Genomic DNA, 288358 nt, shown 5'->3' on the forward strand with positions numbered 1-288358 from the left:
CATCGCGTCTCTCAAGGCTCTTAATGGAAGTCTGGAGCAAATATGTTCAAAGGAAACATGAAATTCAGTCCATCTAAAACAGGAAAGCTGCTCAGACACGCTTGATAAGAGACATCCCGCGTTAGTAACAGCAGATTTACGGCACACGAAGGCTGTGACAGAGTTTATGCTACACAAGCTTGCCAAGGCGCCGCTCAGCGTGGCCACGTTGCGGGTAAGCGTGCATCTAATTAGGGAAATTTCACTGAGCTAATGCATGCTATTGCTATGTTTAATAAAACGGTAGTCAAAAAGATCCCTCAAACACCAAACGCAGAAACCACGACAAGCAAAATATTTTTTGTTGGCAGATATGCTACGAAAAACAGCCAGTAATGAAGCGAGGGACGCAGAAAAAATTTTAAATAACAGTGAAAACAGACAGATTTCCGTGGTGGTGTTCTATTTGCTACAAAGAAACTGCACGAAACAAATTTATACTTTTTACTCCAGCCAATGGTTTTAGATGCAAACTCCTTGCTCTAGCATTCGCGGGAGACCTGGCCCCGTCTGTAATCACGGCCATTTTACAAAAGCGCACAGAGGATTATGGAAAGCTATCAGAAAACTATCTGAAGGCTGTAGAATCATGGCACAGTGCCCCCTGGATGCAAGAAGACAGGCCCAACCACCTAAACTTGGAATGTTTTGTAATCCAGGCTCCGACAGAGAGACCGCGTATGGCCAACATGGATGACCTACGAAGGCACTCATTTTATCTTGCCATCGACAGACTCTTAAGTGAAACTGAGACACTTCAACTGTGAAGAAAATTATGTGCTGGCAGGGCTGACAGCCTTGAGCCCCAAACACGCGTCTCAATACCCAATGTACACTAGTGCCAGTGGCCTGCTATTATGGAATCAGTGAGGATAACTTGGCTGTGGAGCTGTGGATAACAAGGACACCCCAGCTCTCTCTGGAGTCCCTGTCGTTTATGAGGACAAACGGGGACGCCTTCATGGGTTTGTTTGATGTGATATGCATGTCAAAAACACATTCCTGTGAACGGAGTTTCTCTCATCTCTGGCGTACTACGGCAGCCGTGGAGACCCAGGAAACAGCAACTTTGCTCTGTTAAATGTAAACAACAGGAGAGAAAGAGGGCTCTCGACATCGACTAAATCATTGGCGCCTTTGCCTCAGCCGCGACAACAGGCTAAGCTGACCTACGTGCCATTTTTGCGGTCTGGTGGATTCAGGCTAATAGTAGTGTTGTGTTCATGTTGTACTATTGTTCTTAATTCTGCCATTATTCTTTATAAACTTTTGATATGGCAATGACAGGCTCTCTGTGCTGGTTTTGATATTCATCATTATATATACAATTAAACTTATTTGGCACTACCACTGTCCTGATAGTGGGCTTATTCTCCTTCTTTATACATGTATAGCAAAGCTGTAGGTATGTGGGGAAGCTGGTTTTGAAGTTAACCTTCAAGTTATGGAAATTAATTTATTTATGTATTTTTTTCAAAATGTGAGTGACACAGTTTTGTTCTTTCAAAAGGTCCAATGTTTAATGTAACTTGGAGGCATAGATTTTTTTTAATTTTTATCTGGCTCTTCTGAACATCATACTATTGTACCAGCGAGTTTAATACCTCAGACTATAATGTGCCAAAGTACTATCATCTGCTGAATTCAATTGAAGGCCCGGTGAATAAATGACATCCCTTGAATGGATTAGAGACACTTTTTGTGATCCCAGGGAGTACCAATTCAGGTGAAAGCAGAGGGTGGATAGAGGGTGTGAGGCTGCAATTCCCTTCCACATGCAGTTCTTGAAAACAACAAAGGGGGGGAAAAATGACTTGTGATCAAACATGGAGCTAATTAATCTGGGCTTGTTCCTGCCAAGGAACTTACATGCCATGCCATCTCTAAATTGAATGCGATCATGTGACACCCACCAAGTAAATCCTCCTGAATTTTTCATAGCTGGAAAACCTTTGATCTGGAAAGCCAAGGATCTGCCACAGAGTTGGGTTTTATTAGCAGGTCTAGCAGTGTGAAGAGGAGATAGGGACCGTGCTTGTCTCCTCGAGTGGCCACTGAGTCAGTATCGCACAAACAAGTCGGCTGAACAACAAATCTGTTTAGCTTTACCTTTGTCTCCCCAGGCTCTTAATGTGTTTTCCTATAGTTTTACATTGTCGGACATGATTTTTCCTGTGAGTATATATAACAGTTTTTTCTTTTTTGCTGTTTAGTTAGTCGGTTTCATAAAACTTGTTATAAGACATGTTAAGCATTTTGAAAAATGTGTTTATTTATTTTTATTTTTTTCTGTTAGTTTTTTGTTAAGAGCAGGAAGTGTTAAAAGTTTAGTAGATTTGGAAAGTTGAATATTATTGCTTTTTAAAAAAATGTTTCAGCCTTTGTAATGGACTGATGTCCACTCAGATGCAAGAAGTTTATGAAGATACTTGACTGAACGATTATTGCAGATGCAAGTCAACAAAAAACATGTTGCATGGCCTTAACTAACTCTATTCCAGCTCACTCAGACACTGGGGGAAGGGATACCATGAATTCTTTCCAAAAGCTGTATTCCACAACACTACAGCCCTGAAACTGTCAGCATAAAAATATGCCTTTATTTTAGTGTTATTGATGACTTGTTTTCTCTGTTATACTGTATGTACCATTAAGTACAAAACAAGGCTCTTGTAGAAGAGGCAACACAAGATGGATTATTAGCCATGAAACAACTGCCATACTACTGTTGAATTACAGCAGACTAACATGTTCCTTGCTTTTTAGGATCTCTGTTATAATTGACAAGCCTTTATCATGTGCTTAATAATGTATGGGTAGAGTGGTAACTGCACAACGCCTTAGAAATGGTTATTAGCCAGTCTCATTCATACATTATTAACCATTCAGCAGAGTCCAAATAAGTACTTATTGAGTTGTAAACAAGGCATTAATAGCCCTTAAAGGTCCCCACTTATATGTTTCAGGTTTTATTAAATGCTTGGTCGCTTGTGTTGCCTAATATGTTCCAATTAAGCTGGTAAAATGTGAAAACTGTAAAATATATATCTGCAAAAAAAAAAAAGGTTTTTGCTCTCAGAAGAAAACCATCTGACAAAACATAACATGCACGTCAGATTTGGCTCCATATCTGACGAAGATTCCGGATTTCAATTAAAGCAGCCAATCGTCTTTGATCCGTGATTTGCATAAATTAAGCACACTCCCCGCAACATGTATTTTCCAGTTCGGTGGGCATTATTGAACAGTTGCCGTTGGAGCGTGGGTGAATCGATCAGTCGCACAATCCTAACAAATGCATGTTTGATTTAGAGGATAATTGCCTTTATGGTTCATTTTTAATCTTTTTAGCTACAATTATAATCCCATACAGTAGTAAGAGCTTGGGCGTAATCTTTCAATGCACAGTACAGCTCAGCTAAGCAGTCTGGCATGCTATAGGTAATCTATAGTTTGCAATTAGATATAAAAAACTTACCATTCAGACACGTCCTGCATGGCTCCTATTTCTCCTCAGTGTCTTCAGCTTCGGGATCTAACTCGAGCTTGAACACGTGCGTTTTAATTCCTACCAGATATTTTACGGTGTGTGGAGCAGGAGTCGTGCGGGCTGGAGAGGGTCTCTCCTGTCATGCCCTGTCAATTAACCAATCAAATCAGAACAAGTGGAAAAACAATGTACAACACTCACCCAAAGTGGCTTGTTTGCTTCAAAGGGAGAGAAACTCACTGGATTAGTTTTTTTTATTTTTTATGTTTTGTCTTTTTTTTTTTTTCTTTAAAAAAAACCTTATCAACATGTTTTGTACACCTTGTGGAATAACACAAAATTATACCATTATGGACCTTTGATATGTGGACCATAAAATGAGTGCAAATAACCAGGTGCAAATAATCAAATAAGTACCTCATCTGGAAGGTTTCAGAATTGATCTTAGCTCCTCTCCTCCACTTGGGTCAATGAATACAAATCGACACATTTCTGCCTTGCTCTAAAACAAATGCACTCATATATTTCTGTTTCTCTTGAAGTGTACAGTATACAAAGGAATTATATTGTGGGCTTAAGGCTAAATAAGTTAATGAGGTCAGCTGTTAGTACATAATTGAAGTACCGTTGCTATAAGCAGTTTAGGAAATTCAGAAATGGAGTTGGGTTACTATTTTAGACTCCTAAGTTCAATTTGTACTGCAGGGGAGGAAGAATCAATCTGAAGAGAGGTGCATATGCTCAGTGGCCTCTTAATTAGGTACATCTATTCAGAGTACTGGGTAAGGGCCCAATTTGCTTCCAAAACAGACTGAATTCTTCACGCCATGGGTTCAACAAGGTGCAGGAAACATTCCCTAGGGATTCTGGTTCATGCCAGATCGGTAACATCTCTCAGATCCTGCAGATTTTTTTTGGCGAAACGTTGATGCTGTGTACCACCTCCATTCCACCTCAATCCAATAGAGCACTGCAAAGGTGCTCTATTGGATTGAGGTCTGGGGACTGTGCAGCATATTGGGGTAAGCTGAAGTCACTGTCACCCAGAGAACTGCCACTCACTGGATATTTTTTGTTTATTGCACCATACTTTAAATTAGAGACTGCAGTGTGTGAAAATCCCAGGAGGGCAGCTGTTTCTGAGATGCTGGAACCATCAGGTCAGGTATGAAGACCTGGGTCAAACACATATTTGTTTTGGATTCAAATACTTTTTTATGCTATACTGTTCTTGTCTGGTGTATTGGAACCAGTGAAATACTCTCAATACGCCTTCTGGTCATATTAGCAGGCTCAATTACACCAGGCAAAAAGCTGAGAACTTGAACCACATGTAATTTGCTTGATTACAAATCCGAAATTGTGGAGTACATAGCCATCAATAAATAAATGTCTTTGATCCCAAACATTATGGAGGGCACTATATATACAGTATGCAGTACCTGTTTCCTTAAATAATTTGTGGAAACTTATATAGTGAAGTTCAAGAGAAGGGAGAAGTGAAGATACGTCTTTACTCTTACTGTAGCATGAAGTTTACTCTCTCTTCACAACAGCATGGAAATTTATGGTTTTGATAGAAAGTAACCTGTAATCTCTAATTACTTCAATTGTTACGTAGTATAATGGGTAAGGAGCAGGTCTTGTAGCCTAAAGGTCACAGGTTAGATTCCCAGGCAGAACACTGCCATTGTACCCTTGAGCAAGATACTTCACCTGCATTGCTTCAGTATATATCCAGCTTTATAAACGGATGCAATGTAAATGCTATGTAAAAAGTTGTGTAAGTCACTCTGGATAAGAGCGTCTGCTAAATGCCTATAATGTAATGTTACAGTGAAGGCAAACCGTTACATGAAGCTCAAACATTTGAATCAACGCACGGTGCGGCGTAGTGCAATCCACTGGCTGGCCAACCCTCCAGAAATGCGCGTTCCTCCACGCTGGTGGGATTTTTCTTCTGAGCTGCGATCCCGTCTCTGTCCATAACCCTCTCAGTTTTCTTCCTGTCTGGCCACAGTTAGACACAGGAGGGCCGGCCTGTCTGCTCTCTTTAAAATAATAATAATGCAAAAGTTAATTCTGCATTAGTCTGTAATCTTGTAATCAAATGCTTGTTTCCCTGCGGCTCATGAGAAAAAAAAAAAAAAAAAACCTGCTCTTGGAAAACAATTTTTCGAACAGATAAGAAAACACGTTCTTGTATGATAACTAGGCTTTACAGAGCCAGCGACTGAAACACCAGAGCAAAGTAAATCACTGGTGTCCTTCCCTTCAAACTGCAGCTAGCTAATAGAGAACCCATTTCCTCTCGAGCACTGCCTGCTCTGCATCACCATATGAGAGTGACAAATATTTGTTGCTTTATAAATCACCCTGGCATGTCTTGTGTATAACACAAAAAAGTCTAATAACCTCATCCGTCTCCAATTTATATCAGCATGACCGGCACCCAATAACTGTACATGACTTACAAGTACCCACAGCTAAGTTGAATTGTGAGATACGCCCCATTAATTCTCCAGTAAACAAAAGATTTAAATCACTGTTGACCTCAGTTGCCACCACCTCCCTATCTGTTCGGGGAGAGCTTCCAATATAATCAAGTATTTTTTTGGGAAGTTAATATTGCAAATTGTGTTTTATGGTAAAGCCTAAAAAAAGAGGCTTTACACAGCAACCATCACAAACGCAGAGACAGGATTGCCGCTGTAGGGAGTATGGACAACATACTGGATATTTATTTAACGTACATTTACTTGAAAGCTTTCAGTTTTCGTGATACTCACAAGGGGCACCGAAAATGTAGTTTTAATCCCAACACGATAACACCAAACTGGTGGGAATTTGACAATACCATCCCCATAACTGAAAATGGCGTAGTTATAAATCAGTATAAATAGATTAGATATATCAGTCCCAAAATATGCTAATTTATATTTCAATTAATACTTTAAGTATTACTTACAATACCAATAATGATCCAAATCAAATCAAAGTATTATAGCTTTAGTTAATACAAAATTCATAATATTGATGATCTAAGAGATGAAGCTCTTTCATTAGCAGGGGTTAACTCCTAAATTCAATAATGTGTAACATTTAGACAGAAAACTTTGGAAAATATAATTACGTTTATTGACAGAAAGAATGGAGAAATGCCAAGAATTGACAGAAATGCCAATCAGAATGGCAAAGAAAAATTCAATTCATTGACGCACAATGAACTGTGTGTGCACACGTGTGTGTGCGGTCACATGCTCCTCCAGGGTGTGTGGCTGTGTGTGTGTGTGTGTGTTTTAGACAGGAGTGTGTGCTTCTGACATGTGAGAACAAAGGATTATATTTTGGGTGTGGGGGGGTGATTTAACTTGGGTTAAAACAAAGGGAGATAGTGGTTAATTCGTGACTAAAATGTGTGTCTAACAGATTGCGAATAACCATATAATGTGGTTATTTGTGTGTGCAGAGGTCTGAATGTGGGGCTAAGAATGGGTTGGCAAATGAGACGTGTCATAAGCTAATATACAAGGAAATGCAGTTTCATACATTCATTCATGAACATAAAACGGCCTGGTTTCATTCTCTGCTGCTCTGCGGGGCTCAAAGCCTGTTTGCTGTCTAGCGGTGTTTGACTTTTACAAAGGTGTAATGTTTGATTGAAGTAGAATAGTTCCAAAAGGGGTCTGTTCACCATTCTCTCAGAATCGGATTTGTTTGCTTGGTTGGCAGAGGTAAAAGCTTGTGCGGCTAGTCAGCTTGCTGCCATTGCACGAATGAGAGAGTCATTGTTCTCTCAGGGATAGAGAAAGAGGGAAGAGGCTAGAGGAAAAAAATGGCTACCTGCTCATTTAATGTTAGCAGTTTACAGATTTTCCTGCTTTACTATGTCGATCTGGAGTGTAGCACAGTGGGTAAGGAACTGGGCTTGTAACCGAAAGGTTGCAGGTTTGATTCCCGGGTAAGGACACTGCCGTTGTACCCTTGAGCAAGGTACTTAACTGTAATTGCTTCAGTATATATCCAGCTGTATAAATGGATACAATGTAAAATGCTATGTTGTGTAAGTCGCTCTGGATAAGAGCGTCTGCTAAATGCCTGTAATGTAATGTAATGATCTATCGCAGAGTAGGGGAGATCATTGAGGGGCAGTGCTGGGAAGTCATGTGATATGTCATGTGATAAGTAGTGACTTGTTACATTGTGTAATACAAAATAGAGGGCCTCTCCCCAATGCATTATCTTGATGTGATGTCACTTCCTGTATTTACCTCTAGGTGAGGCATGTTATAAAGGTAAAGGCTGGTAATGTACTCAACCTATTTGTCTTTTACTTGTTTGGGATCTGTGTTTGCCTGTCAGACCCTGAGAAATCACAAGCACTCTTGTGTTAGTAAGAGTGGAAGAAGGTCCTATATTGAACCATGAGAAGCTTGACTACTTATGCCCAGAAATAACCTGATGAAATAACCTGATGCAAACAGCTTGGTGCTGAGCAGTATTCCTGTACCTTGAAGTGCAGGCCTTGGCACCAGTGCCCTCTTTGGCTTTGGTTCAGAGGTCGGGGGACTTCTTTCTATCTTACGAGAAACTCCATGGTCTGGACTGTTGTTGGTAGTTATTTCACAACCATAAACACTCAATGTGAGCATATAAAAAATTCAGAGGTCTTGGGACTTGGCTATTCGATTCTAAAACTCTGAGGGCTTGGGACTTGTCCCAGCTCAAATTTGGAAGGCAGTGACCCTGGCTCTGAGACAGAAGTATACATATCACAGTGCCCTGAACATTGTTACACTTCAGAACATATGGATCGGTTCTAGTGGGTTCTTATAAGCTGCTTTTATAAGCATTTGTGAAACTGTGGATTTAAAAAGGAAGATGAAGACAAATTTAAAACACAATCATTTGTTAATTAATATAATCACCGCTTAAGACTGTTGAAGCAAAAATGAACACATTCAATACAAGATGAACATGCTGGCTAAGGCTCATAAAACATGAACAAGCTTGGCAAAACAACCAGGTGAATCTGCACAGAAATGACAGTGGTACTAGCTATTAAACAGCTTTCTCCTAAATGTCCCTTTGGACTCCCCGTTAATGCCATCCTGACAAATATTCCAAATTTCAAAGTTCTTACAGTTTGGCCAAATAAGTTCTGGCCAGGAATACGGCTGTCATACCCACCACCACCAAGAGACCAGGGGGCAGAGAAACAGCATAGCAATTATAAACTTTGCATAGAGATATTATCATATCCACGTCAAATGGGATTTTACACATAACGACCATTTAAGATGTAATTTTATTGTATGACCACTTCAGAAATAAGGCTCCAGGTTACCGTGAATAAGGGACTTTGTAAGACAGGACATACCCTTATGATTTTATATATCTTTCCCATGAGGGTCCAAAATGGCTGATGCACTGCGGCATTCAGTCCGGTAAGAGAAGCGGATTTGTCTTGGCCACACCTACCGGTGGCGAGAGTACACCCACCTTTAATCCGGACACATATCATGCATGCTCTGTGCCTTCTCATAACCTCCTTGTACCTTCTCATAACTGCTCTGTGTGCCTGTCCATGTTTTATATATCTCCTGCATTTCTGTTCATCATCCCAAGTCCACTACATTACCCATATTGTACTTTTCTAAACAGATAGCCACTGACAATGGTCATCTCACTCCCAGTAAATTTTATTTTAGAAACTTTTATTTGTGCATGGAGTCCGGGTCTCTTTTCCAGAGGAGCCTCGCCAAGAAAACACGATTCCAAAAAGAGGGAACTGGGGGAATAAATAATATTGTGTATCAGTCAATCAATAATCAATTAAACATTAAAACAACTAAAATAAGAACATGTACTTTCCTCGGTATACTTATCATTTATTAAAGTACCCATCCAGATGTATGTTAAAACCTTAAAAAATATTGTATGTTAAATAATAATTTGTTTAACCCCTTCTGTAGTTCCCCTTTTTTTTAACACAAGCCTGAAAATGGCACACCCAAAATAAAATATTTACTATTCTGGAACCATTTTGACTACAGGCATAATCTTGGTCTCTTCTGAAAGGTAAGAGCTGCCTGTCAGCTCCCTCTTACTCTCCCTCTCCCTCTCCACCCCCCTCTCCTTGCTCTCCCCTTGCCACCTCTGGCAGCAGCAGGTCTGGAAGATTGTTTACTGGTCCATTGATTGAGGTTTTTGTCAAATACCCCACCCCCATCGACATGTCAAACACATCCCACAATTTCACATGCCACATTTATTATTCAAAATCAGGCCTACCTCCTTATTTATAAGCTTACTGAAAAACATTAATAATATTTTGGGAATGTAGTTAGATGCTCACTAATATAAAATGGGATATAAAAAGTCCTTCATTGAACATGTCCTCTGCTGTGGAGCCAAAGTTGTTTTCATTGTCCTCCACAGAAATATTTACTCGGACAAGTGATTTCCTCAAAGGCCTCTGAGTCTTATTTTTAGACTAGGGCATTGAAAAATAAATTTGTGATATAAAACAGCAACCTTTTAAAATCTCAAAAATGTTTTTGATGGTGTGTAATGTTTTCAGGGTGCATACTGAAGAAGTTATGATTTGTTTACACAGGAGAAACAATTCACATCCTTTTATGCAAGGCTAAGATCCTATCCTAATTGGCTAAAATAGTTTTCAGTCATCACAATAACAGCTTGTCAATGGCTGGCTGTATACTGGGCAGAAGTTATTCTGTCCATGACGAGTCGTTGCTTGCACACTGTGGGTCCCATTGGTAATACTGTGGCGCTGCTTGTCCAGTACTGGTTGGAGAACCATGTAGTTGGGCTCATCTTGTTCCAGAGAGTCTCTATAAACCAGAGATAAAACACTCCTATGTACACAGTGCATTTGGTGTGTATGCAATGGCAAAACAGACAACAATAATTCTTCCAGACAACTGCAAAGTAAACAATAGACATTCTATTGTTCTCAGATGTTTCACTGAGCTAGCACATTTTTGGGACTAAAATAAAAACTATTATGGATTTTGTTTGATGGACCCTTGCATTGTTAGGGATGCCAACTTTTGCAGTGATTTGTGTTGTCTGTGGATTTCCAAAATGCATAGAAGGTGAGGACCCCCCAAGCTTGTTTTGGCTCCCCATGTTAAAAATAAGGACCCGTTGTCACTAAAACATTAGCATCATAAACAATTCATAGAGATAGAACCATAAGTTTTAACACTTTCAAATGATGTATTGTGTGACCAGACTAATTAAAAATTTTTACCATAAATAAATGGAATGAATGAAAATAAACCCACTCTGGCCCGAATACAGGCTGGTGTGAATTAACGAGTTAATGTGGTTTTGCCACTAAAAAATGTTCAATAAACTATTGAAAATGGCTTAGTAGCATCTTTATACCTTTAACCTCATTGGGAATGCCAGGACCATGAATATGTTAATTGGCAACGCTAGCTGCTGTGGTCCCAGGATATCGTTGGGACGGCATCTGGATTCAAAAATCTATTTATTTGCGAAACCCAGCCTCTACCTCAGGATTGTCACTTAGCTGCTACTAATTTGATCAACGAGAACATTGACTGACTGACCGTGTTGGTCACAAAGCTACACCCTGAGCTGACCAGAGGACAATGGGTTCCTCTCCTTGAGCCTGGTTCGTTCTAAGGTTTCTTCTTAACTGCTACGAGGAGTTGTTCCTTGCCTCTGTTGCTTTAGACTTGCTCCTGTGGGGGTTTAGGCCATGGTTGTCTGTGAAGCGTATTGTGACATTTTTTGTGTGAAATGTGCTATATAAATAAATTTTGATTTGATTTGATTTGATTAGACTTCTGCATGAGCTTCTGGAAGCAGTCATCTGTAAAATGTGCACTACAAACACGGATTCCCTCTATGCTGTCAGGTACATCCACTTGATTTTTTTTTTTTTTTTTTTCAATTCCAGCCATTTTTTGTTTTAGAATGTGATCCTTTGGTAACAAGCGGAATAAAGTCCTACCTCGGAACTGCATCCTAAAACTGCGCAGTCTGCCGTGTTCAACACACCGACTGTCACAACAGCGTCACTAACTAGTCAGCTTTCTGTGCGTTAAAGTTTCAGTTTATCACATCGCTCTGATGCGATTTGCATATCTGATGCACAGTGGTACCATGATAGGTTTGACACATTTTTGATGTCGCACATTTCCAACTCGGGGAAGTACACAGAAGTACTCCATTTACAGTGGAGGAATGTGAACAAAGCGCTCTGGTGACAAGTTCTGCACAAAAATCAATCTGTGACCTCCTTATTTTGTAATGAGGGGAGGCAAAACCAATCAGTGAAAGTCATGCTTCCAAGAGGAGTTAACCATGAAAAAAATACATTTTTAAGTGGAGGGGGCCTTCAAGATCTTGAGCTGACCAAATGAGAAAAGGGCATCTACAGTCATTTTTGTAGCCTTGAAGGTTATTCCAAGTATGTGGCGCACGGAATCTAAAGGCCGAATAACCTAGTTCAGAGAAAATGAGCAGAACTTTGCGGGTTAGCAAGCTTTTGGGCTGCAGGTGGTAATCAGTGAATTGGCAGTGGAGAAGAGTTGTGAGATAATATGGAAGTTTCTGGAACAAATTTGTCTGTAGGAGCTTTGTAGGATGGCCATCCGACAGGCTGATGCACTGCGGCATTCAGTCCGGTAAGAGAAGCGGATTTGTCTTGGCCACACCTACCGGTGGCGAGAGTACACCCACCTGGGTTGCGTTGGCTAATCAGCCCAAGTGCTTAAAGATGTGCTGCTCTCCACCATTTGGGACTGAGACTAAGAACATATACACAGAGACAATGCCATCGAAAAGCAGGGGAGCTGCTCAGCTGATCTGCTAAGAGTGACAAGCTGAAAAGCTTTGAAAAGCTGTTTTGCATTATTTGTCTTTGTTGTTTTAGTTTGTTGTGTGAGTTTGTTTTTTCTCAGAATCCGTGAGGGGGAAGGGTGAAGGTGTTTGTTTGATTTTGCGTTGATGTGGGTGCGTATTCTCTCTCTCCATGTGGCAAATTAGGGTGCATACCTGGACCTGCCGAATCTTCCCCCAAGGAGTGTCACACAGTGTGGGATATGCACATACTACCAGAAATAAATAGTTTGCACTGTGGTACAGTGCATCCAATTATCGTAATTTGGTGGCAGCTGCAAGTTTGCAAGTGTGTGTGTTTATATATCCACACACACACGCGCATATATATATATAATGTTTGGGATAATGTTTTTTTTATCTTGATTTGGCTGTGGATTTATAATCAAACAAAGTGTTAAAATACACAGCTTTTATTAAAAGATATTTTTATATTTTGGTTACCTCATGTAGAAATACGAGCACTTTTTAAACACAGTCCCCCTCCCCCCCCCCCCCTTCTGGGCACCAAATTGTTTTGAACAAATGGCTTCACAGGTGTTTCTGTTTGTGATTAGTCGGGTGTGTTCAATTGCTGCCACAGCACCGTTATATGAGAGCTATCAGTATTTAGTCTTGATTCCAGCTTTTTAATTGCCTTTGGAGTCTGTTATTGGGGTTTGTCAACATGAGGACCACAGTTGTGCCAATGAAAATCAAGGAAGCCATTATGAGGCTGAAAAAAGACAGATAGGTAAACCTTAATTTGACCAAAATCAACAGTTTGGAACTTCTGTGGTGCACAAATCAATGCTGTAATGCTGGAAAGCATGGTAATTAAAAAAAAAAAAAAATCATTTATTTAACCAGGAAAAGCCCCACTGAGATTGAAATCTCTTTTGCAAGGGGGACCTGACATAAAACACAGTTACAAAGTTACACAAGACAGTTAACAAACAAGTTACAGCCATCAGATGCTAATAATAGGGTTGAACAGCATGGTATCAATAGGGTGGTAACAGGAAGTTTTAAAAAAAAGTCATTTCTAGTGTTAATAGTGGGACTGCTTCATATAAGTGGCAGACGATATGTTGATATGTCATGAGAAAGTCATACTTATATCAACACATTGTCAAGTTGTCAGCAGTTAGTGATCACCATTTCCCGTAGATATCCACATTTACATGCCTGGTTCTTATAATGTGCATCATTTGAGCAAATATGTACACACAGCTTTCAGAAGCGCACCAGACGCCGCCCTAATCTCTGTAGAAAAGACACATTTTGACTGTTGGCACAGGCCTACAAATCATCAAATTACCCATACAGGACTGTTGGGGGAAGAAATAAAAAAATTGTCTGACCAGGTTCGCTGGATCTGAAAGTCCAACAAAATTAGTGCAGATAATAATAATAATAATAAGAAGAATAATAATAATAATATAGTAGCTAGGCAAGAAGGTTCTAGGTTCAAATCCGGCCTGGGCCTTTCTGTGTGGAGTTTGCATGTTCTTCTTGTGTTCGTGTGGGTCTCTTCCGGGTACTCTGGTTTGGAGAACTGGACACTCTAAATTGCCCATAAGTGTGAATGGTGAGTGAATGGTGTGTGTGCCCTGTGATACATTGGTGGCCTGTCCAGGGTGTATTCCTGCCTCTCTCCCAATGCACACTGGGTCAGGCTCCAGCACCCCCCACGACCCTGCTCAGGATAAGCGGGTATAGATGATGGATGGATGGATATAGTAGCTTTTGTGCAAACAGCTCACAGCTGCATCAAAAGAGTTTCAATTGAAGAACAAGGCCTGGCAGCTTTTTATTTCATCAGGCTGTGAGAGAGCCAGATCAGTTCCACAGTCTACGGGCCCGGACTGCAAAAGGGCGGCCAACAAGAGCGGCCAAGAGAGCCTTGTTAGCTGATTTCAGCTCTCTGTCGGCAAAGCAAAGAAGTGAAAGTTCAGCAGTATAATCAGGAGCCAGCGAATGTCTCGCTTTAAAAGTCATTAATAAAACCTTAAAAATCCATGCAGTAAATTATTGTCAACCCGGGCAGCGAGGCAAGGAGTTATGAGACATCTTTACTAGACAGGCCACGTTGGCTCTGCCAGGTAAAACTGAGAACCGCAGCCAAGAGGAAAATAAAGGCATAAATGACCTTTTCAGTGTCTGCCAGAGATGGAAAAAAAAGACTTAATTTTAGCGATGTCTCTCGGCCGGTAATAACAAGATAGTATTCGACTTTTATGCAGCCCAAAAATTCAAGGATGACTTCCAAGATAACCCCAACATTTACAGTCAGATTCTAGTTGCCCCTGAAAATGAATTTCTTTTCCCATATTTATCTGTGGAAAAAAAAAAAAAGCTGAGCCATCCAGCAATCAGTCTCATCCAGGCGAGCATGAAAACACATCCTCAAATCACCAGCGTTAGCAGATACAGCGCATTCATTAGCATAAAATTAGCCACATCATGCTTACATAAGATGTGGCCAGGAGGAAGCGTATTGATTAATGCAACAGGCTATAAAATTGACTCTTGAATTACTCCAAAGGTAAGTAGGATGCTACACGAGCACCAATATAGATTCAACATTGTCTGGGTTGAGTGAAAGGGTGAAAAATAAACAATGAGCAATTCTAGCGATACCTCTTTTTGTGGCAGTCCAGTAAAATGTCAGGATTAACAGACATTTAATCAAAAATCTAATTGAAGTAGAGGAATGACCAGCATCAGCATTTCTGGGAAGATCATTGGTCACTTTAAGTAAGACAGTTTAGGTGCTATGCATTGGATGGAAGCCTGACTTTTCTAAAGTTACTTCTACTCATAAAGGCTGGGGAGGGGGGGTCTGTTTAAAGTTTTTCTTGCCTGGGTAAAGCAAGAGGGGACTGAACCTGTAGCCAGAGAGTTGTACTAATAGTCATAATATCTGTGCAAACAGCTCCCATAAACACATTTAGTAATCTTTCAGGATTAACATCCATTAGTAGATTAATTCTGGTGTTTCAACAGTTCTTTAAGACATTCAGCTGAAATGGGCTCAAGAACATTGAGTTCTGATGAGCAATATTACCATCATATGCTGGAGTAGAAATTAGTTTTTCTATCGCTAAAGAACAAACTTTTCACAAAGCTCTGTTAATGAGTCAAAATTACTTTGCATAACAACATTACCAATAGTACTATTTTCCAAAATCAGATAAGCAAAGTACCTGGGTCTCTCATCATTAATATCCTTGTTAAAATTAAGCAAGCGATCCTCTAAGATACCACAATGAACATAAATGGAAGTCGTCAAAATTTTATGTCTGGCCCTCCCGCAATGCTTTTTTAAGGAGCATGGATGATTAACCAGCCAGGTACTGTATATTATTGTTTTTAAACAGGGACTTTTTTCCAGGATTGATAAGCATACATTGTTAAAACTGTTAGGTTGCTCCTCTATTTGTTGTGACCCAAGAGGCAGCGTAAGGGCAACTAAAGATAATTTCTAAGTAGCTGTAGCATTAATAATGTGAGAAGTGACATAAACCTTTTTCAACTGGCATAATAAGTAGAACATCAAAATGAATACTCTGAGATACAGTTATGTCCACTTTTTTGATACTGGGGCCAAGAGACAACATAAAATAGTTAAAAAGTTAAAAATATTAAAATAGTACAACAACTTGTGGCCGAGATGCTGAATAGGAGTAAAAACATGCAGCACAAGATTAAGATTCTATAACATTTAAAAACTCAGCAGCATGTGGATTAGAGTGTGTGGCAGGACTCGTTTTTTGAGTGCGGTTTTTTCCCAGTAGGGGAGACCGGGGATGAAGTATCCTTCTGAGAGAGCGAGCATGAGTGAATTGGAAGTTGGCTGAAAAGATGTCGATTTTTGTTCATTTATTTTGCCTTTGTTATTTACATTTTTTATTTTTACCTAGAACCCATGAGGGGGATAGGAGACGCCTTTTCCGTTGATTTATTTTTCCTGTATTGTAAACCTCTCTCTCTCTCTCGCTCTCTCTCAATATTTGAATTATATATAAATTGCCGGTGAAAACTGCAATTCGTCTATCTTCCTGTGTCCAGCTCGTCTGTCTACCCAGGGGTGTGTCACGGCGAGTGACAGAGTGATTATCAATATCCATCCATCCATTATCTATACCCGCTTATCCTGGGCAGGGTCGCAGGGGGTGCTGGAGCCTATCCCAGCATGCGTTGGGCGAGAGGCAGGAATACACCCTGCACAGGCTGCCAATCTATCTATCAACATGCATATTAAAATCACCAAAAATCAACATTCTGTCATTTTTCTAAATGACAAGAGACAAGAACTCAATTTTCCAAACTCAATTTTCAGTAAGGAATGCAATATTAGGACTTGAAGGTCAGTTTAGTATTGCACCGAACAAGGTCGAATGGCCACACATGTTAAATGTATTCCCTAGGACATGATGTCAAGGAAAGAGATACAGGTGTTGTGCAAAACAGGCACACTAGGACATCTCTTTTGCCACTGTGACATTGTAATTTCAGTTTTAAATGAGTCATCGAAAAAGGGGTGCATTACAGTTTTAGTGAACACAAGACCTTGAAAAACATGTAAGGTCAGAAGTGTTAAGATGGGAAGCTATTATTATGCTATTGGGTGTCCACCATCTCATGAACTAAGTGGAAAAGGGCACAATATTTACTGAAATAAAATGGCCGAATCTGGCTGTGAATCTGTAATCACAAAAATGGTGTCGCTAATTAGACAATGTGCGTATATGTAACTTCAAAATCGCAGTTCTAAATTGGATAAACAGTAGATCCCACGTCACGTAATGATTGTGGAGGTTACAAAAGTTGATTTGACTTATGATACTCTTATAGCTGAGTAGATCACACTTAAAATAATGGTGATGAAACTGATCAAATGAAGTTGGCTGTACTTACACATTTATTTTTGAAATACAAAGATTTAAGTAGCTTATACAAAGAATATTCTTGCTGGACCTACAGTACATAAAAATCTCATGCAAAAAGTTGCCTTAAATTTTTTTAAGTTGAACCAGCAGGTGTTTTGTGTTATTAGTCTAGCTTTACAACCAAAACAAGCTTCTGCATCTATTCCCTTGCAAAGCCAACTGTGCCTTTAAAACAGAATAACATGTTTATAAAAGGCACCACACTGCACCTAGGCTGATTACGAGTCAGCCCCAGGTGTGCCTGCCTGCAAGCGAGATCTGTTCATGGCCCCCCAGGCAAAACGCATGACAGCCCTTAAAAGGAAGCGGCTTCCTCCCCCACACCTCCTAATTTGGAATGCTTCGACTGCACTATAAGCTTATGTCATAGTTATGATGCCCTCCCCATCAGCATCAGCATAACTAAAATTTTACACTTTATGCAATCAGTGTTTTGAATACTGTCAGGATTTAATTTTACAGTCAGAAGAAGTGACACACCTAAATGCTGTGTATCATATTTTGAATGTTTGAATAGTTCAGTCTTAAACCAGCTCTTTTCTTTATATTAATTAATTGCATTTAGTTGTTTTTAATAGGCATTTAGGCCAACAAGCAGATTTAACCTCTTTAATGCGCAATTTTGTAGAAACGATAATGAACAATTTTCACACAGTTTACATGAAGACAATAGTAAGGCTAACAACTAAATTTACAATTTCTGTTTGGCTTTCAATAACTTTAAAATAAAGTTTTGAATGAATACAGAGCACATCTCAGTACAGTCACGTTTTGTTGACGAATCGACATGTTTGTCTCAAACCCTCATATCAATTTTCTAGCAACAGTTTAACATCAAGACAAAGCAACACAGGAAAATTTACAACTGAGACTGTAATCTCAATAATTTATTAATCAGAATGTGAATGAAACCACATCACAGTAGGTTTCATCCATACCAGATCACGTGGTTCTATTAGTTGAAGGGACTTATGTATTTTTTAAACACCTACTATCGTAATATCTTTTCATAGATGTTGACAAATGTGTGTATCATGATCCAAAAATAAGAGACAGGTCACTCATGTTTTACTATCCACATACAAATGTATAAACTTGTGTCTCGTAAATTGTAATTTAAATTAATGTGCACCGATTTGTACAAATGCATTAATAAATTATGCATATATATTTCGCCTTTCCATAGAACTAGGGGTTACTACACCAGGGGATGTAGATTCCATTCAGGTAAGATGATACAATTGAGAAATACTAAATTTCCCAACTGCCTCATTAATGACTGGCAGTATAAATACTTTTTTAAAAAGTAAGTGTCCCTGTGAAAAACTTTGTATTTTTAAAAGATCTGACAATGCGTTTTGGTTTCGTCACCCGGGATCTGAGCCATAGATGGTGAGGAACTCATTTGCCTCATTTACGCAATGATCTTGCCAGTAAAGATTGATTTCTAAGTGCAATCTTGAGGATATTTGTTCTTTTTTGCACACATTTCCCAAATAGACACTTAACCAAAGAGTGCATGATACTTAAGCAAATCTTTATCCGCTGTCCGCTTGAAAGCGGCTGAAAAGTTTGGCTTTATATTTAAGATCACAAGCCTGATCTGGAAGTCTTCCAATAAACAAAACAAATAAGCAAAGAAAACACCAAGAACCTTTTTTTGTTTTATTTAGCAGTGCTTTTATTTCATTTTCTTCAGCTTCCCTTCTCTCCAACGCTTACTCCAAGTTATTTGCAATCACCCCTGACACACATTCTCCATTTTGTTTCCTTTTCTTGAATTTTCATATTCACTGAAGTCCACCACTCCAGTCATCTGCTTCAATCCATCTAAAGTATGAAATTTGGCCTATTCCCATCCACGTCTTACCGGCCCAACACACCACCCCAGTGCACCACAACATCTCATTTTAACAGACTATCTTCTGTGTGATAAGGAGACAATAAACAATAAGATTTTCAACATCTTGCATTTCTCTATTTTAACATTTTCACTTTTTCACTCAATTTTAATATTTTGTTGATATTATTAACATCATGTACACAATACAGTGGTATTCTACATCCTTTGCTTTGAAAGTCTTATAGTCAGCATGAAGGGTTTTCTGAAAGACGCACTTGGTCAGAGGCATTTATTAATCGACAATCATTTCTAAGGCCGTCTTTAGTTAAGCCTTTGGGAAACACCTCACAAAGGAATTATGCTTTGTAAGATGACTTTTACAATCATCTTCGGCTTAAGATGGCTTTGGGAAACAAGGCCCAGATGGATGCACCCCAGTGAGGTCAGTTTAATAAGTCAGGCAGAAATTACTCTCCATTTCAGTTGTATAAACCAGGTGCTATTGGCCTATTGTAAAATAGTCCTACCTGTTCACATGTAGCATTCAAAAATAATGGTCTTATCTTACAATAGTCCTATCTTATCTCATTCAGTAGGCTTCTAATACATTTTGTTGCAGCCATTGTCTTGAAAGCATGCGAGAATGTGGGAAAGTAAATAAAGTATTTTGTCAAGAATGTTTTGATGTATCAGTTTAATAAAATCGCTGAATGCACATCATTGGCAATGCAGGCTTTGAGAAATGGACTTCATTAAAACTGCCCTGGTTGATTTCACTTCTAATAATTTTGACAATAATTGTAATTAATCCAGCTCACAGTAAGCTTACCAGAAGATATCACAAGGTAAATGCTGAAAATCGCAGAATGCCACTGTCACGTCACTGTCTGCAATAAATTCTTTCCTGTGATGTCCAGTCACAACTGACCCCCCCCCCCCCAGAGCATTTTGTTCCAAGAATACATGCCACTAAAGTGTGAATTTTTCGATGGCTCTCATCACTAAAAATGTACCTTCAGCATCTCATTTCAGAAATTATGTCAATAAATGTATAAAGGGTAGCCATTTAGTTTCAGTCCTTGATACGGTGTATTGGCTTGTAATTTTATTGATTTGGTTGATTAATTAACAGAAGTCCTTAAAGAGGGAATCATGCCTTGCTCTTTTCTGAGATTTGAGAGCTTTAAAATGGTGAACACAGAAGTTTGCTGAAACTTAAGTGTGCAATTAGCCTTGCAATGAAAGCTGTTAAATGTGTACACACTCCCATAAACAACCGACACTTCAAAAACATTAATTACGCTATTACCTATTTGGGATAGTTTGAGTTCTCATTGTTACCCAGTCATGCATGTAAATGTGTGTTCTTCTTTTATAAAACCTGTTTAATTGTTTATTCACTTTTGAAAACAATTAATTTGGTAAAAACTCCGGAGGCGTGTTTAATGAGATTATTGACAGTTACTGCATGCATTTGAACTTGGAGTCTAATAAGACGATCGCACTTAGCTTTTGGGACGGTTGAAGGGACACGGTTGGCAATTCCTCCTCCAACACCCCCCGTCCCTAATTCAATTGAAAAAAGAAAAACAGATCAGGAAACCGGCTCACACAGCTGACGTCAGACAGGGAGGGTAAACCGTGTGATTAACATTTAAACAAACTGAAAGTAAGAAAAATGGGTAAAAAAAATAATAAATGAATAAATAACCTGCACCATTGTTGTGTTAAAAAGGTACAAATGATTCATTGGGTTGACTCATGATACTGAATCATGCAGGCTTTTCACAAATTCACCGGAGCACTTTCTTTGGAAAACAGTACTTGTCTGTTTTACGAATAACTGTTTTTAACATTGTAGAGCTTCTGTCACATTCTGTTGCAGACAATTTGCTAAGATAGCTAAATGCATGCCTGTAAACGAAACCCATTTAGCAGGTTAAAGAAATAGCATATAGGAATAGGCAGGAAAGGGCTCTTATCGTATCTCCGTTATCCAGTATCCAATATGTCCCATCAGGCTTCGTAAGCATAAAATTCCAGCCTGCTCTCAAATGGCATCGCAAACATAAAATACCGGCCTGCTGGAGTAAGAGGCCATGTGGCACTATGACACAAGTCTCCAGCGCTTCAACTTCAAGCGAGCTGACTCATCCAAACACGTTCGCATTTTAAGTCTGCGGAGCACTGCAGCTGAAACCTCGCCCAGGCTCATTAACCCCGAAGGCCAGTTGTTTCCAGAATGACTACAGAGGAGGACGTTCTCACTAAGGGAATTAACAGCCTGTAGAGAGGGTCTTGTAACCGAAGCGTTCAAATTTGTGAGGTGGTCAGTCCTTGGACTGGGGAGGACTTGGATGGCCTTCAGAATGCATTTACATGCATCAAAGCCTGATCAGTGTCATCAGTGAAATATGGAATCTCCTTTCAATTCAGGGAGCGATGACCCAGGGATGACCAATGTCTTCCACAGAAGCTCTACCCAGTCCCATATGTCCAGTGTGGGAATAACTATGCCCATTAGCCTCAATAAGTGTGTGCTTAATTCAGTCTTAATGGGGCGTACAGTGTTGCCACACCCATGGGTTTCCATAGCTACTTTTACATGAAGTTGTGGGTAAAAAAATCTAAACCAGATTTTGGGGGATTTTTTTGTCGGGTCAGACAGTGTTTGGTGTAAGAAATTACTTATGCACCCATAAACTGGAAAGTCTAACCCCATCCACCCCCTCTGTTGTTATAGTGAACATAAAGGTCCAGGAAATTGGGTTCAAATTGTGGTTATATTCCCCTGAAGTGACAAAATGATTGTCTTCTTAATATTTATTTCAAGTTCTTAACCCAATTATAACCATTAAATTGTAATAAACACTATTAGATTATTGTGACCTGTTCAGCAGACAAGGACAAGGTGGGCATGTATCCTGTGCTCATTAACATTCATATCCATAAGACATGCCATATATAAACCATTTTGCATCGCTAGCTAGGTTAGAGCCAGTCAGTGCAGATTGTCCCATGCAATAAGCTTACACTACCACACAAAATGAAAAAAGGCAACATAAACTAGGCTTTATTATCATATAGTTAAACACTGAGCTACCTACGGTACACTAACATTAGACTGGCAGTCTAAAATTCTGGACATTACACCCAAATTAAGAAAGTATAGCTTGAAATCTATTTAATTATCGCTAGCTACCAGTAGGCCTACTTACCGACTGTGTTCGGCGAGATCCAGGTGAAAATGGGCAGTGCAAATACTAACTGTATGAGTTGTTGTAATATTGTAGTACCTCTGGGCTCCAGAAATAAAACCATTTCTAGTAAGTCTCTTCATTTTTGTGAAAATAAAAAAGTGTATTGCTTTCTCCGGATCCAGAGAAGGGGCAATGCTTAGGCATTTTCATTTTAACTTGCCTTACACACAAAACAGTGGCAAGAGTGTTATTTACATATTACATGTAGAAAGGGTTTTTGCTGGACTTAGTTTTTGTTAAGCAACTAACACCCAGTTAACCCCACCCAATGAAAACCAGGTGTTTAGCCAAGAGGGAAAGCAAGCCAATTTAGCCTCGGGTTTTAATATGTTTTTCTTTTTTCAAGAGTCATTTAAAAATATTTATCGGCTTTTTGTGAATACAAAAAAGTATTAAAACAACACATCAGCGAACAATTCACAGATTGCTGTTTCCTGAACCTAACGCCCATGCCTCTTTGCTGATTACAGGATTAGAAGGTGAAATAATTCATTGAAAAGGGGGAAAAATAAGTGCAAACAAAAATGATAATGTTTAACAAGACGCAATAGTGGTATTGTGCTGTACCTGATAACAAACCTGGTAAAAACATTCTGGTTCCAAAATAGCACCTGCTACATTAGCCCCTTCCCTTGCAAATGCAATAGCAGTATATTTGGAAAAGAAAGCTAAGGAAAGTAGAGAGATATGAATAACTGAATCCATTTTTAGATTTTACTTTCCCTGCGCAAGCTAAATAATGAAATTGTGCTGGGCTCCAAATTATTTTGAATCTCCACTGACATCTGTCAGAGTTCTATCTGGACTCAGAGAGATGTCCTGCGAGGCATTTTATGCAAGCAGTTGCATAAATACCAGTTCTGTACCAGTTTTTATCCAATATTATATAAGTCTATGAGTTAGGGTGTGCTGGCAGGTGAACACAATAACGGTATGGTCTACACACACCTATTTCTACTTGACCGACCTTGGCACAAGATTAAACAGCAATTGTATGTATGTCTATTAATCCAAGGTCAGTTTCTGCAAAACCTCAGACTTAGCACAGGTACATACAGTTTAACCGACTTCAGAGATAGTTGGGTGGAACCAACTATCTCTGAAGTCTCATTGTGAAGTCTCAAGACTCACAAGAGTTAAATATACTGAAATGGTCCTGCTACATTCTGTCATGCAGTATGTTCTTCCATAACTGCAGTTACATATTGGGATTTGTTGTACATTTTGGCACACTTTTTAGACATTTTCTTCTGTGTGTGGTGAGTTGATAAACTACAAATTTTGGTATGATTCCAAAAGACTTTTCATGGTTCCTACATGTCAATCTGGAGCAGAGGTTTTTCTTCTCAAGTGGTTTGTCATATTATCAGCTCAGTATAAAGTTCACTTTCCAACAGACCCAAGTGTTATGGACAAGGCATGATGATAATGGCTGGGTGTTTGTCACAGAGGTCACTGGTGTCACAGATTCCATCTTTTTTGCCAATTTTTTTTTTGTTGGAAGTTCTATGATTTCCCTGTTTATTATTATTATTATTATTATTATTATTATTATTATTATTATTATTATCATGCCATTTCCATGTTTTCCCCCATTCTGTGATTTTTTTTTTCTAAAAAAATAAAATAACATTTTTGTGTCTATGGGTCTATGCATGTTAGCCATATTGCCAAATGCAGGGAGAAACAAAGTGTGACAATGTATACAGATTCTGGAATGTGCTGGGATCAAGATTCACCCCTGTCAATGGTGTTAATGCCTTGCGCTCCTTCTCCCATTACAGGAACGTTGTCGGTGACAACAGGGGCTCCATCAAAGACTTAAACCTCACAGTGTGCGTGTTGTCTCAAAACAAACTTAAATTAAATTTCACATATGGTAACCCTGTTTTATTATTTTTGTAATGCATTTTGAGCACGTTCTAATAATGTTTTATTCTTAATGGCAAAAAAGCATGCTCTTTCTCTCCATAACGGACTGAAATGAATAAATGCACCAGCCTATCAATGCATTTTACTCATTCCTAGCAGCAATCACTGATTTTTTTAAAACTTAAAGCACGTATTACTGTTGCTAGAGTATTAATTAATTTCATGAATTTTTTAAAACACCCTGTGATTGCTGCCATCTTCAACAACTTTGCCATGACTGCTCCAAGCTTTAGGGCAATATTCTCTGTGATAAACACCCAGCCTTAATGATGATGGATCTTCATCATCTTCACCAACAGAAATAAACTTTGTGAGGCTCAACAAAGTAGTTGAACACTTTTAAAACCTCGTCTTCTCAGTCAAGACCTTTCACCCCCGTTGTCCTTCCAGTCATATCATTCCAGTTATATGCATACAGTCTAATTATCTTTTCATTCTTTTTTTTTTTTTTTTGTTCACAAATCTGTTTAAATCACCAAATAGATGAAGGAGTTGAAAACAATGATACAACATACTTATATATTTCTTATGAATTTAATGCATACTCATCATCTGAATTTTAATGAGCTACAGATCTTATACTTTGTCCATTCATAATAAAAACTGTGATTTAGAGAGCGATAAATGAATACACACATTATTCCTGGAATTGATACCTGGAAGAATACTCACAAAAACATGTAAACATCATCTTTATTCACACATTTATAAACATTGATTTGATTTGATTTGTGATGTAGTTCATGACATAACCGGCATTTTTGCTGATTTCACTGGTATTGTTTGTTACTGTAATTTTGAAATATTTCAGATGATTTAACAACACAAAAAAAATAATAATAATTCTTTGGACAAAATCTGTGTGCTTTCCCTTATCTACTGTGTGTATGAAAATGTGACTTTTCTGAACTGATGTAAAACACAGCTGTTGGTGGCAACACATCCAGTCAGTGGGTGTAACCAGAATGTTCAAATACAGACGGAATTGTATCAAAAATAATATTAAAAACTATCACACCATGAACACTTGTGTATCATGACAGAGAACTGGACAAGAATCTGGTCAAAAAATCTAAACTGTGAAATGTATGGTATTTTTTTTTTTTAGCCAGGACAATCGTTGGCCATTTCATTTTTATTGGCTTTATATACAATTGCATATTAGTCATATATATTTTTTATTTATTCGATGCATGTATTAAGCTTCAGTCTTCAGAATAGGAAAAAGAGAGAATGAGACGAGGAGCAGTTAACCCACACAAAACATTTTAATACCCTTTCTCAAGGGACAGGTGGTCCAAAATTTGATATACTAAATAAGGAGGAGAAGATGTGATGCACAGGTTTTTAATGTAAAAACTTGTGTTCAACACTCAAATGCTTTGAAAAAAAAGTCATGTAGCACATGACTTTCTTATACTTTTTATACACATACACAGATAATCTTTTAATATATTTATATAGATTTTTTTTTTTTTGTCACTGTTGTTTTCCTGGTTGTTGTTGTTGTTTTATCTAGACCAGCCAGATACAATACCTATTAATATCGTACAGCCACATTTCAAACAATACTTATCAATATCATACAGCCAAGTCCGTAATGTAGAGTTCCCAGGTTCTAGTAGTCCTTTCAGCACTCTTCCCCCTGTGCTAATATATGAAACCAGCATGTGTACAGATCTACTTGTATTTTTTTTCTTTCATTGTGAAAACTGGTGTGATACTTGTCTTTTGAGCTCGTGTCTTCTGTGCAAAAAGTATTTTAGCAACCATTAAGGGGGGGGGGGGGGGATTGTTTTCCAGTGTCTTCCTGTCCATTTTCACTTCCTGTCTGTTCTGATGTTTCATTTGCTGTCATTGTTTTTGTAAAAAGGAAACAAAAAACAGTCACTTCCGTTTGGCCACAACTGTTATTAGCTTCACATAGAAAAGGGGGGAAACTAAAAGCACCCCTCCCCCCACCGCCCCTCCAAAACAGGGGTAGGGGATGCAGGGGGGGAGGGGGTGGGGAGTGTAGGGGGGAATGTGTGTTAGAATTTAATGAATGTGACCAAAATGTAGCAGCATCCTCCACTGGTACATCTCTCTGAATAAGGCACCGCTGTGTGGAACCGGAGGGGGCCAGGGGCCCAGCGGCCCTCCCCGCGTGCCTGAGGGAGGGCCCTGCGTGAGGCCGGGGCCGGGGCCGGGGCCGGGGCTAACAGACGCTGCTAAACGGTGCTCTCCAGCATCCACTCGGTGCTGCTGAAGGTCACCTTGCGGTTGGCCAGCGGAGAGGAGTCCATGTCCAGCTGGGTGGAGGACCTGTGCCTCCGCGCCCGCCGCGGGTAGCTGTGGCTCTGGAAGAGCGAGTAGTCCCCGTCGAAGGAGAACCGGTGCCTAGTTCTTGCCAGCTCGTTGGGCAGCAGCCCAATGTTCGCCAGCGCCCCCTTTTTGTCCTTGAGCCGGGGGGCCTCCTTGGAGCCGGCGCTGGGCCCGATGAGGCACAGGGACATGGTGGAGCCGGCCAGGCTGCCGTCCGTGGCCGCGTCCTCGGGGGGGAAGGGGCCCGGGCGCTGGACGTCCAGGCTGGCGCGCCGGGCGCCCTTGTCCCCGGCCCGGGGGGGCAGGGGCGGGAGCTCCACCTCCAGGATGGCGGTGGTGGCCGGCGGGCCCTCCCGGGCCTCGCAGTCCACCTTGAGCACCAGGGCCTTGCACTGCTTGGCCTCCTCGCGGTGGACGTCGCCCCCCTGTGGCCGGGAGGCCGAACGGCGGAGCCCAGAGGCCTGGCTGCCGTTGGTCTGCGAGTGGACGTCGCTCACCTTGGTCTTGCCGTCGTCGGGCGCGCTGTAGGCCTTGTAGCGGATCATGAGGATGATGATGAAGACCAGCACGGACGCCACGATGATGCCGCCGATGATGATGATCATGGTGCCGCCCAGGAACTGGCTGTGGATGAAGCGGCACTGGCTGGACTCGCTGGCCGTGTTGAACTGGACGCAGCCCACCACGCGGGTGGCCGTTAGCGACGTGATCCCGTCGTCGTAGACCGCCAGAACGCACAGGTCGTACTCCCGACCCGCCGCTAGGTCGTTCACCAGGAAGGTCTTGCTAGTCGACGGTATCATTCTGAGGAGAGAAATGAGAACATGAGCAATGACAAAAGTAGGGCAGTCAGCCTACTCAGTCCCAATATTCTGCCTACTGTCTAGAGTGTAGATAGCAATCTGTCAAGCCTACGTTGCCTATGAAGTTTTGTCCACACGTTAGCAACTTCCAAAACTTACCAAAACTGAAAAGGAAATTCTTTCTGATACAAGTATGAAATTTACCTTGAACTCATATCCACCCATTAGCCCACATTCTGCACAGCTTATAATACATCAGTTCCTCTCAACTATAGGGATACAGCTCATATTGTAACTTCATCCATTTATACTCTACTTGCACTGATGCGATACATGTTACCTGCCTTGATCCGCCTGAAACTGAACTGAAACTGAACCTGAAGACTGCAAGAAACAATCACAGTTACCAAAGTTCCCTTCATAAAGAAATAGCACCTCAGGTTTCTTTCTGTTAAAATATGTTTTTCATCAAAAATATGCTACCGAACAAGCATAGTAAACATGAAATTGGAAATTTTACATGAGGAACACTTTGTATATTATACTTATAAAATTAATCATTTCAAATGTGAATCTCAAACATTCAATAACTATACCGTTAACACACTGAAGTATTTTGGATGCTGTACATTGTTCCACATTATATCTGCTTCAATAGCCAGGCTAATTAAGCCACCCAGGAATTGTTTAAAATGTAAACAAACACTCATAACCATGTGAGTCTAGGGCACACGTTTCAAACACAAAGCCACAACTGTTCTCTGAACAAGCAAACTGTAATAGCGAAAAGCTACTTAATGATATGAAGATGGTTTGTAATATCATTAAGGGCAGAGACCCAAACTAAATTGAGCCAAGTGAGACAGCTATTGACCGTACTCCAGCAGAGCTGCAAAAGTGCTGAATCGGGGGTACGGGAGGGGGAAATACGCTTTGCTGTCAAAAGTCGTTGATGCATCTCAGGAAGATTCGGGGGAAATGTCAAGGCCCGCGCCGAGGAATGGCAGTATCAGCATCTGAACGTGGCGAGGGGGGCAAACGTCAAAGGGCTGGGTGACGCGCGAGGGAGGGGCTTCAGAAAGCATGCAGCGCACTCGACAACCGTGGGGCCCGTGGGCAAACGGACTGGGAAAGTGGACGAAAACCAGGGAATGCAAATGAATATGACATTTGCGAGGTGAGAAGGCTGGTACTTGTAGAGGGGAGACATAAATAGTCTGGTGGATAATTTCTGTTTGGGCTTGGAACTGGGTGTCTGTCCCCTTCTCATCATACTATTTTTGGATACAGTAGCTCCATTTATAAATATTTCTGCATTATTTAAAAATTCCTATTAAAAAGATAAATTCAACCTGACTCAAACCATAAGAATGACCATATTCAACCTGAGAGAGAGAGAGAGAGAGAGAGAGAGAGGAGAGAGGGGGAGAGAGAGAGGTGAAGATGGAGAGGGGGAAAGAGGGAGAGATTGAGGGGGAGTAGGAGAGAGAGGGGGAGAGAGAGGGAGAAGGGAAGAGAGAGAGAGAGAGAAGGAAATACATAAGTCTCAGCCCTGGCATGGGCTTCGTCAGTGGCACTGTAGGGCAGAACAGAAGAACACAAACCACGGCAAATTCTTTCAGCTGGGGAAAAACTAGCAGTCCCCTGAAGACACAGATGAGCTTACCTAAAGAAATATTAGTGCTGACCATGCTACAATTTCCTCAAATAGCTTTTTTTTTTCAAGATAGTTCCCCGTCCCAGTATATATGTTAAATAAGGTGGAAAATAACATGTTAGGCCTATCAAGATCACATCAAACTATCAAACAAATATGATGTGTTGATATGATATGATGTGCTGACTTCTTAAATGCTTTTGGGGGGAAGGTATGGCTTCAATGAGCAGTACAAATGAAGTGTGAACAATCGCCCGACATCCAGGCACTATCTGCCACGCCGCAAGTTATAAAGTGTAATACTGGAAAAGCAGTCCCCAGAGGAGCCAGTCTCTCTGATGCCATCTGCTGAACAGCTAGGTGGGCAGTTATGTTGCAATGCAGGCGGGCAGAAACCCCACCCCCCTACCCTGGGAGAGCAGCCAATCGCGTGGCACTGCTGCACACACCTGACCGCAGCTGGCTAATGACACTGAATGGGCCTGTGATTTCAAGAGTATAGGGCTTTATACGCACCACTGACTGAACCTCTCATCAGCAATATGGGATTTTTAAAAGACTAAAATATCTGGAGGTGCACAGAGCTGTTATAGGGCTCATTTGGTAAATAAGTTAGTGCTACTTAAAAAAACCGTGAGTCTAAATGACTAGAGTTAAAGACATGTTGTGCACTTCATAAAGCTATTTATAACAGAGCTGCCGTAGTGTGCGTCTGTGTGATATGTTTGTGTGTTACTGGCAATATATAATTATGCTTGCGCTAATTATCCAATATTAAAAATACTGCGGAGTGCAACTAAAATGATACACCAACGAGATTAACTTGGAACGGTGATGAATATAAGTAGCCTATATGTCATAAATGATGAAACACAGAAGTCATTAGCGAACATTTTGCCTGTGTTCTGGCTGTGTCAAACTTTGCTACAGTGCTTTCAATATTACCAAACTCTGCGTTGATATTAAAGGCCTTGAACCGTCTTTAAAGATTCAGCAGCACTTTCAAACTTCAAACTTACTTTCAATGGGTTTGTGTGCTATTTATAGTGGATTTGGGTGTGTTTGTGAGGCCACAGCAGAGAACAGACACCAATGTCAGTGCCAGGAGTAGGAAGGAGAGTTTGAATAGTTTCACTGCATGCAGACAGTAATGTCAGTGCCAGGAGTAGGAAGGAGAGTTTGAATAGTTTCGCTGCATGTAGGATCTGGGTCGTTAGCACAGTGAGCTAACAGCATCTCCACATGGCGGACGATTCACATATATATACACACACTCACCGGCCACATCAGTAGGTACACCTGTTCAACTGCTCGTTAACGCAAATATCTAATCAGCCAATCACATGGCAGCAACTACACACATGGTCAAGACGAAGTTCAAACCAAGCATCAGAATGGGGAAGAAAGGTGATTTAAGTGACTTTAAACGTGGCATGGTTGTTGGTGCCAGATGGGCTGGTTTGAGTATTTCAGAAACTGCTGATCTACTGGGATTTTCACGCACAACCATCTCTAGGGTTTACAGAGAATGGTCAAAAAAGAGAAAAATCCAGTGAGCGGCAGTTCTCTGGGCAAAAATGCCTTGCCGATGGCAGAGGTCAGAGGAGAATGACCAGACTCGTTCGAGCTGATAGAAAGGCAACAGTAACTCAAATAACCACTCGTTACAACCGAGATATGCAGAAGAGCAACTCTGAATGCACAACATGTCGAACCTGGAAGCAGATGGGCTACAGCAGCAGAAGACCACGCCCAGTACTACCAAGTACCTAATGAAGTGGCCGGTGAGTGTATATACATATATAAACGAAACGGCATACAATGTGCCAAAAAGGCCGGTTTAAACAACTCCCCCCTCAGCAATATCGGCCTAAGCAAAGGCGTGCCTGTTTAAAATGGAACAAGCAGCCTCACTCAGAAGTCACAATTCAAACAGGGCAACATGATTTAACAGAGTCATCAAATTAAACAAACCGTAGCGTCCGTAACTGTGGACTGGTTTCAGCTGGTGGCAAAGGGCCAACAACAAATGGCACTCCACATTTGGTCTCCGCAGGCTCCAACATTTCATCCATTATATTGGGCCGGGTGGCAATACATTCACATCATGTTACGAAATGGGGAATATGACACTTCCAACTGCGGACCATACGTTAAAAAAAAGAAAATGGAAAAAAAAAACCAGCAATCCATACATATTTCAGTTTTTTATTTTTAATAAATTTGCAAAAATGTCTAAACCTGTTTTCGCTTTGTCATTATGGGGTACTGTGTGTAGACTGATGAGAATAAAAATGAATTTAATACATTTAGGGCTGTAACGTAACAAAATGTGGAAAAAGTGAAGGGGTCTGGATACTTTCCGACGGTCCTGTAGATAGGCAGACGACACACACACACACACATTAGATAGGCAGACATCACCCACGCACACCACACACGCAAAAAGAGGGAGACAGACTGTGCCGAGTAGTCGGTCCCCTGCACATGCACAGCAGATCGTTTAACTGCGCATCATGCAGCCACTGCACTTTTTAAATGAAACCATTTGGTCCTCTGCCTCAGTCTGAGTAACATGCATTTACTTTGGGCACAGGCACAGGTGACCATGCAACCACAGCATCTGCTCTGTGTAAACAAACACCAGCACATCCAATGGCAACAAAAATGCCATCTATGCTATTATGATAAAAGTGAGTCATGCTGAGCATGTGAGCCTGTTGTTAGTGACTAAAAAGGAAACTGCATTTTACCATTGCAGTTGCTTAGACTGTAGCAATTGCTACACTAATTATCCATTCACTTCACCTGAGAGAGTTGCGGTTATCATCTACTCCAATACACAGCATCAGGTAATTGGTTAACCTTGTGCTTGCACATAATTGTCCAGTGGTACACAAGTAATTAATATTACTTGAAATAAAATCAGGTGGCAAACAAACTTAGCACTCGGTCGGTCGGCTTCTAATCGACAGTTAATTTTTAGCATAAGTAAACAAGTGGTTGTTTTTTTAGACAAGAAATGAACCAGCTTCTTTTTAGTACACATATATAAATCAATATACATTTAACAAACAAACAATGAATATTTTTTAGAAATCAGGTCTACTAGGGGCACACATTGGCAGGTTGGTTGCTTTCTGCATTAAAAAATTGATGAATAGGACAAAAAAATTAATTGGTTAAATAATATTGACAGTAGTTCACCCACTTAACCACTTAATCCTTTAGCAACAAATACATGCTTATTGTGGTTAAGGATGCTCAAAAAAATACACCAAGACAATTTCCAGCTGCAGGCACAATTATCAGCTGGTCAAGAAGGCCATTTTCATTTTCGGACCGTTTTGTCGACCGCCGGGCTCAGTTTGCGTTCTTAACCGCGTTAAGTGAGCTTCCACATTCGGGAACCGCGGTCGTGCCAGCGAAAGCCAGTTCTCCTTCTTCTGCACCGCTGCACGTGGGCATTTCCTTTTGGGGTGGGCGCAGCGGGAGCTCGGGACTGGCGCGGTTCCAGGGGATTGACGGGGAATAGCCGGCGCGTCTGTTTCCAGCTCACATTTTGCACATTTTTGCTTCCTCTGCCAGCCTCTTATCCAACAGCGGCAAACGTGGGAAGTTGCTTTATTCAGGATATGGTTAGAATGCAGCTTGAATGAAGCAGGATGGCCCGTAACTTGTTCTGTGCCAAATGCATTTAATGCAAACTGTATGTGTGAGGGGATGTTCCTGATATGGTGTGAATGATATGATATGTCTCCTCTGCTGCGGCGGGGTGCAGGTGCTTTGGATTTTGGGAAGTTCCTTTTGGCCTCTATATTTTGCTTTTACCATCACTGTGATACATGTAAATCTTGGTCACATCTGTCCTTTTAGGCACTTCCTAGCAAGCTGTAACCTGGCCATCCTGCAGCCAACTAGTGGTTTACATCTTGCAGTGTAGCCTCTGTAGTTATATCCGTGAAGTCTTCTGCAGACAGTAGTCACTGACACATCCACGCCTGCCTCCTGAATAGTGTTTCTGATCTGTCGGACAGGTGTTCGGGGGTTTTTCTCCATTATGGTGAGAATTCTTCAGTCATCAACTGTAGTGGTCTTCCTTAGCCTATCAGGCCGCTTGTGATTGCTGAGCTCACCAGTGCTCTGTTTCTCCTTAATGATGGTCCAAACAGTTGATTTTTGTTACGCCTAAGGCTTGGCATATATCTCTGACTGTTTTCTGATTTATCTGCTTTAAAATGGCTTTCTGACTATCACTGGCACAACTCTGGTCCTCATGTTGACAAATTGCAATGACAGACTGCAAAAGCAATCACAAACCTATAATCAAGACTAGATACCGAAAGCTCTCTTATTCCTGTCCTAAGGAAGTAACTGAATGCACCCAACTAATCAATAAACACCTGTGAAGACATTTTTCCCAAACATTATGATGCCCTGAAATGGGAGACTGTGTATAAAAAGTGCTGTAATGTCTACATGGTGAAACCAAAATACCCTTTAGTAAAAGCTGAGAACTGCACTTTAACCACGTGTAAATTGTTTGATTATACATCAAACATTGTAGACTACAGAGCCAAATCAAAAAAATATGTATATATATGCCTTTGTCCCAAACATTACAGAGCTCACTGTATCACTGTAGGCATTGTATGAATGTGTCTAAGAAATGTCAACACATTCTTGTCAACACATTCTTTTACCATTATTCCACAAAGCCTTGCATTCCTGAATTTGGAATCATTTTTCATATTGCTTTGTGGAGATTTAAAATAAAGTTCATTGTTCCTTGTAAAGTTCATTAAAGCTCCTGTAAAGTTTATTGCAAAAGGTGTTGATTTACATATCTTGTAGACAAGTGTAACAAAAACAGCGGAACTCAAACTCTCAATAGTTTTATTTTTATTTTACTGACAACACAAGTCAGTGCATAAATGTGATATGTGGTAGCACAGTCTATGAAATGGAAATAAAATAATAAGTGATATTAATCAATTAAAAAACGCATGATACATGTTACTGCATAGCACAAGATAAAGTGTGTTCAGTAATCACAAGAAATTAGGAAATTAGACAATACATACATTCTAATAGAGGTGTTTCCAAGAAAACATTAGCTCAATTCTTAGGAAGCGCACAATTACACTGAGGCTATAACCAACCTAAACCTTTGATGACTACAAGGATGCCAGTTGAATGAAGAGGCAATACAGGTAATTACAGTGGTAATTCCCCAATTATGTGCATTTCTTACCACATATTTATTTGGTTAATACCTAATATTTAGGTGATTAAAAGGAAGCATTACCCAAATTAATGAAATCAATGAATAAATTTGATTTTCAGCAAGGTGTTAGAAGTATTTTTCATCTTGGTTAACACGCCACCTTCAACAGGAAATTTGTAGTTAACATTCCTGTGTTGCCTAGCAACATTACCTGGCTCTTCCAGATTTCCGAGAAAAAGAAAGATATCCTTCCCATTGAGTCAACAATTCTGATTTAATGTTATCATGCATACCAGAAGCAGTCTGATACAATTTTAAAATACCTGAATTAAGAACACGTCAATATATACACATTTTAGCCATTTCAGATTATCGAGAATATATATGGTGTCATGGAAAATATGTGTTTTACTGTTTAATCTAATTTTCTCATTTTATAGTGGATACTGACTATACTCAAATACAACAAGATAACTTTTTGAATACAGGTTTTTTCAGCTCAGCCAAGCACAATGATAAGATAAGTATTTATTTTTCCATTTCACTTACAGTATGAGTGCTGCACAAGATCTGACACATTCCATTGTGAGAACACCACATGTAAATCAAAGAATGGTGACTGGTCCTTTCTCTTCGAGAGCTGCACTAACGCAGTCATTTATTCAAATAAAAACAATAGATTTTTTTTCTAATCTTCTTAACATACCATAGACAAACAGTAAATATTCGGTAAGTATCAGCCTAGAAGTGAAAGATATCACTGCCACTCGGGGGAAATGCACGCTCAGAAGACAAGTAAAACTGCTTCGACGGAGGAACACGAACGCTGACAGGCTTCACATGGAGGATTCATCATACCCACCCAAATTAAATGTCAGCGCGTATAAATAACAGTGCGGCGCTCGTGCCGAAAGATGCTTTCCCATAGTGTTAGATGTGCTGCAGTGCTTTTATGAGCCCCGTCTGAGAATACTTTAAGACGAGGTGCAGAAGCAAACCCGATATTTAAGTTGGGAGGCTAACTGCTGTAGGAGCAATGACAAATAAACTGTTGGGAATTCCAATATGGAAATTAAAACTTCTGATTGATCGCTTCAAATGAATGTTACAGATTGGGCAATGAAACTTGAAATGGCATCCAATATGCAATAATATCTCTGTGGTATGCTTTGGCCATGCACAACACTGGCATTTTGAATATATTATATAATATATATATTATTTTCCTGTTTTTCTGCGGAGATACTGAACCCTTCCAGGCCAGGAGAAACCATAACCATAACAGATAGGTGTGCAAATTGCCTAAGGAATTCCTGAGCATTTTCAGGGAAGGGAGAGAGAGAAAACAGGCAACGGCCTTTTTACCAGGTCAATCAGCAATGCGACAATTCTGCCGACCGTGTGCAGAATATCCTGCATCCCAACACAATGTCCCTCTCTTCCGTATGCTGTATCCTGAAAACAAGGTATCCGCTAAAACTCTCTCTCTCTCTCTCTCTCTCTCTCTCTCTCACTCCCTCTCTCTCTCATTGTTCTTGTCTCGCACCTCCATCTACAAATTAAGAAGTCATGTTATCAGGTGATGCTGCCGATGCATATTCAGGCGCACTGGTCACAAAGACTGCGAAAGCATTAATTGTCGCCAGGGGAACAGTTTCACAAATGATGACAACATGCCAAACAGGAAACTGTCTTGGCAAAGCAGTGGAAGCTCATAGACAGGGACAGATGGACACTAAAAAGGGACAGTTACTTAACATCCCAGTACCATGGCATCGAAAATTACGACAGAATTGAATTAAAACCTCTGTGACCCTGTCTCAGATAATGTTTGTCACGATCTTCACAAATGCACAAAGATGCGTAACTTGGAGTAAAGAGCATAAAACATGGACTCCTAAACAATGGAAATAAAGTGGTCTGATGGATTGCATCTTGCTCCTTCGTCTGCTTGTGGACAACTGCATGACTGTAATCAACATGGCTTCCGATTATTTTCCGACTCCAGCTCCAATGAATGGCCACACCCCATGCACGATAGTGTGCACAACAGTGCAATGAAAAACAGTCTTGACACCTTTTTGAACCAGGAAAAATTAAATGTGCCAACTTTGGTTTCTACGGCCAACGGCCACACCATCGTGTGTCCTGCACCTGCCGAATGGATGAAGCTATGCACGTTTGGGCTTGGTTAATACTGGGATGAGACACCAAGGAGCCAGTACAGCAAAAAGTACACAATTTTCAATGTTTCCAGGCACATTCATAATGCCCCAGGATCAGCTAACGCTAGTTATAAAACAGCAAACATGCAAGTTATGCATGGCAAGACCCAAGCCTGGTCTGGAACCCAAGCCTATGAAACTGGTGCATAAAGTGGTAAATATTGATTGATTGATTCTGCCAGATAAAGTTGGTAGCTACAGTACCTAGAGAGCTATCAAATGTAAATAATGTTGTTAAACATCTTACTAGCATAATTAGCCAGCTCCCGTTGCTGCAATCCCTGAAATGAAAAGTAGAGATTGCCAGAAGAAGGCTACTGAATGCAGCCTGTTGTCTTTTTTGGATCTCTCATGTGAACGATGGTTTCGAAAAAATACAATGTCATTTTGAAGCCATGAAATGTACCACACAGCTTTAATCTGCAACCATTTATGTGTGGACATTGATGGAGCTTTTCCATTCCACACTATACCAATTCACTTGACTTACAGTTCATTCCTCTGTTTTGTAGTTATAGAGTTTGAGCTTCCTAGCAGAGCCTCATCCAAGCCCAAGCAAAGCTCAGAAAACATTTGGCAGAAAGTTTGAGTATCTCATATCACTGATGATAATCTTTGATTTATGTGAAGGCCTGAGGGAGTACAATGATGTCCCCAAACAAACTTAAAATTGTCCACAGAAGTAGAAGAAGAGATAAGAAGAAGCAGCATGGACTGAAAATCTTCTATTAGACATGAAGTCCCCACAAGAAAGAACATTTTAAAAGAAATGAGTACACAGATGGAAGGGGCAAAAATGATATTCTGCAGATGTGACGAATAAAATGGGCAAGAAACAGAAAAAAAGCCATTTCTGCTAGTCTTTTATCTTATTTATCATCCAATTTAATGTTGTTTGCATGAAATAAAGTATATGCAGTTGAATTTGCAGTTTCAATGCCAGTAGTGTTATGCAGAAATAGTAATGTGCTGTATCGGTAAGCAGAATATATTATAGATGCTGGCCTCATACAACAATGAGGTTTGCCTGCATTGTAAGCAATAAACACCCAAGCCAATAATATGAGTTTTATGGCATTTTAAATGGGTGCAAGAGATACTTACAACATTTTAAGGATCCAACATTATATGTCCGCCAAAGATATGTGGAAGAAAATGTATTGCTAAGGGGAAAAAGTCATTAATAGACTAATTACAATTAGTTTAACTAACTTTGCAATTAAGAAGAACTGTTTCTCATGGATTAGGCTAGGGCACTGATTCTTAAACTATTAATATCAGGACCCAATTTAGAAATGTAATACCTTACAGGGACCCATCAAATATATATAGTGTGAGATGTGAGATTGAACTGCAGTACCCATTTGTGGCATTCGGTCTGCCAGAGAGGCGGATTGGTCTCAGCTGCGCCGGCTGGTGGAGAGAGCACGAGCACCTGGGTTGCGTTAGCTAATCAGCCCAGGTGCTTAAAGGTGTGCTGCTCTCCACAGTTTGGGGCAGAGACCAGGAGCGAGTTTCTTTATTTGAGTTGCGTTTAATTTCAGTTTTGTTTCTTTAAACGTGATGGGGAAAAGTGAACCACCACTGAAAAGTTGGTGGAGCTGGTCTGCTGTAAAGCAGGCCAGCTACAGAGCTGGGAACTGAAATAGTCGTCGCTCTGTTTTACTTTGTCTTTTTTATTTTAGCTTGTTGTTTTAGTTTATGGTTTTTGCCTGGAACTTGTGAGGGGGTAAGGTGAAGCTGGCCGCTTATTTTTATTTTGTGTTTGTGTGGGTGCGCTCTCTCTCTCTCCATGCGACAGCCAATGGTGTTCCCCGGCACTGCCACGTCTCTCTCTCCCAGGGGAGTCACGCTGGCTCGTGACTCCATTTAAATACAGTGTGGACTGGGAAGGCCTCCGTAAGTTAAGAGAGAGGCGGTGGCGCAAAGTGTATGAGGGGGAGAAAGGGGGGGGGGAAAGGCACAGAGGCGTGGCAGTAGGGTTCTGGTATTTTTTCTGGATGGAAGATGGCTCGACGTTTAAAAGCGATGGATAAGCAGTGCTGTATTGCAAGTTGGCGTAATATCCCGTCCGTACGTTTCCCAGGAATAAACAAGTTAAAGGCTGGGTCCTTGTGTCGGCTGGCTGTTTCTGCATATTTGCTCACGCTACACGAAACACTGAAAAGATGAAGCACTTATCTACCCACGGCCTTGCAGTACTATCATAATCTAGTGGAGTACAGACTCAATCCGGGACGCACCTCATACAACCCCAGGACCCATTTTAGGTCCCAAACCAATAGTTTAAAAAACACTAGGCTAGGGATTATTTTTACCCTTGATGCAGCAGCAGCAGCTGTTCTGCCTGGGGTTCTTCTGTTTGTTTACTTTAGCAGTTACATTTAGCAGTTAGTAAATTACACACTTTTTTTTTCATTTAAACTCTCCATGTATACATAATCAACATTATTTGCTCAAACTACCCTTGAATTTTTTTTTTAAAACCACAGTAAATTAATCCTACTAGTCATGAAGTGTGGGAAGTGCTGAAGCCCAGGGAGCAGAAGAGCTCACTGTTTTCCCCCACGTGCTCAGCACGGATATCAACATACGCCATTTTGAAATGTTGTAGATGTTGCTCATCTCTTCTGAATGTTCATCACAAGAAAACAAGATGATCTTGTTGCATGTGAAATGTGTGCCATCATTAAGGTTGCTGTGACTACTTGGGTATGACTTAATTGCAGAAGAGATTTCTAAAACGAACCCATTCAATATTATGTAAAAATGTTGTCTTTTTTAAATGCCGGTAATGTAATATTTGACCGCTGTACTAAGCATGTCAGCAAACCTGATGTCTTAAGCCTGGAAATATCTGAAATGAAAATGGAACGGCAAATGAACGTGGGCTTCTGAATACATTGTGAATTTAAGTGCGAACGTCATGCGCAGCAGCTTGTGAATTCATCTTGGTGTCATCTTGGCGCAGCCGCGAGGCCTTACCTGTAGACCAGCGTGTCGTCCGACGTGCTGTTGTACTGGATTTGGTACATGCGGATGCCCGGGATGTGGCGCTCCGACGGCCAGCGAATGACCGCCGAGGAGGAGGTCAGATCCACCGCCACCACCCTCTTGTCCTGGTTCTTGGTGTCGTTGCTGTTGGACTTGGAGGAGGTGGTGATGTCTGAAAGGCCCGGGTCGGCCTCCTTCATGTGGCCGGTGTTGTTCACGAAGAGGGGCAGGGGGATCATGTTGACCTCCACGGAGGCGTTGGCGATCCCGGCGGCGTTGGAGGCCACGCAGTTGAAGGCCCCGCTGTCCTTGAGCGTGGTGATGAGGATTTCCAGGGTCCCGTTGTCGTACAGGATGGTCCGGGAGTTGTTGTGGACCATCTTGCCGTCCGGGAAGTGCCAGTGGATGACCGGGTCCGGGTCCCCCATAGCCTTGCACTTCAGAGTCAGCCCCTGGCCCTCCATCACATAGGGCTTAGTGGCCTGGTGCTTGGTGATCAGGGGGGGCTCACAGATGAACTCCTCCTCCTGGATGGACCAGAAGTATTTGTCCATGAGGTGGTCCGGGGAGGCACAGGTCTCCAGGTCGTCCTCGCGGGTGAGCCGACGGAGCCACAGGAGCTCGCAGTTGCAGTGGAGGGGGTTCCCCCCGAAGCTTACGGCTAGAGTAGAGGGGTTGGAGACTTTGGGATCAGACAGAACCTGGGCGTGCTGGAACAGGCTGTCTGGGGGCAGCTTCTGGAGCCGATTGGAGGTCATGTCCAGGCGCACCAGCTTGGTGAGGAGGTTGAAGGTCCCAGCCTCAATGTGATTGATGAGGTTGTGGTCTAGGGTGAGCGTGTTGATGTTGGTCATCCGGGCGATGGCCTCCCACGGAAGCGTCCGGAGGTTGTTGTAGGACAGGTCCAAGTCCTCGATGGTGGCCACAAACTCATCAAAGGAGGTGGGAGCCACGTGGTGGATTTGGTTGTTTCCCAGGATGAGGTGCCGGAGGTTGACCAGGCCCTTGAAGTGCTCGGTCTTGATAGTGCTCAAGCGGTTGCCATCCATGTGCAAGGCACGCAAAGACCGGAGACCCACGAAGGCCTGGGGGGTGATTTGGCTGATGGTGTTTCGGGACAGGGTGAGGTGGACCAAACTGGTCATGTTTAAGAAGTCTTTCTTCCGTATGATGGTGATGAAGTTGTCCGTCAGTCGCAGCTCCACGGTCTTGCGGTCGATGGTGGGGGGGACAAAGAGGAGTCCTGTTTTGGCACAGAGCAGGGTCAGGGTGGGGGAGATGTTCTGGCAGATGCAACGGCCGGGGCAGTTGTGTCCCTTCACCAGAGCTCCAAACACCAGCACACACAAGACCAGCCGTTCCATGGTATATCAGCTCACAGGTTCCTAAACGAAAAAAAGACAAAGAGAAAGAACGCACATGTTCACTAAGGAGAATTTCTGGAATAGAGTAATAAATTCCACTCGTAATCCAATTTCAAAAAGGGCATGAGATATTTTAAGACACACAGAGTCTTCATATTTTAAGACTTATGTAATTGGGCTTTGAACTGATCTCTGAAGGCATGGTTAGGAGATTCCTGGACACAATTTCTAATTATGTTTCAAGAAGAAAATGTTTAAAAATAAAATCCATTTTATAAACAGCTTTGAAATGTATGCCAGGTCCTCATTAATTAAATTAAGGAAAAAAATCTTAGTTGGTTACATTTTTTTCAATGATCCAGAGCAGCTTATTAAAGGCAGTAATGCAGAAGGACTCTATCTATTGATCCATCTATCCACCCATCCATTTTCTAAACCGCTTGCTCCTGGCCAGGGAGGTGGAGGGGCTGGAGCCTATCCCAGAAGACATTGGGAGAAGGGCAGGAACACACCCTGGACAGGTCAACAATCCATCGCGGGGCACACACGCTATTCACTCACACACCCCATGGACAACTTAGACTTTCCAGTTAACCTATCCCGCATTTCTTTGCACTGTGAGAGGAAACTGGAGCACCCAGAGGGCTTGGACAGAACATGAGAGCCCCACACAGAGAGGCCATTGGCCAGGATTCAAACTCAAACTGTGAGGCAACAGCGCTACTCACTACAACACCACACTGCCCACAGAAGAGCCTACTAAATGTCATTATGCACGTGCACTAATATATGCTTAAACAATTTTGGTGGAAGAGCAAGAGCAAAAAAAAGCACAAAAACATCCTTGTTTAAATGCTCCTGGGGTTTTTTTAGAAACATGTATCATGATATGTATGTAACTCTCTCTCTTTCTGTACTGTGTGTGTGTGTGTGTGTGTGTGTGAGAGAGAGAGAGAGAGAGAGAGAGAACTAGAGATAGAGAGAGACTTATTTCAAACAACAAAGTTACTACCAAACAGGGTGAAAGGCTGGAACCAATAAATTTTTTGATAGCATTGATGAATACGTGGCAAACAAATAAAAGGTTTTAGTGAAACACGTGCCATCTGCAAGAAATATCTTGCAACCTCTCTTTGCAAGAACCACAGAACCACAGTTCATAAATGGTTTAATCACAAAAGGTTTATTATTATGCTTATGTGAAAACCACAGTTTTATTTAACCTTTATAAAAAAACAATTAAAGGTTGGAAACTCTATACAATTATTACAATATTGCAGAATATAGATGTGACTGCATGATAGGATACTTCTGAATGCATTATAGTCCCAACATGATTTAGGAAAGAATTAAATTCACATTCAGTATTTCATAAAATACCTTATTTCAGATGTCTGTGACCTAAAAATTTACAAAGAAAGAAATTCGTGCCTCCACCTGTATTTACAATTTCACCTGTTTAAGGAATAGTAGGCATATCCAAACCATATTTCTGGTCTGTACAAATAGTACAATTAGTAGCAGAGTAAGGGTGGGACTTACTTAAGCCTTTGCAATTGCACCATTTTTAAATTCATTTTAGCAATTCAACAGCATTGCTAATCAGCCTGGGGGCCAAACAAGGCCTGCAATGGTTGTGCTCTTGGAGAGCAAAAAACAAACAAACATCTTTTTTTTAATACATCAAAACCTGTGATTGTCCACACAATCAGCATATGCATATATCCATAAATTATTCATGTATGAATTATATTTACTATATGTATTTTGTATAAATACAATAAATATTATGTATGTATATATTTATTTATAAAGTACACATGAAAAATAGTGGGCCATAGGGGCCATTTAAAAAAAAAAAAAACTGGCCTCCAGGAAGGAGTAGCTGAAGAACCGTGAGGTCCATGAATTTAGTGGGAGATTCTTTTTTAAAACTCACATTATGGCACACAGCTGTAGGTACATTTAAGCAAAGGCATCTTTTGATGGTTGACTAAATTTTACCCAGTTCTCGTGCTTTTCATGTCTTTGACCCAATTTTCTATTTAGTTTTGATGCCCTGGTCCCCATGGCCTTTACCAAACGAAATCAAAAGGCACTGCTGTCAAATCACTTGACATTTGAAAGGCTGCCTTGGAATTGTTTCAACTAATGAAAATGACCAAAAGAATGGACAATATCTTCAGTACGTCCTTTCAGTTGACAGGAAGCTAGAGACAACATATTTGGAAAATATGAATTTTTCAATGGGCTGTAGAATCCTTTTTACTGATTTTTCAGAAATACTTTTGCAAGGACATTGAGCATGCCTCCAAAAACAATAGGATTTTTTTTTTTTTTTTTTTTTTTTTTTTTTTTTTTTTTTTTTTTTTTTTTTTTTTTTTTTTTTTTTTTTTTTTTTTTTTTTTGGCAGACCAAAAAAATGGTTCATTTTCTTTTATGTTGAAATATTCGGAAAAACAACTACTATGGGATTTTAGAGTCCATCCAATTTAACCTTTTCTCCCGAAGCATTTGAATGTGAAGAATTATGCATGGTATACACAAAATGTACATAAAAATGCAACTTTACTGTTTCTTTCACAAAATTCACGAGTTAGCGTCAAAATAATTTAAAACAAATTCACCCACAACCCACCACTGCAAAAAAATACAGAAATAAATAAAAATAGTGTAGATAACAAAAAGCAGTGAGATTTTTCAAGGGTTTTTTCAACCTCCAAATTGCACATGTTGGATGATGTTTTGAACACACAATGTACCCCTGCAATATGCAATATACGGTCTGCACCTATGGCAGCGGCGTTGATGACTGGAGCTTGCATCTGCAAGTGTATTGTTCACATTCCGAACATGTTAGTCAATTAGAGAAATTATCCAATGTGAAATCGTAAAAATCCAGAAAAAATATCTTTGCTACTTGCACAAAAAGCATAAGGAACTAGTTGAACTACTATCCAAACTTGATAGGTCTTGCTGAAAAGCTGTTGGATGATCAGTGTACAGAACATTGATGCGGAATAAGAAGAAATAATAAGGAGAACACTTAGCTTCAATAATTTTCATTGAACTTAAATGCCCTCCAGTGGGGCCATAACTTTGTGTAGGACCCCACTTCTGAGCAAACCTCCACGTTATAAACATGCAAATGAAGCCTCTAATTGCGATATGCTTACAGTATGTGAGTTACTGTGTAATAAGTGACTGGGGGATGGGGAGGCTCCTTTTATTTCACTGCCATTTATAGCCCTGAGCGCTGATAAGGGAACGAGTGCCTTTGTTTGGCCAGAAAGGAGTCTGTTACAGGCACTGACCTCGAATTTGCACCGTGTTTGTGGCCCATTTTTTAATAAGTTGCGGATATTTGCTTTATTACCATTCTGTGGACGCACGGTGTCCATACCACTAGGGGGCAGGAGGGATAGGGAGAAGTGAGGTTTAAAACCGATTCACCCACATAGGGGAAAAAATGTAAATAAATGGGTGTGATATAATTTATTGCCACAGTCCTTCAGATGTATTTAATTACTGCTGTGCTTGTGGATTTCATGACCTTTGACTGTAAAAATTAACTGACATTGCAGAACCAGACCTTATAAATCACTGGTAACAAATGACATCAGTCACAGTGTAGAATGTGATGTTTCTGTTTTCAGTTGCTTGGGAATATACAACTTATGCAACTGTCATTAAAAGTTCCATATTTTATAAATGGGAGCTTTCCTTGTTCTTTTAATTGATTGTGCACTGTGGTACTTTAAAAATATATATATAAAAAATATTTCCAGCCTAAGGTCTGTTTACAATTAGCTCCAGCTTCTATGTCCAGCTGGGCTCCCCAGAAAATAGCAAATCATTTTAACTCCCATTCCCATTAATCCTCCCTTGGTCAGCTTCTTCTGAGAATGAGGTAACGCCCGCCTTTTTGCGATGCAGCATCAACGAACGTATAATTACAAACGAATGAGCAAGGAAGATTTCAAACATGACTAGCGAAACTGGCCACATTAAATGTGCTGTGTGAGGGCATTTAAATTTTTTCAGCTACAATAGTAAGAGCTTGGATGTAAGCTGTCAATGTGCTTGACAGCTATCTAGCTAAGTACCTAGATATGCAATAGGTAACCTATAGTTTGTGTTAACATATAAAAAAGTTTGCCATTCAGACAGTTCCTGCAGGGCCCTTGATGCTTGAACTGGCTCCTGGTTCATTTTAGGAAAGGAAAACATGTAGACTGTGTTCACATTTGCCCAATTCCTTGTTTCACAGCACTTGCCCCTCTTTCTCCTGTCATTGTCTATTGCCTCCAAAATGGGCAAATCACATAGAACACTGTATACAGTACTTGTAGTTTCCCTCTTGTCACATTTTGCATTAAGAGGACATCTACTTGTGTCATGACACTGCAGTTGAAAATGAATTCAGTGTGTAATTGTAAGGTAGTGCTGCTTAATTGTTGCTGTTTTTCTTTTCAAGGCACATAAAAACAAAGGGTTTGGGTGGCTTTGTTTTAGACTCAGGGATGGGAGTTTGATTTTTTTAAGTGTTTGATTAGAGCATGCGGTTGGAGTAAAACCAAGGCCAAGGACGTAAAAGAAGCAAAGGCTACCATTTTAAAATATGCCAGAAATCTCTTCCCTGGTTGTTGCGATATGTGTGTAGACTTGATTCCAGGTATTCGATCTCAAACAGTGATTGTGGAAAATGGATTTAACATTGGTGACACAGGCTTTTCTCTGCCCATGTCCCTCTCCATCGGTGTGTATCTAATAAGAGTCATGCTGTGATGTCATCCTAACATACATAATTCAAGGCAATCTCAGATACACTGTGTTAGGGCTGTTCAACAATTGTCATTTCCAATTTTTAATTTCAGAGCATTTAATTTCAGTGGTGTTTGATCCTTTATTTATCATTTAATGCATTTATTCACTGTGGATGATTAATTGTGACATGTCCCTTGAACTGCATGCATAATATATATATATATATATATATATATATAATTGTGATATATGGTACTTACAGAGATTAATTTACTAGTGATAATACCTAATATTTCTTTTTTTATGCTTATATATAGCTAATTAAGAGCCTGAATTATTGTTATAGCCTACCTTTTATTTGTACTGTATCATACAAATGCGATGCCAATGAAGACATTAAATCATTAAGCGTGACAGCCAAAAAAGTCAAACTGAAGTCCAGACCCCAAGGTTGGGCTCATTTGGTGGTCAATGAGACGGTTTTCTATAACGTTTTCCAAGTCAAGTTCAAGAAATACTTGCAGGTCAGCTGCAGCATTGTGAATATTGTACAATACAATGAAACAGGAGGCTCTGCAACTAATAATACTAAATTAAATATCTACATTAAAGTAAATTCACTGAAATGAAATGTATATTTTTAGTGCTTATGGTTGTAATATGGTGTCAGTTTTTCTGCAGGTTCCATTAATGTTTTATGCATTGCCTATTTATAGTTTTTTTATTGTATGTCCCATGTGTTTTCACCTAATTAAAACATACAGCACATCACAAACTACATGGCCAAGTATGTGGACACCTGACATCCAACATCTCATCCAAAATGATGGGCATTAATATGGGATTCTTCTGGGAAGGTTTTATACTAGATGTTGGAGCATTGCTGCAGGGATTTGCATCCATTCAGCCAGAAGAACATTACTGAGGCTCTGCACAGGCCAGTCAAGTTCTTCCACACTGTCCTCGACAAAACCATTTCTATATGGACCCTGCTGTTTGCCCGGGGGCATTGTCATGCTGAAACCGTTGAGGGAGCATAGAATTGTCTAAAATGTCATTGTATGCTGTAGCATTAAGATTTGCCATCACTGGAACTAAGGGGCCTAGCTTAAATCATGGAAAATAGCCCCAGACCAAGCGGTGTCCAGATACTTTTGGCCATATGGTGTACATTTGAATTACGTGTTTGCCGTGCTCTGTTGAGAAGGTGATCTGTGATCAAGAACTACCAAAGCTGTGCCAGCAAACACACTGATGTGGTTCACTCAACATCTGCAAATCTGGAGGAGATACTGATACCAGTGATACTGGTCCTGGGATATAAAACAGTGAGATGTCACCAGCCCCCACTCTGCATGCTTTGGATGGCAGTTTTACCAGCAGGTAAAATTGCCTTCTAGAAAAGTGTTGTATTCTGGGAATTTCTCTCTAAATAAGCCACAATTCGTTCACAATCAGTCATTATATCGAGGGGCGATATAGCTCAGGAGGTAAGACCGATTGTCTGGCAGTCGGAGGGTTGCCGGTTCAAACCCCGTCCTGGGCATGTCGAAGTGTCCTTGAGCAAGACACCTAACCCCTAACTGCTCTGGCGAATGAGAGGCATCAATTGTAAAGCGCTTTGGATAAAAGCGCTATATAAATGCAGTCCATTTACCATTTACCATTTGGTTGTACAGCAGAGGCTTTTCAAATACTTTATATTCAGAAAATGCTTATGAGAAAGGTACAGCGTATTCATTTGTAAGGTTTAATTTTCATTGAGGTTACACACCGCGGCCTGTCGATAAATTAAAAGAATTTTAATATCATTTTCGTTCAATTTCTGTTCTAAATTACTGAAGCTGAGGACCGGGCTCTTTGTTCATGATAGAATAATCTTAAACCGGTGAAAAAGAGAAGATACTCTGTGAAAGGGTCTCACTACCTTCACTGTCTGCCCACAAGTGAGTTGCTGGCCGTGGTGCACTAATGAGGCTTTGACACCACTCTTCCACAAGTTCAAACATTAATCTGGTCTTTTTTGCTATTTCAAATAGACAAAGTTTTAAATGAAGTAAAGGTGAGGACCATCATTTGAAAGGAAGGCAGCCTTACACACTCGTGATTTTTATGACAACTTGCGAACAGACCTGCATCTGTTTTACCTGTTGACTGCGAACACAGAGTACAAAGTTCAGTGACTCAGGCCTAAATTCTCTCAATTCATGGTTTTTTCTCAGATCAGCATAGTAGTAATAATCTATGATTCTGCAAATGACGTAAGCCTACAGGCTGAATTTAAGTATGCCACAGCAGACTTACAGAGCACGTTCATCAATGCATGTTCAGCAGTATCTTATTCGAGCAACCATTTATTGCAAATGCTAAGTGAAACTGGCAATGCACAACATCGATGCACTTAAAGAAACTCTTCTTAATAACAGCTCATCTGTTTAACTTTGTATAAGTCTGTCCCTGCTGCATGAAATTAAGACACAGCTATGGCTTCGTCCTCATTGAACCACAGAAATCAGTGACACCTCACCAGAGGTGCACATAAGGATACAAGCTACAGAAACTCAAAGTAGTAGTTTAGTAGTAGCAGTGAAAACTATAGTAACTATATTAGCGGAAATAGTAGTAGCACCAGTTTAAGCACTAATAGTAGCTGTAGTAGTCACAGCAGTAGTGGTAGTACCACCAGTAGAAGGATGAGGAGTTGTGGTTGCAGCAGTATCAGTTGCAATAATAATTTGGTAATAATCCCTGCCAGACTATATATCCATTAGATTTCCACACATCCAACAATTGGATCAAATCACATGGATACCATTTGTTGCGTTCTCCATAGCATTGGAAACTGTACAGTGATCTCCAACATCCCTTACTCAAGGACTGCAGGACGTGTGATAAATGTTCTCTGCAAATGTTTGCCTGTGGCAGGGCTCTATTGAGTTCTTTCTCATAAGAACTGCAGCGAAATTATGATAATAAAAATGAATCAAAGAAATCAAGAGACGCCTTATAATTCTGTATCCATCCAACTCTGCTGTTCTTTGGAGAGTTGAATACTGATGGTGAGGTTCTGACGATGTCCTCAATTTATTACTATTGATCCATCTCCAGAAAAGAACTTAAGTATGTTGTGGCAGGTACTGAAAGCTTGGTCTAATAACTGGAAAATCCCAGTGGTGCATGATTGGTTGCATCTGCCGTATTGCTGAAGAAGAAAGCCCCGCCCCAGCTCATGTTAGCGGCTGGCGCTTTAACTCTTTTCAACACTTATCTATTTAGGCCCTAAATGTGAGCTCTACAGTGACAACTCCACTTGTTTATGGTGAAATCTCTGTGAACACCCACTATGGCTCTTGAAGAACGATGGCCTCCATCACTGGCTGCTCTGATTTGTATCCAGGTTCTGCCTGCAGTCTTTCTGTTCTTTCTTTTGAGTCGTCTTATCACAACCTTTCTCACAGCTGCATTGTAGTTTTCTTTTATTTGCATATGCATGCACTTGGAACAAGAAGAAATTATATCAGTCTTCTAAGAGATTATGTTCCAGGGACACTGGCCTTGCTCTTAGAACCTTAAGGAATTGTATAGGTGTTATTTTTAAATGTGTGATTTTATTATCCCCTGACAATGGCTGCCTGGCCTTCATCTGGGAGTTAGCGGAAACTCATTATTCCATGGTGCCCTTTGCGCTTTCTCAGGTGTGTGATCAGTTCGGATCGCGATGGCACCTGATAGCCAAGCCTGGGCATGGGGGCACTGCAAGGCTGAATTTCAGACAGCCATCTGAGACGTTGCGATAGGATCCTTAACTAGTCTTTCCAATTACAAATCAGTTGAGTTACTCCTCCACATTAACTTTTACAATCTTACAAACACGGGGTTTGAAAAAAAATATTACAGAAACACCACACAATAAAGGACTTTAAATTCGAAGAAACTAAATCAAAATCACAAAGGCAGCTACACGGGTGAGTCATATTAAGTTGAATGGGAATTAGCGCTATGTGTTAGCTGCAAGAAGCCTGACAACCAGCACTTTCATCGATGCGTTTCCAAAGCAACATGAAGCAACTAACAGTTTCAAAGAAACCAAGCAGTGGGCGCTCAAATTAAAGGCACATTGGTCACACAAACTGCTAAATTAAAATTACATAACGTGGCAAGGGGAACAGTATTCAAAATTTATGCTAGCATATGTCAAACTGAACTGAACTGAACTATACACTCTGACTCAGGCTCAATAGAGACTATAGGTTGTGAGCTTCACAAAAGCTGGAGTTTATGGCTGGGGAACCATTTGGAAATCACCTGCCAGTTTAAATCACAAATTGTGACAGGGTTGATTATGTGACCCTCTCATTCATTTTCTCCATAGAGAAATTTTCCTTAGATCCTGAAATCCATATATGGGTAAAGGTTTTTGCTCTGTGTTTGCTCTGTCACTTGGCCCAAGACAGCATTGCAAGAAGGACTGAAGCTGTTCTGAAGGTGAAAAGTGATTTTATATTCATACAGTGGATTGCAAAAATATTCCACAACACAATTTCTAAATTCATTTTTTAGTGATTTGTTTTCATTTAAAATGTATTCAATGTCCTCTATTCCACCACAGTTGAATGAAAGTTTTTTTATAGTTTAAGATTTTATAAAAACTTATACAAGCAGAAAGTATGAATTGCAAAAGTATTCACCCATCTCGATCCAAAAGGCTAGACTACTTCAGGGACAAAATTTTCTTAACATTTTTTAAACATTATAATTCCCAGATCTCATATTGAGGTTTACTATGATTGATGTGGAACAATATTTCTGGTCAAATGTTCCATATTTATAACAAAACTGACATCCTGTCCTTTTAATATACTTCAATAAGGTATAGGGCGCTGGATCCTTCAGTATCCTTCAGTCTTCTTATGGAGACTGCCCTCATCAGTTCAAGCCACACATTTCTTTGAGACTGAGATGGCCTTTGCAAAACATAATTATATAGATACATACGATATAAAATACAATTACAGTTGTAAAATTATTGAATGTGATTATTTAATGAAAGTACACAATTTTATCATTGGTCTGTCCTTTGTGTCGTACTGACTCAAATTGCATATCTACTCAGAGGTGGGCCTGCCTTTCTTTCCTGCAACACTGCGAAATCTCCATCGATCTTTCCATGTAAAAAAGAATTACAGAACGAATAAAACGACCTAGTTACCATTGCAAGGCTCTTCTAGAATTCGAGTCTTTGAAGCATATTCAGATGCCGCCAAGCTCCCAGGAAGATTAGATCTTTAGATCTCATTTTTGATGGTAATCGAGGGCGAAGATGAATATTTATCAGGGATGTTTTTATTCCTAGTGTGACCAGAGGTCATGGCTGAAGGGTTTTAGAGAAAATATATATAGCACATGTTCCCACCCTACTGTTGTAGTGCCAATTTAATATGTATTATAAACCGTATCCGTGTGAAGCTGCATTTTTCAGACAGGCACCAAGCAAAGGATTTGAATGCACAAGTACTGTTGACACAAATTCCCTTTTTTTATTCTCTTTCTTCTTTTCCGAGAAAAATGTAGGATCCACTGAACATTGTGCATAATGCGAAAAACTGGCAAATTTGGCTCAAAGGTTTACAGCTAAGCTCCTTCACCCGATTTTAGCCAGCTGTTTAAATAAACAAAAAATAATAAGATAAATTCAATGTACATACTGTGCCTCAGTTAGGATAGCACTTATTGAAATAAGAATATAATCATATGCTATTTTTGCAGAATTAATCGCATCAGATTAAAAACTGAAGCTGGATTCGATCAACGTTTATCCTTAAGATTGGACTTGCAAATAAATGTTAATTTTCTGTTCACAAAAAAATCTGGCAAGTTAATTTATGGAAATCAGTGAACCTGCCAAAATGTTTTTAAGGAACACTAACTTAAGCCTTTTTAACATTTATAATGAACTTAATTTTGAAGTATATTTTAAGGTGCTTTTTAGATGTTGACAGAATCCAAGTCCGTAGTCTGTCAGTGCTAACAAACCTGAAACCTGAGGTGAGTGTGAAATATACAGTTAAATACAATTCAACAGGTATACACACATATTAAATAATCAGGGGGAATGCCAAGACAAGGGACCGTTATTTTTTCCAGGGCCACTGTTACAAATGAGCTGTTTCGCCACCGCCCACAAGTTAAAATAAGAAGTCGAGTCTCAAGCCAAGCAGAACTGAGCTCACAACACCTCCTACGTCTTCAGACGTGCTTCCCGGTTTTCCAAATGACTGATTTCCATTTCCAAAATGTCACCACGGGGACTAATTAACAAGCCTGTGGTGAATCAGGGTGGAACTTTGAATACATGAGAGGATGTAGCGTAGTCCTCTTAATGTTTTTCTAAAGGGAAGCAGGGAAAACCTGTTCTGTCTGATGAGGAAACAGAACTGTCAGCTCTCAGGAACTGAAATGACTTTTCAGTCCCTGCATTAGCACAGACATGCCTCCAGCTTGGCCACACCTCCCATGCTCACATGACCTCACCTGCCACATGGCCACACCTCTCATGCTCACATGATCACACCTGCCACATGGCCACACCTCCCATGCTCACATGACCACACCTGCCACATGGCCACACCTCCCATGCTCACATGACCACACCTGCTATGCAGAAACAGCCACACTTCAAACACTCACCCTTAGGCCTCCCATGCTCAAATGGCTCCTCTGTGGCCACGCCTCTCGTACTCTCATTGCCACACCTCCCTTCTGGCCAAACCCCACACTCCCAAGGCCACACCTCCCGTAAACACAGAACCATGCGCAACAGCTACATGCACTACCACACATCAGGTAGTGCTGTTTGTAAGGCTCAATTTTGGCAGTGGCATAAAGGGAATCATGAAAAGTCACTCATAAGAGGTCATAAGGTGTCAGTGGTCAAGGAAATTTTTTGTGTGATATTTTCTGTGTCACTCAGAATACCACACAGCACTCAAATAAATAAACATATAGACAAATTCACATCCGTGCACATACACACCCACACCTACACACACACACACACACACACACACACACACTTCCCAACTTCTCACCCCTGTGGGCACAATGAATAATACATTTCATAGCACTGAATACTCTGAGTAAATATCCCCAAGTCACAGAATACAGCCTGCATGAAATATGCAGTTGAATCAGACACATTGACGAATAGAGACATAAACAGTAAACTCCATAAATATGGTGTCATCACAAAGACTAGATGTACATTTCAGCTTCAATTAATAGTATATCACCTAGCCAACCAAAATGGATTTTATTATTATTATTATTATTATTATTATTATATCAGTATTATTATTATTATTATTATTATTATTATTATTATTATTATTATTATTATTATTAATAAATATGACCGCAATCAGTAATTAGGAATGCAGCATCCAGCAATTAGGAATTTTTAAGCTGTAAAAATACATAGTAGATGAATGGCACATTTTCAGTCGCTGTCATGTATTCTCCAGCTTAAAGACATGGTCGTACCTACAAATACAAATTTCATGAGGATCAGCTAATATTAAGCCTTTCGCGTGCTCACAAAACTTGAAGAACAATAATAAAAATAAAATCAAAAAACAGAACAACAACAATAGGGTTCCTGCAGCTTTGCTACTTGGACCCCTAACAGGAGGTGCTGAAGCCTATCCCAGCATGCAGTGGGCAAGAGGCAGGAATACACCTAGGACAGATCAAACCTACGGGCCTTCTCAATTATCTTACCTGCATGTCTTTGGACTGTGGTAGGAAACCGGAGTGCCCGGAAGACCATCTTGCTGTGAGGTGACAATGCGATTCAGTTTCCTCCTACAGTCCAAATTGCCCATAGGTATGAGTGTGTGAGTGAATGGTGAGTGAATGGTGTGTATGCCCTGTGGCCGATTAGCGAGCCTGTCAAGGGTGTATTCCTGCCTCTCGTTCAATGCACACTGGGATAGGCTCCAGCACCCCATGCAACCCTGCCCAGGATAAGCGGGTATATATATTGGATGGATTGATATTTTTATTATTATTATTATTATTATTATTATTATTATTATTATTATTATAATTATTAATAGAGTGGTTTTATTTCATATTGCACACAGCACTTCAGTGTTAATTCATAATGTCTTTACTGTCTTTCATTTATAAATTTTTCTAAAAAAAAAGTAAAGACAATTAACATTGAATAAAAGAGAAGTACAAATAACATATTCGCATAACGTTGAAGGCAATTTTAAAAAATAGGTTTTTAAATAAAATGTTGAATGAGATTGATAGGTTTGAACAATTCAAAAGATTCCCAACAAGATAAAAGCTGGAAAATACAGTGCCCCCTCTTGTTTAATAGTGGCTAGGACAGAAAGTAGTATGAATTCCCCACAGGAGACTTTTGGAAATTTTTTCTACTCTAAGTAGAAAATCCATGATGATAAGACTGTTGGATTGTCATTAGAGACAAGTTAGAATTGTTTATTGAAAATAACAACATCCTAAGGGATAGCCAGAATGTTTTTTTTGCTAGGGAAGGTCATTTCCTGACAAATACCCCTGGTATTTTTTTTTTTTTAGAAAGCTACCAAGTGTTTTGACTATAACAATGCGTATGATATTATATACTTACATTTCCAAAAAGCATTTGATAAGGTACCACATGAGAAACTTATTAGAAAAATGAAGACAGTAGAAAATACTGGATGTATTTCAGAGTGGGTTTGGTACTGCCTACAGTGTATAACACAAAGAGTAGTAGTAGAAGGGATATTATCTGAGTAAGGCACTGTGGGAAGTAGAGTCCCACAAGGATTGGTGCTGGGACCACTGCTCTTCCTCATTTATATGAATTAACTTGACACAGGCACTTTTAAAGTACATTAGTTAAGTTTCCAGATGCTACAAAACTGGGAGGCCCAACTAATAGATTAGAATCTACTAAACAACATCCAGAAGTAGGCGGACACCTGGTTAAAACATAAAAGTTACACGAAAAGACTTAAGATGCTTAATCTCTTCAAGGAGATTTAGGGGGTGATTTCATTGAGGCTTTTAAATTCATAAAGGGGATTAACAAAATAAACTACAAGAAATTCTTCAGGTTGAGTTCTGCTCGTAGAATGAGGGGACAAATTGAAATCCGTAAAAGTTAACGTCCACACAAAATTTAGAAAGCATTTTTTCACACAAAGAGTAGTCACTGTGTGGAAACGGCCTGTAGGTCATGTAGCAGAGGCAGAAACTCAGGGGATTTTCAAGACCAGGCTTGATATGGTCTTAGATACTATCTGTAGTCTGTAGTTAATCAGAGCAGGTAACCAGGTACAATCTAGTTAGGAAAATTGTGAGCATTGTTGGGCTGAATGGCCTCATTAAATTACAGGCATTTAGCAGACGTTCTTATCCAGAGCGGCTTACACAGCTTTTTACATAGAATTTACATTGTATCCAATTATACAGCTGGATATATACTGAAGCAATGCACTTTGCTCAAGGGTACAATGGCAGTGTCCTACCCGGAAATCAAACGTGTGACCTTTAGGTTACAAGACCAGTTCCTTACCCAATATTCTACACTGCCTCCCAGTCATATTCTCATCATTATGTTGTGTTACATTATGTTATGTTATAACTTTGAATGTATTTGCAAGAAGAGTTTTATATGTAAATAAATTGAGGAATTTTATAAATACAAGATCTATCCACATTCATCATGTACATGGTGATGCCAGAAATATTATCCATATGTGACCATCACACACATAATTACTACTTTGAGTCATTTTAACTATAACCACACTGAAATCAAACCCTTTACATTACCTCCTGCTGTGTCTGGTCATAAAGAAGGACTGAGGCTTAATAAATATAGCTGCATCCTCATTCTGCTGTTATAATTGCATTTTTCTAAGAATACAAGATTAAACTAGATTAAATTTAAACACTTACTTGGATTATGAATTTCAAAGTACTGGATTTTAACTAATTGAATACTTTTGTCTAATTCCATTGATATAAAAATAACACAAATATTTACAGTAAAAAAAAATTTTTTTTTAAACGGTTAAGTTTCAAGAACCACATTTATTTTGACATTCAAAACCTGGAAAGGCTAATGCCAAGTCCGCCAGATAAATTAATATTGCAGCTTTAGTACACGAGGCACTCAGGGGCATAGGCAGAGAGCTTTTCCCTCCCCGATTCTGGCAGGCAAAAGTAATTTCCAATTAGACACTGGAAGCAGCAAACCGTTAGCATGACTTGGGAACTGCTGCGGACATATTGACAGCTGCAGTTGGCATAGGTCACCCAGTCTCTCCCCGTTTCCTCTCCAGGGCCCACCGGCCAAAGTCATCAGACATCTGAGCAGGACTATGTAAGACACAGAAGCCCTGGGGCATACTGGCACTGAATGCAGCAGCAGGAAACACAAGCCTGCTCCTTCTATTAATGGTGATTACAGTAAAGCAACGTTGAATGACTTTCATGGCAATGACAATTATCACTTTCTTCCCTTTGCTTTAATGAGTCCAGATTCACTCTGCTATCTTTGTTGACACTGTAACCAGACCTAGGAGAAAATACACTTTTGAAATATGTTAATTTTCAACACATCATAAGACATTGAGCCATTACTTAAATAAAAAGGTGCATGGCACCTATTTAAATACAACTCCATTGATTTACAAGAACAATCGGAATAATTAAAGGGGTGTGTATGCAGAGCAAAAGAAGCAGGGAAAACGTTTAATGTGTTAAAATGCTCATTTTATCACCTGTGAAAAATTCAGTGCGAGTTTAAGGCCAAATCCCTCTATGCTTAAGAGTGGTGAAAAATTAATCATAATTGCCCAACAATGTCTCCCATTGGCTTAATAATCTATTCAAAAGGATTTCCTCTCGTTTGTGATGGCCGACTGGCCAGTTCAGTGGCGCCGCACGGAACAGCAGTAATGGATGGAACTTTGCATGAAAAAACACTTTTGCTTTCCTAATTTAGCTTTAGCGGCTCAGAGATTAACTGTTACTGACATGTGAAAATAAAATTTGCATATATCCTATTACTTCTTGCGGTACTATGGGTTGTTTAGAGGAAGGAATGTCATAGTGTTGCATTGCAATCACCGGCATATGACAATTGGGTAGAAATGGAAATTATGCATACACTGCATGAATAACGCCATAATTAAAATGCAATGGCACTTATATTTCTCTCTGCAGAATGTTATTACTGTTTTCAGTTATTATTAATGTATAGATGTATAAAAACAATCAGACCAACCCAAGAAAGAAAACACACAGAAATAAAAAGCAAATAGTATGAGTAATATAGACAAGTTCCTTGTAAGAACAAGTTCAACGCAACTTTTCAAAATGTTAGAAAATATTCTATGAAACACTGTTTTCAAAGTTTCCAAAACTATATAAAAGGAAATAAAATGAACAGCATGATTTTCATTTAAGGAAGGGCTAACGTTCACTAATAACTTCCTGGAAATGCATAAACGCGCGTGTCGTACGCAGAAGGAAGCTCAGGACACACGACGACATCAGCGCGCTTCTACAACGAACCGCTAAAAATGTCGTAACCATGCATTCAGGGACCAGGTGCAAGAAGGTACCCAAACCAGCCAGCGATATTAAACGCGCTATGCGAAAAGCTGTTCGCAGCACTTAGTGGTGATCACCAGGCTGAAATCCATTAACATTAAAAGGTGCTATGCTGTGCTAACGAAGGTATTATAGATGATATATGAAGGCATACAGAATATAAGTGTTGTTTTAAGGGAACCAATGATAGAATCTCCTTATATCGAAGCATTAGGAACATCAGCAGTGTTCCACTGCATTCCCATTAGAAGGGTGTTTTCAAAAAATAAAATGATACCAGCCACATTTGTTGGATCCATACGTGGATTTCTGTCAAATGATGGTGCTTAAAATATTATCCCTGCCTGCTGGGTGTTGGGTATCCAAGTTGGGAATCCAAATGCCCACTGAAGAATGTCCCTGCTGTACATCCTGATTACACTCTAAGATTTACACACTATGATATAAAGAGATAAATTCACATACTGTATGTACATTTATGTTTAAAAGACTGATTTTTTGTAGATACTTTTACCTTTACTTTTAAATGATTGTGATCCACCTTTGAACTTTAAAAATGGCATCTCAGTGTGTGCCCTGTTCAGACAATGTAAAGTTCGTAAGACGCCACCAGCATACAGTCTTCAAATGCTACTGTCTTGATTTATACTATTTTTGTACCTTGAATCTTCAAGCACTAGTATAGGCTTTTTGCTTTGTTTTATTTTTGAAACATTTTGCTTGAATGCATTTGCATGGAATATTGTTTTGGTTTGAATACTGCTTTCCTGAAAGCTAGGATTATTACTCACCTGGAAGAGCTCATGCCTTCAATCAATGTATGCAAATGAGTATGAATAATTGGTTTAACTTTACTTGGCTTCGCTTGGCTTGACAAATACCCTGGAAGTGTATCTGAAACTGCAACAAATTGGTGTCTATCAGTGTCTATTTGAAAATTGACTTTGACAAAAGGAGCTATAACAACTTGTTTATTGTGTGAATGCCAACATCTGCTATTCTGTTAATATCAATTTACTTTGCGCACTGATAGAGGATACTAATATGTGAAGTTTTGTATAATTGCTTTTTCATTTAGATGCAGGTGACACACTTGTCTTTGATGTTGCTGAACCATTTATTGTAATGATTGCCTGTGTGCAATGATTCCTGTAAACAGCATATTGTCCAACATATTGTATGTAAACATGTCTTTTAATGTAGATTATGTAGATGTTTCATAAAATAAAAATCAGAGAATAATCCCCTAGCTCCCTAGCTGACAATTCATATTTTTCTTGTATTTCACAGTGACAGTTTTTCAGGTTCTTTGCAAAGCAGCTTCTGCCATACATTTCACAATTCATTTTTTCATCTTCCAAACATCGTCTCTTCTACTTACTTTGATTTCATTGTTTGAATTGCAAACTGTAAACCACGTCACCACTTCCTAGTCTGAAAAAATCTTACTGTGTTACAAGTCAGCCATGAAAATCTTATTGTGTTAAAATTCAGCTATTAAAGTCTTACTGTGTTAAGTCAGCTGTTAAAATCTCACCGTGTTAAAAGTCAGCTATTAAAGTCTTACTGTGTTAAAATTCAGCTATTCAAGTCTTACTGTGTTAAAAGTCAGCTATTAAACTCTTACTGTGTTAAAAGTCAGCTATTGAACTCTTACTGTGTAAAAAGTCAGCTATTAAACTCTTACTGTGTTAAAAGTTTTAATATTTCAAGCGGTTTAATTTCGTACCGTATAGCAAACCAGGTCCAGTCACTGTCCCTTAACTTCTCTAACAGTTGTTCCTAAAGATAAAGGCTGTGTTTAAATGAGTGGTTTAGAAAGATTTAAAAAGATTCTCTCCCTTTGCAAATGTAGGGGAGAGTCGCCATAAATTTAATGTTTGATAAATGTAACACGGCCAATAACTTAGTGTGCAATGTGGCTACCGTAGCCATTTCAGGTTTGTATATGTGCAATCTGGTCCTCTACCGCCTCCCAAAGGAATGAATCAATATGATACTAAAAAAAATCTGCTCTGGAACTAATTTTCAGGTATAATCTATTTATTTATATTTTGCAATAAATCAAATAAATACGTAATTTTAAAATGTTCTCCGTCCATGAAAAGTATGTTTTTCGGAGTGTATTCTAGCGGGAATCGGAGGTTATGCGACCAAAAAATGTGACGTTCCCGTCTGTTTAAATGTAACAGATGTTGTAGTTACACCACCTCAGAGTTGCTATAACAAATATGCTTTTTGCTGTTATAAGTTTACAGAATGACATCTAAAGAGAAAATGACAGGGTTGGTATGCAGGGAGGTCATGGAGATTTAGAGATTAGGGACATTAAAAGGTTTTCAACACCATCTACTGTACATGTAGTGTCATTTTGGGGAACCTTAAGCATTAGGCATCCATTATCTATACCTGCTTGTCCTGGTCAGGGTCGCGGAGGTGCTAGAGCCTATCCCAGTATCCATTGGACAAGAGGCAGAAATACACTCTAGACAGGTTGCATCGCAGGGCACACACCAGAAATAAATTTTACTCATCAACGTGTTTGACTTTTTAAGTTAGTTCAGTGTTTACTGTTAAATATGTTCAGCTAATTTGTTTACTGTGTTGATACAGCATCATCTTCTGGATGCTCCAAGTGGTTAATGGAAAAGAAACGGCTACCTGGTCACAGGCACTTATAATAAGCACACACCAGATTGGTCCGTACGGTCAGCTATTTGCTTTGAAAAAGCTTACCTTGGTGATAAGAAACAAACAAACTCATCTCTTTGGAAGTTTCAAAAACTCACGTCACGGTAAGTTACAAAGTTGTTTGTGCATCAATGTTTACACACATTCTTTTTTCATAAAGCCCCATGCTTCATAATCTCAGGATGTGGCTGGTCTCACGTTACCGTTGTAAGTGTATTTTTCTTGATTAATATTAGTATGTGCAGAAAAAAACATGCGTATGCACATCATAGGGCATTTTCACGTACTGTTCATTTACAATTATAACGCACCTCTGGTACAGTCACACCGACCTCGGTTTTAATTGTATCCAATTCGGTGAAGTTATGAACGTAATTCAAACGGCTAACGACCGCTGACTGACTGCTGACATGTCAAAGCTGTTTGAAGTGAAAATTTCATAGCGCCGGGCTGAACATTTTCTGAATAAATGAGCAAAAAACGCACTGATTACAGAAAGCAAACACAGTGACACTCCTTCCTTCGGTCGATTAGTCACAATCCATCCCTTTTTTCTCACGTCCTAACGCCGTTATGATGTTTTCCCTTCCCGTCGGCTCACTGCCGCTCGTCAGCACTAAGACTGCGCGTGTCTCCCGTCGTCTCCCGGAGACACGGTTCATTAAACAGAACGCGATCGCTTCCGGAAGGCTGCCCCTTTTCCGTGCCGCGGCGTTTGTCAGCTACAGTCCCTGTTTGCTTCTGTTCTCTCTCGTTCCTGTGATGTTGATGAACGCAGCCTGCCAGCCTGCCAGCCAGCCAGCCAGCCAGTCAGTCAGTTAGTGCTGCTTCTGCAGACCTACAAATATTTCTGTGGTTTGCTTTTTTAAGTGCCACCGCGTCCGTTCTGGAACAGTCTCCGTCATCACTCTATATGGGACACTAATGATTTGTAGGCAACCTGATGTCAGAATGGAGTGTCTTGTACTTAGCAAAGTTAGTAATTTGAAGCTGCAAGAAATAGAGAAAGAAACCTATATATATATATATATATATATATATATATATATATATATAAAAACGTGTTAAATGTTAAATAATCACTGGCTTTGAATAATTATGGTGTAGCTCAGTATGGTCAGGGCATGTATTATTATAGTAATAGTCATAATAATCACTCTTTTTCCAGAATTATGGAATAGTTGAATGGTCAAATGCACCACCAACCCCGTTACTGGGCGCAGCTCAATTTTTGATTATACCCAACCCATATTTGTGTCCATACGACATTTTCGTATTTTCATAATTATTTACTTCTGCGCCGAGCCTTGTTTGAAAAAAAATAAAAGGTGTTCCCTAGGACCGGTGCGAAACGGTAGAGTTGACACCCTCCACGGAATGCACACCATCTGGCATTTCATCAGCAAAGCCGCTCAGATCCCGTGATGTCAGGAGTCAAGCATCCATGAAGGTGGTGCAATAAGCCTGTCATACAGACACTTGAGAAAGTGTGCGCCACAAAATGCTCCATTCAAAGTCAACTCAGACAGAGTACATTTAACTGTGTGCACAATGGGTAAAAGGCATTTCATGCTTGATCCCCAGCCAAAATAAATTAAATTTATTTTTTTTAATAAAATCTAAAAATGTATTAATTAAAAGGAGAAAAATAAACACTTGGATTATGTGTCAGCTACAGTGCTGTGAAAAAGCACTCCTTATTTCCTCTATTACTGCATATTTGTCACACTAAGTAGCAAGGTAAAAACTGCTGCTAACCAAGAGAAACATCAATGCTCATCTCATATTTGCAACAAAAAAAAAAAAAGCAACTGGATGAACCCCAAGCCTTTTGGGATAATACAGTATTTATGGGCAAATGAGTCAGAACTGGAACTTGTTGGAAGACACAGGTCCCAGTATATCTGGCATAAAAAGCTAATACAGCATTTCACAGTAAGAACATCACACCAACTGTCGTCAGCATGGTGGTGGTAGACTGATGGTGTGGGGATGCTTTAGTGCCTTGGGACCTGGACGATTCGCCATTATTGAAGGAACCATGAATTCTGCTCTGTACCAGAAAATTCTTAAGAGTGTCCGGTCATCTGTCCGTGAGCTGAAGGTGAAGCATAGTTGGGTCATGCAGCAAGATAATGACCCAAAACAAAAGCAAGCCCACGTCTGAATGGCTGAAAAGAACCAAAATGAAAGTTTTAAAAAAGTTTTAAAAAAACATTTTAAAATGCAGTGCTTCCCAACATAATATTTTCTTCTCATCTATTCTTATTTTGTGATTGTATAATAAAAAAGCTTATTGCTATTATGGACCTGATCCTAACCAAATGCAAATGCCTAGTAGAACTAGTGGTTAGCTAGGACAGTGATGAACATCATTGAGTCTCGCTTTCTCTCTAATCATTCTGTCTCCTTTTCTGCCTGACTGACCTCTGCCTGCCCCTCCTCTTTCTCCCACAATCCTCTTCATCCCTGCAAGGCATTTAGACCAATAAAGTACAGTACTAAAACTCAGTTTCTCTGTCTTTATGAGAAGTACGTGCACCTGTAAAGCTCAGAGAATGGCTGGCAGTCACCCCAGGAGGGTGTCTGATTTGTATCTGTTCACCGATGTGAAAAATTGCGGACTTATTTTTAGTAAACTTAATTTGATGCAATGTGCCATTTTTATTTCCTTTCAAGTCTGTAATCTTTCTCAGATGTGTTGTCTTTCTTTGAGTCCAGGCGCTACAGGTGAAGCTTCTGAACCAAACAGATATAAGACGGCTCTGCATGCAAAAAGCAATTCCCAAAGTGACACCAAAAACTCAAGACCTTTACAATGTCAATCAAAATCAACACTTAAACCACTACAGCCTTGCATTTTTTACTTGCTTCGAGCTTCTCTTTCCAAATTGGTGGATGGCCCAATTTCACCTCAGCCTAAAACACCCTCATCGCTTCAACTTTGAAACCACGTGTACACTTTTTTGTCCAGAATATATACAAAAGCACCAGACAGACCCACCCTTGGATTACGGCGAAGCCATCGTTTGTCATCACCGAGCGCGAGCGTGAATGTCAGTGAGGGAGAAAGGAGAAAAAGGTTACGTGGCGAAGAGAGGAGAGATATGGACACGTCAGTTTTTTATCGAAGACTATTGTTCCTCCAGCCTCTCCTCTTTGTCCATTTCCTGTGCATTAATGATTCTTCCTGCGCCTCGGAAACCTCTGGGAAATCTTTCTTTCTTCAGCGCTGACAAAACTGGCATTTTTTAATATTTATTTATTCATCTGCTTAAGTTCACTGCTTTCTCTGAATCGTGCCCGGAGGGAGTGGGAGATACGTATAGTTGCAAAGAAGACACTTAACCTGCCTCGCCTGTTAAAGACGATATAGAGGCTCCTGCTTAGCCAAGGGCACAGACACTGCTTCAGAAAGCCAGGAAACAAACGTGGATGACAAACGCTATTCATAGGGGTTGGGGAGACCTGCTGTAGATAGCGTTGTTATTATGAGAAACACCTTCTGTACTCTTTAATCCTAGATCAGTATCTTAAGAGCCAACCTGCATGGGTTGAAGTATTCTGCGCTTGGCCAGAAATGCCTAGAGGTCAGTTTTCAAACAGAAGACTTGTCCATTAGCTGGGTTTGCAGCTCCATCTGAAATGAATATTCATTTTGATAGATTGCCAGCGTCAGTATTTAAAGTTTCAAAATGTCAGTGTGCAAAATGTAATATTCAGTAAAACATATTATGCATTTACTTTATATTCTTCATGTACACTATATCTTTGTTTATATTTTTCATTTTATATTCCTCAGTGCATGCTGTTCTTAAATCAGACATCATTTCAGTTCATGATTTTAGCAGGTCCTTTTATTCCTCCGCATGTTTTGTCTTTTATGATTTCTGTTTTCTTTTCCTTTGCTTATTTATACTTTCCCCCACAGAGTAACAGAAAAAGTGCCTCGAATCTAAACTGAGTAGATGTCTTTGTTTGAAAAAAATATTTTCTTCTCAAGTCATGTGTTCAAGTATTTGTTAGCATTACATCGGAAGTAATTGGTTGTGGGTTCAATCTTGGGACTACATATACTGAATAAAGCATCTGTTCATACACTATATGATAAAATGTGACAATACTAAACATAATCACATTCATTTACACAACATTGACTGGCTGGCCGTCAAGGCCATCAGGGTACTCTCTGCTAGCCCAACCGAAATTGAAGAAATGTCATTTTTATGATTAAATCTGATTGTGTTTATGAATAGAATAATCATTTACTTCTGAGCTCATAAATAGCCAATTTAATAGATACATTCTACTTGGTTCCTCTTCATTTTATCGGACATTGTTAGTTCAGAACTGATTTATGAAGGTGCTTCAGAAGAAGTTTCCACTCTCTTTTTCCAATTCCCAGCCCAATACCGGAAATCATCCCATTCCATCCCCTTTCGGGCTAGCAGCGGTCTGCCTGCTAGACTGGTCTATAATTTCTTATTGGATTCAGACGATGAGTGACAATGCATCAGCCAATCAAATTTTGAAGTGCAGTGATTAGAACATCCCCCTTACTTTGCTTCAGCTGTCCCTGTTTGACGACATGACGTTTGCGCCAGTAACAGTTGTTAAAACAGGTGACTATTTTTGTACTGTTCTCAAAGACAATGGTGAAAAACGAAGGTGATCTCATTGTGGATTTAATGCAAGTCCCGTTTTCAAGACGGTGTTATCAAGAGAAAGAACAAATCGTCTTCTATAAAGGCTTCTATACAGAGATATCAAGGTCTTTTTATTATGGGGTGATGACCTTGACTGGAACCACAATAAAATAATTGTTCCTGTTTTTTTGAGCTAATTGCCTTTTGGTGTCAGACATTTGTGTTATTTATTGATACTAATATTTACACTGCTGTTGGTAGCATTGTGGGATTCAAAGAGAAAGTGCTTAATTTGAATGAAAACTCAAAAACAAGATCAATGAAATGCTAGTTAGCTTGTTCAGCATGAGTAATTTAAAAAAATGATTTGCTCCTTGGGTTTTCTAATATTATTAGCCTGTATGGAAAAAATGTGTTTTGATCAGAATGTCTTGTAGCTTATTTCATCCCGCTAATATTGCTATTTCATCTCGCTTCAGTTACGAGCATCAAGAAATTATGAATGATTCACATTTATTAGTGTGTTGTTATTTTGAGTTGGAAAATTGTGGCAAAAATAATTTTTATTAGAACGTAAGTCAATTAATGCAAAATGCAGTCCTGCGTTCCAAGATGCAGCATGCCATGGGCTAGTGTGACCACGGTGATGCTTTGGCATACCATAATAAGCTTCTCCTGAGGTCCTCACGGTGCAACATGCATGTGCTGCAATGGTGGAGCTCAGTTGGGTAAGTGGATGGGGGGTTGTTAGTGCATTGCTGAAACCCCACGTTCCGCTACTGACAACATTAATATGTCCCAAACATTATGGTGCCCTGAAATGGCAAGCTATCGTATGCATAAAACATGCCGTAATTTCTACTTGGTGAAACCAAAACGTATGAAAATACCCAATAAAAGATAAGAATCTGCACTTTAACCACACGTGAATTGCTTGATCACGAATCAAAAATTGCCAAATCAAGAAAATATGTCTTTGTCCCAAACATTATGGAGCTCACTTTAATATATATAGTGCCTAATGAAGGCTTGTTCACCACTGCACATCAACCATTTACATCTGTGTTTTATCCTTGAAAAAGGCTCTCTTTAAATCTTTTGTGCACCTCTTTTGAGGGCCTTGGCTATAGGATCATCTGCCAATTAGATTTTTAAAATTTAATTGATTATTGTGTCTCCTACCCATGCCTTGCTGAAGTTTTCCTTGATTTTCCTCATTTCCAATAAGCACCACACAAATGCACCCAATCATAGAAGCACTCCAGTACATTTTCATTTCTTTAAAAAAAGAAAATTTCCGCCAAGAATTTAGATATTTTGGTTTCCACCAAAATGAACTGAAACTGCCAGAAGTAAGACAAAATTCTGGAAATTTCTTGTAACATTTTAAAAATATTTTGACAAGGTAAAATGTACACACCTTTCTATAAGCTAATTGAGAAAAAAGATATGATGGATGTTGATTTCTTTTAAATGCTAAAATGGGACAGGGGTGATATCTGTTGACTCATGCATACTAACTTATTGTCAGGCTTCTTCAGAACCTTTCTCTTCTTGTAAGTTGTGGCGTTAACTCACACTGAAAACACAACGTGTTAATTAGCTCACAGACGTCCGTGAAGCTGTCACATGTTTCTGGGTAATTGGGTTTTTCACAGCATTCTAAATATCTCAGCCTTGCTGGCAGGCTTGCAAAAAAGCATATTGAGTTTGTGAATTTGTATGCTTTGTTAAAACTACGGAATTTACTGGAATTCCGCTAATGACTGAGCACGCTGAATCCTCACATGCAATCGCTCTGTATATTTCAATAACTTTCACCCAATGTACAGTTTTCTTAGAAAAAAGAAAATGTTTAAAAACATGAGTCTTGTCCTTTTGTTGAGGGGAAGGGCAATCCTCACTCTCTGGGAACAGCTTGCATGCTCTGAAAAACAGCTCCGCCCTGACAACTGCCTGCTCCATGCACAAAACTGCCTGCTCCATGTTCAGGACTGCTTACTGTTCTACGCACGACTTTAAAATTGAAACCAAGCAACGTTGATCATCTAGCCCAATCAGAGGCCTGTCTTAAAGACATAAAGGCTTGGATGATCCAAAATTGCCTCTCGCTGAATTCTGATAAGACAGATATTTGTAGTAATGTAGGTCCCACATCTCTTACATATAGATTGCCAGTTTTCTTTAAATACAGATGTCTTTTCCATCTCTGCCAAAGCAGTTGTTCAAAACCATGACGTAACGATTGATTCATCTCTCCTTTCAGGCCCACACTGATAATATCATAAGAGTAGCCTTCTAACACCTAAAGAACATGCTGTCCCTCCAGGATGCTGAAAAAATGGTTCATCCACTTCGTCTTGGCTTGAGTACTGCAGTGCTTTATTGTGCAGCTGCACTAATTTGTCCCTGAAACATCACTAGGGTTCTTAATAGAACTAAGAAAAGGGAACAGACTTGTCAGTCCAGTGCTCAAAACTCTTCATTGGCTGCCTGTCAAATTTAGAATAGACTATAAGATTCCTCTGTTATCTTATAAAGCTTTAATTGATTTGGTTCAAGAATATTTTAATGAGTTACTTATTTTTTACTCTCCTCCACGATTTTGTTGTTCTCAAGATATTGGCTAAGTGAAAAAAAAAGTATATATAAAATTATAATGGGGGGTAGAGCCTTCTCGTACAGAGCTCCTGTCTTATGGAATAATCTCCATATGCATGTTCAGGCTTCAGACACATTCTCTTTAAGTGTAGGCTCAAAACTGACCTCTTCAGTCAGCCCTGTAGTTAAAGATGTCTGAGAGGGATAAATCAGGGCCGTGGCACTGTTATGTGAGCTGAGCTGACTGTGCTGTTTAGTCTTCGGAAGAGCAAGTGTAGAGGGAGGTGGTCCTGATCAATGGGCAAGCTGAATCATGGAGTTCAGGAAGATTCAGATGTCTGGACAGCGGAGTGGGCTGTGGAATCCTAGCAGTGCTGCCCTTTAGGCCAGCAGCACCAGACGTTAGCTTATCAGCCTAGCCCAGGGCATTGTTCTGGGCTATGGCACAGAGGGAGGAAAGTAGTTTAGCCTAGCCTCTGAACGCATGGTCCGAGTTAGCCCTGCAGGGCTAGAACATAAACTGAAATCGGGTTGAGGCTCCAGTAGGACGGCTCTCGGTACTGGCTGCCTTAGCCATTATAGGTTATACACTGATGACAATTGGATAGTGACTGGATCAAGTTTCTATACAAGTGTTTATCTTCGGCACAGAGACTACACTTACTCAGTGTGTTGATAATCTCTGCAGTGCCTAACCTTCCCTTCATTTTTTGCTTGGGGCTCCTGTCCTTCCCTCACCCCAACAGACCGCTTTAGCCTTCTTCCTCGCCCTGAGTTCACGGGATCACTCCAGCCCCGTCCCTCACTCTGTTATCGCGTACCGCTGCAGTCCTGTCCCTCCCCTTGTTCATGCCCACACCTTGATGCAGTCTGGAGCTCCAGATGCATCAGCCTGCCCCTCTAAACTTCACACTATACTTCCCTTCATTTGGGAATGCAGACTTCTACTTTTCCAGCTAGTTTATTACCTCAACGGTAACCTGCTCAACCCATTTGATTAGCAGTGATAGATCCCTTATTACATTGCAGTTATATCCATTCTACCTGATTGGCCAGTGGAGGATGAGCTCCCCCTCTATAACCAGGATACTCCCAAGATTTCGTCCCAGTTTTTTCGTGATGGTTTTTCTCCCCACTGGGGAGTTCCCTTTTGTTTTTGTTTTTTTAAACCTCACGTGCTTGCTATTGGGAGGTTCAGGCCTGGTTTTGCACTTTTACTACTACTCTGTAAAGCATCTTTGTGTTTTTTTATGATTTAAAAAACAGCTCCACGCTGACAACTTCCTGCTCTACCCACACGGTAATGAAAACACGTTATAAAACATACATGTCTCTTCGGTTTCTTTGTTTTCGTCTTTGTACAACATTAAGGCCCTTTGTGATTACTAAAAAAAATAATTGAATTCTTACTAGTTGCATTATATTCAGTTACAATATGAAATAGACTAGAACAAGAAGAGTTTGCACGTGGTTGCACTTTTCACTGTATAATGCAATGTGTATTCATGTGCTTTTGTGTGTGGGACTGTATGATAAGGTGGAAAACAGGTCTTCCCAACAGAAAGACAAATATAGACTACAGTGACCATGCAGGTAGTTCTGTGCGTGGATCATAAAGCTCAGTGTGGAGTTGTTTTTCAGAGCACGTAGGCAGTGGTCAGAGATTGAGGATTGCCCTTCAGGGCCACCGTACTTTTTTGTCTGGAAACACTAGACATGGAGAATGACGCATGAGAAATGGTGTTAAGAGGGTGTTGGCTGTTTAACACCAAAATAGTCTTTCCTGCTGACATTGATGCACCAAACTGTGTACACAGGAGCCAAATTTGTAGTTGCTAATACAGATTCATATGTTTCGAAATGTGCATATGTCCCAGCAATTACTCCGGATCATTTCCTTGGAACAGCTGACCTTTTTAAACCGTGTTTAATGTGTATTGTCCTCTCTCTTTTAAAATGTGCGAGGTTTATCTTTATTTGCAGATATATTCCCTTTCAATGATAAAATGAACACAACATTTTAATGGTGTTTCAATACGAAAAGATTTACGCATTTCAACTTAGTATGTGCCTCCCATGCAGCCTGGGTGGCTTTAGCACTATCACCCAGCATGCACCACTGGGGAAAATAACTGGTGATGTTTTATGTCTGAAATATGGAGGATTGTGTTGCTAGGATAGGCACAGCTACCTTTGTAACAAAGTTGTATTTGCTAAAGGCCTATTGGAAAGTTACCATAACACCCCGTGCCTCTGAGATTTCAGCTTTTGTCACTCCTGAGTGCTTTCCTGCAATATATAGCCAAGCCCTTTGGTTTAAGAAATTCTCTGGCTGCATTTCAAGGCCTAAAGAGCAAAGTACTATGTGGTGTTAAAAACTGTGAGGCTTACTTGGATTATATTGTAGTCGATTAATCTGTGTGGTCTGACAATCTAGCGACTTTGTCCCTTGTATTCGTCAACTTGCGTGCTATCTAGCTTAACCCTAAACCAGGCCAAATGTGAGTTTGGTAAAGCCACCATCACACACTTGGGTAAGCAGGTGGGTCGGGGAAATTACGCCCTGTGACAGCCAAAGTTCAGGCTATTATAGATTTTCCCATCCCACAGACAAAACGAGCACTTCGCTGTTTTCTTGGGATGAGCGTTTATTTTTGTGATAAGAGTTTTGCTGAAGTAGTTGAGTTTGGTCGGTCTGCCTAAAGACTTAATTTGGTCACCTGCATGCCAGACTGCTTAGGACTCTGCCCTGGCACTGCTCTGCAGCGCCCTGGCACTCGCTGACCTTGACTTTGAGCATCCTCTCGAGTCGGAAGTGGCCGCAAGTGCGTGGGGGGCAGGTGCAGTGTTGCTACAAAAATACAAACAGGGTATAGATCATCCTATCTGCTACTTTTCTAAAATGTTCAACAAACAGCAGCTGAACTACAGTGCCACTGAGAAAGAAGCCATTGTTGTTGCATTGCTTTACAAATGTGAGGTGTATCGTGGTTCTTGCTCTTTGCCTGTTGATGCGTTTGTTCAGTGACCACGACTCCTTAGTCTTCCTTTCACAAATGAGAAATGCATTGATGCGGTGCTGCTAATACAGGACTTCAGTTTACAAATATGTCACGAAAAGGGCATCAACAATATAATGGCAGATGCCTCATCTCAAACTTTCCTAAATTACCAATAATTTGGAGGGATATTTGGGAAAGGGGGTGTTACAACAGTGGTTGCAGTATGAGATCATTCAGCCTTCGGTCCTTTCTTCTCTCCATTTTCTCTGAGTGCCTGGCAAGTGTGGGAGAGACTGAGGGCGTGCCAACTGACAGGCCGCCTCCGGACTGATTGGCTCAGCAATGACAGCTTATCAGTTAAATCAGATGCCGGCTGACTTGCAAAAAGAAATCTGCATCCTCTCTTTGCAATTCCCAAGCCATCAATCATCAATTCTCAGGGAAACGGTCAGGGTGAGCTGCCATTTGTGTTACCTCATGTTCTCCTGTTTTTGGGTTAAAGGGAGGTAGGTAATCAAATCAATCAAATTTTATTTGTATAGCATATTTTACAGCAGTTGTCACAATACGCTTTACAGACAACCCTGGCCTAAACCCCCACAGGAGCAAGCCTAAGGGAACAGTGGCAAGGAAAAACTCCTTGTGGCAGATGGGAAGAAACCTCGGACGGAACCAGGCTCAAGGGGGAAACCCATCCTCCTCTGGTCGGCTCAGGGTGCCGACTGGTGACCAACATGTCAGTCAGTTTTATAGGGTTTATGATGCGGCTCAGATGATCAATCAATCAATAAATCAGACTGTATTTGTATAGCACTTTTCATACAAGTTAAATGTAACACAAAGTGCTTCACACAATACAACAAACCCCACCCCCCCACCCCCCGATTCCATACTCAAAGCGATAAATGATTTTGTAAATTAATAAAACACTCAATAATAACAGCATTCAATAAAACAGGAACTGAGGAAACGCTATCATAAAAAACAGATAAATGAATAAAACTCAATTAAAAACCAGACTAAATAAATAAATAAATAAATAAATAAAATAATAAAAAACAGATAAATTAATAAAAACTAAATTAAAAGCCAGACTAAAAAGGTAGGTCTTGAGTTTACTTTTAAAAAATATCAACATTCTCTGCTGCCCTCAGGTCTTTAGGAAGGCTGTTCCAGAGGTGTGGACCATAGTAATAAAAGGATCTCAGCTTGGGTTTTTGTTCTGACTTTAGGGATGAGGCCACTACCAGAAGACCTGAGGGTTCTAGCGGGTTCGTAAGCTAAAAGCAAATCTGATAAATAGATAGGACCAAGACCATTAAGAGCTTTATAACCCAATAAAAGGGCCTTAAAATCAATGATGGGCGGGGCCGGGTGGCGGTGATGGGGAGCAGCAAGTGGCGACAGATGTGGGCACGGTGGAAGCAATGACGAAAGAATCACCCAGCAAAGGTTGTTGTATCGATTTTGATTACTTTGCTTTTGCTAGGTGATTTAGATTCCTTGCCCTGGTAGCTTGTATTTTTAAATTTATTTTGCCCTTGGCTCACCCTCACAACCCTGTTTTCCCCTAAGTTGTAAACAAATATCCTTCAGAGCGGCAAAATACTGGTGTTCTGAAGTTGTTTTTTGGAATTGGGAAGGGAGCATTCCACCCCGTGTTGTGTGCTAGTTTCCCCTAGCTGGGGCATAACAGTGAAGTAATGTTTGCACTACACATGGCTTTACACATAGTCCTCTTTGCATATCTGATGTGGGCTTGCACACCCACTTGCTAGCATGTAATCCCAATCAATAGTTGCACTGTGCGTCTTATTACCATACTGTAAAGCAACTGTGTTACCGGTCTGTTTTTTTTTCAAATGGGTGTTGACTAATCAGGCTACAGATGATCCAGGATTACTGTCTGTGTGGCGTGAATACACCTCAGAGAAATGATTTTGTAAGAGTAAAGGTTTCTGAGGGCCACACTGTCTGCTAGTTTTAAATGTCTTCCAGCATGTGATTAGTTCTAGTCATTGATTGGTAAGGAATACAACAAAAACTTATTTTCAAAGGCCTATATTAGCAGCTTAAAATGAATCAACAACAGCCTGCAGTCTCTGCAGCATTTCAGGACTGGGGGTTTACAATAACAGGAAGGAATGGTATTTTTTTGTAAAACTGTATGCAGGACAATGTGATCAATATGCTGTGCTCACTGAAGCAGTAGAAGGCATTATTCATGACTATACTAGCCATAATAATTTACAATTCAATGACAGCTGTTTTTGCTAAATTCTGTTCATTGACTCAAAGTTCACTTGGAACGGTTTCCTAAGTTCTGAAGCACTCTCTGGGAGTCGTTTTGTGTGCTTGCACACCCTCATCTTCACAGTCACCAAATACTTTAAAATGGACACTCGGTCTCATTTACATTTTAAAATATTCACATAACATATCCTGCTCTGACAGACCAGAACTGTGTTGGGTTTTCAAACTGCTGCCAGTATTCCAGGGGCTTTTGAACAGCATACCAGCACAAAAACAACTGAAAAGCATATTTATTCATATGCTCCAATGAGACTGCTGCCTGTCTCATATTCGCTGTTTTATTTCAAATCCAATGTGGAGAGCCAAAGCAACAAAAATTGTGTCACTGGTCCAATGCTTTTGAATATAACTATATAATGGTGTATAGGCAGCCATCTCATGGGAGTCTCTAGGTCTGATTATAGTTCTGCATGGTCATAAACAGCCAAGGAATAAGAAGCTATTTAACAAGGCCAGGTGCACCCTATGGTGTAAGTACTGTTAATGCACTGACATGATATTGCCCCCCATACACGCTGCTAAATGAATTCAAGAGCAGTAAAAGTCATATATAAATACACTCATGTACAGTTTACTGGTGTGAACTGTAGAGGTCTACCTTGGTTACCAGGCTTTTCTGTGATTTCTGAGTTCACCAGTGATCTCTTTCTTTTTTAATGATGTACCAAACTGTTGACTTAGGTTAGCTTAAAGTTTAGCCTATGTAAATGACTCTTTTTAAAAAATTATTTCTCAGCCTCATAATGGCTTCATTGACACAACTCTGGTCCCCATGTTGACAGACACCAATAACAGACTCCAAAGGCAATCAAAAGGATAGAATCAAAACTAGATACTGAAAGCCACGTATACCTGCACTAAGGAAGCAATTGAATGTGCCTGCCTAATGAGAAACCCCTTTAATGCCATTTGTCCCAAATATTATGATGACCTGAAATTGGAGGCCTATTTATAAAAAGTGCTGTAATTTGTACATGGTGAAACCAAAATCTGTCTTTTTAAAAAACCCTTTAAAAAAGCTGAGAATGTGCACTTTAACCACATCAGAATTCCTTGATTACAAATATAAAATTGTGGAGTGCAGAGCCAAATCAAAGAAAAATCTGTTTGTCCCAAACAGTATGACACTCACTTTATATCCAAGTTCAAGCAAATGCCTCCAAACTCATTACATGGTGCTTCATCCTACAGCAAGACAATGATCCCAACTAGACTGCCAATGCAACAAACACGTTTTTCAAAGCCAAAAACTGAGCAATTCTTGACTGGACTGGCCATTCCTCAATCTAACTGAGCATGTGTTCCATATGCTGAAGAGAAAAGTCCAATAACTCCCGACGTGAGCATGAGCTGAAGATGGCTACAGGCCTGACAGAGCATCACCAGAGCAGATACTCAGCACCTGGCAATGTCTATGAGTCACAGACTTCAGACAGTCATTGCATGCAAAGGATATGCGACAGAGTACTAAACATGACAAGTAAATAGTATGTGTGTGTGTGTGTGTATACATAGAAAGTGAGAGAGAGAGAGAGAGATGGGGGAGACAGAGAGAGACGTGTTGGTATAAACTTAACTTGAGAAAATGTATTTACATAATACACATTTGGGAAATGTATTTTGGGAATACAGCCTTTGAGGTCCTACAACATCTGCAGATACAAATCTGTCAGAAATGGAATCTTTCAGTTCTGAGGATGAAGGTTCAGTCAGGATCGAATTTCCAAATGAGAAAAATAAGAAGGGAAACATATATTCTACACGTATGAGAAGAGTCAGATCTGTCATCTAATTCAGAATTATTTTTAATACTAAATGCATTTTCAATATAATCAAACTGCATACATACAAATAGATTAACCATTTCACCCTTTTACCTCAACTGAAACCAAAAGTACTAGAAAAAGACATTGAAGGCATTCAGTTCTTTCAGACATTTTTATTATTTCTTGATGAGACAGAGTAAGAAAAAGCGTTTTTTTTTTCTGTGTTGATAAATAATTCATTATGATTCATCTGATTCATTATGCAAACTCTGGTACAGGCATCCACATCAACATTCACACAATCACGACCACTTTCCAGTGAAATCACTGATTAAGATCATTCAGGTAGGTCTGAAAAATTGAAACTGGAATTGAGCATCCTCTAAATTCAGTCGCACACCGAATTAACATCTATTAAAAATTTTAATAAGATTTGCCACTCCAAAACACATTTTTCCAATCAGTACATTCACAGCCGAATTATAAGGGCGGTGAATCATTCTTCACAGTAACTCCAGACTCTATGGTAATGTGGAAGAATCTGATTTTTTTTTTTTAAAGAATACTAATGTGGATCTGTCGAGTCATGTAAAATCCATGTTGACATTTATAAATAAAAATTATTGACATCACTATTGTTGATAACTATTGATTTGGATATCATTAACAAAGTAAATATTAATTTTGTAGAGCATATTGTGTGTGTTTCATGTGCGTGCACGCACGCACACACAAACAAATGTAATATGATAACATTTTTAATCACTCTTAGCAATGCTTCTGTTTTTAGTTTGCTTGTTTTTCAAAATGTAGCATGGAGAAAGTGCATAAGAATGTTTACAACTGAGTAGCCCCAAAAGAAAATCTGAACACACCACCCTGGGACAAACACCGACAAGGTGTTAGTGTATCATTCATGATGCAAAGGCCTGGACCGCACATAAGAACAGATGTACTCCCGTGTCTGTCTCCTGCCGCTAAGATCGTATGATTAATCAAGAGGCAGGATTCACGGAGCTGCGCTGTTGCTAGGCAAAAACGTATGTGTGTGTGTGCGCGTGCCTGCGTGTGAGTAAGGGGGCTTTGTGCATTTCTGTAACACATCTCATTTTTCTGTAATTTGTCTGCATGCAGCCCCCCCCCCCCCCCCCCCGCCACACAATCATTACTTTTTAATAAAGGACCAGCTTGCGCATTCTGCTGGTGGAACACACAATCAACGCTTCTCATCCGTCAGCCAATCAGAGCCCGGCTCCACACCTCCATCCCACCGCTCGTTTCCTGATGAAAATTTCAGGGACAGCGAAGCCCTAGGTGTTGTCGCGAGCGGCGACAGTCACCACATTACAAGTGAACCGACGGCTGGGGAGGGGGCTGTGCTTCCTGCGGGAGGAACGAGGGCAGCGGGTAGCCTCGTGCCGCTTGCGGACGTGGCCGCAAGGCATGCTGGGTACAGGCACGTCGCTCCGCGAGGCCCTCGATTACGGCAAGGAGCAGATGGGCTCATGTCACTAAGAGCTGGGATCATCAACAGGCCTGTCAAGATCCTACTGTGCTCCACAGGATGCCCAGCCAGTTGTGATATGACGAGCTAAATTCTCCAACTTTTCCAGTAAAAACCGGATGATATTCTGGGATCCGTGTGTGTGTGTGTGTGAAGAGAGTCAGAGGGAGAGAGAGAATTCAGTATAGGGCACTTTGTCTTGTTAATTTAGAGGGTTGGTGTCAAAATATATGAAAAATACGACTGTTATGAAATCTGAAGTCAGTACATGGGTTTGCAGTAAATTTGTCACAGTGTTTAATAATTTTTTCTTTAAAGAGGGATTAAGAGTTGAGTAAATGTTTTCTGACCTGTTACATAAATGCGTGTTACTCATTAATACCGTGTAGTCAGGCAATGAGACTTTTCACACTGCTGTAAACATCTGAGCCAGCAGTAGATGCGAGAGCCAGTGAACACTCCAAATGACTCCAGAACATTCCAAACCAAATTATGCCACCAAACTGATGATTCCCCTCTTCATAAATACACCACCATCACACACACACTTTGTAACCTCACTTAACCATGCAAACGCACAAATACAGACAATGGTCTCACTCTGACATATAGATACATATATATTACATAACATTGCATTAAATTATATTGCTATCATTACCCAGAGCGACATACAGTGGAGAATATTAGTGTAACTCTCAGAAAAAAAACAAAAATGCAGTATCACCAAGGAGGCACTGATGCCAATTAATAATCAATAAGTGTAATGCTATCCTAAAAAACAACTATTTGTATTGTAACTAAAGTACCACTCATTAGATAATCTAACACTGTAATACTATCCAAAAGGAAATCCAAAGAAGGAAATTGGAAAAATAACAGCCATCTAAAGACGGTCACAGAAGCCATGGTGCAATCTAAAGAGGTGAGTCCTCAGTCTGTGTCAGAATATGGGCAGGGCCCATTGGACAGCTGCTAGTTTATTTGCCCAATAGGATAGCCCAGAGATTTTGAATTTAATTTGAGCCAATATCGGTAGCCAGTGGTGGGAGGTGAGAAGTGGAGTGACATGGCTGAGTCTGGGGAGGCTGTAGATCACAAGAGCAATAACATCCTGGATGAGATGCAGAGGTCTGGTGGCAGAAGTAAGGAGGCCAGCTAGGAGGGAGTTGCAGTAGTCCTGGTGGGAGATGATCGGCGTCTGAACTACGAGCTGGGTTGAGTGGATGGTGAAGAAGGGGTGGATTCTCCAAATGCTGTGCAGAAAGAATGCCGGACAAACTGCCATGATTTTCTCCTAGAAGAAGCGTTTGTTGTTTAGTATTACTCAAAGATATCCTGGAAGGTGAAGAAGGTAACAATGTGGTGCCATCCATGTTGAAGGATAGGTCCAACAGGGGGGAGAATTTAGCTGGAAAGTAGAGTATCTGAGTTGTAGTCAAGTTAAGATTTAGTTAGTGCCATCAACTGCATGGCCAACCGCGTCAAATTCAGCTTGAGATGTCTTGTGGGGGTGGAGATTTGTGTATCATCAGAATTGGAGCGATAAGACAGACCATGGGAGGAGATGACAGGGCCAACAAACTTGGTATAGAGAGAAAAGATGAGTATGCCAAAGACATGCCCTGGGGGACACCTGTAATAGTTTCTGAAATCTAGACACTGTGCCCTGCATGCACCCTGGAAGGGGGGAGGCAGTCAAGGTAGGGAGCACACCGGTTCAGTGCTGTGCCACTATCCCCAAGGTAGTCATGGGCAGAAGCAGCAGTTGGCGGTCAACCGTGCCAAATGCTACAGAAAGGTTGAGGAGGATAAGAACAGAGAGAAAAGATTCTTTTGCAGCATGGAGCTCCTTACTGACTGCCAAAAAAGGACAGTATCACTCAAATGGCCAACTCTGAAACCAGACTGCTGAGGGTCTAGACAGTTGTTATGTGATAGAAAAGGAGGGAGTTGGTTGAAAACAGCCCATTCAAGAGTTTTGGAGAGAAACATATTTACGTATGGAACACAAAGTCGTCATATGCTATGGCATAGCCGCCATCGCAACAATTCCAATTTACAATGTAAACATTTATCTATATCCCATCTATCCTCCATCAGAGAGCAGGGACGTGTCATTCCATGTAGGCCTATAAAGGCCACATATTGCATCTCCATAACCAGACTGTTGTCGATGATATTTCAAAGCTATTGCATTAGAATGTAGCTTAATTTACATTTAACATTTGGACTAGCATGTACTAATTATTTTCCCAGCAAACAGTAGAATATTTTATCAGTGAATGATTTGCTCGTGCCAACCAGAGACAGAGCTTTATAGAGTGCCTCTGCCACTTCAGCAGAAACACTCTTCTCAACCTTGGTTCAATGTCAGATCCATTAATAACAGATGTATATTAGATCGGACAGGTTGGCTAAAAGGTGTCTGGATTCAGAGATGCCTGAGTGCAATCATTCTGACCTCCACCGCTCTCGACTAATGAGATACATGACAGCCAAAGCGTTCTTTGTATTGATGTACGTTTTTTTTTTTTTTTTTTAATGCCCAAAGCCTTTATGCACGGTTGTCAAGGAAAGGCTTTAAGAGTCTGACACGCTTGCATTGGGCCAGGCTGTACATGTCTACATGGGGTAATGTGATATGCCTGGATACGCTTTTCCTTTTCATTGAAATAAGTGGGATTTGCGCACCAGTAGGCAGCAGATTATGAATTTAATGGTAGCATTCATAGCTGATATAGCATTTTGTTTTATTATGGAAAAAAAGGAAGCGGTTAGTATTTAGTCTGGCATACCGGGATAAATAATAAATCACGCCCTGTCGTAATAAAACCAGAGAAGGTGGTCGGGGTCCTGTAATTATATATGGCAGATGGAGACTGGAACTGTATCACACACTGAACTGCAGGCAAAGAAAAAGGAGAAGGCACAGTTAAAAAATGTATCAGGTATATAAGTATTATAAGTATCCCACACCATTTTATAATAATTTAGGAAACATTTAAGATATGTATGACACTAAATTCAAATGCAGCACAGTTAACAGACAAAGTAACACAGCTGACAGGCACAATTATGGAGAATAATAAAGTAAACCTTTCTGTCAGACACACAAGTCTTTATTTTGAACAAATGAAAACAGTACAAAACTTTAAAAACACTCTAAACCATAAAATCATTGCAAAACTCTTATGGAAAGTTATGAAAATTCCAAGATAGAAAAATATAATTTTAACTATTTTTAATCCATGTTTCTTAATGGTGTAAAACATGCTTTCACAAATCTTTTTAAGGGGAAGGATAGTTTTAGAATAATTTCATCCCTTTTCTAGCTCTCCTGTTTCTGTCCTTTTTTATCAGTTCTTCCTCCATTAAGAGGAAAAATAGCTTTAGAATAATTTTCTCTTTTTTGCTTTCCTTTTCAATACCCTTTCCTTTCACCTGTCCTTTTATCATTCTTTTCCTTCTTCTAATATCATTAATGGTTCACAATTCATTGACTTTAACAAAGCAAAAAAAAGTTAATTCTTCTATATTCTTACATATTTCATATGGCATTTGTCCTTATTAATTTGCATGGTTTCTTGTGAATTAATAAGAAACAAATATGATATCATGAAATTCATAGGCTGTTCCAAAAACATTAATTTCACCTCCCCTTCTTAAATAATTGGAATACATTCTAAGAGAGGAAATCTAATCAACAAAACAGTCCTCTCAAACTCATTTTTTGCACTTCTCCCACTTAATTTTGACCCCTCTTTCGGACGGTTCATATATCCCTGATATTGGCCCATATATCTTTGTCTATCCCCATGCGACGTTAGGTCGCAGGCTTTGGAGGATTAATTAGTCTGATTAATTATCACGTAAATTCCATAGGACACGCCCTCGCTTGGCTGGTAGAAGTGGTTTAGTGCAACATGCATACATTTGACTTCAACATCAGTCTCTGGAACCTCTTGAACAGATAATTGTCACTGTCGTATTTCAGACTGCACCACGGGCCGAGGAAGTCAGAGTTTTGCCAGAGATTTGATTGTTGTCTTCCGGTATGGGGGCAGTTGACTTAACCTCAAAGCTGAAGGTTTCAGTTTTGTCACATTAGCATGTAAGCGTCTGTCTCGTTGAGCAAAAGCAGCTCACATCACTGTAGCTGATGCGTCCGGTAATTACTGTTACCACTTAGTAAATGATCTTTGTTGAAGGCAGCTGTACAGTATGGCTTCCCCCGCATCATCCTCATCAACGTGAAAAGACTTTCACTGAGGTATGGGCATTCAAAGGCTCTGTATCGGAACGTCTAACCCTTGGCTAAAAAGTCTATCTGCTGTTTTTTTTTTTTTTTTGGTTTCTTTTTTTTTGCGTCAGAAGTTCCAAGTACCAGAGTTGAACGCACAACGGCGAAGCCCTGCGCAGAACAGAAGTTTCCCTTTGATGATATTTCGTGCATGGTCCATCGCTACAAAAGTGCACTACACTCACAGACGGATAAGATGCATCTCTCTCTCTCAAGAAGGCATCTCCCGCAGCATGTAGGTCATACATGGTATCATTTGGGAACATTTTCTGTTCCTTTCTCTTCCTTCTCATTACTGTTTGAGATTTTCTTGTTGTTAAATGACTGTTTTCATCCTTTGTGAAGGAGGTCACAACACACTCATAGGAATCGGTACTTTAATTTGCTGCAGGTAATAGATATCTCGTTTCCTAGGTTACTGTGGTTCCCATCAAATTGCTTTCTTGAAATTGGCAGTTTGTGAATTCTTTTTTGGAACATGCTTTATTTCAAGATTCTTCCAGACACTAGAGCTGCTATTACCAGCCTGGCTTTCTTCTGTTTGGTGAAAGCATACTTTCGCCTGATGTTGCATTGTATGGCATGGTGGAAAACTAAGTGTTTACATTCTTCCCCAGGCACAGGAAACCTTCCTAACAGTCCCTGGGTTTTTTGATCTACGTGGCTGTGAATCTCATTGAAGTCTTTCAAGCCTTTTTCTGTACTTATCAGTTTTTTTTTTGTTGTTTGAGTGTTGCTGCTAGTTTTCTCTGTGCAACTTGGAGTACCTTCCTGTTTTCTTCCTTCTGGCACTTTCTTTGAATGGACAGATACACAAATAATTGCTTTATTGATCATGTTTCCATTTTGCTTGATGAACAGATTAAGTATAACGAAAGCCATTAATCTAGTCTCTCCTCCATAATATCGTAATCAAACCTATTGTAAAACATATTTCTTCTGTCCTTCAGCCTAAAATCTCTACCTTGATGTGTCAGTCTGTTGATTAACTTTAGGACTTTGGTGTGGAGTAACCACGGTCTCTACCACTTTCTTTCTATCTGGCCTGTGTAGCATTCGGTCCGCGGGAGAAGCAGATTGGTCTTGGCTGCGCCGGCTGGTGGAGAGAGCACACGCACCTGGGTTGCGTTAGCTAATCAGCCCAGGTGTGCTTAAAGGTGTGCTGCTCTCCACAGTTCAGGGCTGAGACCGGAAGCTCACACCGAGAGCGGTTATGGCTTTTGTTTCGATTTATTTCTGGAGATTTGTTCAACAAGCAAGCAAGCATGCAAGCAAAAAAGAAATACCAAGAAAGTAATCCTCAACTGGGATGTTGGAGGAGCTGGCGCTGGCTGGGAAGTGGGCCAGCTACGGACTGTTTTACTTTCTTTTGTCTTTCTTGCTTGCTTGCTATGGAATTTGGAGCAAGCCACTGTTGATTTGTGTGCGTGGAGGACGTGAATTAATAAGAACAAATGTCATATCATGAAATATATAAGAATTTTTCTTTTTTTTTTACTTTGCTAAATTACTAACACAGTTAATAGGGATTTCTTGGACACAAACAGTAAATAATCTGTTGCATATTAGTGTTTAAAACCCCTTACTCATGCTTGAATAATTGCAACAATCAACAAATAATGAGAAGAAAAAACAGATGTATTAGTTAACTTGAAGGCCATTCAGCAAATTTGACAGCAAATTCAGATATATATTTAATGCGAGATAAATGATGGAACTTGATTATTATTTGTATTAAATAAAAGAAAGGTGTGCCCTGATATAAATTTGATAATTGTTTGAAGTGAATATTTATTATAATTTAGAAATACAACCCATTGACATAAAATGTACCCAAAAATATCAAATGTATCATTTGCTACAGGGATCCAAGACTCACTGCCTGTTAAATACAATGGAACTGAGATTAACAGATTAACAGTTAACAATTGAAATTAACCTTCACCCATAAATGCATGTAAGGATACATACACAAAAAGCAGTTTAGGTAGTTGATTTTTATTATTCTGAATATTGTTCAGTAAACTAAGTGACCTTTGATTTTCACTTAAGTGACAAGTGATTTACATTACAGCTACATCTGTATTTTATGTTTTCGCATTTATGTTGATATTTTAATACTGATATTATCTTTTTGTAAGAGAAATGTCCAAGTTACATAATGAAAATGTACAGTTTAACTTATAAAGACTTATAACTAATGTCAGCTCAAATAAACATAATCTGCAGATGGTCCCAGGTTTTATGAACCAGTATGAGCGGAACAGCTGCAAACCAAGCGCAGCTGCACAGCAAAGATCCATTTATACGCTCTAGAACATTGGAGGGTGACCAGTAGCCTCGGGGTCAGCATCCTGCCGGATGACATTTTGTATATGGGCATACTGTAAAACTGCCCTCACGTCCCCGGTCTCGAACAAGGGCAGTTTCCTTTTAATGGCCGAGAACAAATCCATATAAATGAAGGTGAAAGCCGATCTCTGATGATCACTCGGCAGTGAAAAGGCATCGTAGCCGTAACACAGAAAGGATGCACACATTTTCCATTCCAGTGCAGGTGATGTAAGGTAGCCATCTTATAAATGTGTAGGGTAACAATGAGACTTAAAAAAATATATATTAATTAATTCCTATTAAATTATATGTTATTAAGAATACCAAATAAACTTTTTGTGGACCAGCAGTGAAGCACTTTCATAACAGACCCAAAGCAAGTGGCATATACACTCAGTGGCCACTTTACTTTGTACACCTGCTCATTAATGCAAGTAGCCTGCTCCTCCAAACAGCCAATATGGGCTACAGAAGCAGAAGACTAGGCTTCCACACCTTTCAGCAAAAGAACTGGAAGATGAGGCTACAGTGGACATGACCATGATCACAAAACGTATGACTGAAGATCGAAAAACATCGCTTTGTCTGACAAATCTTGATTTCTGCTGCAGCGTGCAGATGGTAGCGTCAGAATTTCTGAGTAGCCATCCTGTCTAGTGTCAAGACTGCAGGCTGGAGGTTGTGGCGTATTGCTGTGGCGAACGTTTCCTTGGCACACACTAAACCCTTTAATACCAACCGAGCATCATTTCAATGCCAAGCATACCTAAGCATTGTTGCTGACCATGCACATCCCTTTATAGCCACGGTCTACCCTTTTTCAAACGGAAGCTTCCAGCAGGTTAATGTGTCATGGCAGAAAGCACGCATCATCTCAAGCTGGGTCCACGAACGTGACAGCGACTTCATTTTACCCCAGTGGCCTGTACAGTCTCCATACTTCAGTCCAACAGAGCAGCTTTCGTATGAGGCGGGACAGGAGATCCGGAGCGTGAACAAGTGGCCGAAAAATCAGCAGCGAGCTGCGCGATGCTATCGAGCCGGCGCGGGGATGTTTCCAGCACCTTCCACGGTACAAAGAATCCAGGCTGTACTGGAGGCAAAATATAGATGGGTGGTGTACCTAATGAAGTGATACACCTAATAACACATACACAAACATGCATTGGTCATGAAAATGTATAATGTTGTTTGCATGACTATAAAACCCTATAGAAAACATAGTTGTTTAGATACCAGTAGACTAGTTGTGAAATGAGGTACCAAGTACCAGAACCAGTACACAAATGCCAGGGCAAGAATTTAAATGATCAAGCCACTAACCATACTTTCAAATAAATTAGCCATATTTAAGTCATTATTTTGAAGGAGAAATTGAACAATTGTATTTTTAATTAATATTTTAAGTGTATTACCCTTAAACCGATTCATTTATACATGTATAATAAATCTGTTCATTTATCTGACCACTGTGGTCACATATATTGCTGAAGTATTTGAATGATTTGCACTGTGGAGATTTATAGAGGAATTTGAGTTGTAAAATGGTGATCTGGCCATAAGACGAGTCTTCCTGCTATTGCGTCTGAGGGTGCAGTAGCCTCATTACAGTGTAAGAGGAGGATAAACACATTAAACAGAGGTACTATAACATTGGGTTGGGACGATGCACACAATTCACTAATGAGCACCAGTGTGAAATTTGCTGAACAACTAATTTAGATCACAGCACGAATAGCTGATAGCCATTTCTCGGCTGGTCAGTGGCAGACAGCTCACCGTAATTTGGTCTCTAAGGAGTTTGCTGATGAATAGATGATTTCTAATAGTATTATCACCCGGGCGCTTGTAAGTACATTGTCCTTGGAATTCATTTTAAGGGAACTCTTGTGTTTTTTTTTTTTTTTTTTTTTGCTGAAGACTCCCAACAGAAATCTCAAAACATATCCATATATCCATGGATCTTTAAGTATTACTTTAGTGCTTAGGAAACACATAGCATAATATAGCATATACTGTAATATGGTTTTGATTAAAATTTCTACCTTCTCTAGCATTATTTCTTTCCTGATATGCATACAAATCATGCGGTGATTGGTTCAAAGATTGCACTGAGGAAAAGTATTGAATTTTTTTTTGTAAACATTATTCTTCTGGGAAATTAGCAGATAAAATATTCAGCACAAAAAAACATCAACAGGCTGTTTTTCTCCAGGGTCAGTCTGTCAGTCTGTTTAATTATCCATGCAGTCGCAATGTCCAGGGATAAGTAATACATGCATTAGACCATTTTAATTAATGTTGCAGTCGATTATTTCAAATCATCGCCTTTTCTCTTCAGCGATGTTTACAGAAACGGTGCTGGAACATTCCAGTGACTTCAAGTATGGTGCCATGTAAAGTACTAAAGCCTGAAAGACTCCACATCGCCTATGCTAATGAATAGTAATTACCCTCTGAATACCAGCTCTAATGATGCATATGAGTAGATCCAAAGGTGGAAAATCCAGGTCCAGTTAGTAGAAGTTCTCCCCAGTATTTTGTTCCAATCACCTGGATTTTGCTATTTAGCATTATTCTTCATCCAGGAGGTAGAACTAATCAGTGAAATCAGCTGACTGAGTTCATGGCTGGAAGAAACACTTGGCAGGACTTTTACTTTCTGACCCCTGGACTTTCCACCACTGAGTAGATATAAAATTGAGCATACTTCATACTACTGTTAAATACTCTGTGTACCTTATCCATTGTGCATTCAACTTTATTGGCATTGAATTAAGATGTATGATTTTTCAGTAACACTTTCTATGAATGATCCTGCATAACAGCTACGTAACTCCTCCAGATGTACTAGATAGGCATTCATAAATGCTTGTGTCAATAACTGCAAACAGGCCTTTGTTGTGGGTCACGTGCGTTGGTGGTGACATAACCCACAATATATTTGAGGTGAAGAACATCACGTATGAATGCTGAATGAAGGTGTTACTGTATGTAGCCCTCATGAAGGAAGTGTCACATATTTTACTGTGTAGCAATCAGACCTGGGTCGAATACGTATTCGTTTTGGATTGAAATACTTTCCTACGCTTTATTGATCTTGTCTGGTGTATTGAAACCAATGAAATACTCTCAAAAAGTGCAAACCTCGCATTCTGGTCATATTGGCCGGCTCAATTATACCAGGCAAGATCAATAGAGCACAGAAAAGTATTTGAATCCAAAACAAATACGTATTTGGCCCAGGTCGGCTAGTAATATCAGTGTACATGCCAAATTCAATTAAAGGCACCTCCGGCCTCCTATACTGCACGTTCGGCAATAAAGGCCCCATTTCTGATGTGGCGATGCACACCGCATATTCTGACTCTGCCGACCGGGGGGGCACCACAAAGGCTGAAGCAGCACTGGCCACATCTGGCCGGGTGGGGGGGGTTCTGTCAGTGTGACTGGTCCAGTGGATGGCGGGCTTGCGTTCTGCCTGTGCCAGCTGTGCATGAGGCCTTATGCACTGACGATGCAATGCTGCTGAAGCTCAGCGATTGGACTACATACAGGAAAGAGGAAGTAGCCGCCATTTTGAGCTTCAGGGGTCATGCTTTCCAGCCTGTGCTCTTTGAACCGACCAAGGACGTCGCAGCAGACCGACAAATCCCATTAGCCCTTCCCCAAAAAAAAAAATAGGTTTGAAAATACATAATGCTAATTGTCAAATGCGACAACAAATCAATTAACAATGCACTAGAAATCAGCAGGGCGAACAGGAATTTGAGTCTTTAATTAAGACTCAGTGCTTCAGAGTGACTTCTCTCCAAAAACGCTTCCCTGAGATGGGTGCAGGTGAAAGTTTTTGTTTGTGCGCAGAATCAAGGACAAGGGGCTCTCCTCAAAGGGTCCCATTCATTCGTGCAGTCAGAGCAGCTTGCAGTGCAGGGCTCAGGTCAGGTCACACGGGCCTGGAACTTATTGAGTGGGAGTATCGACGAGAGCAGTGTGTTTAAGTGCTTAAGGCCAGCCGACGGGTTTGCATTTCAGTCCCTTCGCTTTTCGCGGAGTGGCCCCTAATAAAATCAAGCCGCTTTTCTCAGTAATTTCAAGCGCGCTTTCGTAAACACTGACCTTTCGCGGCACTCAAAGAATAAGAGAGAGACCGGCGGCGAGGCCATTGTTGTGACAGTCGCTTAGGTTAACTTATTTATTTATTTATTTTTGTCTCTCGAGCGAAGGTAAGTACCGCTTCCCCACACAAATGGGACTTAGCCGGCTGTAATGAGTCACGCTATCTCTTTGCATGCGTGAGCCTGCTCGCCGCGCGCGCATGGCTTTTTGACATTCCGTGGGCGTGCTCGTGCATCGGCGAGCGAACGCGCACCCGGTCGACCGCGAGCTCCATTCAAATCAATCCGCTAACTCGCCGGAGCTCCGGAATGATAAACAATTTTAATTTGACTTGAATAAAGATCGGGGGGCCCTCCGAGGGCTTCGCTCGCAGCTTCTAAAAACCTTAACCTCGCATGTTCGGAGGAAAAAAGAAAAATGGAACCAATAAAAAAAACTGCCTTCTCCAGCAGTACGGATTTTAGACGGACGAAATCCATATTCTTTATGTAGGTGGATATATCGATGAAATAACGTGATTACGCGATCATCTCTCTGAGGAGCAAATGTGGCAGGTCTCTCAGAGCTTGCTGTTCGAAACCTTCGTTTCTAATAAATAATGCAACTGTGGCATTCTCCCATAAATGCTTTCTGCACCAAAGGGTTTGTCATTTTAATATGTCAGAAGCCATAAAGGAGTTCAAAAGACTAAACCCTGCACTTACAAAGCTTAAAAGCTGTGTGACAGCTGAAAGTAGATGTAGTAGCACTTTTGAGGAGAAACAGTTTTGCTATGGCTACAACAACTGAAATGTACATTTCCTGTCAATGAGGCAGTTAAATTGGGCAGAGTTGGGGGGGGCAGGGTACTTCAGAACCCTCGATCGAGGTGTGCGACCAGGATGTGTTCTGTCACCTTTCCACTGTGCAAATGATCATCATTTAAACTTGCCCTGTCCGCTAAGCAAATAGAAGAAACAACATGATCATGGGAGGGAGGCAGACATGGGAGGAAAAAGCAAAAAAAAAAAAAATCAAAGGAGGCAAGATGAAACAAGTCAAAAAAAAAAAGCCATCCTTATTTGAGTTGTTTTCGACATTTGTTAGACTTCTCAGACTCATGAAAAGACGTGCAGTGTAATCGGAATGTAGACCCAGCAGGAGAACTGAGCGTTATTGAGCTTGAGAGAGAGCGGCCCCTGTTAGGATAGGGACGGGATAATTGGTTCGTTTTCCGAAAGGGGCACGACAGTGACAGAGAGGAAGGACGAGGCCCACTCTGGCGCGAGCAGCTGGCCTCGTCTTCGCCCGCCTCCGCAGGCGCAAAGCGGGCGCGCCTCTCGCCCCAGACGCTCCCGACTGACACGTCTCACTGACACCACGTCTACGGTCATGCCGTGGAGCCGTCAGTGTTGGGGGAGGGAGTCAGTGTGAAGGGGGGAAGAGGGGGCAGTGAGCCAGTGTGAGGGTGCAGGGCTGTCATCAGTGTGGGAGGCAGGGGGGCAGGAGGGAAATATTGGAGGTGGGGGCCTGGGGTGAGTCAGTGAGAGGGGGACAGAGCTTCCTGTGGTCAGTATTTTGGTGACCACAAGAAGCCCTGAGGTCTTGGTAGCATCAGTCTTCATTAGAAAGTAACTTTCGAGAAGAGAACCAAGCTTGGATATAATTCTGTTTCCTGTTCGCTCTTGCTGTTTCCTATTTCTTCCTGTACTTACTACTACTGAACTTCATTTTCCCATTTTTTCCACTTTGCCCTTTGAAATAACCCTTTGGACTGTTATCAGCAATAAAGTGTTTCAAGTTATCACTGCCAACTACTACACTGCGAGCTAACTGCCTGCAATCATCCATCCATTATGTATAGCCGCTCATTCTGGGCAGGGTCGCAGGGGTGCTAGAGCCTATTCCAGCGTGCACTGGGCGAGAGGCAGGACTACACCCTGGACAGGTTGCCAATCTATCGCAGGGCACACACACCATGCACTCGCCATTCACTCACACACTCATAACCTATGGGCAATTTAGAGTCTTTAATTAGCCTGCCTGCATATCTTCAGACCGAGGGAGGAAACCGGAGTACCCAAAGGAAACCCACACGGACACAGGGAGAACATGCAAACTCCACACAGAAGGGCCCAGGCCTGATTCAAACTCGGGACCTTCTTGCTGTGAGGCGACAGTGCTATCCGCTCCACCACCGTGCCACCCTGCCTGCAATCAACCAGACTGAAACGCAAGTGATTAAACAGCTTCTTTTGCCCCTCCTACCTCTTCTGTTCCTCACTCTGTTTCTATTTCCTTCTGTTTTTTGGATTGTGTGATATTTTCAGCTATTCCTTCTCCACCATTAGCGGTAACTTCACCTGTGATAAGTGTAGACTGAATGTGAATTGGAAACTCACATCCGTACCTTGTACCTTGAGAAATCGAGAAGTTCAATCTTTCTTGGTTTTGGATGCACCAGTTGGTCTTTCCCCAAGGTGGAACACCAGCCGAGCCTCTGGTGTGTCTGTTCAGGAACGTAGTCGCAAAAAAATAAGTCCCCGTGCACCACTGACCATCTATTCATTTTTCCTAGCAGATTTTATCCCCCTAACAATGCACCTGCTGAGAGCTCTGGTAATTGGTGATTATTTTTAGAAACGTTCAACCTGTGACTCCAAGAACCATACTGTAGTTCAATCCATTTCTGGGGCTAAAGGTATAAGTCCTAGGAAGTAGTTCTAGAAAATTGGTATTCACATTGGTGTTAATGATGCCCAGTTGAAGCAATTAGAGATCAGTAACACTCATTTTGAATCAGTGTGAAGTAGAAAAACAGATGTCTGGTTCAGCTAATTTCTCTGGCCCCATTCCCTCTCAGCAAGGTGGACATCGCTAAGTCATCGGCTGTTGGAATGGCGCCCCCCTACCAAACGTGGGCTATGTAGATAATTGGCAGACTTTTTGTGAAGGGCCTGGTCTTTTGAGACAAGATGGTGTCCACCCCACATTGTGCCACTCTCATTTCCAGTGATATGGCCTAGAGTCTCGGGAATTCAAATCACTGACTCACGAAAGCCAAGGCTGGGCAGCAGATCTGCTGTCGTACACTCATCTCTGCTAGTTCCCTAAAACTGTTTATCCATTTGAGACAGTGCCTATAACTAACAAAACTTCCAAATTACATTTTTCAAAGAAACCCATTAGGGGCATTTGTTTTGATAACTTGAAAAAAATTACACCTGTACATTTGCAAGTAATGAATTCCATTAAATAGTTTTTAATTTGATTTGATTAATTAACATAAAATCATTGACACCAAAGTTAATTCTTATGAATGAACTAATTACTCATCACCAAGCTGATACCTTGTGTCAGACTGAAATTACAAATAATAAATTTGCAAAAATGTCTAAACACCTGTTTTCATTTAGTCATTATTGGGTATTGTGTGTAGATTGATGAGAATAAAAATGAAATTAATCAATTTTAGAATAAGGCTGTAACGTAACAATGTGGATAAAGTGAAGGGGTCTGAAGATTGTAAGTCTTTTGAAAATACTGCCTTAAATGAATCCACCTGGATACAGCAATACTCACATTCGCTTCCCCACCTGTGAGGTTATGGTGATGATCTTGCTGATGTATATAAGTCAAAACTCTGTGATGTAGTCATGCCTAATACTGCTATTTTATCAGACCTTCATTTCATTAAATTTATATTATCACAGGTCTGTCCCATGACACCAGATCCTAGATATTTATTTAGTTGTATATTTTCCCCCAATGACGGGGACTGGGGTGCAGTGATAGTAGCACTGTCACCTTATAGCAAGAAGGTCCTGGGTTTGAGACCTGTCCAGGGGCCTTTCTGCGTGGACTGTGCATGTTCTCCTCACGTCCGTGTGCGTTTCCTTCGGTTACTCCCGTTTCCTCCCGCAGTCCAATGACAGGCAGGTTAGGCTAACTGAAGGGTCTAAATTGTTTGAAATCCCCGTGATGGATTGGCGACCAGTCTAGAGTGCGTTCCTGCCTCACGCCCAATGCATGCAGGTTAGATAATGGATGGATTGATTTTCCCCTAGTGCTGCTTTTTTTCAGACCCCTTTGCACACTGTGGGGACCCTCTTGGCTCAAGCTTAATTGTATACTCAAGTTCAAATAATGGCTCAATTGATCAGTTGATGGCAAACACAGACGTTGTGCTTCACAGAACCGTGTACTTCGCAGAACTGTGGATATTGCCGCACCCCTCAAGAAGAGGAAAACCTGTCACGGGAAATTAGCACCCTGGTAAAATGACTATACTCATGCTCTTAAATGCCTGGAAAGAAAGACTTATTATTTATAAACCTGCTCTCGCCTTGCACTTGGCATGATTTTCACATTTCTCTACCTTAGTAGAGGAAAGCTGCAACAATCCCAGGTATCTGTCCAACAATGTTGCCAGACTGACAAAGAATTGTGTATTAGTTGATCCCTTCGCTCCAGTAATATTTGGCAGAAATTATTTTATGAATTTCTTTTTGATAGCAAAACGATAAAAATCAGGGACGAGGTTCTTTAACTGTTCTCTTAACAGATGGATGCAGAATGTTCCTGGGGACTGGTGGCTTGTGTATACTTATTTGTTCCAATTGATCCAATGGAGTTTAATACCAACTTTATCTCTTGTAAATTCTCTACCTGTCTTCTAGACCCTATTCCTTCAAAGCTATAAAATATGTTTTTGCCAGTGGCACACCACTGTTGCATGGTATCAACACCTCCTTAGCATCTAGACACATACCCCAGACTCTGAAATTAGCAGTCATTAGGCCCTTCCATACGAAGCCCTACTTGGGTGTGATTAATATGTCACACTATAGACCTATATCAAGCCATCGGTTCCTTTCTAAGATACTAGAAAGGCTGTTTCAAAGCACCTTTGTTCACTCCTGAACTCCTGAGCAATGTCATGGAATCCTTTAAGTCTGGCTTTAGACCCTATCAGAGCTTCAGAGACAGCCCTACTGAAAGAGCCCAATGTCCTACTCCTCTCCTCTGACTGGGGCAATATTTCCATACTTGAGCTCTTAGATTGAAGCGTACCCTTTGATGCCATTGATCACGTCATCCTTCTGGATAGACTGTAGGGCCATGTGTACAAGCTCTCTCTTGGTTCACATCATAGCTTTCAGACCAAAATCAAGTTGTGCACATTAACAATGAATCTTGAAATCAACCTAGGGTTCGATATGAGGGAAATATAATCATGATAAAACCTTTTAAAAAAAAAAACCCCAGAAGAATATAAATAGAAAAAAATGCTTTAAAAAAATGTTTGTCGCGAATGCCCCCGGATAAGTAATCCATATTGCCGAAAATTTTCTGGGTAATCACCTGCTTGCTATTTGCCTGATTCCTGAGAAAAGAGAGGTATTGGTTGCAGTAGGCCATTGGCGAGAGGAGGGAATATGCCAGATGTGGAGGGATATGGAGGAAGAAGAGGCAGAGAATGAAGCCAAAGTATTTCCTAGTGTTTCCACTGCACACTGTGTCTTCCAGCTAGTACAATAAGTGAAAAGTGTTGGTAAATTCTTTAAAACAGCTGTAGATATAAAACAAGACTAGAGCTGCTCTTCCTTCATTATAGCACCACACGGCACATTAAAGACACATTAAAGGGAAGCAGACTCTGGAACTTTCTATTCAAACAATCCACATGTGTGAATAAACACTGAACAGTGTATCTTTATTCAGCAATTATGGTGCAATGGTGCAAACAAGGAGATATAATGTGAAAAAGAATATTTAAATCTTGAGAATAGCTTTGAGTCCAGGAAAAGACTCTTTGTTTCATTTGCATGTTGCTGTCAACTCTGGGGCCAGGTGGTGAAATAATAAAAATAATATAGAGGGTTGATCAGGTTTTATAGCAGTTAAAAATAGCCATAATTGTTCTAATAGATTAGCTATCTCCTAAAATGCTATTCAACAGTATATGACTATGCAAAAGGCAAGTAGAGTCAGGTGTAGGTGGATTCTCCACCTTCTTTGATGTTCACTAGCATTGAATATCTGACAGTTCCTATTAACCTTGAGCAGCACAGAAGTGAGTCATAGTTTGGCTCCAGAAACTATGATGCCCAGTGGCATTTTCTTTTTTTTTTTACTGTTGCATATTTTTTCTTGGTCACTGTTTATCAACATCCGAAAAGTCTGGCCCTCTTCAGCTGTCCTCAGCTTTGTCTCTGAAGAGGCTTGGCATGACACAGACTCTCTGCAAAGACCGTGCCACAAGAGCAACTGCTCATCCTCAATAGCAACACATATCCATTCGTACCATCTTTACAAGCTTGGGTGGTAATATTCACATAATACGATTGTTTTTTTAAATCAGGGCACCAAAATATATATTCTATGGAGGTTCAGATATGAGAAGAAGAAATATCAAGGAAATTATAATAATTCTCCAGTGTTTTTCATTTCTGTCCCCGGAAAAAAGGGCAACCATTTTGTGATTTGGAGTTATGAACCTCAGGCAATCTTCAGTCCTTTTTCATGTCTACTCCATCTTTTTAACCCTTCCCCCATCCTTGAGGTTTACCAGAGTTTCTTCAAAGAAACAAACAAGCAAACTCTGAAATGGATGACAATCCAGTCAAAAATCTGTCGTCCTCAAAAAACCCAAAGTCTTCCACACACTAACATCAACATTCATACTGGGTTTAGGGGTGGTACCTTGATTGCCTTTTTCATCTCCAATTGTAATTATACAAAAATAAATATTCGATGAGCTCATTATCACTCACACAGTAGAACCATGAATTAAGTGGAAAAACAACCATAACTTGTTTCATACAGAAGCCTAGCAAGGCAAGGAAAATATTGAAATTTAATTAATAACTAGATTCAGCTGATTTAAAAAAGCCAGGCTTGATTGCAGCCAGCCCCATTGAATGCAAACCTCATTCACATTGAATCTTACCATAAGAGTGAAGTAGTCACCACAAAGTTTCTATAAGCACACTATACCACGATCAAAGGAAATTCTATAAGGAAAATGTTATTGAAATATATCAGTCTGGAAAAACTTAAAAAAGCTATTTCTAAGGCTCTGGGCCTCCACCGAATCATAGTGATAACCATTGTTTCCAAATGGACAACAATTTAAACAGTGGTGAAGCTTCCCAGGAGTGGCTGACCTGCCAAATGTTCTACAAGGGCACAGCGACAACTCATGCAAGAAGTCAGAAAACGATCCCAGAAGAAAATCCAAAGAACTGTAGACCTCTCTAGCCACAGCTAAGGTCAGTGTTGATGACTCCACAATAAGAAAGAGACTGGGAAAAATTGGGATTAATGGGTAGCAAAGCAGAACCATGAATGCATGTCTCACATTTGCATAAAAAGAAAAAGATGATCCCCAAGCCTTTTGGGATACTGTTCTGTGGACAGATGGGTCAACACTGGAACCGTTTGGAGGGCACAGGTTCCATTATGTCTGGGACGAAACAAATAAAGTATTTCACAGTAAGAACATCGTACCAACAGTCAAACATGACGGTGGTAGTGTGATGATGTGGGAATGCTTTACTGCCTTGGGAACCGGACAACTTGCCATTATTGGAGGAACCCTGAATTCTGCTCTGCACCAGAAGATTCTGAAGGAGGATGTCTGGTAATCTGTCAGTGAGCTGGAGCTGAAGTGTAATTGTATTACGCAGAAAGACAATGATTCAAAATACAAAAGCAAGTCCACATCTGAATGGTTTAAGGGAAACAGAATTAAAGTTTTATAGTTGACCTAGGTTGTGGCAGTTCATGCTTGAAAATCAAACCAATTTTCCTGAATTAAAGCAGTTCTGCAAAGAAGAGTAGTCTAAAATCATTCCACAGCGATGTGAAAGACTGATATCAAATAATAGGAAGCATTTGGTTGCAGTTATTGCTGCTAAATGCATTAAATAATTGAAATAATAATTTTAAAATGTGTTTTGTGTTTATTCAGGTTCCTTTTGTATAATATTACATTTTGTCTAAAGATCTGAAACCATTCACATTTTACTAATGTAATAATTTAATCATTTATACATTGGCAAAACATCAATTTGTTAGGATCAACTTGTAATTACTTTACCATTTACAAATACATTAACTGTTTTTATTCCAAAATGAAATGGAACTGATGTAGGTGTTAGCATGAAGTACTGAACTACAAATCCATTAACAAAGCTGTACAGAAAGTTTTCAGTGGTTAGTAGTTAACAACTACACTAGATAATGTCGATTCATGTGACCTTATTGTAAGGTGTTGCCAAAGTGGCAATTGCTGCTTTTTCATTTATCAATTTAAATGGAGGGAAATAAAATAAAAGTGTTACAAGACAACCAAGACAGTAAAACTCTCAGCTCATCTCACCTGTTAATTTGTCTTTGCTCTTAAAGAGCTCCTAGAAGAGATCCTGTGAAAAGCAAACCTGAATAGGTCCCTGACAATTATGATTCTGCCTGCAAATCTAACAGGCCTTTAATTATCTGGAACCAATTGCACATAAATAAATAGCCCTCGCAAAGATGGATTTCACACAAAAAACAACAACAACAACAATTATTTCCTTCCAGAACCATCCCAGTGCCTTTTTAACTGCATAAGCAGGTGTGCATGAAAGAGCGTCCCTCTCAATACCATATGAATACTGACATCGGTAAAACCATTACTCAATCGCATATTACTCAACACACATTTTCTGTTAATATCAGTGCTTTGCCAAAAGAGGTTTTTTTCAACCAGCTCCCAACTCTGGTGAAGGTCAGACATGTTCCAAAAATAATAAAATTGCCAAGTTAAAAAGATATGCAGTGTTATAATTTCATTTTCATTTTTACATTGAGCATCATTAAAATGAGACAACTTGAAACAGAGGAGCAGCATGAATGCATATTTGGGCATAGTCTTGAGCTGACGATGACAGCAAAAGGCACAATTTAGCCCAGAAGTGCTATCATAATCATCACTGAATTTTTGGGTTTAGCATTAAAAAGTTCTCGCTCAGCAGGAAGTTGAGGACGTATCACAAAAAGACAAAAGATTTGCAAGAAGTGGTTTCATAATTATCATGGCACATACTAATGTTAAGAAGAAGCTAAAATGGTCTTGTGGATAGATGTGACCAAGATTCACTTGTATCAGAATGATTGCAATAGCAAAGTGTAGAGGCCAAAAGGAACTGCCCAACATCCAAAACCACCCCCCTCATCTGTGAAACATGGTGGTGGGGGTGTTATGGTGTGGGCATGTATGGCTGCCACAGGTACTGGCTCAATTTTCTTCATTGATGATGTAACTGGTGATAGCAGCAGAAGAATGAATTCTGAAGAGTACAGAAGCATCTTATCTGCTCAAGTTCAAGCAAATGCCCCCAAACTCATTGGAAGAACCCGCAGCAATACAATGATCGCAAACATACTGTTGAAACAACAAAGGAGTTTTTCAAAGCCAAAAACTGGGACATTTTTGACTGGCTTAGTCATCCACCCGATCTGAATCCAACTGAATGTGTGTTTCATATGCTGGAGAGAAAACTTCAACTAAGTCAGCTAGCTCTCCAAAACAGCAGGAGATGAAGATGCCTGCAGTATGATACCTGGCCATGCAAAAACCAGAGAAGATCAACCAGAGAAGATACTCAGCACCAGGAGATGTCTATGGGCCACAGACTTCAGGCAGTCATTGCACGCAAAGTCCTAAACATGGCTACATTTATTTACGTCCCATAGCGTTAATATTTCCCAAACATTATGGTGCGCTGAAATGGGGGGCTATACATAAAAAGTGCAAGTGTATAAAAGAACCATCAACTAAAAGCTGAGAATGTGCACTTACTGTACAAATCTGAAATCTGGGGCACAGAGCCAAATCAAGAAAAAAAAAGTATTTTTCTACCAAACATTACACAGAAACACACACACACACACACACACACACACACTACAGGGCTAAACCTATTCCCTGGACAGAATGTGAAAGTCACTTCCTTTTAAGCATGGGCGTAAGATTACACACATGGTTTCCTTCCCTTGATTCCCTTTTTTTCCTTTAGGCTGAGCACAACAACCTGAACCAGCAAAGCACCCCCCCCCCCGACCCCTTCCCCATTTCAACGGATCACAGCTTGGATTTGTGTTATCTTCAGTTCAATTCCACCGCCACTGCGCTTTGGTCACCAAAGCAGCAGAATGCCCAAGCCTTCACCCTCCATCGCACGGGTGAGGCGGGGACAGCCAGTGTGTCCTCCTCAGAATCTAACCGAAAGGTCACAGGTTTGATTCCTGGATAGGGCACTGCCGTCGTACCCTTGAGCAAGGTACTTAACCTGAAATGCTTCAGTATATATCCAGCTGTATAAATGGACGCTATGTAAATGCTATGTTAAAAGTTGTATAAGTCGCTCTGGATAATAGCGTCCGCTAAATGCCTATAATGTAAATGTAATGTAATCTTAAGGGGGGAAAAAAATGAAAGAGGCACCGCAGAAGCGCGCCAAGAGTCGCGGTGCACCCACAAAAGGAACGCCGAATCCCGCGGGGCCCGCGCTCGCCGCCGTCCCGTTCCTGCGGCTCGGGAGATAACGCGGAAAGAGCCCTCGTCTGAAGGTTTACCGCGCCGGCCAGAAGAACCGCAGACACAGCCGGGACAAAGAGACGGGCGGGGAAGGAGCCGAAGCGCCGGCGGAAGGAGGGGAGCGTTTCTCCGAGTGTCCGTCAGCGATAAGCAGGCGGCGGCGGCGGATGGGTCGCGAGCGCGCGTCTGCGTCTGCCTGGGGACGTCGAAGGCAGCTCTTGGGGGTTATCAGACTGGCCTGGGGCCCGCCAAGAGCAGCTCCAAATGGGAGGGGCCTAGCTTCAAAGACGCATGGCCTTGCTCCAAAGAGGAGGGTTATGGTTAGGGTTAGGGGTAGTGATATGGTTATGGCTGCAGTAAAGTCCAGCTGTTTGGAGGTAGGCCATCCCCCTTTGGAGCTAGGCCACTCCCCTTTGGAGCCAGGCCACTCGCCTTTTGAGCCACTCCCCTTTGGAGCTAGGCCACTCCCATTTGGAGCTCGACTAATGCCCTGTGGAGCTGCTCCAGGTGCCAGTATTACCCTTCTGTCCCCCTCTCTGCCTCTGCTACTCGCCACTGCACGCCGAGGCTTTCACCCGCCTGGCTACTGCGAGAGTGAATCACCCCCCCCACCAATGTCAGGCCGCAAATACGCCCGGTTCTCCTGGCATAGCCCGGTGCACATATCCCTCTGGGGCGCCATCGATTGCTTTGATGTACCCCTCGACTCCATTACATTCCCCATGCCTCCTTTACAACCTGCCGCTTAATAATTCATCCTATCAAAACAGAGCTTATCTAAATAATTACTGAGCCGGGTCCCATGCAAATCAAAAAGAGAAATGATTCGGAAGGGACTGCGTTCGCATCTGGTCTGTCTGCATCTTAACATCTCCATTTGCCTAACTGCTTTATGGCCCTGACCTAAGAAGGCCTCAGACTACAATGCAGAGATAGTTTAATTATGCAAGACAGATCAGCGAATAACTTCCTGTTAACCAAATGATAAGATTCCTCAAAAAGAAGAAAAAAAGGAATGACAAAGTCGGCTGCTACAGCGCACAGATGAAACGATGAAAATGAAAATGAATATTCAGAGAAAATGCACGCCGATGCAGAATTCATGTCCGACAGAGACAGCGCTATTTTAAAAGGGGAGGAGGAAGCAGGGGTTAGGAGGGAAGGGGAGGGGAGGGGAGGGAGGGAGCGGGGCAGAACCATTTTAGCTGCGTTCCCCTTCATCTCTCTCCATTGAGCAGAGGAGTGAAGACATTAGCCACAGTGGCTTTCAGCGCATAACATCCAGACAGCAGAAGCTACAGGAGTTCTGACAGCGGGGAGTCAGTCAGCCAGTCAGCCCGAAGCTTATTAGAAAAGTAGTCAACAAACTTTAGCCACACCTCCCATCAGCCCCCTCTCTGTGTGACAGCGCACGTCCTTTTATCAGACCATTTGCAATAGCTGCAGTTTCTCCTTCTGACACTCCTCACGATCCACTGAAACCGCAGCATTGTGTTTATTTATGTTTTTATGGGAGTCGCAGTCGTAAAGCTCTTCTCCCAGTTGGGGGGCAGTCTGGATTTTCAGAGTGCGGCGCGACGGCGTGCCTCAGAAACAGGACGAGGGACGGCACGAATGAACGAAAAGAGCGGTAACTCTTTACCGCGAGATCGACTAGACCCATTGCCAGGGGCGTAGCACAATATTCTGGGCCCTATACATAAGCAGTCTCTGCGCCCTCTTCCTCTCTTGATCCATGTCTCTCACGCATCATTCCAGACTCCCCCCATTCGGGCCCTGGGTAGTCAGTCCCACTTTTCCCCCCGCCACGACGCCCCTGCCCACAGCTAGCGCACCTCGTAGCAGCTACGCTAGCACCTCCGCGGCTCCGACAGCATTAGCCGCACAGCCGCCGCCGCTGCATTTCAGTACTTGGGCCTTCTGAGCCATAAATCATTTAAAGGGGAAAAAATGAGAAAATCTCCCTCTTGCTCTTATTGCTTTTTCTTTTCACGGGCCCAGTTCGCCGAGCCGGGCTTAAGACGGCTCCGCCGCGCGTCCTCCGCCCGGCCGCAGGACTCCACGATTCATTTCGGTCGTACCCGGGGGCTCTTATTCAGTCCGTGGCTGCGCCCAAGCAACCGAGGACGGAAGGCTCGCCCGCTCGAGAAACTCGGACGCGAGGCGTGGTGAAAACGGAAGGAAGGACGGAGAGAAAAAAGAAACGGCACAGTGCGCTCACCGGGTTTCAAGCTGAGGCCTCCATAACTCTTCTCACACTGGTGGCATCTCCGGGCTCGGCTTGGAGCGGCTGCTTGCAGAGCGGGAGACGGGGGTGGTGGTGGTGGGGCGGGGCGGGGCGGGGGCACAGGGGGGCCGTCAGTGCAGAGCGCTCCACCTGGAAAAACGGAGAAGGAACCGTTAGCGTCAAAACCAGCCGGCGCGCCAGCCGTCTTCAAACGGCTCAGACTCCGGGTCTCCAGAGTGCTCCGGGTACGTTTCCAAATTCAACCCGCCGCTGCCGTTTGGGAGGAAAGAGACTACGACTCTCTGATTCATAATGTAATAATGTGCCCAGATCTACTCTTGTGACACTTGGCAGCTTCATCTGTGGGAAGCACACTTCACGATCTCGTCCCTAAAGGCTATATATACATGTCAATGAAACAAAAAGAGGAAAAAAATATAACTAACGAAAATAGCAAGATCCGAGTCAAAAATGAATTCTGACACGGCGACTGTGTATCCTATAATGCATTTTTAATGGCGCTTTTGTAGCTGGAAAAGTGAGAACAAAGTATAAAGTATTAAAAATTAAACGTGCATTATGACAAGGCTTTTGAATCTAATCTTCCGCCGCGCAACATTTTTTGCTTTGGATTTTCTTCTCAGGGCAAGATCGTCAATCACAATGCGGGATCGTGAGAAAGTATTTACGCTTTTCTCCATCGGTGAAAACAGTTGTGAAATGCAACCACAACTGGCATGTGCTTTCTTTAAACCACTTTTGTTACTAATAAGACTCCCAGGTGCGCAGTTGGAGTACAAACGTTTGATGACCAGAACACATGAGGCAAATTGCTACAACCGCAACAGCCAGTACACAAGACTACTGAGCTTGGCATATTGTTCCTGCTTCTCTGTGAAGATTCTTCATGCATGATCACACTTGTCAGCTTAAGTTTCCCTGGTCTAAACTCATTTTTGTTATTGAAGAGGGGCCTATGGGATGTCCAGTTCAGTTATTTAAACATCACGTGCACTATTTTGAGATAAAGGTGTTTTTCTGACGTGACTAGTCTTCTCCTAGGTCTGGCTTCTTAGTTCTAATATTCCAGCAGTGCTTCCTAACCACAGAGCACATCACATTTGCATTATATGCATGTATAACAAAAACTAAGTTTGCTTTTGGCACAAAGAAATGATCAAGAGGAAGACAGGGTGTGCGGGGGTTGGGGTGGAGGTGGTGGGGGAGGGGGTTAGTTGTCAGGGAAGAATATTTCAGATGTTTTTCATGTCTCTTGTCATTTCATTTTGCATAGCTTTAAACAGAAAATGTGTCAATGCAGTGTGTTAGATTTCTCAGATTCATCCGAATACTGAATGACAAGTACAATGATCACCTAGCACATTTTGTCAATGCTCTTTTTTGAAATCCTTAAAAAAATAAGACATTTTATTTATGCCTTAACACTAAAAAGCAGTGTTTTTTTTTACTTCCTCTTACCGCCAAGGCTGACACCCAGTGGCATCTGGCTTGTCCAGCATTAAAGCATTGATTTCTGCACTTGCAGCGACCTACTTTCACAAAGATTACAAAACCTTATGTTGCAAAACTGTTTTCTTGAAATAAAGGACACAACTGAATCAATTCCAACAGTTGTATTTATAAATTGCAGTGGTTCTGTTACATAGGCTAATGGTAAAAATGTATCAAGGCATATGTAGCATTCGGTCCGCGGGAGAAGCAGATTGGTCTTGGCTGCGCCGGCTGGTGGAGGGAGCACACGCACCTGGGTTGCGTTAGCTAATCAGCCCAGGTGCTTAAAGGTGTGCTGCTCTCCACAGTTCGGGGCCAAGACCGGGAGCTAACACCGAGAGTGTGGTTATGGTTTTCAGTTTATTTTTGAGCTTTGTTCAAGCATAAAAGAAAAAGATAGTAATCCCCCACTGGGAAGTTGGAGGAGCTGGCGCTGGCTGGGAAGCGGGCCAGCTACGGGCAGCACACGGAAATAGTTGTTGCTCTTTCTTTTATTTTAGCTTTATGTTTTAGTTCATTGTTTTTGCCTAGAACCCATGAGGGGGAAGGGTGAAGGTGTCCATTTATTTAATTTCGGGTCTGTGTGGGTTCTCTCTCTCTCTCTCTCTCTCTCTCTCTCTCCATGCGGTAATGAACAGTTTTTCCCAGCACTGCCACGTCTCCCTCTGAGCAAAGACCCAAGTCGGTTATATTTCTTGCAGTTGACATGTTCATTCATTCATTCATTCATTTTCATTCAGTTTCAGTTCCACTGAAAAACTGAGATGTTATCGCCACAGAGTTCAAAATGGCCACAATAATTAATTCTTTATCAATTTCATCACATGATTGCGTGTAATAGATTTTGTGTGATTACATGGGCAAAATTTTTGATAGTGCTCGATCGAGCATTTCAATTTTTACGTCTAAACTCCCAATGGTATCGCCTCTGGACTTTCAAGTATTAAGGCAACAACATGTTGTTTTTTTAACCTGGAAGCTACTGATTGGATAAAGGACAGCTGAATGAACTCAAGTCAACTTTACAAATGAGAGTCAGTACCATTGTGGACCCTTGGCATTTTGACAGAAGCAAAGCCACATGGTCAGGCCAGCCAACCTGAAAGGTCAGATCATGACCGCAACTGTCTAAATGTCAGCTTTTGTTGATCCTTAACTCCAAAAAACTTTGTTGCTAAACAGGTCTCCGCAAGTGAAGACTGAAAAGCCTCATGTGTTTTTTTTTGTGTAAAGGTCATGAAATTCTATATTAGATTTAGTGTGTCAATAACCCCTGTTCCACTTTCTGCCCAAACACCACAGACATCAGAATGTCTTCTTACCTGGAGAAATAGGGTCAAAAGTACAACCGGGTGAGCAGTGAGTCAGAGAACAAAATAGGTAGCAGGGTTTATATATATAGTAGTCTCCTTCTCACACTCGGCCCTCTGGTTCCCGGGCAAACTGTAAAAAATTAAATCAGCTGGACGTGCACTTGAGCGGTGCTTCAATATCTCTGGGCTCAAGCTAGCCTTTCAGGAACACTCAAAGGCAAACTCAAGGTCCCTCAAAGAAGCATGGTCAGTTTCACTCCAACATCATCAACAATAATCCTGGTAACTCCAGGTGGTTGTTTTCTACTATCAACCATCTCATAAAACCACAAAGCACCGCTTTTGACATCGTTCATTATGGCATCCCCCTCGAGTGCCTCCACAGCACCATCGGACTCTCTGGCTCTGTCCTGATCTGGTTTCAGTCTGACTTGTACAGAAGAGCCGAGTATGTCTTCTTGGGAGGTTGCATGTTCAGGACACACCCTGTCACCTGCGGTGTACCTCAAGGGTCAGTTCCCGGATGCGTCCTGTTCACTCTCTGCATGCTCCCCCTCGGCCGTGTCTTCAGGAAGTATGGAATGTCATTCCGTTGCTATGCTGATGATGCACAGTTATACCAAAACACTGGCCCAACCCCCTCTGCAGCTTCATCAGAACTAACGCCTGCCTTGAGGAGATATGGGCCTGGATGAAACTCAACTTCCTCCTACTAAACAGCTCCAAAACTGAGGCCCTCTTAGTTGGTACCCCATGCCAGGTCCAGCATTTCCCCCCTAACTTGCATCCCCTTTTCTGGCCAAAACATTCCCCTCTCCTCATCAGTCTCCAACCTGGGCATTAGCTTCGACCCTCACCTGACCTTCGATGCCCAAATCAAATATCCGTGTAACACCTCTGTCTACCACCTCAAGAACATCTCCAAACTCTGTTCCACTCTAAACCCGTTAGACACAGAGAAACCCATGTCTTTATCTCCTAAAAGCTGGATTGCTGCAATGCACTCTTCATCAGGATCCCTGACAGGAGTCTACAGTAGCTCCTATGCATCCATAACAGCGCTGCCAGGATCCTGAGGAGAGTGCAACAACACCATTGTATCACACCCAGGAGGCTCCCTGTCTCCTTCATTCACATTACTTCTCATGACTGCTTCAATGTGCCTTGGCATTGATTCTACACGTGTCTGGAACTCTATTGGAGAGATGGAACAACATTTTTCCTAAAGATATTCCCTCATTTGGTGTTTTGATGATGGTGGTGGAGATCTAACACATAGGTCCAAAATCACCCATAGTTGTTCAATTAGGTTGAGATCTGGTGACTGTGAAGGTCATAGCATATGATTCACATCATTTTCATACTCATCAAACCACTCAGTGACCCCTCGTGCCCTGTGGATGGGGGCATTGTCATCCTGGGAAAAAACACCTTCATCAGGATAGAAATGTTTCATCAGAGGGTAAAGGTAACTGTATTGATTTGCAGTGACCTTTCCCTCTTAGGGGACAAGTGGACCCAAACCATGCCAGCAAAATGCACTCCACAGCATAACAGAGCCACCGGCCCCCCTCACTGTAGGGGTCAAGCATTAAGGCCTGTACCATTCTCTTAGTGTATGCTACATATGCACTCAAATATGGTGAAGGATGACTCATCTGACCATATCACTTTTTTCCACATCTCTGTAGACCAGTGCCTATGGTTTTTTCACCACTGAACTCTCAAATGGGCATTCCTCTTTATAATGAGGGGTTTATGCACTGCAATGTGCCTAAAATATCCCTCTCAATGTGGTTGTCGACAGACTGTTCTTGCTAGAGTAACAGTCTGATCCTGCATCGACATTCTTAGTCACCTGAGAAGAGTTGCTTTTCTGTTATTCCTCACATATGGCACTAATGCGCAAGCATCACGGCTATCAAATGTGCACTTTCAACCACAATTTCTGACCCTATTTATTGATGTCTTTCCCATAGATCTAAATGCAGTTGAGCAGTGATTGAAGCACCTGTCATCCATGCCCCAATAAGTTACTTTGATCTTTTCTTCTTGCCATCTTGATCCAAAATTGAGGTCAACTGGGCTTGCTCAGCATCTTTATACATGCCACAGAGCATGATAGGATGTTAGTTGCTTAATTGTATCATGCAGTACACCTGTATGGAAGCATCTGCATTTGTTATGTTTCTCCACTCATGTATTCAGGTTTTTCCTTTAATTTGCCACCCGTTTGTATATGTATTGTCAGTGTTTAGATTATGGCCTCAGAGAGAAACAGTATAATTGGATAAGGAAAACCTGTTCAAGACCCATCCAATATTATATTATTTCTAAGAATTCCCCCTGTTCTCCCATCCACAAACATCAAAGGAAACGTCCCTGGGGCAATTATAAGTTACATGCTGATGCCCTAATCTAGGCCTACAATTTATGGGTCCCACCTCCTGCAGAGTTTGCCTTTGAAGAGACACCAGAACACAAAGCTATTTATGAGGTGTCATGACTAAGCAAATTGTCAGCTTTTAGATAGGCTAGTCCTTTTCATAAATGAGCCTGACCCTACCCCCCTAGCTACCCGACCCTGTTCGCCATTTTTTTCCCCACCTTACCTCGTTCTCACCCAATGAGGAAAAGCACCCTCAAGCCCCGCTGGGTAAGGTATTTCAGATGGCTGCATGAAAAGGTTTTATGTTGCAGTTGGTATTGGAGCCTTGGAGAAGAAGGGTTTTCTGGTAACAATTTACAATAAGGTCACATATATTGGCATTAACTCTTGTTAACTAATAACTAATGAAAAGGTAATTTCATGCCTAACTAATTCATTGGTACATCATTAATTAATGGTAACAAGTACATTAGACCTTATTGTACACCTGACCTTCAGTGTCACCGGGTTTTCCTATTTTTTTTTATTTTGGCGGGGGGTTCCTTGGTTGTGTGTTTTTCTAGCTTGTTACCTTTTGCTCTTGTGAAACTGAAACTAGAAGAGGGTAATACTCTGCCAAGGTCCTTCTCGTTTCTGGTAATTAAAATCTTGTTTAATGTCTTCTGTTTTGCAAATTAGAAGAAGTGAGCCTGCATTCAATAAACAGAGTGTGATTTCAAATTCATTATTCTAATTGGCTGCTTCTTGTTGAATTAAATTATTTAATCTTAAAACTGGATATAGTTTGTTTTGACTTTTTGGTTGATTCCACCAGGTTACTGTAGACTGACCCACTAATGAATCTGGCGATTTAATTGATAATTGACATTTTCAATAATAAGTATGAAATTAAATCACATAAAATATATTTTATATATAGGTCAAATGATGGGTTCCAACACACAATACCACTTGTTCAGTATTTAGAGTGCTAAACATATTTCAATTTTGAATGTTGAAACCACTGGATTCAGAAAATACACATGTTTTTACTTACATAATCCTCACTTCCCCAACAGTATGTGTATGTAAGTCTGACTATCTGATGCTGGTTAATGATTATGTGAATTTTGCACATTTAGGAGAGGACCGATGTCCTTGTGTCCCTTTGAATTCAAAATACTTCAACATTTCAAAAGACTGATTTTGAAAGAAGGGCGCTTCAAAAACAAACCCCAGCCCCGTTGAAGGTGAAACACTTTGTACTTCAGCTGACTGGAATGGTACCCATTCACCGGGCATACATCTAACTGGGCAAATGATGAATATGCCGGTTGCATTGCCTGGACCAGACAGATAACTTCTGCATCACCTCAGGACAAGACAGGTTCGGTTTATCTCCCTGGTACCACCCCCTCACTGTATCAAAGCCTCAAAGCCTCGACTTTCATTTTGCTTCTCTCACACCTAGCCCTTAGCGGTTCTGCCTTTTTTCTCTCTCTCTCTCTCCTCCTTCTCTCACTTCTTTCTTCTGACGGGCCAGACCTCTGAAAGCGGGGCTGTGAAGTGAGAAGATTAATCGCTCTCGCACCCTCGGCACCTCCGGACAAGAGGACAGATTCTGTCTGGTCGTTATCCGTCACCCTGACTTTTTAGCTGGCGTTCGGACGTAGCGGGAAGAAGGGCGCGCCGAGCCTCTCTTCCCGCCCCCTCCGTCTCCTCTTACCTCCCCCCCCGTCTACAGCGCGGTGCTATTCATAGCATGAAGCTGGGAATCTATCCAACAGCCCGGCTAAAACCCAGCGCTCTCCCTCGCACACCTACGCACAGACAAAAGAGAGAGGTCCGTTGAATGGCACACCAGTCCCCACTGAAAGTGTACTTTACGCATTAGCATTGGCTTCGCCAGTCTTCATGCCCAGCGCTAAAGGTAGGCGGGCACTCGAAAACAGGCGCGCACAATACGCCCAGCCTCAGGAGATACCCCTCTCGTTTGGTGTTGATGTTTAGCTTAAAAAAAAAAATCATAACAATAACCACAGTTTAGCGTAGCGGAAGACGTCGTTTTCGATGTGTACACTTTTAAAACGTATTCAATGGCAGTGATCATCCAACTTATTTTCGAGGAAGCTGAACTTTAACATGTAAAAAACAAATTAGTTGTTCATCTGAACGTGAATGTGAATGTGTGCGCTGAATGTGAGAGAACCCTAGTTTGCTTTAACGAACAATAAAACTATGATTAATCAGGATCTAATTAGAACATTTGTTTTTTTCTGCTTCGGTTTTCCACACTCATTCCCCTTGTTTACATAAAACATTGTGCAGTTCTCCATGTTGGATTCTTTAAAAAAAAAAAAAAAATCACAATAGTGCTCAGACATGCCCTTTTGTCCAATTCAGAGACATTTATGATAATAGATTCTCAGCAGTGTTCTGATGAAATATGAAGATAAAGATGAATTTCAGGGTCAAACACAGGAATTATTTTAACCATTAATCACCCGCTTAATGATGTGTTTGACTGAGAGATCATACTGCAAACGAAGCATAAACAGTCCATTTTTACTAAATTCAGATTCCGACAGAGTCCACTGTTATAGATTGTGACTGATGATTGCTTCTTTAGAGCAAGGAACATTCTGAGAAACTTAATAACTTGTTAATGATACGCACTGATGAATGGTTACCATGTTTTGAATAAATGAACGAGTTTGTTTTCTCTACATCAGTCACTGGAATTGCAGAGCAGATCACAGAAGTGTCAGTCATTACACAAATACATGATTAGAGTAAGCAGAACCATCCGTCTTATTTGGATAGCCATTTAAATTATCTGTTTATTGCCCAGTCATTGTTCCGCAAATTTAGTGTACATCCTACGTCATAAATCCCATGGTCCTTCAGGAGCATCGCACATGCTAATTCAAAACCATTTACTGTATGCTGCCATAAGGTGGCGTCTGTCTTTTGGTGCCTTTTAACTGCTGTGTAATGAGGTTTCATGCCTTTTAAACATTGCATTTCATTACAGGCATTTAGCAGATGCTCTTGTCCAAAGTGACTTAAACAACTTTTTACACAACATTTACATTGTATCCATGTATACAGCTGCATATATACTGAAGCAATGCAGGCTAAGTACCTTGCTCAAAGGTACAACGGCAGTGTCCTACCAGGGAATGAAACCTGTGACCTTTAGGTTACAAGACGAGCTCCTTAACCAATATGCTACACTGCCACCTGAAACATCCTTGAATGCACACACATACACACACACACACACGTGCACACACACACATGCATGTGTGCACACACGCACACACACACGTGCGCGCACATGCACACACACACACACACACACACACACACACACACATTAATACCAATCAAAATGCTATTTCCTGTATTACCACTGCACACATTTTGATTGGCATGTGGTTCAGGCAATGTATTTACTATAAAGTGGGCACAAAAAAGTAAAATTAAACATAATATTCCACTAGAGGCATTGAGACATATTGAATAGATGGAGGCAATGATGGATGATGTTGGTGGAAAGGGTGAAGTTTGGTCATTGGGAGTAGGGGTTTCGGAAGGTGGATTAAAGATTTCCTAAAATATGTGCTGTATGCAACACTTCACAACTATTCAGTATTGTGTAACTGTGCAGGGTCTGATGAATTTTAATGAATTTATTCATTTGAGTACATATTTTGAACCATTATATTCATCAAAAATATTTAGTAAAAGGGTATCATATGTAATGTTTGCAACCTGTTATACAGGGGTGGTGGTTTTGTTCTGTTTTTGTCCACACAAATTTTGCCCTCACTTGTTTCTAAACTACCAATACATTTGGTACAAATGTTCAGGATCAAAGAAAGTGAAATATGTTGTTCAACAAAAGCAATTGTTCATAAAATGGCTCTAATAGCAATTGCCAGGGTTTTATCAAAAGGGGAAAACCTGTTAAAACTGTGAAGAAAGAAAGAAGGAAAGAAAGAAAGAAAGAAATAATCCTCTCTTCAGGCCGGGCAGACTGTGCCTTTGTAACAGACCTAACGAGGACAATGGCCATCCCCTCAGCTAACCGCAGGCTCACATGTGCATGCCTGTGTGTGCGGCGGCTGCTGTCCAAGGTCCTGAAGCTCTCTCCTGAGCTGAGAGAAGGAACAGGCACATCTGACAGCAGCCAAAGAGGACATGGAGCTTTGGCACTGATGAGGAGGAGGGAGAGGGGTGGGGGGCAGAGCAGAGAAAGCTGCTCCTCCTCCTTCCACCACTGTCAGCGCCACACCTCCCTCACAAAGCACATGAACGCCAGTCACCTTTGTGTTATTATATCTGAAGCCATGGTATTGCACAATTAGACCTGATCCTAATGATTATGCATGTCATCTTTTTAAAAATGGTCTGAAGCAGCTTCATAGAAAGGTGGTTCACAGTGCAATACAAAGAGGATACACAAGGAATATAAATTGTAAAATATTTATAGTGTTACAGTTATACCTGGGTTAAGATAGGTCTAGTGGTACTTGCTAATGGTAATTTCTTTCATTATAATACAAATTGTTGTTTATTAGGTTAACATTACTCATACTAATTGTAAATATTTTGTATTCCTGAGAATAACACTAATGTTCTCCACTACTGTACGCCGCTCTGGATAAGTGTGTCTGCCAAATGAGTTTAATCTAATGCAAAATGTGTACAGAATGTGAACGGAATAATAAAAAGACCGATGGTAAAATCAACAATTACTTTAAAGCCATCTGAAACAGTACAATTTCAGCTGAGATTTACAGATTAATTTTTCACCCTGAACTTTCATCCTGAAATTATGAATGAATGAATGGATGAAGCGTCTCTTATTTTTCATTTTAATTGGATCCATAGTTTTGGGGCATCCTGAAATTATGGATGAATGAGTGGATGAAGCTTCTCTTATTTTTCATGGTAATTGGTTCAATAGTTTTGGGGGATCCTGAAATTATGTATGAATGGATGAAGCTTCTGTCGCTATTTCACGGTAATCGGTTCCATAGTTTTGGGGCATCCTAAAATTCTAGATTAATGAATGGATGAAGCTTCTATTATTTTTCATGGTAATTGGTTCCATAGTTTTGGGGCATCCTGAAATTATGGATGAATGAATGGATGAAGCTTCTATAACATTTTCATAGCAATTGGATCCATAGTTTTGGCTTCAGTCCATTATATATAATTCACCTTTGGAACAGCTTTGCTGGACATAAATTAGAAGATCGAAAATGTGTTCAGGTACTGATCCATCCAGGGCTTTAAATGCATGTGAAACAACTTTAAAATCAATACTAAAACTGACAGGTAACCAATGCAGCGGCTTAAGTGCTGGACAAATATGTGCTCTCTTGGGTAAGAACTCTTTCAGCCAAATTCTGTGCAAATTGCAACTCTTTTGTTCATTTCTTTGGGAAGACCTGAGAACAAAACATTGAAGCAGCCTAATTGGCTAGTGATAAAAGGGCCAGTGTAGGCTAGCGTTAGACCAAAATGCTATAATGTTATATAAGTGTTTCTAAGATGGAAAAGGCCACTTTCCTACATTTTTAGGTGACACTAAAAGCCAGAGTCAGTGCCAGGTTGGTCCAATAATGAATACTTCTGTCTTTTTGAGACATCCAAGCGTTTTTTATCTTTGATTAATTTTTCCAGGGTGCTAAATTCGTTTTTAGCTTCAGGTAACACAGGGACGCACAGTTGTGTGTCATTAGCGGTTCCCAACCTCGGTCTCGGGGGACCCCTGTGTATGCTGGTTTTGTTCCAACTACAGTTGCAATCCCAGAATGTTAACAAGCTGTTCATTTTTCTTAATTAGGTTCTTTTCATGTTCAGAGGGATTATTTACACTCTAAAAATCCTACGTTCATATTGCACATTGCAAAGAGTTACATAAAAGAGCTAACTGTAAAAAGCTTTAACTGATCAAATTAAAATCTGAGGTTAATCAGCAGGACGCATATGTTTCTTCAAGTTCTCTCATAATTTCTCCGTGAAGTTACTGACGTTATTTACACGGTCCGGGTATGGCTTATCATCATTTGCTTTGTCCTTGAATTCTTCCTTATCAACCAAATTGTTATTTTAGTGGCCAAGTTTCCACACGTTGACGACACCTCCACCAGCAAAGCCATCTGCAATGAAATCGCCTGCTTTTGAAAGGTTGTGTCAATACCTGGCTGTGATTTCTCTCAGCTAGGGCAAGCTACAACAATGCAGAATACTGGGGGCAATCAGCAGTCTATTGATGGGAACTTATTGGACATATCAATTAAGATTTTTTATGGATTTAAGACAAAGTCAGAAAATAATGCCTGTAATAATAATAAGAATAATAATAATAATTGATAATTATGCTTGTACCCTGGTTTCTTTTGTGTGTTGTAAAGCATCTTTGAGATTGTGAAAAGTGCTATATAAAATACATTTATTATTATTATTATTATTATTATTATTATTATTATTATTATTATTATTATTCTGATAACCTCATAAAAAAAGTACAGGCACAAACGCTAGCTCCCAGTATTCTGCATTGTTGTAGCTTGCCCTAACTGAGAGAAATCACAGCCAGGTATTGACACAACCTTTCAAAAGCAGGCGATTTCATTGCAGATGGCTTTGCTGGTGGAGGTGTTGTCATAGTGACAACTGAGACAACTGAAGGTCAGCAGTCGAGTGAATCACCATCTCTTTTAATCAGTCCGTGTAAATAATTGGAAGTGGGTGTATCACTGCAGAAAAAATCTCAGCAGATTTTGACAAGTTCCCGGTCTGTGGCAGAGCTGGGATATGAGGTGGCAATGAGGCATGAACTAGCTTATGTTTCAGAAACCTATTAAAGGACACTTTCAAATACTTTAGGACTTAGTAATTAACAGAGAACGAGAGCTGTGATCAGTGGGCAATGCCAGGCTATTGCATTCCTAATGTTGTAAGTAAAAAAAACAGATATACAGACTTTAGAAGGGATACTGAATTCCATTAACTCGAGCAGAATAAAAAATAGTCTTCTGTTCGCAGATTCTTTTCATCACCTTCTATTCGGGTGGTTTAGGCAGCTGTGCATTTTGAAGGATTTGTGTGTCACTCTGATTGGCAGAAAACTGTCAACCTTTGTAACCTCTTTTGTTTGAAAACAATTCCCTTTCCTAAGGGAATGGCTGAAGGCTCGCAGGAGTGTCACTGTGTTTTGAGGCAGACAGCCACCTTCCAGCAGAAGGGAGAGCCACCCAACGCGCTTAGACACCCTGCTTGTTCACAATCCTTCCAGCTATTCTAGACAAACGCACTAAACAGAAATGCATGTAATGACTGGACAAATGCTGCTGCATTGTTAGTCCTAACTAAGTCTTAACAGTAGATACATACTCACAACACAGAACGTTTACATTGTGTTACACACAAAGTTTACCCCACGATTCAGTAGCTTATACAGGAAGGGGGTGGGGGGGGTGGGTGGGTAAATAATTCCTATTTCAAGGCAGCTGCTACCTTGTACCCACATTAACGGGGTACATAAAGGCCAACTCCTAAGGCCTGAGGAGGGATATTTTGCCATATTGTGAAGGTTTGCTATTCTAACGCTATTGGCCCTCTGGGGTCTGCTTAACCTGTGTGGTGCTTTTTGTTTGTCGATGCTCTTACTTGGTGGACCTGTTCTTTGCTTTAAGTGCAAAGAGCAAATTAAATATGGTCAGCCAAACATTTTCTGTGTTTGTCTCGCCGGTTCGGTCTTGCCATTCAGCCATTTTGAAAAAACATTGCTGCGTCAAAATATAGCTGAATGACAAACAAATCAAATTGACCCATTTTGATGCATCCATCTGATGTGTTCCATTTGTTTGTTTTTTTTTGTTTTTTTTGCTAAAGTATAAAAAGATGATTGCATTCGATTTATTTTTCTCAGCAAGAGACAGCACATCCATAGCCAAAGAAATTAGCGCTGGATCACCTTGAGGATTTCAATGTATTTTACAAACCTTTTGTACTATTTCAGGAAGCATTTGAGCACTGAGCACATAGCTGTGTTTTTCTCTATTCAACAGTAGTATGACAGTATGCAAGTCTGCAAGTATGGGCTTTATAGATGTATTCTCTGCACTTGCAGCACACTGTGTTTCTCTTACACTCCTTTGAGGAGTAGAAATGGCACCACGTCCCTTTGTCTGAAATGGTGTGTGTGTTTCGGGCTGGAAAACTGTTTTTTTCACAGGAAGCAGTCGCGGGTGGGGTGAGCAGTAGGGCGGTGCTACACATGCACAAGAGCTTTTTTTGTCTGATTTCAAGCATGAGCGCACACACACTCCTTCTCACTGTGTGTGTGTATGTGTGTGTGTGGGGGAAAGGGGGGATGTGTATGTGTGTGTGGGGGGGAGGGGTGTGTGCATGTGTATGTGTGTGTGGGGGCGGTGTATGTGTATGTTGCTGTGTGTGTGTGTGTGTGTGTCTGCCATTCCTACCATGTTCAAACCATGCAATAATGATACTGATATATTCTACAACATGTCTGCTAACACTCCAGGTGTTGTGGTTGTTGATGAGGAAAGCAGAGCAGTTCCTGTTTTAGAGGTGGGCTGTATCTTTGATTCCAGTCTGGAAGAGGCCTTCCTCACTAAGGTTCTGAAGTATCAGTATCTGTCTTTTGGCTGGTGAGCGGTCTGAAATTGGCTGGAATGTCAAAATTGCGGGCAAAGCAGCTGGCAAGATACTGTTCCATGCCAGCAGTAATAGGTAGCCGCCATATTTGGAGGCGGCGCTGCTAGCCACATCCCTAATGAACCTGCAAGTTCTCATGTCATTATTATGTACTGTGTGTCTCTGCTGTTTACGTCCTTTGGTGTTACTTTGGCATGTGGACATGAGTAAAAGGATTAAAATGGGTGTGTGTGTGCGTGCGTGTGTGCATGTGTATTGCGTGCAAGTGTGTGTGTGTGTGTGTGTATGTGTGTGTGCACGTGAGTGTGTGCGTATGCGTGTCTGTGTGTGTGAATATATCTATGTCTGTGCATTATGCACAATTTTATATGTGAGAGAGAAAGAGAGAGGAGGAGGGTGAAAGTCAAAGACATCAAGAAAATGGGCTTCGGCTCTTTATAGTTACTATAAATCATTTATTAATAGTTCAGTTAGTCTGTAAATGATTTCATAGCTTCTGAGTTTAAAAAGACCCGTAAGACAATCTTTGCACCCTGATGGTGTACCGCTTTTATAAAAATTTAAAAAGGGCAACGCTTAACTTTTTTCTCACGGTAGGGTCATTCTAGGAAAAGTAACTGAATTTCATGCTGAAAATTTTAAATTTAAGGGGTTTTCACTGCTGTTAAACTCAGATAAGGAGCTTTCCTGATCCGAGGACAACAGGAATATTAAAATAACTCTCTGATGCTTGGACATGGCAAATGTAACAATAAAATACAGACCTCATTTTCCAAACTACTATTTATTCATATTAATGACCATACACATCAATTTATACCATTAACAAATTAAATTCAGCAAATTATATAGTGTTGCATAAAACATCAATGTGCCACATGTATCTGTAATTGCTCCATAAGCAAAAACACTTGGTAGGTAATTTAAAGCCAAATTAAAAATGTAATAGGGAGACATACATAAGTACACAGTGCTACAGTGTAAATGACTTGAGTCAGACTGCCTAAGGTTATGGCCTGCTCCAAAAACACAGTGGATGTTGATGCAACTGATCGGTAACACTTCTCAATTAGGTCACATGAATCGGCATGAACTGATATAGTTGTTAACTACTAACAACTGAAATGTTAATCTGTACTGCTTTGGTAATGTATTTGCACATCATTAATTCATGTCAACCACATTAGTCAATACCAATTCATACTGGGATTAAGAAAACAGTTAATGTATTTCTTAATGCTTAACTAATTATACGTTTATCCTGTTTTGTTTAACATGTAACTAGTATATGAGTTAATGTATTTGTTAACTACTAACTACATTTCATGCTTAATTAATGAATTTGTACACCATTAATTCATGTTAACAACTACATTAGTTAATGCCAATTCCTTATTGTGTGACCTTATTGTAGCGTGTTATCATTAAGTGGGAAATTTGTTTTTCACATGGTCGCTGTGGGTCTTTGATAACTTTTTTCATGGAATAATAAAAAACATATATTTTTGGTTTACTCAGGTTCCTTTATCTATCTAGTATTAAACTTTCTGAAGTCTTTTCAGTGTGACAAATATGCAATAGTAGAGGAAATCAGGAAGGGGGCAAATGCTTTTTCATGGCACTGTATGTAAAATTGACAACAAAGTCGTTCTTTGACAAACTGAACTAAATGAATTTCACATCGCTTCAAAGTGGTTTGTGAGCAAGGCTAACAAACAGCATTCATAATCCAGGCTTGATGTTAACCAGCTGCAGTTTGTATGTGTTCGGGGTTTTCAGTCAATCTGGGCAGACATTAAGAAATGTATTTCTTTTCATTAAAGTACTGAGCACTGGACCATCAGTTTTCCAACTGACCACTGAAGCTGTAAACAACTGGATGATTCAGTGCTACTGGGAAAAAAATGACTGGACAGAAACGAGATGGCCATTGTAAATGATGTTCTGTTGACCAATAAATGGTTGCTATTTCATTGACTGAATCAGTCCATCATAACTAACAGTTTCCGAAATGTGGTGTAAGGAAAGTAAGTTGGTCCCTTGTTGGGTGAGACCTGAATTGAGAGAAGGTAAGGAGGTAGCCATCTGGAGGAAATGTTAAATGCCCCAAACCCAGGGATCTCAAACTCAAATCTTGGAGGGCCGCTGTGTCTGCTGGTTTGTGATGTGTTCCTGCACTTAAGTGCTCAGTTTAAGTCATTGATTGGCTAAAGAGTCTGCACACCTTGTCCCCAAGGCCATGATTGGCTGCTGATTGAAAGGAAATAACAAAAACCAGCAGAGACTACGGCCCTCTGGGACTGGAGTTTGAGACCCCTGCCCAAACCTATAATATAATAAAACGAGAGTCATCTTATTTTGATTCCTATATATGTAATGGGTTTTGAGGCCTTCCAGTTCTGTTTGCAACAATTTAGGGTCACTTTTACAAATTGCAATTTTGTCAGCTCTTAGATAAGCCAGACATAAGATAAACCATAAATGAGCCTGATCCTCTTGGCATTATGAATTTGGCATCACCCAATCAGGTCCAGCATCGTTAGGCCTGCTGGGAAACGTATTTTTCACTGTCTATGGGAGTTTTTACATTTATTTCTCATTTTGGCTTAAGCCCAAATTAAGCATTTTCCTTTTTTTGGGTGGTGTGTGTTCACTACATCTTTGTTTTCCATCTTTTGTTTTCTTTTTGTTCCTGTAGGTGTTCTGACAGGATGCATATTAATTATAACTCCCAGAAAAAAAGAAAGAAAAAAGAATTGGCTTTCATCCAAGCGAACGTAATCACGTGTTTAACTGCAACTTGTGGAAACACATTTTTAACGGAAAGGCGACAACACAGCAATGACTTCATCTTCGCTTTTCACCACGTGGGATTCTTAGTGTGCAGACTGTCTAGCGGAATTTGGGTCTATTCACAGACTTTACAGCTATTCCGCAGGGGAGTCCATCTGTAATTGAAGTGGAATTGTACAGTTAATAACAAACTTTCGTCTGCGAACGGGAGCAGCGTCCATTAGGGACGGGAAAGAGACTTTGTGAGGCCTATGGAACTAACGTAAGCGGGTAATATCTTTCATTATGATATCAGTGTAGTAATGGTAAATGGTAAATGGACTGCATTTATATAGCGCTTTTATCCAAAGCGCTTTACAATTGATGCCTCTCATTCACCAGAGCAATTACGTTAGGTTAGGTGTCTTGCTCAGGGACACTTCGACACGCCCAGGGCGGGGGTTTGAACCGGCAACCCTCCGACTGTCAGACAACCGCCCTTACCTCCTGAGCAAGACGTACTATGTCCTGTAGTACGACTGAAAATGGAAAATGCTGTATTTTCATTTGAACCATAGTATCCTATGAATGAATCCTCTTAAGCAACACAATGCTCTGATTCATAGTACGAGGTCCTTCCGTTTTTTTTTGTCTATGAACAGAAGCAGAAGGTCCTAAAATGGATATCCATTAAATAATATATTTTTATCATTTTTTTACAAGGTATGTTTTTCAAGATAGAAATATACAGTAAATACCTGAGAAGAGGCTCAAGACAACATTATTCAAATTTATATGGAGGACACACTCAAATCAGGTGAGACTGCACAAGACAGCCAACAATAAATACAAATATCCATTGGAGTTTTTAATATCAATTACTTTTGCTGAACAATTGCCCCAGAAGCATAATATATAATGTGTATAATCAAAACAAGGCAATGTGATTTGCAGACACTCTGTATAACTATATAAACTCCAGTAGTTTTACTACCTAATATATGACAATAGTAAAATCACAGTTATAGATCTGTTGTAATAATGCACTTAGAGTACAGTAACTTAGTTTCTTGCTGTGTTGCACAAAAAAATGTTCAGTGTTATAATACAGTATATGTAATCATAAATCTTAACATTAATGGTCCAAGCACAGCATGATTTGTGAAGTCCTATCACATTTTCTGAATAAAGATGCTCAATTACTATATTCATATCTCTTGCTCAGTATTTGCTATTAATACACAGCTGTGTAAGCTAGGTCAGGAGACTATATCAGCTAATCAAGCTACATTAGCACACCAGTAAAATTACAAAAATACAACAGGACCAGTTGAAAGTATTGCTTTTACTGAGCTGTCAGTTCAAACCGGATACAATATAAGCTAGACAACATGGTGGCATTTTTTTAAACCAAGCTTAAGATACAGAACATGTACCTTATGTGGAAAATATGTTAAAAAGTCCTTAATTATCATTCAAAATGTCAGAATACCACCCACAAGGCTGTGGAATTATTAATGCCTTGAATACTGTAACCTAATAACATTTGAATTGCAAATTTTACTGCCGGCAATTGAAAAAATGACTTACTAATGCTAGTCTCAGTCCTCCTCATTATTACATAAAAATGACTTCATACATTCCATATGCCAGATATTAAAGGCTGCATTGGGGAAGCTCTATATTCAAGAAATCCCAGAAAAAAAGAAAATCAGAAAGATCTAAAAACGGACTCTATTTTTTCTCCTATGCAACAATGAGATCAATGTGAAACCAAAATGAGACCAGGGCTTATGTCCCTTGTCATTTTTTTTCTTTTCTTCTGAGCAAAAGACCCACAAAATCTCAAATCAGCCCCCTTTTGAGTTTCAAAAGAGATCTCTGCTATTATTCTGTTTGTCTCAACTCATGCATACGATATTGATCTCAGGCTGAGCAATCAGAGAGCTCTCCAAATGAACTCAATCAGCTCTCATCCCAGCCTTTAGTGCATAGACCGGGTGTGTCTCAGATTTGACTCCCCTTGTGAGTTTCAAAAGAGATCTCAATACATTCAGATATACAGTAAGTCTCAGTTTAACCCAGTCCATGCATCTCATACTGGAAAAACCCCAATACCACAATTTTTAATTCTTCTCAAATATGACTAATTTTGCTTACTGTCTAACTGTATGTCTCTTCTTTGACTTTTGACTCTTATTTCTCCTTGTGAATTTTAAGAGAAACATATCAGACAGTTACCTGTTTATACATACCACTTAAAACGTGGCTTTTACACAGTAATCAGAGCTAGCATAGCAATGTGTACAGCACCATAATCATGGTTATACATAAGAGCACAAGGAGCACAGGGCAGATTATCATGCCAGTAAACAGAAAATCAGTGGCTGCATTTACCGAAGCTGCCTTAAAATGTCTGTCTTAAAACAGACATTTTAAATTTCATCAGTTATGTGGTTGGCTAGGCAACACGTTGTTAAACAAGGTTGGTATTTTTACACCAAAACATCAGAAATATCAACAATTATGTAGAAATGGCAAAATCATAAAGGCATATGAACAAAATGTTTTTGGGTTGAAGACCAAAATCCGAACAAAGTAATCAAAGTTGGATGTAGTACTACATTAGATTACATGTAAATTAGATTGGTCTATCTTTGAATGCTCAAATAATAAAAAATTAAAGGTGAAATACAGTGCTGGTGGAGTGTATATGGTGTAGTAGGTAGATAAAAAGCAGTACAAGAAGTTTAAATTTGTGCAAGTAACAACTTGTTATTCAAATATAAGAAACAATGCAAGGAGAAAAAAAAAGTCCTGTCAGATTTGAATAGTCTTGACATTTTTCACGCACTGAATTTGAAATATTCAAGTATTATGCAAATCTGCTCTGATTGCTTCCTGGTGAGAGAGTTCCTCTCCTGGGTGAATTTCAGATTTTTAAAAATCCCATTTCGATGATAAATGGTCTTATCTCCATGACTAAAAATGAAGCTTAATTTTCCTGAAAGAGCAAACTGCTGGATAGGATTACGTTTCCCCGTATCCTTAATTCCCAAAAGATGTTTTTGTAATTTCCGACAAATTACATTTGTAATCCTGTTCGCAAGCAGATTTACGGAGTTTGAAGATTATTTCATTGGGTTATTTTCTGCATCGTGATACCTGCCACAGGATGATCCTTCTCACAAAACTGCTGCAAGTACTTTTGGCATTTAAAACAAAATGATGAGGTTTTAATTGGGTTTTCATGGATAATTAGTACAAAGACATTACTGGAGGATTACTAAATCTCAAGTGGTCAGATTTGTTCCTAATCATTGCTATCAGAATCTGCTCTGGGGTGGTAAACACAGATGTCAGCATCCGAGAGCCCCAAATAACACACGTGATATAATTTCACAGCACAGGGATAGCAATTTTCATATTTGCATGGTTGCACAGCAATTATTAAGACTTTTTTACTCCAGTTCATCTGCAATCTACAATAGCATTCAAAAATGTATACACCTCCATTTGATATCATATCACCCCATAATTCTCCACCAAATTTTGTTCTTGTGGAGTGAAACTGTCGAGCCATTTTAGTTAATATTCTGCACATATTCCACTAACTCAGCAAATTGCACCATGCTCCATCTATGCAAAACAGGGTCGGATGAAAAGCAGTATGAAATTAAAATTATTGTACGTTTTTCATTTTCCATCTTTATGCTTTGCAGCAAATACCACATGATATGAGAGAGAGAGAGAGAGAGAGAGAGAGAGAGAGAGAGATTTAAACAGTTTATTATGTTTTCCCCCTCTGGGAAAACTGGATGCAAAAATAATCAAACACATGTTTATCCTTTCTTTGTGAAGCATGGGAATGATTTCATGCAGTTTGTTGCTTTGATTTTCAATTTTCACGGTAAATAAGGGGCTTGTTTTCACATTATATATGTCATGATATGTCATGCTATGCTTTTATTTAACGTTCATATATATTTTTTTACTTCCTTTTTCTGAGGCTGCATTCTTGAAATAGCACATGTATTATGCTAGGTACCTGATTTACTGACACTTTGGCCATGCACAGACATTCCATGTATTTAAAATGGTCATGTCACCCCCCATACCCCATTGCCCCCCCCCAAAAAAGACCAAAATGGAAATAAGCCTTTGGGCTTTTTGTGTTTTTATCCTTTTGATGATTTCTGTATCTGGGGCATCTCTGGCTAGAGGGGTCACTTGTATTTTAATGATCAATAAAACATTTCAATCAATCAATCAATTGTCTGAGAATTCAAGACCTTATATTGGTAAAATTGATCGAAGTAGCTTCACCAAACTTGTATGCAATGATATCCACTACCAAAATGCTAGAAAGATTTTCCAAATATTATGCACTTACACTTAGAGAGTTCAGCATTAAAACAATAGCAGCAGTGAACTACCTTGTCAAGGCCTCTGACTTTCAAATGTAAAAACCCATTTTTAAAACTTGCTTTCAAACCTATACAACTCGTGCACTTGTGTTAAAGTTTTAAACAATGTCTATTGTTTTATTTATCTATACTTCATTGTGTACAGCAATTTGTCTGCCACGAACAACTCTGCAAACAGTTATTATTATTACCTAGACATCTTATAGCATTCGATTCTATTGAATTCTATATTTAGACATTTCTCTTGAAAGTAATTTCTTACAGCTCACACACAATTTTGACTAGAAAAGTACATTTATTTGATTTATGATCCCGTCCCATGTATTGCTGTGTTATTTTTTATTTCCCCAGAGAACCAGGGTGCATGGCTGCATATTAAAGATGCAGCTTTGAAAGAACCAAACAACTGAGGGGTAGATCCACTTAGAAAAAAATGCAGAGCAGACTATGTGCTGCTTATGTAATAATGTACTATATTTTTAGCTGCGAAACATGAAACGTATTCCATCAGATTCACCTTCAAAAGACTGGGCCTTCATTGAGCAAGATATTTAGATATTTTCAAGGTCGTCCCGAGTTTCACCTTTGCAACTGCATTCATTTGCATTTTAGGTTGTCCGAATACAATGATCTTTAAAACTCAAAAATTGGTCTTGGTGTTAATTTATCTTTGAACACACAACTAAAGAAAAAGACTGGTTTCACACCGACACAGTAAAACGTCCAGTGACATCCAAAATAAAATAGTTCAAAATAAACTAAAAATTATTTTGACTACAGGCATAATCTTGGTCTCTTCTGAAAGATAACCTTGAGGGTTTGTTTTCTCTGACCATCACTGAAACAAAGTAACAGAAGCTCAAACACATTGGAAGTTTTTTTTTTTCTTTTCTCAACTAAAAGATTTTTTTTTCTTTTCTTTTGTGGATACAGATGCTTGAGGCTGTGTCTGGTCGGCTTAGAAACACAATACAGACACAGCCACAACAATGGATAAATCCTGGTTCAAATCTGAAGACAATAACACCAAAAATTAACATTCTGCATTGTTTTGTCAGTGCTATGTCTAAGCAGATCCAAAAATTTGGCAAACAAATGATAATATAGGTCCTTAAAGATGTAAAATTCTATATATTGTATAGTATATGTTTCTGAAAGAAAGCTTCTAAGCCCTCCCTCTCCAAATCCTTCTCCCCCCTCTCCACCTCCCTCTCCTTGCAACCTCTGGCAGCAGCAGGTCTGGAAGATTGTATAAAATAATTACATTAACGAGTTTACGAATCCATTGATTTAGGACCATTAATTGACAAAATATTCTCAATTCTCAAATGTTCTCAAAATATGCTTATTATCATTCAGTATGCCTACTCCTTATTTATAAGAGTACTGAATAATAATAAAAGCATTTTGAGAATGTATTTAGATGCTCACTGATATAAAATGGGATGAAGTCCTTCATTGAACATGTCCTCAGCTGTGGATTCAGAGCCGTTTTCACAGTCTAAGGCCTCCAATTGCCACGTCTTATGTTTCGACTTAGCCATTGCAAAATTTTTTTTTGTTTTAAAATAGCCTTAAGTCTCAATAATGTTGAGATTCATGCACAATGTTTTCAGCATGTGAACTGAAAAAGTTGTGGTTTGTTTATGCAGAAGAAACATGCGTGCCCTTTTATGCACGCCAAACAACCAATACACTGTTAGAAACGTAATTCCATTTGCCAAAATGGTTCTCAATAATCACTATAATAGGTTGCCACTGGCTGCCATTGTACTAGGCAGTAGTTATATTGCCCTTGTTGAGTCGTTGCAGGTCATTTTGGTCATATTGTGGGACTTCTTCGACAATACAGGTCAGAGAAGCATATAGGCTAGCTCGTTTTGTTCCAGAGAGTCTATACAAAACAGAAATAACAACTTTATTTTGTACACAATACTTTCGTTGAGTATCCAATGAGCAAACTGACAACAATGATAATTCCTCCGGAGAAGTAAACACTAGACATTCTATTGAGGTCAAATAGTTAACATTTGAGGTTTTTCCAAGTTACATTTTTGGGACTAAAAATGACTATAGATTGTGTTCGCTGGATTCTTGCCGTGACATGCATATCGGCTTTATCGCGATTCGTGGAGTTCCGAAAAAGCAAAGAAGGTGAGGACCCCCCCAAGCTTGTTCAGCCACCCCACATTACAAAATGAAGAACCATTGTCACTAAAACATTGGCATGGTAGAATAGTCTATAGAGGTAGAACCGTGAGTTTTAACACTTTCAAATGGGTGTATCGTGTGACCAGACCGATTGAAAATTTCCCCATAAAAAAACGGAATGAACGCAAATAAACCCACTCTGGCCTGAACACAGGACGGTGTGACTTAAGGGGTTAATTCAACTCTAACAGTGTTTATTCTACTCTTAACAGAAAACATTTGGTCCCACTCTGGAATGTGACTAAATGACTAAAAAAGGATCACTGATCATTTGAATGACCAGCAAATGTACATATTCACTATTTCTTAAAGCAATTATCGCAAGTCATAGAATTGTTGACCCCCAGTAATTACAACATGGGTGGATTCTGGGATGCCACACCCTTTATTTATTTATTTATTTATTTATATTTTACCCCTCTATTCGTTTACTTTGTCAATTCATCCGTTTTCATTTCTGAAGCCTCGTTTAGTAGCTACATACGTTCCCCCCTTCAAATCATGCGACATCAGCTGCTTCTCTTCAGCCCGTGGTCTCCAGTGAATTGGATTGGAGGACACTTCTAGTGAAGATTGCACACGCACTGGGTCAGAGGACACTTGTATAGGTTGTGCAGGCAGTCCCTAGTGATGATCACACACACTGGGTCGGAGGACACTTGTATAGGTTGTGCAGGCGGCCCCTAGTGATGATCACACGCACTGGGTCGGAGGACACTTGTATAGGTTGTGCAGGCGGTCCCTAGTGATGATCACACACACTGGGTCAGAGGACACTTGTATAGGTTGTGCAGGCGGTCCCTAGTGATGATCACACACACTGGGTCGGAGGACACTTTTTGTTTAGGTTGTGCAGGCAGAATGTGTGCACAGAACTGAACTGACTGACTGAAACCCCTCCCAGCTCAAGAAGCCCCAGAGTGTGGGGCCCGAAATGACTGATTTTGAACACACAATTTTTATATTTAAATTAGGTAACTGAGCTCATTTGACCTGTGGTGCACGTTACATTCTTCATGCATGCTTAAAACAATGGCTCTCAAACATTCACACAACTCTGAATCTTGCAATTAGCATCATCATCATCATCATCATATCATCTTCATCAATAATGCATAAACTTAGGCCATTACTTTGTCTTGGAGCATGTCTTCATTCTGAATTCCAGAAAGATCCTTGTGATTATGTCAATCAGAAAGAACTAAATAAATGAGCTAATCACTACACAGACCTGCGGAAGCTCAGCACTATAATTTGAATTGATTATAAGTGGTGATCAGTTCCAGAGTAGCGTGCAATGTTAACTTAGCACTTGAATGTGTTTCATGTGTGGTGTATCAAACAACACGTAGGGAGAAAGAGAGTTCAAAATGGCATATGAATAAACACATATGGCGTCCATTTTATCGCATCACATCCACTCGGCTACTGTCTATGTCCTCATCAACTTTAAACAATAATTTCAGAGAACAGTATGATGACAAAAACAACTAACAAAAAACCCCACCTATCTAGCAAGCAGACCACCATTAGTTAAATATATTGCTAATTGGCTAACTATCAGCAGCCCTGAGAAGATTGTTCAGACTTGCCATTTGTTCTTGAGTAGAGAATGTCCACATAAGGTACTAAATATAATTTCTTCCATCTTTGGATTAGCATAGCTGTGATCAGGATTACTTCATTGTGTCAGTAATATCACTACATTAGTCATAAACAATAGCCCCTCTTGTCATGAGGACACTCACAGTTCAGTGTTGTTTATTCTGCCTTGACTATCCAGCAAATGAAGCAATGGTGAGTCCACAATGCCAAAGGGAGCAGTCGATTGGTACTGTTGAATGTCTCCAATCTCCTGATTGGCTAACTCACTCACTCTAAATGTCAAACATGTTACAGGGCTATACAGGTGCAGTGTGGCAGCAAAAGGTGCAGGAAACTATTGAAGAGGGGATATTGTTTTTTTCCCATTTATTTCTTATTAGAGGGACCTTGCCTCACAGGTATGTCAAAAAAAACAGAATCTATAATGTACAACACTATATTTGGAATGAAAAACAATTATTTTGGAAAAACAAGTTTCAGTTGCAAGTTTTAGTGTTGCAACCAAGTTGCATTGATTGGTTGATAAATATTCATAGCAAGTGTAAACACAATGTGGTAAATATTGCATAGCAAGTGTACACACAATATGGGAAATGATTTAAGATTAGGTGTTTAAGATCAGGGAGTCATAGCTATGAAATGTTATTCAAGGAATGATGAAAATGCAAATATAAAATCATTCCTGGACCTGGTGCATGTGTTGATGTGAATTTTTTATTTTATTTAAATTGTTTTTGGACACTGAGAGGAAATCGGGGTACCCACACAGACACACAGATAGTGAAATGCCCAGGCTGGATTCGAACCCAGGACCGCCTTGCTGTGACGCAACAGTGCTACCCACTGCACCACCCTGCCGTCCACAGCCAGTCATAGTGAGTTAATTATATAATCAGCGCTCTGGGCAATAGGAAACTAGCTGTGTTGAATTAAGCCTTGTGTTCCACTTACTTATTAGCACCTATGACATTGTTAGCCTGGGACAAATATACCCAGGATGTTACAGAAATAAGATATATGCAAAAATACCCTATATATTATTGTTACGGGCAGGTGCTTGAACTAACCCCCTGCATGTGATCTGTGCTTCTCTCTGTCTCTACCTGTGCTCCACCTTAACAAGCTGCTAATTACCTGATTGGCTTCACCTGCCAGAGGCCCTACAAAAAGCCTGCTGCAGCTGAAGAACAGGAGAGGCTTCTGTGGAGCAGTTTCGTGGCTGGATCCTGCATGGTGATGCAGACTAATCTTGGTCTAGGTTTTAGGTCAGAGTAGGAAACCTGCGGAAGAGTCACCATTTCTTGTTTTCATTGGGAGAAAGATTACATTTTGTTTCAGACTCGGGCTAGTAGTCGTCTGTAGGTTCTGCTTTGGCCTGTCCTGTTTTTTCTATCACCTACAACTGTTTGTACACTATAGTTTTGAGTTTCTAGTTTGTGCATAATAAATGTGTTTGGTTATAATATGTTGGGGAAAATTTCGTTTGCACTTTGCTTTTTTTTGTTCAAATTCGTGTTGTCCTTTGGTATTGTGTTGTGGGTGGATTTGGGACAACAATTCTCTCGCAATTCCAAACAATACAAGCATTACTAATGTTCATTTAACTCTGCTAGATCCCATTTGTGAAGATGCAAATTATTTAAAAAAATGTTTTTTAAATCCACTATACTGAAGGCATGGAAGCATAAATCATGATTATCTGAGAAATTTTAAGGAAACAAGCTTTATTCAGTAGTTTATTGATATTTCGTCTTTTAAACAGCTATTCTCAATTATTTTTCACATTTATCTTTTTATATTCAAAGAAAGCGTACGGGAAAGAAGACATACCGGAAATACAGATGATGAAGATCAAATGGAAACACAAAACAAGAACTAAATTTACATCGGTTTAGTCACTGGTTATGAAATGCAATACTCAAGTGTCATTCCTCTTTTACGGAAAGTTTAAAATGAGACAATTTTACACAAACTGAACACGAAGGTTAAACCTGTGTCCTTTTTTTTCCTTATTTGTGTAGCTTTACAAAATGTTTCTAATCTGATCAATATAGATACAATACAAATAATATTGTATGCTATACACTAAAGACTACAGATATGACATTTGATATACTACAGCTTTTTTGTGTTGAGTTAACGGATGACTGACATGTTAACTTTTGCACAAGTGTTTCCTTTTGCATGGCTGTTCACACATAAAAGAGTAGTCTTTGTGTCCGGCCTTGGTCTTGGCCTTTGTTTTCATCTGTGGCAATTGCATTTGAATTCAGAGGCATACTGTACACCATCACAAAGACCACACAACTCTTAACTGTTGCTGAAAAACAACCAGTGGTGGCTGGTGGGTTTGGAAACAGGGGAGGTCAGAATTTTTTAAAGCAATAATTGGGGGGGTTCAAATGTTTCCCCACCGACAAGATGGGCGTCTGGGGAGGCATGGTGCCTCGTGAAAAATTTTTTAGCAAAAATTGTCCCTAAAATATCCCCTAAAGGTTGATAAAAATGAGACTTAGAGTGTTCATCTTAGTGCTGTCTCAGGTGGAAAAAACAATGAAAGATACTGCTCATTATAATTAAAATCAAACAGAATTAGACTCATAAGCTGTCAAACTGTTCCACTATTAAACCTTTGATCTGGAATTGAATATCAGCAAAGTCCCAAGATTGCTAATGTACATAATTACAAAATTAAGTGTAGACGCATAATAATGAATTCAACTCTGCAGATTCAAGAAATGTAAACGTTTTAATAGGTGTGCATTTTTCAGAAGACATTGTAAAGATGCTAAGATCTTAAACTAAATATGTGAAAATAAATCCCAATATATACAGCTAGGAGCTGTAGATCAAAAAAGGAAACACTGTAAAATCACTGTAAAACTAATATTATATTCACTAATGAAAAGCACCTAATTAAGATGAATTAGCGACTTGTTAAAATTCTGGAATTGCCGTTGTGGCTGGAACAAAAACCAGCATACACAGGGGGTCCCCAGGACCGAGTCTAAACATTGGTGTCCTAGATTCTTCGAAATGGACATGAAAGTGATTTGTTGACTTTGTTATTTTTATAGATTTTCCCCCCTTAAAATTCTCGAGGAGGACGGTCCTCTGTGTCCTGTTTGGACAGAGCTCCTGTGAAAACAACCACACCGTAAGCTGAGAAAACAGAAGGATTCGCGAAGAAAGGACAGCATAGCAACTGGGAACATCAACTGCAGCAGTTTGGAAAATCTTGAATAAACAAAGAAAGAAACCACTGGTTGACCCAGAAATAAACACTGTACAGGCTGGTGCAGGAAGACAGCTGCAGTCGATGACATCTTTTGGTCTCGAATGCCTTAAGTTTTTTTTTTTTTGCGTGATCATTTTATGAGGAAAAATACTGGACGAAGCAATAACATGTTCAAGCTGATTATAAAATTTCCAACAGTAAGATACATTACACATGTAGGTATTAACTAATACATATAGGAATGTGTAGTGATTATTACTTGTTTAACACAAATACCAATTATTTCTTCTTTTTTTTGTTTTATGCTAATATTAAACTTAATACATATAATATTTATTGTGCCCAAACTGAATTTTTTGCAAAAATATTGGATCGATCGTCAAAATACGTTTATAAATGCAGCGTTTTTTTGTTTAGTTTTTTCTCGAAATTTGTGGCACATTCTCTTCCAGTGCTAGAGAGCTTTTGTGATACAGTGTTCCACCCCCCGCCAGTCAGCCAGGGACCTTTGTCTTCTCGGTTCTCAGCAACAACCCTGAGTCAGCGCAAATCCGGTGTTTGTAGTTTATCACCGTCGTCCTGGCGCAGGGGGAAGTGAGACGGCCATTTTTCACCACGTCTGCCAAGTGGTTACCATTCCCAAGATGCACACACGCGCGCCTCTATAGTGTGTTTGGATTTAATGTTCAACCGTATATTTTTCAGAGACATAGTGCCACAAAAGGCTTTTCGTGAAGATATGCTATCCATATAGATCTGTGTGCACTGGGGCGGCAGTGTAGCATTATGGGAAAGGAGTTGGTCTAAAGGTCATAGGTTTGATTCCCAGGTAGGACACTGCTGGTGTACCCTTCAGCAAGGTGCTGTACTTAACCTGCCAAGCTTCAGTATATATGCAGCTGTACAAATGGACGCAATGCAAAAGTTACGTCAGTCACTCTGGATAAGAGTGTCTGCTAAATGCTTGTAATGTAATGTAGAATTCTTTACTTCTGAAATTCCATAATGAAAGAATGTTCCCCGGACAATGACAGGCACAATTGTGGTATCAGGGTGGTTTTTGTTTTCCAAGTGAAACTGCATAAACACCAGCCACCAATCACTCTGTCTGGAATGCATTCAAATAAACCTGTTCAGATATTTAGACCTCCTGGACCTTTATCAACACTCCGCCCTTGATCTGTATCACCAGGCCTCTGCTCTGCCAATGAAAACCTATAACTAAACAAAGCCTCCAGACTACTGACAACTATTAATGAATCCTCCAAACAAGCCAGAGATTTTACCGCACTGTTTGTCTGTAAACAAACTAAATAGAGTTGTCTTTGCCTTGACTGGCTTTCCAAAGAGGAAGACAGGCTAATCGTTTTGACATGTAGTTGTAGCAGTAATAATAATAATAATAATAATAATAATAATACACATAGCATCTGCAGGAAACACAGCTGAAAAATGTAACAATAACTTGCATACACTGTCAGGGATTTGCTTGGTTTTCACTATCCGGTTTGGGGTTTGAAGCCTGCAATATATGCGCATGCAAAATAAAACGGCTTCTGACTAATTAAATGAAGCAGTAGAGAATGTAACAGCTGGCCAATGTTAAAGCTGGTCCGCCATTAGATTTATATTTAGCCCACTGTCAACAAGCAAACAAACAAACACACACACACGCGCGTGCGCACACACGCGCATGCACACACACACACACACACACACACCAGAGCTTGTGTTAGCCAGAAATTTACGGTGTCAGATCTTGGAAATCTTTCACGCCAAAAAAGAAATAAATAAATGCCCTAGCACTTGCATAACGGCTCATACAATTTCATATATTCATTTAACAGATTGGTAACACTTTACAATGAGGTCATATGAATTGGCATTAACTAATATAATTACCATGAATTAACGATGTACAAATACATTAATTAAGAATGAAATTAACTGTTTGTCGCTTATTAGTTAACAAATACATGAACTAGTTAGTAGTAAACAACTACATTAGTTAATGCCAATTCATGTGACCTTATTGTAAAGTGTTAACAACTTATTTTACCTCAATAGCACATAAATTTATAATTTCTAGAGATGCACTAAATCTTCAGAGACATTCGATTTTAAGTCATCAAATACCCACTTTTATGCCATGAAGGACTGTCGCAAACGAAGACAGAAGGCCTTAAATAAGCTCTATTTAGGCAGAAGACTAAAGCTAATAAAAAGCATCACCTGTTATCCATATTGGCCTATTCGCTGTGGAAATTGTGTTTATTAGCTTAAGGCATTTCTTTCCTCTTTATTCAGTTTGAGATGATTCCACTTTATTCAGAAGAAAAAAGATGTTACAATAAACAACTAATGATGCAGTATAATGACGCACATGCACTGATGGAAACAGGAAATGTAACCTAATTCATCCTGTTATACAAGGCATATGTGTATTGATATAGGTCATCTTTAATGGTTTTGTTGTTAAATAGTTTTAAAGTCCAAAAATGCATGATTATGTTTTGAATAGTAAATAGCACCAGCCCATTGTGCACACATGTACATGATGTGACAGGAATTTTCATAATTTGCGAAAAACAAAAAACCTTGTGCAAACTCGCACATGCATACACGTGTGCACAAACAAACAGTGATGTGAAAAAGAAAGTGCACCCTCTTTCAATTCTATGGTTTTACATACAAGGACATGACTAATCCTCATCTAGACCTCACCAAAATCTCACCAAACAGTAGTTATGTAACCGCAGGTAACTAATAACACATTACAGATTCCACTTTGTTATTACTTATTCAACCCAAAATAGGCCAGAAGCATGCTGAGACTGTACTTTCTATTTTGGTGTTATTTTTCATTTCACCGTTTGGGCACACACACACGTACAGGCACACACGCACACACACATACACGCACACACGCACATGCTGTACGGAAGGAACTGAGGTGTGGACCCAAGAGCAGAGTCAACCATGGCAACCAGGATTCATGCCGAAACAGAGATTTAATTAACACTAATAAACACGAGTACTAAAATAATCACAGGAACAAAAATAACACCGGTACAACTAAAACTACAAAGGAACTGGAACAAGAAAGGCAAACTACAAGCCTTCGAGAAGTACAGCAAGCAAACATGAGGCGGGAGACTTTGTGACAAAGCAACAGGGCAAATTAAATACCCTGGACCAATGAGGAACAGGAGCAAAGGAGGATTACATAATTGGTGCAGTCAGACACAAAATTCAGACCTTTACCGCCTTTGGGAGGTGGACAGGGACACACACACAAACATACACATTCACCAACACATACACATACACACACACACACACACGTTCACATGCATGCACATGCGCAGACACACACACGTGTGCACACACACAAACAAACACACACATGCATTCGCACGCATATACACATATGCATGTGCACACACACACACACACCCGCACACACACATGCATTTACATGCATGCACACACACACACACACACACATACACAATGCAGAGTTCACTCTGTCCTCTCATTGGCCTGATCCATAATTTGTATTCCAGCAGTGCATTCTGTCTGTACTTCTCTCTCTCTCTCTCTCTCTCTCTTATTGATTTATTCCAGCAAAGCTCCTCCAAGTTCCCCACTGAAAGGCGAGAATAAGTGGCACAAATTGGTGTCTTGGTGCTTCTGTACTTTCTTGCCTTCCCAGCAAAAACGTACAGCCAATGGTTCTCCGAGAATACATGCTCTCAACGTCCTTATAAAAGACCCTTTTAACCGGGTTTTTATAATAAAATTCAGCTCTAAAGGACAAAACTACTGTGCATTCATACAGCCTTGCTGACTTAGTGCATATAATTATTCTTTGAATGTATGTAAAAATGTAATATTTAATGACATTCAAAGTAGGAACAAAAAGGCATGTACTTTAGATATAGTCTTAAATGCATTTGTCACATTTTCCGTTATTCATTACGAAGTTCGCCATATTCCATTATTTCCAAGTTCTTTTGAATTCCTATTATATTACTGAACCATTTACGGCTGCTGTGCTTCATTTTAATCTGCCATTTAAAATTCCTGCAATAATATCCGATTTATACAGAAGCATGTTGTAAAAAAAATATTGCTTTCTTCAAAATATCACGATAATGACTGATAAGAGTCAACACCTGTTCATAATCTATGGCAACCGACACCTTGAAAACCACGCTAATTTCTATTCTACCGCCGCACTACCGGGATTGTGTCCACAACTGCTTGAGACATCAGACGGCATCACGCCGACAAACCAATCAGGAACGACGGCACGCCGTCCCCTCGGTGCGGTCGAGCCTCGATCGGACCTGATCCGAGGCGACGGCCGCCGCACAATTCAACTGAGGCCATGAAAAATGAAAAAAAATAACAAGCGCCTTCGTCGTCGTCAGCCGCGTTCCCGCCCAGATCGGAGTGTAGCACAGTGGGTAAGGAACTGGACTTGTAACCGAAAGGTCGCAGGTTCGATTCCCGGGTAAGGACACTGCCGTTGTACCCTTGAGCAAGGTACTTAACTGAAATTGCTTCAGTATATATCCAGCTGTATAAATGGATACAATGTAAAATGCTATGTAAAAAAGTTGTGTAAGTCGCTCTGGATAAGAGCGTCTGCTAAATGCCTGTAATGTAAAGATCGGGACAGCGAGGCTGCGCTGGGGCTGCTGCGAAACACACGGTCCGCTGCGTGCTTCTCGTCCGCGCGAAACACGCAATACTCCATCTGCTTTCTGTCCTTACGAAATATACAACACAGACTTGTGGAGGGTGAGCTGCAGACCTGGGTCAAATACGTTTTTTTTTTTTTTTTGGATTCAAATACTTTTCCACGCTCTATTGATCTTGCCTGGCGCAACTGAGCCTGCCAATATGAGCAGAAGGTGGGGTTTGCACTGTTTGAGAGTATTTCATTGGTTCCAATACACCAGACAAGATCAGTAAAGCGTAGAAAAGTATTTTAATCCAAAACAAATACATACTTTTGACCCAGGTCTGGTTAGCTGATTAGGCATGTCAGGTTTTGATCCCTCTCTCCTATTCTTGGATGCAGCACGTCCACGCACTTCCTTATTCGAGGTCTCGTGGCGACAAGCGCAGCCAAGAAAGTAGCACACCCCCGTCCGTCACTGCAAGGGAATTAAACGGCTTTTCCTGCGGAGAAGTTCTAATTACCTCGTCCAAATTATTCATCAAAGTATTTACACTGGAAGAAAAATAAACTGCTATTTTTGAGTCGACAACAGTTGCCATTAAAGAGTACCACATAATGCGTGCATCGTTAACAATTTGGATCTGCAAAATCAAACTCCTAATTTTCATTTCTCATTACATTTACATTACATCTCATTACAACACAATCGCCACGCAATTTCGCTCTTAAATTGAAACAGAATTGCCTCCTGACTCTGTTTGTTACTCAGTCTTTAAAAGATTCATCTCTAAACCACACACGCACAATAAAATGTCCAGTGCTACTTCAACCCTTAACAGATAACATTTGGTCCCAGTCTGGAATGCGGGTCCAAATGTTATCTACTAAGAGTCGAATTAACACTGTCAAGGGTGGAATTAACACCGTTCAGAGTTGAACTACCACTGGACGTTTTACCGTGCAGAAGTCACACAGTAATCTGTGATGCAATGCCTGCGGTGTCTGGCTGATTAGCTTTAGCCCCACGCTCCCCCAGCTCCAGCACCATTTCTCTGATTTCTGACAGCTGCACCGCAGAGAGCGACATCGGAGATGAGAACGCCCCCCCCCCCCCAGCTTCCGCGCCTCTCCACCAATTACCACCACCCCCGCCCCCCACCCCCACCCCCACCATCCCCGAGCGGTGTGTCACACGTACAGCAGGGCAGGCTCGCCAGCTTAAAGCCTTCATTCCCGCTGCAGAGCAACAAGGCAGAGAAGCATCTCAGGCAGGATGGGAGGGAGGGAGGGAGGGAGGGAGGGGCGGGGTTTATTTTGATTGACAGTTAATAGGGCCCTCCCCGTGAAACAGCGCCTCGAGAAGCGGCGGACGAACGCGCGCGTGAAAACCTGTCGGCCGAGAGCGCGTTTTCCGGGGAACGCGGCGGCGGCGGCGGCAGCCCGGGGTGCGCCGATCCGATCCGCGGACAGGGGAGACAAAGAGCCGCGTCCTCCCGGCTTTGACAGCCGGGCTCGGGGGGGAGGGCGCGGTCATTATCGGCCTCCCGACACCCTTCAGACCTCCCCCGTCACCCTCGCTCAAACGCAACCGGGGTGGAATGAAAAATGAAACCCCGGCTCGCCCGAGTTATGATTTTCACCACGCGGCTTAGAATAAGGAAGAACAAAAAAAAAAAGAAAAACAGGCGATGGAAGAGCTCATTAATATTCATGAGTTCAATCCACTCCATCACTGTATGTATTTTTTTCTTTTCTTTTTTTAATCAGAACGTGTGTGGCCTTGCATGCGCAATTTATTTACACAGGGCTGTAATAATCTCTTGTATTTTTGCCAGCCTCCTCCTTAATGTCCCTTCGCCGTTAGGATCCTGTGAACACTTAGTGAGACGTGCAATGTAACAGGCATTAATTAAACATAAGACCGAGGCATAGTTATATGTGACGCTCGTGTGCGTTTTGTTGCCATTTTCCAGTCGAATGCAGGCAGCCAAGGTGAATAGGTAGCTGCAATAGTTTGACTAAAGCAGAGACCAAATTAACAGGGTTTATTTCCAGAGAAATACATTCCATGACACCCTATTCCTTGGGTTATTCCATGTACGTATTTGAATATTTCACACATTTGATTGTGAACAATGAATTATGCATGAATTATACACTAATATTTCAGTTTTATATTTGCAACATGCAGAGTTACTGGACTGCTCCCCACTCCTATGTGGTCTAGTCAAGGTAAAATGGCTCATATAGATGTCCTGTGTATTATGTTCAGTGTCCAGTACCGTGAGCTCAAAAAATGACCTAGCGGTATACCTCCTATGTCTGTTTATTAAGTCCTCTAGATAAAATGCCCAGCTAGATAAAACAAACGAACAAACTCATACGACACTATCTTATTTATGAAGATAAACTTCATAACTTCACAACCCTCAGCTTTTCTTCCCCCCCTTCGGAGCTGGGATTCCAGAACACGCAGCTCCATCCTGGCACTTCCTGGAATCGTTTCAAGGGTAACCTCAAAGTGCTGCCTCAGCTCGAGGCGGCCCGCTGGCAGACGAAACCACAGACGGTGAAACCACTTCGGCGAGCGCGGGGTAAAGTGGCACCGGGCGGCCACTCACAGCAGTCACGGAGTTAAAAACATCGCTCGCCTTAACAAACAACGGGGCGTAACGACCGGACTAATGCACCGTAATGGAGGATAAATCTCGAGGCTCGACTGAGCGCAGACTCCCCGTGACTCATAAGCATTACGACATGACCGTTGCTCTGAAGACACCAGAGCTTGTGGTATGCAGGGGGAGAAGCTAATCGCCGCCACCGCCAGGATAGCGTTACACTGTCTCAGACAGATCGAAAGGAACACAGTTTCAACGACATGACACTGGAAACCATACTGGGCACCAAAGTCACCAAAGATTATTTTACCTCACATAAAACTGACCAGGAAGAAGAAAAAAAAAAAAAGTCCCCACAGCAGGTCAGTCATTGGCGAGAATTTTTTTTTTTTTTCACTAGAGGTGAAAGGTCTCAGAGATGTCACAAATATGAAACAGAGAGAGAGAGAGATATTTTTAACTATATGCTTAGTCACATATTGCAAATCGAATGCCAAAACAACTCAGTGTATCAGTCACCCATTACTCAGAAAAAAGAATCACCATAAAAGGGTGGAAATACTATTTATACTGAATACGCAACACCAATTTTCTTCACAGCTCGGTAGATCACACCTCCCCTCTGTCAGATGTCACCAAATATCACCAATCAAAAGTATTTTAATGTCTGCAGTGCATTGAACTGAAAGGAGAGAGTGAGTCCATGACAACAATGGACAGACTTCCCCTGCCCTATGGTTTTTATTAGATTATTATAATATTATATTATTATAATGTTTTTATTATATCTTATATTAATTAAATCAGGTCCTGGGATTGAACCTTATCCATGCCGATAATGTAAATTAGCATAGTACAGTATTAAAAAATAACTGAAAGCTATTGGGATATAGTTTGTTAGGCATAGAACTGGAAGAGGTGCCAATTTTATCATTACTCATTTCTTTACCAAATTGTGTGCTTGGTTTATTTATTTTTCCCCCTTTCTCTAAATGTGTTATGTCTGATCACTAATCTACCATTTTCCAGAGATGACAAACATGCACACATTTTCAGTCACGGATAATGAGGAAAAAGCAACACTGATTGAAAGTCATACACTATAGATAAGCCTACAGGCAATTTCTCCAGCCCACAGCTGCTTATCACTTTACATATATATTTTAATTCAATATAAATTATTAATATATACATATTTGGACAGTGCACGGTTTTTGTTGTATATGCTCTGTATTCCAACACAGGGGATTTGAAAAGCCCTTAAAGCCCTTTAATACACAGAGCCCCGTTATAAATATGCAATATTCATATGCACATATGACCTTCCTAGTCAACGCACGTCATCTCTGGTGTTAAAAGCTAGAACATGCGTATGTGTGCTTGTGTGCGTGAATGTGTGTGTGTGTGCGTGTGCTCGTGCATGCGTGCGTGTGTGGGCGTGCGCATGTGTTTCCAAGCCATTCATCTACTCTGCATGCGTGCTACTGTTCTTCATGACTGAAATGTCTCTGGCGTCAGTCATTGTGTTCTCATTGTGCATTCATCACAGAGAGCATTGACTGAACACAGAACACAGCAACACATTCTGATGACTTAGCTCACAGTGTATTTCCTGGCATCTTCAATGTCACCTGACCCGTGATGTCAGATCTATATCAAGCCCAATGGTAAATGGCCCACATCCAGGGTACTGGCCAGTGCCCCACACCCAGATGTATTTCATGCGGGTGGATGTCATGCCAATGCTCAGTGTGCTCTGATTTCTCCTTGTATATTGGCTTAACACTTTTCTCACTTTGTCATATTTAGCATTTTAGCGGTTGGGTGGCCCTTGTGTCCAGTGCATAAGAAATTGAGAACTTTGCTTGGTTAATGAATTTGGTAACATAACATGTTATGATGTTATTAACATATTAGTTCCAATTGTCCAATTCCTTAATTTTTTTGGAACAAGAGGTGCACAAACAAACCATCATAAGAAACAATCTTATACACAAGCCCAAGAAATTCTGAATGATATTTAATAGGTGGGTTCAGTAGGACGCTGCTCAGGAAGTACAGATGTTATCTCATAAAAGTGGAGAATACGCACACCGCTTTTCCACCAGTACAGGAAGTAAGTACTATACATGTCATGGTTCTGTGTTTTCCTGTCTGTGTTTCCCTTGTTGGGCCGCCAGATGGCGGCACTTCTGTTTTGTGTCCTACTCCCCCCTGTTAATTGTATGATTGTTTCCAATTGTCTCGTTATTCTATTATTGTTCCCACCTGTGTCTTGTTATCCCCTCCTTTTCTGGTTTGATTGTTTTTTGAGTTCACCTGTGTCTTGTTACCCCCTGTCTATTTAAGTTCTTTGTTCCCTTGACTCGGGTGCTGGTTCCTTGTGTTTGTTTGACCTACCGTGTATCTGCCTGCCTGTGTTTTTGACCTGCTTGTGTGTGTGATTGTTTCCGCCTATTAGTTCCTGCCTGGTTTCTGTCCTACCTGTGTTCTACTCTGTGTGTGTTTTGAATTTTGAGTTTTCTGTTTTGTGTTTTTTTGGTAGTGCCCTGCGTGGCCTTTTGGTTTCCTGTTTTTTGTCCCCTGTCATGTAAGTAAAGTCTTTGTTAATTTTCCCTTTTTGAGTTTCGTGTTTTTTCCCACTCTGCGCCTGGGTCCTAGCCCCCGTATCGTGACAATACACCGATCAGCCACAACATTAAAACCACCAGTCGAGAGTTTTTCAAATCATGTGGAAATAATTCACCCTTTAACAATATCCTAGCTTTTTATAGCCCTGTAGCAACTACTAATGTAATAAACTACCAATAGTGAAAAAACTCAATAATGTAATCCATTTCAATTTTTTTTTGTAATAAAAACCAATAATGTAATAAGTAGTAGTAGTAGTGTACTTTATTGATCCCCGGGGGGAATTTGCACTGTTGCAGCATCAAAGACAAAAAAGTAACACAATCAGATACAAATTTACAGTGGATACAAAATATCAGATACAAATATACAGTAGATACAAATATATACAGCAATCCAAATATACCAGAGGACACCTTCAGAGGCGGAGTCCATGCCTCGACGGGTCAGAGCTGATATGGCGGCACGAGGGGGAACCTACGCAATATTAGGTAGGGGGATTTTAATGTTGCGGGTGATCGGTGTATGTGCACAACAGGGAAAAAAAAAACTGGTTGTTTGTCGGAACACTTTGTGCATTTTGAAAAATAACTGCCAAACAGGGCGCTAATGCACACGCACTGCATTAGCGCAGGTCATTAACGGTCATATTGGCTTGCCATTTATTGAATAACCGCGTGAGCGAGAGCCGGCAGACTTTTCCACGCAGTTATCTGAACCCCCTCCAGTAAACCAGATACGGCAGCGCTCTCGTGCAGTTACTGTAATGCACGTTCCCCGATGTGATTTTATAAAAAGTCACAGTGCATGTGTTCTACATCTACTTCTAAATGTTTAATAGAGCATTACTCACTACACTATACATTATTCATAAATACATTGTTAAAGTGTAGTCTAGCATTCACATGTGTTGCATGTATGGTAAAAGCACCAGCATATACCGTAATCTTGATTTGCCAGTCCTAAACCTTAATAACACATTTAGTAACAGTCATATAGGGGAACAAATCATCAACACTGTAAGTGTTAAGGATTGATAAAACGTATTAATTCTATAGTAAACACTAAACACATTGCAGTTAGACTTGAAAGGTCGTGCGCTAGCTATTGCAACGCTTTTTATTCATTGTGAAACGAGGCGTGCTTCCTCTGCCATATCCAATTGGAGTATGTATGTGGATATATTACGTAAGGTGGCACCGAAAAGGCATTGGCAAAGTGCAAGGGGAGACTGGGTTCATTGCCCGTACATTACTGTAGATCAGATGAAAGTTGGTGACTTGTGCTTAAAGCGGAAATCTTCCCCATGCGCGCATGAACATAATGGCGGAATTCATTTGACGCGTGCCGTTGGTCTAACACAGTGAAGCGCAAATGAGGCTTCAAGGAACCCAAATAGGGTGGAGCTATCCTGTCTCTATGTATGATTCATTAAACAGTAAAATACTCAGCGTTAGCAGAGTTTACAGGAGTCAGAATTGGCTCAAATGAAGGCTCTCTGAAGGTTGATTTAACAAAAATCATTTTTGCACATCGTGCACATCGAATGGAATGGAGTGGGTTTTCCAACAGTTTCACATTTCTGATGATCTTTTGTTTATGTGTGTTACCAGGTTACTATATATACAGTGGTATGAAAAAGTTTGGGCTACCCTGGGCAAATTGAACTTTTTTAAATCTCTACATGAAAAAAGGCAATCTCAGCAGGGTACAGACACTTCCAGTTGGTAGATTAATACCTTTTGAAGGTATCTTTATTGAATCATTCGGCTTTGAGGTAAGCCAGATGAAGACAATTCCAGAGCTTAATAAATACTCCGTCCATTTTAACCACTCAGATGATGCTGTGCTTACTCTCAACAAACATGGGCTCCTCAAAGTAGCTGACTGAGAACTTGAAAATGGAGATAATTGTCTCTTACCATACAGGGAAATGCTATGAGTAGATATCTAAATGTTTCCTGATTAGAATTTACACTGTCAGAAACATCATAAAGACAAATCTAATTTAAAAATCTTAGACCGGTCATGTATGCAAAGCAAAGCCCACATATTGCTCCAAAAGACTTGCAGGAAAGATGTAGTGTAGTGTACATGGGTCCACTGTGCAACGTTGCTTACACAAAAGTGATCTGCATGGAAGTGATCTCATCGCAAAATTGAACATCTGACGTGTGTATCATAACACTTTGATAAGCCAGTGACTTTTTGGAACAAAATGCCACAGACTGGTATAAAAATGGAACTCTTTGGCTACAACCCCCAAAGATACATTTGGAGCAAACCAGGGGAAGCATTTGAAGTAAAAACACCCTGTCAACCGCTAGGTATGATTTGTGTGGCAGCCAGTGGCACAATAAATATTGTGCAGGTGAAAGGAAGAATGGATTGAGCTGTCAACAAATCCTTGAAGCTAATGCCCAAGTTCAGGGCTGCCCAATCCTGCTCCTGGAGATCTACCATCCTGTAGGTTTTCATTTCAACCATAATTCAGCACAACTGATTCCACTAATTGGCAGCTCAACAAGATCTCTACCAACCTGTTACACAAACCACCGCCCTTGAGGTCCAAGAATGACTGGTTTTCCACCCTCCCTTTATCTGGGAGTCAGGTGTGAATCCAGTCTGACCAATCAGTAGCACAAATTGTTCACTTATTTACCCGGGGAAAACAAAACCAGGAATGGATTTTGATTTGAGGTCCACATTTGAGTATCACCTAGCTGTAAATAGGTTGCTTAATTATCGGTCCTAATTCCAGATCTGCTTCCACAACTTGGCACTAATCATTCCCTGATTTAATTTGCTAAAAAAATGTTCTCTCCTTCTCCATCTTTGCTAATGTGTGGTGAGCGTTCTGACGCAAAATGGCTGCCGTGCATCACCCAGGTGGGTGCTACATTTTGGTGGTGGGTGAGGTGAGTTCCCCTTCATCACTGTAAAGCACTTTCAGCGTTCGGAAAAGTGCTATATAAATGCAATGATTCATTCATTCATTCATCTCCAGGAACAGGGTTGGGCAGCCCTGCCCTAGATTCAGCAAAAAAAAAATGGAAGCTGAAAAATTCTTGCATATTTCAACAAGGCAATGATCCAAAACCTACCTCAGTCTCAAACATGAACTACTTAATGGAATGAAAGATTAAGGTTTTGGAATAGCCTTCGCATTCCCCAGATTTGAATATTATTGTAAAACTGTGGGGAAATCATAAATATGGAGTGCATGCAAGAAGACCTAAGAATATTTTTGAACAGAGGAAAAAAAAAAATTCCTAAAGCAAGAATAGAAAGACATTTGGAAACGTTTGGAAGCTGTGATTTCTGCCAAAGGAGGTGTTACTAAGTACTGACTGACAGGGTGCCGAAACTTCTGCACATGACACATTAACCGTAATATTTTTTTTTTTAATACGTTTAATTCAGCTAATGAAACCAATTGTGAATTAGAATTAGCTTAAATATGTTCTGTTCAGGTTTGTTTTCTGCACAGGTTGTGATAACTTCTTTTCACTTAAAAAAACAACAAAACAAATTCAAACAATAAATGCAACCCTGGTAACTGTAAAACTATTAAAATGAACATACTGTAAACAAATAAATGGATGAATACATTTAAAAATGTCAGATTGTTTTGCTTTTTTTTGGTCTGTAGACTAAATTTCAGCATTTGGTGATATACAGTAAGGACCTACCGCAGAGGTTTCTTGAAGACAGATCTTCACATTAACAAAGCGTTTTTTGCATTCTCCTTGTTGCAAAGCGTGGAAGAGGTTCTGGGTACTGAACTGGATCAAAATGTTTTGTTTGAAGCTTTAGCAGAAAAAAAAAAAAAATGCTTCCAATGGGGCGAACGATGCAGAACTATACAGATGAATATCTTAAATTAATTATTTACTAGGAACTGTAGCATAAAAAAGGACACTTAACTTAAAAAGGACACTTCAGAAGGTGCTAAAAGGTGACTGCAGACAGAGGCAACTCATAAATAATATCACTCCCGTCATTTTGTCAGATGAACTGTATCGTTGGTTAGGGGATTCTTTCAAATATTCAATTAGGTCTGAATTCTTTATGTGATGACAACATTTCATTCCAGACTGGTCCAAATCTCATAATATTGCAAATGCAGCAATATTGCCCATAAGATTTTAAATGACATTTTTCTTTAGTTGATACATTAGTCAGCCAAATGCTTGAATGATTTATGAACCTGTACATGGTATCACTGAAAATGCTCAAATGAATAAATAACAACAGTAATTCCGTAGAACACAAATAGACGAAACAGCTGCCAGAAATCCCTCTGAATAAAGTGAGAACTCTCCAGTCATCACGGCGCTGTTTAGAGGCAAAGTGAAAAGGCCCGATTGACCTAATTTTTCACATTAAGACGTCGTGCCTCAGCTGCAGCGGCGTCCATTTTCTTCCGCGTTTTTTTTTTTTTGGCGAAATTCAGAGAGGCCTGCCGTTCAGACGCGGCCGTACGCGCACTTTGATAAACGAGCGCTACGACGGCTCGCAAAAAGCCGCCACCGACTGAGGCGAATCGAACAGGATACTCCATTAGCCCCCGACTAAAGGCTCCGGCTTCGCTGCCACTGCTTAAACAAGGACATCATTACGGAAAACACCAGGGAAAGTGAGGACCCGGAGATGCCTTCATTTAATACGGTTTACTGGACACACTCGAAGGAGGGAACGCGATCGCCCCTTTAAAAAAAGAGCTAAAATGAACAGCTTATCCGCTGTCATGATATATTAATAAAATCACACACCGAGTGTTAAATTTTGTCACTTTGCCAAAACGCTCTGGGGGGAACATTAATAACCAAGAACGGCACTTTTTATTCTTCCATAATTGCTTCTCTGATTCGCCTCATTTTCCGCTTTGTTGTTTTAATAAAAACCAAAGTGGGGATTCTAAAGGTTTCAGTCAAAAGTGAGCAAAACACCTGATGGCTGACTTCCATCTCTTTAAAATAAATAAATAAATAAATAAATAAATGTGGGCGGCACGGTGGTGCAGTCGGTAGCACTGGGTCAGCAAGAATGCTGTGGGTTTGAATCTTGGCTTGGGGCCTTCCTGTGTGGAGTTTGCATGTTCTCCCCGTGTCCACGTGGGTTTCCTCCGGGTACTCCGGTTTCCTCACACAGTCCAATGACATGCAGGTAGGCTAATTGGAGACTCTAAACTGCCCATAGGTATGAGTGTGTGAGTGAATGGTGTGTGTGCCCTGTGATAGATTGGCGAGCTGTACAGGGTGTATTCCTGCCTCTCGCCCATTGCATGCTGGGATAGGCTCCGGCAGCCCCCACGACCGTGCTCAGGATAAACAAGTTAGATAATGGATGGATAGATGTTTAAGTCCCATTAGAGCTGGCAAGGGCATTCTGAGACAATAGACATTCTGCAAAGCCAATCTGGCAGGGCGTATCTCTCACTGGTGTGAAAGGTCCAGGCAAACGCATGGCCTCATCTCAAAGGAGGTGTGGATGTCACCATTGGCAACAATAACAATCTCATTTCTGATGTACACAAGAAGACACTTCAGATAAATTAAATATTTATCCGCAGTAAACATGATGTTAGAAGAGAGAAAGGTTTCAGTGAAGCCATTTCAATGTGAGAGCAACTTACAGGAAGGTACTACATACTCGACAGCGCTTGTTGACATTTTACAAAAATAACTTGTACTTAGTAAGCAGTCGTTTAATTAATAACATTCCTTCCCCATAAACATAATATGAATAGAAGTGTGACCATATTTTATATATAACAACACAAACAACATCTGGACCTTCACAAAACACCAGCACATTATATGAATTTTCATCATGCCAATATTGTGATGGCAGCAGCCTGACTAACTCCCATGCAGTGAAAAAAAAATGCAAGTGTGTGTCATTATTAAGACATGGAAAAATATTTATTTCCATAAGGTGCTTCGCCCACATGTCTTAATACTAAACAGACATACAGTATATTGCGTGAATCTGAAAAGCCTCATCAGTCTTTAGTCCTTTTGCCATATACATAATTAAGTGTACAGTACATAATGACTGAAATTTCCATTACAAATGCAACCACTAGGCAATACTGTTACCAGTGCACTTGCTAGTAGCAATAATGAACTTTTGCGTCACCCAATAAGTGTCACCTCGTAGGTAATAGAAGCACATAGTTTAATATTCTTTATTATGATTCACCCAGGCAGCCAAAAAGGAAACATCCACCTGGAGAGTCTTTTTTCTATTCATAAGTTTTATGTAAGCACTTATGTAATGCCTGAATACTGTACTAATGCAACTTCTGGCAGAGAAACGTCCACCTGGGAGGATTAAATTGTTATGCTATTCCATCCCAATCTATAGTTTAGGACAGAATGTATCATTATTTACTGCGCACCCTTGCAAAGTGCCTTCCTTGCCTCGCAGGGTGATTTAGTTCTGCTGCATCATTCCTGCGTAATGTCCTAAGTTATGTAACCTAGACAGTGTGCAGGCCAACCTACAGATTTCAATGCTAAAATAATGCATACCATACAAGATAATGCAATGCTAAGATAATGCATACCATACTAGATAATGCAATGCTAAGATAATGAATAGCATACTAGATAATGCAATGCCATGACAATGCATACCATACTAGATAAAAACAAAAATGTGTGAGTGTGTAGTACTGGCAAAATTATGAAAACATTGCATTTATAAACAAAGTGAATTAATGCAGTATTTTTTAACAGATGTAATATCAACATAAAACAAAAATGAAGATACAATTAAACAGTATGTATTAGTTCACACTTATATAATTGAGCAGTCTAATGTATGTATCTTACTGTTGGACAGTTTATAATCAACTTGAACATGTATTTCTTTGTCCAGTATTCCACATAAAATGATAACATTCATGCAAAGAAAAGCATTATTTGCAGCTTGTATACTTCAAATTACTGATGGTTACATAATGTCACTACCGCTCACATTCAAGAAGATAACTGTTTTGAATAAATTTTTACTGACAAAAATGGTTCAGAGTAACAACAGAAGAAAGGGAACAGAACTACATTTCTTCTTAAGCACGCTGTTTCCATATTTTTCATTGATTGATTGTAATGAAACACATTCACATGTTGAAGTGCACATTCTCAGCTTTTGTTTGAGGGCATTTTTATACACTTTGGTTTCATCATGTAGAAATGACATATATTATAAATAGTCCCCCCATTTTAGAGTGTCAACATCTTTGGAGCAAATGGATTCACAGGTTTTTATAATTAGTCAGGTGTATTCAGTTGCTTCTTTAGTGCAGGAATAAGACATCTTTCAGTATCTAGTCTTGATTCTAGGCTTTTGATTGAGTCTGTTATTGGCATTTGTCAACATGAGAACCAAGGAAGCCATTATGAGGCTGAGAAATAAGAAGAAAGAAAAAACAGACATGCCTAACCTTAGGCTAGCCAAAACTAACTGTCTGGAACATCATTAAGAAGAAAGAGAGCACTGGTGAGCTCAGAAATCACAAAGAGCCTAGTAAGGTAAGGAAGATCTCAATGGTGAATACAATAAATTTGGAGGCACTTGGTTGAACTTGAGCAGATAAGATGCTTCAGTGCACCTCAGAATTAATTCTGCTGCTGCTATCGGCAGTTACATAATCAATGAAGACAAGAGAGCCAGTACCTGTGGCATCCATACCATAACACCCTCACCACCATGTGCACCAAAAAAAGGTGGGATGCTTTGGACCTTGTGCAGTTGTGATTTCATTTTGCATTTTTCTGATGCTAATATAATATAGACCTAATTATTGTTCAGTTCATAACTGTTGTGGTTCCCGAAAGGGAGTGGTGGTGCTGTCCACTAGAGGGCAGCACTGGGCCCAAGCACAGATATGGCCACTGCTGAGATACATGGTAATCACTAAGGCTGTGACCAATTACCTGTCATTGGGCTTAATAAAAGGCCTGGTTGTGAGGCCTATTGGAGGATGGGTTTTTGGACCATGTGACTGTTTTCCTGGACATTACAGCATTTGGTGCCTCTTTTCCTTTTGTGATTTTGTGTTTTTCTTTTGCCTTTGGCTACCAGGTTGGCCTCCTATTTTTTCATAGGCTTTCTGTTATTTTTAGTTTGAGGGTGAAATAAATGGCAACAAGTCCCCTTTTTTATTTCTGTCTGTTTGCCATGTGATACAGTGACCACCCTCAGCCCTGCATGACACTATACATATATTAATAATAAAAGTCATCCTGTTCCCTCAGCTGCCTGGACTTGTAGTTTATAAGGACCTGTCTGTCGTTGAGCTGTAATTTAAGGACCCATAAACAGGGCCAAACCTGAGGAATAGGAGTCATGTCCTGTTGTGTATTCCCTGTCCGGAAACAAGCCAAGCAGGGCTTGGATTATTGATCAAGGTGAGCCGATGCATAGAAAAAAGCAATTATTTCCACAGAGGATTACTGAACTCCCTTTGCCACTGGCTGACATCTGCGACCTTTCTACAGTACACTCACGTCATTGGATGAGAACTACAAATCCCAGATCCCTTTGCTTAATTACTTTAAGGCAAATATGCAGATCTCATCCACAGCCTACAGAGCAACAGTTGGCAGCACAGAGTCAAGCACAGTGAATTCCATCTTGGTTTGACAAAATACACCATCGAAACTGCTCTGGGAAGAACGGAGCCTATAATATTTTGTGTGCCAATACACACCTGTACAAGAGCGTGGCGACTTAACCTGGAGTCAAAGGTCGCGTTAATCTCACTGTAATTGGTGTACACTGGCTGGCCAAAACTCTGACAGGGCTCAAGCCTGGCAGCAGCGTTGCTACTAGCCTCTAGCCTGTCATCATTCTGGGGCTTCGCCGCACAAACACCATCATTGTCACAGCCGGCCGACCCGCAAACCAGCGACGCCCAGACGGAGTTCAAAGGCAATTTTGTCCCGACCACTATGATCGCCAAAAAAAGCGAAAATGCGCTCTAACGAAGCGAACCGCCATTTTCACCCGATCGATTTACGGACCCCCATTTTCACAGGGCACTGTAAAGCCCTCTCGCTTCTTTCACTTCAAGGCTGCCTGGTTATTTGAATCTAACCTAAAAGCTATTCTGGCCCTCGAGCGCCTTTAAAAAAATAAATAAAATGATCATATCAATACCAAAGGGAGCCTGGGAAAGGAAAATCTCATTCTCAATTTCCTCTGAAAGCATATTCTGAGATTTAGAGGAGGGCAAAAGCACGGATATTTCAGGGTTCCTGAATGGGTCATACAGTGCTGTAGATAATGACTGATTGGCAGAGTATTCAGAGGTCACTTCAGAACCAAGCACTTATCAACTATTAGGCACTGCAACGCCAGTTGTAAACGAACAGTAATTTAGACTTGAAACCCGAGTAAATCTGACTGTATGCTGTCAATAAAAATAGCTGTCCTACATCAGACCATATTTTAAAGTGAAAGGGAATAACCATTGTCAAAAATAAAATCTTTTCACCAACCATCATGTCAATTACATATTTTTTTCTATAAACCAGAAAAAAATAACCACACACGCATTCATTTCTCCCCTGTCATATCTCTCACAACGTTCCTGTAATCTTTCTTTATATGCCAAAGCCATCGGATCGAAATAGTATTCAGACAGCTTACATTTTTTATAGTGCAGTTGTCACATTGCCAAATGATTTATGACCAGAAGCACTGTTGAACCGTTGTAGAAAAAAGGTCTTCCTGGACTGTTTACAACTGCTCTCCCTGATCACGATGCTAAATAACAGAGGTTTATAGCTGCAGTTGGTAAAGAACATCATATGTTGGAGTTAAAAAAAACCACAACTGCAATGCACAATACAAATTCTACAATTACTATATTTTGGTGTGAATTTTTAGGACAATAATAATCATGGATCAGCTCGAGAGCCAATACAAATGAAACAGTCACGGCGTACAGATGGACAAGTAGCCCACGTGTTATGCAAAAGACGGCTCCTAATTTAAATTCAAAAACGCAAACCACACTCACCAGAATTCCCTGCCTTCTCTGCTCACTGCGTTCCGTTCAACGGCAACCTCGGTGTCGCCTGCAGGAAGAAAAAGTGAGAGAGAAATGGAATCACGCAGGACTGCATTCCTGAAGGGTGCGAGACATCGACCAATTATGGTTCCATTCTGAGCAAAAAAAAATAAAAAATAATAAAATCAATGCAATCACAATGTTTTCACTTTGCAATGCTATTTTGGTAAACTAATATTCTAAAATATAGTTCACCCTGATATGTGACTTAAAAACTGTCACTATAATAACTAATCAGGACAACTCAAAGCAATTAGAATTCCTTAATGGACTATGTAACAAATGTGGATATGAAAGTAAACAAGACATGCAGGTTGTTCATGTTATTATAGTCAAATCCTGCCCAGGATTATTTCTGAGGAGAATCCAGCAGCGAGTAATTTCTGAAATACCGGGGAGCTTTTTGTCACCTGCAGAGTTTTATTAGAGACCTCAATCAATCAAAGCTCTGCTACAATCCAACCGTAAAGCGCAGACATTACAGAAGAACGCGTACCTTGTGCGCACGACAAGAAAGACGCATTGCTAACCGAATAAATCAAAATGGCCACTTAGCCGTACCCAGACAACATGAAAGCAGATGTGTTATCGCAAAAGAACAGGCTATATAACCAAATTGAGGCACCATATTAAAATCATGAAGCAGGTAGCGTCGGAACTAATTGTTGAGGTTTTAATGCGATGCCGTGTTGAATCTCTCCACGATGTGTCATTTGAAAGATTAATTCCAATTTATGGCAATGAATGTAATGCCGAATTGAATCTCTCCACAATGTGTAATTTGAAAGATTAATTTCAATTTATGGCAATGGGAATGCAATAAAATCCAAATACCCGGAATTGGTTTAATTAGCTTTGCTGGATCCAATTTAAACAACTATAGAGCGTAGGCAAGTAAAGTACCATCTAGATGAATCCTTTAATGTTCCAATAAGGGGAAATGGGGGGAAAGAGATGCTTGAAACCTCAGGGGTCCTTCTGAGATGAAGCTCATCCCTACATCTCGGTTGCATGGAAGATATCAAAACACTGAGGCTGGGGTCTTTGACTACTTCTGGAGATCAAGCAAAGCGCAGAGGAAAAGGTATTGGACCCATATTGTTCATTGCATTACTATCCCCACCTGATTCTGCAGGACAGCAGTGTAGTATAATGGGTAAGGCGCTGGTCTGGTAACCCAAAAGTCATAGGTTCAAATCCCAGGTAGGACACTGCGGTTATACCCTTCAGCAAGGCACTTCAGTATATAATCTAGCTGTGTAAATGGATGCTATGTAAAAAGCTATGAAAGTCACAAGATAAGAGTGCCTGCTAAATGCCTGTAATGTAATAGAATAATATAATAATTCCTGCTAAACACAAGCTATATTTTTATTAAGACAATTATAAAGGAACAGCTCACTTTCTGGGATTTAAAAAAATATTATTTCAGTTGTAGCCAAGTTTTAGTGTACAATCTAACTATGTCCCTTGAATCGAATTCAATTTAATTCGATTCAGTTTAGTCCAGTTCAATTCAATATTGTTTGTATAGTGCTTTTTTACAGCAACACTGTGACAAAGATGGTGTATAGAGGAAACAGAAATAGGTAAATTTAGCCAAAATAAGGCCTGAACACACAAAAGGTCAGCATTTGAGGGGAAAAAAAACCTCAAACGGTAAAGACTGATATTTATATAATTATGTATGCCCTTTAAAAAAAAACTGTATGCTGCGGGTTTAAGTGATTCTCTTTTTTTTGGGGGGGGGGGGGGGTGGACTGCTTAAGTCTTCAATTTAGGTTTACATGTACAGCATCTGGAAACATAACATACAAACTGTTTTTGGAATTGCTTGAAGTGTGTTTTCACAAACCCCTGAATGCCCTGATACCTGCCAATATAAAGCTAGCAAGTTCTCTACCTCTACATGGCTAAATGATCCAATTAATGTTAATTTAGCAGAGTGCTGACAATGCTGGTAGAGTTAATGCTTTTATTTTTGCAAATAAACATCCTGGCATTGAGGGAAGGCCAACATCCAACTAGCCTGGCTAATGACATACTCATGATGATACTCATTTTTCTTTGATGCAGCGCAGATCAAACAAGAAAGAAAGCTAAACTCAGCAGAAGACAAACTAAAAATAAATCAGGCCAGCTGCTTCAGTTATGCCTAGTAAGAACATGCATGGAATAGCTACGGTTCTCAAATGATGTGCAGTTCACGGTGTTCGGTTCATGGCTCTCAAATGATGTATTCGAAAATAAATGTATTTCAAAATAAAAGTTAACAAATGCAATATAAAAATAAAATGTAATGCTATCTTCCGCTTGCCAATACAATCAGTGGTTCTATGATGTAAGAGCTAGGCTAGCTCATTCTTGCTCAGTCATATTCACACTTCACACCATTAAAAAATAAAAAAGCCAAATGGTCATTGATAGTACGTACACAAGGCAGCTTGTCAGAGCACGCTGATTTATTTTTGGCCACTCCTAATATAGAAAGAGAACATGGTGTGAACATTAATCCCGTAAATACTGCGTATCTTCTAATTACAAAAACTCATTAATTCTGCATTTTGCCTTCATTTGTGACAACAATCAAATCCACAATCAAAGTGCTTTATTCCCTCGTCACACAGTTCGGTCGATTCAGAAATCACCAACATTAAAGAAACCGTACGCAAAGAATTAATACTGAGAGCACGTATTTACAAGTGAAAGTTAAGGAAGCATGTGGACTGAATCCAGGCTTGATCACAGTGTAGTGTGTTTACGCTAATACAACCCACCAAGCTGAGCTGAACTCACTTATCCACAGTGGAGCATCCTTTGGACCCAGCAGACTTTCATTGTTTTCAGGCTTTTCCTCAATCCTGACAAAATGCTCGGTTTTTTAATAAAGCACCTCCGAGATTCATCTTCATAATCAATGATACAGCACTCCCAGCTTAGGCGCAGTAATATTCTACTCCCTGTATTTTTTAATACAGCATTTTACAAATGCACATAGCCAGTAATTCCGCGTTGGAGAATGTGTTGGGGTCAGCTGCATAAGTCCTGTTGCCTCTTAACTAGTCATACATCACTGCGACAAATCTCCATGTGCCTCGCTGGTATTTCCTCATTTATGAAACCACCCCTCCCCCATTTTTTCAGCGTTCTTCAGCTCTCCTCTACCGCTATAATCTTAGACGGTCATGCACAGCCAGTCGTCCCTGACGACCATGCAATTTGTGTTGTGCTGCAGCGAACGACCGTAATTTCTTTCGGCCGAGACTCCGGGCTGACGTGCCTCTATGTATCTAGTTTCCATTTTTAGAAACCGGATATATAGATTAAACCTGTTTCTGGCGTGCAGTTCCCCAGCAGTACTGCGCATATGAAGATGTTCTCCTCTGGCTAAACACGGCAATCCTTTCTAGAGCCACTCATGCTGTTTATGTTTTCACGAGATACAGCATATTCCACTGAAAAAAACCAGCTCAATTGCATAGTGCAGGCCCATTTCACAGATCTCCCTAGATGAATATAGGGTCAGTAAAATACATCAATATTGAGATATACAGAAAAGCAGTAGATATTATACTTACATGCTTACATTTTGTGTGTGCAATCGGTTATTTATTTATTTATTTGTTTATTTATTTTTGCAGCAAGACAGTACAGAACATAAGTAAAATGAACAGCTGAACCAGCCGCTCCCATCGCATCAAATCATGTTGCAAACGAGCACAAAGAGGTCTGCGGGCCTCTCAGGCGATTGCATGCGCGGGGTGACACAGGCACGCCTCTCGAACAGAAGGCAGCTGCCTCGTCGCCTGCATCCTAAAAAATGTGAGCTCCCGTTGAAGGCAGCGTCCTAACGGAGAAGGAACCTCAACAGGAAACGGATTTGGGATGCGCTTTGAAGGCAGGATAAAGTCACGGAAAAGTTGCGCGATAACGATGCGGATTACAAGCAAGTTACCTGGCAAGTCCACGGAGGCTCAAACACTTAAAAACATCAAATACGTTATTCCAGTGTATTAGATAATTTAAATGTATTATAAAAAAATATAGGCCTATAGCTACAACAAATTATGAAGTTCATTTTATATTCACACTTGAAAACAAGCTCTACAGCTGTTTTCAGCCACCATTATTCTAACGGAAGCAGCCTGAGGTAAACGCAAAGGCTTGTGGGATAGCCTACCCAGAAACGGATACATCCCTCGAGTCGTCCGAGTGATGGCACCTCAGCGAGCATCGTTTCTCGCTAACTTTCGAACGAGACGCGCCGCGGTGCCTTCCTGCCTTAGAACACTGTCTACGATGGCATTTTTGCCATTTTAGACGCAGCCATAGTGTTCAGCCTGATGACTGAGCAAAGACAAGCCCCCCCAAATCCAACTCCCCCCTCCCCCGTTAGCCTTATCCAACAGCACTGTAATTACAAAAGGCCAAGTGCTGAAGTTCCTCAGTCAGATTTAATTGCCACGGAAGCCATTGCGATTACCATCTCGACTGCAGACTCTCGACTGCCCTGTGTCACTGCCTGCTAAAAAAGAGAGGGGGGACAGAGGCATATCAAGCTGAACCCTCCCATACTTTATCAATATGCCGCATATAATGAATAGCCTGGCCTTACAAAAAAAAAAAGAAAAAAGTGCTGTTATTACTCTTAGTCCTGCAGACACAAGGGAGGGTGGCGAGATGAACTCATTAGCTACACAATGCAAGAGCTGGGGTCTCGGTCTAATTTCCATTTTGAATGCCTGTCGTGTGACGCACAGCTGTAATGCTCTTCTCAAGAGGCCAATTAATGTGTTTTTTCAATAAAAAAAACAGTTCACGGCCATCTTTCATGCGACTGAGGTATAATTACCGTGTGCAGCATTTATATGTCATTCTGCATTTCAGAAAACTGCTTTGTGATGAACACGAGGGCCACTACGTTGTAAAATCTACTTCACTTTTGACGCACTGTTGAGACTCAAATACATTGCATTGGTGTCGAAGGGACTGAATTTTTAATTTTCAAAAATATGCATGTTCAATCCTTAAGAAGAATTGCGTATTTATTTTAACTACCAAATAATTTGTAAAATTGTCTTTGCTCAGATGTGTCTGCAAACTGAACAGAACTTTTTGTATTAGTCCATCAGTCTGACAAAAATATTTGTGCTCCTCAACTGAAGGTATACCCTAAATATGGACATAAAAGCAAAGACAATATTGGAAACAATGTATTGTATTGAACATGTCCCTGGTTTCAGGGAGATGATAAAAAAGATCCAAAAAAAAAAAAAATCATGATAATCAAGTCCTGTCTTGGTGGATGTATCCCTTCCTATGCTTGTGTATCTCTGAGTTTCCAGTGATTTAGAGCGTAATCCCATTCATGGTGACTCATGGAGAATTTGGAGGTTTTTTTCATCTCCATTTCACCTGAGGATCCACTTTAAAATAAACATCTTCAGACTTGGAGTGGAGATGGCACAGCATCTTGGCAGATGGCCCAGCAGTTATGCCACTCTAAAATTATTCAGTTTTACTAAATAAGAAAGACGCCACCTCTGTTTCACATACAGCGTCTCAGTCAGTGACTTGTGTCTCAAGATCTGCTAATTAATTCATCAATCAATTATTTAAGTACTTAATTATTAAGTAATACAACGCAATGTTGAATAGCAATACACAGTCACGGTGCACATGTCTTTGTTTAAACAGATGCTGCAATTCCAGATGTTGTTAATTGAACTCTAAGTATTAATAATTAAAATACAGTCACAGATTAACAAACTTTTTCATGCGTACAAGAATGTAAAAAATACACAAAATAATCTTTAAACCATAAATATTATCCACCTGGTACCAGTGAATGCAGGTATTAGACACAAGTTTCTTTCTATTTTTTCCCATTTATCTGTTAGTTTCAGAAGCGACTAGACAGCAAATAAAAGCAGATGCACTTGATTAGATAATAATTGGAAATGGCAGTCAGCGCTGAGGCCACAACGTGCCCCAGAGGCTGATTCGGATTCGTGCGGGCCATATGGTTTTCCCAGCAGGTCCTGTCTGGGCAGACACTGCTGGCACGGCCACCCCCGAGTCCCGGGGGAAGATAATGTCACTCCTCCAGAGATTAGAGGCCTCGTTTCCCCCCACAGCGAGCGCGAAGAGCCACCCCCGGGTCCCAGAAACCCTCGGCAGCACAACCGCACGGACGGCAGCCTTGGCAGCTACAGCACGTTAGCCTCAGCAGGCAACGGACTAGCACGAACGGCGAGACTGCGTTCTTAGCCAGCTGGACACGTTAGCTCGTGTTCGCTCGGTAAAAAGAAGAAGAAGAAACCATTATCAGCGGACCACATATTCGGTTGATAAGTAAAGCGGTATGTTAAAACTCATAGATTATCTGAGAGAAAAGGCGAGACAAAGAAACCGAAATGCTTTAAATGTCACGGCTCAAAACAAACCTCGCCTTTCACTGTGTTACATTCTTTAACAGAAATAACAGCCGCAAAAAACGACAGAGAAACAAAATAATAATTTTCCCTTCAGAATGTGTTCACACAATCACAGTCTAAAAAGTGTCCAAACTGCTAAAGTGAACTCTTTAAAATAAAATGCATTTTTGGACAGCTTTTTGGGTGAGAATTATTTTTCAATGTGATTTGTATGAAAATAAAGACCACTTTATTTTATATAAGAAATTGTATTTTTTAAATAAATGTAACTGGAGTGTACATTCCAATAACCTTTTAGAAATAAAAAAAAATCAGCCAAATCTTTATTAAAGATTTATTGGTTTAAAAATGACCTATAATATTGGATTCAGTACAGGCTCCTTCAGGTTATACATTTCATTCAGTATCAATAGAATTTCGTATTACTGCTATTATTGTTATTATTATTAATAAATACACTTGGCTAAGAAGTTGTCACATTATGATCAGCTGGGCAAGAACATGGCTGTCACATAGCGAAATGTTCAGCGTAAAATCCGCCTGGTTGGAGTGTTTAGAGTTTATTCAGTGCTGTCAGAGTTTGTTCATCATTAGGTTTTTTTCTTTGTACTTACGATCTTATTCAGTGGTAATAAGCAAGTCAGTGTTTGTCTTGTCTATCCGCACAAGCGTGCTCTTTGGTACGATGATAGCCAGAGCTCTGTTTATAATCCCGGCCAAGATCAGCACACCCACAGGCCTCACATAAATAACAAGGAGATAGACAGAGACCACAAAAACAGATTGTTCCAACACAGCCCTCCCTGCTATCTTCATTTACCCTGCCTTCTCTCTATCCGAGTCCCCCCTCACCACGCCCCCCCTCCCCAACCAGAAAAACATTTCAGTCGCCTATCCACTCCTACAAAATCACAAAGGTGTCCGGACAAGAAGGTGAGCATGCCAGTGATTTGAGCAAAGTCTTGGTTGACTGGAGCAGAGTTCCACCAATAAGCAGCAAGCACGCCGTGCGAAGTGGCTCTTTAACGACGCATGCTAACACATTTAGTTTTCTGAGTCCATGAGATACGCCCCAGGGCTTTTGAAAAGATATCACCAATTATTTGCGCAACAGATCTACTGTACAGCTTTGGGGCTGAACGAAGTTGCTGGAGGGGCGGGGCAAATCTCTGTCAATGCCAGAACGTGCATAAGAATAAAATGTGATTGGCTACACATTACACACACGCCCACAGACATGAACGCAGAACCCCTGCCAGCACTGACATTGAGGGCACGCATCTGTTTCTGTCCAACCACGGCTGAAGAGGCGTGGCCTCGCTAACGACAAACAGTCACCTGCGCAGGACTGCTAGTTCTTAACAGTAAGCCGCCAAAGACCTCCATCTTGTGCATTCGTGTCGGCATATTGACATTTCTAAGGGATATTGAAAGGGGATTAGGAGACTAAAGCCAACACGCTCGCTCGCCTAGAGAAGTGAAAAATTTGGACGGCGCCGCGTCTCGCCTTGCCAAGGAAAACGCGGTGAATGCTCGCTTTGTTCGACCGGTATTTTCCGGCGAAAATGTGGAACCGCCGCTTTTTTACAAATACCTTACATCTCCTTTTGAAGCAAATTAGGATAATCATAGGTCTGTGGCTTTTGTTCTCTCGAACGTTTAATTTCCCCCTCCGCCCGCGGAGTGTCCCAGGGGTGGGTAAAGCACTGAAAGAACGCGGAGGACCCGAATTTGAATGTGGGAAGAAGCCGATTCCGCCACCTTGCTTCAATTCAGAGATCAGTGACAGCTCAATGAGGACCGTGGACGTGACTGAATTCGAGGAACAGGCTGCCAATCTGGAAGGATACAGAAGAGCGCCGTACCAAATACACTTCCGCAAACCGGCGCACAAACGCTAGCGCACGTTCACCCGATGGATGCGTAAAATTGATGCCTTCGTTCATTCTTTGAAAATTCAGAACGGGAAAACGTCACAACAGTAATCGGGTCACAAATCACTCATTATCAACGCGGCAGGGCACAAAGGCCCTTTTCGTTTGGTACGTCTCTACAAGTGAAACCCATGGAAAAAAAAGAAGAAAAAAGAAAACAAGATGGCGCAAGCGAGAGGTTTTTTGTTGCCGAAAGCTTTGGCTTTAATTCGGTCCCCCCGACTCCGGATTAGTACTCCCGGGCCCTAATCAGGCCAAAGAATGAAAAACGATGTCAGGTGACTGGCTTGAAAGCCTTTATGGGGAGCATATGCTGCGCTGGCTCTGGCTTGTTTACTCCTCAGTCAGGGCGTTTTACACGGTAAACATTATTTCTAGCTAAAGTAGGGCTGGGATCCGCCCCTGGAGATTATCGCTGCCACAGCTGGGCAGGGCTTCCCCTCCTCCTCTCTGTTTATCAATCCTGATTTCTGAGAGGTGACAGAGTAAACGTATAATCACGGTGATGGATCTCCTCCACATATCTTACTAGACTACGCATGACTCATTGCGCTAAACTGAGTTTAGACAAAGGTAGGCTAGGACCTGTATCAACATTCGTCCTTAACTTTGGCTTGCAGATAAGTGTAAGATATATCTATGTGCAGTGAGCTCCATAATGTCCGGAGCTAAGACTTTTTTTTTTCCTTCTTGATTTGGCCCTGTACTTTTAGGTTTTCAGCCAAACAATGCACATGTGGTTGAAGTGTAGATTCTCAGCTTTTATTAAAGGGTATTTTAATACATTTTGGTTTCACCACATAAAAATTATAGCACTTTTTTTTGAAAATAATCCCCTCATTTCCGGGCACCATAATGTGTTTGGGACAAACTGCTTCACATGTGCTTCTGATTAGTGAGTAGGGTTCAATTACTTCCTTAGTGCAGGTATAAGAGAGCTTCAATATCCAATTTTGATTATAGCCTTTTGATGACCTTTGGGGTTTGTTCACATCTTGGTATCCCTTTCATCCCCAACCCTTGTCGTTTGTACATCCATGGTATTTTATGGCTGTATGTTTTTCTTTTTGGGGCCTTGTTCCAGACGTAATATGTATGTTTTTGTCGTCCATTTTGGCTCTTGGCTAGCACAGTTAAATTGCATTAGTGCTTTAGTGCTGCATGTGGACTCGCTGTCCTGCTGGTGTTTTTATCCAGGTCTGGCTCTACTGCTCGTATGAATCAGGTGAACACACATTATGTCCTTTAGTATTGTACTTTGCTCCGGAAAAAAGCATCTGCTAAATGAACGCAATGCAATGTAATGTAATGCAAGGAGGGATTCATTTGCTGAGTCTCGCCATGTTGCACAGCTGATGGAAAAGCGAGTGAAAATAAGAGGAAGCTGACAGGAATGCGTGCTTTAGAGAGAGAGAACGCTGGCTCTCTGCGCGCTCCTGAATTAACAAACAGGGTGCAGCGATAAGACGACCTTTAGCCAAACACAGCTGAACAATTCAGAGAAAAAGAGTAAAAATGTGAGTAAAGATAGGATCAAATTAGGTGGGTTCTGAACTGGGGAAACTGTATTTGGGGGAGAAAAAAAACTTAGAAAATTAAGGACATAAGTCAACTTGAAGCAGGTAATGCTTGTTTTATTGCAACATCATTTTTCTTTGGAATTTCAGATTCATAAATATTCCAGAAATATATTATGCTGATTTTAAAAAAACCTGCAAGAACCCTTACATCTCAACACTTTCTGCTACATCACTCTTCTCATTTCAACAGTCCTGACAAGAGACATCAGATCTACGGTATTCATCTGTCTATCCATCCATGTGTTTATTGTACTGGCTTGCCCGTCTGTCAGTACAGAACGAAATTACGAGCGGAAAATCTAATCTAGTTTTAGTCCCTGCTGGACTCAGACTCCTTTGGCGAGTTATTTTAAAACTGATCAGTCCTGCAGTCATCCAACTCGCATAACTCAGCCATCCAAAATCAACAAAACCAGCAAGAAAGCGTCGCAAAAAACTTGTATTCGGCATGTCCGTAACGAGCCACATTTGCGAAAGAGCCGATATTTGGCAGGTGCCTGTGTGATATCAGTCAGCTGCCAGGGGTTCTCGTTAGGCATAACCCAATTCATTAGGCTGGATCTCCAACAAATGTCAAAAAAGATTGCAAAGTTGTGTGCTGGTGCCAGCCTCACTCTGGCATAGCTTTGATGTTCCTTCCTTTGAATTCACGTCACCCAGGGGGCATTTTCTCTAGGTGTGATTACAGGGAAGCCACCCAGTTGGCTACGGCCAACACGTTCAATTAACGACCGTCACTCTTCACCAGAATTTCTTTTTATGTAGCAAGCGCAGAAGATCATCTGTTAGCATGTTTACCGCAGATGTTCACGAGCACAATCAACATTATCAATATATAAAGGCTTGGTTCGAGTATGTGAATAGAATTTTAAAATATACTACAGTTGATAAGAGTTATGAAAATGAACAGGTAAAAAAATAAAATAAAAACCTGGGAAATTTCATTAGCACGTTTCTTTCTCTGTGTGAACTTATTAACTAGTTTCCAATTCAGCAGACAGGCGTATTCAAGCTCAACACTTGCCACAGCCCTTGTTAGTGTGTGGATCACGATAACATGCAATGCTGCCACAGCATTTCACAGCACTGCTGAAGCCACCGATTGGTGATATCAGCATATAATTGGCACTGGTTAACTGAAATGCTAATGGAGTCCATTTCAGCGCTGGCTATTAAGCCGTACACACTCAACCCAAAAGTGCCTACTTTCATGAATCTGGCCTAATTTGTACTCAAAGAGCCAATAAAATCGGAATGATTGAGCTGTCATTCATGAAAAGATTAAGTGTGATATTAACCCTTGTGTTCAGTTTGGGTCAAATTTACTGGTTTTAGACTTTTAGTAAAAGAGAATTTACACCTTTGCATGTTATACTGTATTTCAAAACCAGCGACTAAACCAGTGTGAATTTGAATTTTGTTCTCACCTGTGAAACATGGTGGTGGGGTGTTATGGTTTGGGCATGTATGCTGCCAGGGGTACTGGTTCATTTATCTTCATTAATAATGTCATTAATTAATTCATAGAAGCATCTTATCTGCTCAATCAAGTTCAACAAAATGCTTCCAAATTCATTGGATGGCGCTTCATCCTACAGCAAGATAATGATCCCAGACATACTGCTAAATCAGCAAAGGAGCTAGCCCCCAAAACAAGCAGGAGCTGGAGATGGCTGAAGTACAGGCCTGGTAGAGCATAACCAGAGAAGAGAATCAGCACATGGCTATGTCCATGGGGCATGCACTTCAAGCAATCATTGCATGCAAAGGATATGCAACAAAGTACTAAGCATGACCGACTACTTTCATTTGCATACCATTAATACGTCCCAAACATTATTGTGCCCTGAAATGGGGGGGGGGGGTGTTGTAATTTCTACATGGCGAAACCAAAGTGTTTCAACATACCCTGGTTTGCTAATAAAGTTTGTCTTATTTACTAATGAGCATGCTTAATAGTACGCATAGTAATTGCTCTAAACCCTCCTGCTTCCCGAAGTTAAGCGCATAGCACTTTCCCTTCGTTGAAGCATTAGCATTGTGAAAGATAGTGACCTTACCCTGAGGACTGTGTACTACATTAGTCTTGAGAGATACATCCCCCACCCTGCCTATCCCATCAATTCTCCCCTTTACACTCATAATGGCCTACATTAAGCAACCATTTACAAGGGTAAGGCAGCAGCTCAAGTCGAAGGTTTTTACAACGAGAACGAGACAGTGACCTTTAAATCCTCTCCTTAAGAAAAACCCTTTTTTCACAACAACAACAACAACAATAAAAATAATAAAGCCGAAGCCTGTCGGCGTGATGATTTAGAGGTAAAAGGCACTTGATTTACAGCCCGGTGGTTTTGGACTTCAACACTTCAGTACCCTGTCACAAGCGAACAGAACAGCCTGACCTAAATCCCTGCATGTAAATTCAGCTGTGAGAATGGGAGGGTTTGTGAAATGTCAAGACTGTCAATCAGCCCCCAGTAAACACTCAGCTAAGCATTTGAAACATTACAATCAATCAAGACACACAAATATGAGAACAAATAGCAAAAACAACAGACATTACTGTACCAAGCATCATCCCAGGTGTCTGAGCTGCCGGTCTCTGTGATGGATTTACTCGAGCCGCTTTTCAAATCAGTATGTCGCTGGTTTGCCCAGCAGTATTTTTTTATTTTTATTTTTTTGGAGATTCCAACTCTTCAAAGAGTTCTTTAGGCATTCAGTCTGTTTCTCCATGCTTGAAACCCTAAAGGTATTCTACTGAACAGGGTTTAAATAAAGACTGGCGCTGGCTACCGGTCTTTCTAAGTGTAATCAGAGGGAGGACATTTTACTGTTTCTGTCATAGAGAGCCAGACAGAAGCTGTTGTCCGCCCTTCCCCAAAGCTAACCTGTAATGGCACGCAAAGTCATGAGGATTAAACGTGCGTGAACACTGGCCTAACTTTAAGTTCTAACTTTTTACTTTTCTGAATGCTTTTTCCACTCTTTCTCCCACTTTTAAATGGCAAGTTGTTTTCACGGGCAGTGACAGCACGGATAAGCGTGTGCTCTGTGCATGGGTGGCAGTGTAGTATAATGGGTAAGGAGTTGGTCTTGTGACCTGAAGGTCATAGGTTTGATCACCAGGTACCCTTGAGCAAGGTACTTAACCTGCATTGCTTCAGTATATATCCAGCTGTATAAATAGATGCAAATGCTATGCAAAAAAGTTGTGTAAGTCGCTCTGGATAAGAGCGTCTGCTAAATGCCTGTCATGCTCTGCTCTGAAGCATGTGATGTCAGCCGCTGCTCTTATCACCCCACAGCTGGCCTTACACAGACATGAGTTGGTGGAAGACAATACCCACACAACCTTTGACCTTTCTTTCTTTCAGACATATGGTCTGGCATATAATTTTTTGTCATTACTGAATTTACATTGTTTGGAAAACAAAATCCCCCCCAAAAAAAAAAAACTGATTTATTTAAAGGCAAAGGAAACATTTTAATTGTAGAACAAGCCTTCATGAAGCCAAAATAGCTTTGAAGACGATTGTTTCCTGGTTTGTGACTACACACCCTAAGTGCTCGTGACAGTTGCACTTTTCAGCACCGATGAAGGTCTGAGTGAGACCAAAATGTTTGTTCTCTTTTCCCCCCTTTTTTTATTTTGTCTTTTTTCTTTTGTGAACTTTAGCACCTATTTGTATTGGCAGTATGTGAGCTGAGTAAATCAGTGCCTTCATGAGTCAGACTGATGCCTCTTTTCGCAGTGTGCGGTTAGCATTCTCTCCCTTCTTTCTTCTGATGTGTAAAACAAACATTTTCGACTCATCCAAAAGTCAGCAATTGACAGCATATTACAGTTCATGAACCTTCATTCAGGGTAGCAAGTTTAAATTTTAGCTTTACTCCAGCTATATCTGAGGTCGGGGAAGTACTGTATAGCTGATTAATTAATTAGACCCTTTAGGATATTATAAATAAAACCTCTGTTTGCACAGAAATTAATTTAACGCCGCGTTGTGGAACATGTAGGTTGTTAATTTCCACATGAATCCAATTCCAACTCATAGTTATTCACTTGGACAGATGACCAGGCACAGCCTTACATTTTTTTTTTGTGGGAGGAATAAATAAAAACAAATTTACATTGGAAAACAGGCCTTAGCAAGCTGAAAAAAGCACAGTATGTACTGCTACTTCATCCAGACTGTTCTTATGGCATATGAGATACACTTACATAACATAACATATCGCTGTAATGGTCTGGTTCAAATTAAATATCGCAAATGTATCATTATGTTAAATCCTGAAAAATGAAGAAACCTACCATTAGGCTCAATGGCTTCGCCCTAAATGTTGTCATTGCTATGGACAGAAGCCTTTGTAAGACAGAATCAATTATAAAACCTGTACAACTATGAGTTCATCCAAGGCTTCTCCTCCTTTGCATCAAACTACACACAAGGACAAAACATTCAGATTAGGTAAATTAAATATGGATACAATGACTTGTGTATCTTTGAATGTAAGTCATTGCTGTACTATTGCATCATGTGAGCGCACAGGAGCAGGTGAGAAAAACAGGACGTTGTACAGAAAATGTAATTGCATCAAGAACTAGCAAACTGATAGATTAAACCAAAGCAGCTTTTTTTCTTTTCCAGCCCCCTGTAAGCTTGGAGGTAGCGTGGGATGTCAGTGACAGAACAACAGGAAAACAAGACAAAAAATCTGAACAAAACCTTATATATATATATATATATATATATATATATAAGCCCTCTGCCTGACCCTAATTTGACACCATGTTGAATATAAAGAATGGGAGACCTATGGGTCCCCTGATGAGTCATTGTCCTCAGAAGGGGAATGTGGCATAGCTCCGCACTGGTCCTGCTTCCCTCCAATTACCCTACGGAGCCCCGGACGACACCGGGGTAATGTCACATGACAATAAAAGGGGTAGAGAGAGGTATGTGCACACACACACACACACACACACACACACACAGACTCACACACACCCACAGGCACACACACACAGACTCACACACACACACTGCACACACACAGACTCACACACACCCACAGACACACAGACACACACACCCACGTGCGCGCATGCACACACAAAGACATACACACGGACACAGATGCACACAAATGCACACACACTCCTCTTGGTTAAGCATGTGGAAAGTCCATATATGAGACGGTTGTATCCACGGCCTACAATGTCAGGCGAAGACTGATGATTTCCAAACGAATCCGCCCATTACTCCACAAGTCCACAGCGCCGTCACGGCATGCAAGATTACCCGAGACCCTGGGGTTAAATCCTGACACCGCCGATCCCGCCCAGTCCTTGGATCATGACATGACCATTTTAGATGATGCTCGATGATCGGGACCAGCCTACAGAGACATGTGCACACACGCCTGCATGCATGTACACGCACACGCAGAAATTATAGATCTTTTCCGAAGCAAGTGATGGTTCTCATATTGCAATGTTCGAAACTGAAAGTGCACTCAGATATGTCAATTGCACATTGACTATAAAGTCTGGCAGTCATTTCAGTCAGAGGTATCTGGCTTTTTCTGAGCTTTGGATTTGATTAAATCGAACCGCAAAATTAAATTAAACTATCTTATTTTCTTAACGTGCAGTTCAGTTGGGTTTAGTAACATATATTACATCACTTCTTGCATCTTGGCAGGAAGTATATTTCATTGCGCATGTACACCATGAAATAAAAGCTAATTGTCTGTACTTTGGCTTCATATTAATCTTTTGATCTCCAGTTAAAATGCCTTAAATATTAGAAAAAATAACAAATTTCACCCTACAGTTAACGTACTTTCCGAGGGCATTGCACTTGCTTGTATTTTTGTAGAACTGAATACAAATCATACAAAATAATTTAAAAATTGTCAATCAATATTTTTGAAAGGCTCACTCCGTATGTTTAAATATTTTGATTTTGAAGTAATTCGGCAGGAAGAATGACTGAAAGTGAAAAGGGGGAGTGGCTCGTCATGTCTGGGTCCTCAGCACTACAGAACCTGTTCTCCATTGGGCACAGTCAGACCTGTCGCATAAAGTGACTGGCAACCAGTGTAATCTAGGAGGAGCTAGCTGAAAGCAACCTTGGAGGAAGTGAGCACTCAAGATGGAGGACGTGAGAGAGCCTCTCATTGCGTGCCTTTACTTCACTTAACGAAAGAAGAAAGAGTAGTCCGCAAACAATCAACAAGGTATCCCAGTACAGAGGGCCAGGGCAGTATTTCTGGAAACAGGATTACAGAGGTAGCTGGATAACTGCGCTGAGTAAAACCCAGAACAGCTCTTTTTACTTCCGTCCATGTTCCAGTTTTGAGAGGGTTCTGGGTTTTACTCAGCGCAGTTACCCAGATAACTCAGTAATCCTGCTTTGTGAAACAGGGCCCTTAACAGAGGGAGGAGGGATAAAAATAGACAAGGTAAGATGGAGAGGTCTTTCAGCTCCACTGTGATTTATGACATACATACTACCACTCTTTGTTTTTTCTGTTAGGCGCCCACTTCAATCGCTATGTCATTTCCTGAGACCATTTTGCAACATGACTTTAACGAACAGAAACAGCAGTACACAGTTATTTTTTCCTATTAATGTAAAAGAAAAAATAAATTGCTGGATCTATTTTTCTCAATCCTGAACCTCTATGCAGAAAATGTATCTTTTTTTCCACAGTCTGGGTTGCTGAGTAATATTTGTAGACTGTTCCCATGCTGCAGCCTCTGTGGAATCTGGAGAGCATAGAAGAACATTTGCCACCACAGGAGCATGCACCTGAACGTGCACAGGAGCACACCTTGCCAGCACAGGAGCGTGCACATGAGCACAGCTTGACACAGGGACATGCACAGGAGTGTGTGCAGGAGCGTGCAAGGGAATGTTACATTACATTACATTATAGGCATTTAGCTGACGCTCTTATCCAGAGCGACTTACAACAGTGTAACATGTTGCACAATGTGCACAGGAACGTGCACAGGAGCGTGCATAGAAGCATGCACGGGAACGTGCATAGGAGCGTGCACAGAAGCACTGCTTCTCTGTCCCCTGCCTCCACCGGCTCAGCTGTACTACCGCTGTGAATCGCTGCTCGTTTTGTCTTGTCTGCGGCGCACTCAGATAATCAGGGATCAGGGCCTCAGGACCTTGCGTGACATCACAGCTTTGTTAGGTTTCATTAAGTTGTTCATTGAATATACACCTGTGCTTTTTTCATTGGAAAGGTGTCTACTGCAAGTGCTATGAGAGAAATGGTGACTTGGAATGGTGTGTGCAAAAGTATTGGTGTTAAAAAAAAAAAAACTTTTTCCATTCTTTTCAGACAAAAACAAATAATTAATACAGACTCTAATTATCTTAACTGTATTCAGTTGTGTTAAATAGCATCAGAATATGATTAAAATGAACTAATTGTAGAATTAAGCTAAACTGAAACAGACGCTTCAAGCCATTGAAGGGGCAGAATGTTACAGTTTAAAGATTTGAAGCACATTTTTAAAAAAACACATGTCAATAGCTGTTAAGTGCATATAATTAAAATCCAACGAAAACCAAGTGATTAAATAAACTAGTAGAAACATCAGTATATGTCATGCGCTCCCAATTTAAAGGTTGAGAAACAATGTTTAAGAATGAAGGGGACTTAATGTGAGTCTTTGAGTTTGCCTACGTCTGAATATGCTTAAACTGACAATTGCATGTATGAAACCTCATCAAACTATTATCAATTTTCATTTTGCCATGGCTTTATTTTTTCTTTCTGCAAATACCATTACTTGTAGTTATCCTGTAGAAAGGGGCCATATATTTCAACAATGGACAATGAATATTGATAGTTTTTATTTCAAAGGAGAGGAATTGTTCTTTAGTATTTCACATTTCACATTTTGCCACTTAAATGCACCCAATGTGAGGAGGGCAATTGTGGAAATTGTATTAGTTTTGTACCTCATAGGAATTTGGAATAGAGCTAAATTTTTAATTAACAGACCCCATCTCATATTCAAATATGGTTATTATCAGAATGTCTGTTGCTTTGATCTGATTTTGTAATTATTATTCTAACATACCTACTCTCTGTAGTTTTGACACTATTTCAGTTTATATATGTTTTCAGTTGGTCAAGACAGTACACTAAACGATGTTTTAGATAAAGGCAAAAGATTACAATGATGTGCAGGATCAAAACTGGCTTCTGGTTTAAAGAAAGAAAATATACTTCAAGTAAGTACAAGCAGTTTGAACAGCAGCAATATGTTTCCAGTGGCTGTACATACAAACACATACATTGTACATAATTTATTCACAATTCTAAATATAAATATACATTTTTATATTGTGTTAGTATGCCTTTCCTTGAGCACAACAGTGTCCGGATGTACGTACATTGGAACCAGAAGATCAAACATAATTTTTTGAGCAAATCAGGTAGTATAGGCACTTCCAACTTGACATTTATTTTTATTTATTTAATTATTTTTGGTTTATTTCTTTACAAAAAAAGACACATGGAAGTCCACATACCAGTCATCGTATAGCTAGACGGTCCCCAGAAACCTCCATCTAAACATGCTTCATCACACAAAAAAAAAACTAGCATGGGCCAGTCAAAAACATACACTAAATGAAAACAATATAAACAAACTCCAGAAAGTGAACTGTGCTTTTAAGCTACTGCTAAACTAGAAAGAAAGCTTTCATAAATATGCTCTTTCCTCTCTTATGCTTCACCCACAAAGACCTCCTCCTCACAGGGCTCCATTGTGATGTCACTGGATGTGTCATCTGATTGACACCTCTTTTCCTTAGTGGCTTCCTAACGTCAGCCCCCTCCGTCACATGCCACCATTGGCAGTCCAATATCTCTGACACTCTGTAAGGGGTCTAATTTATGCTTTCGTGTTTTAACATACCATCTTCTCTATATGGATAAAGGCTTCTATATGGAAGATACATATATCCTACATGGATTTTTAAATGTAAATAATAAAGGATTCTGTAGCTGTTTTGCCAAAGACAAATTTGCACAATTTTGTCATAACGGAGTCATAATGTGGGGTGTCATTTTTATAAAACAGAAGTGTTTTGTTATTGAAATAATTTTCAATTCTCCAACATATTCCCCTTTTATTTGAATTCATGCATTTTATATCACAAAACCACTTACAGATTATATGCATATATTCTAATGAAATTAGAACAAATGACTGAAGTAGAATACTCAATGTCAGTGTCAATAATCAGTGTCAATGTGACTCAAACAGAGCTTCCGTGAGTGCAAGAGAAAAAATGTACTCCTTCAAATTAAAATTATTCCAAGACACTTGACTTATTAATACTGAACATTTTACCATGTGGTTGATTTTTCATGCAGTGGCTTGGCATTAGACTGTATCTAACCATGTATGTCGTGTTTATTGACCTGTGTCTCTGAAATGTGCCCCTACAAAAGCACTACATCCTATTTTAAAAAGCTAATCTATAAGCTATCGAGAGCCGGCATTTCAGCCCACCCAGTGCAGACGTTTTAGCCCAAACGTGAGCAGGAAGTGTGAGCGGGTCGGTGATGGAAAACAGCACCCGCCATTTGCTTGGGCGACACGGTTCTATGCTCATGTCAATAGTTTATGACAACAAGCGCCAGCATCCACATTAGAGGGAATGCAAACTGCCATTGCATGTGGATTCCTCTGCAGTGTGAATCCATTAACTCTCGACGTGGGAGCGGGGAAGTCGTGAAACGATCCTTTTCCGAGGTTCAAGATTTTCTCTCGGTGCACGCTGATGGGAAACACTGCCCCACTTTCTGCAGCCCCGAGCCCTCCCCCCCCACACCCGCCACTATGGACAGCAGTCAATCACCTTGCGATGGTCCGCGTGTGGTGAGCAGTGACTATGGAAGCCAAAAGGCGAGATTCTCAAGAGGAAAGATCATGGGAAAAGGAAGAAGTTACACACCTGAAAAAGCTGAAAATGAAAAGGGAGAGAAAGAAAAAGAATGGAAAATGGTGGGTGAAAAGAGGACAGAGGTGGGTGAAAAGAGGAAAGGTGTGTTCAAAGGACCAAAAGGAAGAAAAGAGGAGGTGTGGCAAGGTAGAAAGCCGGGGGTAAAATTGTGTACCCAGTTTCAGTAGTTACATAATCTCTGATTACGTGACCAAAATGGAGAGCACCACAAGCGATTAGAAAAGGCTTAGACACTGATAGCACGATCTCTCAGAAGATATAGGCCATCCGTCACAGCCGGTCTCAGCACAGGCGAGTGCTGTGCATGCTAAGAGATAATCTCAATTAAAACCTCCTGGTAATCATGGGCCAACGAGCCCTCGGATTTAAATGCACACATTAAAATCAAATGCAGATTTTGCTGACCGTAATTCGACCGCGGGAGCACGTACGGCGTCGTAGCGCACGCTAGCTCCGCCAGGGACGCGGTTGTTTAAAAGCTCCTGAAATCCGGTTCTCGAAGCACGATGACATCGGACAGGAGTCTCACCTCGAACCCTCGCCAGCAGAGGCCTCAGTCGACAACCTCGTTGCCGGAGTCACCTCTAGCGGTGCCAAACAATTATCTTTGTCCTTTTTTTTGGCTATGCCGAAGAGCACAAGGGACAATGCCCAGACTGAGACAGCCCCCGCCGGCTTCAGTCGAGGATTTAATCAATTTTATTTGAAGCAGCTGAGATTTGTTCTGGAGGTCAAGGCTGTTCGGTTGATGGACCCCAGTCGTACAGGCTGCTGCTTCCAGAGCTCTGTTAAAAGGGAATCCATTCTCTATGCTAATGGGGTGCGTTCTTTAACGTTTACAGATGTCTCTAACGTCGGCTGTCGGAGAGCCCTGGATTAAGCCTTAATGGATGGTCCCAGAATGCACCCTGAGCTCCGTTCCAGTCGAGCGTCCTCAGAGCGCTAACGCCATTTAAGCGGGACCGAAAATAAATTAGCCCACCTCGCCGGCTTTCTCCCGCAGCGTTTACGCATAAAAAGAAGCAGAGCTTGATTTTCACATTCATAACAATCAATTCATCAGACGCATCAAAGGACGTGTAAATCAGGTGTGTGATATATTCAGCAGGAGCCGGCAAACTTGTCAGGTACCGTCAGCGACTTCCTAATCATTTATAATCTCGTGCTAACGTGCTAGAGTAAAGAGCATCATCAATTTCACGTCACTGGGCCTGAAACAGATTTGTCTTCCCTTTCTGCGTTCTGAAGCGAGCGCTGATGTTGTTGTAATGCTTGAGGGTACAGTTGCCAGAAGCTGCACCTTTGTTTCCATGGCTCCTGATGATGCAGTGTTGTATTCCGGACTAGAGATGTTTATGACATTAAGCCTGGTATTTCCAGCAGCATTCCTGGAATATTACCCGGTCTTCTGCACAATATGGTTCGCCTGCATTGTCAATTCCTATGGCTGTGGCGCTCAAATGTCTGTGATCCTACACCAGTGTCATCTTTGTGGGCTACGTGCATGCAAACAGAAGCAAGATTGTGGGAAAACTCTCCACACCAAAATACATTAAATAATATTTCCAATTTCTCAAGCAAAAATGAAGTGAATGGATATATTAGATATTAAAATAACTAATCTCTCTCAAGATGTACACTTTGGAATGAAGATGCCGTGTTTGTTGTGACATGCACTGAAGTGCTGGAATAAGACAATGCACGACTTGCTGTGCGCACTAAATATCTAATTTACTGACAGTAAGGAATGAGCGTGCTATGCATGAAAATAATTGGCTTCAATATCACATGCACTGGATAAAAAGTCCAGAAGCTATTTTTTCCACAGTTCTTTGGAGATTCAGATCAACCATACATAAGCATACATAACAGATATGACTACAACAATTTTTCCTTCACTCTTCCTTCACTGTATTGAACGTTGAGCATCAAAAAAGGACATCACATTTATGTATTACTTATGCACACGTTTTTATTTGTTATTAAGAAAATAAACTATGCTGATTGCATCAATTCATGAACCTCCTTGCCATCAATGTGACTAATTAATCATTCATGGGTGACCACGATGCGCTTGAGTGTGTCTTGGTCCCATACACTGCCTCACCTCAGTGGTGAGATGGACAATCGCGCACCAGCGACAGGGTTATTTAGCCTGTTGAATGCGAAGCCCGTTATAAATGGCTTGACTAGAAGACAGGCACGCGTATGCCATTTGGCGTGTCGTGGGCCTACGCATTAGCACGCAGTTGCCGGGTTGTTCACAGCCTGCAGTCTTCTGACCCGGCAACACGTTACAGCCAAAAACATTCCGCCAATTATAGGCCACCATCTGGAAAATCTGGACAATCGCAACACCGCGCCGAGACTGAGACACCTTCTGCTTATGAGTAGGAGGGCATAGCTGGGAACTGAACATCGGGCATATTTTGGAAAGGGGGCAACAGACAACCCCCACCGCCTCCCCTGTCTCCGTACACATTTTCTTTCAGTGGTGGAGCATGCTGGATTAAAAGCTACCTGCATTTTTTGATAAGAATCCATATTGTAGTGTGACACAAGCAACACAAGATTGGATTGGCTCACCTCTGTTGTAAAAATAACTCCCAATCAAATAATGCTGGAGTGATTTTTGTTCTGCATAGAAAGAAAAGGTACAAATCTCAGAAGAGGACCTTGAATACAATGTTTTACACCTCTCTGTTTTGTATAATCAGTAGCATGCAAGAGTGCAAAAAAATTATTAGTGCAGTCACACCCTTCTTTCTCAGTAGTCATTACTGGAACTCATTACCCTTGTAATCAAATTCAGGATCTGCCGTTGTGATGAGGAATTTGCATACGGAAGTTGATTAAGTTCATTTATGGCTTATTGCTTCCAGGACATGGCCCCATCAACCTTTCTCTCAGAATAAACATCTTTTCAGTCGGAAGGGTGGTAGGAACATACGTATGTGAGATCCTCCCAGGGTGACACAAACATATACAATAAGGCCAAAAGTATCTGCACACCCCTTAGTCTGGGGCTGGTTTTCATGGTTTGGGTTGGGCCCCTACATTCCAGTGAAGGCAAATCTTAATGCAATGACATTTTAGACAATTCTATGCTTCCAACATTGTAGCAACAGTTTGGGGAAGGCCCTTTCCTGTTTCAGCATGACAATGCCCCCGGGCACACCATTCCATATAGAAATGGTTTTGTCAGGCTCGGTGAGGAAGAACTTGACTGGCTCAGATCCCTCACCTGAACCCCTATCTAACACCTTTGGGATGCCTACTGCAAGCCAGGCCTAATCGCCCAATCAGTGCCCGACCTCACTAATGCTCTTCTGGCTGAATGAAGCAAATCCCTGCAGTAATGCTCCAACATGTAGTATAAAGCCTTACCAGAAAATTGGAGGTTGCTATAGCAGCAAAGGTTGAGCCCACTCCATATTAATGCCTGTAATTTTGGATGAGATGTTGGATTTCCACATACTTTTGACCATGTAGTGCACGTGTTCCCCCCAGGGTGACACAAACATACACGTGATCCTCTCAGACCTAAAAGAAGGATCATACTGTAAAAGGATCGGTAACAACTGCCATGAGCTCTTGTCAATAAGAAGCAGAACTCAGGTGGAGGTGGCCAGTGATATTCCCTGTGTACTTACACCCATTAAACACCACAGACATGTGGGGTTAGAATCATTTGGCCCTTTTATTTCTCAAAAACAAGTCATTAACATGGGAATGCTTTTTTCTGCATCCTGAAATTGCTTCTTTGAGACTTAGCAAAACCGGACATACTGTATCTGCAGCCCAAGTCGCTATCTCAGGGGGAAGCGTCGGCCAATGCTCAGGGGATGCATTCGAGATAAAAACACAGTGCGAACGTCAAAACACACAAATGGAAGAATCAGAAAGGACGCAAGGAAAGAAAGGCAAGCAGGACACTGGGGAGGAGGAGATGGCACGCTGGGATTCAAGATTCATGGGTGAATCACGACAGAGGGAGAGCTGCAAAAACAAGACAGGAGAAAAAGCGATGAGTCACCCGGGCCGTATTTTAAAAGAAAATACTCCCTTTCCTTTTTCCACCCATATCTCATGGAAAGAAAGAATAAAATAGAGGCATGGGCAGTTCAGGGCCACCGCGCGTTATTGCAACTCGGAGAGAATGGAACTGGGATAGCCAGGGCTTCACAGGTGCTGCAATCAGGTGGCCTGCACCATGAGTTCCCGCAGGGCCCCGCCGGGGAGTCTGGCCTCTGGGCGGTCGCGGCAGAGCGGTTTTTTTCTTCAGCGGGCGCAGCGATGACGGATTGCAGCCCTCGGTTGTTTACTCGACCGGCGAAATTTGCTCGCGAAATATTCATGAGGTCAAGTTTTGACTGATAACAAGCACCCGATTATCTGACATTAAGGCCCTGTCAGGATATCCACGGGGGGAGGCCAAGCAATTACAAAATTTGCTCGCATCCCCAGACGTGTGTCGAAGAGAATCTAAACGAGACGCCAGAGATGACCGCTAAAATTCTGCACATGCACCTATCCCATAATGCTATGCCTGTTACCCAGCCTGTCCTCTGCCTCTCAACTTGGCGAGTGCAGCTCTATTGCCTCCCTTGAAAAGTGTAGGTAACAGACAACAGGGCCAGCGGAAGTAAAATAATTTTTCAACGTTTTAAGCTATGTGTTTTTAATCTGACTGCTAACAAACACTGGTAAATGCTACGGCAGGTTCAGGGCAGGGTCAAGGTCTTCTGGACAGAAACCTGGGGAGTAGAATTTAGGCAGGTCCAGGCCTCACCACCACCCCATCGCTCCATAAATCTGCGATACATTCCCTGGGAAGAGGGTGTCGTATCGTGCTCTCCTTAATCTGGGTGTGACACGGACAGTCATCCGCTAAATGTCACACTGTGAGCGTGCGCAGACAGATGGGATCAAAGTGTGTGGCTCACGAACGCCACATGACCGCGAGATTGTAATTATACTTATGTCACCCGCATTCATGGTGATTACTTGTGACGGCCTTGTTGCACAGATCACTGCTTACTTGCGGCCAAGAGCCGGACTTCCTGTCATTAGTACAGACGATATAAGCAGCTACTAACAAAGATTAACGCAATATTCTTTTGGACTGAAGCATCAGGTTCTCGGACTTGGGGGTTACTTCACAGTAAAGATTTTTTTGAAGGACTTGTGAGTCTACATCTGTTTATGAGTGCTGAGTACATAGCATCTTTAAATACAGAGACAAGGATGAATGATGCTACAAGGACATAGGTATTTCATGGCAAGTTGAAGGTAGTCTTTTGTCCGTTTGAAAAAGTATTGTGTGTCCTTATTTATACAGCCAATATGTTAGGTGTATTAATACTGAACTTGTTTAAGAAGCAAGAAGGATTCACTGCATGGTATATATGGGTTAGGGTTAGGGTTAGCAGCACCATAGATACCATAGCTATGTGGTCATAGCCAGTCCAAGAAGATAATCAACAAGCCCTGACATTTGTATATTCAACAAAATAAAGGCAGCTACACAGGTTAATGTGCGAGGAGAATAGTGTCAAATTATGACAACATACGGTAAACATGGCCAAACCAAAGTCAACGAAAAATAGTGGTCAGATCTCACCAACAGGGCAGATGGACACACACCAAAAATATACGGGAGTATAACTGCCTCATAAATCATTAAACAAATAATATTCACAAATATTTTCTGTATCTTATAAACAAACTGGTTGTGAGCACATACATGCTCTGATTAGTTGGAGTAACGTGGACAATGTCTTCAAATCTGATTGGCTGGCCTTTCTGAAAATTCTAGCTTAGACCAGCTGGGATTCTAAGATGGTTTAAGACGTGTTTTTGACACTTATAGCTGGTCATAGCATGTGAGTGGCTGGTCAAAGCTGATCTCTAGTTGGACGAACATAATATAAGCTAGTTAAGCTTGTGGTCAAACTGGTGGACTAACTGACAATATAGGCTGGTCTGCTGGTGGACAGCTGGTTGACCAGCTAAAAGGGTTGAAACAAACAGCTTAACCAGTTTAGGCTGGTTTAAGCTGGAATTTTAAGTAAAAAAACTCAGTGAAAAAAAACTATTGTCTATAAATTTGCACATCTTGCTTTGAGAATTTTCTCAAGAATCCACAAATGAATGAATCAACGATTCCACATGTACCAGGTGATGCTAAAATGCACATCGAGTAATTGAATGAATCCTCTTACATGGTAAATATTTTCAGAAAATATAAAAAATAAAATGTATTATTAAATTGTCTGTTCAGGAGAGATTTGTTGGTGAGTACAAACCATATTTGTTGAACCAGTTATTTTTATTTGTGACCCAACTACTTTGCAAGATACAAAAAATTTATAAAACTCATTTTATTTGTTTCATATCATTTATTTAATGATTTATGAGATAACAATACTCCCATAAAACTATGGCCGCAAAAAGGACCATAGAATTTAATTAACATCCCTGTGCTCCAAAGTGACTGTTTATGGTAGGGCAGCTGTTCAGAAACCACTTGTATTCAACTGTAATGTAATGCACACACAGTACAAACACACGCGCATACGTGCGAGTGCACGCAAACACACACAGACAAATGCACGCACACACACACACGCGCGTATGTGCACGTGCACAAACAGACACACGCACACACAGACACACACAACACACACACAGATGTACGCACAGACACACACACAGGTATGTGTGCTCATGTGCAAACACACACACACACAGCTCAAATCACATTTTGGTCAACCCATCTAGAGGCATTGCAACGGGATACAGGAAGCCTGTACAATAAAATCATTTATTCAAAGCCTCTGCCATGACTGTCAGCAACACCAATTCTATTTATGCCAAGCTTTCCTGAAACCACTTAAAGCTGAAAAAAGCTGGAATATCCAATTTAAGAAAGTTGCAGTCGAAGGAAAAGTCTTTGACAGTCGCGCTCTCGATTGTTTATTTATTTATTTATTTATTTATTATGAGGATCACACAGTGGAATTACAGTAGCAGGACGGAGGGATGTAATCTGACATCGTAAAGACTTATACCTGACGATTTATGACATCACGAGAATCATAAAGAGGCGAGCGAGAGTGCCCTCTGTTCTTCCAGTCAGCCCAGGGAAGTGGCGGTTAAAAGCATCCACTGCATCCCATGTATAATGCATGCCCACAGAGCAATCCGGCTTGGCATTTTTCCCAATTTAGATGCATGCAGGAAACAGCTCTATTGCCGAGGGGGGGGGGGGGGGGCACTCGTCCACGCCACTCATTTGCGAGTGCGACTTAACGGTCAAGGCTGACACGAGCCTCGTCCTGCCATTTTTATCCAATTTCTGAATTGGGGAAAAGGTCATGGGGCCACCACCTTTTTTTGTACACCTTCTGTGCCTTTGGCAACACAAAATATAAATGATATTGTTATCATACACGTATTAATGCTAGAATGGGAGCTTATTCATGCTTTGTTTTTGAGCTTAAATGTTTTGACCTTGTGCTTATAAAATATTCACCACATCTCATGGCATGATAACAGTGTCCACTATAAAATCATTAATAATTATCCACTACAAGAGATCATCTCCATACCTGTATTCAGGTAAAATGATAGTGGCAGTGTACAATAACAGCCTGCTGCTTCTTGCAACGCAGTTTGGGTGCACTTTAAAATACATAATTCAAAAAAATACTGTAGATAGTACATGTGTGTGTGTGTGAGAGAGAGAGAGAGAGAGAGCTCATGTATGTGTCTGCAAGTGTTTGTGTACAGTTTCTTATTCAAAACCACAAAATCATTGACTCATTACATTTTTCGATATCAGTCAGTCTGTGGTTTCGTATATGTAAAATGGCTGTTAGCCTTCTCTGTGGAATATATTTGGTAGCACAAATAAGTGACTGGGACTCTTGCTTCAATTAAACGGCGTTTGAAGTTTATATCTTTATGCCTTATTAAAGCCCCACGTGGGTTCGCAGAGAAAGCCTGGTCTTCCCGTGTTCGTGCAGTATTAATCTGGGCCCCGTATGGTAATCAGGCTTCCCTGGAGGGGGAGAAATCGGCAGGGCACCGCTCACAGGGGCTTATTGACTACCACGGCTCTTCATACGCCAGTGGCTTTATTGAATTTCATAATCAGGCTCCGCGAAGTTTAGTGCCAGATTAACATGATAATTTCCCGACGCAACCCGGACCAAAGATTTAACCGCTCTGCTTTCAAAGTCGGCCGGCGATAGTTTCATTATCTCTTTACAGCAGTGAGAGCTGTGGGTGGGGGGGGGTTGCCATTCCATTTAAAATCTATACCGCTAGTTCCGCGATAGGGGATGAATATCGTAATTGCGAAAATAACATTAATTACCCTAGATAAACATTGGATCGCGTGGCCACCCCTCGTGGTCGTGTGGCCCTAAACAACCGCATAGACCGTTTATGCCACGGGCCGGCCCTGCATGTTTAAAAATGGTCTTCATGACATTGCACTGTTTTACATCAGCGTCCTCTATTTTTAGAGACCATACAGAGCGACTGTTCACAAGGCAACGCATTAATGTGATGTTTGGCCTTACATAAACATAACAAAGAAATGCTGACCTGTAATTAAACCACTCATTTCAGCTGCAGTGGTTTTCCACAATGGCGAGAGAGCCAGGCCTTTCCATTTTGCTCGGTTTTGATCTAAATAACTGCCTCACACTGCATTACGCACAGTATGCTAATTCAAAGAGATTCACAGTCCATTTAGACTCCAACAGGGAAATAACTTTGATAACTAGAGCGCTCATTTTTCATCAATAGGATAACAGGGCATTGTCAAAGGGGTTGGGTAACAGGAAGAATGCAGGGAAAGAAGGGTGGGGTGGGGCGTACATACACATCTACGCAGCGGCGGACTGCCTGGGCCTTTCAAGACCTTCACAGACGAACTTGCAGCCTAACTCCTCAGATGGAAAAAGATAAATGTTTTGTCGGATATGATACATCTGCTTGCTTTTGTGCTGTTAATATGTTATATTATGTATTAGATCACCTTGTATTTCTGTGGCATTCTGTGTGCGAAATTCTCTTTTTAGTGGTTACATGCGTCAGGAGAAAAATTCAATCAGAATTTTATTTTCATGTGGGTAGAAAAATTCAACCAATCATTCTGCCAGTGCCTCTGTGGAGAATATCTGTATTGGATCCTATCTTCAGGGCCTTTGAAGTCTCAATAGACTACCCTGGCCATTAAATGAATGAGAGCAAAATCATTTACTGTTTTATCAACCAATCAAATTTGGATTTGCAGCCTGTGGTGGTATTTTTTCAGATGTTCTCATGCAGATTTCTGCAGATTCCTCCTGTACGGCATTTTGAGGATTTGACCACCTGACCACATACTCCACCCAGCTACTCATCCAAGCCACGGTATACTCCCGTCTGGATTACTGCAACTTTCTTCTTGCAAGCCTACCAGCCTGTGCCATACAGCCACTGCAACTCATCCAGAACGCTGCTGCCTGACTTGTCTTCAACCTTCCTAAGTTCTCTCATGTCACTCTCCTGCTGAGGTCACTCCACTGGCTACCGGTCGCTGCCAGGATCAGGTTCTAAGTCCTGACCCTGGCCTACACTGCAACCGCCAGGACAGCCCCCGCCTAGTTACAGGACATGATTCAGTCCTGCACGCCAGCTTGACCACTCCGCTCTGCTGCAGCAGGGCGACTCACACCCCCTGACATCCGGGTGAATGGTTCTCAACGATCCCTACCACGGAGCTTCTCCACCCTAGCTCCCCAGTGGTGGAACAAACCACTCATTCAGCTGCCAACCACTCGATCACTGCCCATTTTCTGACATGGTATGAAGACGCATCTCTTCAGACTGTATCTTAAATAACTCTAACACTACCCCTCCGCAGGGTTACTTCCATTCTCGAACCACTGTCTTATATCACTTGTATCCTTGTATCTTGAACTTCCAGCACTTTCATGTTATATCTTTATCTAGCACTTTAGTGTTGCACTTGTACTATTATGACGACCCCATACTCTGCTGCCGGAGCTAAGTGTTTAGGTGTTTCTTCACTGGTGCCTGAAGGGTGAAGCAGAGGGTTGTTTTTGGGAGCACCTGTGGCCAGGGCTCCCAGAGATGTTAAGATGTGCCTGTTTCCAGTTTGAGGGAGCTCTCTCCCCATCTTTTGGCTTCTGGTTAGGCATTGGCTGCAGTTTGGTTTTATGCCATACAACACTGCTTCACCATATCTTTCACACATCCATTCACCTACACTACTGATAATGCTGACTTTCACACACCACATTTGTCCTGTTTTTTTTTTTTTTTTAATATAACTAGGTTATTTAAAATAAATGTGAACTTTCTTTTTAAATATATTAGTGTGTGTCTCCCCTTTTGTCATGGCCCTTGAGCCAGGTCATGACACAATCATCTCAATGTTGTAGCTGTAGTTTATCATGTCTTGTAATCATACCTCACTTCTAGTTTGACTTTCCATAACTTTACTGACTTAGCCAATGCTTATTGTGTGGACTAGATTTGATGTTCATGGCTATGGATATTACGTGCTGATGATTTAAACTGCAGTAACCCCCTGCATGTGATCTGTGCTTCTCTCTGTCTCTACCTGTGCTCCACCTTAACGAGCGGCTGATTGCCAGATTGGCTTCACCTGCCAGAGGCCCTACAAAAGGCCTGCTGCAGCTGAAGAACAGGAGAGGCTTCTGTGGAGCAGTTTTGTGGCTTGACCCTGCACTATTTTGCAGACCTGTGGTTTTTGTTTTGGTCGTTTTTTTTTATTTTTTATTTTATGTGGTGTTGGATGGTGAAAGTTATTTTTATTTTAGGTTTCAGCTCAAAGTAGGAAACCTCCTGAAGACTCACCATTTCTTGTTTTCATCAGGAGAAAATACTATTTGTAGCAGACTAGAGTTAGGCCATTTTCTGTAGGCCCTACTTTGGCCTGACCTGTTGTGTCCAGCACGAACTTTGTGTGTCTTTATAATAAATGTGTTTGTCCATAGTATTTTGAGAGGAATTTTATTTGCACTTTGCTTTGGACACAAGGGACCTGGGTTCCAATTCGTGTTGTGCTTGTCATTGTATTGTGGGTGGATTTGGGACATAACAATGGATTACTGCTACTTAATGAGAATGGGATATTATCAGACCTGTGTTCTGTAGTTGACCCAATGGCCCTCCATATTCACTCATTGTATGTCACTTTGGATAAAAGCCTCTGCCAAATAAAATCTAATGTAATGGTCCCAAGGTATTCTAGCAGACCCTATTATGTAAATGCTGTACACAGTGAATGTAACCGGATGCAATATCAGACTGTTATCGCACAGCATTTGTTTAGCAAACTGTCTAGCAGAATAACACCGCAGAAGAAGTGAAAATGACAATAGGAGGAGACTTTTTTTAGACTGATATTTAATGAAAAGTTAGACAGTTTAGAAAGGGCGGCCAACGCTTAGCCAATACGCTAAAGCAGGGATTGTCATTTTCAGGCGAGCAACTAGGAGCGGTACCCACGGCTAACGGGCTCGACTCAACATAAGAAGCTACGCTGCTGGGGACTGTCTGTTGTTCGCCAGGGTGTACGGAGCAGTAAAGGAATTGTCAACCTAAGCTGTTTAACTGCGGCTGCACAAAATACAACAGAAAGCAATATGTCACTTTAAGGCAACAGTTACTTTCATAACCTTTGGGGACAAAAGGGTTGAGCAACAGCATAATAAACAGAGATGCACACGAAAAGGTTAAAAATGGAAGATTTTGTAGCATCTCATTCTGTGATGGTTATGTGGTTTTTCTTGGGGAAGCAGAAATTGCCTTTCTAGGGCCACGATTCAGAAAATTACGGCCATTTCCTGTAGTTTCTTTCCTTTTTAGCGCAATAGGCTGGACTTGAACTGTCACCTATCCACATCCAAGGTGTCTGCTGGCACCCCAGGTAAAATGCACAGCCTGACAAGTGCTGTCAATGATGTAATGTAAACAAAGAGGAAGATCGCACATTTCCCATCAAAGAGGAAATGAAGAGGGCATCCTTTCACCTGTAATGGCGGATGAAAGCACAGGCATTAGCAGCGCAGTCTGTCGCTCGCACAGGCCGTCTCTTGTTCTGCGTTACCAGCACAGGCGTAAAGGAGAGATTTATGAAGTTTGAGGATGCGACAGGGAACGAGCGAGCAGAGGACACTGCGACCTTGGTGATTCGGTTCCTGGAGGAATATCAATGCGTGGGCAAAGTTGCCTAGTGTTGCCTTTACAGCTTCAGGACTGAATGGGTTCCCGGCTAAAGTAAAGACAAAGATTCCACCGGCTCCTTTTACACATTGTTATGCACACGCCCTTAATTTGGTCATATCATAAGGTCCCCACAAAGATGAGATGATACATTTCTTCTCACAACTTACCGTCTTGGCTGAATACTTCTCAAGATTGCACTAACGAACGCAGCTGCTTGATTAAATATGCCAAAAGCACCAACCAGATGGAATTATACTTTAAGATTGGTGTGCACTGTGTTTGAGAAGAAGGATGCTCACAAGGACATGTCTGATTACACAGTTGGGCACCATGATGAATTTTAAGATGATGAAATACACAGAGCTGATTGCCACACATCACACCTGGGGAATTTTGAATTTAGCTTTTAACTTTTTTTTTTTTTTTTTACTTTTAACTTCTAAAGAATGTTTTGCCTGGCCAGGGTGGGGGATTTCTGCATTTTTCCTGAGGGTTAGAGGGGAATGTTTTGATCAAATACAGGGGCTCCTCGCTAGACATTGACCCAGTGTCCATCTTTTTACTTTTATATTTTGAAATTATGTAGGATCCTCAGTTCACTTCAAATCAGTCCTACACTTATGTCATCTGTTTCAACTACAACCAACTGATGATGATAAATATTAAAAAGTGTTTTAAGACTGCAGTAATTATTGTTGTTTAACATGTCAAGGTAAGACTACATAGAAATACATAGAAAGAAAAAGTGTTTAAAAATAATTATGTATTATTCTTGAACACTAGTCTATGAAAACGTAATTAAAATAAGGGCTTGTGGTGAGGTATACAGTAAGAATATTGGTGTGTGTTGGGAACAGCATACAGTATCATGAGCTTAGCCTAGGATAGCATTAACTGGTTAGCTTAAGGGATGACAGGACTCTCATAGACGCTCGCTCACACTCAAAGAAGCTACACAGAGACATTCTTGAAAATACTCAAGTGCAGAAAAGTCAAGTGCAGAACCCTTTTTAAAGATCACAAAAACCTGCACTCCTTTCACTTATGAACCCGTAGCGGTTCAGCAAATGACCTGAAACTGCCATCTCAAGCTCTGTGGACCAGTATGGGCCACATTTCGCCCTGGCAAGGCTGAAAACAGAACCGTCTGTGATGTGCTCTGTCTGACGTTCAGGGAGAAAACCCATCTGACCTCCTCCTTGTCCTTGAACTCAGTGACAGCATGCACTAACTTTACGCATGAAGAACTTAATTTTAACTATCCCTGTGAAAGGAACATTTTATGCACTCAAACGAATGAAGAAATATGCTAGAAATGCATGTAGCATTTTCAAGGGGACAGTCCAAAATATCCGCATTGGACGAACGGTATGATCAGGGTATCGGATGACTCATCCGAAAGGAAAGTCAACTTCAGATGGATAGCACTGGGGAGTTAAACTGTTATTAATGTTACTGCTCCGTCGTTACATAAAGTTAACTGATGTGCATGCTTATCATGAGAAATGCTAATTGCATTAGTTGCATTTTGTTGACACAAATGAAACATCCTCAATCTTTGTGTTTGGTATTTGAATTTGTCAATAAGGCATTATGCATTGTTTGTGTACTCAGTGCTTCAGATTGTGAGCAAATGGCTTTGTCAGGGCATTGGTAAATAGTGTGATTCTATCATGGATTATACATGCAACTGTGGTAATGTGTTCGTTCATGAATTGAGACTGTTTTGTGGAAAGTACCTAATGAAGGTCCAGGCCCAAAAAGCGTGGTCTCCCACGCTTAATGCATTACAGTCAGTTAAATTTTGTGACACAATATACGTGGGGGAAAAAAACCCCCCAAATTTTTTATTTGGATTCATAAAATGTTCACTATTATTATATTTAACAGAACAGATTAAATGTTTCAAAACCTTTCTTTCTTTCCCGTAGAGTAAAATGATCTAATGTCAAGTGCAGGTTTAATGAAAACCTTGGGTGCTTTTAATGTAGTGCTCCCAGATACAGCAAACTGGAGTCCGGAAAGGACCTAACTCCATGAATTGATGCAGGGAAACAAAAATCTGTTTCATTGTACCCTTTGCACTCATTTCCAAACCAATGCAGTCGCTGCCATTTTTGAAAAGCTGAAATTAAACTGCAGATCCCATAATGCCAAGCAGTCACACACTGCCTATCACCACCATCTTATCAGCAAGACTGACCCAGTCATACTGCTTTGCCTCAGAGAGCCAAATAAATGCTGAAAGGATTGTTGAAAATCTGACGAACGCGGGCACATATTGCCCAGAAAAGATTTACTATACCGCCTCCATATCTGTTCCCGTGGAGCACGGAATCTTGGGAAATCTACAACCAAGCTGAATGTCTCACAAATATATTTTGAGCCCTTCAGTAATAGCCAAGGTATCTTTTTAAATTTGCATTCAATAAAAATATGCCATCAACATGTCTAAACTATGGTCTGCCATCAATCAAATTCAGCAAAACTGCAAGAAATTCATTCATGTATTCATTTTCAGACGTAAAATTGCCTCAATTTCAACTGGTAATTGATATCCAATTACCAGTCCAATATTGGCTATTGGTGAAGGTTAGCGCTCCTTTAGTTGAATTTGTTGGAATTAATGTCATTTTACTGAAATTGATCCCTTTAAATATCATTCTACATTTGATCAATATTTTAATGGGCAAATTTGATCTTGTTATTATGAGGCCAAGGACGGTGATGCATAATGGCACAAATTTGACAGGGAAAATGGCACGTGATTGAAATAAATCCACTCAGGATCCATGCAACCAAACAAAGCTAAATTTTTTACCAAAATTGCACCTTTAACCAAGAAACAGATCAAGTATTTCCCTGCACTTGGAACGGTACTTCTCTCTAGGGTTTTCGACACACTTGTTCCATGTTATGGTTATACACTTTGTTGTACGTCGCTCTGGATAAGAGCGTCTGCCAAATGCTTGTAATGTAATGTAAAGTATCAAATATATAAATATCATGTAATACCTCAACTTCAGAGGCAACATCTTCAGTGGATTAGTGCAATTTTAAAAATAAAGCGCTAAATACATATTTTATTAAAACAAATAATGTTCCTCAGCCTCTGTTTAATTTTTTTTTCCATTTCCATCCATCTAATGTAGTGCCATGAGTACTTAAATTAACAGCAAGTGTAAGCATGAAATCTGTTTTCAATTATGAATCTTTTCATGCAGACTCCGGTAGTCTATAAGCTTCAATTATATAACACACTCCACTTTACACTGGTGATATATTTATACGTGTCTACATCCATTTACACACTGCATTATTGACAGTGGTACAAAAGATTAGAAAGGTGCCTTCAGATGGTAATTTCCTCATAATTGCTATGAAATGGCTGTCCTATTTACACTACATTTGACAGAGGTCAAGTATAATGATTTAGATTTTGCCTTATCTTCTTACAGGAGTGAGTCACATTTATCAACTTCCACCAACTTTTATATGAAAAACTCAGAACACATGCATGGTTCTTACATCCTATAATACATAATACACCTACTCCGGTTTTACGAACAGAGATTGTAGAATTAGCAAATTTTTTTTTCCCACTAGTTCCATGAATATACATATCAGTTATTTTTTTTATAGTTGTTCCTATTTCACTAAATTAGAACAAAACATTAGACTGCACAACCAGTCCATCTGAGACCTCACAACCTTGATGGTTTTTTCTTAATATGTACTGCTTATGAATTGAGTTTGTTACATAACATTGTACAATGGTGGTCGGGGGATGGGATGGGGTGGGGTGGGGTGGGTGGGGTGGGGTGGGTGGGTGGGGGGGGGTGCGCTTACATAATTGATCAATATTGGCCACGTGCGCTGAGACCACAATGCACAGCAGGATGAAGATGGCTGCCTGACGACTGACGAAGAAACAGCGTCTGAGGAATCGGGCCCGCCGGCCAATCGGCATCCAGCGCTCGAGTGGGCAGAAACAACAGTGGCCTGCGGTGATTTAGCGAGAAAAACAGAGGAAACCCTCGCTGCAGGTCAACGGCATCCTGAGCCCGGCCTTTACCGGGATATTCCCTTCTCCTGCAGGCTGGCCATCCCTCAAAGTCAACGGTTCGGAAAAGCTGGATGTCATTAAATTGCAATAAGGCCAGCGTCAGGAACAGTGGTTCACCAAAATAAATAAAAATCTAAATAAATATCCTGCTGGATTTCTTTTCAATATCTATCTCGGGTGATTCTCTGGATGCCAGACGAGGTTTTCAAAACCTCTGGAGTCTGTGTCGGCTTTGGTATTACGCCGGACGTACGCAACTGCTCTTCAGTACCGCTGTTGCCACGCGACAACTAGTATACATCTGTAATGCAATCAAAATGGTTTATGAAATATGTATCAAAGAGAATGGAATGTTTGCCGTCTCTCCAAATGCGGATACGTGGCCCGGTAAATAAAATAACACGCGAGACCTCAAAAGCATCAGCAACGGTGAGCGTACGGTGTTGTGCTCACGAGCCGATCAGACTACCTGACAATTAAAACATGGCGCGCCGGTCTTATCAGCTCACCGATGTCCGCAGAGCATTGAGCATTCACAGGTGCTTATTAATTTCAGGAAGTCAAGGGGAGGGCAAAAAGCAGATGCAGATATTGCAGCTGCTGTCAATCATTCATCTGTGGGCGTGCACTCAGTGCTGCTCCCTCACAGATGCGTGTTTGAAAATGGAAATGGTGTTTGCCGATCGCCGTTTCGTCCAGGGCTGCGCAGAGTACGAGGGGAGTTGTATAAATTAAATGCTATTGCCTCTTCGGCTCGGTACACTCACCAGAGAAATTAATTTGGGGGAGCTGGGAACATTCCAGAGACGTGTGTACACGGCAGATTACTCGTAATGAACTTGCGCGTGTGTTTAAACACGCGCTGGATTTTTTACGTTTTACTACATCGCAGAGACGTTTGCCTCCGTACCAGGAAAACTGACAGGTACAGAACTGTTTCCAAACTGTGGAAGTTGTCTGTCATCGTGTGCAGAACACAGGGGAAGACTGGGGAATGTCCCTAAATGAAATGGCTTATGATCGACCTTCACATCAAAGCATACCATATACCACAGTGTCACATGGCTCTTGCTTTCCCACAAAACAAGCGACAGAATTTGTCTTTGAAAATCTTACCTCAAATCCCAGTGTTCTGGAAAACTCTAATAGTTCCTTCTCGCTCTCTCTGACTCACATGTTGCATCGGTGGCAGTTCACTTGACATCAATTTACACTCTCATCAACCACACAAGTGGTTTTGAGTTTTTGGTAAATGACCCACCGTTGGTCTCCTTATTGAGAGCCTGAAGCCACTGAAAGTACTGAACCAGAGGCGAGGGTTACACATACACACACGCATACACGCACACACACACGCACGTACACTCACGTGCATGCGCGCACACACACACAAGCACACATGCACGCACACACGCCCACACACGCACACAAGTTTCCATGAATTCATTATGCATCTGAAGATGACAGAATTGAAACATCACTGGGGATAATGGCGATTATGGTTTAGCATTTTATAATATAGCTTATGTCATGGCAAAAAGCACAAAGACGTGCGAAGTTCTGTGCACAGAAGTGAGCAGCCATTTCTGTAATCTCCTTGGCTAATCTTGCTTATTTATTTAAGGCATGACTGGAGTTAAAATGTCTATTTCCTGAGCCAAGTAAAACCACATATTTCCTTGGTATATATCTGGAACAGATATTGTAGAAAATGGAAGATGTAACCACATAACCACCCATCTCTCTACATCTGGGGTGGGAAACTAAGTTTGGCTTTGGGGCAATTTATAAAAAAATTTTCCAGGTCACTAGTTGGTGGCCCAGATCATAGCCGCTAATTAATAAGCCTGTAATTTACATACATTACTAATTGCACATACAATATGGCTCATGTATCTGAGCAGTAAGCCTACATAAGAAAATAAAATTAATGTGGCGATTCTGGGGTATGTGCTACATAGGCCATCAGTGTGGCACAATTAGCAGGGCTGCATGCACATGCTTGCAGGCTCTGTCTCACGCAACCACAATACATCTCACACCAAATGAAAAGACTGCAATTACAAACAAACCGCTCCCTAATTAAACAAATTATCCGGCAGCTCCAACACCCCACCGCCTCCCCCCACCCAGTCAATGTTCACAATGCCACCCCCACCCATCCGCAAACAAAATGAATCTCATTCCAGCCTGATGACCAAAGTTGGCAACCCTCCAATCAGGCTGCTACATTACTGTGGGACATCCAGTGTTGGGAATGTTACTCTGATAATGTAGCTACCAGTTACACAACACTGAAAGTAGTTAAACTTACAGGTCTGCTAGCAGTTAAAGATAAGTAGTAAATTAAAATAAAGCTACAGTGCTTTTAAAGTACTGGCTAAAACATGAAATAGCCCATTCCTTTGCCTAAACTGCAATGAGAATTAATTTCTTTGATGAAAAATATGATAAACATGTACACTGATTAAATGTTTTTTGATGACAAAGAAAAATATTGATCGGACTGAAATTTGACGAGATTAAAAGAATATGTACCTGTTCTATTTGAAAGTAGCATTCTTAAAATAATATTTGATAATATTTTTTATTTTTTTAAAACCATTTTGAGTGAAAGGATGACCATCTCCATGTTTGTGTAAGACCTAAAATGTTTTGCATAGGTAATGGATTGCTAAAATACTACTAATATCCCAGACAGCACACTGATAACAGCTAGAGAGGGACGTCTGTGGGAGATAGTCGAGACATCGCATGTACGTAATTTTCCATTTGGGAAGGTGGCTATGTTGCTTACCGCTGCTCTACTATGCTCTGCTCTGCTAGATTTGCATAAAAAATACAAAAATAAAACATCATCTCAAGTATCAAACAAAAAAGATAATTTGGCATAGACAAAATTGCTTGCGATATTTTCCCTTTTTGTTCCAAACACAAAAAAGCCTTTAGTCTCGAGATCAATATTCTTTTTTTGCAATATTTATTTTACTCTGCTCTCGTTTTTGTTTGAAAATTTTGACACAAGTCTGATGTTTTCTGAAATACTTCCAACACAAGTCTGATTCTGCAGTAAGCAACATGGCCGCAACCTCTTCCCAATGGGCAAACTACCGCCATGCTGTTGCGACTGCCTCCCACAAAACAGAGCACAACACAGCGTCTATGGGGGCTCAATATGGCTTTACTGCCAGAGTCATCATTCGAAAGACGGAGAACAGGGTCCATGGGGAATCAACCATCTGTCCGGGACAAGATGGCGTCTAATACTTTAGTCCAAAACATAAACATTTATACTCCAGGGCAGTCCCACGGTGCTTGCATGAAAGTGCCTAGCATACCAAACATATAGAATGTGCAACAGGGATGGGGAGTAGGCCCATTAGATGCCTTTTCATGTATTTTCTATGGCATGTCTCCAAATGGCTGAACTGGTGGTTTGGGTTTTTGGAGCATCCTGTGACACAGTATCCTAGCCCACATCGCCATGCAGGCCATGTGTTTCTCGCGTCCTTTCATCCCATAAATGGACACCTTTGAATGTGACATAAGACCCATGTCGATATAGGTCAAAATTATCTTGGGGGAGCCCATAAACCCAATCCACTATCAGATGACCCCCAAATTCCTGACCCCATGGGATTCTAAGGGCATTGAAGTCGAATCTTAACCTGAAGTAGTAAAATAGAATTGAAATAGTCTCAGTACAATATTCCCATTTATATCTTCTCATTTCCACATACCTTTCTGAGCCCAAGAGTCTTGAATGAATGGTTTACCACCAGACAGTAAGTTGAGATTCTGCCATATGAATGTTACTTTGCCATATCACTTTCCATCCCCCAGATCTCTCCACCACCTTAAAAATTTGCAGCACATACGTTTTTATTTCCCCAACATAAATCTTGTAGTCGTACTGGTGCAATGAGCTCTTGTTTTATATCTTTCCAGGGTGACCATATTTCAGGATTCATCCAGTGACTTAGGCCATGCATTATGAAGGCCCAGTGATACAATTTCAAGTTGGGGCAAGTCCAGTCACCTTGTGATTCCTCATGCTGTAAAGTTGCCAATTTTATGTGTGGTTGTCTGCCATTCCAAATAAATTTGATTAATGGAAAATTCTACTTTTTCCAGTAATCCACTGTAGGTGGCATTGGTAGCTGGAACAAATAAAGTCAACCCATGGTAAAATGTTTGTTTTCACTTTAGTGATACAAGAGAACCGATGTAAGAAAGGGCACCCATCTGTTGATTTCCCCCTCTATCTTTTAAAAAATAGTCGTATAATTTATCACCAAAGGATGCAACTGACTAACTTATCTGATCTCCCAAATGAGTTACTTGTTGAGCAACAGTGATTTCTGGTGCTATTATCACCTTTCCTTGCCCTGTTAAGCAGCATCCTCTTAAAACCTGACAACACTCCAAAATATTTTATCATTTGAATCGCATTAGGGAGTGCATTTTGAAAATCGGACATGAAAATAAAGCTATCGTCTGCACATAATGACAGGTAGAAGCAACTATTCTTATTGGAGAGACAAGTGCACTGGGCTAACTGCTCGAGGGAAAGATTTCAGATTGAGGGAGATAAACGCCGTCTCAAACGATGAAATATACCAAATAACTCAGAGAGGGTACCCCTTATGTAAACTCAGGCTGATTTGCATACAAATCTTAGGCCATCTTAATGAAAGTTGTGCCAAAGTTAGACTCCTTAAGAACTCTCCATAGATACTGCCATATTGGTATCAAAAGCCTTTTTGGCATGAGCAAAAAATAAAATGCCACTGGGTTAGTGTTGTATCCCCGTTTCTCCGATGATGTGCAGTAGCTGTTGGGTATTATCTGTGACCAAACGGCCCTTCATGAATACAGATTGGTCCAGATTTATCAGGCCACCTGCAACCTTTTCAAATCGAAAAGCTAGAACCCTGGCTTACATCTATATGTCTGGGGTTATCAATGAAAACAGTCAGTAGTTTTAACACTCTTTGTTTCGTCTGGGTAAATCTGTGATGAGTGCTGTATTAAGCTCCTTGTGAAATTTACCTTTTTCAGTAGCATAATTTAGTGTATGGCCATATTGGTCCTACGTTGTACCAGAGTGCTAGGTACTGCTCAGCTAGTATGCCATCAATACCTGGGGAGCGGCCTTTGTTGGTGGATTTCAAGGCCATGTAATTCCTCAAACGGAGTTAGCCAGTCTAGTCTCTATGAATCCTCTGGTGACAGAGTAGGAAGCTGTAGGCCATGAAAAAGATGGCTGAGTTTCAGATTAATACAATTAAGCACAAATGACTTGAATGTTTCATTTCTTTCTGGGGTGGTTGAGACCAGACTTTTTTGTGCACAACTGATTGAGGTCACAGACATCTTGTTCGCCTGATATTTAAGAGCAAGGAGAGGACTGTCTGCTTCCCCCGGAGTAGTATTTTTGCTGAGTAGTATGTATTAGGTATTCCATCTTGTGTTTTAACAAATCATTTAGCCTTGCTTGCTCAGCCTTCAGTTGGAGTTCCTTTTCTCTGGAATAGTTAACTTTCAGTTCACTCAGCAGTTTGCTACAACTTTGTTCTAGTCTTGAATCTGGATCTTTAAAGATATTTTTTGAAACCAATAAATTCAATAAGCTTGGGCTTCAGTTGATCAATATATTTTTGGTTTTGCAGGAGGGTGGAATTAAACTTCCATCTGGATGATCTCCTATTTTATGGATTCAAATATCAAATGTGGCTAGAACTGGATTCTGATCGGTTAGACACTGAGGTAGAAAGTATATGGATTTTTATAGTGGGAAGTAGTTCAATAAAGGAAATGATATAATCTATCCGAAAAACATATCATGGGGGTGATGAAAAAGCATAATAATCTCTGGCTACTGGGTTCAAAAATTTGAAATTTGCCATACATCCACCAAATTTACATCTTTAGTAAAGTGACATAATGCTTTGGAGGACCCTGTCTGAGTGGAAGACACAGAAGTGCTTGTCCTGGCTAAAGTACCATTAAAAAGGTATTCATATCTGACAAGAAGGTAATCACTCAGCACTAATAAATCTTTAGTAATCTGTGAGAAAAAAAAAACCTGGGTCATTAATAATCAGTGCACTTTGGCTGACAGGTCCTCCATATTTTGGGCATGGGCATTAATCTCATCCATTGTCAGTGATGGATTTCTTGAGCGGGGTGAAAGCTTTTCCCAATGTCTCAGTTATCACGTTAGCCACTATCTCGCTTAGCGAGACTCTCTCAGCGCTAACAGCTTTCCGCATTATCTCGGCTACGCCATCTGTTGGCAGGCTAACATTAGCCTTGGAGTATTTGCTGCCATTACGTTCTTCTTGAGAGGAGTTTGCTGGTTTTTTTTGTTTGCTGCCGTCTTACAGGACTAGTCGGTTAAATAAAGCAACTATAAGTAGTAAGCAAAAATAAAATTCAAATATAAAATGCGAATTAAGAAGTGCTAAAGGCAGGAGGTCAGAGTGGTGAGACCATTTCACTCTACGTCTCACCAGAAGTCCCACAGCTTGTGACCTTTCATCCAATCATTGGCATGCATGCATGATGTACAAGAATCCGCACTGGAAACAGTTCTCCAGCACATTGATTATTACTAGATCTTACTTACCTGCCAAGTAGCCAAAGAGTACAGACAATGTTCCACATTCCGACTCAAGATAGTTGTGGACCTATGTACCTATTTTTTATTTGATATTCTTTTCTTTTGCAAAGAAATCATTTTTAAAAAACCTGATCTTTTTTCCACTGTTTAATCCAGGGGAAAATGTAGCTTTGTCCATGCTACCTTGTTTTGAATTTTAAACAAATAAAATAAATATTTTGGGGGGATTTAGCAGGCCATAAAATATTTCTGGGTTAGTTCATACAGTTTCAATCAAAATACAATAATGCATCAGCTGAAGCATCATATATTGAGTCATGTACATGCATATGTTTGTCATTTTTCTCATTATTTACAGCATTTCATAACACTTAGAAATCCCAGGCCAATCAATTCTGTTGTTGGAACTGATAAAGCAGGAATTGTTGTGTGGGTGCATCCTAACCCTAACCCTAACTACAAATAAAATTAAAAGGGACAAAACCCAACAAAAAGGGCTAATTTTTGTTGGACAAAGCTAATAAAAATTTCTAACACAGAAAAAACCAATGACAAGACTTTGTGCACAAGTACAGTGGCACTGATCAATGCTTATTGATGGGTACCTGAGATGTGGAGATGCTAAATTAAATGATACCATGAAAAGCAGCCCAGCGGTGATAAAGTGCTATTTGTCAACCTTGTCATCATTTAAATCCCCTTGACACAACAGCTCTCTAAAACCGGAAGATTCCTGTGGGAGTGTATCTATGTTCCCAGGGTCCTAAGTTCCCAAGGTCCTATGTTCCCCAGCTCTACATATGTGCTCTCCCAGGGTCCTATGTTCCCAGGGTCCTATGTTCCCAAGGTCCTATGCTCCCAGGGTCCTATGTTCCCCAGTTCAATATTCTGTTAACACACATTAATGCTCCTATTGTGTTCGGCTCAAATTTGATCAGTTTCAAGTTAAAATATTTCATAAATATTATCCAGTTTTTTTTATTGGGACAAGTCTTCAAAACAACTATATAAACACAACAAACCCCCATTATGTGCTATATACAGCTGGGGAACATAGGACCCTGGGAGAGCACATATGTAGAGCTGGGGAACATAGGACCCTGGGAACATAGGACCCTTTGTCATGTTCCCATTATGTGCCATATAAATCTGGGGAACATAGGACCCTGGGAACATAGGAATGACCCCAATTTCTGCAAATTGCAATGTGCTTGCATCACGCCACCCTGTAGCCTTTTCTGTCAAATTGCTGAAACTACAGGGATCTCAGGCCTGGTAGGTGCTTGAATGCGAGACCTCTTAAGAAAGCAGTTAGCCGCTAGGAGTGGTGTTGTTCTGCCACAAGGACATCTTCCTTCTGGACCAAGTCCAAGCTGAAACCAGCTCACTCAGTCAGTCCATATTGCAACTGCCAAAAAGGCTTGTCTTTACAATTCAACAGAAACGTGTTGATTTTTTCAGGCTCAAAATGGCTGCTGTACATGGTTCCTCTTGGTGCAACACATTATGGTAAGTAGGCCGAGTTACTCCCCTTTGTCAAGCACTTTGCTGTCCTTGAATGCTAAAATGAGTGAATCATTCTGAATGTCATTTCTTTGAATTTTACCAGATTTAAATATTCTGAATGTCAAAATCGAGGTACATACCACACCGAGATTATTGTGTACTGTTACACCCCTACAGGGTAACCATTAAGCCCAATCAGAACTATTTTCAAAAGCCTATTTCATAATGTTTCAGCAACTAGTGAAAGAATGATCTTTGACTTCCACTTTTAATATTTTCTTTTGGTGTTTACTTTTTAAAAATATTTTACTTAAAAAATATATATATATTTTCTGTAGTCCTGTAGCCATCTGTTCAGAGAGAATTAAATGTAATATTATTTTTTAACACTGGTTTCTGGTTCGTAACTGTTTTTTTAAAGGTGGTATGAAATGCAAAAGGGACTATGTATTAATAAATGTATAATGGGGGGACTATGTATATACAGTGCCGTGATTCCTACAAAATGTATACAAAATACCCATTAATAAAAGCTGATAATCTGCACTGTAACCACATGTGACTTGTTTGATTACAAATCTAGAATTATGGAGTATAGACAAATCAAGACAAAATATTCCTTTGTCCCAAACATTATGGAGCTCACAAGCTCCTCAAAAACATCCAGTTTAACAATTGGCAAATTTTCCCTCTTTCTCCTCAATTTTGAATGCTCAGTAGGTATTTGTATTAATTTCCACAATCATGGTACAACCCAGGAGTGTGGGCAGGCATAAGCTCTCCTCTGAAGCACATGAGGTCAGCCACTGCTTCTTATCATACTGCAGTTTGCAAGGTGAGCTGCTGACATAACGTGTAATGAACGAGTTAGAGATTTGCAGAGGTGGGATTTGAACCCGGTCCTCTCACTCCTCTCCAACGATTTCTTAGGCAAACGCGTTACCAGTGAGCTACAGGCAAAATCAGAGGGTTGCATCGTCAGAGAGTGTTGTCACGGTAACCTGCTGCGAGGCCTTCTCTTTACTGCACCTTCACTGTGCTTCACTAGCGAACTAGCCGAGCTACACTCGCTACACATGGAGGAAGATACGTCATGTGCGGTTCAAAGGCAGACTTACAGGTGTCAATGGTGGTCGCTAGTGCGCGATAAGACAATGTTGTCCAACCGTCAGAAATCTTCACACCATTGCACAATGCTAGGGTCCACTGCGTGTCACCTTGCAGGGCTCCTGACAACAGTCGGTACTGGCGAGGTTGACACCAGATTTAACAGAAAACAGTGGGGGTGGTCCAAGTACTGCAACAGTGCCTTAAGAGGAATGTAGCAGTGCAGAACGCAGGAGCCTTGAAAAAATACTTGTAACTGAAATGAATAAAACTTGCATATATTAATAAGCCAATGAAAAGGACACATTTATGACTGAATTAGACACAGACCTTCAACCTTCAATACCTTCAATCACAATTCTGTTAAATATAACACAGGCAAATAATTATAACACTGAGCTTATTATTTTTTCCGTTCCACATGGAACAATAGCTAGGTTAACTGTTTTTTATTTTCATTTTTAATAAAATAGTTCAATCACTAAGCTGTCCTTGAAAACAAACTAACAAAAAAAAAAACACAACAAAAAATCTTCTCCTTTTGAGCAAGACTTAACACTCCCGCTGTGATTTCTCCCAGCCCATCTGCGTATTTCGCTGTGAATACAAATGATTTGTGCCTTCTGCAGTGTCTCTGTATCTCTGAACGCAAATCCGTTTTTTTATTTATTTATTTTTTTTTATAACCACTCTGCACAAATGACTGAAATGTGTTTTAAGTACAGAGGCTTTCGGTGCATTCTACCGCTGCACATACCCCCTCATTTTTCTGTCATACGTATTCAAAGGTTGTGTGATTCACATTCCGTTTATGCGTTGCAGCACCAGACATGCTCTGCGTTACGCCGCCTCGGAACAGAAGTTGTCCCGAATGGAAAGTCCCCTCGTGGAAAGTAATCGGTTGTAGAAATACTCCTCGCATAAATTAACCGGTTGACCCTGGTCGTCGCTTGACGTGCTGTCGCGCTGACCTCGCGTCTGTCGACGCTACGCCGTGCCCCACAGTCCGACCGCATCCGTCTGACGCAGCTGATTGCCATGTGACCAGGTCATGTGACCAGGTTCATATCCCAGTCCATTTCTGGCAGGAGCTGAAGGATGCTGGCTAGATTGCACCCTCCGGGCCCAGAGGTTGCGAAACTCCGCCCAAGCCTCCTCCCCCCCCCCTCCCGCCCTTCCCTACAGCGACGTGCCACCCCTTTAATAATGGATAGTATCTCCACGTTTGACAGCCCAGTGTCAAATATTGATGAGCTCTTCAATGCCGTGCGAAGTGGGTGGTCAGTGCTATTTATAGGCTTGTCTCCTCGAGTTTTATAAGGGGAATTTCCGAGCGATTATTATGAGTACATTTCACCGCAGAATACACAGAAGTTATTGAGGCTCTCACGAGCCAGCAAATGTAAACAGAGAAGAGAGTTGAGGAAATTCATATATCACAGAGACGGTGATTTATGACCTGCCCTTTATACCTGAGAAGCTGTTAATTCTTTATGATCCGAAATCAACACTAATTGTATGGTCTCTTCATTCACGAGCGTGGCATCCAAGAGAGTATTTTGCAGGGGTACTGACTCAGAGGAGAAACGTCCTTTAAAAAACGTGTTTAACTTCAATTCTTTTTTTTATAGAAAGTCTCCATTTGCGTTTCTTTAATCAATCAACACACCACCAAAGCTGTAGGGCATCGATGGGAATTTGACAATAAAGCACATAATCAAGCCATTTGGGTTTCATAAGCATTGAATCAAGTCACCAGATCGTTAATGCTAAATTAATAGCAGTGGCATAGCCAGGAATCTGTAGGTAATGCATATATTTCCCAACCCAAAGTTTTTTGTTTTTTTCTCACTGACAAAATACTACTGTATGTTCCAACATATTTTTTATTTTGCATACATTCCTGTATTACTGCAGAGTACGGTATTGTAAATCTCTTAAGGAGCTCAATAGCATTTCTGACAAAGCTTCTTTGCTGCTGCGCTAGAACTAGAATAATGGCCGCTTCGGATTCACTGCACCCCACTCTTCATGCGGCCTTCTTCAAACTGCATCACATCGCACACGCACACCTGAGAGGCATACCTGCTCTAATGATTTACAGCCCGTGCATAAATTAGAATATATTTTCATACAATTATTCGGTGCGGAAGGCACATAATGGCTCATCTCCCTGGCTTAAGACAGGTACCCCTTTGTTCCCTTAAAAGAATATCACATTGTTTTTTTTCAGCAGTGCATTGGGAATGGAAGCAGCGAACGCGTGCAAACTATATGTTGAGTTTCCATTTACTGTGAAACTCATGATCGCTTTGCATTTTGAATTTTAATCGTGAATTCCTGTTGGGTAATGGCTGTGCATTCTTATCAGAAACAGATATGAAACACATACAACAGATGCTGCATTATTCCAAATATTCTCATTATTCTCAAACTTTTTGGTGGCCATATGTTCTTGTCATGTCGTAAGTTATTTTCACCAAACAGTCATAATATTTGGCCAACATAAAATGTCCATAGAATAAGAATGACATTGAGAATGACAAAAAAAGAGTATTATACAGCAAATGTGATTGATATAGAGGATATACTGTATATATATATATATCCGTCCATTATCTATAACCACCTATCCTGGGCAGGGTCATGGAGCCTATCCCAGCATGCATTGGGTGACAGGCAGGAGTACACTCTGGACATGCCGCCAATCTATCGCAGGGCACACTCACCATTCACTCACACCTATGGGCAATTTAGGCTCTCCAATTAGACCGTGGGAGGATACCCACATGGGCACAAGGAGAACATGCAAACTCCATACAGAAAGGACAAGCAGCGATTCAAACCAAGGACCTTCTTGCTGTGAGGGGACGGTGCTACCCACTGCACTACTGTATTTACACATATATACTATTCCAATAATAGTTCATTACACAAGTCAGCCTTTGTGAACATTTCATAGACTGTATCTCACCTAACGTGAGACCACATGGCATAACTGTAAGTGTGCTGTAACTAGGCATGGGTACGAGAAATGGATTGATCAATTACTCGGATACGTGCGTACTCAACCTTTTTCTTTTCTCATAAAGGCCATGCATTGGTTCCATTTATTAATTTATCACAGTATGTAAAAAAAGAAACACATTAAAATGGAGGATATGTCTTCATCCAATATGAATAAAGCGAATAGGTGTTTTGACATGTTTTGATTGCATTACGCTTTTTGTGGGTGGGCCTTTGCATAGGCGGGATAATGCCGCCCGGCTGAGCATAATGCCGTTTGCATACCCCAAGCTGAGGGAAACTGCATGAGGCAAATTTGCTACCTCTGTCAACTGAAAAGAAAACATGTATTTTTTTAAAAAAATTATTCCAGCAAATATCCTAAACCCTATAGCTATAGCAACGGAAGCATCTTTCTAGTACCTAAACCGGGTTACCTCATATTAAAATTCAGTTTGGTTTTAAGTCAAAATGGTCTCACAACATGTTTGCTATCACAGACAGCTAGCTAGCCAACTACTGAATTACATTTGAAACAGAGGCTACACTATAAGCTTAGAGTAGACTAGGTTCTCTCTACAGTTATTTTTGGACATCAAGCTGATGTTGTTATGACACTGTAGCTGTTGGCATGTTAACGCTTACAAGTTTTTACTTTATTTATCGAGTCAGACCAATGTGCATTTATTTAGAATGGCAATTTAACTTTTGCAGGAGCCTGTTCATAGTTGGGTGTATATGGGAAAATAATGCCCACATCCAAGCCAAATCAGAACTGAGTATTCAGCCAAGCCATTGTATTGGTTTCATGGGCGTGCAACACTTGTGTGTTGAGAATAATATTATATGTACCATATCGGAAACTAGCTTTGTTTATTGACACAATAGGCTATAAGCATTAAGACTTATTATGATGGAAACATTTGGGTACTGACGTGCATTGTCATGCGTGCATGCATTTTCTATACAACAAACAGTGCTGTCCGGTCAAAATGCATTCTAAAAACGGATTCTTCCCCATGCTAGGAATTGTTTTGGAATCGAGTACATTATACGATCACTCAATCTGTGAAATAACTGAAAATCACCATCCCTAGCTCTGACTTCCAGTAACTGCACTAATTTATGAAAGCCATGTGGCTGACAGGGTGGCAAAATGGACTGCGTTTCCCAAGCTGCTTGAGCGGTCAAAGAGAATACGAATGACTCCGCTCTCACCACAGTGCCCAGCAAGGGACGGGTTCTGATGGCAAATTCCCCTCGTGTGAAAGTAATCAGTCGTAGAAATTCTCCTCACATAAATTAACCGGCTGAACCTGGTCGTCGTGTGACGTGCTGTCGCGCTGACATGAAGGGCGATGAGAGATGCCCGCGCCCTCCCGGAAGTCTCGGGCATTCGGTGGGTAACAGGGCCGAGGGCACTGGCCCCGGAAGATAGCTCCACTCGGCCAGGCGACAGCCACAGATGGATGGCAGTTCGCCGCCCCCCTCAGAGGGGGCACTAGCTCGGTGACACCCGGTGACAGATTTGACACGCTGTGGTGACACGAGAGGCGTTGCGGTACAAGGCCTCTGAGAATTCACCTGAGCTACGCTGAGGTAAGGTGAAGAGAGGTGGAAAAGCCAGTGTGACATCATGCATAGTGTATGCACTTCCTGTACGACAGGCATTTTGCCAGGTAAGCTTCTTCCACATTCCCACATGCCACTACCCGTTAAAGCGATGATAATGAACTATTTGCTTGAGATTGCAATACCAGCCATTAAGATAATGCGTATGACTACTGTACATAGTGATTATTAGTATTGCATACATTGTACAAAATCTAAATTACATTATTAATGACTATTGTATTTATAGTTTTTCAGCCAAGTTACACTTTCAGGCAAATAAGTAAACAGGAGGCCTCTGCAGTTCTTAATAAAGGCCTGTATTTCAGAGCCTGTTATTACATAGAGAATCAATAATAGTCTGGACCAAAAGACCAATGAAACTTAATTTGGCTTATTTTATGAGAAAAACCAGACTGCAGTGTGCCTTCAGTTGTATTAAAGTGATTGTAGAAGTAAATCCACGAATGGCTTCAGACTACATTGTATGGGGTTATTATGGTATGTATTGAGCATCATAATCAACAGTATGAGAAACAAATAGCATTATAACGACTTATATCAGCATAAATATTTCCATCTTTTCCTATGTGGGGATTAAATGGGTGGAGTTCAATTTATTACCGGGCTCTGAGCTACTGGGTCCAGGTCCTTCATGATGTCATGAAGGACCTGACGTAATGGCCAATAAATGTTTTCTTTTTTATTTTATTGTCTCATTGCATATCCCCTCCCATAGTTTGAGGCAAATAAGAGGTTTTTCAATCCAGGTTTTATTAAATGTGTGTTATTATAGTTACTGACATTACTTATATATACAGATATCTTGTGAATGTGTAGTGGATACATCCCTCTGTGACAATTTATGATTTTCAGCCCCTTTACACTCACTTTAAATTAAATGAAGACAGATTATGTTGATTTAGGCTGTCATGTCTGCTCAAAAATGAACTTTGTCACAGCTGCTTATCATATTTGATATACGCTGCTTGGTAGCATGCATGTGTGTATTAATATGGCTTTCAAAACTACTGTGCTAACACAGGGCTAGCTGTGATTGTAGGGCTGGGAACCAAAACCCATTACCAATATGACACCCTTTCCCATATGACCAGCACCTACTGCACCCAATGGCAACGCAGACTTTGGTGCCTCATTCCAGTGCCACATGCCTTCACTAGCTAGCGTTACACTCGACACAGTCAGTGGGTATGTTTACATGCACAGTCCTATTCCGATATTATTCTACATAAGGGGGCGGCACACTGGCGCAGTGGGTAGCACTGTCGCCTCACAGCAAGAAGGTCATTGGTTTGAATCGTGGTTTGGGCCTTTCTGTGTGGAGTTTGCACGTTTCCTCCGGGTACTCCGGTTTCCTCCCGCAGTCCAAAGACATGCAGGTAGGCTAATTGGAGACTCTAAATTTCCCATATGTATAGGTGTGAGAGTGAATGGTGTGTGTGCCCTGCGATAGATTGGCGGCCTGTCCAGGTTGTATTCCTGCCTCTCGCCATCATGAAGGCGCGCTGCAATCATCGAGCCAAACCCCATACGTTTCCTGAGCTCGATCATTATCAGAAGAAGCTCTTGACAATCACACAGAACTGCAGATACATATGGGGTAACTGAAACAGTTCCACAAATTTACAGTGGAATGTGCAGATTGTGTTGATTAAGGCCATCGTGTCTGTTAAAAAATGAATTGCGGCACAACTGTTCATCATGTTGATCTACACTGCTCAGTGTTTGGACTTCATGTTCATTTTCCTGCTTCCAGGTATGAATGGATGATGAAACTCCATTTTTTTCACTCCAAAGCAAGAAAATGATTTATCACCATGCACAAACCATGTACCCCAACTGCAATATGACCTGAACAAATTTAAGATACATGCTATTAACTAAGAAAACAAAAACAAATCTCATCTGAAAATGGCTGATGTGGGTGCAGGTTTTTTGTTCTAGCCCAGCACTCAGACACCTGATTCTACCCATCAAGGTCTTGATTGAAGGCCAAAATTAGTTAATTAGTCGACGCGCATCAAATGCACATCAACAAAAAAAAAATCTGTTTTAGTTTTTAGTTAGGTAATGCACCGTGCCCATTGCAGTAATGGAAGGAACATTAATGAGTCTGTCATTCTGTCATTTCAAATATCATTCAGCTAAGTGGTACATCAGTCACAGTGATGAGGACCTGAGTTCAATCTACGCAATGAGGACTTTCTTTTCAAGCATGGGTGAACTGTGAGCACACCGCAGGTAAACACTTGTTTCTTCACCCCTCGTGTACAGGGAAGAGTTTGATTTGTCCCTGTGTTCAGGGGCACGCCTGGCAAGGTGGCCAAGAATATGAACAGCCCCCCCTGGTGCACCATGCCCCCCCCCCCCCCAAACTTAAGCGATGTGCGATGCAGGAAGACAAAGAACAGTACCACTGTTGCATGTTGTTGTTGGAATTAAACATTTGTTAGGTTGTGATGGGGTAAGAAAGTAATACAATTTGCTGATTTCCCACGAGACCCCATAACTGGTTCTTGGTCTCCCCTCTGCCTCCTCTCCTAAAAAAAAAAACAAACAAAAAAAAAACATTGAATCATCACAAGGGTCTCTTATGTATGAGACCTGTGTACCCTTTCCTGGTTAAATAAATCATATAAATGTTACTTTTATGCATGTGTTGTGTGTAATTTTAAATGTTAGCATCTCTGTCATGCGTCTCTGGACCAATACAAGTACCATTTAGGAGACTATACAATACCATGCTGATAATGTCATCAAGGTTCTATTCTTCCTCTACTTGGCATTCCAGATCAGCCATGGTCTGACTATCACAGGCGTATGTTTATGGCTTTCCTTTTTTTTGCACAACTGAGATATAATATATAATAATATATGAATGCACATATATAACATAATAATATATGAATGCACTGCAGTAGCTGCCATTTCTGAAGATGCATTCTGGCCCTGTTTCCAGTTCTGCGGCATATTTTGCTTCGCTATCAAACATATCCACCACAGGCATCATGCTGCATCTCTGGGAGTTTCATGGCAGGTAACTCATTTTTATGTATTTGTTTATTCTGAACTAACATCAACAGCGACTGCATTACTGGGGTGTGGCTGTGACAAGCTCAGAGGAAGACATTGAGGTCAGCTATCGAAAATTAACCAGACTGGTCTTTAAAGCAAACCACTGATAAAGAGTATTATTAAATGTGCGTGACTGAGGAGTGTTTGGTAGAGTTCGTTGGGTAACTTTGCGGCCGGGGGTTTGGTTCCCTGCCATGACGGGGGGGGGTTGGGGGGGGGGGGTTTGGGGGGTGTCTGTCCACTCTCCATAAAATAAAAATAAACACATGAAAATGTGACAGGTCAACTCTTAAATACTTTGCAAATCCTTGCCCTTTTACTTCATATTGCCACCAAGTCTATACACAATGCTTCCAATCCAGGCTGTACTATTTCTCACCTATCAATATGACCAGTTAGCATTCCCTTATCTTACTTTAAAAAAAAAAAAACAGACTTTGATGATTCCAATACCATTTTACACATTTAACTGCAATATTGTTTGCACATCGCATGGCAATTCTGTGCCTACAAGCGTAGTTCGCAACCACCACTTAAAACACAAACAGCAGACAAACATTCCGTCAAAGTGAGCGTACAAATTACGGTGAATGGCTCTTGGATCAAAGGGATATTCAAAAGGCAGCGACTTGAGCAGCCCGAAGATCTGTTGAAATGCCATGTTTAAGGCCCTGCTTAATTCAGCATGGTCTTCGCACCTAGTATGTGACAAATGAAGATAATTAGCGAAGCCTGTCTGACTCAGTACTTACAACTGAATGTGGCTTTTTGATTGCAGTAGATTTTTATGTCCTTTCTGCAGGGCCTATCATTTTCAGTCAGTAGGTTTACAACTGGATAGCGAGATAGTCAGATATATATATATATAGTTGTAACCTGACCCCATAATTTTCAAAGGTTCTTGATCCATGTTAGAACCAAACACATTAGCGTACCACTGTGTTTACTGCGTTCATAATTTCCCAAAATTATCTTCAGTAAATGAATCACACTTGAAAAAATGAACTGAATGGCTCATAATTAAGCTTAAATGCCACAAGTTTGCGTTTTTCTTCCAGCAGCGACGGCATTGCATCAGAATATGAATCACCGACCACACATCACAAACATGTATTTAGACAGCCAGGTTGCTCCTGACAACGACATCAGCATCATCACGAACGCTCGCACTTCGCGTGACGTGCCAATGCCCCGCTCACGGTGCGTGCCCCCGTTTAGATCCGAGGCGGTAATGAACACAGTGGCTCCCGTGTCCCAGCAGGTTCCCCGCGAGGAGGAAGAAAAGGGGCGTGATTCCACGTTCCTCGGATACGATAGAGCTCGGCGCGATGAGGAAACACTGATTTAGCGTATCCTTGGATACACCTTGGCGGAGTCTTTGTGTCAGCAACAGCGCTACCTTATCCCCCCATCGAGGATATCTTTCACAGGAAATGGGTTTCACGGTCCCCGGGAAGGGTGAAATTCAACATTACCGAAGGTTAACTGTGCTACTTGGATTTTGATATTGTCAGGGAGGCCACTTGTTAAAAATAAGCCATACCTAGCAAGCACAGCATTTAAAAAATTATATTTTAAGTTGTGTAAAACATACTTCGGCACAATGATGCCATTGTAATAATATCACAAGCAGTCTGTAAAGCATTAAGGCTAATAAAGCTTTAAAAATAAATTTAAAAAATATGAGGTAGAATAATCTTACACACCCAGCTACTGTAATTGAACCCTTAACAGAGCAGGTGCTACACTGCAATGCCACAGGTACAGAACAGCTGGTACATCCCCTGTACTTCTTTTTTCACCATTTTTCGCTTCTAAAGTCATCGCATGGCCTCTGTACTGATGTCTGAGAGCGACCAAGAGGGATGAGCATTTAACAGGTATATACCTGCACGTCTAAAATAGAAATATCTCCAGGCAGGCTTCACACTTCACACTCATTATCACAAGAATGGCATCTTCGAGCGCCATAAAATTCCTGTGGAGAGCACCGTCCGGACAGATTGCTGTGCCCGACAGCCATTTAGCTGTCAGTGTTCTGCCAAGTGTCTGCCTCTACCCCCTAAGCCCGATGTTGGGATCGATGTCTCAGCCCAGATCCAAAAAAAAACGCCACAAATCCATTGTGACCTCTCTTTTCTTTCCTGGGGGGCCACCATAATGAAAGCACACTGAGAAAGCTGCGGTTTTTCAGCTCAGTCCAGCTGTAACATCATACACACACGAAACACCAGTGCATGACCACATGATCAGAATCAGTGCATGACCACATGATCAGAAGCAGTGCATGACCACATGACCAGAAGCAGTGCATGACCACATGATCTGAGTACAGAGTACAGGAAAATATGGTGATACTGGCTGATTTCCAGGTGATTCAAGCTGTGTTTAACTTTTACTAAGCTCCTGCTGGGCAAGAAACGGAGACCACAACCATAAAATTCATGGCACCTTATGAAGATACATCTCCTCTACAGCACATAGACACGTCCTCTACACCACATAGACAGATCCTCTACACCACATAGACACATCCTCTACACCACATAGACACGTCCTCTACACCACATAGACACATCTCCGGGCCGTGTAATCAAGTACATGGGTACTCACGAGCAGGTTCATAAATGTCTAGAAACAAATGTAATCGGGAAGTCATAATAATAATTGTTATGGCAAATGGACTGCATTTATATAGCGCTTTTATCCAAAGCGCTTTACAATTGGTGCCTCTCATTCACCCATTCACACACACACTCACACACCAACAGTGAAAGGCTGCCATGCAAGGTACCAATCAGCTCGTTGGGAGCAATTAGGGGTTAGGTGTCTCGCTCAGGGACACTTCGACACGCCCAGGATGGGGGATCAAACCGGCAACCCTCCGACAGCCAGACAACCGCTCTTACCTCCTGAGCTACGTCGCCGCTGCATTCAGCAATCTTTCCACGGATGGCAAAAAGGCTAGAACCTGTGCCATGGTTCAAAATAAGCTTTCATCTTGTCCAAGACCATTCGCATGCAGATAAAATGCCCTATGGTGCCTTTATGTGGGTTTGCAGTTATGTGGGTTTAGGCACAAAAAATGAAAATATAAAAAAGAGTACTTGAACAAAAGGGCAAGCAGTTTGCAATCATTTAGAGGAAATTGTAAAATGGTCCACCCCCTCAATATCCCACAATCCTCAAGTTGAAATCCCGAACGAGCACACATGCTTGGCTTAAATACAGAACTTTTTAGCTTAGCTAGGCCTGATTAACGGCATTAAACATGGGTGAAGCTTCTATATGTTAGCAATTAAGCTGGGAAAACACTGTACAATTTTAGAAGAATTTTTCCAAAATTCACCACAACTCATTGCTGACCATATTTCAGAAACATATGAGACCCCATTCTATCATAATCAGTCTGAAGTTTCCAATTTAATATTAATGTATGTTAATGTGAAAAATGTTATTTTTGGCTGTTTTAGGGTTTCATCTTGTTTTAGTAGAACTATATCTTGGCTTTCATAATCTGTATGTCTTAATGCTTAATGCTTGAAAAAGTTGTAAGATGACAGCACCAGTGTTTTGCATCATTTGGAAGCTAGCCAGCTTAGCTACAGTCACCAGTCACACAATCACCTCAGCTGAGTTTGTGTCTACAAGCTACTGGGTTCATCTGATTTCACTTGAGAATTGTCTTGGCTTTCATAATCTGTATGTCTTTTATGATCTGTGTATCTTAATGTCAAATTCAGAGTGAAATATAGTTTTGAAGCTTTAAAACATAACATGACAAGGTACTTACATTTTGCGACGTCTGGAGGCTAGCCAGCTTGCCGTCACCTGTCATCAGTCACATCATATTGGCTGCTTTTGCAGCTACAAGCTAATGTATTGGGTTCCATCTGATTTTACTTAAAAATGTCTTTGCTTTCATTATCTGCATGTCTTAATGTCAAATTCAGAGTAAAAGCATAGTTTTAAAGGTTTTAAACCTAAGATAACAAGGTAGCAGCGGAGTTGCGTTAGGCTACAAGGACCCAGCCCAATGTCACCAGTCACACGTAGCGACTGCAATCTCGCGGCTCAACTTAAAAGGCATTTTTCTTAAAAAAAATGGTTTGGTGGCACTCAAAATGAAATGGGACATATCACTTGATATTTGGAGTAGAGAGATCCAGTAGTATATGAAACTCCAAATATGTTTCGGGATCAATGTGACTGATTATGATCACATACTGAAATCTGTATGCAGTGAGTGATCAATGTGACAAGGTCAATAACGTCAGGCTACTTGCCTCGATGTCCTTCCAACAACAACACAGCGACGCCTGTTTTCTGTGCTACGACATGGTCTCTGAGCAACCACTCACTGTCACTGCCCAGCAAAAACATGGCGCTCTAATTACAACAACGGAACAGAGGAAGGAGGCTGCAGCAGCACATCCATCACCGCGGACCCGAGGAGCTGGAACTGTGGCAGGAACACAGCTGTCTAAAGGCAACCGTTACAGATAAAGGAAGACTGCAGCCAAAAAGAAATAGCACTGGCATTTAAACAGCCTTAAAACTAAATATTAAATAGCAATATGGCTGAAAGCTTACATTAACCATTGCAGGGAACAGCATCACTACACAGGTAGCTGGCCGGCTAGCTTAACTACATTTCCTAGTAGTGAGGTGTTGGCTACCGCCTCCTTACAATGAATCTTTAAAAAATCCAAATATGAAAATTATCTCAAAAGTTTCACAAGTAGAAAATAGTCTCAAACCACATAATGCCATCTGCTCATTTTTGTCAAGACAAAATGTGTCTATTTTGGTTTCTCATTTCAAAATAATGCTTTGGCCACTACAATCACATGTTCCTCCTTAGTCACCATGCTCATGTCAAAGAACAAACAGTGTAGCCTGTATGACGTAGCATTTTTGGCAGTTTGTAATCGCGCATTGTGCGGGGGTCTGTAGCATGAACATTTTCCTGGCTGCACAGTGTATTCCCGGCGTAACCCACTGATTCAAACCAATCATTTTGTTGTGAAGATTGTGACTGACAGCAGATTTTAGCACTACCCATTTTTGGCGTCGCGATACCTCAATCTTCCCTCACTAGCAGCCCTCATGTTCTCCTTCCTAGAGGAGAGGGGCTGCAATGTAGAGTTTAAGTCAGTGTTTAATCCACTTCCTTGCCTTTAGTGTGGATCAGTACCGTACGCATTATCTATTACTGTGCTAATGCTACGTGCAAGCAGCGAAGGATTTCCCTGCCATTATCTTGGTGTCTTGTATGATATAAAAATAGCGGTAGCCTTTTTAAGAAGCTTACACAGTATTATATTTGTATATATTTTGCCCAAACAAGAAAGGAACTAAAAAGAAAAGGCTTGAGCCCAGCTTTTTGTCCTTTGTGAGCCTCCATATTGAATGTGCTTCTAAGGCCTCAGACATGCCATTTCAGATTGCTTCAGCAACGCAGATTTACGACATACTGTAGCAAAGCCATTGCAATGAATGACTTATGTTGTATGTTGCTTTACACGACTGGCACCTGAAAGGGCAAAGGAGGTTGCTTTCCAAAATAAAAGCCTTCATTAAATGACTTCTTTTGAGCTGCAAACTCCAAACTGCTGTGCTTTTTTGTGCTCTGAATTGCAATGCAAGAATAGAACAGTATTCACAGTAACAATTATATGACAGATTGAATAAAATGTTATGTTGATACAGAAATAACAGGGTTCTGAAAAAGCAGCACAGATGTGGGTTAAGGTGTTAGAGGAAGAAAATACAGAAATTCATTCACTTCCATATCCTTTTTTATTCTTTTCAGCATAACAAATGAGTTATGTTGAAATCTGATTATCTTCTTGCACCCCTCAATGTCAACAGACTCTGTAATGTGGGACCAAATGTTATCTAAGAGTTGAATTAACACTGGGCATTTGACTGTATACTTCTGCATAAGTTGTGTCATGGTTGTGTGCTACACACAGGTGCAGGTAGTGGCAAAAAAGTGGAAACACTTTGGTAAACAAGGGACACAAAGCAAAAGCAGGTACCTCGACAAAGACGATTACACATTAACATCTCAGCAAGCTCAGGGTTATGCACAAAAAATGTTTGAAATGCCAAATAATTAATCAAAATAAAAATAAAACTGACTGCAAAATTTCAATCTAGGGGGTGAGCAGACAGTTTCCTCAGGAACGGTCTACGGAGAACTCCCGCAGAACAGGCCGCCACAGCCGGCTCGCAGGGCACAAAGCACTCATTACAGCGGCTAATGCGAGTTAGCGAGCACTGGCGGGCAAAGAGCAGGGAAAATGGACTACCGCGCAGTGGAGAAATGCGATACGGCCAGATAAATCATCCGCCGCCATGTTCTTCACGAATGCCCGAGTGCACGCGCGGCCCGCACTCCGGAAGCTGATAGGCCCGTGCGGTTCCGGCAGCGGAGGGCTCCGGCAGTCCGTGGCGAAGGGTGCGTTTTCCCGGAACGGTCGGGTGCACTTAGCCCCTCAGAAGGTAAAGCTAGCATGAATCACAGCTTAACGATCCCGTGCGATCTCCCTCAGCCCGTGCTGCGCCGTTTCTCTCCTGCCATGGTAATTGTAGGCGCAATGCTATTTTGCTGTAGTTGAAAGCGGTTGCGTTATGACCAACAGAAACCTGGTCTTAAGTCATCAGACGTAGGCTATGTCAGTGGGTGGGATCATTTGATTGACATGTCGTGAAACTGCACTTGAATTGAAGAAAGTGATAATGAAAGCAGCAGTGAACTGAAACTCTGTGGTGACTGGAATTGCAGTGCACCAAATTTATTACGCAATAAATAATTAGAAAGTTATTGGAATAAGAGAAAATTCATGGAAGGAGGTGTTGGGAGTATTTTCAATTTCAAAGTCTAAATGCCTGATGGTGTGGCCTCTGGCCTTTCTAGCATTAAACTGCTAGGGAATAAATACATGTCAAGGTGATGCAATGATAAAATGATTTGTACATAATTTTATCCCCAAGGAATTATTTAATGTGATAGCATTAACACTTAAATGTTTAATTTCATTGGATTTTATTTGATTCAACATTCGATTCAGTGTTTATTTATTCATTTCTATTACTTCCACCCCTCATATGTGTGATTTTCCTCGTATCATTCAGGTATACAGAAATACAGTGGGCAGGGCAGTGTTCATCAGTGCTCAGTATACATCATCAGCCTCCTAAACCTCCACAATGGAGAAAGGCTGGTCATCTGGTCATACAGTCTGAAGACACATCTCTTCAGACTGTACCTGGACTAACTATCACTACTCTGCAAGGCACTCCCAATCTAGGATCACTCTTATCACTTGAATTTTGTTCCTGTAGCACTTTCGCGTTACCATTGTATCTGCATCCAGCACTTGTATTGCACTTGTATCGTTATCTTGATGTTGTAGCTCGTCGTCATGCTTACCATAACTTTCTGACCGAGCCTATGCATACTGTTTGAACTAGGCTTATTGTGTTCGTGGCTATGAATGACTGTTACACAATGAGTATAGTACCTTATCAGACCAGTGTTGTTCCAATGACCTTCGGTATGCACTTATTGTACTGTATTTCATTTTGGATAAAAGCGTCTGCCAAATAAATGTAATGTACAGTAATGGCATCTAAGGAAATAAAACTCCATCACCTTGTTAGTGATGTATTTGTGATGTGTGTTAGTGATGATGTATTGGTGGTGGGTGAGGTGAGTTCCCCTTCATCACTGTAAAGCACTTTGAGCGTTCGGAAGTTCTGAAAAGTGCTATATAAATGCAATGATATATATATATATATTCCTCTGACACAGTCATTGTTAACTTTTGGCATCTTTCAAATGCTTTGGTGAATGAAGTCTGAGTCAATCGAGTGGCTTGATCTTTCTGATTAGCCTCTTTGGTTTTCAGAAACGTGCCCTAGGCTGCCGGACATGTCCTACTTTAAAATGGCTGATCAGATTTAATGTATTAAAATTAGGGCTGTCAAGGTCAACGCATTAACTCGTGTGATTCATTTTAATTACAAGGTTTCCTTACAAGTGTTAAAGATAGGATGTTGGATAGGATATCGGGTCATGGATCGGTACTTTTAGAAACCGCCACAGCCAACATAAGAAAATGTGCTTAATTATGTTTTTTTATTTAAAGTTTAACATGTCAATCATTAAATATTTATCACATGAGATAATATGTTTACTTTGACAGCCATAAAATCCTTTTTCGAGTTGTCTACTCTTGACATCTCACTGGAGCTTTGCTTACAAATAACATGCCGGTTGTCTTTCTCCAACACCTTGTCGTGTGCGCAGACAACTGACATTTTCTTGGCTTGGGAGTAAAGTATCAACGAAACTCTGCAGCAAGGTGTAGGACACATCAGAGACACATGATGATTTTTTTTTTTTAATATGTGGTTAAATGTATGCTGGTTTTCATGCTGGTATGCCAATTTGCAATTGAAACTCCTGTTTTATAAATGCATGATGCCTGTCTGTTGTGATATTATAGTTAAATTACCATTATTATAAGAATTTGGTTACTATTAATCAGCAACACGCTACACCAACACAAAATGGCGGTTTTTCAGGCGGAAAGAAAATAAGAATAAATATGCAAGAGAGCAGACAGTGGGTTGCTGAAGGAACCACGCTATTTATCATTAATCATGAATGCTGTCAGAGATATAACTTCATTTCTACAAATCCAAATATCATACAAAAAACACTTTGGCAGTCGTATGGGCACATCCACGCAGGACAACCTGGGAAGCATATTTACAACAAACAGCCAAAAAAGACAGCAATGGCCCTCCAAGATCATACGCAAAAGATACCCAGAACACCTAGCACCCATTGACCACAGTCTCTGTCCTTGTCGACCCCATTACAAAGGGACAAACAAGCCCTGTGCACCATCCAAAATGCATCGGCTCAGTAGATTTAATTGGCTTTGTCATACATGCAGTATCTGCTATAGCATCTGGTATGTTTCTGGCTTGAGGTTCCCCTGGTGTTTTGGTGTTTTTTCCACCTATGATGCAAAGCTTTATGTGTCATCACCTTCGTTTCCTCTCATCTGCGGTGTGAAGGGGGTAGCTGAAGATGTAGCGTACCCAAGGTGTAGCCGCAGCAACAGCCCAGGGTGTAGTGGGACCCAGGGGAGGCTGTCAGACTGAAAATGTTTTCAATTTTTCAATTATACCACCGGACCTGGGTCACATACATATTTTTTGTTAATTCAAATACTTTTCTACGCTTTACTGTTCTTGTCTGGTGTATTGGAACCAATGAAATACTCTCAAAAAGTTCAAACCTCGCCTTCTGTTATATTGGCAGGCTCAATTACACCAGGCAAGATCAACAGAGCACTGAAAAGTATTTGAATCCAAAACAAATAGTATTTGACCCAGGCTTGAATACCACAAAGGAAAGTTACCATTTTATAAACCGCTATTGGGCTAGCCTGCTAGTACGGTTGTGGTACTGTACAAACTTGCTGTATTCACACCTCAATGGCAGAGCAAAAGCCGAAACGCATACATAGCTAAAGTCGAACTCATATTAAGGATGAGCGGTTTGTTCACACTGACCAAGCTGCTAAATGTGTCTTTTCTTTAAAGGTCCTGGAAAGTGAAATCGGTGAATTATTTGCTGATATGTTGTTTTTATACCTTTTATCCTTGGATTCACAAGTGGCACAGGAATATTTTTAAATGATTACTTTCGCCCTTGGCTAGATGGCAGGTTTTCAGTGGGCTGAGAACAATTCACTGCAGCGCTACGGCCGATGAAATCCTTTATACTTGTAAGAAATGCCTAAGTATTGCACCTTCTCTGGATGCAGAAAAAACTATAAGTTGTTTACTTTTCCAAAAAAATGAAGAGACCCACAAAAAATGGGTTTTATTTCTGGAGGCCCACAGGCACTGCAGTATTGCAATAAGCCAAAACAGTTAAGATTTGTAGTGCCAATTTTCGCTAGGACTATGTACAAAAACAATTTTTTTTGCAAAAAACAAAAAAAAACAAAACTAGCACTAGTGCATGGTGCAGTGTCTTCCCTCTGTTCACTGCCCACCCAACTGTTGATGCCAACTGATATTTTTATTTTAATTTAAAATGTATTTTACAGAGCAATAGGCTACTCAGTATGTCTAGATATGCATTCTTAGTTTTTGTTTCCAGAGGGGCTGGAAGTCTAATGTGTGGCAGTCTAATGTCACTGCACGGGACAACCTACTCTACCCAAGGTCATGTTTACATATGACATGTCTTATGGATATGAATATTAATAAGTGCAGGATGCATGTCCACCCTGTCCTTGTCTGCTGAAGAGGCCACGGCAATCTAATAGTGTTTATTACAATGTCATGGTTATAATTAGTGTGAAAACTTGAAATGAATATTGAGAAGGCAATCAGGTGTGACTTCTGGGGAATATAATCACAATTTGAATTCAGTTTCCTGGACCTTTATGTAACTGATTGGTTAGTAAACATGTTTACATCACAGAAGGTATTTGATAGACTAGCAAACAAGATCTTTATAAATCATCGGATCACTGGTGTTTGGATCTATACAGTAGCTAACATTAGCTACAATAATGGATACTGGCAAGAGATAACACTAATGCTAGCTTTTATACCTAGCGAGGGCAGAGACATTTTTGCTGAGTGATCCAGCTTCGTATCTTCATTAGCAAGATGTATGTTACATATTTTATTTGCTGTGATAGATCCCTTGCAGCATTTCAGCTACATCCCGTTCTACTGCTAATTTACAGCAGGCTGGCCAGTGGAGGAAGGGCTCCCTCTATATAGCCAGGTTCTTCTCGAGATTTCTTCTCACCACCGTTTGAGGGTTCTACCCCCACTGGGATTTTTTTACCTTATGTACTTGCTATTTGTCAGTTCAGGCCTGGTGTTTGCTCTGTTTGCTATTTTTGCTGTTTCTTGCCTTGCTACTCTGTAAAGTGTCTTTGTGACAGTTCTCTGTAAAAAGCACTATACAAATAAAATTGAATTGAATTGAATGTTTCACAATTTAAATGCAAAATATTTTTAATGCTCAAAATTTCCTTTTCTTGTTTGTTCTTTGTAATCTACTCACCCAATCTGTCACACTGCTATTTGCTATCCATTCAGTTTCAGTAAATTTCTGTATACTCTTTAATGCTATGTTGTCTGCTACAAAAAGAGATTGACATTAATGGTGCTTTTCATAACAGTGGAGGCATAAACTTTATTTTTTAATGAAGTTCCTCATCATGTGATATAGTACAAAATCATTCCTGCCTGTGTTGTAAAGACTGACCCTCCACTTGGCAGACGAAACACGAGTCTTGCAAAGAGGTCTTTGCAGCACGGCAGTCTGGGCATTATCGTGGGCGTCTGTCAGAATTCATTTTTGGCTGGACCGCAACAGCGGGGCCAGCCCTACAAAACGCGAATGTCTATGACTGAGTCACTGAGTGATGAAGTTAAACCATTGGTCAGCCGAGTTATGAATTTACACCATTGGTCGGCCGGTCCAGCCGTATACTAGGTTTTGACCTGGTCTTGTTATTAATCGCTTGAGGGGTGGAAGCCTGTCCTGTCATTCAGGCCTTTCACTCCAAGCAAATTGTTCGAGGTCCCTCGGCAAGAAAAACGTTTTCCACAAACTCAAAAGAACGTAACGCCAGGCCACTTCACTCAGATGCAAGATGGGCCTTCTTCCACCTCCCTGTGACCAAACGTCTAACAACAAACGTGGAGGAGAGCTATCCCGAGTGAGCTCGCTTGAAAGAGAACTGCCAGCCGCGAGGTCGAAAATCCTGGCTCACTGCTCAGGCTTCTCTGAGAATTTCAAATGACAAAAACGACAGGAAAAAAAAAAAGTTCTGGGGATTCGCACTCTACAAAAAAAAAGAGCGACATTTATTATCTGCTGAAACCAAAAGCCTGTCAGAATGGTAGAGCGATTGAGTATTAACGTCGCTGTTGTTCATTGAGTTGTCTGGATGCCTGAAACCAGGGTGATTTGCAAAGCTTAGAATTTTTACACAATCCCTTTACGGCATAGCTGGACAGAAACCGTGAATCAAATACCAAAATACCGTGCTCAAACATACCACGTGCATGATTTAAGTGTTAAGTGACCACGCAAATACTGATCAGCTTCGTTCATCCTGTGTTTCCTTCTCCTTTGAACTGGGAGAAGGATCCTAATCACAGGACACACAGGACGAAGCTGACCAGTATTTGCACACCCGTTTTTACGCCCAGAAGATATCTCCAAAAACAAAGACCTGATGCACAATGCCATTAGGGAGGTCGAAGCCAGAAGGTGTCTTGATCTAATAAGGACCAGGCGTATTTCTTTCATATGCAAAACTATGTGCTGTTGATCATGTTAAATCAAATTATACCCAGTGCAAATTCACAAATTGCCCTGCTGTGCTTCTGATAACACCATCTATAAATGAAAGAGTATTCACTCCATCTTAAATATCTTCTCTTGTGAATTAACCACACAATGGGGAAAATTGCTCCTTGCTTTGGCAGAAAATAATTTGGCAAATCACTTCCAAAGCTTGGGAAATAACAGGATGAGTCATCATTAGTCAGTAAAAAGGAAAGATAATTGAGAAAGATTAACACTGGGCGCTGTGTCCTGTGTAAAAGCTTAATTGAGATTAAATGAGACAGAATTTGATTGGGCATTCCAATCATTCGCCACACAATCACACTATAAGAGCCTGTGTATCAACCAAAAAACGTACTTCCAACATACTTGCCTTTAAATTCCAAATCAAATACAAGACCTCAATACTGAAATACTCATTAACTTTTGTTTTAGCTTGGTAGGAGTAAGCAGAGATTGATACAGGCATGTACGGTTAATGGTAATGTGTGATATCCCTACTCCATTACTTAGACTATATGAACATTGCTTTCCTGTTTAATGGCAGTGATTTAGCAATATGGAAAAATACCCTTAACCCATATGGCTGAACATGCTGGTATTCGACGTCCTCTGTCCTGTCTTCTGCTTACTGACAGCGATGTTTGTGTTCTGCCAAAGCTCATTCAGTCCTTTCAACAGAACGTCAGGTCCATTCTTTACCATTGCTCCATTTGCAGCAGCCATCAAATCTCTCATTTTAGTGCTACTGCACGGGTTTGCCCAGAGGCATTTTGCAACCGGAGACAGTATCATTGAAGCATTTTAATCCGTTCTCCAGCACGCAGGGTTACTGCACTGTGGAATATTCATTTTGTGCCATCATTTACAAGTCATTGATTTTTCAGATTTTCTATTTTCTATAAGCAATCAAATTGGATACTTCATTGCTTTGCTGCATGAAAACGTCCACGGCGACCTAAGAGTTATTATCTACATCATGAAAGATTCATTATGAACATGAAAAAAACCAGAGGTCTTCAGCTATAACGGTCAACCACACAGTCAAGGCAGGGCAAGCTACAAGGGGAAAAACAAACCACATGCAAGTCCACATTGTACTGCCAGCCATCATTCTGAACTGAACCTGGTTCGCACTAGACCCGGGTGCATTATTATAAATTGCATAGCAGATTAAGCTTCACATACAGTCGGTCATATATCTTAAACAATTCATTTCTGTGTTTTTATATGAACAATTAATCTCAATATCTTTTACACAGGCTTTGCACTTATACCCCAACAACGTCGATAAAGTTATTAAAGGTATTAAAGAGTTTATATATATATATTGTTTCCTCTCTGGCCTATGTTTTTAATTAGCCCAGATAGTTTTTGTGTGCAAGGAAAGGACATTTTGGATGCTTATAGTTCCTCAGGAATTGCTGACTTTGTAATGGCTGGTATAGGGGCATCAACATATTTGTGGTTTAAAGCAAAAACATGCACTTCAGGCAACTTGCATAGTGATGTTGCATCCAGAGCTTGTAAACGTGTACATTTCCTGATTATTATTTAATTACATTTAATCTTATCTTCAGTTGGAATTATGGCATGGCTTCCTGTATCAACAGTACTACATATGAGAGAAAGCAGAATCAAATCGACAGGACTGCCACAAATCAACAGGACTCAAAATGGTTCCAGCTTGTACAATTCCAATTTGCAGGCAAAAAGAAGAGACAGGAATATCTTCAAGTCATTTTCTTCAGTTACCTTTATATAACCTAGGTCTATTGAAAATTTGGCTTGCTTATCTCACAAGGGATGTCAACCATTCCAGTTCACCTGTCCACTTTGACCTCCCAACGCCTCAACGCCTGATCCATAAATTCAGACTCATATTTTCGGTTACGGCAACCGAGCTGAAACTGTTCCGTTTCACGGTCAGACGGAATCATCGCTTTAATTTAAATTTGAAAGTAGCCTGGCTAGCGCTAACACTAGTCATTCACGGGCAAACGATACAGCTGTGATTTTGTAACATGATAAAATACCAAGAATCGGATAATGGAAATGAACTTTACGTCTGTTATAATCACAGTTTTGGGGGTTGTTTTAGCTAAGGCGGCACGGGGGAGCAGTGGGTAGCACTGTCGCCTCACAGCAAGAAGGCTATGGGTTCGAATCTCAGCTTGGGGCCTTTCTGTGTGGAGTTTGCATGTTCTCCCCATGTCCGCATGGGTTTCCCCCGAGTACTCCGGTTTCCTCCCACAGTCCAAAGTAGGTAGGCTAATTGGACTCTAAATTGTCAATAGGTATGAGTGTGAGCAAGAATGGTGTGTGTGCCCTGCAATAGATTGGTGGCCTGTCCAGGGTGTATTCCTGCCTCTCGTCCAATGCATGCTGGGATAGGCTCCAGCACCCCCCGCGACTCTACTCAGAATAAGTGGGCATAGAAAATGGATGGATGGATGGATGTTTTTAGCTATGTAATGGCTCACAAGGAGGCACTGCCCCCCCCCCCCCTTAAGGTTGTCTTAACCTTCACCAATGCCGTCATGGCAAGGCTACACAAGCACAACTCTCAACCAAGTGGTTCCTGTCCAAGATGCAAAAGGCTCTGTAAACAACAGGCTATGCTGTGTGTATGAAGCACAGAAATCAAATCCACCAAAAGGAAATTACTAACTTGTCTTCACAGCAAAGAGATGGTCACTGAAAGAGTGGCACATTTCATTTGAGACGTACCTTAGCTATTTTAAGATATATGCTAGCAGTATAATTGATGTGCTGTCAGGTTCCACAGGTCTCAACTGAGGCAGGTCATTAATTTAATCATTATTTTCCAGCGGTGTCACCACAGTGTGTAATTGTATTGTAAGAAAGCAATCAACTGCCAAAGTTACCAGCCTTATCATCCTTGCACTTTTCAACAGGGAATTCATATTTGCTACTCTGTATCTGGAATAGCCTTGATATTATTTTAACATTACAGATTTGACTGCTACCACCAGCACCATTATTATTATTATTATTATTATTATTATCATCATCATCATCATTCAGATTTCATTGCTGACGTATGAGGGACACGAAAACCTCATAATAGAAAAAAATTCAGTCACCCCTTACAAAACAACGCGCAAGGTTCCGAATAAAGACAATGACGCTAAAGAGGACCGCCAGTGTTACGGTACCGCAGTGAAGTTCTGCTAGTTAGCTTTGAACACATTAACTGGTGCTGAGTTATCTGTCAGTGGCCCCAAGTGGCCACCGGAATACTCAGCATCCCTGTCTGCTCCGTAGTGCCGCCGCTCTACACCGCTGCTGCTGCTGACTGGTCAAAGATATTTCAGCACCAGCCGCACGAGAACAGAGTCGCTCTGACGCGGACACACCCGAGTCAGAAAGACAACCCCTGCCGCTGCAATACACCATCGATCACGGGAGCCCAGCGGTCTAGTCTAGGCGATGTACCTACAGTACTACTGCAAGGATCAACTCCATCAACATGGCGTATACAGATGTATAACGTGTAATTGACCGTACACTACCAATTTAAGAAATAAAGCAATATCGAATAAAGTCATTTTTCAAAAATATGAAGGCATATGTGTGGACATATAATAAACAAGTTTAAGAAAGACTTGTTTATTTAAAAAAAAAAAAAAAAAGCCTGAAAGACGGCACTGAAAACGAAAATGCATTTACACTTCCTGCATTAATATTTATGAAGATCTCCCACAGTACAAATTGCAACGAATTCAAACAGAAACCTATGCATTTGTCTGGCGCCTCCAACAGGAAAAAGTAGCCTATTCACTTGTATTTATTAACATATAGCAAGGTCCTAGATGATGAAAAAATACTGTAATTAGGTAAATACACTACTTTCGAAAGCAATATGTCGGTCTCTGGTCCTTGATCCTGTTAAAGGTCGAGTTCAGCCCATGTGCGTTATTGCAATCACAACAGACACAGATAGGCTACCGTACAGTAGCCTATAATGGTAGATATATTGTTCAAGGCAATCGCGATATTGCAAACCACTATCACTATTTAATAACCCTTACAGTACATAGTGATATATATATATATATATATATATGTATCACTATATATATATATATATGCAGTCAAGCCATTTCCATTTCCAGCACACCTTCCTTTGATATTGAATTACCTTTGCTTTCACCATCTTAGTCTCTGCAAAAGCGCGTGATGTCCGCCGCACAAGTTACGGTCATATTTCGTCTTGCCATACATTTTCACCTGCGTTGCTACACACATTACACGCTCTGCCCTCAATAAAGTCATCCTGGAGGGAGCGCATACCAACTACGCCACTTTTCAGTTACATTGCCATATTTAAAGATAATTTGCAACTCCTAAATGCACAGATCTCCATTGCTGCATTGATTGTCGGTGTTATAAACGGAAACAAATAATAGTAGTTTTACTGATACAGAGGACCCGTCCCGCATCTCTCCCCTGGGACGTTGTAATATGCTGAGACGTCTTAAGGTCTTTTGTTTTTTAGTTATCTCTATGTATGCATAAAACGTGCAAAGAAGGCGAAACCAGCTAACAGTGCACTGTCTCGTCTCGTATGCGCAAATTCAATCATGATGTAAAACCGTACCAAAGGTATAAAAAAATTATCGCATTATCAAACGGAGACTAGAGAGGCTGTGTTATAGTATTTACCTATGAACTGTTCCATTAATTTGCCACGAATTTTAGGTTAAGTCATGTGTCCAGGCAGGGTACAATTCCTCAAAAAAATGTCTAAATATTGGTAGCCTAACTGACTTTAAACGGGAACCACAATGAAATACTTACATATACAAAAATAGGACATCCGAGAGGGTTCTTTATTGTAAAATCGCAGTCGGTTCGCCCAGATGAAGAAAGTCTTAAACGTAGTGCCGAACAATCATTTTGCAATCCAAAGGAAAATAATAAAAATCAAACGGAGGAAGCAGAGCTTCGTAAAAATCCCTTTGTTACCCGCATTGATTAGCGTGAAAACCGCACCTTAATTCCAACTTGATCCAAGTGAGATAAAAAAGAACAACGACCAAAGAAAAAAATCCACAACCCAATACTGTACTTCCAGACGTGTCTTGTAACAATTAGACACAGCTCCCGAGCAAATCTCACGATATGGCCTTCCGGTTCAAGTTTAAAGCATCGAAGATGGTAAAATAGTCTTGGAAATGTATTTCTGAAACTGTTGTGCGCTCGTTCCCTTTTTGTTTCCCTGAAGACGACTCGGTGGGTAATTAATGTATGTAACCATTCAGCGAGAGATCTGATCCCCGAAGACAATCGGCACATTCATACCGCGATGCCAGCGAAAAAGACGCATGGAAGCCGGGGCTCTCTTTTTTAATCGCGAGCGCGTTTCACAATTCAACTTGCTTCCACGGGACTCGTGTTGCGTTGAGGAACGTCGAATATCTTAGCCGCGCCACGATGAAGTGAACCATTGTGGTATATTCCCTTTATTTCAGGAATCGCTAATGATAACCAACTAACCAATACGGGCAGCTGTTCGTGATAATGTCGTTCATCTCATCCCGGTTTATTGCCATGGGTCTCCGCATCCTTTGCAGCGAATAGAAGGAATCCCACCCACGTATGTTTTATGTCCGTATTTTCCTGATAGATGCATCAATAGATATCAGGACGCGTGCATATGTGTGCTGTGAGTCTATGGCTGTATCGAGTAAGCCCTCCTCTCTCCTTAGCCGGAAAATAAGGAAGTCTTGTGAGGATGGCCGTGACAAAAATGAACAGCTACATAATGGTAGGGTTTATTTTTATTTTTTGGCACGCCAGAACATTTGAACGTCGCTTAGAAGTGAATAAATACCTCTAGGGTATGATCCTTCGGTTAATTGCGGTGCATGTAGGGTTAAACTCACGATATCTCCTCAATCCACGTCCAATTTTGCAGCAATGCGTAGACTATCTAGAGCTCTTCTTTCCTCCCACAATAAATATGGGTTCCAATGTTTTATTTCATTCGAGTTCGTCAGTGTTGTTGGCACGAGAGAGTTATTCTGGTTTTGGATTGGTAGTCTGCTGAAGAACAACTGAAGATAGAGTCCTCCTGCTGGGCTGCATTCGGATGCCGTGTGACCGTATTTTTGCATCACAGTCGCATTCTGAAACTTTCCACAACCACGCAGTTGATTTTCAAGCGCTTGAAATTACTCTTGCGATGAAAGCGGGCTTTCTACGGACCAATGGATTCATTTAAATGAGCGCTGGACCGAACATGCACTTTTTTAAAAAAAAATTCCCCTCCGGTGTGCCCATGTCCGAGGACTACGTTTTGTATTTCACCATCACTGTACTCTTCGGTATTGTTGTCCGGTATCCGCCTGTAGGACGAGTGGTACCGTGATGAGTAGAGATGAGGGTATAAATTTGACCCACGCAGTAGGGTAGCCTATCGCTTCAGAGACTCCTGCAGTTTATATCCAACTCTTCTGTATTCAATCCATGTTCGTATGGAAAAAGTGCGAATAAAATAGCGACAGCCGAAGCATACGCGTCCACGATGCTACAACGCTACACAATAAAGAGAGGAGTCGCTGTCCAATTCCTGGAACGACCAAGAGCACGTCCCTTGTACCGACAGAATATTTCCCGGGGTAGCACCACGTTTGCAGAACGCTTTAGCAAGCGAAGAGGGAATTGTTGGTTTTTGTCGGGCTACCTTCGGTCTGCGGTGACCGTATCATTGAACAGATATTCCAGCTGTAGGGCTTGTCAGTGTGTTTTATTCTTCGTGAACTAATTGCAGTACGTATTAGCTATGGAGCTGCAGTAACATTCGTTTTCGCAACATGTAATTATGTAAATCCAACCGCCCGGGAAAAAAAATCGAAAGAACATGTAAATGGAGGAGGTTTCCGACAGAAACGGGTCCTAAAACGTGCTGTGTGCCTCGGTGAAATCGCTCTTATTTGCAATGCCAAATCAGTTAGCGACGCAATTGCCTTTGAGTTTAGACATGCAATGCATACAATACATTACTTAGTGATAACGTGACAATGGCTTTATTGTTAGTTATCCTTAAATGACTCGGTAAAACAGATGTTACAGTATTGTGGGCCTATACTTACTGCACTAAATGTGAATTTTGATGAAACACACAATGAGTTTATTCAGGAAGAGTAAGCTTATTTACTTACATTGTAATACACTTCATTTGGAATATGACAGGTCTAAGTAAAGCTTAACAAGTCATCTTAATTGCACTATTTTGCCTACTTACTGTTAATTTACAGCAAAAAATCAAACCTCAAGATAGCAGTCATTTCCATAAATTTATACTTTTCAGAAACAGACTTCACTAAGTTCAACCCGGCGAAAACTTTGTGCGCTGAATTACTATAGTGTCTAGACAAGGAGAAACCAGATTTATTTATCTTCTCCGTGTTTCGTTGCTAAACCCAGTTCGGCTTTTTCTCTGTAACATGGGGGAGTAACTGAACCTTCTGATTTTCTTTCTAGCGTAAACATCACTACTATCCAACCGATTTACTCTGGAGCTGTATGTGGGCCACATCACTACAGTTGAAATATCTTGGTGGGAGACTGTTTGCTTGCCCAACAGATAGTCTGTGTCTCTCGCACTACTTATTGTGCCACACTTGATTTCATTCCCAACCCTCATACCATTATGGAACAGCAAAATAATTTATCACGGTTAATCAAAAATACCTGCAGCTATTACACATTTTTGGCAAAAAAAAAAAAAAAAAAACAGAATTTCTGGTTAAACCGGAAGACTTTCATCAATGAAAGCGCATTATGGGTACAATGATTTAAAAAATCATTTTCCCAAAATTACCTACCAATATCAATGCACAGTCAATCCAAGGAGTTCCCTTCCCAAACACAGGTTCCAGTGAACTAAACAACAGGGGAGGTCAATGCATTAATACCAAGGCTCATTGGCCTGTTGTCTTGTCTTGTCTCTACCCTGTTGTCTTGTTGATCTCCATGTTACTCAACAGAATAGTACTTTTAATATGTTGTCCCCAGTTTGTGAGATGTGGGTCCCCCCTCACAAGTCCTTGGTAATGACTCGCTCTGTGTCTTTTTAGCATTGTCTGGACTTTCTTATGATACACTAATCATAATTAAAGTGCTCTATATTTGATCTGGCAGGTTCGGTTGATAGGAAATATGTAACGCGGGAACAGTTTAAAAAACCCATTTAGCAGTTGTCTACCGGGCCAAGCAGACAAAGAACCGGGAACTGGACAAGCTAACATGACCAGACAGGATCAATACTATCAACAGGAAGCCATCAAAAAGTATGAGCTTCGGTGAGGCGTTATTGGCCTGAGGTGAGTGTAGGGAGAGATCGTTTATCACCATGGAGACGACACACCTCACATTCCAGCTAAAGACCGCCGGTTGGCGTTTAAAAGGTTGAAATAAAGAGAGATGTCAGCCTCTCATTACTTTGTGATGAAAGTCCTGTCACTTTGCCACTCATGAGGTGAATATTGGACCGGCCAGCTGACTGATTTTAAATTGATCAGCCAGCAGAACTCCTTAGTTCAGGAGCGTAGAACATCTGAGCTGGCACAACTGAATCAATGATTCGAAAGAACACATTGGACTGAATCTAATAATTATCAATATCTGAAATTACACAATTACTGGCCTCTTTGAAGTTGTATTTGAATAGAAATCATGCTAATTAACACGTAGCATCTGGCACCTACCACAGTTATTTCCAAAAACAAAGTTGAAGATGGGACAATATTTTTGGACAATTTGATGGGGCAATGAAACGATTCTGTCTGATATTTTTCACACAAACTATATATTCTATAGTCTGATAAGCTGCAAACACACCTCACACACCTCTCCCTCTCTCACACACACGTACACACACACACACACACACACACACATCACCAGCAGAGTTTTCCGGAAGGAATTGTTTGTCAGACAAATGATTAAATTTCCAGCCATATCTATGAATGTTTGTACAAAAGGCAAGGGTGTTAAGTAAAGGTGTTAGGCAAGGATATGTAACAACATATAACTTTAATGGCTTCTCTCTACAGTTTTGATCTGATTTATAATGTTGTGTCATGCTGAACAATGATAATGATAAGCTGCTGTGCTTTTGAGACTTAAAAAATTTTTTTTTTAATTTTTTTATTTAATTATATTGGACTATTCAAGAACACAGGCTCCTGTCTATGAATATTTATTCATGTTTATTTTATTTATTTAATGTCTGGCTGGCCAGAATACCCAAAGGCTTTAAAAGGCTTTAAATTTCCCTAACTTTGATCGTTGATTTTTCAGGATGTCATTCAGGCAGACTGTTTTTCTATGTAAATAAACCTGCATTTGTATTTAAATAAACCTGCATATACTGTATTTACAGTGAGCTCCATAAGGTTTGGGGGTATGGAGAAATTGTTGATTTGGCTCTCTACTCTGCAATTTTAGATTTGAAATCACTCATTTGTAAGCAGATGTGAATTGTCAAAAATATCAAACAATTCACGTGTGGATAAAGTGCAGATTCTCAGCATTCATACAGTTTGGATTCACCATGTACAAATGACAGCTTTATTCATAGTCCCTCCCCCCATTTCAGGGCACTACAGTGTTTGGGGAAAATGGCTTCACAGGTTTTTCTGATTGCTCAGTTGTGTTCAATTACTTCCTTAGTGCAAGGAAAGTAGAGCTTTCAGTATCTAGTCTTGATTCCAAGCTTCTGATTGCCTTTGGAGTTTGTTATTGGAATTTGTCAACATGAGGACCAGAGTTGTGCCACTGAAAGTCAATGAAGCCATTATGAGGCTGAGAAAAAAAGAAAAAACAGTCAGAGACAATGGCCAAACCATAAACCTTATGCCAGCCGGCTTATGAAAATCAACTGTTTGCGACATCATGAAGAAGAAAGAGTGCACTGGTGAGCTCATTAATCACAAAGGGCCTGGTAGTCCATGGAAAATCTCTACAGTTGATGACCAAAGAATTGTCACCATAATAAAGAAAAAGGCGTAAACATCAGAAACATTATATCAGAAACATTCTTCAGGAGGTAGGCGTGGATGTGTCAGTGACTACTGCTCGCAGAAGACTTTACGAACATAATTACAGAAGCTGTAGTGCAAGATACAAACCACCTAGTTAGTTGCAAATACAGGATGGCCCATTTACAGAAGGACCTAAAAGAACCCACAGAGTTCTGGAAAAAGTATTGTGGACAGATGAGACCAAGACTCACTTTTATCAGAGTGATGACAACAGCAAAGTGTGAAGGCCAAAAGGAACTGCCCAAGATTCAAAGCAACCACCCCCCCAATCACATAATGCATACAAACACACATTCAAGCTGAAAGAAACTCATAGGCATGGAATCCAAGGGGGGATTTGCGCCCAGATCTGTCACTCGTCCAAATAGCTTCAAAGGCAAACGCACTACCCAGTGAGCTACAAGAGACTGTAAGTAGACATTAGCGCTGCAAAGTTTTCTTCTTCTAAATGTCAGCACTTGTATATTTGTATGTATCCAATGTTTTTATTGGCTGATATGCCTAAATATCCAATGGGGAGATGTATTCTTTGTGGGCCTTGAGCATTTATGATTATGTAATCAGGCAGGTGAAGGTTTTTAAGGGCTGAGAGTCTGTGGTCATTTTGGTTATTTGTGTAGGGAACTCTGAAAAGTGCCAAACTCTCGGTGCTGTATTGGGCATGCTTCCCCGCCAAGCCGTAACTTGACGAGATGGTATACCTGCCATCCCAATATAATGTTGAGAACCAATTGGCCATCTCTTAACTGCATCCTCATCAAATCACTGGCTGCTAAACAGAAGCGCTACACTCATTACATTTAGATTTGACTTCAGTTAATTAACCAGGCGAATGAGGAAACGGGAAGACACCTTCATCCCTCATCGGGTGATCGGGGCAGTGCATTATGCTGCAGACTCTTGCTGTGTCAGGTTCTTTATTTCCAGTAGAGCTTGGTTCGTGGCGGGATGGAACCTGCCAAATTAGTTGTGGTGAGCAGGCACAAGTCTCTCGTGAGTCGCCTCTGCAGCCACACTCCGTGACATCCCTTGTCCTTATTGTGCATGCCAGAAAGCACCAGAGTGGGTCGCGGGGGACATGACAAGACAGAGACTTCACCGCTTAAGGGTGTGAAAAGTCCAGTTATTTGATGTTTCAGAAACTAGGTCGTCTGACCGCCCCTGTGTGCTATATTGGAAAGTACTTTGAAAGTACCAGAATGAAAAATAATAAATAATAATTGCGCTACATTCTAGATGTTGCTTTGATATCCGTGTGATTTGTTCGCAGTGACTTAAAACAGCCCCTCAAATCTCAGCACGATCGAAGACTTCTATCATTAATTATTTGCCCCTTAATTTTGAATTACAAATAAATGCATGCACTAGTTCTTTCCTTCAGAAGCAGGGGTTTGCAAGTTCATCTGGGAATCACTGAACTCATCAAACTGTTTTTGTGCACAAGAAGAACCTGTCCATTTTTAATGAAATATTTAAGGAAAAATATTGACATAACCCCTGTCTACTGTCCACAAACACCGCCTGCCCTCACTGCTAAGTGTTACGCCATAGAAATAATTTCGCCTCAGCAATTCAGGCCCTTTCATCTTACCCACCCTGCCCGCCCACCTCTGGATCTGCAGCACTCGTTCAAGCACAAACATGTGCACGCAAAGAGCCGCTATAGGCGCCCCTCAGATAAAATATAATAGTGCTACTGTAGACGCTTCTGAATAGACCAAGAATGACAGTGCGGTTCAAACAACTTACCATGAGTTATTGTAAAGGTATGAAAGAAAGCTGAGCATTCAGTAATACATATATTTCAGTGTTATTTATTTCAAAGTGTATTTTCGACTTTACAACAAATATAATCATTTAAATAGCTGGGTTGCTCATTTTCAACATTCCTATTTGTGTAGCATGTGGGAGGTAAATAATGTTATCCAGTGTAATCCAAAGTTGGACAATAGGTGTAAACTGGCCTTTGCCGTAGTAATACAGGTCAGTTCACCAGAGAGGGAACAATCCCTCTGTTTAATGCATAATGGAAGTTAAAATGTATTTATGATTATTTGTTAAAAACATACACAGCATACTTATGACAAACCATGGCAATATTGCCTTTAGCTCCACCAATAATATATACAGTGTATATATGTGAACATACAGTGCTGTGAAATAGTATTTTTCCTGAGTAAACACAAAATACTTTTTTTTAAACTATTATTTCATTTATTCAATGAAAAGTTATCAAACACCCATCACCCATTTAAAAAATAATTTCCCCCGTTAGCAGCAATAAAACTGGTTGCACCACCTTTAGCAACCAAACACTATACTATCATTTGACATCAGTCTTTTACATCACTGGGGAGGAATTTTAGCCCACTCTATTTGGATAACTGCTTAAATTCAGATAAATTGGCTTTGAGCATGAAATGCTCATTTCAGGTCATGCCACAGCATCTGAGAACTTTGACTAGGCCACTCCAAAACTTTAATTTGGTTTCTTTTCAGCCATTCAGATTTAAACTTCCTTTTGTGTTTTGGGTCATTGTTTTGGTGTATAGCACAATTAGCTTCAGCTCACAGACAGATGACCAAACATTCTCCTTCAGAATTTTCTGGTACAGAATGAATGATTCTTTCAATAATGGCATGTCGTCCAGGTCCCAAGGCAGCAAAGCATCCCCACGCCATCACACTGCAACCACCACGTTTGACTGATGTTCTTACTGTGAAATGCTGCATTTGCTTTTCGCCAGATATAATGAGACCTGTGTTGTCCAAAAAGTTCCACTTTTGACTCATCTGTCCATAGACCATGATCCCAAAAGGCCTGGGGATCATCCAGGTGTTTTTTTTTTTCACAAATGTGAGATGAGCATTGCTGTTTCTCTTGGTCTGCAGGTTTCATGAACACTGACCTTAGCTGAGTTTAGAGAGGCCTGCAGTTCTTTGGATGACCATCTGTGAATTCCTGAGCGAGTTGTTGCAGTGCCCTTGGAGAAATTTTGGCAGGCTGGCCACTCCTGGGCAGATTCACCACTGTTCTAAATTTTCTTCATTTGGAGACAATGGCTCTGATTGTGGTTTTGTGGAGTCCCAGGGCCTTAGAAATGGCTTTGTAACCCATTCCAGACTGATATATGTCAACAACTTTTTTTTCTCATCTCTTCCTTTGACTACGGCAGAGAGCTTGTAGAAACTTTGTGGTGACCACTTCACTCTGATGAGGTTCGATATAAGTGAGGTTTACATTCACCAGGGCTGGCCGCAATCTAGCCTGGCTGTGTTCATTCAGCGGAATCTAATTGTATATATATATATATATATATATATATATAGAGAGAGAGAGAGAGAGAGAGAGAGTGAGAGGTCAATGAGACAAAAAAAAAAAGCGTGAATCCGCAATAGCTGCAACCGCACACGCGCATGCATCCATGTGTGCAGGCATCCACGCACACACCTTCACAAAAACATGTGACAAATCTGTGAATCCATTCGGGAGTTATGTTTTTGTGATAGGCCTTGCCCATTGCCACGCCCCCTCTTGGTGAATCGGCCTGAAAGTTACTGAGCTCTACCTTCGGTCATGACCAACCTCCATGCCAAATTTCAGCCTCCTGGGGTGAAAACTGTGGCCGCTACGGGGTGGGACACTTTTGTGGACCAACCGACTGACCGACAGACAGAGCTATAGAGCTGCGGTCGCAGCTAAAAATGTTGTTTATAATACGTTCGTACCACACTAATTCTTTGAATATTAGAAAGTTCATGCATGCAATTAATACTGCTTTGTCAGAGTCATAGTTCTGAGTCTAGCTGGGCTGAACAGCCTGCAATCATTAAAGAACAGAATGACCAGGCCATCCAGCCCATATATACCTGCAGTCTAGGACACTTACCCGAAATCCAGCACTGTGTCAAACATCCCAAGACTCTCTGTTCTCTCAGATGTTCTTCAGTAGTTCTGTAATTCACATTAATGCGGGTGACGGCACTGCGTAATGATACATCTGCGAGAAAACAGTTTCACCTTTCTGGAGCATATTTGTCAATCCCTGAATTAGGTTTAAAAAAAAAATAATAATACAAAAAAAATCAATCCTTTTTACACATTAAATATTTAAGTGCCAGATAAAGCATTATCTCGGTTGTTGAAAAGTGCCCCCACAATGCTTGTGATGGTAATCATACGAGTGTAAAGCACTGTTTGCATCGTCTTATCTTTATTTCATTTTGAAGTTCTGCCCAGACTACAATTCCTGGGATCCTAACTAATGTGTTTTCACGTGGCAGTGCATTCCCCTAAGTACAATGACGAGAAGCCGGTACTAATGGTCATGATGCAGTATCAGTTTTCCCTCCACAATGTAAGATCTCATAACTGGCCTGTCAACACCACCATGTAAACCTCCTGGAGGTTTTTCGATGAGTCAACATAATCCGCGTACAACGTGTCGCCTGAGCTGAGCCAGACTGAAAATGGGCTTTAGAATCTTTGAGAATACTTTGGTTTGTTTATTGAATTCCTACATGTGAAAACCAGCTTTAAGCATTGCATTTTGACAGAACGAATAGAAGCTGTCTATCCAAACATAAAACCAAGAAAACTGTCCTCACATCTTTTTAGGTGTCTCCACCAATTAAGGTATTTTATTTTGTCATAGCGCAGTTGTTTGTTAAATTGAGCACTGTCTTGTGTGATTCAGACATTTGCCTAACCGAAGCTTGCCCTGACCCATAGTGACACCAGGTGGCCAACCAGCAAAACTGTGGGATTGATCTACTGCTTTGCTCCAAAGCACTTGCCTTTTGTGCTATTTCATGCATAAATTATTAAATACATTTGTTAAAATTATGCAAGCCGCATGTCCCTTTCCGCTGATGCATTCCAAATCACATAAACTATTGATGAATTAACTAATGAACTATTGATTAATTGCTTCTCCTTCGTGATTATTTGAAATCGTTGTGCAGTTGTACGAAAGGTACTCGTTTTTTTTTATCCTTCAAATGCTAAGTCAGAGGAGCTGAGAAGTCGAGCTCCCTTATCAGGGCCGAAGGATCTCGGCATTACATTTTCTCGGCTGCCATGGCAACCAGGCATTCAAAAGAATTCTGATGAGAAGCATGTGGAGATGTGGCCGATGACAAGGGTGGGGGGAAAGGAAAGAGAAAAAAAAAACATTATTAACCGAGACAGCAAAACCAGCACATCCAGAAGGCACTCAGAGACATCGTCATATCTGCCCCTTATCTGGTTATCTGGACAGCTGGTTAAAAACAGAGGTGTGTGTACAGTCTGAACGCCACACAAGAGGCTCTCTGTGCGAGACCCCATTTCCATAGAGATTAATGGTTCTGGCTACTGGAACGGAAGGTCAGGGTAAGAGAGAGACTTGGCATCAACAACGGAGCCATTTTGGCTCAGAAACCACAGTGTATTGCAGGAGGACGTTCCAAACAGCACTGGGAATCCGGCATCTGCATTGGGAATCAGTCGGCAGCACATTGCCATGGGTGACCCGGTGTGTGTGTGTGTCGGGGGGGGGGGGGGGGGTGGACAACCGGATAAACTATTGCCAGGGTGTGTGGGGGCCTTGGCTGCACCAAGGGATGTCTCAATCAAAGCTGCAGCCTGTTTATATTTGTGAAGCCAGCAGGGAACTGCCAATCTTACTGACCAGAACCCGGACAAACTGGAAAGATCTCACAGACACAACCACAGCTAGTGGAGAGATCCAATACTGCACAGCTGGTAGAAATAAATAAAATCTCCATATTTCACTAATTGAGCCCAAACATTGCATTTTTGCCACTGAATTTATACATGTCAGACGTTTATATTATTAATTTGCAATTATTTTCTTCACTCATCAACTGTAGAGATCTTTTTTGGCCTACCAGGCCCTTTGCCATTTCTGAGCTCACCAGTGATCTCTGTCTTCTCAATGATGCTGCAAACAATTAATTTTGGTAATCCAAATGTTTGGCGTATGTCACTGACTGTTTTTTTTTTCTTATTTCTCAGCCCTATATTATCTCCTTTGACTTTCCTTGGCACAACTCTGGTCCTCATGTTGATAAACGCCAATAACAGACTCCAAAGGCAATCAAAATCTCTCTTATACCTGTGCTAAGAAAGCAATTGCACACACCTTATAATCAGAAACATTATGGTACCCTGAAATGGGGGGCTATGCATAAAAAGTGCTGTAATTTCTACACGGTGAAACCAAAATGTATAAAAATACCCTTTAATAAAAGCTGAGAACTGCACTTTAACCACAAGTGGACTGTTTGATTACGAATCTAAATTTGTGGAGTACAGAGCCAAATCAAGATAAAATATGTTTCTGTCCAACGCATTGTGGAGCTGATTATATATCCTTTGCGTGCAATGACTGCTTGAAGTCTGTGACCCATAGGCATCACCAGGTGCTGAGTGATAAACTCTGACAGTCAATGAAAACACATCACTTACACATCAGGATGCCTTATTGAAATCACAAAGAGGGTATTTTTCCCAATTTATCATAAACAAGGTAACCCTTTGCAGACTGATATATTTGAACAACTTTTTTTCTCATCTCTTCCTTTGACCATGGCAGTGTGTTTGTAGAAACTTTGTGGTGACCACTTCACTCTGATGGTAAGGTTCAATGTAAGTGAGGTTTTCATTTACCAGGGCTGGCCGCAATCTAGCCTGGCTGTATTCAATCCAAGGAATCAAATTGTATGTGCGTGTGTGTGTGTTGTGTGTGTGTGTGTGTGTCGCATATATATATCAATCAGAACATCACATAAGTAAGTGATGCTACAGTAAGTATTCCCACCACCTGCAATGATGCGTGCTGTGCAGCCTCGTCTCAGTCTCCACAGCAGCCTTTGAATTATCCATCCGTCCATTATCTATACCCGCTTATCCTGGTCAGGGTCACGGGGGGGTGCTGGAGCCTATCCCAGCATGCACTGGGCAAGAGGCAGGAATGCACATCCCATAAGCCTTTGAATTATGTGCCGTGGAATACTAATCCGCTCTTCCTGGACCAGGTGATGTCTGTTATTCGGTTGTGGAGACCTGTGAAGAGATCCATCATTTCAACCTGTCCCCGAAGTGTTGGTTCAGGGTCAGGTCTGGCGACAAGGCAGGCTAAGGCAAGACTGCAGCATTCTTGGCTCAAAAGTGCATGGGCATTTAGTCCTGCCTCAGCGCAGTGACCGCTGCAGAGGCTCGCAGGAACCAGATCACGGGAGGTCGGAGGACGAGGTGCATGTTGCGGTGGGCTGATAGGTCGCTGTCTATGATGACCGGGCCTATTCTGGGGTTACCAGAGGTGCCACACCGCACTATGACCTCGGGGCCTCCCCACCTATCACACTGTCCGATGCAGCAGTCTGCGAATACGTTCCCCACGCCCTTTTCACGGTCGTCAGGTCTGCGGATGCTACACCTGGACTCGTCTGCGATTAAGACAGAATTCCGCTGCGGCTGGGTCTGGCGTTGGTGTCGTCCGCACCCCCTGGAGCCGGGCTTGACGCCACGCTGTCGCGAGATGCGTTCCTTCAACCGGCCGACGGGCGTTCACCCAAAACCGCCAAAGACGACGGCGTACAGTTGGACCGCTTACGAGAAGGGTCGTCACGACCAGATGTCTCAAAATATGACATTCTGCTGAATCTGTGGCACGGGTGCAGCGCGCGGATCTGATGGTCTCGCCGTTCATCCCTAACACGGGTGGCCCCCAGGGCCGCGGTTGGCGGAGCCTGTGGCGCTGTGGAGCTGGACCAGCCCGCTGCCAGTCCCGCCAGCCGCTAACAGTCCTAGCGCAGTGACGTTCCTCGCTCGGCAGGCGCAGGATTACAGCTGTGCTAGACTTCTCAAACTGCGTTAGACTTGGCTGTGTAGAGGCTTCGCTATGAGCGTCTTGGACAAAAGCGCAACTGGATTTTCATACCTTTCCGTGTTTCTCTGCATTTTCATGGTTCCGCAGCACCAAATTCACGATTTTACACTGACGTATCTTTAAGTATAACATTCATGAAATACAGTATATAATAACAGATCCTTTCACTTTAAAGTTTTGTATTACAAACAACACAAACCAAAATGAAACCTCCCACCCCCTGGCTGTGTCTGTGTGTCCCAGCAGACCCACCCCTTAATCCCCTCCTACAGCAGAAGCTTGGAGATACAAATCCAGGTGAGATGTGCGATGCAGTCCTAAGGGCAGCTGACTCGCGATCCAATGGTTCTTATTTTGCCACAGAAAAAACACGCAGTCAGTGAGGGGACGTTGAAAAGTGAGCGGCGGTTTGCGGACCTCAGTGCCACTTCGACCCAGCTCAACATAAACTCTGTCAGCGTGTTAAGAAACGCAATAAAACAGACAGGCCGTCAATCTAACGCAGGGCACACACACCATTCACTCACACCTATGGGCAATTTGGAGTCTGCAATTAGCCTACCTGCATGTCTTTGGACTGTGGGAGGAAACCAGAGTACCCGGAGGAAACCCACGCGGACACAGGGAGAGCATGCAAATTCCACACACAAAAGCCCCAAGCCGAGATTCGAACCCACGACCGTGCCACACTGTGCTCTACTGTGTACAAGAAATTCCCATCGCATTATTTTTTATTATGCTGCTCCCTCGGCACTTGCTAACTTTAGACGGACCCAGCGCGCGGTCACAGGATGAGATGTGTTTTTCCAGTTTTTTGTAATGTGACTCATTTCCGTTTCATGCTCTTTTTTTTGCACAAATGACAAGTTCTCCTTTGTATCCACATGGAATTTCCAGAAGTTTCCACAAGCAACACACTCAGTAGCTTTCTTGACGTAATTTATTCATGGAATTAACAGCTTGAACTTTTAACTTTCAAAGGAAAAAAATCTGAACTCACCCACAAAGCAAGTTCAGCAAAGGCATCATGAAACGCATCAGTAGTAGTTGTATGTGAATACGAATGAGCCCCAGCGAAAGGGCTGAGCTGGATGCGCACAGCACGTTCTACTTTACTGACCCTTGCAGGACAGAGATCTCAGCTATCTGTGGATTACTGAACTTGACTCTCTTTGAAGTTCCCATAATACTACTACAGATGCATTTTAGCACCAAAAGCCGCACTTGCACTGTGGAAAATGATGAGAGATGAACGTATTTCTGCATACCAGCCACCAAGACTGCTGTGCAGGCTGAAAACACATTCCCTGCGGATTTAAACTAAAGCTGTCCCTCAGAGCTCCCCCATGCACAGGCCGTATGCTGGGTACCAGTGGGACGTAGGGCCTCGGGACTTGCATTTATTTGCGGGGGGGGGGGGGGCGATTTGAGCCTTGGGCGCAGCCAGTCCCTCTGCACCCCCTGGCTGGAGAAAAGGAGTGAGAGCGGACCCCCCTCCCGGGAGGATGGAATGAGTTTTCCCAAAGGCCGGTCCCCATCCCCACAGGCAGAGATGACTCACTGATGGAGTGGCACTCTGTTATCCGAGCAGGCAGGCAGGTTAATTCATAGGGTGAGCAAAGGTTAGGACAACCGGTCTATCAGTCACTTTGTGTGTGTGTGTTTTTTTTTTCTTTTTTCTTGGGTGGGGGTAAATGACAAACACCCTGAATCAGAGCATCAACTCAAAGGCAAAGTTAAAGGTGACTCTGTTGGACATGAGGGAAATGCCTCCTATACCTCACGCAAAAACTGTTCTGCTTATCACCAAGAACGAGATCTCCCCATTCCAAAGTGAATTAAAACAAAATGTATTCCTTCCCTTTCAGATTCAGTAACACTGTTACAAAATTATCCCTTAGTATTTTATCACTTTTTCAGCTTAAGGCATGCTTACAGCAATTATGGATTTTCTGGACCTACATTTTATAATTGAGTTGCAGAGAATGTACCAATTAAAAAGATGACAATTGCATGTATATACAATTATACATGAGCCTAATTTATCAAGATTTTACATAATGCTTGAGTATTGCCCATTTGCTTATTATTTCTTGGCTACCCCATAGTTCAATGCATTCAGTAAGTGAAATAATTTGCCTTTGTGCTTTGATAGGCCAACTATCCCGTCAGTGGCCCCAGGAATTTGTAGAATACCGCTGTTTTTGAAGTCGCTCCGTGGTCCCCTTTTAATTGTAGACTACTACTCACCACCTTTCTACGGATACGAATGTTCATTTTTTTCATGGATTTGGCATCTCTTAGCTTGTGTTTCATAATTTAATAAATAAATAAATTAAATAAATAAAAAAACAGACAAAAACCAATCCAGGTCAATTGTGCTTTATAAGTGATGGGGTACATTTATCAGCACTAGGCAATGACACTGTGAATAATTTCCACCTTTTACATTTTCCAGTCTACCTCTTAGATTATGTGAGGACCAGAGTTCAGGATAGTAGGACTAATAACGAAACAGTACAGCAAATCGCATTGAAAGGTTGTTTTTGCCCGTATAGTACTTTCCCCTGTAAACAAGGAAAACGAGTCAATATTGCAGTACGTGACAAGCTATTTTATTACTATACATTGTTCATACACATAGTCAAAAATATAAAGCACATCACATTTCCATTTGAATAAAAAAGAAAACTTAATATTGACTCACTCATGCACCATGCAGGCATTCAAGACAAAGCAAGCAGACAAATCAAGTGAATTATATTAGCTGTCTGAAATTGCTTTTCACAACGATACATTTTGCCTGAGATCGGGGTCAGGTTGGCTAGATATAGCAAGGAACCATAGGGAGCACTTGTTATACTACAATTGAATTACCGAGGTACCAACCACATTTCTATTTATTTTGGAAGTCACTTGTCTGTCTCCTTTAAACAGCAGTAGCTAGCTACCATAACGCAGAATGGAGAGTGCACACTTGACTATAGGATTTCAACCAGTCAGACGATGTGTCTAGCTGGCTAGCTAGATATAACATATTACAGTCGAGTGCCACCAAATTTTTGTAGTGTTCGGAAAAGTTAGCTAGCTACACTACAACTGGTTGCCGCTAGTCAGTAAGACAGTTCGATAGCTAGCTTATGAAACATAATAGTTAATTAGATAGCTAGCTAACCAAAACTTTTCACTGCATTTAAATCTGTTAAGCTAACCAGGAAACCACAGTTCGTCAGATGGTTTGAAAGCTTTTTCAGAACATACCCCCGCAGGGTAACGTCATTGGTTTGCATTTCCCATGATCCTTCACGTTTAGGTACCCAATGCACACGCTCTGGTGCCAAAATCCCCATAGTCAAACATGGCAGCCTCCATGAATTGGCTTCATGCACCATTAAGCAGCTCCCATAGGAATCCATGAAACTGGTTGGTGGAAGCTGTCTCCAGTTCTTGTATCTCAAACTCACCTGGTTTAAACTCATGTGGCTGGGCTGTCCTATTGTAGACATGGGCCTGTGCTGCTTGAGCTAGTGCTGTATGCACCTGTACAACGGGTCAGAATTCCACCATCCAGCCCCTCATTTCGGTCACATGTTCAATAAGTGAGGAGTCCTTGTCCATCTAGTCGTACTTGCGGTTGCCTGACTTAAAGAAGCTCAACCGGAGAGAAAGCAACCGAGTGTTATTATGCTTTTTCAATATTTTCCAGCAAATATTTTGCACCCATACAATACCTTATGAGCTGGTTATGTAGAAAAGGAAAAATCTATCACAAAATAAATAAATAAGCTGGTTTTCTAGCCTTGAAAATCACAATATCAATATTATATGCTGATTAATTCAAAGCAGTTTGCTCAATAAAAATCTCTTTTTTTATATAGTGGAGAAATCACTTGGAAAAAGCTTTCCAGCGTTCATCTTCTCAGATATTTCCCAGGAGATAATAATTCAAACTTCAAGCAGGAAATAAGGGGTTACAAAGGATTCTGGGCAATTACAGTCTAGGGCAATTTCAGTCTAGAGTTGGTTTCATCTCACAAAATGAAGGGTAGAGAGGCTAATTTCACATGGTTTTTGGTACAATATGTTTTTTAATGGTGGTCCTGAACGACAATCCTCGTTTTCTGGGAACATTGCCTCCACTTTGGGCGAAAAAACTACCTCCACCTAATGTAAACTGCCTCCAATCTGTATAAACTGCCTCCACTCAGGGAAAACCATCTCCGCAATGAGAGCTGCCTCTGCTCTAGGAAAACTGCTCGCTGTGAGAACTACCTGCACACTGAAAACCTGGCTGCTCCCTGGGAAGGGAAAAAAAAATGTCTGAACAGGCCATTTGCAGTGCCCTCTATCTTGTTTTCAATCTGGCCCTCTTCTCTGTCTCAGCTGCAGCCCTCTCACCCTCTAAGAGAACAATCATATTTATCAGATGAGCTGTATAATGTAATGAAATAGATTGTGGGCCGCTTTGGTCCAGGTTTATATCAATTACATTGTGAGTTTATTTTTTTTTATCTTGGGCATAAGATCGGCCTACATAGTCAAATGCATCTTCAGCAGCACCGTTCTCTGTAAGTCAAATCTAGTAGGTGCTTATTTCACTGGAAAATACATAATGTACTTTAATTAAACTGCAATAAAGAGGCTTTTGTCAGGATCAGTTGAAGTAGCAAAGTACACGCTCATTATATTAACCTATGACATCTGAGGGAACTTCAAGGTATGTGTGAGATTTCTCCCAACAAATTTACTCCCTCTCAAAGGCTTTACTGCCACTGCACTGAAACTAGCCATACTACAATTTTTGGAATGTCAGGGTAGGGTTTGTGATAAGAATTAACATTTTTCTGAATTACAAGAATTGTGGGCACATCAAGTCGACTGAGACAAATGGATATTTTCTTTCAAAGTTAACAGAAATTGCAACTGAAGATTTTTACGTGTAATTTAAAGGCTAAAATGAAGAGTTTATGATGGTTGGCTAGAGCCAACATGGCGGAAGGAAACATATTTTAAAACAATCAGCTGGACAATTTTTGCAAGACAGCCAGATTCACGATGACTATTAACCTACCCGCCCCCTATAGGTTCCAATGTAAAATTTTCTAGTATTCCAACAATCATTTGCTTCTAATGTCATCAGTCAAATGAGTAACATTTCTGTGCATTTTTTTTAAGATCCATAATTAAAAGCCATTTCTAGATATTTGGTTTCCACAACTAATATTTGGGGTCACAAATGTTATTTAGTTAGCTATGTTAAAAGTGTAAATAAATATTTTGAAAACCAAATGACCTTCCTACATGATGTATCATGACAACTAACTTTAGAAGTAGCTAAGAAAGACTCATCTTTTGCAAGCTAACGTGTGCTAACTTTTCTTTTTCCAGAAGTTAGCTGACAAAACAAACACTTCTGCCGACAAATACAACACTTCACTACAGTCTCATTTGGTATAGTATATTCATTCACATTTTCACCACATCCTCATACTGTACATTCACATTGTACAGTACTACTACAAAGTAACATCAAAGTAAAGACCAGGTCAAAACCTAGTATATAGCTGGACCTAACACACTTCATCCGGCCGACCAATGGTGTAACTTCATAACTCGGCCGACCAATGGTGCAACTTGGCACCACTCAGTCACAGATATTTGCGTTTGTAGGGCTGGCCCGGCTGTTGCGGTCCAGCCAAAAACTGAACACTTACATTAGTTCAGCAAGGTGTCTTCCTCCAGAAACTTAGAAAAATTGGTGGGGCCAGAGCCAGCCTTTCAGCTGCATAGTAGCTCACTCCCAAGTGACTTGTGGTCTTTTTTTGACACAGCAACTGTCCATTATGAGACAAGAATGCCCCCCCCCCCCCCCCCAATGAAAGAAAAATCTCATCGGATCTACATGATTCATGCGGGGTACCCATTTTTGGATAGAAACTGAATTTTACCAAAAGGAGACAAGTTTCCAGGTATGTCTGACACATTAATTAAAAGAAAGTAACAAGACATAATTGGTGCATTTTAAATTCACAGAGTGCCCGGTTATTTTCTAGAAAGCAATCAGCGCCCAATTCCTGCATTCCTTTGTAAATAATCCTTTTAATTGTTTATTTAGCGAATGTGTGATTGAATCCTCAGCACCCTGCCAGTTTTAGGTCAGGGTATCAAATAATTGTGTGTTGCAAGCCTTGTCAGTCAAGATAATGAGAAAGGTGCTCATGTGAATTTCATCAGTTTTCTTTTTTTTTTTGGGGGGGGGGGGTTACTTTTTGGCTTTTTGCATTATTACAGATATAAATGTTTCCAGGCTGAATTCCCCTTTTTTCCCCCCCTTGCATTTACCCATCATTATCTGCTTATGCATGCTTTGGGGAATAGGGGCAATAAATAAGGAGTTTAACTTCCTGAATTTGTACTTTCCTTGCCTTTCCGGGATAATGCATCATTTGACAAATGGTGGGTTCAGATTTACAGGCATGGGCCGCACTTCCGGAATATCAAATTGAACAATCTGATTTCTGTCTCACAGCGCAGCGTAATTCTCCAGTCGAGTGGATGACGCCGTGGACGACATGCAGACTAACCTGAATGGAAACTAAGTCACTTCATTATCTCAGCGAGGGTATGGAAGGAAGGCATGGTTTTGTATGACTGTGTCACGCACTTCCGCCACAGTGCTCCACGGTTGGCTTAATTAATTTAACCAGGTATGTAGCTCAACTGAGAGCCTGCCCGGCTGAATGACTGAGAAATCTCTTTCACCGACAACGTGGGGAATCAAAGTAGGTGAGGAGTGCGAGGGAATGAGTAGCCAATGAGAGGCAGGGGAGTGATTATAAGGCCCAGGTGTATAATTTTCAATCCGAAAATAAATCGAGGCACTGCGGTTAACACTCCTGCTTTGTCAAAAAGAACCATAGAATCTTTCATGACCACAGCATGTCAGGACCCAGGTTTAAAGTGTCACGCAAAACATAACACAGTGCCCCATCACTGCTCTGAAGAGTAGGGGTTCTGTTTGTTCCAGAAAGAAGGGTGCCCCATGTACATTCTCACCAGGACCTCAACCACTTGCTTTCTTTTCAGGGGGTTTCACACCTGGTTACCTTCAGCTTTAGCTTTTTCAGAAATAAGAGTGAGTAGGCAGTCTGTTTGTTATGCTTTTTTCAGATAGGGGAAAGGTGGATGGTTACAGATAGAGATGGGCACAGAAATACAGAAATAGTATGGCTGGGAAACTGACCTAATCTGATCTGGTTTGAGAGTCGGCTATCCTATGAACTATACCAGTCGCCACTAGCAGTTTGATATGAGAAACATACATGCCACAGCAATAGCATTAGAGTTATGATTAATGATTCCATACTGAGGAGAAAATGTTAAAAATACATGAAAACCATTGTTCAGATATTGTTTTTTTAATCATAAGGGGGTCAAGTATGTATTTGAAATATTCTAACTCTTTAAATGCTAGTAAAATTTGAAAACACTACTGCAAATCCATGAGAATCTTTCAATGAAACGTTACTTTTGAGTTTATCGATAATTATCAGGACATTTTAAGGGTTGCCTGAAGGGTTAAATATTTCAAACATTTTTTTTTTTTTTTAAGTTTGCTTGTGAGCTCATGATTACATCACATTTCCACAATATAAAAGGAGTTTAAGGCCCCACATATCGATACTTGTTATCCTAAATGTGGCCTGGCCATATGGCTGCAGGTCAGTCATTTTGCTTTATTTCTTTTTCCTTGCACCTATGAATGTAAATTAATTGTGTAATCGCGAGGCATTTATAGGCCTTGTTCTGGGGCCCTTAAATAAGCCAAAATGCTGAGAGCCTACCAGACGAGACCGCGTCGATCCGAGGATTCCCTGTGATCCACTGCCATGTCCGTACATAATCCCCCATCCCAGTGGACTTCAGCATAAAATCCAGTGGCAGCGAACGTCGATCAGCTAGGATATGGAAACGCAGTGAGCTTCAGACAGTGGAACAAAGAGTACCGCTAATGACTCGTTCCCCCTGTCTCCTGGTTTACAAGCTCTCGCTAACACCCGGGCCAGGCTTGCCTCCGTCACATCCCTGTTTGCTCTCGAGAGATGAGTTAATCCTTTCAAGGTAAAGACGGAAAAGAGCATGTGCTCTTTTGAAAATAGATTAATTAGGAAATGGATATGTGAGAGGAGAGGGGTGGCTGATTGTCCCCTGTCACATGCTCTTAGAGCGAACCTCGCTAGTACATCTGAAGCTTTCCATGTGACGAGAGTGATTCCATGTGACAGAATCGATTCAGGTTGAGTGGATATTGCCACACTCCACCAGTGCGAAGGACGCAAACGGAATTCTAAGCATTTCCCTAGTTGCCGCTGCAGTGTATCAGATTACGAATGACACAAACAAATAAGAATGTGCAATTCCATTATTGAAACCAAACAGCTGCACACGGTTTCATGAGGAAAGTAGACAGAGGTGAAACACACGTTTTCCTTTTTGTTTTTTTTTCCAATTACCATTTCCCTAATGGGTCTGATCTTCCTCAAAATGAAAGCCCTACATAAGCCAGCTCTGCTTCACTGGTAGTTTTAACTCAAATCTAAGTTTTCACAGGCATCGTGTTATGCGCACCTCCTTGTTTTGCGTGTGTTCCTCCCTTAAATCCTTCAAGGGCGCATCCCTCCATCCCCTCCTGCCTGTTTTGGATATGCTGCCACATGAAAACCTTGCCCCAAGGAGGAAAATAATCCAAATTGGTGTCGGGGGAGAAAAAAAAAATCGGCATTTCTGACAACTGCTTCCCAATATTACAGGACCAGGCACCAGATGAACGGGCCGTCGGCTACCGGAGCAGCAGCCAGCTGGACTGTGTTCCAAAAAACCCCCTCTCCTCCATCACCCCTCTGAACTGATCCCGTGATTACCGCGGCAGCACTCTACCCACGGCTGCATTGATCCCTGCAAAAGAGCAGGGCTTCGGTTTGGCCAGCCGTTGCAGTTCGCGCAGTCTTTGTCTGTGCACCCTCGGCCGGGCAGGGGTGAGTGCGCTGAGTTTCCAGAGGGGTGAAGTAATCTCCATGGCCTTTAGATAGAGAGAGCTGGGTCTGCCAGGGGTGAAATCCCATTCGCTGGGTCCAGGGTGATCCCCTTCGTGGGCTGCGTGGTGGAATCCATCTGGACTGCCATGGTGGAATCGTTCGCTGGGTCTGCCAGTGGTGGATCCGTCGCTGGTTGCAGTGTGAAATGCCATTCACCGGGACTGCCAGTGGTGGAATCCCATTCGCTGGGTCTGCCAGTGTCGAAATGCCATTCGCTGGGACTGCCAGTGGTGGAATCCCATTCGCTGGGTCTGCCAGTGGTGGAATCCCATTCGCTGGGTCTGCCAGTGGTGGAATCCCATTCGCTGGGACTGCCAGTGGTGGAATCCCATTCGCTGGGTCTGCCAGTGGTGGAATCCCATTCGCTGGGTCTGCCAGTGGTGGAATCCCATTCGCTGGGTCTGCCAGAGGGGGAATCCCATTGGCTCAGCCTCCAATACACCCAGAGCCTTTCCCCAGCCCTTCTGCAGTAATTCATACCCCACACTAATTTACCGGTGTACCTGTCTTTCAGGGTTAAATAGCTGCTGCTCTGCAAGCTATTGGAGGTGCGAGCATTCTATCAGTACATTTGAGATATTTATCACTTTGTTATTTTATCAATAATCATGTATCCTTTATTTATGTTTGAACATATGGAACAATTCATTTGAGGCACAGGAAACCTTGGTCACTAATTGGTCATAATCTGTCAGTTAGCAATCGGGTTTCTTCTGACATAGGTGTACCCACAGCTTATCTGAGTTTCCATGTGTTCCCTGGCATACTCACCAGTGGATATTTATTCATGACTATACAATTTTCAATATGAAAAGATAAAGGGTAGGTTTAAAACATTTGTGAAATTTCCTCTTTGTGAATGAAAACATATTTCATAGCAGGTCTCCATCAGGTTGTGAAGATGAACGCCAAAAACATTAACCCCTTTGCACAGATGCCAAATCAGGCCAGTCCTCGCCCATTTAGGGGGTGTTCTATTTAAAGCTTTAGAACTTCAGACGTGAGCATCACAGAGACCTGGAAATATTCAATTATATTAGATTATATTAAATGCAAAAAATTAACTTTTTCTCCTTCAGTTTGAAATGAAATATTAATAGATCACGTACATATGACAGGCAAAACTATACATAACCTGAATCTTTAATGGGCCATCTTTACATGTAAAACCAATGGTAAGATATTTGTATGAGGTGGTATAATTCCACAAAAATGTAATACTTCTATTACATAGCAATATATTGGGGAGTATATAGTTTGTATGCCCCAGAACTATGGAACAATGTGCATTTAGATTTTTGGGAGGTTCCAACATTAAAAAAGCAACTGTTTTTCAGTTTTCATTTTCTCTATGGCGTTTGAATGATTATATCATATTTCAGCGGTTTACTGTTTTTATTTGTTGTATTATCCATTGTCTGTTTTATTTCAGTGCTCTTTTAGAAGGCCAAGGAAATAAGCCTAAATTCGTATAAATACCATAAGAGGAAGTTGTTCATTTTATTCATAGGAGAAATTATTATTAATTTCAAAAGATCCACAAAGCTTGCCTCTAGTAATTTAATATGAATATCACCCTCTTTGATTTTTTCACACTTCTTTCAAGCCTTTGTGTTTTAATCCTTGTTTTTTTTTCTTTTTAAGGAATGTTTTGCTCAAGGTAATATTTCTTTTGTTGTTATTATCTTTTAATTATGTTTTTGTTTTCTTGTATACCTTTTGTTTTTGCATTGCATTTTCTGCAATGAAACCTATATTTCACAAAGTGGTTCATTAAGCATCTGAGCTCATGCAAAATATGCAATAATTAACAGCCATACAAATGATGGATTATTATTTACAGTGAATTCAGAGCCTCATCGAAAGAGAAGACTATAATAGTTTTGATCTTAATACTATGCATATGAGAACGTATACGTACTGTAACGCTTCCATATTATTCAAATCCTTCACATCACGCCAGTCCAAAATCCAGTCTGCCTTAGTGTGGTGTGAGCATTTCAGCTTCTCTAGCAGGAAGCGTGCGCCTTGGAAGAGTGCGGGAGTCCTTGATGTCGCAATAAAATCGCAGGCAAACAAAAGGTGTTTACTGGTCGACACAAAGGGAAATTCACATGCACTGGGAGAGGGGGGGCGAGGAAACAAGGTCGGGGAAGAAGAAAGGAATGAAAGAGGAGTGTGTCGTAAGCTGCCTTTCCTTCTCTGCCGGCCTTGTAAAACCACGCTACGCGGAGCCTTGGAAACAACGCACACTTTGCCTCCTTTTCTCAGTCCCCGCGTTCAAGGTCACAGCTACCCACGTGATACCCGTTTTATGAAGTTCTCTGCACTTGGTGCTCCTTGCAAAGTTATAATGAAGTCTTGAATCTGGAACTTTCGAATGCTGCCTTTGCGGCAAACTCTCTCGCAGGGATTGCTGATTCTTCGAAATGAAACTGTCTGACAAATTTGTTTCCAGCTATGCAACAGCACGGACCACAGATCATAAGCAATTTTAAACGAGCAGCCTGGACATTCTGTGGGACTTCTGTCGGATTTTCCTCTGGTCTCCGTATCCCCGTGTGACGCACAGCTCCCTGAGGCAGCATTGGCACTTTGAAGCTACCTGGGGGGGTTGAGGGTGGGAGTATGGCGTGCTGCCCTTTCATCAGTAATAAAATGCTTCAGTGAGAAAATTAAAAATTGCATTATTTTATATAAAAATTCTCATGTAGAGAATCACGCACACTCGCAAATATACATTTTACTGTAGTGCATGTGTAAATATACACACTGGGTTTAGGGCAGCAAACAAACTCACAACAAAAAGAGCAAAAGACACACAGTTACGGTATGTGTTTTGGTTGTGTAGAAATAGACATATTTATTTATTGATTTATTCATTTTCTCTGTTGCTATGTGGACATTGGCATTGCTTGTTCTAAACTTGAAAGTAGGTGTGAGAACATGAAATTAACTCCAATACGTGTGTATTCGTTTTGCACATATGCTCATTCTCCTGTTTAAATTTAAACTGTTATGCTCTGTGAGCTCTTTACTCTCCACCCCTTTCCATATTAATGTTATGTGAACCATGTAGATTTCCCAGGGTAAGGCTATATGAAACAATGTTGTACTTTGGGGGCATAGTTGTACTGTAGATACGTATCATAGCGGGGGGTAAATTAATTGTAGTCAATGACCAGCGCTAGTTGTAAACCGTAGAAATAAGTTCTGAAATCATCCACACCGACAGGCAAAGCTAACACTGGCATCCCTGCAGATCATGCTCCCCTGTCCCTCCGTCTCCCAGTGCCAGCCTTTCTCTCAGTGCTTCCCACGTTAGCATCCCTACGCTGTATAAAAACGCCAGTGTTCGAACTACGGGCGGATTCGGGGGGGTCTGACCCCCATAATTAAGACTTGGACCCCCCCAAAAAGAGGTAAAATCAACAGGCGTTTATACATCCGTCTTACCTGTAATCGTAAATATTTCAATATATTTCCCAAAAGTGGCGTCACTAGGGACCAACCCTAGTGACACCACTGACGGGAAATATATTGTAATTGTAATATTTACGATGAAGAGACATGGGTGCCACACGTCAAAGTGGGTGTCTGCTAGTGGGCTGCCATTTTCTTTGCAAGCTAGGTTTGACTAGCGACAATCTCGAGGTTGAAGTTACATCATATTGGCCTTTTTAATTTATAGTATATGGTTTAACATGCATGCATTTAACATGCAAATTTCATCAGGGACATGTTTGGTTTTTATTTTAAAGAGGATGGAAATTAATTTATACGTTGTTTTGACTTTTGGAAATACTGAGGTATTCTGATTATTTATCATTCAGCTCTTTACAGTGTGGCAGTGATAAATGCAGGAACAACTGCTTATTTCTTATTAAAAATGTAGTTTACAGAACATTGCATAGTTTTCACCTTATCATCAGTTTTAAGCATTACATAACTGCCACACAGTACAACAGCACACACAAATGCAAGGAGGGGTGTAGCCTACAATTACTATATATCTGAAACCTTAAAATAGTGGGTCCCTACTTTTTTTGATGAATTACTGTAAGTTATTTATCAAGAAGTAGCAGACCATTTAATGTCTGCTGCCTCTTAAATCCTCGGATTGCCATACATAATGAGAGTAATCCAAAGTAAGTACGTCTTTTGCCTAAGTAACTATTTTGTCGTGTTTTATTTCTTATGGTAACAATCAAATGGATTTATCTTCTGTCAGTTTATATGTATGAAGATTATGTAAAAAAGTGTATTGCTTCTTTTTTATTATGGTAAAGGAAAGCAAACCACATTTCTCCATAATTAAGATCCCATCTAATAGAAATCTATAGATGCATTGAACCTGTTTGTGTATGTGCAGAATATCAGAACAAATGTTATGTGTTTCGGGGTGTAAATCTTCAAAAATGTAATTGATAATCACATGAATATACAGTCTGTGATAGACTTTCTCTTTCTGCACAGATTGAATGCTACTGCGATTCTGTGAGGGTATTTCTTCATCTGCTGATTCTGAACCAAATTCTTTACTGCTCCAAGACCTCAGTGACATCTGATGATATGTGTATTGAAGACATTTCTACCTTTGAATCAAAATCTGAGAGGTAGTTGTGCATGATGGTGAAGTGGTCACCTCTAAAGCTTGTGTCCTTGACTTTTACAGCTATGATCCAGAAACATTTCCTTCTTGAGTAATGCTGAAGATGAAATCATTTTAATTCATGCATTGTGTAAAAAACACATTCTCAGCACCATTAAAAATGAAGGTTTACTTGTTTTGAGACCTGAAGGCTTATCAACCCCACCCTCTTTCCCTCTTTCTCTAATAAATAAAATCCAGCAATGGCAGCACAAACTTTGCTGTAGAATCCAGGATGCTCAGCATCGGAGTAAATACCCTGGAAGTACCCCCTTCTCCCTTTTTTCCTACATAGCCAGAAAGACAGCAACAACATTTCATGTGTTTTCACACAATTTTTGCTGTATCACATTACATCAACCGTTTTTCTCAATTTTCTTTATTTCTGCGTATCACAATACGATAATGGGCAGCACGGTGGTGCAGTGGGTAGCACTGTCACCTCACTGCAGGAAGGTTGTGGGTTGGAATCTCAGCTTGGGGCATGTTCTCCCCGTGTCCACGTGTGTTTCCACGAGGTACTCTGGTTTCCTCCCACAGTCCAAAGACACGCAGTTAGGCTTATTGGAGACTCTAAATTGCCCATTGGTATGAGTGTGTGTGCCCTGTGATAGATTGGCGGCCTGTCCAGGGTGTATTCCCGCCTCTTGGGATAGGCTCCAGCACACCTCGCAACCCTGCTCAGGATAAGCGGATATAGATAATGGATGGATGGATGGCAATACAATAATGGCATGGTAACGTGTCGTGCAGTGTTTCTGCACCATATTGCAGACAAGGGCTTATGCGCTTCGTCAACACGGCCAGGTCTTGTTGCTACTGAGGTGTTTTAACAACTCCAGACATAATAGTTTCTCCTATAACAATTAGCCAATGTGTCATTTAACCAAGTAGACCATGTGTTGTAGGTTTAACTGTGGTGTGATGAAGCAGGATTGAGTAATGTACTATATATACTTATTGCCATGAAAATTAAATGTGTATATCATGTGTGTAACATCTGAAAAGACTGAGTATGGAAGAACAGCAATCTAATAACGGAGGAGGGAGTGTAGCACAGTGGGTAAGGAACTGGGCTTGTAACCGAAAGGTCGCAGGTTCGATTCCCAGGTAGGACACTGCCATTGTACCCTTGAGCAAGGTACTTAACCGAAATTGCTTCAATATATATCCAGCTGTATAAATGGATACAATGTAAAAGTTGTGTAAGTCGCTCTGGATAAGAGCGTCTGCTAAATGCCTGTAATGTAATAACCCAAGACCTTCTACCGCGAAATTTATTGCAAATAAAATAGAATATTGTTATATCGAATAATCATCACAAATAATTGTATAGAAGGCAAATTAGGTCAATTAAGTCTCTAATGCTTGATGAATGCATCCAATACATAATGGTCCCTTGACTCCCCTGTATGAAGCATCAAAATGGTATGGACGTATTTTGAAATCCTGGGACCCATTAGTATTTTGTGCAAGTGTAAGTGAATGCATGACTTATGCCATGCTCTACTGCCTCCACTAGACATAGTATCCGTATGGTATGGGGGTATTTTGAAAATGTACAACCCTTCACTACATTCATATGATTTCACATATCAAATGAGCATTATAGAAAATGTTGCTGGTGTCCAACTGTGCAATGTCTAGGTGAATTATATTGTTTTCCAGGTCCTAGGTTTTCAAAACTCCCCCATATCATTGAGACACTATGTCCAGGGGAGGTAGCACAGCAAGATATATGTGACGCTTTAACCTGTACAAGCAATATGTGCCAATACGCCAATTCTCCTTGCCGAACCACAGTAATACCCAGCCATGTTTTCCTGATGTTTATTCAATTTAAGCAGCTTAGTCGATGTTACAGGGTTTTCACAGAATGGTTGAAGTGATGCGTTTTTGAATCACACTAATTACCTTTCAGTTAATCTCCATGTGCAAGTGCTGTACTGGATGTAGTAATAACTGTCACCGCTCCAGCTTCGGAAGGCTAGTCCCGTCTGGTTCCCACCCCGTGTTTCGTGTCTCGTGTCTGCTTTGGTCGACTGTGATTGGATTATTGGTTCCTCGCATTCCGCACACGTCAGCTCGTTTCCTGTGATTGTCTGCACCTGCCTCACTGTGTATTTAAGTTCCTGGTGCATCGCTTAGTCCTTGGTGCTAGCCTTTGTGTCTAGTATTGCGCACAGTGTTTTCTGGTTTAGTGGGGTGTTTTTTGTTTTTGTTCCTTTCTGTTAATATGTTCAGTAAAGACTTATTACTTTACTTATTTCTGCCTCCCTGTGCGATCTCCTGGGTCCTAAACCCTCTCTGAGCTCTGAAAATAATACTTAAAAATAATGGTATTTTTTTGTTTTCTTCTAATTAAAAATTTTACTTTATGCCATTATACCAAAAGTACTGAAAAAAGCTGGAAAGAAAGATTATTTTTATTTAATTTGATTTAACTTTTAATTTTGTGTGTAATTCAGGCTCAGACATAAAGAAGTTTGTAACTGTGCCAAAAAGGCCTCTGACTGATCTCATACAGCGATTCTGAACTTAAATGTGCTTGTTTCACAATGCGATATTGGCGACTCTCAGTGATATCCATTTTACAAACGGCAGCATAGCTCGATCAGAGATTGAGTAGCCAGGACTGCACTCTCCTGACAGTAGATAGCACTGGTGCTGGGAGGAACACGCACATACTAGCAGTGAGTTAGCGTGCTAGTAGCCAGGCCTCCACTACTAACCTAATATAATAAACATTACAACAATTATTATAATAGCTAGGAGGCAGTTAGGGCGCAAAGTGCCAGAATACATACAGTCCTCAAATAAACTACTAAACTAGATACATACATATATATAACACACATATAAGAAATACATAGATACATACAGTAATAAATACCTAGATACATACATATAATACACCTGACATTCAGCGAGGCAGTTTGTTCAGCACCTCGATAGCAGAGAGAACAAAACTCTTTTTAAAACGGGCCCGTTTCCAGGTCAGAGACCTGTACCTGCGACCTGATGGAAGGAGTGAGAAGAGTGGGTTGAGGGGGTGTGTGGGGTTGTGCGCTATGGTGCTCTGTGCGTTAGGGCTCTGTTGTTGAGCTCTGAGAGGTTTTGGGTGGGAAGTCCAATGATTTTTTGAGGTGTTATGTGTGATGCAGGTGAGTTTGTTCCTGTTTGTGGCAGTTAGCATGGTGAAGAAACAGGGTGAGCAGTAGAGTAAGATGGGCTGAATGATGCTTTTGTACAGTAGTGACAGAAGGTGAGGTGCAACAGAAAGTGCTCTTAGTTTCCTTATGGCAGAAAGTCTTTGCTGGCTGCGTTTATGGATGTCAGTGGTGTGTTGATCAAAACTGAGTTTATTGTCCAGAGTGAGTCTGAGATATTTGAAGGAGTTAACCAGTTCAACAGTTTCATTATTGATGCATGTGGGATTGTGGACTGTATGGTGTGGACTGGGGTTTGTGATGACCATTTCTTTTGTCTTGGCAATATTTATCTGAAAATAGTTCTCTGTGCACCACTGTGTGAAGTGGGATATGGAGTGCTGGTAGGCTGTAACCGAGTTATTATCATTGAGGAGTGCAATTTTGGCTGTGTCATCAGAGTATTTGAAGTATGTGGTGATGGGTGAGGGGCTGGTGCAGTCGTTGGTGTAGAGTGTGTACAGGAAGGGGCTCAGCACACAGCCCTGTGGGGCTCCGGTGTTGGTGATGATGGTGGAAGATCTTACTGTACAGACTCTGACGGCTTGTGGTCTGTTGGTGAGGAAGCTGTGAACCCAATGGATGAGGAGTGGAGAGACGTTGAGGTGGTAGAGTTTCCTGATCATCCGGTGGTGCTGGATGGTGTTGAAAGCAGAACTGAAATTGACGAAAAGGATCCGGATGAAGTAGCATGGTGCTTCCAGGTGCTGGAGGAGGTAGTGAAGGAGGCATGCCACAGCATCCTCAGTCCCTCTCTCTGTCTGGTGGGAAAAATGGTAGGGATCTAGGTGTGGTCTGACAGCTAGGAGGATGGAGTGTAGAACCAGTTTTTCCAGGCATTTCATTATTATTGAGGTGAGTGCAACGGGCCGGTAGTGATTGAGTTCTGAGGGGCGGGGTTTCTTGGGGACCGGTATGATGGTAGATGTCTTCCATATTGAAGGTACTGTGGCAGTCCTAAGTGATTCCCAGAAGAGGGAGTGGAGGACAGGAGAGCGCTCCATGGCACAGTCCCTTAGCACCCGTGCCTGGATGCTGTCAGGCCCTGCAGCTTTGCCTGGCTTACACCGACTCAGCTGGCGGCGTACATCCTCCACAGAGAAGGGTGCCGGTGGTGTTGTCTCTGGCAGTGGTATGTTTCTTAGCAGTCCCTCACATTCCTGCGTCATATCTGTGGTGTCAAAACGTCCATAGAATTTATAGAGGTCTTCAGCAAAGATGGTGGGGTGGGTTGTTATTGTGGAGAGGGTGTTTTTTTGAATCACAACCGGTGAGTGTTCGGACTTTTTGAAATTGTTTAGTGTTTATGCTCCTAAATTCCTGCTCCAGTTTTTCCTTATTTCAGTTTGGCCTTGATGATGCTGTTCTTAATTAATCTGCTAGTGGTTTTGATTGAAACCCAGTCCCGTCGCTGAAAGGCCTTGTGTTTTTCCCTCAGGCAGTGCCTAATATGGGGGTTGATCCAGGGTTTGGAGTTTGGATATTTCCTAAAAGATTTAACAGGTATGGTGGTTGAGATACACAAATGTATATAGACTGTGATTACAGAAACCCTCTCATCCAGTCTGCCAGTGAAAATGTCCTGATCCGTGCATGCAAGTGAACCTTGAAGTTATGTAATAGCATCCTCCAACCACTGAGTGGCGCTGTATATCTGAGGTTTGTGACGTTTCAGTCACAACTGACAGTCCATGTCGGTGACACAGTGCACTCGCTACAGCTAGCAGCCCTCTGGGGGAAGGGACACACAACGGAAACAACACAGTAAACCACAGATTTACTGCAAGATGTACTGCTAAGATAACCAGATAGGCTAGCTATTAAGTTTGCACAAAGAACATTATATTTAAAGCTTTTAGAATTAAACCTCAGCGAAGGAGGAAAGAATAATTAAAATATGCCATTACTTATCCCCGTTTTGGGCCATAATTTGTGCCGTGCAGACAGCTAAACAGCATTCCACCAAAACGGCATGAGTTACCAGAAACGTAGCTAGATAGCTAGTCATTTTGTTTGTTGCTCCTTAGCAAGCACCAAAAAGCTAGTCTTGAACCCGAGTTGCTGTAGTAATGCAAATACAAACGCAGTGCAATCACCATCCAGTAGCCCGCTAATGCGGCAAACAAGTCAGAAGAAGGTACATGTAGGTTTTAATGAATTAACACATTATGCATTCCTGAATGGAATATAAATAACACCCCTCCTCCCCCCATATGTTCAGGAGAACACGTCTGTTTTGCAAGTTCACCAACAACACCGTCTGAGGAATGTGTTCAGATTATTTTGGGGGGCTAGAGCCCGATAGCCTAGCGCTGGGTTTGCCGCTGGGCACAAGAGAAAAAAAAAAAATCATTTTCTTAAAGCTTGTGGCGAGCTGAGGTGTCCAAGAGAGGGAGATCAAACAAATGCACAGAAGGGAGGTGGGGGGGGACTTATGAGCGAGGGCTGGAGGGAGAAAGGCTGATGTTCTCTTGCAATGCCAAACATCATGTTTGTGAGTCAGACACTAATGTGAATGTTACCATCATTTCGTTAAAAAAAAAAAAAAAAAGTGAGAGAGAACAGCAAGGCTCTGAGGTGTGTCTGCAGTAACTCGACCAAAAATAAATTAAAGGTGGATTAAACTCAAGGTGGCATTTTCGAGGAAGAGGAGGTGGGAGGTGGGAGGTGGGGAGTGGGGAGTGGGGTGGGGGGGGGGGGCTCAAGCAAGCTTTTGGATCCAGTAAACTTCAGAGAGGAAATTGCCCTCTAGCACAGAGAGAACAGATGCTTGGTACCTCAGAGTATCAAGTCGTTGTTGGAGGGCGTTGGGCAGGAGGCCATTTTGAAGAATGCCGTTGATTAAACAACACTGGCTGGAAATCAAGGGCCAGGAAATGTACGACAGCAGTGGCACAGAGGCTGAAAACAAGTTCCAGGACTGCATGCACAATAAGCTGGTAGTGGGAGCGGCAGAACCTTCAGTGCAGCAGAGCCATTTTAATAAACTGTGCTCTTGAGTTATTACGTGCATGGCTTTAATTTAACATGGGTTGAGCAATTCTAGAGTGTGATTTAGGTTGCATTTTGTTATGTTGGATGCTCAAGTTTGTGCAAACATGTTGGTTCAGATTTGCTTGCATAGCTGGATTAGATCAGGCCGAGCCTTGCCCTGAGAAAGATCCATGAGCAGTGACCCCAAGTACCCAGAAATATGGTTGAGCCAAAAAAAAGGCCCGATATCTTGGTTACTAGCTTGGGGCCAGATCTGGCACCAAGTAACTAAAGTTGAGGCCATTATAAATAGTCCATGTACCCAAACAAAACAAAGTGAGGTCATTCACTATCCTGATGAGGTGGCACACAGTTTTTTTCTGTATTTATTTATTTATTTATTGCATGTCCCTGCACTGTGGTATAAACGACCTCCAAAGGGTATAGAATTTATTTGTTCTACACTGCAGTCAATAGCAAATTAATTCATTATATTTGTCATTTAGCTGACGCTGGTTCTGGAGTTGTTATCAGTTCAAAATGTTGTGTTTATGTACCTTTGAGGCAATATGCTATAGCTGGCTTTGTCGTGCCTGAATACCTGCGTACACAGTGTGTCCAATTATTACCTTTATCTGAAATGCAATTTCTATCCACACCACAAAGGGTTAACTCCTGTTTTTCCCAACCACATCTATCCTTAAAAAAAACTGATTGGCTGGAAGCTGGAGCGGCTGACCTTAAACTCAGTGACTGTGACATCACCACCTGTGTCTTTCACTGAGGAATGCTAGAGTCAGTAGCAACACAGACACAGGCAGTCAGCAACAATATGGTTTCAGTCTATAAACCTTACTTTCTGACCTGCAGAAAAATGACTGCACTGCTAAGAAAAGCATGCGGGACACAAGGAACTATCACAAAAATTTGTGAATAGGCTGTGCATCATATTAGGCTATATATCTAAGCTATATGATTCAATTATAGTTTTAACTGACAATCTTGTCTTCACAGTAAAATGTCCGGTCTTAATGGGGACCAAACGTTATTAATGTTGAATCAACACCGTTCGAGTTTAACACTGGGCATCTTACAGTGTATACATTAGAAAAGGGAACAGGTGATGTTAAATGTTCAATTCCCTTAGTTTTTCCTCTTTGTATTGTTTTATAGATGAGTTAATCAAACCTGGAGTTGGATCAGGATTATGATGGAAATCTTGCTTATTGTTCAGGTGTTTTTTATTCATGCCCTAAAACACATTTGCACTTTTCAAATGTTATTAAATAAATTTGAAATGTGAACAAAAATCTTTATGGCTGGTAATGGCAATCTCTGCAAAATGACAGCGAATAGGCCACCTTGAGTAGTAGACAAAAAGAAGATAATTGGCTTTGGTCTGCGTAACATTACAAGACATTTCGATCACTTAGCAGACATTCTAATGCAAAGTGAAGTACAGAAGTTACATTAGTGGAACTTTCAGGAATACAAAAATGAGATTTGCACCAAGAAGGCAAAAAGGCCCATTAGTAATCAAAAAGTGTAACGTTAACCTAACAAACAACAATCTGTATTGTAATTAAAGAATGTACCAATAGACAGATGTCTTTACACAGATGTAACAAAAACATTATTCAGAGGGAAATCCAAAGAAAGAAAGAGAAAAAGAAAGGATGTCTAGAGGGGTGAGTTGGAGGCATGGTGTTATCTGAAGAGGTGAGTCTTCAGTCTGTGTTGGAATATGGGCGGGGTTTTTGCTGTTCAGTCTGCTGCGAAATATGGGCGGGGTTTCTGCTGTTCTGACTGCAGCAGGATATGGGTGGGGTTTCTGCTGTTCTGACTGCAGCAGGATATGGGCGGGGCTTCTGCTGTTCTGACTGCAGCGGGAAGCTCATTGCAGGGAGACGAAAAGGGGAGTGACATGGCAGAGTCTGGGGATGGCTGTAGATCAGAAGAGCGGCAGAATTATGGATGAGCTGCAGAGGTCTGATGGCAGAAGTAAGGAGGCCAGCAAGGAGGGAGTTGCAATAGTCCTGGTGGGAGATGATCAGTCTGAGCCATAATAGCAGGGTTGAATATGTGGTGAAGAAGGGGTGGATTCTACGAGCGTTGTACAGGAATAATCTGCATGCCGCCGTGATGTTTTCAAAGAAGAAGAGTTTGTTGTTGAGTACCACTCTGGAATTCCACGTTGATGAAGAGTGTGACACTGTGCCATTCATGGTGAAGGACAGGTGCAGTTGGCGGGGATATTAAGCCAGCGGTGCAGAACAATTCATTTAACAACAAGATGATAAAAAAACTTTTCTGATCCTATCAAGCTCATCCTTGGGTTTTTTCAGATATCTAGTTTTTAGATTATCATCTTTGAGAAACAGGCAATAGCATTTTTCCATAGGAATATATCTGATAAATCTCTCTGCTCCCTCTCCCCACTCTACTCCGCAAACATGAAAGCGAAAATCCTTGGGGTCATTAAGCCATGTTACAGGTCTTCTCTTTATACAAGTCTGGAGTGTCCTGGAGAACTGTCTCTCCTTTGAAGGTTTTGGGACTTGAAAGTTTTATCACCATTAGAGATACAGGACAACATATTGGGGGTCACAGACCTCGTGTGACTACATGCCACACAAAGATCGATTTCCTCTTTAAGTTCGAATGCAATCTGTGACATTTAATTGAAATCATTAAGTGAAAATCTTATGTTTATATAGATAATATTTGTTGAGGCCTGATAAGTAAAATGTCTTTATTGAACCAGTTCTAGTTTTAAGCAGAAACAATCTCCTGAAGGTGGAGATAGTAACTGGTGAGACTGAACAGTTATTTGTCTTGACATCACCTCCTGTTGTCAGAAGCAGTAGTAAACTTCCATGTTTTTCTTTTATAGCTCAGATTACTTCCTAACATATTCATGTTTGGTTTCATTATAACAATGAATCTTTTTTATAATAAAATCACAGCACTTAGCCCTGCTTCCAACAAGATAAGACCACTTTAATACATAAATCCGCTAGTTTTCAGATAAGACAGTCCCTGCTCCCACACCCCTACACTTCACCGAGATAGGTCACCTACCATGTTTACATTTTCATCCCAAACCTTTTGGAATATTCGTTTGTCTTTTGATTTTTGGACTTTTATCATGGTTTTCTGGGACTATTTTTGGAGGAAACAAACCGTGGTTTGGAATTCTCTTTATTCATTTCTTATATGACTGTGACCTGTCTATGTCTGTAACACGTCTCTTACTTTTTTTTAAGGTAGTTGAACCTTGTCTTTAGATCAGATGTGAATATTTGTTTTAACTTACACATCTGAGTTATACATGTGAAAAGTAGCTCTGTTTCAGGTAGGTTGAGAGTAAGGAAGGCGATGTGCATGCTTGATAATTGCATGCTGTTTTTTTTGTGTACTAATGCACTGTATACTGTCTGTGCGTCGTGGTTGCCCTCAGCTTGCCTATTCACTACAGTATTGAATATGAACAAACTGCAGCACCAGCATACTGAAAACAGTCCCCATCTAAATGAACTTTTTTTTTCCGTTTTGAAGTAAATTTGGTTTTTTTTAAAACTACACTAGCCATAGCTTGCATTTAACAAAAATGAAAATGTCTTTTTGAGCTGCATTTAATGACTTCAGCACACAACTGAAAATGAATGGCTTTGTGGTTGAACATTAAATTGGGTAGGTAAATGTCAAACAGCACTTAAAAGTTGGACATTTTCAGGCAGGGAGCAAATGTTTCTGAGAATGGGGGTCATGTGAGCAGATTTTGTTAGTCATTGTGAATACCCTGACAGTTGGGTTTTGGACCTACTCTACTGGAGTTTATGGAGAGTTTTAGATGGGAGGCTAGTGAACAGGGTGCAGCAGTAATCTAAGTGGGAGGACATAGATGCATGTATTACAGTTTTGGCTGAGAGATGGACAGCAAGCAATGTTGTGGGATATAAGAAAGTGGTTTTGTTGATAAAGTTAACTGTGAGGAGAAATAAGATAAAACAGGACTAGTGAACTAAAGAAACAAAAAGAACATGATAATTTTATGGAAATCAAACTTCACAAAATATTCATATTTCTTTAAAAGATTTCAAATCTTTCTCAATCTAATTATAATAATAATAACTGACTGCAGGCATCAGCTGGCCTGCATATCAAAGCGAGAATGACTCATATTGGTCATTGTCATGTATTCTGTACAGAAACTCCAGCGAGCAGGCTGCTTGTCAATGCAGAGGCAGTTTTCCCAGAACAGAGGTAGTTCCCTCAGCATGCAGGGAGTGTTCAGAGAGTGCAGCCCATGTTCACAGACAACAGGCAGTTTCCCAGAGCGGAGGGAGTTTTCCCACAGAAATACAGAACGGAGGTTTTCCCCAGTGCAGAAGCTGTTTTCCCAGTGCAGTTTTCCCAGAGTTGAGGTTTTTCCCAGTGCAGAAGAAGTTTTCCCATAGAAAGTTTTCCCACAGAAAAGTATTTGTATCCAAAACTAATATGTATTTGACCCAGGTCTGGAAGTGACTTACTGTACTGTCAGGTCCCTGGGTATGGTGGATCTACTGTACCGTTTGTGCCGTTCTATAGGCCTGACCTACCCTGGGGCATTTCATTCTAAATGTAGCTGATTAAAAAAGGTGATTCAGCACTCACCGAGCAGTGGGAGGCGAATTTCCTTTTCAGCTTTACGCTCATGCTAGCTTATTTCATTACCAGGCTGCTCCTCTGCTTGTATAATTTTAGACTCAAGTGTGCACTGATTCACTGGCCGCTAGGGAAATCCCCTGTTGGAAGTTAGTGAATCAAAGCACCAAAGGTCCACTCCGCGCATGTAAAATACACTTTCGAAATAACGCCCTGCATTCTAACAGGCTTTAATAAACAAAACAATACGCACCTCATGGGCAAAATTGTCGACATAACAGGACTGAAGTCTACCTTTTTATTTTATTACACGGGCATTGTGTCGTGTACGTACATTCATAACATCTTGGCACCTCAATGATTACAAGGGCAATGGATCGATTCTGTTCTACCAACTAGTATATATTGACATGCCTGTGATTTTTGTCTGTGAATTATTTGCCCCGGAAAGGTCATTGCTTGCCAATCGTTAACAAGAGGGCAAAATGTCTTGGGGGGATAATGGGATCCAGGGAATGTTTGGTCTCTTACGACAGTGCACATATGTCACTGGTCATTTTAGGAAAAAGATTACGAGCTGTCATTTTGCATATACGTTCACGTACGACGAGACACAAGAATTTGACGATGCGCACTATGCATAATGCATTAGAAGCCTAATTAAATTCACAGCAAGCACACATTTGCCTGGTCTTAATACTCTGTAAAGACAGGAGCAGAGCTGGGGGAAAATGTGTTGTTCCTCAGGCAACCAACGGCATGGATACTGTTGAGCATACAAATACCATCAGCCCCTGTTTCAGGGCCTCATCTCCAGCTTCAAACACGGACGAACCGGGAATAAAAAAAGACCCTGGACTTTTGACTCAATCTTTCCCTACAAAACCACTCCTTGGATTACGCCAACACACACCATACACCATACTTGACATAAACAAATACAAAGTATGACAACGGATTTGAGAAGTCAAAGTGGCTACACGTTACAATTTGTAGAACAGTGTCTCACTCAAACACCTGGCATTAAAAGTGATTATTGAACAGCATCTCTTCAAATGACATTTTGAATAAAACAAATGTTTCAATAGTGAGGCTACAGTAGTCAATATACCAAGGAGAACATGTGCTGTTCTTGGACAGGCATAGCTGGCTTTAAACTGAGGCTCATACTACCAGAGCCTTCAAACCCTCTTTATCCAAAGAGCCAATCATAAGCTGCAGAACTATTTCACAACACCAGCCTGCTTTCTCCGGGGAAAAAATATACAAAATCCAAAATATTACTAAAACTGTAGCAGCCAGCTCTCACACAGAAATCTATTTGATGTAATCATTTTTAAGCTCATTGAAATGTTTATCTGTTATTCTATGAAGCGACTAATTGATATGCTGTAAACGCGATGTAGGAATCTTGTTGCGGGGTGAAATTGTTCTTGGTAACCTTGACAGGAATCATTCCCGAGGCTTCAGCGATGAGTTGGTTGCAGCCTCCAGGTAATGAGGCGTACCATCGGGGCAGGAGGGCTGCCTACGTGACTAGAGGAGGGAGACTGACATTTGAATGAAATGATTTTGACCTGCCAGATGTGTGAGTTACACCCACTCGCAAGATTTCTGATTACAACTGAGTCATAATTCAGCTCTAACTTCAGAGGTAAAAGAATATTTTCATGATCTGCGGTGCAAACATAGGAGAATGAGCCGACGTCCTTACTTTGTCAAACTTGACTAACTAATTAACTGAGACCACGGCGATATGGAGCGTTCCAAATTAGACCATTCTTTATGTGCACAAGGCTGATAATTAAAAATGCTTGTTTTAAGAAAGAAGTTAAATTTGCTTTGTTTTTCATTTCTCAGAACATAAGTATTGCCTTTATAAGTATAAGGATTTCAGCACCAAAAAATATCTGCAACATGGGGCCTAAATCACACAGTGAAGTTAAAAATAAAATCTATGCCAGAAATTTCTTAATGTACTTAAGTCATTTCATGATAAACACAGGAATGCTGCCATTGGTATTTACAGTGATCAATGATGCTAAGTTTGGTTGCTCTTGTGTCATTTATATATATATGTGTGTGTGTGTGTGTGTGTGTGTGTTGGAATAATAAAGCAAGAGACCAAAAGACTTTCAAGTGCATGTTCTCGTATTTCATGAAATAGTCCTTCTGATTGGTCTTAATTCGATGGGTTGCATCCAAAGCATGGCTATTGTTTTCATTCAGACTCAGCCTGGAGTTGAAATTACGGGAACGTAACATTCATCCAGTAATGCAGCTCTTGAGCATCTACAAAAAGACTGAAGAGATCAAAGCCCACAGGCACGTCCAGAGGCAAAGAAGGACTTCCCAACAGAAAACAGCATTCATTGTCTGAAATTGTAAGAGATGTGCGCAGAAGATGTCAGTTGATGATGAAAACAGAACAATAAAATGTCCAAACCGTTGTCTGTTATGTTAAAATGCATGGGTCCAAGTTACATTTTGCTTTACTTTCTTGTTCACAGCATTTCGGGGTAGCAAATTCTGCATGTTGCTGAATAAAAACCTCACTCTCACTAAAGTGGCGTTCAATGTAATGTAAAGGACACATACCCTGCAAGAAAAAGCAATACGTAGAAACTTGCGGTCAGCTCACTTCACTGTGTGTAATCAAATTGACCTTAGCCCGATCCCATCCGGTCATTTAATTAAAAGAAAAAGGTTTCACATGAATATCTCCCATTAAAGAAACCGCAAAAAGCAAGCAATAATGGCCCTTCAACCCCTTTCCTTAAATGCACAGAATAACCATAGCGACATTCTTTAAAATGTAAATTTAATTATCGTAATGATCACAAAACCATCAACAGGCTTAACCAAAAATTTCATGCGTATCTAAATTCGCATCATAAGCAGACAGCAAAAAGACAAAACATAACTATATCAGTTTTTACTTGGACAGGAAACAGAATGTGCATATGCCATTCAGAGCCTACTGTATATGAGTAATTTCTTATTAATGTTGACTCTCGGTCCTGCGTGCATACCGTGTGCGCAGTGTTCATACACGCAAAACCACGGCGGCATCTCTGCGGGTCGTCTCCTGCGCTCGCGGGCGCTGTTCACAGCTCCTCGTCGACCGCCCGCTGAGTTATGCCACCGGCCGAACCAATTAAGACCACATGTTCCAGGTTTCCCGCCGCAAATTGAATATTGATCAGGGCATGTGCTCTCACTAGATCCATCTCACTCCGTCCTGGTAATTACTCACCGCGGAGCCATTTTGTCGACCGAAAAATGACTTAGTTAGCCCGGAACACGGTACGGTAAGCCCTTTAACTCCGAAAAGGCCAGAGGAGTAAACTAAGTGAAGTGTAGCGGAGGGTGATGTGTCTCCTTCAGCACTGACAGAGTCAACAACTCACAAGGAGGAATGTCTCGGAATGTACTGAACCAGATCTTCTACATTTTAAATAATGTCTTCAGTTTTTTTTTTTAAATCTTTATTTTTTTATTGAGCAATAATACTGAAGCGTTGTTGTATTGAAATGCAACAAATACATTTTTTTGCGAGGCTCTTTTACTCAGAAATCAAATGTAATATTAAATAATCATACACAAAGTAAAAATAAACAAATGAGCATTGTGCAGCCAGTGTGTGGGAAATTCACTCTGTCATTGCCCATCTTCTGCCATGGTCAGAAGACTCATATCTTCAGACAATACCTGGACTAACTAACTATCACCACTCTGTGGGGCATACCCTAATTTGGGATTGTTTTTTATCACTTAAATCCCCCTCTTTCATGCTACACATGTACCTCCATCCAGCACTTATTACACTTATCTTTATGTTGTAGCTTGTCATGCCTCCTAGTTTGACTTTGCATAGGTTAGGTCAGAGTAATGTTTACTGTGTGAACTGGACTTAATGTGTTCATGGCTATGAATAACCGTTACATAATGAGTATTGTACCTTATCGGACCTGTGCCTTGTAGTTGTTCCAATGACCTTCGGTATGCACTCATTGTACGTCGCTTTGGATACAAGCATCTGCCTAATACATGTAATGTAATGAAATTCTATCCGGATGCAAATATGCTGTTAAACTGTTGGCAGACACAGACGAGTGGCAAATTTTCATCACGGACGCCAAAGAGTTTTCTACGCGTGGGGGACGGTCGGCCACGGACCGCGGCTCAGGAACGCTAATTGTTCTCCAGCTTTATCGCTCAATTACATTGCAGTGCCACCTGGGGGAAGGAAGCCATTGATTAGGTGCCGGGGTCGGGTAGTTTACATGGTTTGGACGACATGCACAACTTGCTGAAAGTACATTTTTACTTCCTGAGCAGGAATGGGGGTATCAATATTTCATCCTGACCTCTTTCCTATAGAGTCTTCCCTATTCAAGGATAAACCAGATTTACAGCCAGTAGGAAATACTGCGGTATTGAAATACAATATTTAAATATAAGACTGAAAATTGACATTTATGCACTTTGCAAGGTCAGAGGTGGACACAGACTTAAACATATTAATGCAGGGCTTTGATCCAATAGTAGAGTTTCATAATATGGACTAAATATAAAGTATTTGTCAGGTCATACATTCAAAACTAAAGTTTGGAGAAAAGGAAATTCTCTGCACAGCATGCTGTAGGACTTGCCAGAAGCTTATGGTGAATAAGTGCCATGCAAGAAAAAGTGCAACTAATATAAATAACTGCTAAAACATAAGAATGGGGAGGCCTTAGTCTGGAACGAGGAAGTGACCATTTAGACATGAAAAATGTCTGTAATGATCTATTTTAGTCTGGAAAATTTGCAGCAAAGTCTGTAAATCTACAGTATACATTGGTGTGTTTTTTTTTTGTTTTGTTTTTTTTTTACCATAATGATATGATGCATGTGAATTTATCCGATTTCAGATTTAAATGTATCTGAAACGCTGGATGACTTGTCTTGTTCTTGTTGATTTTTTGAGGGGTAATGAGTGTTTTTACCCCCCACCCACCAACCTTCCTTCCCCTGAGGTCAGCTTTTTTCTTATTACATTTGTATTTAAAAACAAATTATTAAAATTGTAGTTTCAAAAGGAAAAAGCATTATGATGTAGCCTCTTTGAGGGGAGATTAAACAATAAATGAATAATACAAATAAATAAATAAATGATGAAAAGGGAAAAGAGTTATCTGGAGTGATTTGTGTGCGTTGTTAACAGATGTCTGCATAAAGAGTACTCTTTGTATTGCCTCATACTGACTGAGATGCATGTTAGTTTTGTTAGTCACGTAGAACATATTCTTGCAGATTTGGGTCAACAAGTCAGCATTGGAAGTGAGAGAAGTCTTGCTCCCATTTTACTGAAGGTACTGTAGACATTGCTGAGTCATATTTAAGCATCATTCTATATATTTTTGACAAGGCTTTTTTTGCATAAACTGCATAAAGTGTCACTGATGCATTTTCATTGTTATTGCCTTTATATTTTGACTTATTGTACCCTTCATGATATTTGAAAATGAATATGGGCTTTCCCCAGCCTTCAGTCTCTGTGATGTCACAGCTTTTTCTGACACACAGACACACACACACTAAAATGAGCTCCAGACAACTGACAATAACGGACATTTTATCACAGGTTTTGGACTGTGGTAGTGACATAGAACAGGAGGGCTAAGAGAATGGAGCCTTTTCCCCAGACAGAGGGCATTGTGGCTCATGATTGTGGTTGTGGATTATCCTCTGATGATTCACAGGAGGAGGAGGAGGAGGAGGAAGATTCGGCTAATCCTCCCCTTCATCAAATGAACACAGTGGTACAGCACAGCAGCCATCCTCAAGAGAAAAGGGGAAAAATGGATTTCTGAAGATAGCAATACGGAATGGTCTGCATCGCCACATCAAATTCAAGGCAAAATGTCACTGTAATAAAAATGTTTTCAGGGCCTACAAAAGTTTTTTCAGCTACTTGAATCCACCGCTTCCAATTTGTCTTCTACACCTCAGCCAAGAGAAAACATTGGAGATGACCAACTTGAAGGGGAGCTATGGGTTTCAAGAAAATGTAAGGGACTGGATTGGACTGACTTGCACGCTTCCATCAGTTTGCTTATTCTAGCTGGAGTGTATCAATCAAAAGAAGAATCAACTGCTGGTTTGAGGAATGCAGAGGGTGGAAGGGAAGGGCAATCAAATCATTTTTTTTTTGTGCTCTTTCTCTTTACAGAGAACAGTCACAAAAGAGGCCTTGCAGAGTAACAGAAGGAAAACTGGCCAAAACCAGGCTTGACTACACAAAAAGCAAGCAGTGAGGTAAAAAATACTCCCTGGTAGGAAGAAAGAACACTCAATCAGTGGTGAGAAAAAGCTCCCAGAAGGGAAGACACATCTCAGGAACCCGGCTGTTTAGGGGGGCACTTTGTAAAGTACAGGTATAATGGATGTAACACGAATGCAAAGTTTATGAATAAACCTTAGTGTGGTTGCTTCAACAGTTGTTTAGCTGTTAACGGATGAAAAATTTAAGAGCTGTAGCATCTTAAAACTTTACTAGTGTAACCTTACGACCACTACAACCTAATGGGATTTTGTAGACTATCAAATAGTTGCTCTAGTTGCATATCACCAAATTGTGCCTTTTTATCACTTCCAAACATACAGCCATTGATTGGTGTATTGGCAGACCACTCAAAATACAACATTATACAAGCAACCTACTTTGAGCCAAGGTGAATTTTATAAAGTTGGAATGGCACGTCTAGCTTAAAACCAGTATGCGTTGTACTGTGCAGAAGTCTAGGTTGGAAAGAAAATAATGTTAAGAGGTTTGCAGTTGGAAACTTTTTTGAAAACATGAAAACATTTTGAAAATCATAACACCCATTGTCCCTGCAGACAGAGAGAAACACCCCCACCCCCCTGCTTCTCCACACCTAACTGTGAACGTGCATCAACATTTCAAGCTATGACTCGCTGGGATTAAAAGGGGAAAAATCTCATGACTGAGACTTTGTCCTCCACAAAGTAATTATCAGTACTATATATGGGAGGAGACATACTTTACCCCAGGGCAAGTTTATGGGTGAGAAATTTACTGAAGCAACCACTCCTTCATTTCAAACTAGACCCATTGTCATGGTTTTGGTTGATGCCACCATTTCTTTTCCTTCCTGCGCCTTTTCTTCAGTTATTACGGCCATTGGTTTTTTCATGCACCTTTTCTTCAGTTATTACGGCCATTGAGTTGATTGAATTATACACGTGCAAATTTCCTTTTACAATTTGCACCTGTTGGTGTTCTATTTAAACCCTGAGCAAGCCGATAAGCTTTGCTTCAGTGTCACTTATGTTGCACGAGAGCCGGTATTCTGTCAAGCGAGGTAAAGGTAAAGGTAAAGGTAAAGGTAAAGGTAAAGGTAAAGGTAAAGGTAAAGGTAAAGGTAAAGGTAAAGGTAAAGGTAAAGGTAAAGGTAAAGGTAAAGGTAAAGGTAAAGGTAAAGGTAAAGGTAAAGGTAAAGGTAAAGGTAAAGAGCTGTGATATTGGATTGTTGTGGCTATAAAATTAGCACAACAGTCTTTAGCTTTTTTAGATTGTTGGCAACAAGTTAGTGCCACAATCTAAGCTCAATATTCTTTCTTTAGGGTTTTACTTTTTCAGCCTCGGTTCGAGGTCTGTTTTCTTTGAGTTGCCCCGTTTTCTGCTCTGGCAGTTTTGTTTTATTTTCATACTCCTTAAGCCTTAGTTCTTTTTTACCCAGTACGTGGGTTGTGTAGAGCTTTTCTTTGGGATACTCTCCCTAAGGAGTATTGTTTTCCTTTCCCTTGTCTCTTGAGACTTTGTGGCTATTTTACCGCTGGTTAATAGCTTAAGGAACCCCCTGTTCAGTCGCGGTTGGTCTCCCAAAACTCCAACTCCCTCACACCCATATTATTAATATCCGTATAGATTAAAAACATGACTGTTGGACTATTGGGCATTTGCTTTATTTTGCTTGCAGAATGACTGGCTTATTCTAAAACACCTAGTGCAGTAATGTGACATGGAAGAAAATGAAAGAACACAGAGATTCACACTTGAAAGCCACAGACGTACACAAAATGGCCTTGTGTGATGAAACTCACACCACAAAAATTTAAGTTTAAATTTAAGAAAAGCACAAATATGAATATGCCAAAAGTTTCCGTGTTTTCCAAACGGCCTATAAAAAGTATGGGCGTCCATTTACAGATATGCCAATTGACATTAGCTCACAACAGTTAAATGGAATGAACACAGGCTTTGCTTTACACTCACAGATTTTTCCAGCAAGGATTCCCATAAAGCAGGTATCTTCCAGGAAACAGCCATTTTCAATACAAAATATTGGAGCAACTGTTTCACATACCAATGAGCCCAAAAGCGATGCATCAGTACTAGTTATGCACATGGGTCAGTGTTGACTGAATAAAGCTGTCTTTACATTGCTATACTGATTAAGAATGCTGGATCATAGCATGGAAAAATGAAACAATGACCAGTTTACACTACCTTTATCACCTTTTACCTGTATTGCTTTGTACACTGTTCAGAAGAACCTGCATTTATCCCATAATTGTCCAATGGCATAGGGGGACTATATGTAAGACATATTGTAATTTCTACATGATGAATCCAAAATGTACAAAAATACCCTTTAATAAAAGCTGGGAATCTGCCCTTTAATATATGAAGTGTTTGGTTACAAGTCTAAAATTGTGGAGTACAGAGCCAAATCAAGAAAAAATGTCTTTTTAATCTGTCCCTCACACCACAGATTTTATGTTACTTTTTGCCTTAACTGTATGTTGAATTGATTCACAAATCTCTCACATTAATTTGTGAATCCATTTTACAGATTTGTGCCATTTGCTGCGAAAATACCTCCATATAACAGTTTCTGTTGAATCTGTCGACACAAAGTAATTCACGTGGACAGCTGACAGTTGATGGAACGCTTATTCGACTTGTCACCATGGCAATGCAGTGGCATTTCTCCACTTTGGTTTACACAGAAGAAATACCAGGCCTGGTCAGTTTTTTTTGTTTTTTTTCCCCCCGTAAAGTGAGGTGGGTCAGAGCCAGGTTATTTTCACCCACCTTTTTTCCAGCTTGACGTTTTTACACAGACATCGATACCAGGTCAGCTGCAGTAATTATCCGATATTTATGCACTGTATATATAAACGGCTTAAGGCTGCATTTCCTGTGTTCGCATATTCATCAATCCCTGATACAAACACACTTGAAGAGGCCAACAAATTTTCACCACCCCATTCTCCGTTGTAATTTTAAAATAAGTGGCAAATTATTCAACATTTCCACTCACTGAACTAATTTCTGTTTTTGCCGTTTTGTGACAAAATTAGAATAATTCATTGTTCACACAGCTATGATTCACTGTCCGTGGGTACCGCATGCCTCATATAAAACAGTGGAAATGTTAACCCACATGCACACATGCATAATGAAGGTTTATTGCGGCTTGGCATGAACAATTTGATGCACAGAAAGATGTTTTTACCGATGAATCGAGTGTTTGCTTTTTGTACGCGAGTAACAAGTATTTTTCAAAGTTTAAAATACAAATGAGTCATGGTATTATATTAGTTCATAAATTTCTACGATTCAATAAAGTGACGTGATGTGATCTGTTGCCTATTCCAGTGAGAAGAAAGTAAAATTGAGTACTATTTAAGGCAACATCATTGTAAATGAACAAATATGTGTAGACCGTATGAGTAATTACACAATAGCACATTCACAGTGTGCATTGCTGGGGTGAATAATTAAACAAAACAGGTTCAGTCATAAAGTTCAGATCTTCTTGCTTTAATGCATTGATTGTGGTAATGTTACAGAAAACTACCCTTTCACACAGAGACTGCAGCTGGTTTTATCCACTTTACCAAGGGTGACTGAAATCAAGTTGTTCAGCTGTTTTTGCTCGTACAGGAAGCCATTAGGGCAGTATCACTGTCGCCTCACAGCTAGAAGGTCCTGGGTTTGAATAACGTGTCTCCCTGTGTCTGCGTGGGTTTCCTCCGGGTACTCCAGTTACCTCCCACAGTTCAATGACAAGCAGGTTAGGCTAATTGGAGACTCCAAATGGCCCATAGGTACGAGGGTGTAAGTGAATGGTGTGTGTGCCCTGCGATAGATTGGCGGCCTGTCCAGGGTGGATTCCTGCCTCTCGCCCAGTGCACGCTGGGATAGGCTCCAGCATCCCCCATGAACCTGACCAGGAATAAGCGGGTATAGATAATGGATGGATGGAGGATGCCTTTAGTTCCACATCTAAATTCCCGCTTAGCCAGTAATGCTAACCTCTATGGAAAGTTTAAACCAATTTAATCTAGTTTTTCTTGAAACTTTTCTGCTTAAGATGCTGCAATTCAAATTGTAGCTTTGTAGGGAAAAAACCTGAGCTTAGTTCATACATCACTAGTAGTTTGCCTACCTGAAACGGGACACCTCCTTGCACAAGTCACTAATTCAGTGTTTTTTTCTTTTCTTTTCCATCGCTACTTTTGTAGCTGTTCTATTTGTTGCACTTTTAATGAACCGCGTTAAGTAAGATTTTCCCTGGTTTTTAATTAGATATCCCCAAAACACAACAAAAAAAACAATGAGAAACCATGTGAGTTGACAGCGAACAGGAGCTGCTCTGAAAATCCAGGCAGCCGAGCGTCTCTGGGTTATCATATTAACGGATAAGCATGAGACAGGCGAGCGGCCGGCCCAGTCGTGACTGTCCAGCAGCTTGCGCAAACGCATTTTTGGTTCCAGAGTACAAATTGAGTCTGGGATTTTTGCAGCCTAGCTTGAAGTCACAGCAGCTGTCGTCGCCTCGAAACAATATGAAACAGAATAACTCCTTCGCTTCTCGCGTCCTGCCACCGTATCTCAACACACCGAGCGGGCCCTGATTGAGATAAGGCACTGGAGTAACCTGGGAGAGTTTTTTGAATGGCACATGCTCTTAAAACCGTCCACGTGCGGTTCATTTAATCTGGCTGAAGGTAAGGAGTGACATTCTGTTGTCATTATAGTTACTTCTGTGGGAAACCCTGAAAATGTCAAACTCTCAGTGCTATGTAGCAATACAGAATGCCCTGGCGGGATGCAATGACATCTGGTATCTGCCAAATTTTGACACTTTAACTCAATATATGATATTTCATTAAAACGTGTCCCGGTAACTCTGACAAACACGAACTCGGAGGCATTATGATTTCTGATGCGCAGCCTGAAAGGTAGATTATTTACTCCAGAGTGAGTGAGTTACAGATGGGTCCTCCTTTGCTGGTGCAGTGGACAGGATCAGGCAGTTTGATGACCTTCAGAGGTCTCATCCATTCCCTACCCCTGTCACTTCAAAAGAGGTAGCTGTAAATCGAAGGTAATGGTCTGCTCCTCACTGGCACCGTGTCCAATTCAGATAATAATAAGTAATTGAATTGGCTTGGCTGAATCAATACGACTAGGGGCTGCGTTTAGGGGTGGAGTAGTGATCATACGAATGATCTCCAATTCATTTCAGTACTGAGACATTTAAAATGACCTATATGCTAACCTTGAGTGAGAGAATACAAATATATACATGTTAAAAAATAAATGATTTAAAATAAGTAAAAGTTGAAAGATATTTTTAAATGTGAAAATTTTTATTACTGATTTGCAAAAACTCATTTTCTCACTCATTTTCATACCTTTTCTCTCTATTATTTATTGCAATATTGTTTTGTTTTTAATGTTACACAAATCATTGCATTTTAACAGTCACCTGTAATCTAACCACTACTATAAAAATAAAAAGAGCATACTCTGATAACTCCAAAGCCAGCTAACTTGTCGGGTTCCCAGGTTGTAGCATGCTATACTGCTAGCTGGCTGCCATGAGCTATCAAGCAACTTACAAGTCATTTATAGGGAATTCATCTTCTCTGTCCACCTATCCCTCTTCAACAAGGCATGTTCTGCTTCATGGACATGGAGTACAATAAAGGAATCAGATTTTTTTTTTTTTTAATAACACTTCTCTGATTGGTTACAGGGGGAGATAAAGAACCTAGGGAGTTCAGGAGTGTGGTCTCCCAAGAAAGTCATTTTTCAAAAACCATTTTGAAATGGTTAATTCAGTGACGCTGATCATAATTGAACACCTTCACTTTTAATGTTTGATTGAACAAGCAGCGTTATTTTATGGGTTAGGGCTATTGACTTGTGTTGGCTACATCAAACTAGCCTCATAATGTGATCAATAAAGGCTAACAACACAGAAGCACTCAGGCCTACTTCTTGTAAGTTTTATCACCACTGCAGTGAAAATTTACGTTTTACAAGAGAGAGCACAGGAAACGTAAGGAAAAATGTTTGTAGCTGTCTCGGTTGTGTGCATAAACACAGGAAAATAATATGCGCATAATGATGAATTTCAATTTAGCATTGTGAACGTGGATGAGCGCTAAGTACTTTTCAGGGTTCAAACTAGCGTGAACGCATTTTTAAATAAAGGTGACGTACCAAGCAGGGACTCGACTTGACTTGCTTGATTCTAAACACTGTAACTTGAGACTTGACTCAGGATTTGAAGGTCAAAACCTGAGACTTACTTGTGGCTTACACATGTGTGACTTACTCCCACCTCTTTTGTATTAATTTGCTGAAGGTCTCATCCATGACTTGATCTACTGTGGCAACCATAATAAAAATGTCACTTAATCCTGTCCTTTCAGACTGTGTTTAAATTGCATTTGTCATATCATTTTTCAATGCCAATGATGACTCTTACTAATCTAAAAAGGTCCCGTTTTAGTCTGGTCACTACTGTACTCCAACCAACTCTATATCTGGGATTAGAGCAGGCCTCTTTCTCAGTGTTGAAATCTCAAGCCATTGAGACCTCATTCTGTCATATCTCAGTGCAGCATTTACTGCACCATATCATGATATCCCACGACAGTACTTCTCTGACTTTACAGTTCACAGTGGCTCAGGATTACAGTGGCTTTGCTCATACCTGTCCCAGAGGAGCCAATTTTCTATCCAGGGAAAGCAAATCTAATGGCGTTCTTGTCACATGCGGTGTTCCTCAGGGACCCATATTAAGACCTGTCCGATTTACCAGCCGCACACTCCCTATTGGCCCTTCACTCAGGTGGCGAGGTAACCACTTTCATTGCCACTCCGACAACAGCCATACATCTCATGTTTGCATTCAAGCCACACTTGACATTTTCCCCTGCATTTCCTGCGTCAATAACTGCCCAGAGGAGATAAGGGAATTATGAGGGACAAGTTCCTGCAGCACAATGTAAACAAGGCAAAGGCAGCATTGCCAGGCATGCCACGTTGGATTAAGAAAAGCGAGAATTAAGGAAAGATAGACATCACCACGGATGGATTAGCTAGCCTCCCACCACCTCCTAAACCCTGTTACCCTCGGCTACACATCTAGGTGTCTACAGGCTTCCTACCAAACGCTTTGAAGCCAAAAGTAATTACATTTACACAATGTCGTTCTTTGACCCCACAAACACTGTGAGCGGGCGCAAACGGGCTTCGCAGAAGAGCACCGCCGTCCCTTCATCTTTCCTAGGGAGCGGCTCGGTGCAATTTGACGTGTTTCAATTCCCCCTAATCCAACTGTGCCTGAATTTGTCAGCTTTCCAGAGCTATTATTATTAATTACAGTCATTTTATTGACATCCAAGGCCCCTGCTCAAGGCTGAGAGATCTCTGCTGGATAGAATTCAACGTGGTTGAGAATGAGTGAAGAGAAAGAAGGATTTTTTCATTCAGACATGGCTTCCATAAATAAACAGCGCAGCAAATAAAGGCCTTCGCTTTTTATTTCTTTGCTTTATTGTGAAGAACAACAAAAAGCAGCCAGCCCATCTCAGGAAACAGATACATTCTCATATTAATATCCAGAAAGAGAGGAGGAGTTAGATAGCGCTCTGAGGATATATTTTCAGTATTTGTGAAAATGGGTATATCCATCACCGGGCGTTTCAGAAGCAGACATGTCTGTCACCTTGCCGTTGTAATACCGTGTTGCAGCCAGGGAGGAAACTGCCCGCTAACAGCACTGCCATCAGAGCCAAAATGTCAGGTTCACACTCGGGTCCACTTTATACGTTTTAATTAGCACTGTCAGAGCGGCTCCTCTGTGTCCACATCACACATCGGGGTGCCACATTATTGCCTGAAGTCCAGTGCCAATGGCTTCGCGCTAGTTATTTCGATGTCTACGTGCGTTACAATTTCCAATTATCAAGATGAAATTTTTTTTTAATGATTTTTTTTTCCTGAAGGAGCTCCAGGGGGATCTTTAAAGGGAAAACCTGGCATCCCTAATGTCAAAATAATTTTCACTGCCCACCTGACAAGATGTCGCCTGGAGTTTAAAAAAAAAAAATTCCAATTAAAAATTACTTTAACAGTGAGTTAGTTAATCTCTTCAGAGTCAAGGGTTTGATGGGTTCAGCTTTCACTGCATATTTTTTTGTATCATTTCTTCGGGCTACTCTCAAAATTCAAGATTCCGGGCATTGGAGCAACTGTGGCGCAGCAGTAAAATAGTCTGGTTCAATGAGAATACATCAACTGTGGGTGGTGGTGGATGTTTTGTTTCACTATTGCCAATCAGATCGCCCCATTCCTTTCCCTTTAAAAACAATGCGTTAGCACCACAGCCAACTGCTAATTTCTCCATGGCTAAAGAGGAAGAGCATTACAAGAGCCTCCACTACAAGCATCTCAGCAAACCATTACTTGTGACTTCCAAAAAAAACTAGACTGTATAGAGTTCATTTAAATATTTATCCCCCCCCCCAAATGAAATATATTTTGCGTTTATATTATAAGCCAGAGCTAAAAATGATGATAAACGGTTCCCGTGGACTGATTCCGCAGGGTGGATATTCCCAGATGGGCGAGGAGCAGGAGACAGCTGGCAGACTCGCCCTCCGGTGGTCTACAGCTCTCTCACCGCTCCCTCCATTGTGCTGTCATACTGTTTTAAACGCAGTACGAAACGTGAAACCAGAGGACGGGAAATAAGACGCCGCATTTAGTTTGAATTTACTGCAGCCATTTTGTTTCTCTGCTGTACTTTTTTTTTTTGATACCGCTGTTTAAAATAAACTGAAATTTCACCGGTTCAACTTAAGTTCTGTTCTTTTCAGACAGGCGCTCGATAAGATGAGTGTGGACACACCACGGAAGCAGCTTTGCAGCCAACCAGTCCCTGCTCTCTCGTACACTCTGTCTCACTGTAATCTTCATAGCGATCTTCCCATGCGTCTCTCGGTATGAAAGTACTCTGTGAGGTCTATGTCACATCCGAGGCATACAGCTGTGTAGTATAGAACACAGCATTCCGCAAAGAATGCACTGACTTTCTGAGGGCTGCACTGTAATTTACCGCCCAACCCGTCAAATCAATTTTATTTGTACAGTATGGTGCTTTTTACAGAAAACTGTCACAAAGATATTTTACAGTGTAGCAGAGACAGAAAAAACAGGCCTGAACCCTCAAATAGAAAGCACTTGAGGAAAAAAGAAGAAGAAAAAAAAGATAAATCCCCAGTGAAATCTCAGGAGAATCTTGGCTCTAGAGGGGGAGCCCATCCTCTGCTAGCTGGCCTGGTGTAAAGAAAGGATGTAACAGAAATGCAATAAGGGATCTATCACAGAAAATAAAATGGGTTGAGCAGGTTACAGCTAAGGTAATTAACCAGCTGGAAAAGTTGAAGCCCAAATGAAGGGAAGTACAGTGTGCAGTTTAGAGGGGCAGTGTGATGCATTTGGAGCTCCAGGCTTTGTCAAGGAGGAAGACAGGTCAGCGGTCCACAACAGAGCGAGGGGCAGGGCTGGACCCATCCCATGAACTCCTGACGAGGAACAATTTTATTTTTATTTTTATTTATTTCACCAGGCAAGTAATTAAGAACAAATTCTTATTTACAGTGGCGGCCTGGCAAGCGACAAAAGCCACTTAAGGGGAGGGGAGGTGGACTAGAAACAATGCTGGAGTGGTCCGACCAGTCCAAACATCAAAAAAAAAAATAGTTCTTTCAATCACCGACCTAGATCTGCCAACTCATGAAGGAAAGCAAGTTGCTGGTGTGTTCTGGACTGTTCTGAATGTATGGAGTAAGTATCCATCCATCCATCCATTATTTATACTTGCTTATTACTATCCCAGCATGCATTGGGTGAGAGGCAGGAACACACCCTAGACAGGTCGGCAATCTATTGCAGGACACACACACCATCCACTCACTTACACTATGGAGTAAGTAGCCATGATTTCAACAAAAGAGTTTATATTACATGTATTTGGCAGACGCCTTTGTCCACAGCGACATACAATAAGTGCACACCGAAGGTCATTGGAACAACTACAAAACACAGATCCGATAAGGTACAATGATCATGTAACAGTTATTCATAGCCATGAACATTATGTAACAGTCATTCATAGCCATGGACACATTAAGTCCAGTTCACACAGGTTAGGTCGGAGAGGAATGTTTAGTATGTCAAACTAGAAGGCATGACAAGCTACAACATCAAGATAAGGATACAAAGTACAAGAAGTGCTGGATGGAGGTACATGTGACATGAACATGACACAGGAGGTACATGTGTAGCAGGAAAGAGGGGGATTTCAGTGATAAAAATGCTCCAAGATTGGGAGTGCCCCACAGAGTGGTGATAGTCAGTTAGTCCAGGTATAGTTTGAAGAGATAAGTCTTCAGACTACGACAGAGGATGGGCAATGAGGGAGGGGTTCGTAGAGGAACAGGGAGTTTTTTCCACCACTGGGGCCTATGGTGTCCCACTACTGGGTACATCATAACCCTAACAAACCCACAGCCCAGCCTTGCACCACTGATTAGCAGACTGACTGCAGGTCTGTGGCACGTCACCTTTATTTAAAAATGCATTCACGCTCGTTTGAACCCGGAAAAGTACTTAGTGCTCATCCCCATTCACAATGCTAAATTGAAATTCATCATTATGCGCATATTATTTTCCTGTGTTTATGCACACAACCGAGACAGCTACACACATTTTGCGTCCCTTACATTCCCTGTGTTCTCTCTCACAAAATAAATAATTCAAGCTCTTGCAAATTCATACATTTTCAATTTAAATTTGTGACATGGTTGACTGTTTCGGATGCTTAACACCGTTGATTGGATTTTGAAATATTCAAAATATATGGCGCTAATTATATTGGGAATTATATCAGAAAATGTATTATCTGGTATAGAATTGTAAGTGATGCAAATTAGAAAAGAATGCTTATGAAAATGATGCCTTAAAGCAAAAATTAAAGAGGGTTTTTTTCCATTTAAAAATGTTTTTTTAATCTCAATTCATGAAGACCATTGTCTCTGGTTGTGAAGATTAAATTGGCAGTCAGTGGACTTGAACTATTGAAGTTTTGAAATAGATAAAATTTAAAGAATAGCTCAGCTCAGCACTGTGGTTGCATGTATACCTACCTTAATAACTTTAATAAAATTGACTTGAATTGGCACACACACCTTTCACTCACACACTCATACATATGGGCAATTCAGAGTCTACAATTAGCCCACCTGCATGTCTTTGGACTGTGGGAGTAAAACCGGAGTACCTGGAGGAAACCCACATGGACACAGGGAGAACATGAAAACTCCACACAAATCCAGCCCAGGCTGGATTCGAACCCAGGACCTTCTTGCTGTGAGATGACCCACTGCTTGCTACCCACTGCACCAATGTGCCACCCCTTTTACAGCACAATTATTCGCAATTGCCGCAGCAATAATGTCCTACTTAAAAAGAACGCATAAAAATATATTAATAACAATTCAAAGACCGTATCAAATTGACTCTTTTAAACTGTCAAACACTATTTGACATCTGTGCGAATGTGCGTGTGCTTGTGTGTCCCTACACGATAAAATGTCCAGTGACAATTTATCATTTAAGAGTTTATATGACGGACCATATGTACACTGTAACAGTTAATTTAACACATTAATTGAACATTTTACTGTGTGCATGTGTGTGTGTAGTGCATTTTAGTATTCAGATCCTTGACCAATTTTCACATTTCTCTGAATTGCAAGTGAAACATTGATATTTAGTTATTTGTGTCAAATTTTATTTTAAAACACAGAAACCCCAAATAAATGATTTAAGATGACATTTGTTTTTTATCAAAAATGTTTTTAAGAATAATAAAAAAAAACGGAATTACTGTTTGCATAAGAATTCAAACCTCTTGTTCTGAAGAGTTCCAAGTTAACCCAGATGAAAAAACAATTGCTCCAACAACGAATTTTGCCTACAATTGCCTACAATACCATTGACAATATGTGTGAAAAGTTACAGTAACTGTCTCATTTTCTGGATAAAAACCCCACTCTGTTTAAGGATCATTGGTCAGCCTGTGAATCTGAAGGAAAAGGGCATGTCCACAAAAGTTAGAGATAAAGTTACACAAATGCATAAATGTGTGTAATAATGAAAATATCCAGTGTTTGGAAATCCCAATGAGCACTTCTGGATCAATAATCAGGAAGTGGGAGCTGCATCACGCCATCCAGGCACTGTCTATAGAAGGCCGCCCCTCAAGAATCCTGCGTCCGAGCAACAAGGGGACCTATGCGGGAAGAATTCAGTGGCTGAAAGCAGAGTAAAGGTGCACCAGTCGACCATAACAAAAGCTCTGCAAAAAAACCGGCCTGTATGGGAGGCTGGCAAGGAATAGCCAAAACTTCTGCAAGAAAAAAGCCAAAATCGGCCCAAACCTAACTCTGCCCATATCTCCAGAAACACCATCCCTTCAGTGAAGTGTGGTGACTGCATTGAGCTGTCATCATCACCATCTTGTTAAAACTGATTCGGGAAATATTTCTTCACACAGAGAGTAGTGTTGCGCTGTGTGCGATAGCTTGCCAGGTCATGCAGGAGGGGCAGAAACTCTGGGAGTTTTCAAGGACAAGCTTGATACAGTGCTAGATACTATCCGTTTTTTTTTTTGGTAAATGGTGAACACTAGGTCCCTTTTAGTGGTAGGAAAATGGCGAACATTGTTGGGCTGAATGGCCTGTTCTCATCCTTATGTTACCTTTATATTTCAGTTACACATTGAGAGAGGAAAAAAAACATTTTCAGTGTTGCTGAAGGACAAGGCATTAAAAGAAATAAAATAAAAAAGAAACAAGAAGAAAAAAAAAACTATTGTAAACTAATGAATTTATAATAAAGGCCAAGCAATAAATAAATGATGTATAAGCAACTACAATGAAATTTTACAAGATATAAAATCAATGCCTGGAATTGTTTTAGTGGCAGCAAGGAATACATTTTTAAAATACACCGTAACTCATTCCAGCTCTGAGGAGCAACAAACCGAGCGGTTTTCTCTAGTTCTGTTTTAGTATGTGGAACATGAAGTATTAGGCCATTTTAATATCTTGTATGATGAGCACTAATATTCCATTCTATCTAGCAGTGAGGAGATATGAAATGGCATTTTCTAAAGAAGGCTTTGAACATGAACACCAACGGTGCTCTTGCCTTACAGACAGCGAGGTGCAAACCAAACGTTTCACAGAGCAGATGTGTCTGAGGTGTCTGATATATCACCATAGGGCCGTGGCTCTCATATGTCCATAAATAACATCTCCATAATCCAAACCAGATAGAAAGATGTATTGAACTTCTTTTTCTGCTTTTTCTGAAACCAGATCTTATTTCTGTACAGAAAGCCTATTTTGCCACAAAAACAGAAGTTTTGCCACAATGTTTTCACATGTTTGTCACCATTAATTATAAAAGTTTTTTCCATCTATCCAAATACCCAGGTAAACTGGAAAATTATCATTATAGCTGATGGGCAAGAACTCAAGACTGGACTGAATGCATTGGTGCCTATTGCTGTGTAGTTCTGAAAACACCAACAGCTGCAGAGTCGAGACCAACATGGGACAATTTGTTTAGATGATCTATCCGTTTTTTTTTTATTTGGATGAGGCGTTAAACCAAGGTCCTGACTCACTGTGGTCATCCTATAACACTTTGTTGTGAGGAGCAGGTGGTTCCCCGGTGTCCTTGCCAAATTCCCAACCTGGCTGTCACAACCTGTCATCTAATCACCCCCCAGTTTAATTGGCTAAAAAATTGTTCCCTTTCTCGCCACTTCACTGCCAAAAGTTGGGGAATGGGGGATTGGGGAGATGCACCACAGAAGTAATGAAATGTTTTGTGCCTCATGTTCCTACCAGCCTGATGGCTAGCAGGGAAAGCAGTAGCAGTAGTTTACAGCCCCCTTGACTCCCACTCTATGACCTCACCTAGAGCAGAAAAAGAGGTAGAGCCAGCCCTGCATGGCAGTATTTGAAAATTGTGGTTCACAAGCGTCATCTAACCAAAATGACCAACCTGGAGCAAATCTGCCAGGAAGAATGGACAAAAACCACTGCTAAACAGTGTACAGAAGATTTAAAGATGTTGCAGCAAAAAGTGGATCTATCAAATATTACTATATGGGGTTTGATTACATGAGTATCTTTGTTTTTCTTTAAAATATCTACTGACAAATAACTTGGCTTTGAAAATGTATTTTGAAAAGTTAGAAAAATGTGGTACCATATATGGGGGGGGGGGGGGGCAAGGGCCCTCAAAAAGCATAGAACATAAGATTTTTTGAAGTAGGGGGGCCCAATGTGAGATCTTTTCATAGTAATACAGCTGTAGTATGATGGAAAGATGTATATACAAGCTCACACATTCACACACACACATGCACTCACTCACGCACTCATATACAAACACACTCACTCACACACTCACACACACATACTCACACAGACACACAGTTAAGTACTCTGTACTCTGCACCAGGCAACTTTTGTTTGATAAACTGAATTAGGAAATTAAACAAAACAGGATTGTGTGACAAATCAATGGATGTGTAAGATATTGTTCTAAATTCCTAATACAAAGCACCCTTCTCTCTGAAGGGACACAGTCTACTTGCATTCATTTGTCTGGTTGACTTTTATTACCTCAATACCTTTCACAGATGTTAAGTGTCACCTTGACCAAAGCTAGCAGTTGCGGAAATTGATTGTTCCATAGAAACCGAGAATGGGAAATTGAGGACCGTTCTTGCCAAGCAAGACATTTCAATTATCACAAGCCGTATTCAAACTCGTGAAGCACCACCGCTAGCTTCCCAGGCCTTCACCCTGGCGTGAACCTCTCTGACGAATTCACAACGCCTCTCTCCGCTCCTTCGGCACCACAAGGCCTGTTTAGAAAAAGTGCCCGTTGTGATGGGGTATTCAGCACGTCTCTTCAATTCTCTGGAGGCGTATCTCTCATACCTCTGTTTACGATTCCTTTTTATGAATAACTTAAAATTTTTACATTAATAAATGATACGATGCGTATGAAAAACTCACGTACTGAGGTATCTAAATTCTGTTCACAATGGGGAAGGTATATTAAAATAGATCATCCATTTTCAGATAACTGTGTTGTGCTGTATGTGGACTGTGTATTTAAGAAATAATGTTTTACAAATCTCCCTAAGCAAATGGATTGTTTCTTTTAACTAGTTAATGTGTCCATAATATGGTATTTAGCCTCATCGAGGCATCCCTGCTTATAGTCCTTATGCAGAAATCGTTGTGTTATAGATAACTGACACAAAGGAACAGATGAAATATTGTTTGCTATGCATAACGGAGATCGGCTCTCTAGGTCAATGTTCACAGGCTCCATTTTAGCACGCTCAGCTTCCCCAAGCCGTACACCTCAATATGTCGATAGTTAAAGGCCATTTTCCCCGCCTCGGTTGCTCCCCGCCCAGCTTAATGTACAGTATTTCACCCCTGCGGCATATTGCCATGTCAAAGCACGAGGCGGCCAGAGCCTCCATCAGCCTTGGCAGGTGTCATAAGGAATGAATCGGAATGCGGCCTTATTGACGTATTTATTCACAGTTCAACGCGGCTGGTCCGCTGCGGAGGAGCCAGATTTATGCAAAGGGGCGGGTCCGTGTTTGTGGATGGCTGTCACAGGCAATTCACTTCACAACGGAGCTCCCGAGTGGGGGGGCTGCTAGGGGTCCGTCTCTATCGATACTGTTTACATCACAACATCTTAACCCCCAAGATGAGTTAATGACCAAATTTGGAAAGGGGGGGTGGGGTGTGAGACTCACGATAAAATTAATGGATTGTACTGTACACCTGCCAGTCTTTCAGAGCTGAATGGTCTGTGGAAATTGAATAATAATGAAAAACTAAATGTGCCATTTTAAGGGTCAACAGTACTGCCTCACATGGCACATTTGCTGCTGAATTGTGGCTTGTACTGAATTTTTTTCCCCTCTCAGGACAAGCTCTTAAAGAACAAGTACTCTGGCTGATGCTGTCTGCCTAAGCTCTTTTTTTTGTAGATATTTTTACTATTTAACTTGCGCCTGACAAGTACAAATGAGTTAGTCACCATGGCGGAGTAGTTTTCAGCCTAATCAATGGCTGCTGGAGCCTGTGTCCATCCATCTTGGTGCTCAATGTCACTTTAGAGGAACATCACTGAATCTAACATTGTTCAGTGCCAACAAAGGCCATCTGCTGAACAACACTGTGGCTCAGAGTAATTGTAAACCATGTGGACGGCTTTCATGAGTGAATTCATTTCCACAAACTCTGGGTAGTGGTCCATGCCAGAAGTCTTTTTCTTTTTTTTTTTTTAACTAGTAAAATAAGAACATGTCTATCAGAGCTAAAGACCAAGACAACAAGCATGTGACATCAGCCAGCGCTATTAATCACACCACAATTCGGGCTTGCACAGACATGAGTCGGAGGAAGACACTTCACGTGCAACTTAAAAGGGGGACGTTTCAGAGCACAAATGACCAGCACAGTCATCTTGGCTGAATAAAGCCCCTCTCTTCGTGTATTTTATGGACAAGGACCAAAAAACCTCCAAGCTACCAGGTGGTACTACAAAAGGCTTTGAGTATAGAGACAATGGAACACTTTGTCTTGACAACTTATATCATGTACACTACGTGGCATCTCATTGAAAGAAAATGAAATATCCACTCTCAATCCTGACATCCAGATCAGCATCTGCAAAAGTAACTTCTGTATGACTAAAAACACTAACATACATCTCAAGCAGTATGAGTTAATTCACAGAGTACACTTCACTGGGCAGAAGATGTTTAAAAATGGGATTTGCAGAAAGAAATCTGTTCACAATGCACAGGAAACACTTCAGATAACTACACTGTCATTTGGCACTGCACTCCCATAGAACACTTCTGTTGAGAAATCACTGACGAATCATCTCTCCTCTTTGGCTTCTCCATCCCACTTTCCCTGTCACTCTGTGTATTAGGAGACATATCTACAATCAGTATAACAAAGGAAGCCAGCAGAACACATCTATCTATACGACTAACGGCAAGAAAACTATCCTCGCAAACTGGAAATTAATTTATTCATTCTTTTATTTATATATATATATATAATATATATATATATATATTTTTTTTTTTTTTTTTTTTTTAATTTTATTTTGTATGAATACACAATACAAAATACCGTACAACAATGCATCACAGTAACAAAAAAATAAAATAAAATAAAATAAAATACATCATTCTTTATATATACATATGTGTGTGTGCAAACTGGAAATTATGAGAAACCATACATTTCTCACAAAGGCAAAAAAACCTACTGATGGATAACATCGCAATGGAAAATCTGTCCGCATTCATCAGAGACCAAATTTGACCTAAATTGACCTAACTCATCAACTCTCTACACTCGTCTTATTCTGCAATTACATGGCATTAGAATATCCGGAAAAATGCGGAAAACATTCAACATGAATAAAGACACTTAACATAAGAAGTCTTTTTTTTAACAGTTGATCTGATTTAGAGCTGAGACAGGTTAATACAGAACGCCCTTACATGCTCTCTAACAGATATCCAGTTACTGTACATTTACAGTTAGAGTGCCCAGTGGATCATTATTTACCGTTTGTGTCATTTCATTTGAAAGGGATCGGTTTTAGACTGCCTGCATAGCACATGAACCAGGTCAATGAGGGACAGCATAAATGAAATAGGCTTCTGCCAGACCCGCACAGCTAGGTGAACAGGAACTAATGAAGTGCACACAGCCTCAAAGCAGGGCATATCCAGATCAGAGACAGCCAGTGATCAGCGCTCATAAACAGGCCAAAATGGTTCCTGCCGCAGTCAGATCTGGCCCTGGCCCTGGCCCCTCCCTCTCCCCGCTCCCTTGACATTTCACAGCCAAGGCTCACTGGCTTCCTTCCTGTTTAGACCAAACTCATTTTCATAAACTGGTTTCAGGAACTCCACAGCGTAACACCTCCAGGAATGTGCCAAGTGCTCTCACTGAATAATCGCATCTTTTTTTGTGCTCTGTTTATTTTTTGGCAAGCTGAGGGTCACAGTTTAAAAACTTAATATTTATAATATAGTTCATAATTCAGTGTGGAAGAGTCAAGAGTTTCTTTTCTTGTGCTCTCTGTGTCAAATGAACAAACCATCTTGTGTGCTGACAAAAATAACACGCTTTTTTCCTTATTTCCCCTCAAGAATTTATGCTCTGTGTTGGGCATCCTGTTAAGTTTTATTTCTATATATAGATACGGTGTGAGAATGTGCTTTGCTGCAAAGGAGATATCATAAAATTAGACTTAAGGCTTAGCCATACCTATAGATGGTATGTTTTGCATTAAGTTTTGAGTTACGGGTGTGACTGTATTATGCCGTAAATGTGTGAAGCCATCCTGATTGAGGCAGAGCAGGCACGTAATTAACGATTATTTTTGTGTGTCTTCTCTCAATTCCGCATTGAATAAATTAACTTTAGCGATTATTTTTCCATGACAACAGCGTATATGTTTGGGGGGTGTGGGGGTCTAGTGGTCCTCCCCAAAAAAGTTTGACCATGATGGAAGACCATTTCGTGCTCTTCCGTGACTTCTGAAATGTGAAATAACCGCTAGAATCTGTAATTAGTAGTCCAATTATTTCAGCATATAATTATTTGACAAAGACTATTTTTTTGTTTGGGATAAATATTTCATTCTCAGTTCCTGCATCTGTGAAGTGCACAAAGTACACCTTGATAATAAGCCACAAGAGCTTATTATCAAAAATTGGTTGCTTTTAATTTAGATAATTTATTATTGACTTTGGGCACATTTAGATTTTACATTTATTTTACAAATTGCGGTGAACGTTAATCTCGACCTGCATTCTTTGATTCCTCAACCAGTGGGTCACAGCCAGACAGAAACATGTATTTTCTATTATACATTTCAGCACAATAAAAACTAAATTAAACTTTAATGTAAAATCAGGAACTGCATCTGCACATTTTATTTTTTAAACTGTGCCATGGTCTGCTGGAATCAGTGGTATTACATTAATTCACAGCTTCCATGGGCTTTTTAAGTATATGGTTAGTTCCTTACTTGGGCACCTATGATTGGGCAAAGTATGATAATATAAATGAGCAGAAACTGTTCAGTTGTTCAGATTCCGATGCAGCATTATTGTATTTAATGCACCGACCATTAACTGATATGTTTTAAATAGACTGTTCCTTTATATTGTGACAAGAAAATGAAAGGCTGACACATTCACATTTAACATCGCCATTATCGGTTGAATGGCTTGCTTTGAACACTGAGGTTGTTAGCTACACTGTTTGTATAGATATCTAATCTAAGCGTGATGAATTGTGCTGGGTTTTGTTAAAAAGGTACAGAATGAACTAAACTGGACAAAGTTTGGCGCGTTCTACTTTATAAGTAGTGTATTTATATAGGAATAATTACACCACACACATACACTGTGTGATGCAAGTACACTGACAACTTCACTAAGACTACTTGTGATGAAGTACACCCTATGCATACATTTAGATCATTTTAAGAGAGAAACTAAGACTTAAGGCTGAGCCTACTTCCTATCACTGCTTGGAAAGCTTATATATCTCCAGAAGACCATTAGCGACATCATCTTTCTTCTCTGGTTCCTCAAGCAGTATCATATCATATCTATAACAGATTAACAGGAGGATGTTTTGGAGCCTTATCAACCAGCACAGTCATCTTGGTTGACTGAAGCCCTCTCTTCCTGTATTTTATGGACAATGACCAAAAAACCTCCAAGCCACCAGGTGGTACCATGTACAGCTTGGAGTATAGAGACAATGGAACACTTGTCTTGACAACCTATATCATATATATGCCTTCTCTTCCTGGATACCAGCTACAGGAGCTGGCAGCATGAACCTGGCAGAATGTATTACCATCTTCTGCAAAGCAACAACAGTCAGCACTGGTGAACAGCAGGACCTAGGATTGAGCAGAGGCAGAAAACTGAGTTCTGGCTCCCATTGCTAAGGGGAACGGTCCACTGGCTCCCATTGTGAGAGTGCGAACATGAGATCTGTGGGTTGAAAAGTGGCCAATGGCCTCTAGCATTGTAATGTGTGCAAATGATGTCAGGAAGACCTGGATTGGAGTGGCTAACCTGGTCCACATGACAGCCGTTGAGCGGAAGGCCACCATAATGAGCAGGCAAATGGAACGTGGTGTCCCTGAATGTGGGGGAATAACATGGGCACTGATCAGTAGATGGTCACATATGCTCATGCCCTACTCATTACGATACTGTACGCCACGCTATACCGCACTATAGCGTAGCGTACAGTGTCATAATGAGTAGAGCATGAGCATATGTGGCCATCTAGGTTGTGGCACACACCTGAAATCTCGGAAGACCAGGATGGAATAATGGTGGTGACTGTGTACTCTCTGAATTTAAATAAAACCTGAACTGATTTAGCTGTTACCATGCAACCTACCTCTTCAACAATGTGAGGCTTGTGCCCAGTGTGGATTCCTGGAAATTCAATTAAATCCTGGCAAAACACAAAGCACAACCTGGCATATGAGCTGGCTATGGTTTGTCCAGGTTTTCATTACAAGGGCCTTTCTATTGACAGTACACCACACCTGCCAAGTTTTGACTGTGTTGCCATAATAGTCTCTGCTACCTTGAAATCTGGCTCCAAATTTAATTCATTTGAAGCACTTGCACACAACAAAAAAGTTCAAACATTTCTCTTTGTAATAGTGTGTAGGCCACCAGGGCTGTATAGTGTTTTTTTTACTTGAGTTTGCTAACTTCTTATTTTACCAACTTTTTCATACAGATTAGGTAGTAATAATAGGGATTTTATTATTCACTTGGATAAGTGGTTGTATATGTTTACATTGATTAACATATAGATCCGTCTACACCAGTGGTGGATCAGAAAGTAAAAGCCCTGCCTAAAATCAGCCAGCTTATTTCACCGATTAGTTCTACCTCCTGGCTGAAGAATTGCGCTGATTAGCAAATCCACGTGATTGGAACAAAATACTGGGGAGGAATTCTACTTACTGAACCTGTATTTTAAACCACTGGATCTACACACTGCCGTAACCACACTGGAGATTTGCTCTTATTCTATGACATTGAAAGAGTAAATGTATCTGTTATGCTTTATAATCTTGTGTTATAAAACCATTGTTTAATTTCTTTAATTTGTTATGACAGGTTTGTCTTGTGACACTAGAACTTAAATACTACTTTAGTTGTACCTTTTCCTTTTAGTGATGAGCTCCCAAACTGATTTGTGCACTGTAGAGACTCTGTTATTGGTATTATAAATTCATACTCAAGCTCAAGGGCTCATTTTATGGACAACGCAGATGATATTCTACATAGAACCTTGTATACTGTTGCACCCCTAAAGATGAGGATAGTCTACCATGAGAAGTTAGTTAACCTCAATTACCATGTTTGTGCTTTTAGTATGCACGGTAGTCGATATCATGCATTGTGTCTGCAGTGTGAACACTTGGCCTTCTCGGCATCAGTTTGTTGGGCTTGACAAGCAGCACCAAGCTACGCTTGCCAGACTGTTGTACATCAGATGACCCCTGTATTCCAGTTAACGTTTACCTTCAATGGGTTTATGAATTTCAATGATAGGAATCATGAACAAGATTTAAAGCTCTTCAGCTGAGGCCACTTCTACTCTCAGAATGGACAGAAGGATGCAAAGTCTTCTCAAAGACTGATGGTTCACTGAAGCATCCTATGTTCCAACTGATTTTTTTGAGTTACGAACTACCATCCAACTCTACCATATCCTCTATTCGTCTTCTAGACGCTATTGCTACTACACTATTGAAGGAGTTGCTCTACTCCATTGACATGTATGTCATTATGTTTTTTTTTAAATATATAGTATAATTCGCTTTTTTCAATTAACTAGCACCAGCCATTAGCATATGGTTCTGCTCAAGGTTTCTTCTCATTACTGACTTATTCTTGCTACTGTCGTTCGGGCCCAGATCTCTGCTTTGTAACAATTCCCTTTGTTAAAAGCACTATACACATTAAAACTGAATTGAATTGAAAGATATACAGATAAGGGTCCATGTTTTTTCAAGGAGTAAAATTCTTTATGGTGCCTTTTGAATATTTAGTCCATTTATTTCTTCTTGTTTTATAGGCATGCAAATTTAAATATTTTTTTATTTTTCACTGGAAATGAGCAAGCATCAGTGGAGTCACAAATCTGACAAAAAATGATGAGAGAACATTTTAAGCGACATGTAAATATTCCTGCCGTATGACCAGACAATGGTAAGCATCCTCTCAGCACTTTAGCTACGGCTTCGCAAGAGCATAAATTATCTGTCATTCTTGGGCCCCACTTTGTATCCATGCCATAATTCAACCTTTTATCGATTCACTTCCTCTACTCTAGTGGGACCTTTCACATCTCGTATCTGCTGCTTTGACTAATATAGCAACCTGAATGCATCAGTATACAGTATTTCTGCAGTTTTTTCATGCTTCAGGCTGGCAAATGGCCAAAAGTACAATAGGACAGCAGTTCAGCTCAGTGACACAAGTACACACACACTCTCTCACACACACAAGTGCACACGGATCCTTCCGGAGATTCATCATCTAATTGGCACCTCTGAGTTAAACACAGGCTGCCACCTTACCGCGACACCTCTGTAATTTATTTATGGCTAAATCTGTCCCATAATCTGTTCCTCTATTCATCTGTCTTTCCATCACCTGTCTGTTGGCGGGCCTTGTTTGCACTGGCGGAACCTGATTCGATCAAATCAAGGCGTTCGCTCAGGAACACCTGGCTTGGGCTGCCCCCTTTCCTCCATAAAGTACACATTAGAGATTAGGCTTCCGCGTACTGTAAGGAAGCAGATGCTCTAAATACTCTTGCAAAGGCACGTGGTTTCTCCTCCATCACCGAATCATTATGTATTACTACATCCTTTATATTTAAATGTGATGCTATCATCTGTTACCCTACGTGCTAATTTTAAATCAATAGTTGAGGGAAGGAGGGGATTCAGCAATCGATGCTCGTTTTAAGGCCATGTAAACAACACAGCCGTGAGACGCGGCGCTGATTGGGGAAATATGTCAGCGGAGACACATTTTCTTTGTCAAACCCTTATTCGTTTACTGATTGTGTTTGTGCGTCTCTTGAATCGTATTCACAAATGCAAACTGTGCGTGATGATGATGGACGATGAGCGCGGCTGAGGATTCATTTGGAAATTAAACGGAGCAGAGGCTCAGAGAAAGGGAGCGGCGAGTGCTCCAAGTTAAAAACTGCTCATTTTAGTGAACAGAGAACAGGGGAATTTTAGTGAACAGAGAACAGGGGAATTTTAGTGAACAGAGAACAGGGGAATTTTAGTGAACAGAGAACAGGGGAATTCAGCTGCATTACCCTGGCTGGCCTACGAGCAGAACTGTGCCCATGATGTGCAGTGGCTAGTGGGGGGCATGGAATGACTGTTCTTTTGGTCTGAGGTCACCACACGCACAGACCTTTCTCATTATCGAGTAACCCCTAGTAATCCTTTTTTTTTTTTTGCAGTGGCCAAATAATCTCTTTATAGGGGCACAATCTTGGCTGTAGGAACCAGACAGAAACTGCTCGGCTTGCTCGTTACGCTGTGATCAGTGTACCGCCCTGTCTTCAGCCCAACATGGACAGCAGGCTGCTCTGTGATAGACTTGCACTCGAGTGGGCCTCGATATGGTCAAACACAACAGCTTTGTTTGCTTCTTTTTGGTCTGTTTTTCATTTTTAAGTTTAATGTGTAAATGTTGGATTGCCTTTAAAGTTTATATGTTTGACGACGTACTACATATTGTACTGTTTGTTTTATTTTTTTGTTTATTTTTGCAACAAAAAAAAAAAAACAGATTTAATTGTTTGTTCCATCTGGTCTTTAAAAACTGCGGGATAGCCCACACATCCAATCTGTAGCTAATGACCAAATGCTGACTTTAAATATAGGCTGCATCTGGAAATCTAACCACTAACACAATTAAGATGGGAAAAAATCTGAATGCACATTTCTGTATAGCAGTGGCTAGCAAAAGTTCCACAACCACCACCACCACCAAGCTAAACTAAAGCTACCACATTCCTCCGCCCAACTTTGCCGCAATAGAAGCGAGTAAATAAAGCCTGAGACCACAACGTTAGGCTATCGTTCAAGCCTACTCTAGGTTTTTCACCAGGAAAACAAGCATATTTGCTTCATTCTGCTTGAGCAGGGTGTGAAATGGACTTGACAGGTTATTTATTTGACAAATGCTTGTCTCCGAAAATGCACTGTTTACAAAATGTTCTGTCATCACTTTCATAGGGCCTTCAACTATACAGGTAATGGCACTCACTGTGATTGGACAAACAGCTCTTAATTGTGCCATGTATTGGGATGGCAGGTATGCCATCCCGCCAAGTTATATATACGCTGCTGAAACTGAGGGTGATAAAATGGACACCATTGTCATTTTAAAATGTCTACCTTGGTATACCATATTACCGTAATACCACCCAAACCTAGGTCACAGTATTTTTTCAAGCTTTGAAATTACATTACGTTAAATTTATTTGGAAGATGCTTTTCTCCAAAGCAAGGTACAATAAGTGCATATAGAAGGTATACATTTTCTTCACCTGTCTTAATTCAAGGCCTAGCAAGTGGATGGATCAACTGGAAGGGTGCCTAAAGTTTTGCGCATGCCACATTTACAGTTTTATGGGGGTTTGTTAAATTCAGCAAATACATTTAAAATTAGCAGAAATATGTCATGTATGTGCCCTGCAGACTTATTTTTCACTTGCAATTTGACCAGGGGTGCCCAAACTTCTGCACACCACTGTATATAAACTTTAATCAAATATTCTAAAGTATAAAATACTGAACTTCAGCATACTACTTTACACAATGGTTAACCTTGCCTTGGTTCATGGGCAGTGCCGTAAGGTATGGATTGATCAAACACCTATTGCATTCTTTATGTTAAAAGTGTTGTTGGGTTTACAAAACAAAAAATGTCAGTTAACGTATTTAGCTTAGAAGTCAACGCCTTTCTGTACCACTCTCCCTTTTTCCTCCCATCTTTCAGTGAAACTGGTGCCAAACCGAAGGATTTGGTCTCTCCAAAACCTTCCCTGGTCCGGTAAAAGACCTGCATTGATTTCGCCATGTCATTTCACAGAGGGGTCTCAGCTGATAGCTTTGCAGTCCTCATATTTTCTTCCTCCTTCACACAATGCAGGCCCTGGGTACCCTTGGCTGATGTAGAGATCTGTGCTTGATAACTGACACCCCACCCCCCCACCCACCACCCATGCCTGCTTGTATCTTACTGTCTTTTTTGTCTCTCTTTTCCCCTCTATAGATCTTTCCCCTTCTCTTCTCTCCAACCCCACCTTAACCCGTTTACTTTTATCTCTTTCTTTCTATTTCGTCATCCGTCTGTCCCCCCTCCTCCCCTCTCCCCTATGCTGTCTCACTTGTAGCAGGTGTCCTGATCTAATCACCTGCATATGGCAGATATCTGGCCTGAGTGTGTTGACCGAAGGAAAATTAGCCACGGTGTCCACCTAGGCAGAGAGTTTAACTTCCCACAAAAATAGGCCCCCAGCTCTGGGAGCAGGTCATGGTGGCACAAAGCCGGGCCGACAGGGGCACTTACGGGCACATGAGCCTTCTGAGAGCTGCTACCTACAGTGCCATGAAAAAGTACTTGCCCCTTCCTGTTTTTTCCCCCCCCCTCTATTATTGCTTATTGTAACACAAAACACATTTTTAGCCAGACCATTTTTAGCTCCCGCACCAGACCAACAGCAGGCCAGCAGCAGCAGTTAGACAACCACTGGCACAACACAGCTACTGGCACAACACAGCCACTGGCACATCACAGCCACCAGTACATCACAGCCACTGGCACATCACAGCCACCAGTACATCACAGCCACCAGTACATTGCAGCCACTGGCACATCAC

General features: G+C 40.9%; 1 protein-coding gene across 1 annotated transcript; it reads right to left on the reverse strand.

The window, feature by feature from the left end:
- Positions 1-25854: 25854 nt before the first annotated feature.
- On the reverse strand, positions 25855-220432 carry lrfn1 (leucine rich repeat and fibronectin type III domain containing 1). The gene is made up of 5 exons (XM_064302444.1): positions 218128-220432; positions 147578-147635; positions 99448-99603; positions 39601-40994; positions 25855-27507 (listed from the first exon to the last, which is right to left on the reverse strand). Exons 4-5 carry the CDS (start codon positions 40971-40973, stop codon positions 26610-26612), a joined length of 2271 nt encoding a protein of 756 aa, XP_064158514.1. The 5' UTR covers positions 40974-40994; positions 99448-99603; positions 147578-147635; positions 218128-220432; the 3' UTR covers positions 25855-26609.
- Between the last annotated feature and the right edge of the window lie 67926 nt (positions 220433-288358).

The sequence above is a fragment of the Anguilla rostrata genome, chromosome 12 (assembly GCF_018555375.3).
Source record: "Anguilla rostrata isolate EN2019 chromosome 12, ASM1855537v3, whole genome shotgun sequence".
Taxonomy (NCBI): Eukaryota; Metazoa; Chordata; class Actinopteri; order Anguilliformes; family Anguillidae; genus Anguilla; species Anguilla rostrata.

Bases quoted from the DNA above. Each gene is read 5' to 3' on its own strand.
- lrfn1 (XM_064302444.1), bottom strand. From the start codon at position 40,973: ATGGAACGGCTGGTCTTGTGTGTGCTGGTGTTTGGAGCTCTGGTGAAG. The intron at 27,508-39,600 runs GTAAGGCCTCGC...TTCTCTCCTCAG, and splicing joins GACGACACGCTGGTCTACAG to AATGATACCGTCGACTAGCA.